At 41.4% G+C, this 226,978-nt stretch overlaps 3 protein-coding genes across 3 annotated transcripts; all 3 read left to right on the top strand.

The window, feature by feature from the left end:
- The first annotated feature begins 2,424 nt into the window (after window positions 1-2,424).
- Window positions 2,425-169,706, top strand: LOC140727581 (uncharacterized). The gene is made up of 10 exons (XM_073045104.1): window positions 2,425-2,498; window positions 4,849-4,948; window positions 18,193-18,533; window positions 23,826-23,925; window positions 86,298-86,620; window positions 91,910-92,009; window positions 147,035-147,357; window positions 151,770-151,869; window positions 164,491-164,741; window positions 168,875-169,706. The coding sequence occupies exons 3-10, from the start codon at window positions 18,426-18,428 to the stop codon at window positions 168,878-168,880; spliced, it is 1,311 nt and encodes a 436-aa protein (XP_072901205.1). The 5' UTR covers window positions 2,425-2,498; window positions 4,849-4,948; window positions 18,193-18,425; the 3' UTR covers window positions 168,881-169,706.
- Window positions 38,053-46,375, top strand: LOC140727418 (uncharacterized). The gene is made up of 4 exons (XM_073044698.1): window positions 38,053-38,395; window positions 40,390-40,500; window positions 40,732-41,084; window positions 45,645-46,375. The coding sequence occupies exons 1-4, from the start codon at window positions 38,053-38,055 to the stop codon at window positions 45,648-45,650; spliced, it is 813 nt and encodes a 270-aa protein (XP_072900799.1). The 3' UTR covers window positions 45,651-46,375.
- A 12,596-nt stretch (window positions 169,707-182,302) lies between the features above and the next one.
- Window positions 182,303-224,206, top strand: LOC140727583 (uncharacterized). Its single transcript, XM_073045107.1, has 5 exons — window positions 182,303-182,640; window positions 196,520-196,842; window positions 201,255-201,354; window positions 214,007-214,359; window positions 224,021-224,206. The coding sequence occupies exons 1-5, from the start codon at window positions 182,523-182,525 to the stop codon at window positions 224,024-224,026; spliced, it is 900 nt and encodes a 299-aa protein (XP_072901208.1). The 5' UTR covers window positions 182,303-182,522; the 3' UTR covers window positions 224,027-224,206.
- Window positions 224,207-226,978: the final 2,772 nt, after the last annotated feature.

Here is a 226,978-nt window from a genome sequence, read left to right as displayed (position 1 = left end):
GACATCCCTGACCCTGGCACCTGGGAGACAACAAACCATCCAGGAGTCTCTGTCACCACCACAGAATTTCCTGTCTGTACCCCTGACTACGGAGTCCCCTATCACTACCGCTCTCCTCTTCTTCCTCCCTCCCTTCTGCACTGCAGAACCAGACTCAGTGCCAGAGATCCGGCTGCCACAGCTTGTCACAGGTAAGCCATCTCCCCCAACAGTATCCAAATCGCTATACCTGTTTTAGAGGGGAATGGCCACAGAGGAACCCTGCACTATCTGCGCTTTCCCCTTCCCTCACCTGACGGTAACCCAGTTACCTGTGCCCTGTACCTTAGGTGTAACTACCTCCTGGAAGCTACTATCTATAAACTGCTCAGTCTCCAGAATGATCCAGAGCTCATCCAGCTCCAGTTCCCTAACGCGGTTTATCAGGAGCTGCAGTTGGATGCACTTCTTGCAGGTGTCATTCTCAGAGACACCAGAGGTCTCCCTGACTTCCCACATCCTGCAAGAGGAACATTCCAACATCCTGCCTGGCACATTCCCTAGACTAAACCAAAAAAAAGAAAAACAGAAACTTACTGGAACCTACCTTCGCCTCTGCCTGTTTCTCGCCGAAGCCTGATTGAGCCAAAGCCATCCCATTCCGACTCAGTCCACTCTGACAATGGCCGCTGTGTATGGCAGTCTCCCTTTTAAACCTTGGCGCGCTACGTTACGCGCCTGCGCAGTAGTGCCTCTCCCCCCCCGATCAGTTTTTTAAAAAAGCGCCCTTCCCTCAGCGATGCTTCAGTCTTTCACTCTCACCCTCTTGCTTCGATTGAAAAGACCATCGTAAGTTTTTCAAACAACACACAAAATGCTGGTAGAACACAGCAGGCCAGGCAGCATCTACAGGGAGAAGCGATGCGCGCCTGCGCAGTAGTGCCTCTTTACCCCGATCAGTTAAGAAAAGAAAAAGCGCCCTTCCCTCAGCGATGCTTCAGTCTTTCACTCTCATCCTCTTGCTTCGATTGAAAAGACCACAGTAAATTTTTCTCTCCCTTTTAAACCTTGGCGCTACGTTACGCGCATGCGCAGTAGTGCCTCTTTCAGGAAAAACCTCCTTCCCTCAGCGGTGCTTCAGTCTTTCACTCCCAGCCACTTGGTTTGATTTTCTCTACAATTTCTAAAGTTTTAAAAGTTAATTTACAACCTAATAAATTGACAGTTTTATTTGGTAAAATCCCTCAATATATTCATGGTGTTTCTCCATCAGACCAACATGTAATTGCATTTGTTACATTATTGGCTAGAAGGGCTATTTTGTTGAAATGAAAAGATGTTTCTGCTCCTACTTTGATACAATGGCTTTCTCAGGTGATGAGAAAATCAGCCTTAGTTTGGAGAAAATCAGAAGTCAAACTTTCGATCCTCGATTTGATTTTGAGAAAAGGTGGGGTTCATTCCCCCGCTACCATCATTTGATCTGAGTTAATTAATATGGTTCCCTTCCAATCTTTTTTAAAGTTGATTTGAGTTGGCTGATTTTTTTTTCTATGGAAGCTTGTATGATGTATAGCTCTGGGGTTGTGCTCCCAATGGGTGTTTTTTTTTGTTTTTTTCAGTTAGTAGGAGTTTCTTTTTAGTTAGTAGGGCTTTTTTTTCCTTTTTCTTTCAAAAAATATTCTTAACACTTTGTTTTCTTATTATTATTGATATATTGCTTAGCTTTGATAATCAATTATTTGCTAATTTAATTCTTTATTGTATATATTGACATATTGACTCAATGTATCTTTTTTGTTAATCTTCAATAATAATTAATAAAAAGATTTTAAAATGAAATGAAACTGAGATAAAAGGGGAGGAACTTTGTCTATTTTGTAATTACGTAAAAGAAAAAAATTCAATCCACCAACTTGGGAAAAGACAAAAGAAGGAATACAATTCCATGTAGAAGTAGGATTACGTAAAAATTGTTTAATCCAATTAATTTTACAAGTATTATTAAGACTGTCAAAATCAAGAAAATTTAGACCCCCCCGTCATAACTATTCATGACAGATTTTTTAATATAATGAACTTTGTTTTTCCATAAAAAGTTAAACAACATGGTATCTATCAATTTACAGATTTTTTTATCGATGTATAAGGGGAGAGCTATATATATATAATCCTAGAAAGACCTTCTGCTTTACAAAGCAAAACCCGACCTTTCAAAGATAAGTGTTATGCTCTGCTCCGGAGCCCACACTCTGGGTCTTGATTTGGTCTGCAGACTCCAGACTCCGGGTCTTGTAGCCGTCCCTCCTTTCACCCTTGAGCCCAATTAGTCACACCTGTGGATCATCGTGGCTTGTTTGGACTCAAGGAGGCACACCTGATGCTATCGGCTGGCGGTGTATATAAGGGGCTCTGGGACTGAGTCTAGTTGGGGGTTGTCCTGCTTGGAATACCCACTGTTAATCAACAAGTGTAGTCACCCTGGACCAAGCACCCTTCCTATTCCTTGCCTCTTTTGGGTAAGCCTGGCTGGACTGCTGTTGCCTGGTGGGGGACTCTGACCCTTTCCAACCCCTCTCTTCTGACAGGTTGTGCCCTGTGACCTGCCCAGACTCCTGTGGTCCTGCCTGGGAGGCTGGGCCCTGCCCAGAAGTTAGGTGGCCTACCCAGGGGGGCTATCCTCCCAGCATTCCTTGTCCCATAGACCCATCCTCTAGTGTAGCCAGGATCCTGCCCTACCAGACCTATCTCTGAACCCCAGGATTACCTTTGAATGCCATGTCCCTCATGCATGCCATGGTCTCTCCTTCTTGTTTGATCCTTTAGTTGTTCCTGTCCTACCCCTAGTACTTCAGTGCCTGTGTCCTGCACTTGGGTCCAATCTCATGCCCCCTTGTGACAGAACCACCCCCCAAGTCATGGACCCAGGAATGCAGGCACTAGAGTCTATTCCTGTCACCCTGGGGTCCCCTCTTGTCTGAACATTCCCCCCCACCCACCTGTATCTTCTCTAGCTCAGGAGACCCTCCTTGGTCACCTGGAGGCTCCCTTTGATGGGGGGGGGTACTGTTACGGTCCGGTCTGGAGCCCACACTCTGGGTCTTGATCTGGTCTGCGGACTCCGAACTCTGGGTCTTGTAGCCTTCCCTCCTTTCACCCTTGAGCCAATTAGTCACATCTGTGGATCATCGTGGCTTGCTGGGGCTCAAGGAGGCACACCTGATGCCTATTGGCTGGCAGGTGTATATAAGGGGCTCTGGGACTGAGTCTAGTTGAGGGGTCGTCCTGTTTTGCCTTATTTGCTGGTTTGTCTTGTCAGCGCCGTCTATCCCGTTTTGACTTGGTTGCCCCGTTTGCGTTGGTCGCCCTGTTTATCTTGTTCTGATCTGTGCGTCATGTTTGTCCTGTTTGTGCTGTTCATCTGGTTTCATTCTGTTCGTCCTGGCTTGGAGTACCCACCGTTAATCAACTAGTTCTGCAAGTCCGTTCTCGTAGTCACCTTGGACCGAGCACCCTTCCTATTCCTTGCCTCCATCGGGTAAGCCCTTCCGGACTGCCGTTGCCCGGTGGGGGACTTTCGCCCTTTCCAACCCCTCTCCTCTGACAGGTTGTGCCCCGCGACCAGCCCAGGCCCCTGTGTTCCTGCCTGGAGGGGGCTGAGCCCTGCCCTGGAATTATGTGGCCTGTCCAGGGGCTATCCTCCCAGCATTCCTTGTCCCATAGACCCATCCTCTAGCCTAGCCTAGCCAGGATCCTGCCCTGCCAGACCTGTCTCTGAACCCCAGGATCACCTTTAAACTCCACGTCCCTCACGCACGCCACGGTCTCCCCTTCTATCCTTTAGTTGTTCCTGCCCTGCCCCAGTATTTCAGTGCCTGTGTCCTGCACTTGGGTCCACGCTCATGTCCCCTTGTGACAATAAGTCCCTTTGCTTCAGTGGTTTAATTTTTTTGTGGTTTTGTCTGAGGTTGAAAATTATCCACACACCTTAAGCATTCGTTTTTAACAATAGTTATCCCCAAATATGTAACTTTGTCTTTTACTGGAATATTATTAATTTTAGATTGAATGCAACATTTAAGAGGAAACGATTCACATTTGTGAATATTTAGACAGAGGCCTGAGGCTTTGGAGAAAGAGAAATACATTTTAAAGCCAATGAGATTTCCGAAACATCATTTAAGAGTCGTATCATCTGCAACCTGACTAATCCGAAAATTGGAACTTCCACGGGATTATATTTTGTACTGATAATCTGTTATCGTGTATGTTCCAGTCGTAAAACCTAAGGCGGAATCACCATTTTGCTTGTAATTTTAATAGATGCATAGCAAATCAGTGTGAGTAGGAAAGGTGTGAGTTGACAAACTAATTTCTCTGTGTAAATTGCCTGTGTTTAGTGATTGCTGCAAACAGATGGAGATAAATGACAATACGGGGAGACTACAAAAGTGATACTTGTAGGATCCGTGTACATGGGTGGTTGAAGTTTGTTATGGATCCCGCGGGCTGAAGAGCTGTCTCCATGCTGTAACTATCAATGACTGATTCTAGAAGCCTCAATTCCTACAATAATCTTTTGCCTGTTTGAAGCCTGTCAGCGAGGAAGCAGTTATAACTTCTGTAGCTTTACATCCCAAGGCGTTTCCTGTTTATCAGCCGATTTATATCAGTTTCGATTTCCCTTATTCTTTTCTATTGTTTTACTTCGATGTAATTTCCCGAATACGTTGACTGTGTTGATGCTTTCATAGCCAATCTGAGGTCACTGCAAGATTACTACGTATCTTCTAACAGTTTACTCTAAATTCTTGCTGACCTTGGCGATTTCATTTGGGAGAGAGAAAGATCATGTCGTCTTTATCACAGGCCCAAAGAAGGGGATGTTCTGAAATCCTAAAATCATTAAGCTGCCGTAGTTTGAGTGGACTGAAGGACACAATAGTCGGAGAACGGTTGACTGCAGATGGTAAGTAAAACCAAGTCGATTTCTATCTAACAAATAGATTATAGTTGTTTATATCCGTGTAACACTCTCTCTTGCATTAGATTTGTCTTCAATTTAGACTGTTTTTGGCTTTGAGATCAACCTTGTGTGTAATATTGCACGTTTACACTCGATGAAGTTTTAAATTTATTTAAAGAAATCAGTTAGATTTTTTTATCGTAATGTTCAATATCTTCAGTGCTAAAGGTGTTTTGTTACTTGTGTGGTTTGACTGAGGTGCTTCGGCACGCAAGTGATCTGTGGCTGTGACCGCAACCACTGACAGACGGAGCGCTGAACTGACTCGAGTCGGTGGCTGTGGCCCCAGGACTGGCCTCACTCGTCTCGGCCGTTCGTGGTTGTGGACTTTTGTGCACTTTTGGAGACTCTGCAGCTTGATGTTAATGTTCTGTGTATTTTTCACTTTCTGGTGCCTTATTTATTTTTCCCGCACGTTTGATGGTCTGGTGTGGGGTTTTTCTTTAAACGGGTTATTTGGCGTTTCTTTTTGTGACTGCCTGTAAGAAGACACATGTCAAGGTTGTATACTGTATACACGCTCGATAAAAATGTACTTTGAACTATAAGTACTTGCTGGCTAGTTCTGTGTGCTAACAGTATACTGTAATCTTGAACACAAGACAGCGCAAATACAAACCCAAAATGGCAGAATTTCAACCTTGTCAATGTTCTCTGAAGATACAAAACTTTAACCTTAAGTTCCTTAAACATAAAATAAATCAAGCTTGATTTCGCTGCAGCTGTCAAAGTTCCTTTCCACATCCTGTCTGCAATGTCAGCAAATTGATTTTCATATTCCAGCAAGCGTCAACGAGTTAGACCAGCGCAAAGAGGTTAAAAGGAGACAGTTTTATAGAAGATCAGGAAAGGTCCAACGGGGCCAGGGTTGGCCATTGCGTGCTTGTGTTTCTGGTTCTGGTGCGGGTTGGCAGCGAGGCTGAGCAGGCTGCCTGGGGAGAAATGGATGGTTGTGAAGGGAGAGTTAAAGGGAATGAGGAGATAGTGAGGGGATAGATGAATGAAAATGAGACAGAGGGAGTAAAAGAATAATAAATGATAGTGGAGAGAGCTCTGAAAGTGAGGAAGATGAACAAGTTCAGAGAGAATGCGTTGTCATAATAAGGTTTAATGAGAAGGCTCAAGGAAACATGAAGAAAATTAAACACAAAGTACACTTGATTTGCTGTGGTCAAATCAAGACGTACAAAAAAAGCTGGATGAACTCAGCAGGTCGGGCAGCATCCGTTGAAAGAAGCAGTCAACGTTTCGGGTCGAAACCCTTTGTCAGGAAGTCTGTTTCTTTCAACGGATGCTGCCCGACCTGCTGAGTTCGTCCAGCTTTTTCGTAGGTCATGAAGAAAATTAAGCTGTTTGTGCTAACAACAAAACTGGCAAATAAGATGGGGGAAATGGTATCTGCAAAAGTTCTTAATGATGGCAACCTATTGGTAAGATGTGCGAATGAGGAACAGCTTGAGAAAGCACTCAAATTAAGAGTATGTAAGGTGGAATACACAGGGAGGGTGGGAGCACGAAATGGTGGTGGATGTAAAGGAGTGATCACGGGGGGTACCAATGAGTATAAATATGGAGGAGCTGAAGAGGAATGTCAAAGGAGGAAAAGTAATGAATGTTCAAAGACTGAAAACAAAGGATGGAGTGAAAAAGGAAAGTGAAGCAGTATTGATTGAATTTGAAGGAGTGTCAGAGAAGGTGTTCCTGGGTTTTGTGAGTTACCCAGTAAGAGTATGTGCCAAAGCCATTGAGGTGCTATAGTTGTCAAAGGTTTGGACACATAGCTTAAAAACTGTAATAGGCAGAAGAGATGTGCTAGATATGGGGGTGATCATGAATATGAAAATTGTGGAACAGGAGTGCAGCCAAAATGCTGTAATTGTGGAGGAGCTCATAATGTGGCATATAGGGGGTGTGAGATTGACACGGGAGAATAAAATTCAAGAAATAAGAGTGAAAAGAAAGATCACTTGTGCAGAAGCTGTAAGAATGTCAAGAGAACGGAATAATGCTCCTAATGTACAGGGAGCAAGAGGGATGTGAGAGATGCAACAAAGAACAAATGACAGGATTTATGTAGACAAAAAGGCTTAAGTAACATTCATTGCAGGAATGATTAGTAGTACGGCTGATGTAAAGTCAAAAAGTGAAAAAATTCAGCTGGTTGTCAAAGCAGAAATGAACCATTTAGGGTAAGTAGGATTGACATGGGAAGAAGTGAGGGAGAACCTCACTAATCAGTCAAATCAGGAAGTGTCATGGGTTGGTTAATACTAATTATAGTGATTCTTTTGCAATGGAATGCAAGGAGCTTACTGCCAGATAGCCAGGAGTTCAAGCAGTTTATTAAAGAAATGGTTAGACTTTGTGGTATATGGATATACAATGAAATCTAGGGGGAGGAGGGGGTTGTGCTATATTAATCAAACAAGGTTTACCATATAGGGTACTGGAAAAGGAAGATCAGGAATACATAGTGGTGTAAGTGGGAGAGGGGAGGTAGTGGTTATAATTAACTACTATAATCCATGTAAAAGGTTGGATTTGGATAGCTTACTAAGGACACTAGGACAAAACGGACATAAAGTAGTGTGGTGTGCAGATTTCAATGCTCACAGCACAATATGGGGGGATTAGTTTACAGATTCAAATGGAAAGGTAATTGAAGATTTGATGGAAGAAAAGGATTTGGTGTCTATGAATGATGGTAGATGAACAAGGATAAACATAACAGGAACAGAGTCAGTATTAGATATTACATTTGTGTCAAATACCTTGGCTGGAGTTAGTAACTGGGGAGTTTGGACTGCTTCAACAGTAGGCAGTGATCCCTACCCAGTTTCATGTTCAGTGGGTGAAAGAGTTGAAGTAAGATCAGTTGGTGGAATCCCAAAGTGGGTGTTTGGAAAAGCAGATTGGTGTAAGTTCCAGAAGTTGAGTGAAGTAGCATTGAAGAGGATTGACATTTCTGGAAATATAGATGAATTAAACAGTCAGTTGACTTCAGCAATTATTATGGCAGCAGAAGGATCTATACCCAGGAGTAAAAATAGGATGAATAGATTAAGAGGATGGGAGGAGATAGAAGGGAATGGGGGTATTCAGTAATGTTATCTGAGGAGGAAACAGCAGTGTCCAGCAGGGATAAGGCTGAGATCATGGCCAAGTTGTTTGTAAAGGTAGAATTCAGAAAATTTTTCTGAAGAGTGGAGAAGGAAAAGAACAATGAGTCAGCACCCAGGTGTGTTAAACAGGAGGGAAGAGACTGATGATATAATTGATGAACCATTTACGTTGGCAGAGATGGTGAGAGCAATAAAGAGATCAAGAACAACCTCCCCAGGGAAAGATCTGATGTGCTATGTTATGCTAAAAAAATCTAGGAGAAGGAGTGCTCTTGAAGTTGCTGCATCTTTACAACAGTGTGGGAGAAGGGAAGATTACCAAGTGCATGAAAAGGAGTAGTAATTCCAATAAGGAAACCTGGAAAGGATGTGTCAAAACCCACTAGCTACAGGCCAATATCATTAACATCAAATATATGCAAGATAATGGAAAGGATGATAACAGAATGTTTATCGTATGAACTTGAGAAGAGGAGAATGCTGGCAAGTTATCAGTGGTTTTAGGAAGGGAAGGAATTCTATGGACTCGGTGATAAGGTTAGAGACTGAAATAAGAAAAGCCCAGGCAAATAAAGAGTCAGTAGTTGCAGAGTTTTTTGATAGAGAATGCCTATGATATGATGTGGAAGGAAGGATTGTTAATTAAACTGCACAAGATGGGAGTTGGTGGGAGTTTTTAATTGGATAAAAGATTTTGATAGGAAAATTCAGGCTTAGATTCGGTCAGAATTATCAAAACAATACATAGTGGGAAATGGCACACCTCAAGGTAGTGTGATTAGCCCGTTACTTTTCATCATTATGATTAATGATGTCTTCACAAATACCAGTGGATATAGGTAGGTCACTGTTTGCGGATGATGGGGTCTTGTGGAAAAGAGTAAGGAACATGGAGCATATAATCAGGAAACTACAAGGAACAATTGATGAAGTGGTGGAGTGGGGTTATGATTGGGGATGTAGATTTTCAGTAGAAAAAACTCGAACTATATGTTTCACCAAGAAAATAATTGAGGTAGGGAAGAAGTTAAGGATGTATGGGATAGAATTAGAAAGGCTTGGATTGTTTAAATTTCTTGGAGTTGTATTTGATTCAGTTAACATGAGCAGGCCATGTCAGGAAAGTTGAGGAGAAATGTAAAAAAGTAATGTGATGAAATGTTTGACTGGTAGGGAATGGGGAGCAAGCTGTTCAGCATTGAAGAGAATGTATATGGCTTTAGTAAGATCTGTGTTGGACTATGAAAATGTGGCATATGGATCAGGAGTTGGGTCTCGTAAGGAAACTGGATATGATTCAGAATCAGGCTTTGAGAGTGTGCAGTGGGGCTTTTAAAACATCACCAGTATCAGCCCTACAGGTAGAATTGGGAGTAATGCCTTTGAAGCTAAGAAGGGAGCAATTGATGGCAAACTACTGGGGTAATTTGTATGGGCACAATGCTTCTCGCCCTGCAAAAGGAGTGCTGGGAGAAGGGAAGTTTCATAGAGTTAACTTCAGTCAGGTAAGGAATGAGATTGCTAAAGAATATGGAGCGTTTGATCCAAGGATAAGTCCTTCAGTTGTTTATCTGGTTGTAGCTCCATGGAAGATTGTATGACCAGACATAGACTGGCATTTGTTAATGTAAAAAGGAAAGGAAAATATAAAACTGAGTTAAATGCACTTACCAAATTTCATGTGATGGAAAATTATAGTGGTTATACTCAGATTTATACAGATGGTGCTAAGAAACCTGAAATAGGAGTGACAGGGTTTGGGGTGGCTATACTAGCAAAAGAAATTGGAATAAGCAGAAGAGCATCTAGGAGTGAATACAGTGGAGAAATTGGCAGTGTTGGTTGCGTTGCGATGGGTGGACAAAGCTCGACTAGTCAGTGTTGATATGCTCAGATTCATCCTCAGTTCTAGCAAGTTTAAGGTCTTTTCACTCAAACAGCCAGCAAGATGTACTGTACTTTTTGAAGTCCTTCAGTCAGTCACAAGAGTTGCTAATTAGGGAGGTCAGGTTAAATTTCTAAGGGTTCCACCTCTTGTAGGAGTGAAGGGGAATGAGGGTGGATGAGTTGGCAAAGAGGGTATTAAAGAAAATATAGAAATACACATTAGTATCAGCAAAGCAGAGGCCAAGTGTATAATCTGGGAAAGAATCATCCAAATGTGGCAAGATGTGACAGAAGAAAGGGAGGCATTTGTAACAAACACGAGTGTTACAGGTACTAGGGTAGGCAGAGGATACAGAAGAGAGGAAACTGTGTGGACTAGGTTAAGGCTGGAGCACTGTGCACTAAGCAAAACATTGAAAATGATAGGGAAACACCAGACAGGATTGTGTGAGGAATGTCAGTAGAACATCTAATTCTGAGTTGCAGGAAGTATGGGATACAGAGATGATGAGAATTAATCCAAGAGAGTTGGAGGTGCAGGAATTCACTTTAGAAGGGTTACTGGGTATGGGTGAGAGCACAGGTCAGGGTGCTTTTAGCTTTGTTAAGGGATACAGGGATTTTTAAAATAGGATATGATGGATAAGCAGGAATAGGGTACTTGGATGGCCAAAGAAGAAAGGATAACATGTAGATTGGGGGGGGGGGGGTGTATTTAGAATGTAGGTCTATCGTCTGATCCACTCTCCAGAGTAGAAGCTGGCGGCAATGCACCATTACGCTGGGTGCCAACCGCCGTCAAACAAAGGAAGGAGTGGACATCAGAGTAGGAGGGCTTTGGCTCAACAGGCTTCACGAAATCAAGTCAAAGTGAGGTAGACTACCTGTGTAGAATAGAAACGGGAAGTATGACTGAGGCTGGTGTTCTGTACTGGGTGTCAGATGTGGGAAGTCTTGGTGGCTCCCAGCCTCCTGGAAAGCCACATCTGTGTTAGGTGCGTCGAGCTGCAGCTCCTTAGGGATTGCATTAGGGAAATGGTGCTGCAGCTCGATGACCTTCATCTGGTCAGGGAAAGTGAGGTGATAGAGAGGAGCTATAGGCAAGTAGTCACACCTGGGCCTCGAGACAGATAAGTGGGTAACAGGAGAGGGAAGGGCAAGAGTCAGATACTAGAGAGTACACCTGTGGCTATCTCCCTTAATAAGTACTCCTCTTTGAGTACTGTTGGGGGGGGGGGGGAAGGAGTCAGCCAACCTGAGGGAAGCAACAGAAGGGTAGGGAAAGGAAGAAGGCTGCAGTAATAGGGGACTCTATAGTTAGGGGGTCAGCTAAGCAATTCTATGGACGCAGGAAAGGACAACGGATGGTTGTTCGCCTCCCAGGCACCAGGGTCTGGGATGTTTCTGATCGTGTCCATCATACCCTGAGATGGGAAGGTGAACAGCCAGAGGTTATGGTACATATTGGTGCCAGCAACATAGGTAGGAAAGGGGAGGAGGTCCTGAAACCAGACTACAGGGAGTTAGGAAGGAAGTTGAGAAGCAAGACCTCAAAGGTAGTAAATAGAGAAAGCTTAGAGACAGTGCGAGAGGGAGTATAGGCAGGTGATAGAGAAGGGATGTGCTCACACTGATGGTTTGAAATGTCTGTTTTAATGCAAGAAGTATTATGAACAAAGCAGATGAGCTTAGAGCGAGGATCAGTACTTGGAGCTATGATGTTGTGGCCATTACAGAGTTGGATGGCTCGGGAGCAGGAATGGTTACTTAGAGTGCCAGGCTATCGATGTTTCAGAAAGGATGGGGAGGGAGGCAAAAGAGGTGGGGCGTGGCACTGCTGATCAGAGATGGTGTCACGACTGCAGAAAAAAAGTCCTGGAGGGATTGTCTACTGAGTCTGGGTGGAAGTTAGGAACAGGAAAGGGTCAATAACTCTGCTGGATGTTTTTTATAGACCACCTAATTGTAACAGCGACATTGAGGAGCAGATGGGGAGAAAGATTCTGTAAAGGTGTAATAACAGGGCTGCCATGGTGGGAGATTTTAATTTCCCAAATATTGATTGGCATCTCCATAGAGTAAGGGGTTTAGATGGGTGGAGTTTGTTAGGTGTGTTTAGGAATGATGACACAATATGTAGAAAAGCCTACAAGAGGAGAGGCTATCCTTGACCTGGTATTGAGAAATGAACCAGGTCAGGTGTCAGATCTCAGTGGGAGAGCATTTTGGAGATAGTGATCACAATTCTATCTCCTTTACCATAGCATTGGAGATAGATAGGAGCAGCCAAGTTAGGGAAACATTCAATTGGAGTAGAGGAAATGTGAAGCTATCAGGCAGGAACTTGGAAGCAGAAATTGGGAGCAGATGTTCTCGGGGAAATGTACAGCAGAAATGTGGGAAATGTTCAGGTGGTATTTGTGTAGCATTCTGCATAGGTACATTCCAATGAGATGGAAAAGCTGGGAGGATACAGGAATCTTGGTGTATAAAGGCTGTTGAACATCTAGTCAAGAAGAAAAGAAAAGCTTATGAAAGGTCAAAAAACTAGGTGATCGAGATCTAGACGATTATAAGGCTAGCAGGAAGGAGCTTAATGAAATCAGGAGAGCCAGATGGGGTCATGAGAAGGCCTTGGCAGGCAGGATTAAGGAAAACCCCAAGGCATTCTACAAGTATGTGAAGAGCAAAAGGATAAGACGTGAGAGAATAGGACCAATCAAGTGTGACAGTGGAAAAGTGTGTATGGAACCGGAGGAGATAGCAGTTATACTTGATGATTACTTTGCTTCAGTATTCGCTACGTTAAAGGATCTTGGCAATTGTAGGGATTACTTACAGCGGATGGAAAAGCTTGAGCATATAGATATTAAGAAAGAGGATGTGCTGGAGCTTTTGGAAAACATCAAGTTGGATAAGTCATTGGAACTGGATGAAATGTACCCCAGGCTACTGTGGAAAGTGAGAGAGGAGATTGCTGAGCCTCTGGTGATGACCTTTATATCATCAGCAGGGACAGGAGAGGTTCCCGAGGATTGGAGGGTTGCAGGTGTTTCTTTATTCAAGAAAGGGAGTGGAGATAACGCAGGAAATTGTAGACAAGTGAGTCTTACTTTAGTGGTTGGTAAATTGATGGAAAAGATCCTGAGAGGCAAGATTTATGAACATTTGTAGAGGCGTAATGTGATTAGGAATAGTCAACATGGCTTTGTCAAAGGCAGGCTATGCCTTACGATCCTGATTGAATTTTTTGAGGATGTGACTAAACACATCGATGATGGAAGAGCAGTAGATGTAGTGTATATGGATTTCTGCAAGGCATTTGATAAGTTACCCCATGCAAGGCTTATTGAAAAAAGTAAGGAGGCATGGGAACCTTGCTTTGTGGATCCAGAATTGACTTGTCCACAGAAGGTGGAGAGTGGTTGTAGACAGGTCATATTCTGCATGGAGGCTGGTGACCAGTGGTGTGCCTCAGATCTGTTCTGGGACCCTTTCTCCATGATTTTCATAAATGACCTGCATGAGGAAGTGGAGGGTTGGGTTAGTAAATTTGCTGATGACACAAAGGTTGGGTGTGTTGTGGATAGTGTGAAGGGCTGTCGGGTTACAGCGGGACATCAATAGGATGAAAAACTGGGCTAAGCAGATGGAGTTTAACTCGGATAAGTCTGAGGTGGTTCATTTTGGTAGGTCAAATATGATGACAGAATATAGTATTAATGGTAAGGCTCTTGGCAGTGTGGAGGATCAGAGGGATCTTGGGGTCTGAGTCGATAGGACACTCAAAGCTACTGCACATTAGGGTTAAGAAGGCATATGGTGCATTGGCTTTCATGAACCGAGTATTAGGTTTAAGAGATGAGAGAGGGAGAGGTAATGCTGGACTCACTTGGAGTACTGTGCTCAGTTCTGGTCACCTCACTACAGGAAGGATGCTGAAACTATAGAAAGGGTGCAGAGGAGATTTATGAGGATGTTGCCTGGTTTGGGGAGTGTGCCTTTTGAGAATAGGTTGAGTGAACTTGGCCTTTTCTCCTTGATGCGGCATAGGATTAGAGGTGTACAAGATAATGAGAGGCATTGATCATGTGTATAGTCAGATGCTTTTTCCCCAGGACTGAAATGGCTGGCATGAGAGGGCACAGTTTTAAGGTACTAGGGAGTAGGGATAAGTTTTTTATGCCGAAAGTGGTGAGTTCATGAAATGAGCTGCCGGCAATGGTGGTGTAGGCAGATACAATAGGGTCTTTTAAGAGACTCCTGGACAGGTACATGGAGCTTAGAAAAATACGTAGAGGGCTATGGGTAATCTTTGGTAATTTCTAAAGTGCATACATGTTTGGCACAGCATTGTGGGCTGAAGGGCCTGTATTGTGCTGTAGGTTTTCTGTTTCTAATATGAAATTAGTTTCTATGTTACATGTATCGTGCCAAACAAACAGATGTTTCACCTTTACAAGCATATGCAGACAAGCCTTGGCATATGTCAGCCAAATTTAGCTTTGTCCATGTTGAAATAATGCATTTAAGATACTGTTCTGCACAGTTCCATGGCTGGTTTAATTGTAAACACTGTATGATTGTAATTAAGCTGCTGGATTAATAATTAGAATTCAAAATCTATTGTTAAAAATGAATCTGACTACACAGGTAACTGGGAAATTAAAATTGTGTTATTTAATAAATATGGACTTGATATACTTCATGGGTACAGAGACAAACACAAAAAATTTCTTCACTCGTCTCCTTCAGGAAAGGAAACCTATTGTTCCTACATGGTATCACTGAAAGTTCCGACCAGGTACACACTAAAGAGATTAATATTTAATTCCCCTCAGTTGTATCTGAGCAAAACATGTAAACAATTTAGCAGTGAGTAATAAATGTCCCTGTCCTGTGCATGAAAGAAATAATATGGCTTCACAAGATATGCTAACGCTAAATGCAATCAAGATTAAAGAGATGAACCTTAAAGAGATGGAGTTATGATGGTTCCCTCAACTGATGTGGCAAAATAATTTCCAACCGGTTTCAAGTAAAATGGAAATATTCACGTTACCATCTATTATGTAGTACCTTCCTTATCAAGAATGAGCTATGCTGACTGGGAGGGATGGGGTGCAGGACTGAAAGCTCCAGATCAAATTACCCGTGTTTTTCAAATGGTAACTTTCCACTACAACCTCTATACAGAGAGATCAGAGTTCAAAATTCAAAGTAAATTTATTATTAAAGTGTGTATATTTCACTATATACTATCCTATGATGTATTTCCTTGTAGGAATTCACAGTAGAACAAATAAATATAAAGAATCAATGAAAAACTACAGACTGACAAGTAACCAATGTACAGAATAATACATATTCATTGAAAAGTGAATTGACCACAATCTTCAATTGATTTTATCAATGACCTTCCTTCCAGAAATGCAGATATAAGATGGTGATTCTACCATGTTCAGTTTCATTCATAACTCCTCACCTGCGACAAAAGCTCAGCACCATTCATAAATTCTACTTGCATTAGAGAAGTGAATGTCACTGATCATTTCTAGTAAAACAGTCAGTCAACTCCCTTACTTTCATTAAATTCCTCACCGTCAACATCTTGCAAACTTAACTGAGCTAGCCAAATGATGCTATTTTTCTTTCTGTTTCTCTTAACCATTTCTTAACATGCCTTTCTTTTCTGCTTCTATTCCTGAAATTGCCTGCAAGTGAAGGAATGTCAAGAAGGTAACGAGACATGGGAGTAGAATTTGGCTTTTCAGCACATCAGGTTTGTTCTGTTATTCCATAACGGCTGATTTATTATCCCTCTCAGTGCCATTCTCCTACCTGCTCCACATAACCTTTGATACTTTTACTAATCAAGAAGCTATCATTTCTGCTTTAAACCCAATATATTGGATTTATCAGAAAGGATATATTTGCAGTGAATGCTCAGTTCATTTATGTATTCAGTGATGTAGAAGAGAAACTCTGAAAGCAGACTCTAACGTGCATATTTAAATTAGGAAACCACGTACAGCTATTCCACAAATCTGGCGAAGGTGAAGACTGGTTTTGCACTTCTGTCCGTGGCATATGCAGTCACCCCTTTCCCAACCTACTTTATTAAAGAGGACTCTCAGAACTCTCAACATGGATAAAATAGTCTCTCAAGACTTTTCAAAAAAAACCCAATGCTCTGGGCATTCAGATAGTAAAAAGATTCCCAGTCTGAAGGCATTCTCACTGTGGGATGCATGATGCCATGATAGATCATTATAACCACTGCAGTTTACCATAAGTTTTATTTTGTGTATGCCCTAGTCAGAATCAATTTTTTTTTTTTTAGCTATTTTATGGGAGATACAACCATGTTGTTGGATGTTTGAGGACATGTTTAGTAGAATAGATGAGCAGGAGCCAGCAAATATGGTGTATTTAGCTGCTTGGAAGATTTTGATATGGTCCCGTGCAGGAGGTTGTTAAAGCTGTAGATAATATGGAATTGGAGGGAACATGCTGAAATGTATTGATTATTAAACAGAAAGCAAATGATGGGAATAAACAGAACCACTTCAGATTAGCAGTCTGTGACAAGCAGAATAAGGCAGAGATGTGGAGTCCAGCCTTTCACAATCTACCTGAGTAATTTGGCTTGAATGTTATATCAAATTTCTAATTTTCCTATTAATACAAAATATAGTGGTATTGTGAGTACTGAGGTGGAGTAAAGTGAATTGAGGGAGATGTGGCCAAACTGAATGAATTGGATGAGGGTATGCAATATCATGTGGAAAATACATGAGGTCATTTACTTTAGTGCACAAACAGAAATACAGTATTGTGTAAATGGCAAGCAAGAGATTGGATGGTATTAATGTTCAAAGGAAGCTAGGTGTCCTTGTGTCCTTGTGCACATGTCATTGAAAGCCAGTGGATGTAATCGGAGAACAGGAAGGTAAATGGTATGTTAGTATTATGAGAGGGAGGACACCTCCCTCATTATCATTCAGGGCCCCAAACAGTCCTTCCAGGTGAGGCGACTCTTCACCAGTTGGTCTGTTGGGATCATATGCTGCGTCTGCTGCTCCTGGTGTGGCCTCCTGTATATTGGTGAGACCCGATGTAGATTGGGAGACGACTTCACCAAGCACCTTCGCTCTGTCTGTCACAAAAAGCTGGATCTCCTAGTGGCTACCCATTTCAATTCTACTTATTCCCATTCCAACATATCAGTCTGTGGCCTCCTCCACTGCAGCGATGAAGCCACACTCTGGTTGGAGGAGCAACTCCTTATATTCTGTCTGGATAGCCTCCAACATGATTTCTTGAACTTCTGCTAATTGCCTTACACCCCGCTTCACCATTCTCTATTCCTGTTTCGCTCCCTCAATTTATCTCTTTACCTGCAATCACCTCCCTCTGCCGCTCCTCCCCTTCCCTCTCTTGCATGATCTTCTGTCGTCTCCTATCAGATTCCCTTTACTCTGAATCTTAATCTATTTCACCAATCAACTTCCCAGCTCTTCACTCCCCCTCTCCTGGTTTCATCTATCACTTTCCTCTCCTCCCTCCATCTTCATAGTCTGTTTCACTCCTACTCCTTTGCAATTGTGATAAAGGGTCTCAGCCCTAAATGCTGACTGTTTACTCTTTTCCATAGCTACTGCCTGACCTGCTGAGTTCCTTGTGTGTGTTGCTTTAAAATGTCTGTCTGTGTCATTAAGCATAATGGATGCCATACAGAAAAGAAAAAAATTCTTCACCTCACATGTCTCAAGTACCATTTACACTCATTAATCCTATTTTAAACCACCCACATTCCCTTCAGCTCCTAAGTTCCTCCATTTACCTATGCATTACGGTGGCCCATCAGCCTTTAGTCTCGTGGAATTTGGAAGGAAATCCATCTCCAGGAAGAAACCCACTTGGTCACAGTGCAGACTGCATGGACAGCAGAGGAAGTCAGTATTGAATCTCAACCCCTGAGTAAGAGGCAGCAAACCGGGCAACTGTGGCCATTTTTCTCCCTCAGAATCACTATTTATTTTTAGTTGCAGTAGAGAAACAGCTTAATTTCTCATTTGTATTTACCTTAGTGTATTAATTATTTTACTCACAATTTCTTTTTTTACTTGGGCATTTACGTGCATATAAATTACGTATTCTTGAACTTTCTTGCAGACGACATCGGTATCATTCTGAACCACAGCCAAAGTGCAGAAGAGCTCCTAAAACGCAGGAAGGTTCTGCGTGAGGCTATATTGAACTACCTAAATAAACAAGGTTTCGAGCTTTCTCCATCTTTGGACAAACCGCAACTTATTAATAAAGCTTTGATCTATTGGAGTATAACAGAAACGAATGGAGAGCCATCAACAGCTGAAACCACTCTGCAATTCCTGCACCTAATATCAATGGAAGAACTGGAGGAGGCAAGGAGACAAGAGGAGCAACTGCGAAGGCGAGGACAAATACTGAATCCACCACAGGGTGCAACAGCCACGGAGTTGGTAATTTCACAGGTAATTTATGTGCATCAGAAGATATTTAGCTGCATGTGGAGATTTTAATGTTCTTGCCTCCGAACTATTAGAATTTCTTGATGATTTTTCAGTGTTCGTCGACTTGAAAGATATTTTTCCATTAGCTGAAAACCATAATACTCAAAATGCTATCCAGAAAAATAACTCAGACAAAATCGTTGCAATAGTTGTACTTCACAAGAAAGTGTTCTCTTAAGAACCCCTTAATATATGAAATGGAGGTTGTTATCAGATTAATTTTTGGGAATGTAAAGAAAGAGTTGTGAAATGGGATGAAAATCGAGTTGATGTAACAGAATGATGGATAAAATTAGTGTGGCAAAATGATTTTTACCATATTTAATGTCTTTATATTCTTTCCTCACTTGGCTCAGAACTGATTTGCACTTAGATTTGTAATGTTGACGGGTATCTGGAACTGTGATGTAAAGCATAATATAAATGCTGCTAACTCATCATTGGGGTATTGTTTCTATGTAAACTTAAAAGGAAAGAATTTTATACAGTGTGTTTAGCATCTCGAATACACTGTCAGGGGTAGTAGATAGAGGTTTAATTCAAGAGATCTATAAAGAGCCGGTTAAGTATCTAAAAGGAATGAATTTAATGGGCCATAGAGAAAAGACTGGATAGTATTACTTGGGACTAGGTGAATTGCTCTTAAGTGGAGCCTGAATGGCATTATTCTGTCATTCTGTAAAATCTTATTGCTATGTTGAATTCAATTAGAAGAAAACACCAAATGTAGTAATACAAATGCAGTGAAGTACAAAATCAAGCTTTGAAGTATCAATATACATTTATTACCACAGTACAGTATGTATGCTGTGTACAACTGAGGTTTGTTCTTCCACGGGCTGCCACAGAAAAAGCGATCATGCAACCTATTTAAAGAATTATCAAACACCCAACCTATGATTTTTTTAAAAAAAGAACAAGTCATTTCACAAAAGCAAGCTTTAAACATACAGAATATTAAACATCAAAGTGTGGAATGCACCTTAACTACATAATACATACAAATGCGAGGGGAACTCAGCAGGCCAGGAACTATACATGGAAAGAAATGAACAGTTGATGTTTTGGGCCTAGACCCTTCATAAGGACCATTGAGAGCAGTGTATGGATAATGAACAGATGAAGAGTGTGGAGGAGGGGCAAGGTATGGAGTTATGGAGGCCAATTAGGTCACTAGAAGAGAGAAAAGAAAAAAAAATTAAGGGGGAGAGAGATTGAGGGGAGTGATTAATGGAAGCTTGAGAATTTGCGATTCATGCTGCCAGATTGGAGGCTGTCCCAGCAGCATGCTAGGTACTGTTTCTCTAATTTGCTCTCACCTGACAGAGGAGGTTGTGCTCAGAAATGTCAGTGTGGAAATGGAACTAAAATGGCTGACCATCGTGAGATCCTGCCTGTTGGGCAGGTGGGGCAAAAGTGCTGGTGAAGCTGTCCCCCAATCTGCGTCCATCCTCATTGATGTAGAAGAAACGGCAATGGGAGCATCAGATGCAATATGTAACACCAAAGGATGTTTAATTTAAATTTATTATCAAAGTTCATATATGTCACCATATAATACCCTGAGATTCATTTTCTTGTATTTGTAATAAAAAAAAAAGAGGACAATAGAATTGGGGAAAAGCTGCATACATCCGACAAACAGCAAGTGTGCAAAAAACAGTTGCAGGTAAAAAATATATTAATAAATATTGAGAACCTGTGACAGACTGGGCTGTATCCATTACTTTTTGTATGCTTTCTGTTCAAGGGCATTGGTGTTGAAGGAAGTAGAGGCGCTGCCTTGTTCGTAATGGAAAGATCCTCTGAAATGATAATGCCGTGAACTTTAAAGTTGCTGACTGTCTTCACCTCTGATCCCATGATGAGGACTGGCTCATGGATCTCCGGATTCCTCATATTATAATAATCAGCATTTTCAATCTCCCTCCCATGTGCCGATCCACAGGATTCACCTGTGAAAGACAGTCTCACATGCATGGGCTGTTTAGAGCCCTGGATGATAGGGAGAAGGTATAGGGACAGATGTAATGCTTGTCCCCAGACCCCTTTCGTGTATTTGAGTGCAGGGAAATGGATGAAAATAGGGAAAACAAAGATGAGACCGTGCTGAGGACAGGATATTGTGCCTCACAGGGAGAAGCAGGTGGGACAGGGGACGGCAGGGGATGGGGATGATGGGGATACAACAGGGTCATGCATGGGGTCAGAAGAGGGCAGTGAATTGGAGGAATCGGGAGGTGAGGCGGTGGAAAGAGGGGGGACTTGGAGAAGTGAGGGGAGGACGAGTGTTAGCAGAAGCGTGTGAGGCAAGGAGCTGATGAGGAGAGGTGGTGGTACCTGAGCAGGAGTTCTCACCTGGGGTCTTAGCTGAGACGGGAGTGGGATCAGGAGATGTTAGGATCCTTGCCCAGGAGATTATATTAAACCTTCCTTTGCTTTGTTAGTTTTAATCTGTTCTGATATATTTGTGTTCCCTATTCACAACAATGGAACAACAATGGCAGGTATTTCTGGGAATAATACAGAAGGTGCAAGATCAGTTCATTACAAAGGGGAAGGAAGATTCTAAGGAGAGTAAGGGGTGACCGTGGCTGACGAGATGTCAAGGACAGTATAAAAATAAGATAACATAACAAAGATGAGCAGGAAGCTGGAGGATTGGGAAACTTTTAAAAAGTAACAGAAGATCACTAAAAAAAAGCAATACGGGGAGAAAAGGTGAGATTCAAAGGTATGCTAGCCAAGAATATAAAGGAGTATAGTAAAAGCTTCTTTAGGTATTGTGAAGAGGAAAAAATTAGTTAAGACCAAAGTTGGGCCCTTGAAGACAGAAATAGGTGAATTTATTATGGGGAACAAGGAAATGGCAGATGAGTTGAACAGGTACTTTGGATCTGTCTTCACTAAGGAAGACACAAACATTCGCATTAGGCAGAAAATGGTGTTGGGTAGACTGATAGGACTGAAGGCTGATAAATCCCCAGGGCCTGATGGTCTGCATCCCAGGGTACTTAAGGAGGTGGTTCTAGAAATCATGGACTCAATGGTAATCATTTCCCAGTGTTCTATAGATTCAGGATCAGTTCCTGTGGATTGGAGGGTAGCTAATATTATCCCACATTTTAAGAAGGGAGGGAGAGAGAAAACAGGGAATTATAGAGCAGTTAGCCTGACATTAGTGGTAGGGAAGATGCTGGAGTCAATTATAAAAGATGAAATAACAGCACATTTGGATAGCAGTAACAGGATGAGTCCAAGTCAGCATGGATTTACAAAGGGAAAATCATGCTTGACTAATCTTCTGTAATTTATTGAGTATGTAACTATGAAAATGGACAAGGAAAAACCACTGGATGTAGTGTACCTGGACTTTCAGAAAGCCTTAAGGTCCCACATAGGAGATTAGTGGGCAAAATTAGAGGATATGCATTGGGGGTAGGGTACTAACATGGATAGAAAATCGGTTGGCAGACAGAAAACAAAGGGTAGTGATTAACGGGTCCCTTTTAGAATGGCAGGCAGTGACTAGTGGGGTACTGCAAGACTTTGTACTGGGACTGCAGCTATTTACAATATACATTAATGACTTGGATGAAGGGATTAAAAGTAACATTAGCAAATTTGCAGATGAGACAAAGCTGGGTGGCAGTGTGAAATGTGAGGAGGATGTTTTGAGAATGCAGGGTGACTTGGACAGGTTGGGTGTGTGGGCAGATGCATAGCAGATGCAGTTTAAAGTGGATAAATGTGAGGTTATCCACTTTGGTGGCAAGAACAGGAAGCCAGATTGCTATCTGAATGGTGTCAAGTTAGGAAAAGGGGAAGTACAATGAGATCTAGGTGTCCTTGTTCAACAGTCACTGTGAAAGTAAGCATGCAGGTACAGCAGGCAGTGAAGAAAGCTAATGGCATGTTGGCCTTCATAACAAGGGGAATTGAGTACAGGAGCAAAGAGGTCCTTCTGCAGTTGTACAGGGTACTGATGAGACCACACCTGGAGTAATATGTGCAGTTTTGGTCTCCAAATTTGAGGAAGGACATTCTTGCTATTGAGGGGGTGCAGCGTAGGTTCACAAGGTTAATTCCCGGAATGACGGGACTGTCATATGTTGAAAGATTGGAGTAACTGGGATTGTATACACTGGAATTTAGAAGGATGAGAGGGGATCTGATTGAAACATATGATTATTAAGGGATTGGACACGCTAGAGGCAGGAAACATGTTCGTGATGTTGGGGAGTCCAAAACCAGAGGCCACGGTTTAAGAATAAGGGGTAGGCTATTTTGAATGGAGTTGAGGAAAAACATTTTCACCCAGAGAGTTGTGGATCTGTGGAATGTTCTGCCTCAGAAGGCAGTGGAGGCCAATTCTCTGGATGCTTTCAAGAAAGAGTTAGAGCTCTTAAAGATAGCGGAGTCGAGGGATATGAGGAGAAGGCAGGAACGGGGTACTGATTGTGATCATGGCTGATCATCCAGTGAATGGTGGTGCTGGCTCGAAGGGCCAAATGGCCTACTCCTGCACCTATTGTCTATTCTCTTTCAGATCCAAAAAGAGAGCACATATGACTGCAATTTTACTAGAATGGGGTGAGAAATTATAGTTTGCTTGTTTTGCACTGATGATCTGTTACTGTTTATGTTCCAGAGTCATAAATCCAAAAGCCAGAGTCACTATTTTGCCTGTAATTTTAATAGGTGCATAGCAAATCAGTGTGAGTAGGAAAGGTGTGTGCTGACAAATTAATTTCTCTCTGTAAATTGCCTGTGTTTAGTGATTGCTGCAAACAGATGGAGATAAATGACAATACGGGGAGAATACAAAAGTGATACTTGTAGGATCCGTGTACATGGGTGGTTGAAGTTTGTTACGGATCCCGCGGGCTGAAGAGCTGTCTCCGTGCTGTAACTATCAATGACTGATTCTAGAAGCCTCAATTCCTACAATAATCTTTAGCCTGTTTGAACCCTGTCAGCGAGGAAGGAGCTATGACTTCTGTAGCTTTACATCTCAAAGCGTTTCCTGTTTACATTAGCCGATTTATATCAGTTTTGATTTTCCCTTATTCCTTTTGATTGTTTCACTTCAATGTAATTTCCCGAATACGTTGACTGATGTGTTGATGCTTTCGAAGCCAATCTGAGGTCACCGCAAGATTACTGCGTATCTTCTAACCGAGTTGACTCTAAATTCTTGCTGACCTTCGATTTTATTTAGGAGAGAGAAAAATCATGTCGTCTTTTCTACAGACCCAAAGAAGAGGATGTTCGGAAATCCTAAAATCATTAAGCTGCGATAATTTGCTTGGACTGAAGAAAATCGTAATCCGTGGAGGGTTGACTGCAGAAGGTAAGTACAGTCTGATTTCTATCTTAAAAAAGATTATAATTGTTTTAGACTATTTTGGCAACTGAAATTTACCTTGTGTTTAAAGTTAACACAAGGAAATCTGCAGATGCTGGAAATTCAAGCAACACACACAAAATGCTGGTGGAACGCAGCAGGCCAGGCAGCATCTATAGGATGAATTACAGTCGACGTTTTGGGCCGAGACCATTCGTCAGGACTAACTGAAAGGAAAGATAGTAAGAGATTTGAAAGTAGGAGGGAGGGGGAAATGCAAAATGATAGGAGAAGACCGGAGGGGGTGGTGTGAAGCTGAGAGCTGAAAAGGTGAGTGGCAAAAGTGATACAGAGCTGGAGAAGGGAAAGAATCATGGGACTGGAGGTCTCGGGAGATAGAAAGGGGGAGGGGAGCACCAGAGGTAGATGGAGAACAGGCAGTGATGGGCAGAGAGAAAAAAGAGGGGGAAAATACTATATCAGGGATGGGGTGTGAAGGGGAGGAGGGGCGTTAATAGTCAAGGTGAAGCCACTCTCGGGTTGGAGGAACAACACCTGGTATACAGGCTGGGTAGTCTCCAACCTGATGGCATGAACATGGTGACTTCTCTAAGTTCTGTTAATGCCCCTCCTCCCCTTCTTACCCCATCCCTGATGTATTTAGTTTTGTCCCCTCTTTTTTTCACTCTGCCTGTTCTCCATCTCCCTCTGCTGCTCCCCTCTCCCTTTCTTTCTCCCTAGGCCTCCTGCCCCATGATCCTTTGCCTTCTCTAGTTCTGTATCCCTTTTCCCAATCACCTTTCCGGCTCTCATCTTCACCCCACCCCCTCCGGTCTTCTATCATTTTGTATTTTCCCCCTCCCCTCACTACTTTCAAATCTCTTACTATCTTTCCTTTCAGTTAGTCCTGACGAAGGGTTTCGGCCCGAAACGTCGACAGCACTTCTCCCTATAGATGCTGCCTGGCCTGCTGTGTTCCACCAGCATTTTGTGTGTGTTGCTTGTGTGTAAAGTTGCACGTTTACACTCGAAGTTTTAAACATATTTAAAGAAATATTTAGGTTTTTTTTTATCTTGCCACATTTGAACAGTTAAAAGAACATATTTATTAGTGGCTTTCTATTAAATATATAGTTTAAAAAATGGAAAATGTTCTTCTAAAATAGAAAATTTGGATGTTATTTTGCAAAATTTCTTCCAGATTTATTTAATTTTGAAGTAATCGACTTTGAAGGATCATAAACATGAGGGCTTCTTTCATATGCCATTGTTTCTAGTACATGGATCACAAATAGATTATAACAGTACAGAATCAAACAACAAGCTCTCTAAGCCTTTTGGTGTTGGACTGTTCTGCTTCAAATAACATTTCGAAAGGTAATTCAAGATACTGAGATCTTGGTACGAAAATGTTTGATTGGTGTACCAAGACCTGGCCGAAATTTAATTCCCCAGAAATGTCTGCTGTAAATGTCTATCATTTGACCATTATATTGAGGTTGCCTTGAATATTTTCTGTCCTCTGGACTTGTCTGCTAATCATTTTTTGGACCTTCAGCTGATGAAAAATAATTTTACTTTGTGTACTTTAAATGCTTTCATTTAAAATTATGCTGCTGTGTTATATGGTTTTCTCCATCTCAATAGCCTTTCTCAAACTCATGACATTCCTATACAAGGCAACCTGCCCTAACTTATCCAGTAGCATATTGTTACGTACCCCATAACTGGGTCACTTACCAGCAAAGATAGAGGTCCGTTGAAGTCTGATGGTACTATTTTTAAAAGTCTTTATTTATAAAGGGGCACAAAAATAAGATTAATACAAACATTCAGATAATATACATCATCAATACTCCATCTAAAAGCGCAGGTATAGTAATAATCATCAATAAGAAATAGCTCTATCGTTTGTCTAGGGGATAATATATTGTCCGATGGAAATATAAAAGTCACTCAGTTCCTGCAGGCTTCAGCCTTTGGGGACCGCTGGGTTTTCACTTGTTGGAGAGAGAGAGAGATTTGTGAGAAAAGAAACTTGCCCGGGTCTTTTGATGAGGCCCATCCGTTGAGTCGAGGGAGTTGGTTCCCTGTTGTTAGTTCAAGAAAATAGATTCTGTGGTACCCGCCACCGGCTCCCAGGCAAGGGAACCGAACGCACGTGGCTTCCTTCAAATGGCTTCCCACTATTACTGGATCGCTAGCGTTTCTTCTGGTGCATCTAAGGGGCCGTCTCTACAGCCCCTCTTTTATCTTGACTCGCAGGGTAGTAGATGTCAATCAGGTTGGGGGTGAGGCAATCTCTCTCTCTCAACCAGCCCACTTTGCCCGAGGGCTTGCACGTAGCCTAGTCCCCAATCCACAAATGTCTCCAAGAGACAATGGCCAATGTCGCGTGACTTTACTTTGCCGGGGAATGAGGCAATTTGCACGTCTCTCCCTCATTTCCTGGGTCCTTTGACCCAACCCACTAGTGCTCTTGCGATTCTCACAAAGGAGGGGGCTGCGGGCATAACACCTCCCCTCTTAAAAGCATTTTTTTACCAGCGGTTTAAAAACGAAGTAGTACAGAGTCTTACAGGATTTTAGAATCTAACACAATACAAGAGCTTTTCTTTTCACTACAGAGCAATACAGTTATACATTTAATTCAACATCTAAACAGTTTACGATTACAGTGTCACTTCCTTTAATAGCTTAACATCTTGTACCTTACTAAAGTCTTATAGCATCAGACTTCAACTTAATAACCACCTTTTTTTTCAGCAAACAAAACTAACGAGTTGTGATCTTAAGCTTACGTGTATACTACCACAGGTCATGCAAATACCAATTGTTATGTTGATTTCAACTTAACAGGCAGGCTTCCAAGGGGTTTGTCTTTATTATTCACATGCTTTGCTGAAATCCCGTACAACCGGCTGGGCTATTTAAAAATGGCGCCCTTCATTAACCATCATCTCTTTTCCGGTGAGTTCCTACGGGAGGAACTCAGGTAGTTTGGTGAGGTAAACTCCCGCCCGCCTCGTTCATAGGAGTTATTTTATCAACACCGTGTCCCAAACTTAGACCATTTCCACTCAATTCTTTAATTTTACACAGGTGGCTAGCCCTCTCGTCAGGACCCTTCAGTCTATTGGTTTTTAATTCGAACTCTTTGTTCAAGTAGCATTTCCAATTCTGCCTCTTCACACCCCATTCTGGAATAACAATAGGGTGGGGGGGCCCCGGCATCTCCCAGCTTAATCTGTAAGCGATCTGCAGGGTTTAAAATTTCTTCATTTGATTTTGGACCTGCAGATTTCCCGTTTCCTTCACTAATAGTATTTATCTCCCCATTTTTGAGCTCCGCATTAAGTTTCACCACCCCTTCAAGCACAAACACCGGGGAACTCTCACTTCCCACGATTACCAGGGTTAACCCCTTTTCCACTGAACCAAGTCTATCTGACCCAAAAGGATGGCCGTCTCGTTCAGCTGAATCAAATACCTCAGACTTTTTCTGAGCTCTATTACTAGGTTCAGGACCACGTGCATCCCCATCTTGGACACACTCAAACGGGACATTGACCTCATCCAGGCTTTCAATACCCGTACCTTTTTCAAATTCTAAATTCCCCTGATCCTCCCAGTTACACTCTGGGCAACTCCCTTCCAGAGTAAACTCAACCCCACGGGCTGAAACAACCTCATCTGCCAACCCAGCAGACTTCTTCAAGGCAAGGGCACCCTTTTAATCTAGGACTGCCCTCATTTCATTGTCGGGAACACCTTTAGAATTTTCAACTTCGTCAAACAGGTCTGCCACACCCAACAGATCATCCATGTCCAACTCTGGACCTCTTAACTGCTCTAACGGTTCCTCATCATTATTTTCTGCCTCTAGAACCTTGCTCCTCGTTAATGGCAGATCTACCTCCTCTCCCTTACCCTTTCACTTTACTACTCTTCGCTTTATCACCCTCTAAACCCTCGTGGCACAGGGTTGGTAAAAACGTCTCGGCCAAATCGAAACTGGCCCGATTTAAACTGCTCTCGTTCTCAGCTGCCACTCTCGACAGGCTGCGAGTGACTGCGCATGCGGGATATCTCTTGGAAGCTAGGGGCGGAGCCTCAACACGCACAGGCGGTTTTATCAGCGTCATGGCTGCCCAAACCTTACCCCCGGCTAAATCGTTACCAAGAAGGACGTCCACCTCAGTTCTCGGGAATTCTGATGGCACCCCTATTTCAACTGGTCCAGGCACCAGCTCACAATCCAGAATGACCCTATGCAAAGGCACCCTTCGGTCCATTTTCCTATGCCTCTCAGGGCTACCTCTCCCGTCTGAGGTCCGAACTCTAGCACTTTACTGCTAATCAATGACAGCTCAGCCCCCGTGTCTCTCCAGATTCGTACGGGAGTTGGTGGGTCCCCCTTCCTCAAAGACACGGTCCCATGTGACAGACAAGTTTCAGACCCTTCTCGTACTCTGTCTACCCGGGGCTCTCTTGTCGATTTACTGATTACCACAGCATATCTGATAGGGACTGCTGCTTTCCCCTTTCCCGTCTCCCTCCTCAGAGCAAAGCACCGTGACGCAACATGCCCGCTCTTCCCACAATTAAAACAGGTCAAGCCCGGAAATCTCTGGCCGTCTGGCCTTTCCCCCTCAACCTTACCACTAGCTCCCGGCGGGACCTCTGCCTCAGCCGGCGGACTTTCTCGATCGTCCCCACGGTCTCTCAGGGAACTTTTATTCGAGGAAAACTTTGCCTTGTGGGTTAGGGCATATTCATCTGCGAATTTAGCAAATTCTGATATGGACTTATTCGGCTTCTCATTCAAATACATCTGGATCTCCTCCGGAACACAACCTTTAAATTCCTCAATCAAGATTAACTCCCTGAGACGCCCATAATCCTCGCCCACTATTTCTGCAGTGCACCAACGGTCCAAGAGCACCCCCTTCTCATGGGCAAACTCGGTATACGTCTGATTCCACCCTTTCCGTAAATTTCTGAACTTTTGTCTATATGCTTCAGGTACTAGCTCGTAACTCCGGAGAATGGCCACCTTTACTTGGTCATAACTCTCTTCCCCTTCCTCCTCCATGGACAACGCCGCATATGCCCACTGTGCCTTCCCTCTTAACACACTTTGTAACAACGCCACCCACTGTGTTCTGGGCCACTTCTGATTCACTGCCACCTTTTCAAAAAGCAAGAAATAACTATCAACATCCGTCTCCTCGAACGGGGGTACCAACCTCAACGCCCGACTAACATCAAACCGCTCCTCTTGGTCCGACCCCTGACTTCGTTGCTCTTGCTTTAACTTCTCCATCTCCAAGTCATGTTTCCTCTGTCTCTCTGCCTCCCTCTCCTTCTCGGCCCTTTCCCTCTCCTTCTCGGCCCTTTCCCTCTCCTTCTCGGCCCTTTCCCTCTCCTTCTCGGCCCTTTCCCTCTCCTTCTCGGCCCTTTCCCTCTCCTTCTCGGCCCTTTCCCTCTCCTTCTCGGCCCTTTCCCTCTCCTTCTCGGCCCTTTCCCTCTCCTTCTCGGCCCTTTCCCTCTCCTTCTCGGCCCTTTCCCTCTCCTTCTCGGCCCTTTCCCTCTCCTTCTCAGCTGCTTCCAGCTCTTTTAGCTGAAGTTCATGCTCTCTTTCTTTCTCGGCCCTTTCTCTCTCTCTCTCTCTTTCTCGGCTGCTTCCAGCTGCTTTAACTTAATTTCATGTTCCCACCTTAATTTCTCCAACTCTAACTGAGCCGTCCCACTAGCTGGTACCTTTTCAGGGATATTTTCCAATACCTCAGCTGCAAACACATTCTTCTCAATGTAATACTGAGTTATGGCCCTTCGCACCTCCCGCTTTTTCATTGATGACCTCACCTCTGCGAGGTTTAACCCCTTCGCCAAATTTACCAAGTCTGATTTGGTGGCCGCCTCTAGCGCCCCCAGAGTCGGGTTTCCTATAAATTCATCCACGTCCATCTTTGCTGGTTTCCCGTCTGGCTACCCGCATACCAGATCCAAGTTTGGACTTACAAGCCCGATTCACTGGCCCTCCAATTTGGTATCAAATCCTGAGATGAGATCCCCAAGTTGTTACGTACCCTGTAACTGGGTCACTTACCAGCAAAGATAGAGAGGTCCGTTGAAGTCTGATGGTACTATTTTTAAAAGTCTTTATTTATAAAGGGGCACAAAAATAAGATTAATACAAACATTCAGATAATATATGTCGTCAATACTCAATCTAAAAGCACGGGTATAGTAATAATCATCAATAAGAAATAGCTCTATCGTTTGTCTAGGGGATAATATATTGTCCAATGGAAATAAAAGTCACTCAGTTCCTGCAGGCTTCAGCCTTTGGGGACCACTGGGTTTTCACTTGTTGGAGAGAGAGAGAGATTTGTGAGAAAAGAAACTTGCCCGGGTCTTTTGACAAGGCCCATCCGTTGAGTCGGGGGAGTTGGTTCCCCGTTGTTAGTTCAAGAAAATCATTTGTGGTACCCGCCACCTGCTCCCAGGCAAGGGAACCGAACGCACGTGGCTTCCTTCAAATGGCTTCCCACTATTACTGGATCGCTAGCGTTTCTTCTGGTGCGTCTGAGGGGCCGTCTCTACAGCCCCTCTTTTATCTTGACTCGCAAGGTAGTAGATGTCAATCAGGTTGGGGGTGAGGCAATCTCTCTCTCAACCAGCCCACTTTGCCCGAGGGCTTGCACGTAGCCTAGTCCCCAATCCACAAATGTGTCTCCAAGAGACAATGGCCAATGTCGCGTGACTTTACATCACCGGGGAACGAGGCAATTTGCACGTCTCTCCCTCATTTCCTGGGTCCTTTGACCCAACCCACTAGTGCTCTTGCGATTCTCACAAAGGAGGGGGCTGCGGGCATAACAATATGCAGTGAATAATTAATATATAATTGTATTCCGGCAAGATAGCACCAATGTTCAATGGCAACATCTTGCAGACAGTTTACAGAACTACTGGATACTCGTCTTCTGCTAAATATACTTCTGAACTGTGATTGTTTGCAGCCTGTAATTTCCCTTTTTAACAATATATTTTTGGGACAACTGAATGATCTGGTGCTTCTGTGATTTCGTGGGGGATTCGGCATGGAATACAGCTGTGGCTGTAGTTGGGGGTGGCTACGTTTATTCCTAATAGCACAACCTAGCACAAACTCGTGGTTGGCTCCATTGCTCCACTCTGAGTAAAGCGTTGAGCCAGATTAAATTTAATGAGAATGGAAAACGAATGGGTGTTCAGTGCCACCTGCCTGTGCTTGACTGGTATCCTACTCAGTGTTGCCAGCGGAAGGTGCTGCAGTCTTGGTTCCCAGGCTGGGATGTCCGATTGCCTCGGCAGCTCATGGCGATGGACTCACTTCTGGCTGCAATTTCATGTTTAGTGTCTTCACTGTTGAAAATACTTTATTTGTGTGGTTGAGACCTTTTGGCATGCAAGTGGATCTGTGGTTGTGACCTGCAGCCATTGACACACAGTAGTGAATTTACTGACGCGGTAGCTGTGGCTGCAGCCATTGGCACCTGGACAGGCTTCACTTAACCCAGAGGCTCATGGCTGTGAATGCATTTTTGGGGACTCTATAGCTTGATGTTTAATGTTCTGTTTATAGTTTTCTCTTTTTATTGCTGTGATTTGTTTTTTTTTTGCAGGTTTGATTGTTTTGTGTGGGTTTTTTTCTTTAAATGGGTTCTTTGGCATTTCTTTGTTTTATGACCGCCTGCCAGAAGACACATCTCAACTTTGATAATAAATATACATTGAACTATAAGGTTCAGTTTCAGAGTACATGTCCACTAGTTAATGTGTGCTAGCTATATACTTACTGTAATCTTGAATGTAAAATGAGCCTTGGTGTATATCAACCAAATTTAGCTTTGTCCATCATATTGAAATAATACATTTAAAATACTGTTCTGCACAGTTCCATGGCAGGCTTTAATTGTAAATACCCTATGATAATTAAGCAGCTGGACTAATAATTAGAATTCCAAATCAATTATTAAACAGATGAGTCTGACTACCACATAGGTAACTGGGAAATTAAAATTTAGTTATCTAATAAACATAGAATTAAAATACTTCCTTGAAACAGAGACAAACACAAAAAATTTCTTCACTAGGTTTTGTTCCCTGAAGGAGATTATTGTTCCTACATGGTCGCAACTTTCAATGATACCACATACATGAAAGTGATAAATATTTAATTGCCCTCAGAAGTAATTTCCAGCCAGATTCAAGTAAAACAGTTTTCACACCACCATCCAATATAGAGTACCTTCCTAATCTCAAGTGTTAGTTATGCTGAGTGGGAGGGATGGGGTGCAGGACTCAAAGCACTAGATCAAATTACCCATATTTTTCAAATGGTAACTTTCCACTACAACCATTATGTGGAGTTCAAAGTTCAAAATTCAATAAATTTATTATCCTATATGTCACCATATACTACACTAAGATTCATTTCCTTGCAGGAATTCATAGTAGCATAAAGAATCAATGAAAAACTACACACAAAGACCGACAAGTAACCAGCATACAGAATAATACATATTCATTGAAAAGTAAATTGAGCACAATCTTCAATTGATTGTATCAATGACCTTCCTTCCAGAAATGCAGATATATGGTGATAGTTCTGCCATGTTCAGTTTCATTCATAAATCCTCACCTGCGACAAATAAATATGGCCATTAGAGGTGGTCAGAAGGTTGATATTCTGTGGAGAATGACTCGCCTAATGCCTTCCCAAAGCCTTTCCAGCATTAACACAACACGGGTGAGGCATGTGATGCAAACTTGCCACTTCCCTGATGAAATTAATTAGTACCTTCACTAATCACTTCCTCCATCTCTGGACCACTGAATGTTAGTTAATGTGTATCATCTGAAAAATGAACTGCCCCAACTTACTAGGTCTCCTTTGATAGTATCTCATAAAGCCACCACTGTCACTTAGAAGGACAATGGCAGAAGGTACAAGACATCCACAACAGCTTCTGCTTCCTTTCTACATCTTTGCCTTGTCACATACTGTGCTGCTTTATAATTGTGTTTCTTCTCTGAAGCTTTGAGCAAATCCTGGAGGTTTCTGGGATATACTGCACCATAAGAACTGCAGTGGTTGAAAAATGTAGCTAACTTGGTTGAAAACAACAGCTAATGGTGAAAAAGGAAGTAAATTATTGACAAAGGTAGTAAATCCACGCTGCTTCAAATGTAATTAATAATGGACAGAAACTGTGAAGGACACAAGGAAAATGTTATTCCAAAACAACGTTCAAAGCAAATTTATTTTCAAAGTATGTCTACCATATCCAACTCTGAGATTCATCTTCTTGCAGACTCCCACAAAACAAAGAAACCTACTCGAATTCACAAGAAACACACAACAAAGACCAATAAGCATCCGTGTCTGAAAAAGAACAAATCATGCAAATAATTAGAAAATGTAAACAAATAATATATAGAACATGAACAAATAAATTACCCAAAATCTACTGATGCTCAGCTTTCTCTATTGCGTATTTCATCAAAAACGTTCAGTGAATGCTTCTCACTCTCAACAACCAGAGGTGCTTAAGTCCCATACCACCAGCTTCAGAAAGAGTTAGAACCCTGGAACCGCCAGAGACTGTTGTCGAACAGTTTCTAACTAGTATCAGTTGTGTGCAATTGTGTGGCCGTTAGACACCAGAGCAAACAATTTTAAAATAGTGCTAATTGGGTTTGCTTGCATTATGGGCTGACAGTCGGAGAATCATGAAGTAGCGGGTTTTGATATTTTGAAAAATATCGACTGTGCATGAAGGCAATGCAGTTTGCCCTGATTTTGTTTATTTACAGTCAATAAAAGGAACACAGCAGTGTACTTGCTGGATGAGCTCCTTTGTGACGACTGTTTGGAACTAATACAGTTTTATAGTACTGTAGTGGTATTTGTAGTGTTCTAATCTGTTCCATATTTCACTTCAATATGTGATTTGTTTCTCAGTTAAATGGTAGTTCATTTTATTATGCCTTTTTAACTATTTTCATGAAACTTCAACTAATTGGGGCAGCCACTTAATTGGATCAAAGTGATATGTCCCAGTTAACCAGAATCGTCTGTTTATATTCCATGAAATGAAAAAGTGCAGGTTCAGGTTTGGCCAGAAAATAGTAGGGTATGATTAGGTAGGTGCAAATGCATTAAATGTTAGTTAGTTCCTCTAACCCTTAATCTGCTTTTTTTCCCCTGGTTCTTTCCCTGAAAATACCTGCAAGTAAATGAATCTCAATAAGGTAGCATAAGGCATAGGAGCAGAATTTGGCTATTCAGCCCATCAAGTTTGTTCTGTTATTCCATAATGGCTGATTTATTATCCCTCTCAACTCCATCTCCTATCTCCTCCTCATAACCTTTGATACCATTACTAATCAAGAAACTACCAACCTCCGCATTATCACTCCAGTGTTTTGGGCTTAATGCACAGTAATAGATAAATAGATAGATAGATACTTTATTCATCCCCATGGGGAAATTCAACTTTTTTCCAATGTCCCATACACTTGTTGTAGCAAAACTAATTACATACAATACTTCACTCAGTAAAAAATATGATATGCATCTAAATCACTATCTCAAAAAGCATTAATAATAGCTTTTAAAAAGTTCTTAAGTCCTGGCGGTAGAATTGTAAAGCCTAATGGCATTGGGGAGTATTGACCTCTTCCTCCTGTCTGAGGAGCATTGCATCGATAGTAACCTGTCGCTGAAACTGCTTCTCTGTCTCTGGATGGTGCTATGTAGAGGATGTTCAGAGTTATCCATAATTGACCGTAGCCTACTCAGCGCCCTTCGCTCAGCTACCGATGTTAAACTCTCCAGTACTTTGCCCACGACAGAGCCCGCCTTCCTTACCAGCTTATTAAGATGTGAGGCGTCCCTCTTCTTAATGCTTCCTCCCCAACACGCCACCACAAAGAAGAGGGCGCTCTCCACAACTGACCTATAGAACATCTTATCAGAATGAATGCTCAGTTCATTATCTGTGTATTCAGTGATGCTGAAGAGGAAAAAATCTGAAAGCAGAGCTCTTAAGCACATTTTTAAATTAGAGTACTATTTACAGCTAATCCACCAATCTGATGAAGGTGAAAACTGGTTTTGCATTTTTGTCCATGACATATGCAGTCACCTCCTTCCCAACCTACTTTATTAAAGAGGACTCTCAGAACTCTCAACATGGATAAAATAGTCTCTCAAGACTCTTCAAAGGAAGCCTGATGCTCTGGGCATTCAGATAGTGAGAAGTTTCACAGTCAGAAGTCACCCTTTCTCACTGTGGGACACATGATACCACAATAGATCATTTTAACCACTGCAGTTTACCATAAGTTTTATTTTGTGTATGCCCTATTCAGAATCAATTTTTTAAGCTATTTTATGGGAGATACAACCATGTTGTTGGAATATACAGAAACAGTATATACACGAATCAATAAGGAATATTAATGGTTTAAATGTTTTCCAAATAAACTATAATGGAATTGGGCAGAATCGATGTGGATTTGGGAAAGAAAAATAATGAAGTACTTTTTGAGGACGTGCATAGTAAAATAGTTAAGCGGGAACCAGCTCACTATTCTACTGTGTATTTAGCTTCCTGGAAGAATTTGATGTGGTTCCATGCAGGAGGTTGGTAAAAGTGAAGACAATATGAAATTGGAAGAAACATGCCGAAATATATTGATTATTGAACAAAAAGGAAAGAATGGGAATAAACAGAACCCCTTCAGATTAGCAGTCTGTGACAAGCAATTTAAGGCAGAGCTGTGTGGTGTCCAGCTTTTCACAATCTATGTGGGTGATTTCTTATTTCCCTATTGATAGAAAATTTAGTGGTATTTTGAGTATGAGGTAGAGTAAAGTGAATTGAGGGAGATGTAGACAAACTGAGGGAATTGGATGAGGGTATGCAATATCATGTGGAAAATGAGGTAATTTACTTCAGTGCAGAAAACAGAAACACACAGTATTGTGGAATACTCTGTGAAAACACAGGGAACGACTATGACCAAGAGCTAGGATAAGAGGCTCTGAGTGTCCAATGTGTTGGTGTGGGAGAGCGTTCTCCAGCATTTAAAGGTTTACGAGTTCACCAAGCAACGTTGAAGTGCTATTCCATCCCAGTGGATGAAGATGAAATTACTTCAAGCACAGAAGATGTGGTCTTTTCGACCACTGATACACAAGCCACAGCAATTCGCTCTGGAGAGAGTCATCATACTCCAGGTCAGACGAGAGATAACCCAGGTCAGGTTGCAGACCACGGTACCCAGGTAGATTCTTCGCATGATGGCGGTGGTGAAGTGGTAGAGAAGAAGAGGAAGGTCAAATGGCCAGCAATGGCAGATGAGAAGGCTTGGCGTGTGTTTGATGAGGATATCAGTATGATGTTGGAGAACACTCTTGGGAACATCAAAGAGAAAGTTGGAAGTGATGGGTGATATGATTTATAATGTTGGAAAGTACAGGTTTGGTTTGGTTTAGTTGAGTTGAAGAAAGCAAAACCTACACAGCACCCAAGCAGGCGCCAGAAGGAGATTAGTAGGTTGAGGAGAGAGCTTAGATCGTTGAGACAGAGGTGGAAGGTAGCAAGTGAGGGTGACAAGCCAGGGCTTGCTGGTCTCCAAGAGCAGTTTCAAATAAAGTTAGCATCACTCCGTCGTGCATAGTCACAGCGTAAAAAGTGAAAGAAGAGAGAGAAGGCAAGAAAGGCATTCTTTGAGAACCCTCACCAGTTCATAAAGAGATTGTTTGAACAAAGTAAGAGCAGGCAGCTTAATATCTCTCAACAAGAACTGGAGGATCACCTGGAAAGCTCTTACTGTAACGAACAGTGGGAGACCCCTTTGCCTGACATTTCTGGGCTTGTGAAGCCTACCGAGCCAGGAGTGAAGGTCGATCTGTCAGAACCCAAAATGGCAGAAGTCGAGCAGTTCATCAAAAAGGCAAGGTCAGGTTCAGTGCTAGGACCTAATGGAGTGCCATATAAGGTGTTCAAGAAGTGTGAAGAGCTGAGGAAATACTTGTGGAGATTGTTAAAGGTGGTGTGGAGACAAGGTGTTGTTCCTTTGTCATGGAGTGAGGTTGAAGGAGTATACATCCTGAAGGAAGAGATTTCTATTACATTGAATCAGTTCTGACCAATTTCACTCCTGAATGTAGAGAGGAAGATTATGTTTGGCATTCTAGCAGAAAGAATATCTTCATTTGTGATAGAAAATGGGGTAGTAAATACATCTGTGCAGAAGGCAGGAATACCAGGCTTCCCGGGATGCCTTGAACATACTAGTATGATGTGGCATACCATCCAGGAGTCGAAAAGGTTGAGAAGAAATCTAGCTGTAGTTTGGCTTGATCTTGCAAATGCGTATGGTTCCGTTCCCCATGTCCTGATTGTGTTTGTAATGGAATTCCTATGGATTCCTGCTAAGGTGAGGAACTTCGTTATGCAGTACTACAACAATTTCCGGATGAGGTTTTCCACTCAGCAGTTACAACTAGGTGGCAGAGTTTGGACGTTGGTATCCCAACGGGATGTGCGATTTCACCCATCCTTTTTTGTGTTAGCCATGGAGGTCATTGTGAGGGCTGCAGAATCAGTGGGACCAGGTGTCGCACTTGATGGCAGAGGGAAGTTGCCACCAATACGTGCGTTCATGGACGATCTCAACCTTTTGGTCCTAGCATGGAGACAGTGGGAAGTGTACTATCTAGACTCGAGGAGCTAATCGATTGGGGAAGAATGAAGTTCAAGACCAAGAAGTCAAGGAGCATTGTTTTTAGGAGTGGAAAGCTGGTTGACTTTCATTTCACCCTTTGTGGAGAGGAGATTCCATCCATTCAGGACCAACCAGTTAAGAGCCTCAGGTGATGGTACACAGAGGAGCTGAGAGACACCAAGAGGGTTCAAGAGACAGGAGAACAGATCAGCAGAAGTCTGATGTCTGTCGACAAGTGTGGTTTGCCTGGCAAGTTGAAGTTGTGGTGCTTGCAGTACGGACTGATGCCATGGATAATGTGGTCACTAACTCTAAGAAGTGGCAATGTCCCATGTTGAGGCAATGGAACGGAAGATCAACAAGTATGTGAAGAAGTGGCTTGGAGTACCGAGCAGCTTCACTAATATTGCAATCCACAGTAGCCAGACAAAGCTTACCATCCCAGTGCAATTCCTTGTTGAGGTCAAGGTAGCCAAGGTCGGATCATTCTTGATACTTCAAGACTCAAAAGACCCTGTCATCAAGAACATCCAGCTGGATGTGAGATCAGGCAGGAAGTGGTCAGCCTGGGCAGCAGTTGATGAGGCAGAGTCAAGATTGAAGCACAAGGAGATGGTCAGGGCTACCCAGCTAGGCCACCAGGGACTTGGATGGACAACCCACAAGTGGTGGTCATCTTCTACAGGTAAGGAGCATTGTGAGCTTGTAACACATGAAATACGAGAGGTAGAAGAGGTTAGCTAAAGCAGCTGGCCTGACCAAACAAGGGGCTTGGACCTGGTGGAAAAGTGTTGAACAACGACATCTATCTTGGAATGTCCTATGGCAGATGGAACCACTCCGCAGTTCTTTTCTATATAGAGCAGTGTATGACCTGCTCCCAACACCTGTCAACCTCAGCACCTGGTATGAAGATAAGAGAGACAGGTGTGCTGCTTGTGGCGAGAAGGGAACACTTCAGCATATTTTGAGTGCATGCAGAGTCAATCTTTCCAGCGGCATGTACACTTGGAGACATAACAACGTTCTCAAAGTTGTAACAGAAGCGGTTGAGCAGAGTACTGTGGCACAACTTATCTCATGCCCCATGCTGCACAGAACATTGCATATCATTTGTGAAAGAATGCTCTAATTCAAGGGTGTACAGCACAGGCCCACGATCAAGCATACTTTCTTCAGCCAATGATTGGTGTGTCAAGGCCAACCTGGATGGGAAAGGCTGTTTCACAGAGCAAATAGTTTTTAACACATTGCGTCCAGATATAATCGTCTGGTCTGATACCAGTAGAGAAGTGGTTATTGGTGACCTCAGTCCCCTGGGAAGACAACATCGATGAAGCCCATGAGCACAAGTTAACCAAGTATGCAGAATTAAGATCAGAGTGCAGAGACAGAGGGTGGAAGGTCTCATGCTATCCATTCGAAGTAGGTTGCCGTGGCTTTATTGCGTTCACTTTCCAGAAGTGGCTGCGTGACCTTGGCTTTACTAGAAGAGAGATCAAGTCAACCAGCAGGTCTGTTGCTGAGCCAGGAACATCATGGGTGTGGACCAAGTACGTCCAGAGGGGCAGATAGTCAGACAGTGTATCCATCTTTTGTAAACTCTTCAGTAGCTGCATAGACACCTGAAGAATGGACTATCTGTTGGATGGAAGTGACCAACAACTCTGCCAGAGGCAGATGCCAAGTTGTTAAGCTCACCAGTGGGAGGTGGTGCTTTAGCACTGCTGGCCCACCACCTCGAGGGAGTCTTGATCATAAGCGGGCCGAAACTCCTGAAGACAGGTGGCAGATCAACTGATGATCCCACTGATGATAGCACAGGACAGTTAGCATCTTAGTCCACGTGTATTTTCAATTCTTTGTAAATGGCAAGCAAGAAATTGGACAGTATTAATGTTCAAGGAAGCTGGGTGTCCTTGTGCACACGTCACTGAAACCCAGTGGATGCAATAGGAGAACAGGAAGGTGAATGGTATGTTAGGATTTATTATGGGAGTGTTGGAATAAAGAGTAAGGGATTCTCACTTCATTTGCACAGGGCTGTGGGGCAGTGTGCAAGCACTGGTTTCATGGAGTTATGGAGAGAAAGAACATACCGATAGCACATCAATCACGCATTTAAACTCATCCAATGCTCTTTCCCTTTTGTTTTAATTCGCTCTACAAGCTCCTTTTTAAGGACAGGGAGCACAGCAAAGATTCACTACTTGTACATATATGTACTTTGATAATAAATTTGACTTTGACTTCATTTATTTACTCTTTCCTTGCACCTCCTCCCTCAGTGTCATTAAGGGCTCTAAACAGTCTTTCCAGGTGAGGCGACTCTTCACCTGTGAGGCTGTTGGGATCGTATCTACTGCTTCCGGTGTGGCCTCCTGTATATTGGTGAGACCTGACGTAGATTGGGAGACGACTTCACCGAGCACCTTTGCTCTGTCTGTCACAAAAAGCTGGATCTCCTAGTGGCTACCAATTTCAATTCTACTTATCATTCCCATTCCAACCTGTCAGTCAATGGCCCCCTCTACTGTATTGATGAGGCCACGCTCAGGTTGAAGAAGCAACACTTTATATTCTGGCAACACGAGTGAATCTGCAGATGCTGGAAATAAATAAAAACACAAAATGCTGGCAGAACTCAGCAGGCCAGACAGCATCTATGGGAGGAGGTAGTGACGACGTTTCGAATTTGGAAGGAAATCCATCTCCAGGAAGAAACCTACTTGGTCACAGTGCAGACTGCATGGACAGCAGAGGAAATCAGCATTGAACTTCAACCCCTGAGTAAGAGGCAGTAAACCGGGCAACTGTGGCCATTTTTCTCCCTCACTGAGTGCATAATCAGGGTATTTTTCTTTTAGTTGAATTACAGTAATATCTTAATTTCTCATTCTTATTTACCTTAGTGAGCTAATTATTGTACTTACAATTTCTTTTTCTATTTTACTTGCATTGAAATGTTGAGATTAGGCATTTGCGTGCATATAAATTACATATTCTTGAACTTTCTTGCAGACCTCATCAGTATCATTCTGAACCACAGCCAAAGTGCAGAAGAGCTCCTAAAACGCAGGAAGGTTCTGCATGAGGATATATTGAAGTACCTAAATAAACAAGGTTTCGAGCTTTCTCCATTGTTGGACAAACAGCAACTTATTGATTACGCTTTGGCCTATTGGAGTATAACAGAAACGAACGGAGAGCCATCAACAGCTGAAACCAATCTGCAATTCCCGCACCCAAAACCAATGGAAGAACTGGAGGAGGCAAGGAGACAAGAGGAGCAACGGCGAAGGCGAGAGCAAATAGTGAATCCACCACAGCGTGCAACAGCCATGAAGTTGGACATGCATGTGAATATTTCACAGGTGATTTATGTGCATCAAAAGATATTTGGCTGCATGTGGAGATTTTAATGTTCTTGTGTCTGAACTGTTAGAATTTCCTTATGATTTGTTTTCATTGTTCATAGACTTGAAAGATGTTCTTCCATTAGCCAAAAACCACAATACTCAAAATGCTATCCAGAAAAATAACTAAGACAAAATCGTTGCAATAGTTGTACTTCACAAGAAAGTGTTCTCTTAAGAACCCCATGATATACTTGAAATGGAGGTTGTTTCTTATTAGATTAATTTTTGGGAGTGTAAAAAAGAGCCGTGAAATGGGATGAAAATCAAGTTGCTGTAACTAACAGAATGGTGGATAAGATCAGTTTGGCAAAATGATTCATCAAAGCTGCTAACTCATCTCTTGGGGTATTGTTTCAAATTTAACATAGGAAAGAATTTTCTACACTGTGTTTACCATCTGGAATACACTGTCAGGGGGTAGTAGTTGACAGAGTTTTAATTCTATAGATCTAAAAAGAATTGGTTAAGTATCTAAAAGGAATGAATTTAATGGGCCGTAGAGAAATGACTGGAAAGTATTACTAACTGGGGTTGAGCTGAATTGTGAGCTTGGAATTCTGAATGGAATTATTCTGTCATTCTGTGAAATCATATTCCTTTGTTGAATTCAATTAGAAGAAAACACCAAATATAGTAATACAGATGTGGTGAAATACAAAATCAAGGTTCAAAGTAAATTTATTATTGAAGTATGTATACTGCATACAATTCTGAGGTTTGTTATCCCACATGCAGCCACAAAAAAGAAACATCATGGAACCTAATTGAAGAAAACATCAAACACCCAACGTGTGATAAAGAACAAATCATGCAAAAAGCAGCTTTGAACATACAGAATATTAAACATCAAACATATTAAATACATATAAAGTGCTGGAGGAACTCAGCAGACCAGGAACCATACATGGAAAGGAATGAACAATTGATGTTTCTGCTGAGAACCTTCATCAGGACTGGAAACGTAGGAGGAAGAAGCCAGGACAAGAAGGTGGAGGGATAGGAAGGTGATAGGTGCTGCTAGGTGTGTGAGGGGATGAAGTAAGAAGCCTGGAGATGATGGATGGAAAAGGCCTTAAGACATAAGAGAATTAGACCATTCAGCCCATCAAGTCTGCTCTGCCATTCGATCATGGCTAATTTATTATTCCTATCAAGCTGATTCTTCTACTTTCTCCCTGTAATTTTGGCATCCTGACTAATCAAGAACTTTCCAACCTCCATTTTAAATATACCCAATGATGGCCTCCACAGTCATCTGTAGCAATGGATTTCACACATTCACAATGCTCTGGTCTTTAAAAAAAAAATAATAAAATTTAAAAAAAAAAAAAAATCCTCCTAATCTAAATGGACATCCCTCTAATTTGTCACAGTGTCCTCTGGTCCTAGACTCCCATACTGTAGGAAACATCATCTTGACAGCCACTCTATCTAGGCCTTTCAATATTCAGTAGATTTCACTGAGATCCACCTCCTTTCTCCTATACATCACTGAGTACAGACCTAGAGCCATCAAACACTCCTCATACATTACCCTTTCCATTCCTGGAATCATGACCCTCCTCTGGTCCCTCTCCAATGCCTGCACATCTTGTCTTTGAGAAGTGGCCCAAAACTGCTCAGTTTGCCTTATAAAGCCTCAGCTTTACATCCTGGCTTGTATATTCTATTTCTCTTGAAGTGAATGCAAACATTGTATTTGCCTTCCTGAACCAGTGACTCAACCTGCAGGTTAACCTTTAAGGAATCCTGCATGAGGACTCCCAAGTCACTTTGCACTTCTGATTTTTGAATTTTCTGTGGTTTCACTCATTCTACCAACGTGCACGATTATACCCTTCCCTACACTACTCCATCAGCAGTGTTATGGGACCACGTTGAGGAAATGGGGCTGCACTAGTTGACCTTCAGCTCTTGAGAGGAGGAGGAAGTGATAGGTAGGAGGTAGTCACCCCTAAAATGCAAAGGGGATGATACCTGGTGACTGTCAGGAGAAGAGAAAAGAACCCTGTGTGTACCCCTGTGGCTGTTTCCCTCAATAATAATTACATCACTTTGGATACTTCTGGTGGGGGAAGGAAGTCATAGCAACCAGGTCTCTGGTATTAAGTCTGACCCTGTTGCTCGATTGGGAAGAGGAATGCAGTAGTGATAGTGGATTCCATAGAGGAGCAGACAGGAGATCCTGTGGATGTGAAGGAGACATAGAGATGGTATGTTGCCTCCCGGGTGCCAGAGTCAGGGATGTCTCAGTTCGAGCCCATAGCATTCTAAAGGGGGAGAGTGAGAAACCAGAAGTCATGGTGAATATCGGTACAACAACATAGATAGGAAAAGGGAGGAAGTCCTCAAGAGAGAATATAGGGAGCTAGAAAGCTGAGAAGCAGGACCTCCAGGGTAGTAATTTCAGGATTGTTGCCTGTGCCACACACCACTGAGGGGAAAAACAGGATGATTTGGCAGATGAATGCGTGGCTGAGGAATAGGTGCAGGGTTTCAGTTATTTGGATCATTTGGATCCCTTCTGGGGAGTAATGACCTGTTCAAAAAGGACCTGTTACACCTGAATCTGAGAGGGGACCAATATCCTTGTGGGCAGATTTGCTTGAGCTGTTGGGGAGGATTTAATCTAATTTGGCAGGGGGATGAGAACCAGAGTGACAGGCTGGGGATGCTGCAGTTGGTAAGCAATTAGATGCACTGTGTAGTGAGACTGTGAGGGAAAAGCAGGCAGATGATAGGGCAACATTAGTCAGTGGGATGAATTGAAGTATAACATTGGGACAAAATCAAAAATTGTGATGAATGTGTTTTATTAGAATGTACATAGTATACAGGATAAGGTAGATGATTTTAGATAGATAGATAGATAGATACTTTATTCATCCCCATGGGGAAATTCAACATTTTTTCCAATGTCCCATACACTTGTTGTAGCAAAAACTCATTACATACAATACTTAACTCAGTAATAATATGATATGCATCTAAATCACTAACTCAAAAAGCATTAATAATAGCTTTAAAAAAAAGTTCTTAAGTCCTGGCAGTTGAATTGTAAAGCCTAATGGCATTGGGGAGTATTGACCTCTTCATCCTGTCTGAGGAGCATTGCATCGACAGTAACCTGTCAGTTTTGTAGTGCAGTTAGAAATTGGCAGGTATGACGTTGTGAGCATCACTGAGTTGTGGGAGCTTAATGTCCAAGGATACATAATATAATAAATGAACAGAGTGCTACCAGGTTTGGATATGGCGTAAGTACAGAGTGAGAGACACTGAAGCAGGATGGTAGTCCATAGATTTTAACATGAACAGTGTTAAAGGGAAACTAAACAATAAACTCTGGGCCAAACAGGGCCGTTAACTAAAACCCTGAAAAGCAACACGAAGCCTACACTGCGGCTGTAAAGAACATCTAAACATTAAATGAATACCACTAGTCTTCAGAGTCAGTTGACCTTTGCCTTACTCATCAGTGTTGGCGCATGGCCAAGTGGTTAAGGCGTCGGTCTAGTGATCTGAAGGTCGCTAGTTTGAGCCTTGGCTGAGGCAGCGTGTTGTGTCCTTGAGTAAGGCACTTGACCACACATTGCTCTGCGACAACACCGGTGCCAAGCTGTATGGGTCCTAATGCTTTTCCCTTGGACAACATTGATGGTGTGGAGTGGGGCGACTTGCAGCTTGGGCAACTGCTGGTCTCCCATAATATATATTAAAAAAACCTTGCCCAGGCCTGCGCCCTGGAAACTTATCAAGGTGCAAATCCATGGTCTATCGAGACTAAGAGGCCTACACATACACACTACACACTCATAAAGCAATCCTGTTAAGGGGTCAATTGAAGTTGTAGATCCAGTGGGAGTGAAGGCTAGGTGATCTGCTTCCAGGTTAGGCTTGTGTGCAGCTTTCAGGGGAGCCTGCAAATGGTTCTGTTTCCATGGCCTGCTGCCCTTTTCCTTCTCGGTGTTATGGGCTTGGAGGCTTGTCATTGTCTAGGTTAATTAAGGGTAAATGTGTAAGTGATACACATTGCACCCACTGTGTACCAGCGCTGGAGAAAAAGAATCAGACTTGGTCTTTGATGGAGTCAACTTCATGGGTGGTGTCGGATAAATCCATGTTGAGTGTTCAAGATTCAAGATTGCTTAATATCATTTCCAGTACACAAGTGTGAAGGAGAATGAAATAATTGTTATTCCAGATCCGATACAGCTCAGAAATAATAATGTTTTCATATCACCAAACAAAAATAATAGCAACAGTAAGATCAAGAACACAATAATAAAAATACACAATAAATATAAATACATTAGGTACAGAGATGTTAGGGGGTAAGTTTTTTATGTAGAGAATGGCAAGTGCGTGGAATGGGCTTCTGGCAATGGTGGTGGAGGTGGATACAATAGGGTCTTTGAAGAGACTCCTGGTATTCAATGTATTTATCTTTGTTGTACTGTTCAATTTTTTTTTAAGAGAAAGCTGACTTTATTCTTTTTTCTTAACATATTCCAGTATTAGCAAGTGGTAGTTGGAGTCTCAGAAGGTGAACAAATGGGCAAGGCATCTGCGAATGGTTCTTCCAGCTTCTGAACTCTCAGAATTCTTCCTTTGGACAACAGGCCAAAGTGTGGGACTTTTGAGTCGATGCAATTCTTCACTTTACCTATTGTGTTTTTGAACAGCTCTTTGGGCTCATCCACACACCAATCTGAGTAAACAACTAGAAAATCAGGTATATTAATCTTCAGGAGAAAGCTTCTTTATGAACAGCTTGTAATTATGCAACCCAGTGTATCTGTTCAGATGACAGAACTACATTTGCTTGTTACTATCATTTCAGTTAATTGATAGATTTCCTCCACGATCTAAGTGTAAATTTTGTTTTGATATATTTTTACTTGTTGGCCTGTTTATTTTTTAGAAGCTTTCTTTTTGACGCATGGCTCAGTGGGTTTTTTTTAAGACACGCAGAGGGGTGTGTCCAGACAGGTATATGTAGTTCACCACACTCACTTTTCATGCTTAGTAGGGTTTTTTATTCACAATTTTCAATTTTTAAGATAATTTTTTTGAGGCATTGTAAGTATTGTTACTTTGATGTGCCTGTGTATTTTTGAATAATAAAAAGATTTGAGAAAAAAATGTATCTGTTCAGATGACAGAACTACAAACCTGTAACAATGAATTAAGTGCACTTCCGAAGTACCGTAGATTCCGGACTACAGAGCGCACCTGATTAAAAGCCGCTGGCTCTAATTTTAGAAATAAAATCAATTTTTTAATTGTAAAGGCCGCACCGGATTTTAGGCCGCACCGGATTTTCGGCCGCAGGTGTCCCACGTTGTAATATGAGATATTTACACAGAAAGATATTACACGTGAGGATTTTTTAACTTTTAATTAAATCCATATGGTAACAAAAACAAATACATATTGCAAATGCTTTTTTTCGAACCGTGCCCGTAACGCGGCTACTTTTAAATATACGTTGCGTATACTTCTTTACTGAACAACATTCCAATATCTCCTAACGACTGGTAAAAAATATATATACTGCAGCCTACCAGGAAAAGTTATTGATCGCCTTTATCTTAAAAGCAGCGTTTTGGCTCCGCCGCTCGCCCCCTCCTTCCCGTTTATCGCAAACTGGTATTTTTCCCACAAGACGCGGCGAAACCGGGTGTGACGTCATAGCATCCCGCGATGTAGTACAGAAAACAAATATAGTTAAAACTCTTCTAACTTTAACTAGAAAATGAATTACTAAGCGAAAATATTATAAACTAAATAACTGCCATAAGGCAGCACAATGCTTCGAGTGTTTTCCATGTTGATGAGGGTGAGTACAAATGACTGATTTACAATAATTTAATTGTGAAAGTGCGCTTGATTTATCGTACAATTTCATTGGACCTCTGTGAACTACTCATCAATTTTATTGGTCTACTGTTAGGAGGCAAAATGTTTGAGGCGGCATGAAAAAAATCATGTATTAGCCGCTCCGGATTAAAGGCCGCAAAGTTCAAAGCTGTTCAAAATGTGGGAAAAAAGTAGCGGCTTAAAATCCGGAATCTACGGTAAATCCATATGGTAACATAAACAAATACATATTGCAAATGCTTTTTTTCAAACCGTGCCTGTAACGCGGCTACTTTTAAATATACGTTGCGTATACTTCTTTACTGAACAACATTCCAATATCTCCTAACGACTGGTAAAAAATATATATACTGCAGCCTACCAGGAAAAGTTATTGATCGCCTTTAACTTAAAAGCAGCGTTTTGGCTCCGCCGCTCGCCCCCTCCTTCCCGTTTATCGCAAACTGGTATTTTTCCCACAAGACGCGGCGAAACCGGGTGTGACGTCATAGCATCCCGCGATGTAGTACAGAAAACAAATATAGTTAAAACTCTTCTAACTTTAACTAGAAAATGAATTACTAAGCGAAAATATTATAAACTAAATAACTGCCATAAAGGCAGCACAATGCTTTTCTTCGAGTGTTTTCCATGTTGATGAGGGTGAGTACAAATGACTGATTTACAATAATTTAATTGTGAAAGTGCGCTTGATTTATTGTACAATTTCATTGGACCTCTGTGAACTACTCATCAATTTTATTGGTCTACTGTTACGAGGCAAAATGTTTTCGGCGGCATGAAAAAAAATAATGCATTAGCCGCTCCGTATTAAAGGCCGCAGAGTTCAAAGCTGTTCAAAATGTGGGAAAAAAGTAGCGGCTTAAAATCCGGAATCTACGGTAATTTGTTTTGGAAACCATTTTCAGTTTTATAGCCTGAAAAGATTTGAAATTTGTGTGGATTTATATAATGGGTGGGCATTTTCCTGCATAAATGACACTGTGGATAATAAAATTTAAAAATGACCCTCCTTCTGGATTTGCAACTATTTTCACATATGGAAGTTTTAGCAACTATTGTAATCTTAGGAACCTATCTTCTACTTTAAAAAAAACTGTACTGTGCTAAAGTCTTAGACACATCATGAAGTTAGGACTGATCAGACACCTCCCTGATGGCATTGCATGATGGATCAGAATCTGTTTGTACTTCTCAGCATTGAGGATTCCATTAATTCTGACCAGATCACCAACTCCATTTGCAGAAATGCAGCCCCAAACCGGCAGGGAACCTCTGACATGTTTTCCTGTTTGCTGCAGACACGCATCTGTGTATCGCTCTCCAGCTTTTCCATAGACAAACTGCCTCCTGTCTGAGCCAAAAATTTCAAATTTTGACTTGTCATTCCTGAGTAGTTGCTGCCATCGTTCAGCACACCCGTCCTGGGTTTTTGTGCGTAGGCGAGTCTCTTGGCTTTGTTTCCACCTCGAAGGAATGACTTTTTGGCAGCAACTCTTCTATGAACATTTCTGACAAGACTTCTCCAGATTATAGAGGGGTGTACTTGGGTTTCAGTGGTTTCTGTGTGTTCAGAGCTGATAGCAGTACTGGACTTCCGAGTTAGAAGGGACATTAGTTTGGTGTATATCCGTCTCCTACACTCCTTTCATGTTCGATCACTGCACTTCTGATTGTCAACCTTGCGTGTTTTTATGTGCTGCTTCAGAATAGATTGGACAGCACATCTTGAAACCCCTGCCTGCCACATTTCTGCTTGGGAGAGACCTTGCTGACACAGGATGACCACCTTGTAACTAAGCTCATTCTTGTCATGGTGTAAGAATTGATGATTTGAAGATTAAGCTCCCACATCTGCCACAATCTCACCTTTTAATTTGGTTGTCCTTTGGCCAGTTTGATTTCTGTTTCAGTTAATCAGTTTAGTGCAGTCAACTCATTGTCATTTATCATTAGCATCCTGTTTGTTATCTTGGTTTTGTTACGAACCCCGTAACTGGGTCATTTACCAGCAAAGATAGAGAGGTCCGCTGAAGTCTGATGGTACTATTTTTAAACGTTTTTATTTATAAAGGGGCACAAATGTAAGGTTAATACCAACATTCAGATAATATACGTCATCAATACTCAATCTAAAGCGCGGGTATAGTAATAATCAACAATAAGAAGTAGCTCTATCGTTTGTCTAGGGGTAAAAATATTGTCCGATGGAAATATCAAAGTCTGTCGAGTTCATGCAGGCTTTAGCCTTTTGGGGACCGCTGGGTTTCACGTGTTGGAGAGAGAGGGATTTTTTTTGGTGAGAAAATAAACTTGCCAGCCTTTTGGACTCAAATCGTTGAATCGGTAACGTGGGTTTCCCCGTTGTCAGTTCGAAGTCCTTTTTGGTGTTACACTCGTTCCCCAGGCTAGGGAAAACGAACCACACGTGGCTTCCGAATAGCTTCCCGTTATCACGGGAGCGATGAGCGATGGTATCTCCTTCTGGTGCGTCGCTAGGGGACTGCCTCCTGTAGCCCCTTTTTATCTTGACTTGCAGAGTTGTAGATGTCAATCAAGGTGGGGTGATACAATCCTCACTCCACATTGCCCGAGGGTGTCCATGTAGCCCTGATAGCTGGCACGTAGCATAGAGTCGCAATCCACAAAGGTGTCTCCACGAAACAATGGTCAAAATTCGTTGCTTTGTCTTTCTGAGGATTCTCTCTCATTTCCTGGGTCCCAGACCCGAATTAGTAGCGATCTTGCGATTCTCAGGAAGGAGGGGGCTGGGATCATAACAGTTTGATCGTGCACTGGGCTAGATACATACTAAGTAATCAAGATTTTATTTGAAAAGTGGTCTATTACTTATATGTTACTCCAAAGAACTACAAATATTTCTTGGTAACATTTAATTTTTTTGGAAAATGAATGTTTAGAAATCTAAAATGTGCTCTTTTCTACTGACACACTAATGCAGGAGGAAAAAAAATATCTGAAACAAAATTTGTATATAAAATCTAGACTACCTAAGTCTCTTGCACAGAACTGTAGTTATCTTAAAAAGAAAACTGATCTTTCAAAAAAGATGATTTTGGTATGAAAATGCTTTGTATTATTTTTAATCAACTGCTCAATATATTTAGAGAATGACAATTTGCATCATTTTATTTAAACCATTAGTACATATATAAATTACTTTTGTCAAGGCAATATAGAAAGGAGCCTCATGCAAGCACCGATAAAATGGAAGCAACTGGAAAATCCCGCTGAAAGTTTTTAAACAATCAGTTGGCAATGATCCCGCCCCGTGTTCAGATGACAATACTACAGGTCTGTACCAAAGAATTAAGTGCACTTCTGAAGTCGGCAAATTCTGGATAGGAAAGGACAGTGTGCTGAGGTATATCAGCTGTGACTATGATGAACAGGCTCGAAGGGGAAAACAGCCTCTGGTGCTCTTATCTCTTACCTTTGTTATCGTTTGTATTAAATAGAAGCTTGTGTTTAAATGGGACATTATTAGAGTTTTTATGTTCTCAGTGATAGTGATGATGGGTCTCTTTCATCTAAATGTGCTTTTGCTTGTTTAGTAGATAAAGCTAACTTTGAAAGTCATAGAAAGGATGCAGACCCCACCCAGGGGGAAAAAATTATCAGAGGAATAGGGATATAAGGTGTGGATCTTTCTTAACTGTTTATAAATGTGCTGCTTCTGGAGACGAAACATAAGCAAGAACTCTTTACTTCATAGTAACGTTGATAAAGAAGGATGTTCTCAATTCATTATTTTCTATGTTATTGTCTGGACTTCTGGTTTTATGCTTCTCTGGTTATTTGATTGTTACACTGTAATTGTCATTGAAGTAAATTAGTTGGATAATAAAGTTTGTATTAATCATTAATTCCTGCAGCTCATTAAGTAATACAGTGATGGAAGGGGTTGCAGTATACATTTCAGGGTCTTGACCCGAAATGCCGACAATCCTCTGCCTCCATAGATTAGCTCCTGCAGCAGTTTGTTTTTTTACTCACAGCTGGTAGTATTGATGTTGGTGTTGGTTTATTGATACATGTATAAGGTACTGTTAGAAGCTTGTCTTGCATGCTGTTCATACAGATCAATCATTACACATGCATTAAGGTGGAACAATAGCAATGCAGAATAAAGTGTAAAAGCCACAGAGAAAGTGCAGTGCAAGTAAACAGAGTTCAAGATTATAACAAAGTACTTTGTAAATTATGCGGTTAAAAATTCCTCGCATTGTAAACCAAGTCCATTGAAAAGTCTGGTAGCAGCTAGATAGATAGATAGATAGATAGATAGATACTTTATTCATCCCCATGGGGAAATTCAACATTTTTTCCAATGTCCCATATACTTGTTGTAGCAAAAACTCCTTACATACAATACTTAACTCAGTAATAATATGATATGCATCTAAATCACTAACTCAAAAAGCATTAATAATAGCTTTAAAAAAAAGTTCTTAAGTCCTGGCAGTTGAATTGTAAAGCCTAATGGCATTGGGGAGTATTGACCTCTTCATCCTGTCTGAGGAGCATTGCATCGACAGTAACCTGTCGCTGAAACTGCTTCTCTGTCTCTGGATGGTGCTATGTAGAGGATGTTCAGGGTTTTCCATAATTGACCGTAGCCTACTCAGCGCCCTTCGCTCAGCTACCGATGTTAAACTCTCCAGTACTTTGCCCACGACAGAGCCCGCCTTCCTTATCAGCTTATTAAGACATGAGGCGTCCTTCTTCTTAATGCTTCCTCCCCAACACGCCACCACAAAGAAGAGGGCGCTCTCAACAACTGACCTATAGAACATCATCAGCATCTCACTGCAGACATTGAATGACGCCAACCTTCTAAGGAAGTACAGTCGACTCTGTGCCTTCCTGCACAAGGCATCTGTGTTGGCAGTCCAGTCTAGCTTCTCGTCCAACTGTACTCCCAGATACTTGTAGGTCTTAACCTGCTCCACACATTCTCCATTAATGATCACTGGCTCCATATGAGGCCTAGATCTCCTAAAGTCCACCACCATCTCCTTGGTCTTGGTGACATTGAGACGCAGGTAGTTTGAGTTGCACCATATCACAAAGTCCTGTATCAGTTTCCTATACTCCTCCTCCTGTCCATTCCTGACACACCCCACTATGGCCGTGTCATCAGCGAACTTCTGCACATGGCAGGACTCCGAGTTATATTGGAAGTCAGATGTGTACAGGGTGATCAGGACCGGAGAGAGTACGGTTCCCTGTGGCGCTCCTGTGCTGCTGACCACTGTGTCAGACCTACAGTCTCCCAACCGCACATACTGAGGTCTATCTGTCAAGTAGTCCACTATCCAATCCACCATGTGAGAGATAGAAGCTGTCTTTGAGGTTGGTGGTAGGTGCTTTCAGGTATCTTCTGCCCGATGGGAGAGAATGTGCTGAGCAGTGTCCACAACACTCTGCAGTCACTTACGGTGATGTACAGAGCAGCTGCTGTACCATGTTATGCATCCAGTTAAAATGCTTTATGAGGCATTGATAAAATGGAGCCTAGTCAGTGTTGATTTCTTGGGAAGTATGCCAGCCTGTACACCTGATAGTGGAAAAAGAAATGAACAGATGAAACTGTAATGCAGGAATAACGCATACAAGTTCGCCCTACTCTAGGTCACTCCCAACATTAGTTTGTTCACCTCGCTCCAAAGTCTTCAGCAGCTGTGTGCCTTTACTGAGGCAGTAAAGTTCGCTGATGACACGGCCATAGTGGGGTGTGTCAGAAATGGACAGGAGGAGGAGTATAGGAAACTGATTCAGGACTTTGTGATATGGTGCAACTCAAACTACCTGCGTCTCAATGTCACCAAGACCAAGGAGATGGTGGTGGACTTTAGGAGATCTAGGCCTCATATGGAGCCAGTGATCATTAATGGAGAATGTGTGGAGCAGGTTAAGACCTACAAGTATCTGGGAGTACAGTTGGACGAGAAGCTAGACTGGACTGCCAACACAGATGCCTTGTGCAGGAAGGCACAGAGTCGACTGTACTTCCTTAGAAGGTTGGCGTCATTCAATGTCTGCAGTGAGATGCTGAAGATGTTCTATAGGTCAGTTGTTGAGTGCGCCCTCTTCTTTGTGGTGGCGTGTTGGGGAGGAAGCATTAAGAAGAAGGACGCCTCACGTCTTAATAAGCTGATAAGGAAGGCGGGCTCTGTCGTGGGCAAAGTACTGGAGAGTTTAACATCGGTAGCTGAGCGAAGGGCGCTGAGTAGGCTACGGTCAATTATGGAAAACCCTGAACATCCTCTACATAGCACCATCCAGAGACAGAGAAGCAGTTTCAGCGACAGGTTACTGTCGATGCAATGCTCCTCAGACAGGATGAAGAGGTCAATACTCCCCAATGCCATTAGGCTTTACAATTCAACTGCCAGGACTTAAGAACTTTTTTTAAAGCTATTATTAATGCTTTTTGAGTTAGTGATTTAGATGCATATCATATTATTACTGAGTTAAGTATTGTATGTAATGAGTTTTTGCTACAACAAGTGTATGGGACATTGGAAAAAATGTTGAATTTCCCCATGGGGATGAATAAAGTATCTATCTATCTATCTATCTATCTATATTCTCACAGGATTTATTTTTGGGAGAACATGAGATGGAGCCAGCGGTCTGAAGCACATCTGCACCTCAAGGAAAGGTGCTTCTAGCCTCCCATTATTTAAATCAAGAGCCTACTAAACTCATGAGACTGAGACGCCCTTGATCCCACCCCAAACATCGGTTTGTGTGGATGCTGTGTCATTCGCTACCCTATTACAAATTAATGCCACGAAATAACAGACAGTACACTGCATACGAATAAAGGATTATACTTATGAATCTTAACTGAAGGGGTAATAAAGAAAAAGAAAAGGGAAGTTTCTAATTAAACAGTCAAATGTGCACAAGTTGGATATCATTTTGAGCTTCTCTGTCACTCAGGCGTTGGGCCCTCAGTCAACGTGAAAGCCCACACCACCTTCTCGAATAATTAGAACTCTAACCAGATTGTATGGGTTCTTCCCAGCATCTTGTCTCTTCATCTCCTCTTGAACAAAAGCCCAAGCCCAACCTTATTGTCCTTCACCAAGAAAACCTCCTGCTAATTGGATGGCACACATTCCACATCATCCCTCATCTTCAATAACCCGAACGGGCTGAAAGCAAAACAGACTGCTCTTACAGAGCTGCCAAATGAAATGCCTACGGCATAAAAGTAAAAATGATTCTACAGTATGTCTTAAGGTCCTATGTGAACTGGGGCATTACATAAGCATGTTGAAACAATCCTTTAGTTCAAGTTGAAGTTTAACTTCATTCAACAATCAGAATCAAAATCAGATTTAATATCACCGATATATGTTGTGAAATATGTTAACTTTGCTGCAGCACTAGAATGCAACATGTAATAACAGAGAAAAAAACTGAATTAAAGTATATATATTAAATAGTTAAAATAGTTATGTAGTGCAAAATTTATGAAATGAAATAAGTACTGAGGTATTGTTCTTGGTTTGAAAGTCCATTCAGAACTCAGATGGCAGAGGGGAAGAAGCTGTTCCTGAATCGCTGATTGTGTGCCTTAAGGCTTCTGTACCTCCTTCCAGATGGTATCAATGAGAAGAGGGCATATCCTGGGTAATGGAGTCCTTAATGTTGATACTGCCTTTTTGAGGCAACGCTCCTTGAAGATGTCCTGGATACTTTGGATGCCAGTGAACAGATGAATACCCATGACTACAACCACTCTGGGGCAAAACTGCAAACCACAGTACCAACAAGTCACAGACAGCAGAAAACACAGAACAGATAACAACCACATACAAGATATCTATGTGAAAGCAATATGCAGTGAAACTCTTTTCCATGCTGAAACTCAGTGCAATTAGAGATTCTTCCTGCGCTGAGTTATCACTTTGAATTAGCTAAATGAAGTTGGTCTAATTTGTTCAGACATACACTGCAGTGGCATAGTCATTACTAAAGTGCCCATTTGCATCATGAGTGACTTCAGTTCTACACCAGAATCCATGAAATTTAATTTATGGTGCAAGATACTCTTTAATGGTGCAATCAAAATTGTGAGAAAGTGAACAATTGAATGGTTTCTTTGTGATCCGGTTTCTGGACGAATGTGGTAGGGATATAGTCGCGATTGGGATACCAGGAGAACTACTTGTTCCTCCACCAAAAATATTTAGGATCACTTACAGTTACCTGGCTATAACATCCATCATGGAAAATGGCACCTCAAGCTTTGTAGCAGTGAGTTCGACGGTTAAAATAAGTATTGTAGTCCTTTGAATCTCACTTGAAGCTACATCTGTGACAAGAGTCAAGAATGGTTTGGACCCAAATGCTGGAGTGTTCAAGGCTAGGATCGAGACATGGTTTCAAACAGAATTGAGAACCTGAGCACAAAACAAACACCAAACAAATTCACAAGTAGGCTTACAATTGAGCACCGGACCTTAGTTCAGGTGCTCCTTAAATGCTCAATTCTTGACACCCAACACATTAGACACGAGAATACTACAGCACAGTACAGTCCCTTCGGTCCTCGATGTTGTGCCGACCCATATATTCCTTAAAAAAAGTACTAAACCCACACTACCCCGTAGCACTATTTTTATTTCATCCATGTGCCTGTCCAAGAGGCTCTTAAATACAGGTAATGTTTTAGCCTCCACCTCTATCCCTGGCAAGTCATTCCAGGCACCCACAATCCTCTGAAAAAACTTACCCCGGTGTCTCTCCTAATGTTCCCTCCCTTAACTTTGTACATATGCCCTCTGGTGTTTGCTATTCGTGCCCTGGGAAACAGGTACTGGCTATCCACCCTATCTACGCCTCTCATAATCTTGTAGACCTCTCTCAAGTCCCCTTTCATCCTTCTATGCTCCAAAGAGAAAAGTCCCAGCTCTGCTAACCTTGTCAGCAGCACAGGGGCACCGCAGGGAACCGTACTCTCTCCGGTCCTGTTCACCCTGTACACATCAGACTTCCAATATAACTCAGAGTCCTGCCATGTGCAGAAGTTCGCTGATGACACGGCCATAGTGGGGTGTGTCAGGAATGGACAGGAGGAGGAGTATAGGAAACTGATACAGGACTTTGTGATATGGTGCAACTCAAACTACCTGCGTCTCAATATCACCAAGACCAAGGAGATGGTGGTGGACTTTAGGAGATCTAGGCCCCATATGGAGCCAGTGATCATTAATGGAGAATGTGTGGAGCAGGTTAAGACCTACAAGTATCTGGGAGTACAGTTAGACGAGAAGCTTGACTGGACTGCCAACACAGATGCCTTGTGCAGGAAGGCACAGAGTCGAATGTACTTCCTAAGAAGGTTGGCGTCATTCAATGTCTGTAGTGAGATGCTGAAGATGTTCTATAGGTCAGTTGTGGAGCGCGCCCTCTTCTTTGTGGTGGCGTGTTGGGGAGGAAGCATTAAGAAGAGGGACGCCTCACGTCTTAATAAGCTGGTAAGGAAGGCGGGCTCTGTCGTGGGCAAAGTACTGGAGAGTTTAACATCGGTAGCTGAGCGAAGGGCGCTGAGTAGGCTACGGTCAATTATGGATAACTCTGAACATCCTCTACATAGCACCATCCAGAGACAGAGAAGCAGTTTCAGTGACAGGTTACTATCGATGCAATGCTCCTCAGACAGGATGAAGAGGTCAATACTCCCCAATGCCATTAGGCTTTACAATTCTACCTCCAGGACTTAAGAACTTTTTAAAAGCTATTAATGCTTTTTGAGACGGTGATTTAGATGCATATCATACTTTTTTACTGAGTTAAGTATTGTATGTAATTAGTTTTGCTACAACAAGTGTATGGGACATTGGAAAAAAAGTTGAATTTCCCCATGGGGATGAATAAAGTATCTATCTATCTATCTCTATCTATCATAAGACTGGTTTTCCAATCCAGGCAACATCCTGGTAAATTTCCTCTGCACCCTCTCCATAGCTTCCACATCCTTCCTATGAGGTGACCAGAAATGAACACAATAATCTTAAGTGGACTCACTAGAGATTTGTAGAGTTGCAAGATAATCTCCCTGCTCTTGAACTCAATCCCCCTATTAATGAAGCCTAGCATCCCACAGGCCTTCTGAACTACCCTATCAACCTGTGCAGCGAGCTTGAGGGATATATGGATTTGAACCCCAAGGTCCCTCTGTTCATCCACACTCTTAAGTAACTGACCATTAATCCTGTACTCAGTCTTCTGGTTTGTCCTTCCAAAATGCATCACCTCACACTTGTCAGCATTGAACTCCATCTGCCACTTTTCTACCCAACTCTGCATCCTGTCTATATCCTCCTGTAACCTTCAACAACTTACAGCTCCTCCAATCTTCATGTCATCCGCAAACTTACTCACCCATCCTTCCACCTCTTCATCCAGGTCATTTATATATACAAAAAAAAATCACAAAGAGAAGGGGTCCCAGGACAGATCCATGCAGCACTCCACTAGTCACCGACCTCCAGGCAGAATACTTTCCTTCCACTACTACCCTCTGCTTTCTTTCTTTAAGCTAATTTTTTTTTATCCAAACAGCTAAGGTTCCACTGATTCCATGCCTCATGACTTTCTGGATGAGTCTCTGTGGGGGCCCTTGTCAAATGCCTTGCTAAAATCCCTACCCACAATTTCTTCTGTTACCTCTTCAAAAAACTGAATTAGGCTCGTGAGGCACAACCTTCCCTTCACAAAGCCATGTTAACTATCCTTGAGTTGACTGTACTTCTCCAAATGCTCATAGATCCTATCCTTAAGAATCCTTTCCAATAGCTTGCAGACCACCGACGTAAGACTCACCGGTCTATAGTTCCCAGGATTCTCCCTATTACCTTTTTTAAACAAGGGAACTACATTTGCCATTCTCCAGTCCTCTGCCACCTCCTCTGCAGCCAAAGAGGATTCAAAGATCATAGCTGCTGCTCCAGCGATCTCTCCTCTCACTTCGACAGCAACCTGGGGTATATTTCATCCGGCCCTGGGGACTTATCAATCTTGATGTTTTTAAGAAGATCCAACACTTCTTCCTTAATCTCCACATTGTCCAGCACACAGGCCTGTTCTAATTCAGCCTCATCCTGATCATGGTCCTTTTCACTTACGAATACTGAAGCAAAGTATTCATTTAGGAATTCCCCAAACTTCTCCACCTCCAGGCACGTTGCATTCTTAATCCTTTAGCGGCCCCACCTTCATTCTTGTCATCCTTCTGTTCTTTACATATGCATAGAACGCCTTGGGGTTCTCCTTATTGCCAACATGACGGCCAAAGAGCTAGACTGTCCTGAATATTTAAAGGAGCCATGCCAGCTATCCATACCCTGGGGGGTTAAAGCATCTGGAGCTTAGAAGCTGGCGCAGATGGGCATGTGCCATAACAACATCCTTCTAACACAGGATCAAGAGTGCTAACACTCAGGAAAAGCTGATGATAGATAAAGTGAGGCAATGAATTTTCAATGTGCAGTATTTACTGTACATTGGAAATTGTTGGATTTATGGAGGAAAATCAAAGCTATTACCTGATATGGAAAGATAGAAATAGCCTAGAAAAAGTAATGGACTAGATGGTTGGGGGAGGGGGGCTGTGTTGATGTCTTTCTTTCAACTACTTCTATGGATTTCTGTATTTTATGGCGATCTGAAGACAAATCTCAGAGTTGTATTCTGCGTACCTACTTTGATAATAAAATGAACCTTTTGATACGCCCTATCCATGACAGGAAAAGCTTTCCCCACCATTATGCATTTAATCAAAATGCAGACAGTTCAAAAAGTTAAGAAGCTCACAGTAAATTTATTATCAAAGCATATGTACTGTATATCACCATATACTGCCCTGAGATTTACTTTCCTGCAGTCATTTACAGTAGATACAAAGAAACACAGCAGAATCAATGAAAAGCTACACACAAGTAAATATGGACACACAATCTACTAAAGACAAACTGTGCAGGTACAATAATAAATAAACAAACAATATTGAGAACATGAAATGCAGGGTTCTTGAAAGTGAGTCCATAGGTTGTGGAATCAGTTCACTATTGAGGTGAGTGAAGTTATCCATGTTGGTTCAGGAGCCTGATGGTTGAAGAATAACAACTGTTCCTGAACCTAGTGCCTCAAGGAGAAACAAATGAAATTAGACTGTAGATGCTAAACCTGGAGCAACCCACAAAGCATTGGAGGAACTCAGTAGGCTGGACAGCATCTATGGAGATAGTTAAAGTTTTGGGTTAAGACCCTTCAACTGGACTGAAACGAAAGAGGGAGATAGCCAGTCTCGAAAGGTGGAGGAAAAGAGTGGAACAAGATCTGGCTGGTGATAGATGGATCCAGGTGAAGCGCTGATAGGCAGATGAGGGACGGACAGTACAAATACCTAGAACTGCAAGAAAAAGTTTGTGAACTCTTTGCAATTACCTGGTTCTTCATCTAAGCCACAATAATAGACAAGCACTTAGGTCTTTATTGAACACATTGTTTAATTATTCATAGTCCAAGCTGGAAAAAATGTGCACCCTTGTATTTAAAACTGGTAGAACCTCCTTTAGCAGCAATAACCTCCACTAAATATTTCCTGTAGCTGCTGATTAGACTTGCACAACATTGAGGAATTTTAGACCGTTCCTCCATACAAAACTCTTTTGGTTCAATATTTCTAGGATACTGTGCATGAACAGCCCTCTTCAGGTCATGCCACAGCATCTCAAATGGACTCCTACTTGGCCATTCCAAAATACAAGTTTTCTTCTTTTTAAACCATTCTGTGTTGATTTATTCTTTGTCTTTTGGATCATTGTCTTGTGTCATCATCCAACTTCTATTAAACTTCAGGTGATGGACCACTAACCTGAAATTCACCTGTAAAATCTCTTGATACAGTTTTGAATTTATTGTTCCCAGAATGATTGCAAGCTGTCCAGACCCTGAGATAGCAAAGCAGCTTGAAACCATGATGTTCCTTCCACCATGCTTCACGGTTGGGATGAGGTTTTGGTGTTGTATGTGCAATGTCCTTTTTCCTCCAAACATAGCAGTCTGTATTTCTGACAAAAAGATCAGCTTTTGTCTTATTTGTCAACAAAACATTGTCCCACAGTGATGTTGAACAACTAGGTTGTCTTTTGCAAACTCAAGACATGCAGCAATCATTTTTGGAGAGCAATGGTTTTAAGCATGGTGTCCTTCCATGAACACCATTCTTGTTCAGTGTTCTTCTTACAGTGTACACATGAACAGAGACTTTAGCAATCTCTAAAGATTTCTGCAGGTCTTTTGCTGTTCCCCTTGGGTTCTTTTTCACCTCCTTCAGCATTGCATGTTGTGCTTTTGGTGTGATCTTTGCAGGATGCCCACTCCCAGGGAGAGTAACAACAGTACTGACTTACCTCCATTGGTAGACAATTTCGCTTACTGTGGGCTGATGAACTCTCAGGTCTTCAGAAGTGCTTTTGTAGCCTTTTCCAGCTTTAGGTCCCTCTACAATCCTTCTTCCAAGATTATCTGAAAGTTGTTTGATCAAGGTATGGTGCACATGAACATATCTTGCTTGAGAAGAGCAGGCTCTGTCAGTAACCTGACTTTGTGTGTCTTTTTTATAGGGCAGGCCATCTTTACAACCCAGAGATGATTGTAATCAATCATCTCATTGATTTCAACACCTGACTCCAAACAGCTTTGTCAAATACATTACCACAGAGGTTCACATACATTTTTGAACCTAAACTGTGATTATTTAAATAGTGTATTCAATATTGATGAGAAAACGTACAATTGTTTGTGTGTTGTTAGGTTAGGCAGATTGTGTTTGTCTATTATTGTGACTTAGATAAAGGTCAGACCACATTTTAGGAGTAATTAATGCAGAAAAAAAGGGTTCACAAACTTTTTCTTGTAACTGTATGTCAGGATGCTGAGAGTTTTACAACATCATTCCTACAGTTCTGGTCAAAAAGCTTCAGAACCTGTGCTTCTGTACCTCTCTCTGCAACTGGAACCTCAACTTCCTAGCTGGAAGACCACAACCTGTGCGAATTGGAAATAACATCTCCACCTTGCTGACGATCAACACTGGCACCCCTCAGGGATGTGTGCTTAGCCCTCTGCTCTACTCTCTCTACACCTATGACTGTGTGGCTAGGCACAGCTCAAATGCCATCTATAAATCTGCTGATGATACAACTATTGTTGGCAGAATCACAGATTGCATCATGAATGATGAATGTCACCTTTTTGTGGCACCGCTCATTGAAAATGTCCTGGATGCTACCAAAGCTAGTGGAACCTTGGTACACGAAGAAGATACATCAGGTAGCTGAGTGGTGTTGCAGCAACAACCTTGCACTCATCAGTAAGAACAAAAAATTGATTGTGGATTTAAGTGAACACAAACCAATCCTCACAGAGGGATCAGTAGTGGAAGGTGTGAGCAATTTCAAGTTCCTGGATGTCAATATCTTTGAGACCCAAACTGGATTCAATGTACCAATGCAGCTATAAAGATTGCAAAATGGAGGTTATACTTCAATAGGAGCTTGAGGAGATTTGGTATGTCACCCAAAACACTCGCAAATTTCTACAGATGTACCATGGAGAGTATGATAACTGGCTGCATCAGCACCTGGTAACGTGGGGCACAGGATTGAAGTAAGCTGCAGAGAGTTGTAGAATAAGTCAGATCCATCATGGGCACCAGCCTTCGTAGTATCCAGGACACCTTCAAGGAGCAAAAATGTGCTATCCATCATCAAGAAACTCCATCGCCCATGACATGCCCTCTTCTCATTGCTACCGTCAGCAAAGAGGTACAGCAGTCTGAAGGCACATAATCAATGATTCAAGAACAGCTTCTTCCCCTCTGATTTCTGACACCTCACTTTTTAATTCCTATTTTTTTGAACTAGTTATTTAACTTAACCATTTAATATATATATTCATCCTGCAATTTAATTTTTTTGTATTGTGTTGTATTGCTGCTGCGTAGTTAACAAATCACACGAGATATGCTGGTGATATTAAACCTCCTCATGTAGTCAATAATCAGCTTGTTGGTTTTGCTGACATTGAGTGAAAGGTTGTTTTTTTGAAACAAACTAATATCTTTATGGTTTTTTTAAAAAGATGAAAACAAATCTTTCCTACAGCTGTACTGGATGGATCCAAGTTGGGTAATTCAACTACCAAATATGATGTATTTCTAAACAACATAATTACACCAGAGGGAATTACATCCATATCAACAGGAAATTCAAAGGTAGATAAAAACTCAGTATAACTCAATAAGGTACTGCTTGAATTAGATAACTGTTTAACTAACAAAATATTATTATCAAACCAATCTTTATAAAACAAAGATTTATTCTTATAAGTTATATTGTGGTTATTCCAGATAAAGTAACTATGTGGAGAAAAATTGTATTTGTAAATCAAAGACCAAGATAAAAGCATCTGTTTATGAAACTATTTAACAAAGGAGAGACGAGCTAAAATGTTTTCTGATGTTGATAGTCAGTGTGACAGATGTAAAACCGAGACAGCTACATTGACACATATGTTTTGGTCATGTTCTGTACTGAAACATTTTTGGATGTCTGTTTTAGAACCATAGAACATTACAGCATAGAAACAGGCCTTTTAGCTTTTCTTGGCTGTGCCGAACCATTTTTCTGCCTAGTTCCGCTGACCTGCAGCTGGGCCATATCCCTCCAAACCCCTCTCATCCATATACCTGTCCAAGTTTTTCTTAAATGTCAAAAGTGAGCCCGCATTCACCACTTCATCTGGCAGCTCATTCCACACTCCCATCACTCTCTGCGTGAAGAAGCCCCCCCTAATGTTCCCTTTAAACTTTTCCCCCTTCACCCTTAACCCATGGCCTCTGGTTTTTTTCTCCCCTGGCCTCAGTGGAAAAAGCCTGCTTGCATTCACTCTATCTATACCAACTATAATTTTATACACCTCTATCAAATCACCCCTCATTCTCCTACACGCTAGGGAATAAAGCCCCAACCTATTCAACCTTTCTCTGTAACTCAGTTTCTCAAGTTCCGGCAACATTCTTGTAAACCTTCTCTGCACTCTTTCAACCTTATTAATATCCTTCCTGTAATTAGGTGACCAAAACTGCACACAATACTCCAAATTTGGTCTCACCAATGTCTTATACAACCTCACCATTACATTCCAACTCTTATACTCAATACTTTGATTTATAAAGGCCAATGTACCAAAAGCTCTCTTTACGACCCTATCTACTTGTGACGCCACTTTTAGGGAATTATGTATCTGTACTCCCAGATCCCTCTGTTCTACTGCACTCCTCAGTGTCCTACCATTTACCTTGTATGTTCTACCTTGGTTTGACCTTCTGAAGTGCAATACCTCACACTTGTCTATAATTTCCCAGTTTACTTTTTGAGCCTTTTTTAAACAATGGAACTACATGAGCTATCCTCCAATCCTCCGGCTCCTGACCCGCGGATATTGACATTTTAAATATTTCTGCCAGGGCTCCTGCAATTTCAACACTAGTCTCCTTCAAGGTCCAAAGGAATATCCTGGGGATTTATCAACTCTGATTTGCCTCAAGACAGCAAGCACCTCCTCCTCTTTAATCTGTATAAGTTCCATGACCTCCCTACTTGTTTGCCTTGTTTCCATAGACTCCATTCCAGTTTCCTTAGTAAATACAGATGCAAAAAACCTATTTAATATCTCTCCCATTTCTTTTGGTTCCATACATAGCCGACCACTATGATCGTCAAGAAGACCAATTTTATCCCTTACTATCCTTTTGCTCTTAACATACCTGTAGAAGCTCTTAGGATTATCCTTCACCCTGACTGCCAAAGCAACCTCATCTCTTCTTTCAGCCTTCCTCATATCTTTCTTAAGTATTTTCTTACTCTTTTTATACTCAAGCATCTTATTTCCTCCCTGTTGCCTATACATGTTATACATCTCTCCCTTCTTCATCAGAGTTCCAATATCCCTCGAGAACCAAGGTTCCTTATTCTTATTGTCTTTTACCCTGACAGGAACATACAAACTCTGCACTCTCGAAATTTCTCCTTTGAAGGCCTCCCACTTACCAATCACATCCTTGCCAGAGAAAACCTGTCCCAATCTATGCTTTTTAGATCCTTTCTCATTTCTTCAAATTTGGCCTTTTTCCAGTTTAGAACTTCAACCCGAGGACCAGATCTATCTTTATCCATGATCAAGTTGAAACTAATGACGTTATGATCACTGAAACCAAAGTGTTCCCCTACACATACTTCCGTCACCTGCCCTAACTCATTTCCTAATAGGAGATCTAATATTGTATCCTCCCTAGCTGGTAAATCTATATATTGATTTAGAAAACTTTCCTGAACACATTTCCCGAACTAATCTATCTAGACCTTTAACAGTATGGGAGTCCCAATCAATGTGTGGAAAATTAAAATTAAAATTAAAATCCCCTAAAATCACAACTTTCTGTCTCCTGCAGTTGTCTGTTATCTCTCTGCACATTATTATCTGAACAGTGGCCGATTAGGAAAAGGGGAGATGCAACGAGACCTGGGTGTCATTGTACACCAGTCATTGAAGGTGGGCATGCAGGTACAGCAGGCGGTGAAAAAGGCAAATGGTATGTTGGCATTCATAGCAAAAGGATTTGAGTACAGGAGCAGGGAGGTTCTACTGCAGTTGTACAAGGCCTTGGTGTGACCGCACCTAGAATATTGTGAGCAGTTTTGGTCCCCTAATCTGAGGAAAGACATTCTTGCCATAGAGGGAGTACAGAGAAGGTTCACCAGATTGATTCCTGGGATGGCAGAACTTTCATAGGAAGAAAGACTGGATCGACTAGGCTTATACTCACTGGAATTTAGAAGATTGAGGGGGGATCTTATTGAAACGTATAAAATTCTAAAGGGATTGGACAGGCTAGATGCAGGAAGATTGTTTCTGATGTTGGGGAAGTCCAGAACGAGGGGTCACAGTTTAAGGATAAAGGGGAAGCCTTTTAGGACCGAGATGAGGAAAAACTTCTTCACACAGAGAGTGGTGAATCTGTGGAATTCTCTGCCATAGGAAACAGTTGAGGCCGGTTCATTGGCTATATTTAAGAGGAAGTTAGATATGGCCCTTGTGGCTAAAGGGATCAGGGGGTATGGAGAGAAAGCAGGTACAGGGATCTGAGTTAGATGATCAGCCATGATCATACTGAAGGGCAGTGCAGGCTTGAAGGGCCGAATGGCCTACTCCTGCACCTATTTTCTATGTTTCCTCCTCCAATTCTCGCTGACCATTGGGTGGTCTATAATAAAACCCTATTAATGTGGTCATACCTTTCCTATTTCTCAGCTCCACCCATATGGCCTCCGTAGACAAGCCCTCTAATGTTTCCTGCCGAAGCACTGCTGTAATATTTTTCCCTGACTAGCAAAGCCACCCCCCACCCTTTATCCCTCTGCCTCTATCACGCCTGAAACATTGGAACCCTGGAGCATTGAGCTGCCAGTCCTGCCCCTCCTGTAGCCAAGTTTCAGTAATGGCTATGATGTCATAATTCCACATGTCAATACAGGCCCTCAGCTCATCAGCCTTTCTCACAATACTCCCTGCATTGAAAATATACACACCTTAGAAACTATTACCACCACACACAACCTTACTATTTATGACTTTGCATGAACTACTAACATCATTCACTTTTACCCCTGTTCCACTATCTACTCTGGCACTCTGGTTCCCATCCCCCTGCAAATCTAGTTTAAACCCTCCCCAATAACACTAGCAAACCTCCCTGCAAGTATATTGGTCCCCTTGTAGTTCAGGTGTAACCCGTCTCTCTTGTACAGGTCCCACCTGCCCCAGAAGAGGTCCCAATGATCTAGAAATCTGAAACCCTGCCCCCTACACCTGTTTCTCAGCCAAGTCGTCATCTGCCAGAGCATCCTACTCTTACCCTCACTGGCACGTGGCACAGGCAGCAATCCAGAGATTATTACCCTCGAGGTCCTGTTTTTCAACTTCCTACCAAGCTCTCTGTACTCACTCTTCAGGATCTCCTGACTTTTTCTACCTATGTCATTGGTACCGATGTGTACCACGACATCTGGCTGATCACCCTCCCACCAGAATGCTGTGCACGTGATCAGAGACATCCCTGACCCTGGCACCCAGGAGGCAACAAACCATCCAGGAGTCTCTGTCACGACCACAGAATCTCCTGTCTGTACCCCTGACTACGGAGTCCCCTATCACTACCGCTCTCCTCTTCTTCCTCCCTCCCTTCTGCACTGCAGAACCAGACTCAGTGCCAGAGATCCGGCTGCCACAGCTTGTCCCAGGTAAGCCATCTCCCCCAACAGTATCCAAATCGCTATACCTGTTTTGGAGGGGAATGGCCACAGAGGAACCCTGCACTATCTGCCCTTCCCCCTTCCCTCACCTGACGGTAACCCAGTTACCTGTGCTCTGTACCTTAGGTGTAACTACCTCCTGGAAGCTACTATCTATAAACTGTCCAGTCTCCAGAATGATCCAGAGGTCATCCAGCTCCAGTTCTCTAACGCGGTTTATCAGGAGCTGCAGTTGGATGCACTTCTTGCAGGTGTCATTCTCAGAGACACCAGAGGTCTCCCTGACTTCCCACATCCTGCAAGAGGAACATTCCAACATCCTGCCTGGCACATTCCCTAGACTAAACCAAAAAAAGAAAAACAGAAACTTACTGGAACCTACCTTCGCCTCTGCCTGATTGAGCCAAAGCCGTCCCACTCCGACTCCGTCCACTCTGACAATGGCCGCTGTGTATGGCAGTCTCCCTTTTAAACCTTGGCGCGCTACGTTACGCGCCTGCGCAGTAGTGCCTCTCCCCCCCGATCAGTTTTTTTAAAAAGCGCCCTTCCCTCAGCGATGCTTCAGTCTTTCACTCCCAGCCTCGTGCTTCGATTGAAAAGACCACAGTAAATTTTTCTCTCCCTTTTAAACCTTGGCGCTACGTTACGCGCATGCGCAGTAGTGCCTCTTTCAGGAAAAACCTCCTTCCCTCAGCGGTGCTTCAGTCTTTCACTCCCAGCCACTTGGTTTGATTTTCTCTACAATTTCTAAAGTTTTAAAAGTTAATTTACAACCTAATAAATTGACAGTTTTATTTGGTATAATCCCTCAATATATTCATGGTGTTTCTCCATCAGACCAACATGTAATTGCATTTGTTACATTATTGGCTAGAAGGGCTATTTTGTTGAAATGAAAAGATGTTTCTGCTCCTACTTTGATACAATGGTTTTCTCAGGTGATGAGAAAATCAGCCTTAGTTTGGAGAAAATCAGAAGTCAAACTTTCGATCCTCGATTTGATTTTGAGAAAAGTTGGGGTTCATTCCCCCGCTACCATCATTTGATCTGAGTTAATTAATATGGTTCCCTTCCAATCTTTTTTAAAGTTGATTTGAGTTGGCCGATTGTTTTTTTTTCTATGGAAGCTTGTATGATGTATAGCTCTGGGGTTGTGCTCCCAATGGGTGTTTTTTTATTTGTTTTTTTTTTCAGTTAGTAGAGTTTGTTTTTAGTTAGTAGGGGTTTTTTTTCCTTTTTCTTTCAAAAAATATTCGTAACACTTTGTTTTCTTCTTATTATTGATATATTGCTTAGCTTTGATAATCAGTTATTTGCTAATTTAATTCTTTATTGTATATATTGACATATTGACTCAATGTATCTTTTTTGTTAATCTTCAATAATAATTAATAAAAAGATTTTAAAATGAAATGAAATGGAGATAAACGGGGAGGAACTTTGTCTATTTTGTAATTACGTAAAAGAAAAAAATTCAATCCACCAACTTGGGAAAAGACAAAAGAAGGAATACAATTCCATGTAGAAGTAGGATTACGTAAAAATCGTTTAATCCAATTAATTTAAAAAGTATTATTAAGACTGTCAAAATCAAGAAAATTTAGACCCCCCCGTCATAACTATTCATGACAGATTTTTTAATATAATGAACTTTGTTTTTCCATAAAAAGTTAAACAACATGGTATCTATCAATTTACAGATTTTTTTATTGATGTATAAGTGGAGAGCTATATATATATAATCCTGGAAAGACCTTTTGCTTTACAAAGAAAAACCTGACCTTTCAAAGATAAGTGTTATGCTCTGCTCCGGAGCCCACACTCTGGGTCTTGATCTGGTCTGCAGACTCCAGACTCCGGGTCTTGTAGCCGTCCCTCCTTTCACCCTTGAGCCCAATTAGTCACACCTGTGGATCATCGTGGCTTGTTCGGACTCAAGGAGGCACACCTGATGCCTATCGGCTGGCGGTGTATATAAGGGGCTCTGGGACTGAGTCTAGTTGGGGGTTGTCCTGCTTGCCCCAGCTTGGAGTACCCACTGTTAATCAACAAGTGTAGTTACCCTGGACACCCTTCCTATTCCTTGCCTCTTTTGGGTAAGCCTGGCTGGACTGCTGTTGCCTGGTGGGGGACTCTGACCCTTTCCAACCCCTCTCTTCTGACAGGTTGTGCCCTGTGTCCTGCCCAGACCCCTGTGTTCCTGCCTGGGAGGCTGGGCCCTGCCCAGAAGTTATGAGGCCTGCCCAGGGGGGCTATCCTCCCAGCATTCCTTGTCCCATAGACCCATCCTCTAGCGTAGCCAGGATCCTGCCCTACCAGACCTATCTCTGAACCCCAGGATCACCTTTGAATGCCATGTCCCTCATGCATGCCATGGTCTCTCCTTGTTTGATCCTTTAGTTGTTCCTGTCCTACCCCTAGTACTTCAGTGCCTTTGTCCTGCACTTGGGTCCAATCTCATGCCCCCTTGTGACAGAACCACCCCCCAAGTCATGGACCCAGGAATGCAGGCACTGGAGTCTATTCCTGTCACCCTGGGGTCCCCTCTTGTATGAACATTCCCCCCCACCCACCTGTATCTTCTCTAGCTCAGGAGACCCTCCTCGGTCACCTGGAGGCTCCCTTTGATTGGGGGGGGGGTACTGTTACGGTCCGGTCTGGAGCCCACACTCTGGGTCTTGATCTGGTCTGTGGACTCTGGATTCTGGGTCTTGTAGCCATCCCTCCTTTCACCCTTGAGCCAATTAGTCACACCTGTGGATCATCATGGTTTGTTGGGACTCAAGGAGGCACACCTGATGCCTATTGGCTAGCGGTGTATATAAGGGTCTCTGGGACTGAGTCTAGTTGAGGGGTTGTCCTGTTTTGCCAGTTTGTCTTGTTTGTGCTGTCTATCCCGTTTTGACTTGGTTGTCCTGCTTGCGCTGTTTGTCTGGTTTCATTCTGTTCGTCCTGGCTTGGAGTACCCACCGTTAATCAACTAGTTCTGTAAGTCTGTTTTCGTAGTCACCTTGGACCGAGCACCCTTTCTATTCCTTGCTTCCGTCGGGTAAGCCCTTCTGGACTGCTGTTGCCCGGTGGGGGAGTCTCGCCTTTTCCAACTCCTCCTCTGACAGGTTGTGCCCCGCGACCAGCCCAGGCCCCTGTGTTCCTGCCTGGGGGGGGGGGGAACACAGGAACACGGGCCCAGGAATTATGTGGCCCGCCCAGGGGCTATCCTCCCAGCATTCCTTGTCCCACAGACACATCCTCTAGCGTAGCCTAGCCATGATCCTGCCCTGCCAGACCTGTCTCTGAACCCCAGGATCACCTTTAAGCTCCACGTCCCTCACGTACGCCATGGTCTCCCCTTCTATCCTTTAGTTGTTCCTGCCCTGCCCCAGTATTTCAGTGCCTGTGTCCTGCACTTGGGTCCACGCTCATGTCCCCTTGTGACAATAAGTCCCTTTGCTTCAGTGGTTTAATTTTTTTGTGGTTTTGTCTGAGGTTGAAAATTATCCACACACCTTAAGCATTTGTTTTTAACAATAGTTATCCCCAAATATGTAACTTAGTCTTTTACTGCAATATTATTAATTTTAGATGGAGTGCAACATTTAAGAGGAAACGATTCACATTTCTGAATATTTAGACAGAGGCCTGAGGCTTTGGAGAAAGAGAAATGCAGTTTAAAGCCAATGAGATTTCCGAAACATCATTTAAGAGTCGTATCATCTGCAACCTGACTAATCTGAAAATTGGAACTTCCACGGGGTTATATTTTGCATTGATAATCTGTTACCGTTTATGTTCCAGTCGTAAAACCAAAGGCAGAATCACCATTTTGCTTGTAATTTTAATAGATGCATAGCAAATCAGTGTGAGTAGGAAAGGTGTGAGTTGACAAATTAATTTCTCTCTGTAAATTGCCTGTGTTTAGTGATTGCTGCAAACAGATGGAGATAAATGACAATACGGGGAGAATACAAAAGTGATACTTGTAGGATCCGTGTACATGGGTGGTTGAAGTTTGTTACGGATCCCGCGGGCTGAAGAGCTGTCTCCATGCTGTAACTATCAATGACTGATTCTAGAAGCCTCAATTCCTACAATAATCTTTAGCCTGTTTGAAGCCTGTCAGCGAGGAAGGAGTTACAACTTGTGTAGCTTTACATCTCAAGGCGTTTCCTGTTTGTCAGCCGATTTATATCAGTTTCGATTTCCCATATTCTTTTCTATTGTTTTACTTCGATGTAATTTCCCGAATACGTTGACTGTGTTGATGCTTTCGTAGCCAATCTGAGGTCACTGCAAGATTACTGCGTATCTTCTAACAGTTTACTCTAAATTCTTGCTGACCTTGGCGATTTCATTTGGGAGAGAGAAAGATCATGTCGTCTTTATCACAGGCCCAAAGAAGGGGATGTTCTGAAATCCTAAAATCATTAAGCTGCCGTAGTTTGAGTGGACTGAAGGACACAATAGTCGGAGAACGGTTGACTACAGATGGTAAGTAAAACCAAGTCGATTTCTATCCAACAAATAGATTATAGTTGTTTATATCCGTGTAACTCTCTCTTGCAATAGATTTGTCTTCTCTTTAGACTGTTTTTGGCTTTGAGATCAACCTTGTGTGTAATATTGCACGTTTACACTCGATGAAGTTTTAAATTTATTTAAAGAAATCAGTTAGATTTTTTTATCGTAATGTTCAATATCTTCAGTGCTAAAGGTGTTTTGTTACTTGTGTGGTTTGACTGAGGTGCTTCGGCACGCAAGTGATCTGTGGCTGTGACCGCAACCACTGACAGACGGAGCGCTGAACTGACTCGAGTCGGTGGCTGTGGCTCCAGGACTGGCCTCACTCGTCTCGGCCGTTCGTGGTTGTGGACTTTTGTGCACTTTTGGAGACTCTGCAGCTTGATGTTAATGTTCTGTGTATTTTTCACTTTCTGGTGCCTTATTTATTTTTTTTCCCGCACATTTGATGGTCTGGTGTGGGGTTTTTCTTTAAACGGGTTATTTGGCGTTTCTTTTTGTGACTGCCTGTAAGAAGACACATGTCAAGGTTGTATACTGTATACACGCTCGATAAAAATGTACTTTGGACTATAAGTACTTGCTGGCTAGTTCTGTGTGCTAACAGTATACTGTAATCTTGAACACAAGACAGCGCAAATACAAATCCAAAATGGCAGAATTTCAACCTTGTCAATGTTCTCTGAAGATACAAAACTTTAACCTTAAGTTCCTTAAACATAAAATGAATCAAGCTTGATTTCGCTGCAGCTATCAAAGTTCCTTTCCACATCTTGTCTGCAATGTCAGCAAATTGATTTTCATATTCCAGCAAGCGTCAACGAGTTAGACCAGCGCAAAGAGGTTAAAAGGAGACAGTTTTATAGAAGATCAGGAAAGGTCCAACGGGGCCAGGGTTGGCCAGTGCGTGCTTGTGTTTCTGGTTCTGGTGCGGGTTGGCAGCGAGGCTGAGCAGGCTGCCTGGGGAGAAATGGATGGTTGTGAAGGGAGAGTTAAAGGGAATGAGGAGATAGTGAGGGGATAGATGAATGAAAATGAGACGGAGTAAAAGAATAATAAATGATAGTGGAGAGAGCTCTGAAAGTGAGGAAGATGAACAAGTTCAGAGAGAATGCGTTGTCATAATAAGGTTTAATGAGAAGGCTCAAGGAAACATGAAGAAAATTAAACACAAAGTACACTTGATTTGCTGTGGTCAATCAAGTAGGATTGACATGGGAAGAAGTGAGGGAGAACCTCACTAATCAGTCAAATCAGGAAGTGTCATGGGTTGGTTAATACTAATTATAGTGATTCTTTTGCAATGGAATGCAAGGAGCTTACTGGCCGATAGCCAGAAGTTCAAGCAGTTTATTAAAGAAATGGTTAGACTTTGGTATATGGATATACAATGAAATCTAGGGGGAAGAGGGGGTTGTGCTATATTAATCAAACAAGGTTTACCATATTGGGTACTGGAAAAGGGAGATGATCAGGAATACATAGTGGTGTAAGTGGGAGAGGGGAGGAAGTGGTTATAATTAACTGCTATAATCCATGTAAAAGGTTGGATTTGGATAGCTTACTAAGGACACTAGGACAAAACGGACATAAAGTAGTGTGGTGTGCAGATCTCAATGCTCACAGCACAATATGGGGAGATTAGTTTACAGATTCAAATGGAAAGGTAATTGAAGATTTGATGGAAGAAAAGGATTTGGTGTCTATGAATGATGGTAGATGAACAAGGATAAACATAACAGGAACAGAGTCAGTATTAGATATTACATTTGTGTCAAATACCTTGGCTGGAGTTAGTAACTGGGGAGTTTGGACTGCTTCAACAGTAGGCAGTGATCACTACCCAGTTTCATGTTCAGTGGGTGAAAGAGTTGAAGTAAGATCAGTTGGTGGAATCCCAAAGTGGGTGTTTGGAAAAGCAGATTGGTGTAAGTTCCAGAAGTTGAGTGAATTAGCATTGAAGAGGATTGACATTTCTGGAAATATAGATGAATTAAACAGTCAGTTGACTTCAGCAATTATTATGGCAGCAGAAGGATCTATACCCAGGAGTAAAAGTAGGATGAATAGATTAAGAGGATGGGAGGAGATAGAAGGGAATGGGGGTATTCAGTAATGTTATCTGAGGAGGAAACAGCAGTGTCCAGCAGGGATAAGGCTGAGATCATGGCCAAGTTGTTTGTAAAGGTAGAATTCAGAAAATTTTTCTGAAGAGTGGAGAAGGGAAAGAACAATGAGTCAACACCCAGGTGTGTTAAACAGGAGGGAAGAGACTGATGATATAATTGATGAATCATTTACGTTGGCAGAGATGGCGAGAGCAATAAAGAGATCAAGACCAACCTCCCCAGGGAAAGATCTGATGTGCTATGTTATGCTAAAAAAATCTAGGAGAAGGAGTGCTCTTGAAGTTGTTGCATCTTTACAACAGTGTGGGAGAAGGGAAGATTACCAAGTGCATGAAAAGGAGTAGTAATTCCAATAAGGAAACCTGGAAAGGATGTGTCAAAACCCACTAGCTACAGACCAATATCATTAACATCAAATATATGCAAGATAATGGAAAGGATGATAACAGAATGTTTATCGTATGAACTTGAGAAGAGGAGAATGCTGGCAAGTTATCAGTGGTTTTAGGAAGGGAAGGAATTCTATGGACTCGGTGATAAGGTTAGAGACTGAAATAAGAAAAGCCCAGGCAAATAAAGAGTCAGTAGTTGCAGTGTTTTTTGATAGAGAATGCCTATGATATGATGTGGAAGGAAGGATTGTTAATTAAACTGCACAAGATGGGAGTTGGTGGGAGTTTTTAATTGGATAAAAGATTTTGATAGGAAAATTCAAGCTTCGATTCGGTCAGAATTATCAAAACAATACATAGTGGGAAATGGCACACCTCAAGGTAGTGTGATTAGCCCGTTACTTTTCATCATTTTGATTAATGATGTCTTCACAAAGGTACCAGTGGATATAGGTAGGTCACTGTTTGCGGATGATGGGGTCTTGTGGAAAAGGGGCAGGAACATGGAGCATATAATCAGGAAACTACAAGGAACAATTGATGAAGTGGTGGAGTGGGGTTATGATTGGGGATGTAGATTTTCAGTAGAAAAAACTCGAACTATATGTTTCACCAAGAAAATAATTGAGGTAGGGAAGAAGTTAAGGATGTATGGGATAGAATTAGAAAGGCTTGGATTGTTTAAATTTCTTGGAGTTGTATTTGATTCAGTTAACATGAGCAGGCCATGTCAGGAAAGTTGAGGAGAAATGTAAAAAAGTAATGTGATGAAATGTTTGACTGGTAGGGAATGGGGAGCAAGCTGTTCAGCATTGAAGAGAATGTATATGGCTTTAGTAAGATCTGTGTTGGACTATGAAAATGTGGCATATGGATCAGCAGTTGGGTCTCTTGTAAGGAAACTGGACGTGATTCAGAATCAGGCTTTGAGAGTGTGCAGTGGGGCTTTTAAAACATCACCAGTATCAGCCCTACAGGTAGAATTGGGAGTAATGCCTTTGAAGCTAAGAAGGGAGCAATTGATGGCAAACTACTGGGCTAATTTGCATGGGCACAATGCTTCTCGCCCTACAAAAGGAGTGCTGGGAGAATGGGATGTTTCAGAGGGATAACTTCAGTCGGGTAGGGAATGATATTGCTAAAGAATATGGAGCGTTTGATCCAAGGATAAGTCCTTCAGTTGTTTATCTGGTTGTAGCTCCATGGAAGATTGTATGACCAGACATAGACTGGCATTTGTTAATGTAAAAAGGAAAGGAAAATATAAAACTGAGTTAAATGCTCTTACCAAATTTCATGTGATGGAAAATTATAGTGGTTATACTCAGATTTATACAGATGGTGCTAAGGAACCTGAAATAGGAGTGACAGGGTTTGGGGTGGCTATACTAGCAAAAGAATTTGGAATAAGCAGAAGAGCATCTAGGAGTGAATACAGTGGAGAAATTGGCAGTGTTGGTTGTGTTGCGATGGGTGGACAAAGCTAGACTAGTCAGTGTTGATATGCTCAGATTCATCCTCAGTTCTAGCAAGTTTAAGGTCTTTTCACTCAAACAGCCAGCAAGATGTACTGTACTTTTTGAAGTCCTTCAGTCAGTCACAAGAGTTGCAAATTAGGGAGGTCAGGTTAAATTTCTAAGGGTTCCACCTCGTGTAGGAGTGAAGGGGAATGAGGGTGGATGAGTTGGCAAAGAGGGTATTAAAGAAAGAAAATATAGAAATACACAGTATCAGCAAAGCAGAGGCCAAGTGTATAATCTGGGAAAGAATCATCCAAATGGGGCAAGATGTGACAGAGGAAAGGGAGGCATTTGTAACAAACACGAGTGTTACAGGTACTAGGGTAGGCAGAGGATACAGAAGAGAGGAAACTGTGTGGACTAGGTTAAGGCTGGAGCACTGTGCACTAAGCAAAACATTGAAAATGATAGGGAAACACCAGACAGGATTGTGTGAGGAATGTCAGTAGAACATCTAATTCTGAGTTGCAGGAAGTATGGGATACAGAGATGATGAGAATTAATCCAAGAGAGTTGGAGGTGCAGGAATTCACTTTAGAAGGGTTACTGGGTATGGGTGAGAGCACAGGTCAGGGTGCTTTTAGCTTTGTTAAGGGATACAGGGATTTTTAAAATAGGATATGATGGATAAGCAGGAATAGTGTACTTGGATGGCCAAAGAAGAAAGGATAACATGTAGATTAGAGTGGGTGTGTGTGTGTGTGGGAATGGGTGAAGGGATTTAGAATGTAGGTCTATCGTCTGATCCACTCTCCAGAGTAGAAGGTGGCAGCAATGCACCATTAAGCTGGGTGCCAACCGCCGTAAAACGAAGGAAGGAGTGGACATCAGAGTAGGAGGGCTTTGGCTCAACAGGCTTCGCGAAATCAAGTCAAAGTGAGGTAGACTACCTGTGTAGAATAGAAACAGGAAGTATGACTGAGGCTGGTGTTCTGTACTGGGTGTCAGATGTGGGAAGTCTTGGAGGCTCCCAGCCTCCTGGAAAGCCACATCTGTGTTAGGTGCGTCGAGCTGCAGCTCCTTGGGGATCGCATTAGGGAAATGGTGCTGCAGCTCAATGACCTTCATCTGGTCAGGGAAAGTGAGGTGATAGAGAGGAGCTATAGGCAAGTAGTCACACCTGGGCCTCGAGACAGATAAGTGGGTAACAGGAGAGGGAAGGGCAAGAGTCAGATACTAGAGAGTACACCTGTGGCTATCTCCCTTAATAAGATAGATAGATAGATACTTTATTCATCCCCATGGGGAAATTCAACTTTTTTCCAATGTCCCATACACTTGTTGTAGCAAAACTAATTACATACAATACTTAACTCAGTAAAAAATATGATATGCATCTAAATCACTATCTCAAAAAGCATTAATAATAGCTTTTAAAAAGTTCTTAAGTCCTGGCGGTTGAATTGTAAAGCCTAATGGCATTGGGGAGTATTGACCTCTTCATCCTGTCTGAGGAGCATTGCATCGATAGTAACCTGTCGCTGAAACTGCTTCTCTGTCTCTGGATGGTGCTATGTAGAGGATGTTCAGAGTTTTCCATAATTGACCGTAGCCTACTCAGTGCCCTTCGCTCAGCTACCGATGTTAAACTCTCCAGTACTTTGCCCACGACGGAGCCCGCCTTCCTTACCAGCTTATTAAGACGTGAGGCGTCCCTCTTCTTAATGCTTCCTCCCCAACACGCCACTACAAAGAAGAGGGTGCTCTCCACAACTGACCTATAGAACATCTTCAGCATCTCACTACAGACATTGAATGACGCCAACCTTCTAAGGAAGTACAGTCGCCTCTGTGCCTTCCTGCACAAGGCATCTGTGTTGGCAGTCCAGTCTAGCTTCTCATCTAACTGTACTCCCAGATACTTGTAGGTCTTAACCTGCTCCACACATTCTCCATTAATGATCACTGGCTCCATATGAGGCCTAGATCTCCTAAAGTCCACCACCATCTCCTTGGTCTTGGTGATATTGAGACGCAGGTAGTTTGAGTTGCACCATATCACAAAGTCCTGTATCAGTTTCCTATACTCCTCTTCCTGTCCATTCCTGACACACCCCACTATGGCCGTGTCATCAGCGAGCTTCTGCACATGGCAGGACTCCGAGTTATATTGGAAGTCTGATGTGTACAGGGTGAACAGGACGGGAGAGAGTACGGTTCCCTGCGGCGCTCCTGTGCTGCTGACCATCGTGTCAGACCTACAGTCTCCCAACCGCACATACTGAGGTCTATCTGTCAAGTAGTCCACTATCCAATCCACCATGTGAGAGTCTACTCCCATCTCCGTTAGTTTGTGCCTTAAGATCTTGGGCTGGATGGTGTTAAAGGCACTAGAGAAGTCAAGGAATGTAATCCTCACAGCACAACTGACCCCCTCTAGGTGAGAGAGTGATTTGTGCAGCAAATACGTGATAGCATCCTCCACTCCCACCTTCTCCTTATACGCAAACTGAAGAGGATCCTGGGCGTGCCTGGTTTGTGGCCTCAGATTCTGTATTATCAGCCGCTCCATGGTCTTCATCACGTGCGACGTCAAGGCAACAGGTCTGAAGTCATTCAACTCCTTTGGTTGTGGTTTCTTCGGTACCGGGACAATACAGGATGTTTTCCACTGTCTGGGTACTCTTCTCTGCTCCAGGCTCATGTTGAAGATGCGCTGTAGTGGTTCTCCCAGCTCAGTCGCACAGGCCCTCAGTAATCGTGGGGAAACTCCATCCGGTCCAGCCGCCTTGCTGGTACAGATCTTCCTCAGTTGACCTTCCACCTGTGCAGCTGTAATCCTGGGCGTGGGCAAGGTCTCCTGTGAGTGGCTATTTTCCTGTGAAGGAAGTAAGCCTGGTGTGGATTTCTGCGGTGAGGATGAGATTGAGCTGTCAAACCTGTTGAAGAAGTTGTTAAGTACTCCTCTTTGAGTACTGTTGGGGGGTGGGGGGGGGGGGGAGTCAGCCAACCTGAGGGAAGCAACAGAAGGGTAGGGAAAGGAAGAAGGCTGCAGTAATAGGGGACTCTATAGTTAGGGGGTCAGCTAAGCAATTCTATGGACGCAGGAAAGGACAACGGATGGTTGTTCGCCTCCCAGGCGCCAGGGTCTGGGATGTTTCTGATCGTGTCCATGATACCCTGAGATGGGAAGGTGAACAGCCAGAGGTTGTGGTACATATTGGTGCCAGCAACATAGGTAGGAAAGGGGAGGAGGTCCTGAAACCAGACTACAGGGAGTTAGGAAGGAAGTTGAGAAGCAAGACCTCAAAGGTAGTAAATAGAGAAAGCTTAGAGACAGTGCGAGAGGGAGGATAGGCAGGTGATAGAGAAGGGATGTGCTCACACTGATGGTTTGAAATGTCTGTTTTAATGCAAGAAGTATTATGAACAAAGCAGATGAGCTTAGAGCGAGGATCAGTACTTGGAGCTATGATGTTGTGGCCATTACAGAGTTGGATGGCTCGGGAGCAGGAATGGTTACTTAGAGTGCCTGGCTATCGATGTTTCAGAAAGGATGGGGAGGGAGGCAAAAGAGGTGGGGTGTGGCACTGCTGATCAGAGATGGTGTCACGACTGCAGGAAAAAAAAGTCCTGGAGGGATTGTCTACTGAGTCTGGGTGGAAGTTAGGAACAGGAAGGGGTCAGTAACTCTGCTGGATGTTTTTTATAGACCACCCAATCGTAACAGCGACATTGAGGAGCAGATAGGGAGACAGATTCTGTAAAGGTATTGAGAAATGAACCTGGTCAGGTGTCAGATCTCAGTGGGAGAGCATTTTGGAGATAGTGATCACAATTCTACCTCCTTTACCATAGCATTGGAGAAGGATAGGAGCAGCCATGTTAGTGAAACATTTAATTGGAGTAGAGGAAATGTGAAATTATCAGGCAGGAACTTGGAAGCATAAATTGGGAATAGATGTTCTTGGAAATGTGCAGCAGAAATGTGGGAAATGTTCAGGTGGTATTTGTGTAGCATTCTGCATAGGTACATTCCAATGAGATGGAAAAGCTGGGAGGATACAGGAATCTTGGTGTATAAAGGCTGTTGAACATCTAGTCAAGAAGAAAAGAAAAGCTTATGAAAGGTCAAAAAACTAGGTGATAGAGATCTAGACGATTATAAGGTTAGCAGGAAGGAGCTTAATGAAATCAGGAGAGCCAGATGGGGTCATGAGAAGGCCTTGGCAGGCAGGATTAAGGAAAACTCCAAGGCATTCTACAAGTATGTGAAGAGCAAGAGGATAAGACGTGAGAGAATAGGACCAATCAAGTGTGACAGTGGAAGTGTGTATGGAACCAGAGGAGATAGCAGTGATACTTAATTATTACTTTGCTTCAGTATTCTCTATGGAAAAGGATCTTGGCAGTTGTAGGGATTACTTACAGCGGATGGAAAAGCTTGAGCATATAGATATTAAGAAAGAGGATGTGCTGGAGCTTTTGGAAAACATCGTTGGATAAGTCATTGGAACTGGATGAGATGTACCCCAGGCTACTGTGGGAAGTGAGAGAGAAGATTGCTGAGCCTCTGGTGATGATGTTTGCATCATCAACGGGGACAGGAGAGGTTCCCGAGGATTGGAGGGTTGCAGGTGTTTCTTTATTCAAGAAAGGGAGTGGAGATAACACAGGAAATTGTAGACAAGTGAGTCTTTCTTTAGTGGTTGGTAAGTTGATGGAAAAGATCCTGAGAGGCAAGTTTTATGAACATTTGTAAAGGCATAATGTGATTAGGAATAGTCAACATGGCTTTGTCAAAGGCAGGCTATGCCTTACGATCCTGATTGAATTTTTTGAGGATGTGACTAAACACATCGATGATGGAAGAGCAGTAGATGTAGTGTATATGGATTTCAGCAAGGCATTCGATAAGTTACCCCATGCAAGGCTTATTGGAAAAAGTAAGGAGACATGGGAACCTTGCTTTGTGGATCCAGAATTGACTTGTCCACAGAAGGTGGAGAGTGTTTGTAGACAGGTCATATTCTGCATGGAGGCTGGTGACCAGTGTGCCTCAGATCTGTTCTGGGACCCTTTCTCCATGATTTTCATAAATGACCTGCATGAGGAAGTGGAGGGTTGGGTTAGTAAATTTGCTGATGCCACAAAGGTTGGGTGTGTTGTGGATAGTGTGAAGGGCTGTCGGATTACAGCGGGACATCAATAGGATGAAAAACTGGGCTAAGCAGATGGAGTTTAACTCAGATAAGTCTGAGGTGGTTCATTTTGGTAGGTCAAATATGATGACAGAATATAGTATTAATGGTAAGGCTCTTGGCAGTGTGGAGGATCAGAGGGATCTTGGGGCCTGAGTCGATAGGACACTCAAAGCTACTGCACATTAGGGTTACGAAGGCATATGGTGCATTGGCTTTCATGAACCAAGTATTAGGTTTAAGAGCAGAGAGAGAGGTAATGCTGGACTCACTTGGAGTACTGTGCTCAGTTCTGGTCACCTCACTACAGGAAGGATGCTGAAACTATAGAAAGGGTGCAGAGGAGATTTATGAGGATGTTGCCTGGTTTGGGGAGCGTGCCTTTTGAGAATAGGTTGAGTGAACTTGGCCTTTTCTCCTTGATGTGGCGTAGGATGAGAGGTGACCTGGTAGAGGTGTACAAGATGATGAGAGGCATTGATCATGTGGATAGTCAGATGCTTTTTCCCAGGGCTGAAATGGCTAGCACGAGAGGGCACAGTTTTAAGGTGCTGGGGAGTAGGGATAAGTTTTTTATGCCGAGAGTGGTGAGTTTGTGAAATGGGCTGCCGGCAATGGTGGTGGAGGCAGATACAATAGGGTCTTTTAAGAGACTCCTGGACAGGTACATGGAGCTTAGAAAAATACGTAGCGGGCTATGGGTAATCTTTGGTCATTTCTAAAGTGCATACATATTTGGCACAGCATTGTGGGCTGAAGGGCCTGTATTGTGCTATAGGTTTTCTGTTTCTAATATGAAATTAGTTTCTATGTTACATGTATCGTGCCAAACAAACAGATGTTTCACCATTACAAGCATATGCAGAGAAGCCTTGGCATATGTCAGCCAAATTTGGCTTTGTCCGTGTTGAAATAATGCATTTAAGATGCTGTTCTGCACAGTTCCATGGCAGGTTTAATTGTAAACAATGTATGATTGTAATTAAGCAGCTGGACTAATAATTAGAATTCAAAATCCATTGTTAAAAAGGTAAATCTGACTACAACATGGGTAACTTGGAAATTAAAATTGCATTATTTAATAAATATGGACTTGATATACTTCATGGGTACAGAGACAAACACGAAATTTCTTCACTCGTCTCCTTCAGGAAAGGAAACCTATTGTTCCTACATGGTCGGAACTTTCAGTGATACCAGGTACACACTAAAGAGATTAATATTTAATTCCCCTCAGTAGTATCTGAGCAAAACATGTAAACAATTTAGTAGTGAGCAATAAATGTCCCTGTCCTGTGCATGAAAGAAATAATATGGCTTCACAAGATATGCTAACGCTAAATGCAATCAAGATTAAAGAGATGAACCTTAAAGAGATGGAGTTATGATGGTTCCCTCAACTGATGTGGCAAAATAATTTCCAATCGGTTTCAAGTAAAATGGAAATATTCACGTTACCATCTATTATGTAGTACCTTCCTTGTATCAAGAATGAGCTATGCTGACTGGGAGGGATGGGGTGCAGGACTGAAAGCTCCAGATCAAATTACCCGTGTTTTTCAAATGGTAACTTTGCACAACAACCTCTATACACAGAGATCAGAATTCAAAATTCAAAGTAAATTTATTATTAACGTGTGTATATTTCACTATATACTATCCTATGATGTATTTCCTTGTAGGAATTCACAGAACAAATAAGTATAAAGAATCAATGAAAAACTACAGACTGACAAGTAACCAACGTACAGAATAATACATATTCATTGAAAAGTGAATTGACCACAATCTTCAATTGATTTTATCAATGACCTTCCTTCCAGAAATGCAGATATAAGTTGGTGATTCTACCATGTTCAGTTTCATTCATAACTCCTCACCTGCGACAAAACCTCAGCACCATTCATAAATTCTACTTGCATTAGAGAAGTGAATGTCACTGATCATTTCTAGTAAAAGTCAGTCAACTCCCTTACTTTCATTAAATTCCTCACCGTCAACATCTTGCAAACTTAACTGAGCTAGCCTAATGAATACGGCCACAAGAGGTGGTCAGAAGGTTGATATTCTGTGGAGAATGACTCGCCTAATGCCTTCCCAAAGCCTTTCCAGCATTAACAACACAGCTGAGGCATGTGATGCAAACTTGCCACTTCCCTGATGAAATTAATTACCGTAGTACCTTCTCTAATCACTTCCTCCATCTCTGGACCACTGAATGTTAGTTAATGTGTATCATCTGAAAAATGAACTGCCCCAACTTACCAGGTCTCCTTTGACAGTATCTCATAAAGCCACCACTGTCACTTAGAAGGACAATGGCAGAAGGTACAAGAGATCCACAACAGCTTCTGCTTCCTTTCTACATCTTTGCCTTGTCACATACTGTGCTGCTTTATAATTGTTTCTTCTCTGAAGCTTTGACCAAACCCTGGATGTTTTTTGGATACCAGTCACCACAAGAGCTGCAGTGGTTGAAAAAATGTAGCTAACATGGTTGGGAAAAGGAAGTGAATTGTTGACAAAGGAACACCTCTTCAAGTGTAATTAATAATAGGCAGAAATTGGACACAAGGAAAATGTTATTCCAAAACAATGTTCAAAGCAAATTTATTTTCAAAGTACCGGTATGTCTACCATATCCAACTGAGATTCATCTTCTTGCAGACTCCCACAAAACAAAGAAAAGTACTCGAATTCACAAGAAACACAGGAGAAAGACTAATAAGCATCTGTGTCTGAAAAAGAACAAATCATGCAAATAATTAGAAAATGTAAACAAATAATATGTAGAACATGAACAAATAATCAAAATCTACTGATGTTCAGCTTTCTCTATTGCGTATTTCATCAAAAACGTTCAGTGAATGCTTCTCACTCTCAACAACCAGAGGTGCTTAAGTCCCATACCACCAGCTTCAGAAAGAGTCCGTACCCTGGAACCGCCAGAGACTGTTGTTGAACAGTTTCTAACTAGTATCAGTCGTGTGCAATTGTGTGGCCGTTGGATACCAGAGCAAACAATTTTAAAATAGTGTTAGTTGCATTTGCTTGCATCATGGGCTGACAGTGAGTTTTGCTTTATTTTGACTATGCAGGGAGGCAGTGAATGCAATGCAGTCTGCACTGATTTTTTTATTTAGTCAATAAAATGAGCGTACTTGTCAGATGAATTCCTTTGTGATAACTATTAGCAACCGATAGTTTCATAGTACTGTAGTGTTATTTGTAGAGTTCTAATCTGTTCTGTATTTTATTTAAATACATCATTTTTAGTTAAATGGTAGCTTGGCTTTATTATACCTTAACTATTTTCATGGAACTTCAGCTAATTGGTGCAGACACTTAATTGGATGAAAGTGTATTGAGCCTGATGTGTCCCAATTAACCAGAATCCTGTGTTTATATTCCATGAAATAGGGTTGAAAATATAGGGTATGATTAGTTAGGTGTGAGTGCATTAAATGTTAGTGCTGAATACCTTTCCTAACCTAAAAAATTACTTTGGAAATGGTGCAATTGGAGCCCTTCAATTTTTTTCATCATTGTAGATGCTATTTTTCTTTGTTTCTCTTAACCATTTCTTAACATGCCTTTCTTTTCTGCTTCTATTCCTGAAATTGCCTGCAAGTGAACAAATCTCAAGAAGGTAACGAGACATAGGAGTAGAATTTGGCTTTTCAGCACATCAGGTTTGTTCTGTTATTCCATAACGGCTGATTTATTATCCCTCTCAGCTCCATTCTCCTACCTGCTCCACATAACCTTTGACACTTTTACTAATCAAGAAGCTATCATTTCTGCTTTAAACCCAATATATTGGATTTATCAGAAAGGATGTATTTGCAGTGAATGCTCAGTTCATTTATGTATTCAGTGGTGCAGAAGAGAAACTCTGAAAGCAGACTCTAACGTGCATATTTAAATTATGAAACCACTTGCAGCTATTCCACAAATCTGGTGAAGGTGAAGACTGGTTTTGCACTTCTGTCTGTGGCATATGCAGTCACTCCTTTCCCAACCTACTTTATTAAGGAGAACTCTCAACATGGATAAAATAGTCTCTCAAGACTTTTCAAAGGAAGCCTGATGCTCTGGGCATTCAGATAGTGAGAAGTTTCAGTCAGAAGTCACCCTTTCTCACTGTGGGACACATGATACCACGATAGATCATTTTAACCACTGCAGTTTACCATAAGTTTTATTTTGTGTATGCCCTATTCAGAATCAATTTTTTTTTAGGTATTTTATGGGAGATACAACCCATAATATACAGAAACAGTATATATATGAATCGATAAAGAATATTAATGGTTTAAATGTTTTCCAAATAAACTATAACGGAAATAGGCAGAATTAATGTGAATCTTGGAAAGAAAAATGCCGAAGTATTCTTTGAGGACATGTTTAGTAGAATAGATGAGCAGGAGCCAGCAAATATGGTGTATTTAGCTGCTTGGAAGATTTTGATATGGTCCCGTGCAGGAGGTTGTTAAAGCTGTAGATAATATGGAATTGGAGGGAACATGCTGAAATGTATTGATTATTAAACAGAAAGCAAAAGATGGGAATAAACAGAACCACTTCAGATTAGCAGTCTGTGACGAGCAGAATAAGGCAGAGATGTGGAATCTAGCCTTTCGCAATCTACCTGAGTAATTTGGCTTGAATGTTATGTCAAATTTCTAATTTTCCTATTAATACAAAATATAGTGGTATTGTGAGTACTGAGGTGGAGTAAAGTGAATTGAGGGAGATGTGGACAAGCTGAATGAATTGGATGAGGGTATGCAATATCATGTGGAAAATACATGAGGTCATTTACTTTAGTGCACAAACAGAAATACAGTATTGTGTAAATGGCAAGCAAGAGATTGGGTGGTATTAATGTTCAAAGGAAGCTAGATGTCCTTGTGTCCTTGTGCACACGTCACTGAAAGCCAGTGGATGTAATCGGAGAACAGGAAGGTAAATGGTATGTTAGTATTATGAGAGGGAGGACACCTCCTCATTATCATTCAGGACCCCAAACAGTCCTTCCAGGTGAGGCGACTCTTCACCAGTTGGTCTGTTGGGATCATATGCTGTGTCTGCTGCTCCTGGTGTGGCCTCCTGTATATTGGTGAGACCCAAGCACCTTTGCTCTGTCTGTCACAAAAAGCTGGATCTCCTAGTGGCTACCCATTTCAATTCTACTTTTTCCCATTCCAACATATCAGTCTATGGCCTCCTCCACTGCAGCGATGAAGCCACACTCTGGTTGGAGGAGCAACTCCTTATATTCTGTCTGGATAGCCTCCAACATGATTTCTTGAACTTCTGCTAATTGCCTTACACCCCGCTTCACCATTCTCTATTCCTGTTTTGCTCCCTCAATTTATCTCTTTACCTGCAATCACCTCCCTCTGCCGCTCCTCCCCTTCCCTCTCTTGCATGATCTTCTGTCGTCTCCTATCAGATTCCCTTTACTCTGAATCTTAATCTATTTCACCAATCAACTTCCCAGCTCTTCACTCCCCCTCTCCTGGTTTCATCTATCACTTTCCTCTCCTCCCTCCATCTTCATAGTCTGTTTCACTCCTACTCCTTTGCAATTGTGATAAAGGGTCTCAGCCCTAAATGCTGACTGTTTACTCTTTTCCATAGCTACTGCCTGACCTGCTGAGTTCCTTGTGTGTGTTGCTTTAAAATGTCTGTCTGTGTCATTAAGCATAATGGATGCCATACAGAAAAGAAAAATTCTTCACCTCACGTCTCAAGTACCCATTTACACTCATTAATCCTATTTTAAACCACCCACATTCCCTTCAGCTCCTAAGTTCCTCCATTTACCTATGCATTACGGTGGCCCATCAGCCTTTAGTCTCGTGGAATTTGGAAGGAAATCCATCTCCAGGAAGAAACCCACTTGGTCACAGTGCAGACTGCATGGACAGCAGAGGAAGTCAGTATTGAATCTCAACCCCTGAGTAAGAGGCAGCAAACCGGGCAACTGTGGCCATTTTTCTCCCTCAGAATCACTATTTATTTTTAGTTGCAGTAGAGAAATGGCTTAATTTCTCATTTGTATTTACCTTAGTGTATTAATTATTTTACTCACAATTTCTTATTTTACTTGGGCATTTACGTGCATATAAATTACATATTCTTGAACTTTCTTGCAGACCTCATCGGTATCATTCTGAACCACAGCCAAACTGCAGAAGAGCTCCTAAAACGCAGGAAGGTTCTGCGTGAGGATATATTGAAGTACCTAAATAAACAAGGTTTCGGGCTTTCTTCATTGTTGGACAAACAGCAACTTATTGATTACGCTTTGGCCTATTGGAGTATAACAGAAATGAATGGAGAGCCATCAACAGCTGAAACCAATCTGCAATTCCTGCACCTAATATCAATGGAAGGACAAGAGGAGCAACTGCGAAGGCGAGGACAAATACTGAATCCACCACGGGGTGCAACAGCCACGGAGTTGGTAATTTCACAGGTAATTTATGTGCATCAGAAGATATTTAGCTGCATGTGGAGATTTTAATGTTCTTGCCTCCAAACTATTAGAATTTCTTGATGATTTTTCAGTGTTCGTCGACTTGAAAGATATTTTTCCATTAGCTGAAAACCATAATACTCAAAATGCTATCCAGAAAAATAACTCAGACAAAATCGTTGCAATAGTTGTACTTCACAAGAAAGTGTTCTCTTAAGAACCCCTTAATATATGAAATGGAGGTTGTTATCAGATTAATTTTTGGGAATGTAAAGAAAGAGTTGTGAAATGGGATGAAAATCGAGTTGATGTAACAGAATGATGGATAAAATTAGTGTGGCAAAATGATTTTTACCATATTTAATGTCTTTATATTCTTTCCTCACTTGGCTCAGAACTGATTTGCACTTAGATTTGTAATGTTGATGGGTATCTGGAACTGTGATGTAAAGCATAATATAAATGCTGCTAACTCATCATTGGGGTATTGTTTCTATGTAAACTTAAAAGGAAAGAATTTTATACAGTGTGTTTAGCATCTGGAATACACTGTCAGGGGTAGTAGATAGAGGTTTAATTCCAGAGATCTATAAAGAGCCGGTTAAGTATCTAAAAGGAATGAATTTAATGGGCCATAGAGAAAAGACTGGATAGTATTACTTACTGGGGACTAGGTGAATTGCTCTTAAGTGGAGCCTGAATGGCATTATTCTGTCATTTGGTAAAATCTTATTGCTATGTTGAATTCAATTAGAAGAAAACACCAAATGTAGTAATACAAATGCAGTGAAGTACGAAATCAAGCTTTGAAGTATCAATATACATTTATTACCACAGTACAGTATGTATGCTGTGTACAACTGAGGTTTGTTCTTCCACGGGCTGCCACAGAAAAAGCGATCATGCAACCTATTTAAAGAATTATCAAACACCCAACCTATGATTTTTTTTTTAAAAAAACAAGTCATTTCACAAAAGCAAGCTTTAAACATACAGAATATTAAACATCAAAGTGTGGAATGCACCTTAACTACATAATACATACAAATGCGAGGGGAACTCAGCAGGCCAGGAACTATACATGGAAAGAAATGAACAGTTGATGTTTTGGGCCTAGACCCTTCATAAGGACCATTGAGAGCAGTGTATGGATAATGAACAGATGAAGAGTGTGGAGGAGGGGCGAGTTATGGAGGCCAATTAGGTCACTAGAAGAGAGAAAAGAAAAAAAGATTGAGGGGAGTGATTAATGGAAGCTTGAGAATTTGCGATTCATGCTGCCAGATTGGAGGCTGTCCCAGCAGCATGCAAGGTACTGTTTCTCTAATTTGCTCTCACCTGACAGAGGAGGTTGTGCTCAGAAATGTCAGTGTGGAAATGGAACTAAAATGGCTGACCATCGTGAGATCCTGCCTGTCAGGCAGGTGGGGCAAAAGTGCTGGTGAAGCTGTTCCCCCCCCCTCCCCCCCCCCCCCCCCCCCCCCCCCAACCTGCGTCCATCCTCATTGATGTAGAAGAAACGGCAATGGGAGCATCAGATGCAATATGTAACACCAAAGTTGATGTTTAATATAAATTTATTATCAAAGTTCATATATGTCACCATATACTACCCTGAGATACATTTTCTTGTATTTGTAATAAATTTAAAAAAAGAGGACAATAGAATTGGGGAAAAGCTACATACATCCGACAAACAGCAAGTGTGCAAAAAACAGTTGCAGGTAAAAAATATATTAATAAATATTGAGAACCTGTGACAGACTGGGCTGTATCCATTACTTTTTGTACGCTTTCTGTTCAAGGGCATTGGTGTTGAAGGAAGTAGAGGCGCTGCCTTGTTCGTAATGGAAAGATCCTCTGAAATGATAATGCTGTGTACTTTGAAGTTGCTGACTGTCTTCACCTCTGATCCCATGATGAGGACTGGCTCATGGATCTCCGGATTCCTCATATTATAATAATCAGCATTTTCAATCTCCCTCCCATATGCCGATCCACAGGATTCACCTGTGAAAGACAGCCTCACCTGCATGGGCTATTTAGAGTCCTGGATGATAGGGAGAAGGTATAGGGACAGATGTAATGCTTGTCCCCAGACCCCTTGCGTGTATTTGAGTGCTGGGAAATGGATGAAAATAGGGAAAACAAAGATGAGACCGTGCTGAGGACGGGATATTGTGCCTCACAGGGAGAAGCAGGTGGGACAGGGGACGGCAGGGGATGGGGATGATGGGGATACAACAGGGTCATGCATGGGGTCAGAAGAGGACAGTGAATTGGAGGAATCGGGAGGTGAGGCGGTGGAAAGAGGGGGGACTTGGAGAAGTGAGGGGAGGACGAGTGTTAGCAGAAGCGTGTGAGGCAAGGAGCTGATGAGGAGAGGTGGTGGTACCTGAGCAGGAGTTCTCACCTGGGGTCTTAGCTGAGACGGGAGTGGGATCAGGAGATGTTAGGATCCTTGCCCAGGAGATTATCTTAAACCTTGCTTTGCTAGTTTTAATCTGTTCTGATATATTTGTGTTCCCTATTCACAACAATGGAACAACAATGGCAGATATTTCTGGGAATAATACAGAAGGTGCAAGATCAGTTCATTACAAAGGGGAAGGAAGATTCTAAGGAGAGTAAGGGGTGACCGTGGCTGACGAGATGTCAAGGACAGTATAAAAATAAGATAACATAACAAAGATGAGCAGGAAGCCGGAGGATTGGGAAACTTTTAAAAAGTAACAGAAGATCACTAAAAAAACGCAATACGGGGAGAAAAGGTGAGGTTCAAAGGTATGCTAGCGAAGAATATATAGTAAAAGCTTCTTTAGGTATTGTGAAGAGGAAAAAATTAGTTCAGACCAAAGTTGGGCCCTTGAAGACAAACAGTTGAATTTATGGGGAACAAGGAAATGGCAGATGAGTTGAACAGGTACTTTGGATCTGTCTTCACTAAGGAAGACACAAACATTCGCATTAGGCAGAAAATGGTGTTGGGTAGACTGATAGGACTGAAGGCTGATAAATCTCCAGGGCCTGATGGTCTGCATCCCAGGGTACTTAAGGAGGTGGTTCTAGAAATCATGGACTCATTGGTAATCATTTCCCAGTGTTCTATAGATTCAGGATCAGTTCCTGTGGATTGGAGGGTAGCTAATATTATCCCACTTTTTAAGAAGGGAGGGAGAGAGAAAACAGGGAATTATAGAGCAGTTAGCCTGACATCAGTGGTAGGGAAGATGCTGGAGTCAATTATAAAAGATGAAATAACAGCACATTTGGATAGCAGCAACAGGATCAGTCCAAGTCAGCATGGATTTACGAAGGGGAAATCATGCTTGACTAATCTTCTGGAATTTATTGAGTATGTAACTATGAAAATGGACAAGGAAAATCCACTGGATGTAGTGTACCTGGACTTTCAGAAAGCCTTAAGGTCCCACATAGGAGATTAGTGGGCAAAATTAGAGCATATGCATTGGGGGTAGGGTACTAACATGGATAGAAAATCGGTTGGCAGACAGAAAACAAAGGGTAGTGATTAACGGGTCCCTTTTAGAATGGCAGGCAGTGACTAGTGGGGTACTGCAAGACTTGGTACTGGGACCGCAGCTATTTACAATATACATTAATGACTTGGATGAAGGGATTAAAAGTAACATTAGCATATTTTCAGATGAGACAAAGCTGGGTGGCAGTGTGAAATGTGAGGAGGATGTTTTGAGAATGCAGGGTGACTTGGACAGGTTGGGTGTGTGGGCAGATGCATAGCAGATGCAGTTTAATGTGGATAAATGTGAGGTTATCCACTTTGGTGGCAAGAACAGGAAGCCAGATTGCTATCTGAATGGTGTCCAGTTAGGAAAAGGGGAAGTACAATGAGATCTAGGTGTCCTTGTTCAACAGTCACTGAAAGTAAGCATGCAGGTACAGCAGGCAGTGAAGAAAGCTAATGGCATGTTGGCCTTCATAACAAGGGGAGTTGAGTACAGCAGCAAAGAGGTCCTTCTGCAGTTGTACAGGGTACTGATGAGACCACACCTGGAGTAATATGTGCAGTTTTGGTCTCCAAATTTGAGGAAGGACATTCTTGCTATTGAGGGAGTGCAGCGTAGGTTCACAAGGTTAATTCCCAGAATGACGGGACTGTCATATGTTGAAAGATTGGAGTAACTGGGATTGTATACACTGGAATTTAGAAGGATGAGAGGGGATCTGATTGAAACATATGATTATTAAGGGATTGGACACGCTAGAGGCAGGAAACATGTTCGTGATGTTGGGGGAGTCCAGAACCAGAGGCCACGGTTTAAGAATAAGGGGTAGGCTATTTTGAATGGAGTTGAGGAAAAACATTTTCACCCAGAGAGTTGTGGATCTGTGGAATGTTCTGCCTCAGAAGGCAGTGGAGGCCAATTCTCTGGATGCTTTCAAGAAAGAGTTAGAGCTCTTAAAGATAGCAGAGTCGAGGGATATGAGGAGAAGGCAGGAACGGGGTACTGATTGTGATCATGGCTGATCATCCAGTGAATGGTGGTGCTGGCTCAAAGGGCCAAATGGCCTACTCCTGCACCTATTGTCTATTCTCTTTCAGATCCAAAAAGAGAGCACATATGACTGCAATTTTACTAGAATGGGGTGAGAAATTATAGTTTGCTTGTTTTGCACTGATGATCTGTTACTGTTTATCTTCCAGAGTCATAAAACCAAAGGCCAGAATCACCATTTTGCCTGTAATTTTAATAGGTGCATAGCAAATCAGTGTGAGTAGGAAAGGTGTGTGCTGACAAATTAATTTCTCTCTGTAAATTGCCTGTGTTTAGTGATTGCTGCAAACAGATGGAGATAAATGACAATACGGGGAGAATACAAAAGTGATACTTGTAGGATCCGTGTACATGGGTGGTTGAAGTTTGTTATGGATCCTGTGGGCTGAAGAGCTGTCTCCATGCTGTAACTATCAATGACTGATTCTAGAAGCCTCAATTTCTACAATAATCTTCTGCCTGTTTGAAGCCTGTCAGCGAGGAAGGAGCTATGACTTCTGTAGCTTTACATCTCAAAGCGTTTCCTGGTTACATTAGCCGATTTATATCAGTTTTGATTTTCCCTTATTCCTTTTGATTGTTTCACTTCAATGTAATTTCCCGAATACATTGACTGATGTGTTGATGCTTTCGAAGCCAATCTGAGGTCACCGCAAGATTACTGCGTATCTTCTAACCGAGTTGACTCTAAATTCTTGCTGACCTTCGATTTTATTTAGGAGAGAGAAAAATCATGTCGTCTTTTCTACAGACCCAAAGAAGAGGATGTTCGGAAATCCTAAAATCATTAAGCTGCGGTAATTTGCTTGGACTGAAGGACATTGTAGTCCGTGGAGGGTTGACTACAGAAGGTAAGTACAATCAGTCTGATTTCTATCTTAAAAAATAGATTTACTGCTCCTTTAATTCCTAACTTTCCTGAAATGCCTGCGAAAAATGCTATGGACCTATTTCTTTCCATTAATCCACTAGGTAAAGGTTTAATTTCAATTATCCGAGATAAACTAGCAGCCTTACGACGGGCCTCTGTGGATAAAATTAAAATGGCCTGGGAGCAGGATTTAAATATCTCCTTATCCGAGGAGAGCTGGGACTCAGTTCTCAAATCGGTTAACTCAACCTCCCTTTGTGCTCGCCATTGCCTCTTACAGTTTAAGATTGTTCATAGAGCCCATATGTCTAAATCTAAACTATCTCAATTCTACCCTGGCATTAGTCTGCTCTGTGATAAATGCAAGAGGGGCGTGGCCTCTCTCATCCATATGTACTGGTTCTGTCCTAGCTTGGAGAAATTCTGGAAAGATGTCTTCACTACATTATCGGGTATTCTGAATCAGCACCTAGAACCTAACCCCTTAATTGCTCTGCTCAGTTTTTGGGGCGAGACAGATTTATGTCTGGGTCCGACCAAATGCCGAATACTATCCTTTGCCTCTCTCCTGGCTAGACGCTTGATCCTCCTTAGATGGAGAGATGTTGCCCCGCCCACTCATGCACAATGGCTTAACGACATTATGGCCTGCTTGGACCTCGAAAAAATTCATTATTCAGTTCTTAATTCGGATCTAAAGTTCCATAAGGTCTGGGGACCTTTTATCGAGTACTTTCATAGCCTTCCTCTTGACTAGGGTTTTTTCTTTTTTCTTCTTCTTTTCGGTCCCTTGCTTTCAGCTCCCTTTTTTTCTGGTAGCAGGCATTATTATCCTCTGTTGCTAAGTGTATTCACAGTCTGGGAGTTTGACTGTCCGGACTTGTACTCTTTATACTGTGTGGTGGTTGGTCTGGAGTTGTTGTTGTTTTTTTCTTGTGTTGTGGGGCTTGGGGAGGACACTAAGCTCACTTGTCTTTTAATTAGGTGCTTTTTTGTTAAATTCTCTTCCTTTGTAGCATATTGTTATTGTATGCTTAATCTTGCACTGTATTAATGCTCCTCATTGGGATTTGGGGTTTTTAATTTTGTAAAATGTTTTGAAAAACTAATAAATTAAAAAAAAAAAAATAGATTATAATTGTTTTAGACTATTTTGGCAACTGAAATCTACCTTGTGTTTAAAGTTAACACAAGGAAATCTGCAGATGCTGGAAATTCAAGCAACACGCACAAAATGCTGGTGGAACGCAGCAGGCCGGGCAGCATCTATAGGAAGAAGTACAGTCGACGTTTTGGGCTGAGACCATTCGTCAGGACTAACTGAAAGGAAAGATAGTAAGAGATTTGAAAGTAGGAGGGAGAGGGGGAAATGCGAAATGATAGGAGAAGACCGGAGGGGGTGGTGTGAAGCTGAGAGCTGAAAAGGTGATTGGCAAAAGTGATACAGAGCTGGAGAAGGGAAAGAATCATGGGACTGGAGGTCTCGGGAGATAGAAAGGGGGAGGGGAGCACCAGAGGTAGATGGAGAACAGGCAGTGATGGGCAGAGAGAAAAAAGAGGGGGGAAAAATACTATATCAGGGATGGGGTATGAAGGGGAGGAGGGGCGTTAATAGTCAAGGTGAAGCCACTCTCTGGTTGGAGGAACAACACCTTGTATACAGGCTGGGTAGTCTCCAACCTGATGGCATGAACATTGACTTCTCTAAGTTCTGTTAATGCCCCTCCTCCCCTTCTTACCCCATCCCTGATATATTTAGTTTTGTCCCCTCTTTTTTCACTCTGCCCATCACTCTGCCTGTTCTCCATCTCCCTCTGCTGCTCCCCTCCCCCTTTCTTTCTCCCTAGGCCTCCTGCCCTATGATCCTTTGCCTTCTCTAGTTCTGTATCCCTTTTCCCAATCACCTTTCCGGCTCTCATCTTCACCCCACCCCCTCCGGTCTTCTATCATTTTGCATTTTCCCCCTCTCCTCACTACTTTCAAATCTCTTACTATCTTTCCTTTCAGTTAGTCCTGACGAAGGGTTTCGGCCTGAAATGTCGACAGCACTTCTCCCTATAGATGCTGCCTGGCCTGCTGTGTTCCACCAGCATTTTGTGTGTGTTGCTTGTGTGTAAAGTTGCACGTTTACACTCGAAGTTTTAAACATATTTAAAGAAATAATTAGATTTTTTTTATCTTGCCACATTTGAACAGTTAAAAGAACAGATATTTCTTAGTTACATTTATTGGCTTTCTATTAAATATATAGTTTAAAAAATGGAAAATGTTCTTCTAAAATAGAAAATTTGGATGTTGCAAAATTTCTTCCAGATTTATTTAATTTTGAAGTAATCAACTTTGAGGGATCATAAACATGAGGGCTTCTTTCATATGCCATTGTTTCTAGTACACGGATCACAAATAGATTATAACAGTACAGAATCAAACAACAAGCTTTCTAAGCCTTTTGGTGTTGGACTGTTCTGCTTCAAATAACATTTCGAAAGGTAATTCAAGATACTGAGATCTTGGTACGAAAATGTTTGATTGGTGTACCAAGACCTGGCCGAAATTTAATTCCCCAGAAATGTCTGCTGTAAATGTCTATCATTTGACCATTATATTGAGGTTGCCTTGAATATTTTCTGTCCTCTGGACTTGTCTGCTAATCATTTTTTGGACCTTCAGCTGATGAAAAATAATTTTACTTTGTGTACTTTGAATGCTTTCATTTAAAATTATGCTGCTGTGTTGTATGGTTTTCTCCATCTCAATAGCCTTTCTCAAACTCATGACATTCCTATACAAGGCAACCTGCCCTAACTTATCCAGTAGCATATGCAGTGAATAATTAACATATAATTGTATTCCGGCAAGATAGCACCAATGTTCAACGGCAACATCTTGCAGACAGTTTACAAAACTCTGGATACTCGTCTTCTAAATATACTTCTGAACTGTGATTGTTAAAAAGGGAAGTTACAGGCTGCAAACAATGTATTTTTGGGACAACTGAATGATCTTGCACTTCTGTGATTTCCTGGGGGATTCGGCATGGAATACAGCTGTGGCTGTAGCTGGGGATGGCTGTGTTTATTCCTAATAGCACAACATAGCACAAACCCGTGGTTGGCTCCATTGCTCCACTCTGAGTAAAGCGTTGAGCCAGATTAAATTTAATGAGAATGGAAAACAAATGGGTGTTCAGTGCCACCTGCCTGTGCTTGACTGGTATCCTACTCAGTGTTGCTGGCGGAAGGTGCTGCAGTCTTGGTTCCCAGGCTGGAAGGTCCAATTGCCTTGGCAGCTCATGGCGATGGACCCACTTCTGGCTGCAATTTCATGTTTAGTGTCTTTACTGTTAAATGCTTTATTTGTGTGGTTGAGACCTGCAGCCATTGACACACAGTAGTGAATTTACTGACGCTGTGGCTGCAGCCATTGGCACCTGGACAGGCTTCACTTAACCCAGAGGCACATGGCTGTGAATGCATTTTTGGGGACTCTATAGCTTGATGTTTAATGTTCTGTTTATAGTTTTCTCTTTTTGTTGCTGTGATTTTTTTTTTTGCAGGTTTGATTGTTTTGTGTGGGTTTTTTTCTTTAACTGGGTTCTTTGGTATTTCTTTGTTTTATGACCGCCTGCCAGAAGACACATCTCAACTTTGATAATAAATATACTTTGAACTATAAGGTTCAGTTTCAGAGTACATGTCCACTAGTTAATGTGTGCTAGCTATATACTTTAATCTTGAACGTAAAATGAGCCTTGGTGTATATCAACCAAATTTAGCTTTGTCGATCATATTGAAATAATGCATTTAAAACACTGTTCTGCACAGTTCCATGACAGGCTTTAATTGTAAATACCCTATAATTATAATTATGCAGCTGGACTTATAATTATGCAGCTGGACTAATAATTAGAATTCCAAATCAATTATTAAAAAGATGAGTCTGACTACCACATAGGTAACTGGGAAATTAAAATTTAGTTATCTATTAAACATGGAATTAAAATACTTGAAACAGAGACAAACACAAAAAATTTCTTCACTAGGTTCTGTTCCCTGAAGGAGACTATTGTTCCTACATGGTCGCAACTTTCAATGATACCACATACATGAAAGTGATAAATATTTAATTGCCCTCAGAAGTAATTTCCAGCCAGATTCAAGTAAAACAGTTTTCACACCACCATCCAATATAGAGTACCTTCCTAATCTCAAGTGTTAGTTATGCTGAGTGGGAGGGATGGGATGCAGGACTCAAAGCACTAGATCAAATTACCCATATTTTTCAAATGGTAACTTTCCACTACAACCATTATTCAAAGTTGAGTTCAAAGTTCAAAATTCAATAAATTTATTCTCATATGTCACCATATACTACACTAAGATTCATTTCCTTGCAGGAATTCACAGTAGCATAAAGAATCAATGAAAAACTATACACAAAGACCGACAAGTAACCAACATACAGAATAATACATATTCATTGAAAAGTAAATTGACCACAATCTTCAATTGATTGTATCAATGACCTTCCTTCCAGAAATGCAGATATATGGTGATAGTTCTGCCATGTTCAGTTTCATTCATAACTCCTCACCTGCGACAAATGAATACGGCCACAATAGGTGGTCAGAAGGTTGATATTCTGTGGAGAATGACTCGCTTAATACCTTCCCAAAGCCTTTCCAGCATTAACACAACACAGGTGAGGCATGTGATGCAAACTTGCCACTTCCCTGATGAAATTAATTAGTACCTTCACCAATCACTTCCTCCATCTCTGGACCACTGAATGTTAGTTAATGTGTATCATCTGAAAAATGAACTGCCCCAACTTACCAGATCTCCTTTGATAGTATCTCATAAAGCCACCACTGTCACTTAGAAGGACAATGGCAGAAGGTACAAGACATCCACAACAGCTTCTGCTTCCTTTCTACATCTTTGCCTTGTCACATACTGTGCTGCTTTATAATTGTGTTTCTTCTCTGAAGCTTTGAGCAAATCCTGGAGGTTTTTGGGATATACTGCACCATAAGAACTGCAGTGGTTGAAAAATGTAGCTAACTTGGTTGAAAACAACAGCTAATGGTGAAAAAGGAAGTAAATTGTTGACAAAGGTAGTAAATCCATGCTGCTTCAAATGTAATTAATAATGGACAGAAACTGTGAAGGACACAAGAAAAATGTTATTCCAAAACAACGTTCAAAGCAAATTTATTTTCAAAGTATGTCTACCATATCCAACTCTGAGATTCATCTTCTTGCAGACTCCCACAAAACAAAGAAACATACTCGAATTCACAAGAAACACACAACAAAGACCAATAAGCATCTGTGTCTGAAAAAGAACAAATCATGCAAATAATTAGAAAATGTAAACAAATAATATATAGAACATGAACAAATAAATTACCCAAAATCTACTGATGCTCAGTTTTCTCTATTGCGTATTTCATCAAAAACGTTCAGTGAATGCTTCTCACTCTCAACAACCAGAGGTGCTTAAGTCCCATACCACCAGCTTCAGAAAGAGTTAGTACCCTGGAACCGACAGAGACTGTTGTCGAACAGTTTCTAACTAGTATCAGTCGTGTGCAATTGTGTGGCCGTTAGACACCAGAGCAAACAATTTTAAAATAGTGCTAATTGGGTTTGTTTGCATTATGGGCTGACAGTCGGTGAATCATGAAGTAGCGGGTTTTGATATTTTGAAAAATATCGACTGTGCATGAAGGCAATGCAGTTTGCCCTGATTTTGTTTATTTACAGTCAATAAAAGGAACACAGCAGTGTACTTGCTGGATGAGCTCCTTTGTGACGACTGTTTGGAACTAATACAGTTTTATAGTACTGTAGTGGTATTTGTAGTGTTCTAATCTGTTCCATATTTCACTTCAATATGTGATTTGTTTCTCAGTTAAATGGTAGTTCGATTTTATTATGCCTTTTTAACTATTTTCATGAAACTTCAACTAATTGGGGCAGCCACTTAATTGGATCAAAGTGATATGTCCCAGTTAACCAGAATCGTCTGTTTATATTCCATGAAATGAAAAAGTGCAGGTTCAGGTTTGGCCAGAAAATAGTAGGGTATGATTAGGTAGGTGCAAGTGCATTAAATGTTAGTTAGTTCCTCTAACCCTTAATCTGCTTTTTTTCCCCCTGGTTCTTTTCCTGAAAATACCTGCAAGTAAATGAATCTCAATAAGGTAGCATAAGGCATAGGAGCAGAATTTGGCTATTCAGCCCATCAAGTTTGTTCTGTTATTCCATAATGGCTGATTTATTATCCCTCTCAACTCCATCTCCTATCTCCTCCTCATAACCTTTGATACCATTACTAATCAAGAAACTACCAACCTCCGCATTATCACTCCAGTGTTTTGGGCTTAATGCACAGTAATAGATAAATAGATAGATAGATACTTTATTCAACCCCATGGGGAAATTCAACTTTTTTCCAATGTCCCATACACTTGTTGTAGCAAAACTAATTACATACAATACTTAACTCAGTAAAAAATATGATATCCATCTAAATCACTATCTCAAAAAGCATTAATAATAGCTTTTAAAAAGTTCTTAAGTCCTGGCGGTAGAATTGTAAAGCCTAATGGCATTGGGGAGTATTGACCTCTTCATCCTGTCTGAGGAGCATTGCATCAATAGTAACCTGTCGCTGAAACTGCTTCTCTGTCTCTGGATGGTGCTATGTAGAGGATGTTCAGAGTTATCCATAATTGACCGTTGCCTACTCAGCGCCCTTCGCTCAGCTACCGATGTTAAACTCTCCAGTACTTTGCCCACGACAGAGCCCGCCTTCCTTACCAGCTTATTAAGACGTGAGGCGTCCCTCTTCTTAATGCTTCCTCCCCAACACGCCACCACAAAGAAGAGGGCGCTCTCCACAACTGACCTATAGAACATCTTATCAGAATGAATGCTCAGTTCATTATCTGTGTATTCAGTGATGCTGAAGAGGAAAAAATCTGAAAGCAGAGCTCTTAAGCACATTTTTAAATTAGAGTACTATTTACAGCTAATCCACCAATCTGATGAAGGTGAAAACTGGTTTTGCATTTTTGTCCATGACATATGCAGTCACCTCCTTCCCAACCTACTTTATTAAAGAGGACTCTCAGAACTCTCAACATGGATAAAATAGTCTCTCAAGACTCTTCAAAGGAAGCCTGATGCTCTGGGCATTCAGATAGTGAGAAGTTTCACAGTCAGAAGTCACCCTTTCTCACTGTGGGACACATGATACCACAATAGATCATTTTAACCACTGCAGTTTACCATAAGTTTTATTTTGTGTATGCCCTATTCAGAATCAATTTTTTAAGCTATTTTATGGGAGATACAACCATGTTGTTGGAATATACAGAAACAGTATATACACAAATCAATAAGGAATATTAATGGTTTAAATGTTTTCCAAATAAACTATAATGGAATTGGGCAGAATTGATGTGGATTTGGGAAAGAAAAATAATGAAGTACTTTTTGAGGACGTGCATAGTAAAATAGTTAAGCGGGAACCAGCTCACTATTCTACTGTGTATTTAGCTTCCTGGAAGAATTTGATGTGGTTCCATGCAGGAGGTTGGTAAAAGTGAAGACAATATGAAATTGGAAACATGCCGAAATATATTGATTATTGAACAAAAAGGAAAGAATGGGAATAAACAGAACCCCTTCAGATTAGCAGTCTGTGACAAGCAATTTAAGGCAGAGCTGTGTGGTGTCCAGCTTTTCACAATCTATGTGGGTGATTTCTTATTTCCCTATTGATAGAAAATTTAGTGGTATTTTGAGTATGAGGTAGAGTAAAGTGAATTGAGGGAGATGTAGACAAGCTGAGGGAATTGGATGAGGGTATGCAATATCATGTGGAAAATGAGGTAATTTACTTCAGTGCAGAAAACAGAAACACACAGTATTGTGGAATACTCTGTGAAAACATAGGGAACGACTATGACCAAGAGCTAGGATAAGAGGCTCTGAGTGTCCAATGTGTTGGTGTGGGAGAGCGTTCTCCAGCATTTAAAGGTTTACGAGTTCACCAAGCAACGTTGAAGTGCTATTCCATCCCAGTGGATGAAGATGAAATTACTTCAAGCACAGAAGATGTGATCTTTTCGACCACTGATACACAAGCCACAGCAATTCGCTCTGGAGAGAGTCATCATACTCCAGGTCAGACGAGAGATAACCCAGGTCAGGTTGCAGACCACAGTACCCAGGTAGATTCTTCGCATGATGGCGGTGGTGAAGTGGTAGAGAAGAAGAGGAAGGTCAAATGGCCAGCAATGGCAGATGAGAAGGCTTGGCGTGTGTTTGATGAGGATATCAGTATGATGTTGGAGAACACTCTTGGGAACATCAAAGAGAAAGTTGGAAGTGATGGGTGATATGATTTATAATGTTGGAAAGTACAGGTTTGGTTTGGTTTAGTTGAGTTGAAGAAAGCAAAACCTACACAGCAACCAAGCAGGCGCCAGAAGGAGATTAGTAGGTTGAGGAGAGAGCTTAGATCGTTGAGACAGAGGTGGAAGGTAGCAAGTGAGGGTGACAAGCCAGGGCTTGCTGGTCTCCAAGAGCAGTTTCAAATAAAGTTAGCATCACTCCGTCGTGCAGAGTCACAGCGTAAAAAGTGAAAGAAGAGAGAGAAGGCAAGAAAGGCATTCTTTGAGAACCCTCACCAGTTCACAAAGAGATTGTTTGAACAAAGTAAGAGCAGGCAGCTTAATATCTCTCAACAAGAACTGGAGGATCACCTGGAAAGCTCTTACTGTAACGAACAACGGGAGACCCCTTTGCCTGACATTTCTGGGCTTGTGAAGCCTACCGAGCCAGGAGTGAAGGTCGATCTGTCAGAACCCAAAATGGCAGAAGTCGAGCAGTTCATCAAAAAGGCAAGGTCAGGTTCAGTGCTAGGACCTAATGGAGTGCCATATAAGGTGTTCAAGAAGTGTGAAGAGCTGAGGAAATACTTGTGGAGATTGTTAAAGGTGGTGTGGAGACAAGGTGTTGTTCCTTTGTCATGGAGTGAGGTTGAAGGAGTATACATCCTGAAGGAAGAGATTTCTATTACATTGAATCAGTTCTGACCAATTTCACTCCTGAATGTAGAGAGGAAGATTATGTTTGGCATTCTAGCAGAAAGAATATCTTCATTTGTGATAGAAAATGGAGTAGTAAATACATCTGTGCAGAAGGCAGGAATACCAGGCTTCCCGGGATGCCTTGAACATACTAGTATGATGTGGCATACCATCCAGGAGTCGAAAAGGTTGAGAAGAAATCTAGCTGTAGTTTGGCTTGATCTTGCAAATGCGTATGGTTCCGTTCCCCATGTCCTGATTGTGTTTGTAATGGAATTCCTATGGATTCCTGCTAAGGTGAGGAACTTCGTTATGCAGTACTACAACAATTTCCGGATGAGGTTTTCCACTCAGCAGTTTACAACTAGGTGGCAGAGTTTGGACGTTGGTATCCCAACGGGATGTGCGATTTCACCCATCCTTTTTTGTGTTAGCCATGGAGGTCATTGTGAGGGCTGCAGAATCAGTGGGACCAGGTGTCGCACTTGATGGCAGAGGGAAGTTGCCACCAATACGTGCGTTCATGGACGATCTCAACCTTTTGGTCCTAGCATGGAGACAGTGGGAAGTGTACTATCTAGACTCGAGGAGCTAATGGATTGGGGAAGAATGAAGTTCAAGACCAAGAAGTCAAGGAGCATTGTTTTTAGGAGTGGAAAGCTGGTTGACTTTCATTTCACCCTTTGTGGAGAGGAGATTCCATCCATTCAGGACCAACCAGTTAAGAGCCTCAGGTGATGGTACACAGAGGAGCTGAGAGACACCAAGAGGGTTCAAGAGACAGGAGAACAGATCAGCAGAAGTCTGATGTCTGTCGACAAGTGTGGTTTGCCTGGCAAGTTGAAGTTGTGGTGCTTGCAGTACGGACTGATGCCATGGATAATGTGGTCATTAACTCTAAGAAGTGGCAATGTCCCATGTTGAGGCAATGGAACGGAAGATCAACAAGTATGTGAAGAAGTGGCTTGGAGTACCGAGCAGCTTCACTAATATTGCAATCCACAGTAGCCAGACAAAGCTTACCATCCCAGTGCAATTCCTTGTTGAGGTCAAGGTAGCCAAGGTCGGATCATTCTTGATACTTCAAGACTCAAAAAACCCTGTCATCAAGAACATCCAGCTGGATGTGAGATCAGGCAGGAAGTGGTCAGCCTGGGCAGCAGTTGATGAGGCAGAGTCAAGATTGAAGCACAAGGAGATGGTCAGGGCTACCCAGCTAGGCCACCAGGGACTTGGATGGACAACCCACAAGTGGTGGTCATCTTCTACAGGTAAGGAGCATTGTGAGCTTGTAACACATGAAATACAAGAGGTAGAAGAGGTTAGCTAAAGCAGCTGGCCTGACCAAACAAGGGGCTTGGACCTGGTGGAAAAGTGTTGAACAACGACATCTATCTTGGAATGTCCTATGGCAGATGGAACCACTCCGCAGTTCTTTTCTATATAGAGCAGTGTATGACCTGCTCCCAACACCTGTCAACCTCAGCACCTGGTATGAAGATAAGAGAGACAGGTGTGCTGCTTGTGGCGAGAAGGGAACACTTCAGCATATTTTGAGTGCATGCAGAGTCAATCTTTCCAGCGGCATGTACACTTGGAGACATAACAACGTTCTCAAAGTTGTAACAGAAGCGGTTGAGCAGAGTACTGTGGCACAACTTATCTCATGCCCCATGCTGCACAGAACATTGCATATCATTTGTGAAAGAATGCTCTAATTCAAGGGTGTACAGCACAGGCCCACGATCAAGCATACTTTCTTCAGCCAATGATTGGTGTGTCAAGGCCAACCTGGATGGGAAAGGCTGTTTCACAGAGCAAATAGTTTTTACCACATTGCGTCCAGATATAATCGTCTGGTCTGATACCAGTAGAGAAGTGGTTATTGGTGACCTCAGTCCCCTGGGAAGACAACATCGATGAAGCCCATGAGCACAAGTTAACCAAGTCTGCAGAATTAAGATCAGAGTGCAGGGACAGAGGGTGGAAGGTCTCATGCTATCCATTCGAAGTAGGTTGCCGTGGCTTTATTGCGTTCACTTTCCAGAAGTGGCTGCGTGACCTTGGCTTTACTAGAAGAGAGATCAAGTCAACCAGCAGGTCTGTTGCTAGCCAGGAACATCATGGGTGTGGACCAAGTACGTCCAGAGGGGCAGATAGTCAGACAGTGTATCCATCTTTTGTAAACTCTTCAGTAGCTGCATAGACACCTGAAGAATGGACTATCTGTTGGATGGAAGTGACCAACAACTCTGCCAGAGGCAGATGCCAAGTTGTTAAGCTCACCAGTGGGAGGTGGCGCTTTAGCACTGCTGGCCCACCACCTCGAGGGAGTCTTGATCATAAGCGGGCCGAAACTCCTGAAGACAGGTGGCAGATCAACTGATGATCCCACTGATGATAGCACAGGACAGTTAGCATCTTAGTCCACGTGTATTTTCAATTCTTTGTAAATGGCAAGCAAGAAATTGGACAGTATTAATGTTCAAGGAAGCTGGGTGTCCTTGTGCACACGTCACTGAAACCCAGTGGATGCAATAGGAGAACAGGAAGGTGAATGGTATGTTAGGATTTATTATGGGAGTGTTGGAATAAAGAGTAAGGGATTCTCACTTCATTTGCACAGGGCTGTGGGGCAGTGTGCAAGCACTGGTTTCATGGAGTTATGGAGAGAAAGAACATACCGATAGCACATCAATCACGCATTTAAACTCATCCAATGCTCTTTCCCTTTTGTTTTAATTCGCTCTACAAGCTCCTTTTTAAGGACAGGGAGCACAGCAAAGATTCACTATTTGTACATATATGTACTTTGTTAATAAATTTGACTTTGACTTCATTTATTTACTCTTTCCTTGCACCTCCTCCCTCAGTGTCATTAAGGGCTCTAAACAGTCTTTTCAGGTGAGGCGACTCTTCACCTGTGAGGCTGTTGGGATCGTATCTACTGCTTCCGGTGTGGCCTCCTGTATATTGGTGAGACCCGACGTAGATTGGGAGACCACTTCATGGAGCATCTTCACCCTGTCTGTCACAAAAAGCTGGATCTCCTAGTGGCTACCCATTTCAATTCTACTTATCATTCCCATTCCAACCTGTCAGTCAATGGCCCCCTCTACTGTATTGATGAGGCCACGCTCAGGTTGAAGAAGCAACACTTTATATTCTGGCAACACGAGTGAATCTGCAGATGCTGGAAATAAATAAAAACACAAAACGCTGGCAGAACTCAGCAGGCCAGACAGCATCTATGGGAGGAGGTAGTGACGATGTTTCGAATTTGGAAGGAAATCCATCTCCAGGAAGAAACCTACTTGGTCACAGTGCAGACTGCATGGACAGCAGAGGAAATCAGCATTGAACCTCAACCCCTGAGTAAGAGGCAGTAAACCGGGCAACTGTGGCCATTTTTCTCCCTCACTGAGTGCATAATCAGGGTATTTTCCTTTTAGTTGAATTACAGTAATATCTTAATTTCTCATTCTTATTTACCTTAGTGAGCTAATTATTGTACTTACAATTTCTTTTTCTATTTTACTTGCATTGAAATGTTGAGATTAGGCATTTGCGTGCATATAAATTACATATTCTTGAACTTTCTTGCAGACCTCATTGGTATCATTCTGAACCACAGCCAAAGTGCAGAAGAGCTCCTAAAACGCAGGAAGGTTCTGCATGAGGATATATTGAACTACCTAAATAAACAAGGTTTCGAGCTTTCTCCATTGTTGGACAAACAGCAACTTATTGATTACGCTTTGGCCTATTGGAGTATAACAGAAACGAACGGAGAGCCATCAACAGCTGAAACCAATCTGCAATTCCCGCACCCAAAACCAATGGAAGAACTGGAGGAGGCAAGGAGACAAGAGGAGCAACGGCGAAGGCGAGAGCAAATAGTGAATCCACCACAGCGTGCAACAGCCATGAAGTTGGACATGCATGTGAATATTTCACAAGTGATTTATGTGCATCAAAAGATATTTGGCTGCATGTGGAGATTTTAATGTTCTTCTGTCTGAACTGTTAGAATTTCCTTATGATTTGTTTTCATTGTTCATAGACTTGAAAGATGTTCTTCCATTAGCCAAAAACCACAATACTCAAAATGCTATCCAGAAAAATAACTAAGATAAAATCGTTGCAATAGTTGTACTTCACAAGAAAGTGTTCTCTTAAGAACCCCATGATATACTTGAAATGGAGGTTGTTTCTTATTAGATTAATTTTTGGGAGTGTAAAAAAGAGCCGTGAAATGGGATGAAAATCAAGTTGCTGTAACTAACAGAATGGTGGATAAGATCAGTGTGGCAAAATGATTCATCAAAGCTGCTAACTCATCTCTTGGGGTATTGTTTCAAATTTAACATAGGAAAGAATTTTCTACACTGTGTTTACCATCTGGAATACACTGTCAGGGGTAGTAGTTGACAGAGTTTTAATTCTATAGATCTAAAAAGAACTGGTTAAGTATCTAAAAGGAATGAATTTAATGGGCCGTAGAGAAATGACTGGAAAGTACTACTAACTGGGGTTGAGCTGAATTGTGAGCTTGGAATTCTGAATGGAATTATTCTGTCATTCTGTGAAATCATATTCCTTTGTTGAATTCAATTAGAAGAAAACACCAAATATAGTAATACAAATGTGGTGAAATACAAAATCAAGGTTCAAAGTAAATTTATTATTGAAGTATGTATACTGCATACAATTCTGAGGTTTGTTATCCCACAGGCAGCCACAAAAAAAGAAACATCATGGAACCTAATTGAAGAAAACATCAAACACCCAACGTGTGATAAAGAACAAATCATGCAAAAAGCAGCTTTGAACATACAGAATATTAAACATCAAACATATTAAATACATATAAAGTGTTGGAGGAACTCAGCAGACCAGGAACCATACATGGAAAGGAATGAACAGTTGATGTTTCTGCTGAGAACCTTCATCAGGACTGGAAACGTAGGAGGAAGAAGCCAGGACAAGGTGGAGGGATAGGAAGGTGATAGGTGCTGCTAGGTGTGTGAGGGGATGAAGTAAGAAGCCTGGAGATGATGGATGGAAAAGGCCTTAAGACATAAGAGAATTAGACCATTCAGCCCATCAAGTCTGCTCTGCCATTCGATCATGGCTAATTTATTATTCCTATCAAGCTGATTCTTCTGCTTTCTCCCTGTAATTTTGGCATCCTGACTAATCAAGAACTTTCCAACCTCCATTTTAAATATACCCAATGATGGCCTCCACAGTCATCTGTAGCAATGGATTTCACACATTCACAATGCTCTGGTCTTTAAAAAAAAAATAATAAAATAATTTTTTTTTTAAAAAAAAATCCTCCTAATCTAAATGGACATCCCTCTAATTTGTCACAGTGTCCTCTGGTCCTAGACTCCCATACTGTAGGAAACATCATCTTGACAGCCACTCTATCTAGGCCTTTCAATATTCAGTAGATTTCACTGAGATCCACCTCCTTTCTCCTATACATCACTGAGTACAGACCTAGAGCCATCAAACACTCCTCATACATTACCCTTTCCATTCCTGGAATCATGACCCTCCTCTGGTCCCTCTCCAATGCCTGCACATCTTGTCTTTGAGAAGTGGCCCAAAACTGCTCAGTTTGCCTTATAAAGCCTCAGCTTTACATCCTGGCTTGTATATTCTATTTCTCTTGAAGTGAATGCAAACATTGTATTTGCCTTCCTGAACCAGTGACTCAACCTGCAGGTTAACCTTTAAGGAATCCTGCATGAGGACTCCCAAGTCACTTTGCACTTCTGATTTTTGAATTTTCTGTGGTTTCACTCATTCTACCAACGTGCACGATTATACCCTTCCCTACACTACTCCATCAGCAGTGTTACGGGACCACGTTGAGGAAATGGGGCTGCACTAGTTGACCTTCAGCTCTTGAGAGGAGGAGGAAGTGATAGGTAGGAGGTAGTCACCCCTAAAATGCAAAGGGGATGATACCTGGTGACTGTCAGGAGAAGAGAAAAGAACCCTGTGTGTACCCCTGTGGCTGTTTCCCTCAATAATAATTACATCACTTTGGATACTTCTGGTGGGGGAAGGAAGTCATAGCAACCAGGTCTCTGGTATTAAGTCTGACCCTGTTGCTCGATTGGGAAGAGGAATGCAGTAGTGATAGTGGATTCCATAGAGGAGCAGACAGGAGATCCTGTGGATGTGAAGGAGACATAGAGATGGTATGTTGCCTCCCGGGTGCCAGAGTCAGGGATGTCTCAGTTCGAGCCCATAGCATTCTAAAGGGGGAGAGTGAGAAGCCAGAAGTCATGGTGAATATCGGTACAACAACATAGATAGGAAAAGGGAGGAAGTCCTCAAGAGAGAATATAGGGAGCTAGAAAGCTGAGAAGCAGGACCTCCAGGGTAGTAATTTCAGGATTGTTGCCTGTGCCACACACCACTGAGGGGAAAAACAGGATGATTTGGCAGATGAATGCGTGGCTGAGGAATAGGTGCAGGGTTTCAGTTATTTGGATCATTTGGATCCCTTCTGGGGAGTAATGACCTGTTCAAAAAGGACCTGTTACACCTGAATCTGAGAGGGGACCAATATCCTTGTGGGCAGATTTGCTTGAGCTGTTGGGGAGGACTTAATCTAATTTGGCAGGGGGATGAGAACCAGAGTGACAGGCTGGGGGATGGTGCAGTTGGTAAGCAATTAGATGCACTGTGTAGTGAGACTGTGAGGGAAAAGCAGGCAGATGATAGGGCAACATTAGTCAGTGGGATGAATTGAAGTATAACATTGGGACAAAATCAAAAATTGTGATGAATGTGTTTTATTAGAATGTACATAGTATACAGGATAAGGTAGATGATTTTGTAGTGCAGTTAGAAATTGGCAGGTATGACGTTGTGAGCATCACTGAGTTGTGGGAGCTTAATGTCCAAGGATACATAATATAATAAATGAACAGAGTGCTACCAGGTTTGGATATGGCGCAAGTGCAGAGTGAGAGACACTGAAGCAGGATGGTAGTCCATAGATTTTAACATGAACAGTGTTAAAGGGAAACTAAACAATAAACTCTGGGCCAAACAGGGCCGTTAACTAAAACCCTGAAAAGCAACACGAAGCCTACACTGCGGCTGTAAAGAACATCTAAACATTAAATGAATACCACTAGTCTTCAGAGTCAGTTGACCTTTGCCTTACTCATCAGTGTTGGCGCATGGCCAAGTGGTTAAGGCGTCGGTCTAGTGATCTGAAGGTCACTAGTTTGAGCCTTGGCTGAGGCAGCGTGTTGTGTCCTTGAGTAAGGCACTTGACCACACATTGCTCTGCGACAACACCGGTGCCAAGCTGTATGGGTCCTAATGCTTTTCCCTTGGACAACATTGATGGTGTGGAGTGGGGCGACTTGCAGCTTGGGCAACTGCTGGTCTCCCATAATATATATTAAAAAAACCTTGCCCAGGCCTGCGCCCTGGAAACTTATCAAGGTGCAAATCCATGGTCTATCGAGACTAAGAGGCCTACACATACACACTACACACTCATAAAGCAATCCTGTTAAGGGGGCAATTGAAGTTGTAGATCCAGTGGGAGTGAAGGCTAGGTGATCTGCTTCCAGGTTAGGCTTGTGTGCAGCTTTCAGTGGAGCCTGCAAATGGTTCTGTTTCCATGGCCTGCTGCCCTTTTCCTTCTCGGTGTTATGGGCTTGGAGGGTTCTCATTGTCTAGGTTAATTAAGGGTAAATGTGTAAGTGATACACATTGCACCCACCGTGTACCAGCGCTGGAGAAAAAGAATCAGACTTGGTCTTTGATGGAGTCAACTTCATGGGTGGTGTCGGATAAATCCATGTTGAGTGTTTCAAGATTGCTTAATATCATTTCCAGTACACAAGTGTGAAGGAGAATGAAATAATTGTTACTCCAGATCCGATACAGCTCAGAAATAATAATGTTTTCATATCACCAAACAAAAATAATAGCAACAGTAAGATCAAGAACACAATAATAAAAATACACAATAAATATAAATACATTAGGTACAGAGATGTTAGGGGGTAAGTTTTTTATGTAGAGAATGGCAAGTGCGTGGAATGGGCTTCTGGCAATGGTGGTGGAGGTGGATACAATAGGGTCTTTGAAGAGACTCCTGGTATTCAATGTATTTATCTTTGTTGTACTGTTCAATTTTTTTTAACAGAAAGCTGACTTTATTCTTTTTTCTTTACACATTCCAGTATTAGCAAGTGGTAGTTGGAGTCTCAGAAGGTGAACAAATGGGCAAGGCATCTGCGAATGGTTCTTCCAGCTTCTGAACTCTCAGAATTCTTCCTTTGGACAACAGGCCAAAGTGTGGGACTTTTGGGTCGATGCAATTCTTCACTTTACCTATTGTGTTTTTGAACAGCTCTTTGGGCTCATCCACACACCAATCTGAGTAAACAACTAGAAAATCAGGTATATTAATCTTCAGGAGAAAGCTTCTTTATGAACAGCTTGTAATTATGCAACCCAGTGTATCTGTTCAGATGACAGAACTACATTTGCTTGTTACTATCATTTCAGTTAATTGATAGATTTCCTCCACGATCTAAGTGTAAATTTTGTTTTGATATATTTTTACTTGTTGGCCTGTTTATTTTTTAGAAGCTTTCTTTTTGACGCATGGCTCAGTGGGTTTTTTTTAAGACACGCAGAGGGGTGTGTCCAGACAGGTATATGTAGTTCACCACACTCACTTTTCTTGCTTAGTAGGGTTTTTTATACACAATTTTCAATTTTTAAGATAATTTTTTTGAGGGATTGTAAGTATTGTTACTTTGATGTGCCTGTGTATTTTTGAATAATAAAAAGATTTGAGAAAAAAATGTATCTGTTCAGATGACAGAACTACAAACCTGTAACAATGAATTAAGTGCACTTCCGAAGTACCGTAGATTCCGGACTACAGAGCGCACCTGATTAAAAGCCGCTGGCTCTAATTTTAGAAATAAAATCAATTTTTTACTTGTACAGGCCGCACCGGATTTTAGGCCACACCGGATTTTAGGCCGCACTGGATTTTCGGCCGCAGGTGTCCCACGTTGTAATATGAGATATTTACACAGAAAGATATTACACGTGAGGATTTTTTAACTTTTAATTACCGTAGATTCCGGACTACAGAGCGCACCTGATTAAAAGCCGCTGGCTCTAATTTTAGAAATAAAATCAATTTTTTACTTGTACAGGCCGCACCGGATTTTAGGCCACACCGGATTTTAGGCCGCACTGGAATTTCGGCCGCAGGTGTCCCACGTTGTAATATGAGATATTTACACAGAAAGATATTACACGTGAGGATTTTTTAACTTTTAATTACCATAAATCCATATGGTAACAAAAACAAATACATATTGCAAATGCTTTTTTTCGAACCGTGCCCGTAACGCGGCTACTTTTAAATATACGTTGCGTATACTTCTTTACTGAACAACATTCAGTATCTCCTAACGACTGGTAAAAAATATATATACTGCAGCCTACCAGGAAAAGTTATTGATCGCCTTTAACTTAAAAGCAGCGTTTCGCTCAGATCTAATGCCACTCCGCCGCTCGACCCCCACCTTTCCGTTTATCGCAAACGGCATTTTTCCCACAAGACACCGCGAAACCGGGTGTGACGTCATAGCATCCCGCGATGTAGTACAGAAAACAAATATAGTTAAAACTCTTCTAACTTTAACTAGAAAATGAATTACTAAGCGAAAATATTATAAACTAAATAACTGCCATAAGGCAGCACAATGCTTCGAGTGTTTTCCATGTTGATGAGGGTGAGTACAAATGACTGATTTACAATAATTTAATTGTGAAAGTGCGCTTGATTTATCGTACAATTTCATTGGACCTCTGTGAACTACTCATCAATTTTATTGGTCTACTGTTATGAGGCAAAATGTTTACGAGTCAGCATGAAAAAAATCATGTATTAGCCGCTCCGGATTAAAGGCCGCAAAGTTCAAAGCTGTTCAAAATGTGGGAAAAAAGTAGCGGCTTAAAATCCGGAATCTACGGTAAATCCATATGGTAACATAAACAAATACATATTGCAAATGCTTTTTCTGGAACCGTGCCTGTAACGCGGCTACTTTTAAATATACGTTGCATATACTTCTTTACTGAACAACATTCCAATATCTCCTAACGACTGGTAAAAAACATATATACTGCAGCCTACCAGGAAAAGTTATTGATCGCCTTTAACTTAAAAGCAGCGTTTTGGCTCCGCCGCTCACCCCCTCCTTCCCGTTTATCGCAAACTGGTATTTTTCCCACAAGACGCGGCGAAACCGGGTGTGACGTCATAGCATCCCGCGATGTAGTACAGAAAACAAATATAGTTAAAACTCTTCTAACTTTAACTAGAAAATGAATTACTAAGCGAAAATATTATAAACTAAATAACTGCCATAAAGGCAGCACAATGCTTTTCTTCGAGTGTTTTCCATGTTGATGAGGGTGAGTACAAATGACTGATTTACAATAATTTAATTGTGAAAGTGTGCTTGATTTATCGTACAATTTCATTGGACCTCTGTGAACTACTCATCAATTTTATTGGTCTACTGTTACGAGGCAAAATGTTTTCGGCGGCATGAAAAAAAATAATACATTAGCCGCTCCGTATTAAAGGCCGCAGAGTTCAAAGCTGTTCAAAATGTGGGAAAAAAGTAGCGGCTTAAAATCCGGAATCTACGGTAATTTGTTTTGGAAACCATTTTCAGTTTTATAGCCTGAAAAGATTTGAAATTTGTGTGGATTTATATAATGGGTGGGCATTTTCCTGCATAAATGACACTGTGGATAATAAAATTTAAAAATGACCCTCCTTCTGGATTTGCAACTATTTTCACATATGGAAGTTTTAGCAACTATTGTAATCTTAGGAACCTATCTTCTACTTTAAAAAAACTGTACTGTGCTAAAGTCTTAGACACATCATGAAGTTAGGACTGATCAGACACCTCCCTGATGGCATTGCATGATGGATCAGAATCTGTTTGTACTTCTCAGCATTGAGGATTCCATTAATTCTGACCAGATCACCAACTCCATTTGCAGAAATGCAGCCCCAAACCGGCAGGGAACCTCTGACATGTTTTCCTGTTTGCTGCAGACACGCATCTGTGTATCGCTCTCCAGCTTTTCCATAGACAAACTGCCTCCTGTCTGAGCCAAAAATTTCAAATTTTGACTCGTCATTCCTGAGTAGTTGCTGCCATCGTTCAGCACACCCGTCCTGGGTTTTTGTGCGTAGGCGAGTCTCTTGGCTTTGTTTCCACCTCGAAGGAATGACTTTTTGGCAGCAACTCTTCTATGAACATTTCTGACAAGACTTCTCCAGATTATAGAGGGGTGTACTTGGGTTTCAGTGGTTTCTGTGTGTTCAGAGCTGATAGCAGTACTGGACTTCCGAGTTAGAAGGGACATTAGTTTGGTGTATATCCGTCTCCTACACTCCTTTCATGTTCGATCACTGCACTTCTGATTGTCAACCTTGCCTGTTTTTATGTGCTGCTTCAGAATAGATTGGACAGCACATCTTGAAACCCCTGCCTGCCACATTTCTGCTTGGGAGAGACCTTGCTGACACAGGATGACCACCTTGTAGCCTTGTTACTAAGCTCATTCTTGTCATGCTGTAAGAATTGATGATTTGAAGATTAAGCTCCCACATCTGCCACAATCTCACCTTTTAATTTGGTTGTCCTTTGGCCAGTTTGATTTCTGTTTCAGTTAATCAGTTTAGTGCAGTCAACTCATTGTCATTTATCATTAGCATCCTGTTTGTTATCTTGGTTTTGTTACGAACCCCGTAACTGGGTCACTTACCAGCAAAGATAGAGAGGTCCGCTGAAGTCTGATGGTACTATTTTTAAACGTTTTTATTTATAAAGGGGCACAAATGTAAGGTTAATACCAACATTCAGATAATATACGTCATCAATACTCAATCTAAAGCGCGGGTATAGTAATAATCAACAATAAGAAGTAGCTCTATCGTTTGTCTAGGGGTAAAAATATTGTCCGATGGAAATATCAAAGTCTGTCGAGTTCATGCAGGCTTTAGCCTTTTGGGGACCGCTGGGTTTCACGTGTTGGAGAGAGAGGGATTTTTTTTGGTGAGAAAATAAACTTGCCAGCCTTTTGGACTCAAATCGTTGAATCGGTAACGTGGGTTTCCCCGTTGTCAGTTCGAAGTCCTTTTTGGTGTTATCAGCCACTCGTTCCCCAGGCTAGGGGAAACGAACCACACGTGGCTTCCGAATAGCTTCCCGTTATCACGGGAGCGATGAGCGATGGTGTCTCCTTCTGGTGCGTCGCTAGGGGACTGCCTCCTGTAGCCCCTTTTTATCTTGACTTGCAGAGTTGTAGATGTCAATCAAGGTGGGGTGATACAATCCTCACTCCACATTGCCCGAGGGTGTCCATGTAGCCCTGATAGCTGGCACGTAGCATAGAGTCGCAATCCACAAAGGTGTCTCCACGAAACAATGGTCAAAATTCGTTGCTTTGTCTTTCTGAGGATTCTCTCTCATTTCCTGGGTCCCAGACCCGAAGTAGTAGCGATCTTGCGATTCTCAGGAAGGAGGGGGCTGGGATCATAACAGTTTGATCGTGCACTGGGCTAGATACATACTAAGTAATCAAGATTTTATTTGAAAAGTGGTCTATTACTTATATGTTACTCCAAAGAACTACAAATATTTCTTGGTAACATTTAATTTTTTTGGAAAATGAATGTTTAGAAATCTAAAATGTGCTCTTTTCTACTGACACACTAATGCAGGAGGAAAAAAAATATCTGAAACAAAATTTGTATATAAAATCTAGACTACCTAAGTCTCTTGCACAGAACTGTAGTTATCTTAAAAAGAAAACTGATCTTTCAAAAAAGATGATTTTGGTATGAAAATGCTTTGTATTATTTTTAATCAACTGCTCAATATATTTAGAGAATGACAATTTGCATCATTTTATTTAAACCATTAGTACATATATAAATTACTTTTGTCAAGGCAATATAGAAAGGAGCCTCATGCAAGCACCGATAAAATGGAAGCAACTGGAAAATCCCGCTGAAAGTTTTTAAACAATCAGTTGGCAATGATCCCGCCCCGTGTTCAGATGACAATACTACAGGTCTGTACCAAAGAATTAAGTGCACTTCTGAAGTCGGCAAATTCTGGATAGGAAAGGACAGTGTGCTGAGGTATATCAGCTGTGACTATGATGAACAGGCTCGAAGGGGAAAACAGCCTCTGGTGCTCTTATCTCTTACCTTTATGTTATCATTTGTATTAAATAGAAGCTTGTGTTTAAATGGGACATTTATTAGATTTTTTATGTTCTCAGTGACAGTGACGATGGGTCTCTTTCACCTAAATGTGATTTTGCTTGTTTAGCAGATAAAGCTAACTTTGAAGGTCATAGAAAGGATGCAGACCCCACCCAGGGGAAAAAATTATCGGAGGAATAGGGATATAAGGTGGGGATCTTTCTTAACTGTTTATAAATGTGCTGCTTCTGGAGACGAAACATAAGCAAGAACTCTTTACTTAGTAACGTTGATAAAGAAGGATGTTCTCAATTCATTATTTTCTATGTTATTGTCTGGACTTCTGGTTTTATGCTTCTCTGGTTATTTGATTGTTACACTGTAATTGTCATTGAAGTAAATTAGTTGGATAATAAAGTTTGTATTAATCATTAATTCCTGCAGCTCATTAAGTAATACAGTGATGGAAGGGGTTGCAGTATACATTTCAGGGTCTTGACCTGAAATGCTGACAATCCTCTGCCTCCATAGATTAGCTCCTGCAGCAGTTTGTTTTTTTACTCACAGCTGGTAGTATTGATGTTGGTGTTGGTTTATTGATACATGTATAAGGTACTGTTAGAAGCTTGTCTTGCATGCTGTTCATACAGATCAATCATTACACATGCATTAAGGTGGAACAATAGCAATGCAGAATAAAGTGTAAAAGCCACAGAGAAAGTGCAGTGCAAGTAAACAGAGTTCAAGATTATAACAAAGTACTTTGTAAATTATGCAGTTAAAAATTCCTCGCATTGTAAACCAAGTCCATTGAAAAGTCTGGTAGCAGCTAGATAGAAGCTGTCTTTGAGGTTGGTGGTAGGTGCTTTCAGGTATCTTCTGCCCGATGGGAGAGAATGTGCTGAGCAGTGTCCACAACACTCTGCAGTCACTTACGGTGATGTACAGAGCAGCTGCTGTACCATGTTATGCATCCAGTTAAAATGCTTTATGAGGCATTGATAAAATGGAGCCTAGTCAGTGTTGATTTCTTGGGAAGTATGCCAGCCTGTACACCTGATAGTGGAAAAAGAAATGAACAGATGAAACTGTAATGCAGGAATAACGCATACAAGTTCGCCCTACTCTAGGTCACTCCCAACATTAGTTTGTTCACCTCGCTCCAAAGTCTTCAGCAGCTGTGTGCCTTTACTGAGGCAGTATATTCTCACAGGATTTATTTTTGGGAGAACATGAGATGGAGCCAGCGGTCTGAAGCACATCTGCACCTCAAGGAAAGGTGCTTCTAGCCTCCCATTATTTAAATCAAGAGCCTACTAAACTCATGAGACTGAGACGCCCTTGATCCCACCCCAAACATCGGTTTGTGTGGATGCTGTGTCATTCGCTACCCTATTACAAATTAATGCCACGAAATAACAGACAGTACACTGCATACGAATAAAGGATTATACTTATGAATCTTAACTGAAGGGGTAATAAAGAAAAAGAAAAGGGAAGTTTCTAATTAAACAGTCAAATGTGCACAAGTTGGATCTCATTTTGAGCTTCTCTGTCACTCAGGCGTTGGGCCCTCAGTCAACGTGAAAGCCCACACCACCTTCTCGAATAATTAGAACTCTAACCAGATTGTATGGGTTCTTCCCAGCATCTTGTCTCTTCATCTCCTCTTGAACAAAAGCCCAAGCCCAACCTTATTGTCCTTCACCAAGAAAACCTCCCGCTAATTGGATGGCACACATTCCACATCATCCCTCATCTTCAATAACCTGAACGGGCTGAAAGCAAAACAGACTGCTCTTACAGAGCTGCCAAATGAAATACCTACGGCATAAAAGTAAAAATGATTCTACAGTATGTCTTAAGGTCCTATGTGAACCGGCATTACATAAGCATGTTGAAACAATCCTTTAGTTCAAGTTGAAGTTTAACTTATTCAACAATCAGAATCAAAATCAGATTTAATATCACCGACATGTTGTGAAATACGTTAACTTTGCTGCAGCACTAGTACGCAACATTTAATAACAGAAAAAACTGAATTAAAGTATATATATATTAAATAGTTATGTAGTGCAAAATTTATGAAATGAAAGAAGTACTGAGGTATTGTTCTTGGTTTGAAAGTCTATTCAGAACTCAGATGGCAGAGGGGAAGAAGCTGTTCCTGAATCGCTGATTGTGTGCCTTCAGGCTCCTGTACCTCCTTCCAGATGGTATCAATGAGAAGAGGGCATATCCTGGGTAATGGAGTCCTTAATGTTGATACTGTCTTTTTGAGGCAATGCTCCTTGAAGATTTCCTGGATACTTTGGATGCCAGTGAACAGATGAATACCCATGACTACAACCACTCTGGGGCAAAACTGCAAACCACAGTACCAACAAGTCACAGACAGCAGAAAACACAGAACAGATAACAACCACATACAAGATATCTATGTGAAAGCAATATGCAGTGAAACTCTTTTCCATGCTGAAACTCAGTGCAATTAGAGATTCTTCCTGCGCTGAGTTATCACTTTGAATTAGCTAAATGAAGTTGGTCTAATTTGTTCAGACATACACTGCAGTGGCATAGTCATTACTAAAGTGCCCATTTGCATCATGAGTGACTTCAGTTCTACACCAGAATCCATGAAATTTAATTTATGGTGCAAGATACTCTTTAATGGTGCAATCAAAATTGTGAGAAAGTGAACAATTGAATGGTTTCTTTGTGATCCGGTTTCTGGACGAATGTGGTAGGGATATAGTCACGATTGGGATACCAGGAGAACTACTTGTTCCTCCACCAAAAATATTTAGGATCACTTACAGTTACCTGGCTATAACATCCATCATGGAAAATGGTACCTCAAGCTTTGTAGCAGTGAGTTCGACGGTTAAAATAAGTATTGTAGTCCTTTGAATCTCACTTGAAGCTACATCTGTGACAAGAGTCCTTGACAAGAATGGTTTGGACCCAAATGCTGGAGTGTTCAAGGCTAGGATCGAGACATGGTTTCAAACAGAATTGAGAACCTGAGCACAAAACAAACACCAAACAAATTCACAAGTAGGCTTACAATTGAGCACCGGACCTTAGTTCAGGTGCTCCTTAAATGCTCAATTCTTGACACCCAACACATTAGACACGAGAATACTACAGCACAGGACAGTCCCTTCGGTCCTCGATGTTGTGCCGACCCATATATTCCTTAAAAAAAGTACTAAACCCACACTACCCCGTAGCACTATTTTTATTTCATCCATGTGCCTGTCCAAGAGGCTCTTAAATACAGGTAATGTTTTAGCCTCCACCTCTATCCCTGGCAAGTCATTCCAGGCACCCACAATCCTCTGAAAAAACTTACCCCGGTGTCTCTCCTAATGTTCCCTCCCTTAACTTTGTACATATGCCCTCTGGTGTTTGCTATTCGTGCCCTGGGAAACAGGTACTGGCTATCCACCCTATCTACGCCTCTCATAATCTTGTAGACCTCTCTCAAGTCCCCTTTCATCCTTCTATGCTCCAAAGAGAAAAGTCCCAGCTCTGCTAACCTTGTCAGCAGCACAGGGGCGCCGCAGGGAACCGTACTCTCTCCGGTCCTGTTCACCCTGTACACATCAGACTTCCAATATAACTCAGAGTCCTGCCATGTGCAGAAGTTCGCTGATGACACGGCCATAGTGGGGTGTGTCAGGAATGGACAGGAGGAGGAGTATAGGAAACTGATACAGGACTTTGTGATATGGTGCAACTCAAACTACCTGCGTCTCAATATCACCAAGACCAAGGAGATGGTGGTGGACTTTAGGAGATCTAGGCCCCATATGGAGCCAGTGATCATTAATGGAGAATGTGTGGAGCAGGTTAAGACCTACAAGTATCTGGGAGTACAGTTAGACGAGAAGCTTGACTGGACTGCCAACACAGATGCCTTGTGCAGGAAGGCACAGAGTCGAATGTACTTCCTAAGAAGGTTGGCGTCATTCAATGTCTGTAGTGAGATGCTGAAGATGTTCTATAGGTCAGTTGTGGAGAGCGCCCTCTTCTTTGTGGTGGCGTGTTGGGGAGGAAGCATTAAGAAGAGGGACGCCTCACGTCTTAATAAGCTGGTAAGGAAGGCGGGCTCTGTCGTGGGCAAAGTACTGGAGAGTTTAACATCGGTAGCTGAGCGAAGGGCGCTGAGTAGGCTACGGTCAATTATGGATAACTCTGAACATCCTCTACATAGCACCATCCAGAGACAGAGAAGCAGTTTCAGTGACAGGTTACTATCGATGCAATGCTCCTCAGACAGGATGAAGAGGTCAATACTCCCCAATGCCATTAGGCTTTACAATTCTACCTCCAGGACTTAAGAACTTTTTAAAAGCTATTAATGCTTTTTGAGACGGTGATTTAGATGCATATCATATTTTTTTACTGAGTTAAGTATTGTATGTAATTAGTTTTGCTACAACAAGTGTATGGGACATTGGAAAAAAAGTTGAATTTCCCCATGGGGATGAATAAAGTATCTATCTATCTATCTATCTATCTATCTCTATCTATCATAAGACTGGTTTTCCAATCCAGGCAACATCCTGGTAAATTTCCTCTGCACCCTCTCCATAGCTTCCACATCCTTCCTATGAGGTGACCAGAAATGAACACAATAATCTTAAGTGGACTCACTAGAGATTTGTAGAGTTGCAAGATAATCTCCCTGCTCTTGAACTCAATCCCCCTATTAATGAAGCCTAGCATCCCACAGGCCTTCTGAACTACCCTATCAACCTGTGCAGCGAGCTTGAGGGATATATGGATTTGAACCCCAAGGTCCCTCTGTTCATCCACACTCTTAAGTAACTGACCATTAATCCTGTACTCAGTCTTCTGGTTTGTCCTTCCAAAATGCATCACCTCACACTTGTCAGCATTGAACTCCATCTGCCACTTTTCTACCCAACTCTGCATCCTGTCTATATCCTCTTGTAACCTTCAACAACTTACAGCTCCATCCACAACTCCTCCAATCTTCATGTCATCCGCAAACTTACTCACCCATCCTTCCACCTCTTCATCCAGGTCATTTATATATACAAAAAAAAAATCACAAAGAGAAGGGGTCCCAGGACAGATCCATGCAGCACTCCACTAGTCACCGACCTCCAGGCAGAATACTTTCCTTCCACTACTACCCTCTGCTTTCTTTCTTTAAGCTAATTTTTTTTTATCCAAACAGCTAAGGTTCCACTGATTCCATGCCTCATGACTTTCTGGATGAGTCTCTGTGGGGGCCCTTGTCAAATGCCTTGCTAAAATCCCTACCCACAATTTCTTCTGTTACCTCTTCAAAAAACTGAATTAGGCTCGTGAGGCACAACCTTCCCTTCACAAAGCCATGTTAACTATCCTTGAGTTGACTGTACTTCTCCAAATGCTCATAGATCCTATCCTTAAGAATCCTTTCCAATAGCTTGCAGACCACCGACGTAAGACTCACCGGTCTATAGTTCCCAGGATTCTCCCTATTACCTTTTTTAAACAAGGGAACTACATTTGCCATTCTCCAGTCCTCTGCCACCTCCTCTGCAGCCAAAGAGGATTCAAAGATCATAGCTGCTGCTCCAGCGATCTCTCCTCTCACTTCGACAGCAACCTGGGGTATATTTCATCCGGCCCTGGGGACTTATCAATCTTGATGTTTTTAAGAAGATCCAACACTTCTTCCTTAATCTCCACATTGTCCAGCACACAGGCCTGTTCTAATTCAGCCTCATCCTGATCATGGTCCTTTTCACTTACGAATACTGAAGCAAAGTATTCATTTAGGAATTCCCCAAACTTCTCCACCTCCAGGCACGTTGCATTCTTAATCCTTTAGCGGCCCCACCTTCATTCTTGTCATCCTTCTGTTCTTCACATATGCATAGAACGCCTTGGGGTTCTCCTTATTGCCAACATGACGGCCAAAGAGCTAGACTGTCCTGAATATTTAAAGGAGCCATGCCAGCTATCCATACCCTGGGGGGTTAAAGCATCTGGAGCTTAGAAGCTGGCGCAGATGGGCATGTGCCATAACAACATCCTTCTAACACAGGATCAAGAGTGCTAACACTCAGGAAAAGCTGATGATAGATAAAGTGAGGCAATGAATTTTCAATGTGCAGTATTTACTGTACATTGGAAATTGTTGGATTTATGGAGGAAAATCAAAGCTATTACCTGATATGGAAAGATAGAAATAGCCTAGAAAAAGTAATGGACTAGATGGTTGGGGGAGGGGGGCTGTGTTGATGTCTTTCTTTCAACTACTTCTATGGATTTCTGTATTTTATGGCGATCTGAAGACAAATCTCAGAGTTGTATTCTGCGTACCTACTTTGATAATAAAATGAACCTTTTGATACGCCCTATCCATGACAGGAAAAGCTTTCCCCACCATTATGCATTTAATCAAAATGCAGACAGTTCAAAAAGTTAAGAAGCTCACAGTAAATTTATTATCAAAGCATATGTACTGTATATCACCATATACTGCCCTGAGATTTACTTTCCTGCAGTCATTTACAGTAGATACAAAGAAACACAGCAGAATCAATGAAAAGCTACACACAAGTAAATATGGACACACAATCTACTAAAGACAAACTGTGCAGGTACAATAATAAATAAACAAACAATATTGAGAACATGAAATGCAGGGTTCTTGAAAGTGAGTCCATAGGTTGTGGAATCAGTTCACTATTGAGGTGAGTGAAGTTATCCATGTTGGTTCAGGAGCCTGATGGTTGAAGAATAACAACTGTTCCTGAACCTAGTGCCTCAAGGAGAAACAAATGAAATTAGACTGTAGATGCTAAACCTGGAGCAACCCACAAAGCATTGGAGGAACTCAGTAGGCTGGACAGCATCTATGGAGATAGTTAAAGTTTTGGGTTAAGACCCTTCAACTGGACTGAAACGAAAGAGGGAGATAGCCAGTCTCGAAAGGTGGAGGAAAAGAGTGGAACAAGATCTGGCTGGTGATAGATGGATCCAGGTGAAGCGCTGATAGGCAGATGAGGGACGGACAGTACAAATACCTAGAACTGCAAGAAAAAGTTTGTGAACTCTTTGCAATTACCTGGTTCTTCATCTAAGCCACAATAATAGACAAGCACTTAGGTCTTTATTGAACACATTGTTTAATTATTCATAGTCCAAGCTGGAAAAAATGTGCACCCTTGTATTTAAAACTGGTAGAACCTCCTTTAGCAGCAATAACCTCCACTAAATATTTCCTGTAGCTGCTGATTAGACTTGCACAACATTGAGGAATTTTAGACCGTTCCTCCATACAAAACTCTTTTGGTTCAATATTTCTAGGATACTGTGCATGAACAGCCCTCTTCAGGTCATGCCACAGCATCTCAAATGGACTCCTACTTGGCCATTCCAAAATACAAGTTTTCTTCTTTTTAAACCATTCTGTGTTGATTTATTCTTTGTCTTTTGGATCATTGTCTTGTGTCATCATCCAACTTCTATTAAACTTCAGGTGATGGACCACTAACCTGAAATTCACCTGTAAAATCTCTTGATACAGTTTTGAATTTATTGTTCCCAGAATGATTGCAAGCTGTCCAGACCCTGAGATAGCAAAGCAGCTTGAAACCATGATGTTCCTTCCACCATGCTTCACGGTTGGGATGAGGTTTTGGTGTTGTATGTGCAATGTCCTTTTTCCTCCAAACATAGCAGTCTGTATTTCTGACAAAAAGATCAGCTTTTGTCTTATTTGTCAACAAAACATTGTCCCACAGTGATGTTGAACAACTAGGTTGTCTTTTGCAAACTCAAGACATGCAGCAATCATTTTTGGAGAGCAATGGTTTTAAGCATGGTGTCCTTCCATGAACACCATTCTTGTTCAGTGTTCTTCTTACAGTGTACACATGAACAGAGACTTTAGCAATCTCTAAAGATTTCTGCAGGTCTTTTGCTGTTCCCCTTGGGTTCTTTTTCACCTCCTTCAGCATTGCATGTTGTGCTTTTGGTGTGATCTTTGCAGGATGCCCACTCCCAGGGAGAGTAACAACAGTACTGACTTACCTCCATTGGTAGACAATTTCGCTTACTGTGGGCTGATGAACTCACAGGTCTTCAGAAGTGCTTTTGTAGCCTTTTCCAGCTTTAGGTCCCTCTACAATCCTTCTTCCAAGATTATCTGAAAGTTGTTTGATCAAGGTATGGTGCACATGAACATATCTTGCTTGAGAAGAGCAGGCTCTGTCAGTAACCTGACTTTGTGTGTCTTTTTTATAGGGCAGGCCATCTTTACAACCCAGAGATGATTGTAATCAATCATCTCATTGATTTCAACACCTGACTCCAAACAGCTTTGTCAAATACATTACCACAGAGGTTCACATACATTTTTGAACCTAAACTGTGATTATTTAAATAGTGTATTCAATATTGATGAGAAAACGTACAATTGTTTGTGTGTTGTTAGGTTAGGCAGATTGTGTTTGTCTATTATTGTGACTTAGATAAAGGTCAGACCACATTTTAGGAGTAATTAATGCAGAAAAAAAAAGGGTTCACAAACTTTTTCTTGTAACTGTATGTCAGGATGCTGAGAGTTTTACAACATCATTCCTACAGTTCTGGTCAAAAAGCTTCAGAACCTGTGCTTCTGTACCTCTCTCTGCAACTGGAACCTCAACTTCCTAGCTGGAAGACCACAACCTGTGCGAATTGGAAATAACATCTCCACCTTGCTGACGATCAACACTGGCACCCCTCAGGGATGTGTGCTTAGCCCTCTGCTCTACTCTCTCTACACCTATGACTGTGTGGCTAGGCACAGCTCAAATGCCATCTATAAATCTGCTGATGATACAACTATTGTTGGCAGAATCACAGATTGCATCATGAATGATGAATGTCACCTTTTTGTGGCACCGCTCATTGAAAATGTCCTGGATGCTACCAAAGCTAGTGGAACCTTGGTACACGAAGAAGATACATCAGGTAGCTGAGTGGTGTTGCAGCAACAACCTTGCACTCATCAGTAAGAACAAAAAATTGATTGTGGATTTAAGTGAACACAAACCAATCCTCACAGAGGGATCAGTAGTGGAAGGTGTGAGCAATTTCAAGTTCCTGGATGTCAATATCTTTGAGACCCAAACTGGATTCAATGTACCAATGCAGCTATAAAGATTGCAAAATGGAGGTTATACTTCAATAGGAGCTTGAGGAGATTTGGTATGTCACCCAAAACACTCGCAAATTTCTACAGATGTACCATGGAGAGTATGATAACTGGCTGCATCAGCACCTGGTAACGTGGGGCACAGGATTGAAGTAAGCTGCAGAGAGTTGTAGAATAAGTCAGATCCATCATGGGCACCAGCCTTCGTAGTATCCAGGACACCTTCAAGGAGCAAAAATGTGCTATCCATCATCAAGAAACTCCATCGCCCATGACATGCCCTCTTCTCATTGCTACCGTCAGCAAAGAGGTACAGCAGTCTGAAGGCACATAATCAATGATTCAAGAACAGCTTCTTCCCCTCTGATTTCTGATACCTCACTTTTTAATTCCTATTTTTTTGAACTAGTTATTTAACTTAACCATTTAATATATATATTCATCCTGCAATTTAATTTTTTTGTATTGTGTTGTATTGCTGCTGCGTAGTTAACAAATCACACGAGATATGCTGGTGATATTAAACCTCCTCATGTAGTCAATAATCAGCTTGTTGGTTTTGCTGACATTGAGTGAAAGGTTGTTTTTTTGAAACAAACTAATATCTTTATGGTTTTTTTAAAAGATGAAAACAAATCTTTCCTACAGCTGTACTGGATGGATCCAAGTTGGGTAATTCAACTACCAAATATGATGTATTTCTAAACAACATAATTACACCAGAGGGAATTACATCCATATCAACAGGAAATTCAAAGGTAGATAAAAACTCAGTATAACTCAATAAGGTACTGCTTGAATTAGATAACTGTTTAACTAACAAAATATTATTATCAAACCAATCTTTATAAAACAAAGATTTATTCTTATAAGTTATATTGTGGTTATTCCAGATAAAGTAACTATGTGGAGAAAAATTGTATTTGTAAATCAAAGACCAAGATAAAAGCATCTGTTTATGAAACTATTTAACAAAGGAGAGACGAGCTCAAATGTTTTCTGATGTTGATAGTCAGTGTGACAGATGTAAAACCGAGACAGCTACATTGACACATATGTTTTGGTCATGTTCTGTACTGAAACATTTTTGGATGTCTGTTTTAGAACCATAGAACATTACAGCACAGAAACAGGCCTTTTGGCTTTTCTTGGCTGTGCCAAACCATTTTTCTGCCTTGTTCCGCTGACCTGCAGCTGGGCCATATCCCTCCAAACCCCTCTCATCCATATACCTGTCCAAGTTTTTCTTAAATGTCAAAAGTGAGCCCGCATTCACCACTTCATCTGGCAGCTCATTCCACACTCCCATCACTCTCTGCGTGAAGAAGCCCCCCCTAATGTTCCCTTTAAACTTTTCCCCCTTCACCCTTAACCCATGGCCTCTGGTTTTTTTCTCCCCTGGCCTCAGTGGAAAAAGCCTGCTTGCATTCACTCTATCTATACCAACTATAATTTTATACACCTCTATCAAATCACCCCTCATTCTCCTACACGCTAGGGAATAAAGCCCCAACCTATTCAACCTTTCTCTGTAACTCAGTTTCTCAAGTTCCGGCAACATTCTTGTAAACCTTCTCTGCACTCTTTCAACCTTATTAATATCCTTCCTGTAATTAGGTGACCAAAACTGCACACAATACTCCAAATTTGGTCTCACCAATGTCTTATACAACCTCACCATTACATTCCAACTCTTATACTCAATACTTTGATTTATAAAGGCCAATGTACCAAAAGCTCTCTTTACGACCCTATCTACTTGTGACGCCACTTTTAGGGAATTATGTATCTGTACTCCCAGATCCCTCTGTTCTACTGCACTCCTCAGTGTCCTACCATTTACCTTGTATGTTCTACCTTGGTTTGACCTTCTGAAGTGCAATACCTCACACTTGTCTATAATTTCCCAGTTTACTTTTTGAGCCTTTTTTAAACAATGGAACTACATGAGCTATCCTCCAATCCTCCGGCTCCTGACCCGCGGATATTGACATTTTAAATATTTCTGCCAGGGCTCCTGCAATTTCAACACTAGTCTCCTTCAAGGTCCAAAGGAATATCCTGGGGATTTATCAACTCTGATTTGCCTCAAGACAGCAAGCACCTCCTCCTCTTTAATCTGTATAAGTTCCATGACCTCCCTACTTGTTTGCCTTGTTTCCATAGACTCCATTCCAGTTTCCTTAGTAAATACAGATGCAAAAAACCTATTTAATATCTCTCCCATTTCTTTTGGTTCCATACATAGCCGACCACTATGATCGTCAAGAAGACCAATTTTATCCCTTACTATCCTTTTGCTCTTAACATACCTGTAGAAGCTCTTAGGATTATCCTTCACCCTGACTGCCAAAGCAACCTCATCTCTTCTTTCAGCCTTCCTCATATCTTTCTTAAGTATTTTCTTACTCTTTTTATACTCAAGCATCTTATTTCCTCCCTGTTGCCTATACATGTTATACATCTCTCCCTTCTTCATCAGAGTTCCAATATCCCTCGAGAACCAAGGTTCCTTATTCTTATTCGTTTTGTCTTTTACCCTGACAGGAACATACAAACTCTGCACTCTCGAAATTTCTCCTTTGAAGGCCTCCCACTTACCAATCACATCCTTGCCAGAGAAAACCTGTCCCAATCTATGCTTTTTAGATCCTTTCTCATTTCTTCAAATTTGGCCTTTTTCCAGTTTAGAACTTCAACCCGAGGGCCAGATCTATCTTTATCCATGATCAAGTTGAAACTAATGACGTTATGATCACTGAAACCAAAGTGTTCCCCTACACATACTTCCGTCACCTGCCCTAACTCATTTCCTAATAGGAGATCTAATATTGTATCCTCCCTAGCTGGTAAATCTATATATTGATTTAGAAAACTTTCCTGAACACATTTCCCGAACTAATCTATCTAGACCTTTAACAGTATGGGAGTCAATGTGTGGAAAATTAAAATTAAAATTAAAATCCCCTAAAATCACAACTTTCTGTCTCCTGCAGTTGTCTGTTATCTCTCTGCACATTATTAGGAAAAGGGGAGATGCAACGAGACCTGGGTGTCATTGTACACCAGTCATTGAAGGTGGGCATGCAGGTACAGCAGGCGGTGAAAAAGGCAAATGGTATGTTGGCATTCATAGCAAAAGGATTTGAGTACAGGAGCAGGGAGGTTCTACTGCAGTTGTACAAGGCCTTGGTGTGACCGCACCTAGAATATTGTGAGCAGTTTTGGTCCCCTAATCTGAGGAAAGACATTCTTGCCATAGAGGGAGTACAGAGAAGGTTCACCAGATTGATTCCTGGGATGGCAGAACTTTCATAGGAAGAAAGACTGGATCGACTAGGCTTATACTCACTGGAATTTAGAAGATTGAGGGGGGATCTTATTGAAACGTATAAAATTCTAAAGGGATTGGACAGGCTAGATGCAGGAAGATTGTTTCCGATGTTGGGGAAGTCCAGAACGAGGGGTCACAGTTTAAGGATAAAGGGGAAGCCTTTTAGGACCGAGATGAGGAAAAACTTCTTCACACAGAGAGTGGTGAATCTGTGGAATTCTCTGCCATAGGAAACAGTTGAGGCCGGTTCATTGGCTATATTTAAGAGGAAGTTAGATATGGCCCTTGTGGCTAAGGGGATCAGGGGGTATGGAGAGAAAGCAGGTACAGGGATCTGAGTTAGATGATCAGCCATGATCATACTGAAGGGCAGTGCAGGCTTGAAGGGCCGAATGGCCTACTCCTGCACCTATTTTCTATGTTTCCTCCTCCAATTCTCGCTGACCATTGGGTGGTCTATAATAAAACCCTATTAATGTGGTCATACCTTTCCTATTTCTCAGCTCCACCCATATGGCCTCCGTAGACAAGCCCTCTAATGTTTCCTGCCGAAGCACTGCTGTAATATTTTAATCCAGGGATTTAATATCCCTAACTAGCAAAGCCACCCCCCACCCTTTATCCCTCTGCCTCTATCACGCCTGAAACATCGGAACCCTGGAGCATTGAGCTGCCAGTCCTGCCCCTCCTGTAGCCAAGTTTCAGTAATGGCTATGATGTCATAATTCCACATGTCAATACAGGCCCTCAGCTAATCAGCCTTTCCCACAATACTCCCTGCATTGAAAATATACACACCTTAGAAACTATTACCACCACACACAACCTTACTATTTATGACTTTGCATGAACTACTAACATCATTCACTTTTACCCCTGTTCCACTATCTACTCTGGCACTCTGGTTCCCATCCCCCTGCAAATCTAGTTTAAACCCTCCCCAATAACACTAGCAAACCTCCCTGCAAGTATATTGGTCCCCTTGTAGTTCAGGTGTAACCCGTCTCTCTTGTACAGGTCCCACCTGCCCCAGAAGAGGTCCCAATGATCTAGAAATCTGAAACCCTGCCCCCTACACCTGTTTCTCAGCCAAGTCGTCATCTGCCAGAGCATCCTACTCTTACCCTCACTGGCACGTGGCACAGGCAGCAATCCAGAGATTATTACCCTCGAGGTCCTGTTTTTCAACTTCCTACCAAGCTCTCCGTACTCACTCTTCAGGATCTCCTGACTTTTTCTACCTATGTCATTGGTACCGATGTGTACCACGACATCTGGCTGATCACCCTCCCACCAGAATGCTGTGCACGTGATCAGAGACATCCCTGACCCTGGCACCCAGGAGGCAACAAACCATCCAGGAGTCTCTGTCACGACCACAGAATCTCCTGTCTGTACCCCTGACTACGGAGTCCCCTATCACTACCGCTCTCCTCTTCTTCCTCCCTCCCTTCTGCACTGCAGAACCAGACTCAGTGCCAGAGATCCGGCTGCCACAGCTTGTCCCAGGTAAGCCATCTCCCCCAACAGTATCCAAATCGCTATACCTGTTTTGGAGGGGAATGGCCACAGAGGAACCCTGCACTATCTGCCCTTCCCCCTTCCCTCACCTGACGGTAACCCAGTTACCTGTGCCCTGTACCTTAGGTGTAACTACCTCCTGGAAGCTACTATCTATAAACTGTCCAGTCTCCAGAATGATCCAGAGGTCATCCAGCTCCAGTTCTCTAACGCGGTTTATCAGGAGCTGCAGTTGGATGCACTTCTTGCAGGTGTCATTCTCAGAGACACCAGAGGTCTCCCTGACTTCCCACATCCTGCAAGAGGAACATTCCAACATCCTGCCTGGCACATTCCCTAGACTAAACCAAAAAAAAGAAAAACAGAAACTTACTGGAACCTACCTTCGCCTCTGCCTGATTGAGCCAAAGCCGTCCCACTCCGACTCCGTCCACTCTGACAATGGCCGCTGTGTATGGCAGTCTCCCTTTTAAACCTTGGCGCGCTACGTTACGCGCCTGCGCAGTAGTGCCTCTCCCCCCCCGATCAGTTTTTTAAAAAAGCGCCCTTCCCTCAGCGATGCTTCAGTCTTTCACTCCCAGCCTCTTGCTTCGATTGAAAAGGCCATCGTAAGTTTTTCAAACAACACACAAAATGCTGGTAGAACACAGCAGGCCAGGCAGCATCTACAGGGAGAAGCGATGTCGACGTTTCGGGCCGAGACCCTTAAACCTTGGCGTGCTACGTTATGCGCCTGCGCAGTAGTGCCTCTTTCCCCCGATTAGTTAAGAAAAGAAAAACCACCTTCCCTCAGCGATGCTTCAGTCTTTCACTCTCATCCTCTTGCTTCGATTGAAAAGACCACAGTAAATTTTTCTCTCCCTTTTAAACCTTGGCGCTACGTTACGCGCATGCGCAGTAGTGCCTCTTTCAGGAAAAACCTCCTTCCCTCAGCGGTGCTTCAGTCTTTCACTCCCAGCCACTTGGTTTGATTTTCTCTACAATTTCTAAAGTTTTAAAAGTTTATTTACAACCTAATAAATTGACAGTTTTATTTGGTAAAATCCCTCAATATATTCATGGTGTTTCTCCATCAGACCAACATGTAATTGCATTTGTTACATTATTGGCTAGAAGGGCTATTTTGCTGAAATGAAAAGATGTTTCTGCTCCTACTTTGATACAATGGCTTTCTCAGGTGATGAGAAAATCAGCCTTAGTTTGGAGAAAATCAGAAGTCAAACTTTCGATCCTCGATTTGATTTTGAGAAAAGGTGGGGTTCATTCCCCCGCTACCATCATTTGATCTGAGTTAATTAATATGGTTCCCTTCCAATCTTTTTTAAAGTTGATTTGAGTTGGCCGATTGTTTTTTTTTCTATGGAAGCTTGTATGATGTATAGCTCTGGGGTTGTGCTCCCAATGGGTGTTTTTTTATTTGTTTTTTTTTTCAGTTAGTAGAGTTTGTTTTTAGTTAGTAGGGGTTTTTTTCCTTTTTCTTTCAAAAAATATTCGTAACACTTTGTTTTCTTATTATTATTGATATATTGCTTAGCTTTGATAATCAGTTATTTGCTAATTTAATTCTTTATTGTATATATTGACATATTGACTCAATGTATCTTTTTTGTTAATCTTCAATAATAATTAATAAAAAGATTTTAAAATGAAATGAAATGGAGATAAACGGGGAGGAACTTTGTCTATTTTGTAATTACGTAAAAGAAAAAAATTCAATCCACCAACTTGGGAAAAGACAAAAGAAGGAATACAATTCCATGTAGAAGTAGGATTACGTAAAAATTGTTTAATCCAATTAATTTAAAAAGTATTATTAAGACTGTCAAAATCAAGAAAATTTAGACCCCCCCCGTCATAACTATTCATGACAGATTTTTTAATATAATGAACTTTGTTTTTCCATAAAAAGTTAAACAACATGGTATCTATCAATTTACAGATTTTTTTATTGATGTATAAGTGGAGAGCTATATATATATAATCCTGGAAAGACCTTTTGCTTTACAAAGAAAAACCTGACCTTTCAAAGATAAGTGTTATGCTCTGCTCCGGAGCCCACACTCTGGGTCTTGATCTGATCTGCAGACTCCAGACTCCGGGTCTTGTAGCCGTCCCTCCTTTCACCCTTGAGCCAATTAGTCACACCTGTGGATCATCATGGTTTGTTGGGACTCAAGAAGGCACACCTGATGCCTATCGGCTGGCGGTGTATATAAGGGGCTCTGGGACTGAGTCTAGTTGGGGGTTGTCCTGCTGGGAATACCCACTGTTAATCAACAAGTGTAGTCACCCTGGACCAAGCACCCTTCCTATTCCTTGCCTCTTTTGGGTAAGCCTGGCTGGACTGCTGTTGCCTGGTGGGGGACTCTGACCCTTTCCAACCCCTCTCTTCTGACAGGTTGTGCCCTGTGACCTGCCCAGATCCCTGTGTTCCTGCCTGGCAGGCTGGGCCCTGCCCAGAAGTTATGAGGCCTGCCCAGGGGGGCTATCCTCCCAGCATTCCTTGTCCCATAGACCCATCCTCTAGCGTAGCCAGGATCCTGCCCTACCAGACCTATCTCTGAACCCCAGGATCACCTTTGAATGCCATGTCCCTCACGCATGCCATGGTCTCTCCTTGTTTGATCCTTTAGTTGTTCCTGTCCTACCCCTAGTACTTCAGTGCCTGTGTCCTGCACTTAGGTCCAATCTCATGCCCCCTTGTGACAGAACCACCCCCCAAGTCATGGACCCAGGAATGCAGGCACTGGAGTCTATTCCTGTCACCCTGGGGTCCCCTCTTGTATGAACATTCCCCCCCACCCACCTGTATCTTCTCTAGCTCAGGAGACCCTCCTCGGTCACCTGGAGGCTCCCTTTGATGGGGGGGGGGGGGTGGTACTGTTACGGTCCGGTCTGGAGCCCACACTCTGGGTCTTGATCTGGTCTGCAGACTCCGGATTCTGGGTCTTGTAGCCGTTCCTCCTTTCACCCTTGAGCCAATTAGTCACACCTGTGGATCATCATGGTTTGTTGGGACTCAAGAAGGCACACCTGATGCCTATTGGCTGGCGGTGTATATAAGGGTCTCTGGGACTGAGTCTAGTTGAGGGGTTGTCCTGTTTTGCCAGTTTGTCTTGTTTGTGCTGTCTATCCCGTTTTGACTTGGTTGTCCTGCTTGCGCTGTTTGTCTGGTTTCATTCTGTTCGTCCTGGCTTGGAGTACCCACCGTTAATCAACTAGTTCTGTAAGTCTGTTTTCGTAGTCACCTTGGACCGAGCACCCTTTCTATTCCTTGCTTCCGTCGGGTAAGCCCTTCTGGACTGCTGTTGCCCGGTGGGGGAGTCTCGCCTTTTCCAACCCCTCCTCTGACAGGTTGTGCCCCGCGACCAGCCCAGGCCCCTGTGTTCCTGCCTGTGGGGGGGGGGGGGGAGCCCTGCCCAGGAATTATGTGGCCCGCCCAGGGGCTATCCTCCCAGCATTCCTTGTCCCACAGACACATCCTCTAGCGTAGCCTAGCCATGATCCTGCCCTGCCAGACCTGTCTCTGAACCCCAGGATCACCTTTAAGCTCCACGTCCCTCACGTACGCCACGGTCTCCCCTTCTATCCTTTAGTTGTTCCTGCCCTGCCCCAGTATTTCAGTGCCTGTGTCCTGCACTTGGGTCCACGCTCATGTCCCCTTGTGACAATAAGTCCCTTTGCTTCAGTGGTTTAATTTTTTTGTGGTTTTGTCTGAGGTTGAAAATTATCCACACACCTTAAGCATTTGTTTTTAACAATAGTTATCCCCAAATATGTAACTTAGTCTTTTACTGCAATATTATTAATTTTAGATGGAGTGCAACATTTAAGAGGAAACGATTCACATTTCTGAATATTTAGACAGAGGCCTGAGGCTTTGGAGAAAGAGAAATGCAGTTTAAAGCCAATGAGATTTCCGAAACATCATTTAAGAGTCGTATCATCTGCAACCTGACTAATCCGAAAATTGGAACTTCCACGGGATTATATTTTGCATTGATAATCTGTTACCGTTTATGTTCCAGTCGTAAAACCAAAGGCAGAATCACCATTTTGCTTGTAATTTTAATAGATGCATAGCAAATCAGTGTGAGTAGGAAAGGTGTGAGTTGACAAATTAATTTCTCTGTGTAAATTGCCTGTGTTTAGTGATTGCTGCAAACAGATGGAGATAAATGACAATACGGGGAGAATACAAAAGTGATACTTGTAGGATCCGTGTACATGGGTGGTTGAAGTTTGTTATGGTTCCTGTGGGCTGAAGAGCTGTCTCCATGCTGTAACTATCAATGACTGATTCTAGAAGCCTCAATTCCTACAATAATCTTTTGCCTGTTTGAAGCCTGTCAGCGAGGAAGGAGTTACAACTTGTGTAGCTTTACATCTCAAGGCGTTTCCTGTTTGTCAGCCGATTTATATCAGTTTCGATTTCCCATATTCTTTTCTATTGTTTTACTTCGATGTAATTTCCCGAATACGTTGACTGTGTTGATGCTTTCGTAGCCAATCTGAGGTCACTGCAAGATTACTGCGTATCTTCTAACAGTTTACTCTAAATTCTTGCTAACCTTGGCGATTTCATTTGGGAGAGAGAAAGATCATGTCGTCTTTATCACAGGCCCAAAGAAGGGGATGTTCTGAAATCCTAAAATCATTAAGATGCAGTAGTTTGAGTGGACTGAAGGACACAATAGTCGGAGAACGGTTGACTACAGATGGTAAGTAAAACCAAGTCGATTTCTATCCAACAAATAGATTATAGTTGTTTATATCCGTGTAACACTCTCTTGCAATAGATTTGTCTTCTCTTTAGACTGTTTTTGGCTTTGAGATCAACCTTGTGTGTAATATTGCACGTTTACACTCGATGAAGTTTTAAATTTATTTAAAGAAATCAGTTAGATTTTTTTTATCGTAATGTTCAATATCTTCAGTGCTAAAGGTGTTTTGTTACTTGTGTGGTTTGACTGAGGTGCTTCGGCACGCAAGTGATCTGTGGCTGTGACCGCAACCACTGACAGACGGAGCGCTGAACTGACTCGAGTCGGTGGCTGTGGCTCCAGGACTGGCCTCACTCGTCTCGGCCGTTCGTGGTTGTGGACTTTTGTGCACTTTTGGAGACTCTGCAGCTTGATGTTAATGTTCTGTGTATTTTTCACTTTCTGGTGCCTTATTTATTTTTTTTTCCCGCACGTTTGATGGTCTGGTGTGGGGTTTTTCTTTAAACGGGTTATTTGGCGTTTCTTTTTGTGACTGCCTGTAAGAAGACACATGTCAAGGTTGTATACTGTATACACGCTCGATAAAAATGTACTTTTGACTATAAGTACTTGCTGGCTAATTCTGTGTGCTAACAGTATACTGTAATCTTGAACACAAGACAGCGCAAATACAAACCCAAAATGGCAGAATTTCAACCTTGTCAATGTTCTCTGAAGATACAAAACTTTAACCTTAAGTTCCTTAAACATAAAATAAATCAAGCTTGATTTCGCTGCAGCTATCAAAGTTCCTTTCCACATCCTGTCTGCAATGTCAGCAAATTGATTTTCATATTCCAGCAAGCGTCAACGAGTTAGACCAGCGCAAAGAGGTTAAAAGGAGACAGTTTTATAGAAGATCAGGAAAGGTCCAACGGGGCCAGGGTTGGCCAGTGCGTGCTTGTGTTTCTGGTTCTGGTGCGGGTTGGCAGCGAGGCTGAGCAGGCTGCCTGGGGAGAAATGGATGGTTGTGAAGGGAGAGTTAAAGGGAATGAGGAGATAGTGAGGGGATAGATGAATGAAAATGAGACAGAGGGAGTAAAAGAATAATAAATGATAGTGGAGAGAGCTCTGAAAGTGAGGAAGATGAACAAGTTCAGAGAGAATGCGTTGTCATAATAAGGTTTAATGAGAAGGCTCAAGGAAACATGAAGAAAATTAAACACAAAGTACACTTGATTTGCTGTGGTCAATCAAGTAGGATTGACATGGGAAGAAGTGAGGGAGAACCTCACTAATCAGTCAAATCAGGAAGTGTCATGGGTTGGTTAATACTAATTATAGTGATTCTTTTGCAATGGAATGCAAGGAGCTTACTGGCCGATAGCCAGAAGTTCAAGCAGTTTATTAAAGAAATGGTTAGACTTTGGTATATGGATATACAATGAAATCTAGGGGGAAGAGGGGGTTGTGCTATATTAATCAAACAAGGTTTACCATATTGGGTACTGGAAAAGGGAGATGATCAGGAATACATAGTGGTGTAAGTGGGAGAGGGGAGGAAGTGGTTATAATTAACTGCTATAATCCATGTAAAAGGTTGGATTTGGATAGCTTACTAAGGACACTAGGACAAAACGGACATAAAGTAGTGTGGTGTGCAGATCTCAATGCTCACAGCACAATATGGGGAGATTAGTTTACAGATTCAAATGGAAAGGTAATTGAAGATTTGATGGAAGAAAAGGATTTGGTGTCTATGAATGATGGTAGATGAACAAGGATAAACATAACAGGAACAGAGTCAGTATTAGATATTACATTTGTGTCAAATACCTTGGCTGGAGTTAGTAACTGGGGAGTTTGGACTGCTTCAACAGTAGGCAGTGATCACTACCCAGTTTCATGTTCAGTGGGTGAAAGAGTTGAAGTAAGATCAGTTGGTGGAATCCCAAAGTGGGTGTTTGGAAAAGCAGATTGGTGTAAGTTCCAGAAGTTGAGTGAATTAGCATTGAAGAGGATTGACATTTCTGGAAATATAGATGAATTAAACAGTCAGTTGACTTCAGCAATTATTATGGCAGCAGAAGGATCTATACCCAGGAGTAAAAATAGGATGAATAGATTAAGAGGATGGGAGGAGATAGAAGGGAATGGGGGTATTCAGTAATGTTATCTGAGGAGGAAACAGCAGTGTCCAGCAGGGATAAGGCTGAGATCATGGCCAAGTTGTTTGTAAAGGTAGAATTCAGAAAATTTTTCTGAAGAGTGGAGAAGGGAAAGAACAATGAGTCAACACCCAGGTGTGTTAAACAGGAGGGAAGAGACTGATGATATAATTGATGAATCATTTACGTTGGCAGAGATGGCGAGAGCAATAAAGAGATCAAGACCAACCTCCCCAGGGAAAGATCTGATGTGCTATGTTATGCTAAAAAAATCTAGGAGAAGGAGTGCTCTTGAAGTTGTTGCATCTTTACAACAGTGTGGGAGAAGGGAAGATTACCAAGTGCATGAAAAGGAGTAGTAATTCCAATAAGGAAACCTGGAAAGGATGTGTCAAAACCCACTAGCTACAGACCAATATCATTAACATCAAATATATGCAAGATAATGGAAAGGATGATAACAGAATGTTTATCGTATGAACTTGAGAAGAGGAGAATGCTGGCAAGTTATCAGTGGTTTTAGGAAGGGAAGGAATTCTATGGACTCGGTGATAAGGTTAGAGACTGAAATAAGAAAAGCCCAGGCAAATAAAGAGTCAGTAGTTGCAGTGTTTTTTGATAGAGAATGCCTATGATATGATGTGGAAGGAAGGATTGTTAATTAAACTGCACAAGATGGGAGTTGGTGGGAGTTTTTAATTGGATAAAAGATTTTGATAGGAAAATTCAAGCTTCGATTCGGTCAGAATTATCAAAACAATACATAGTGGGAAATGGCACACCTCAAGGTAGTGTGATTAGCCCATTACTTTTCATCATTTTGATTAATGATGTCTTCACAAAGGTACCAGTGGATATAGGTAGGTCACTGTTTGCGGATGATGGGGTCTTGTGGAAAAGAGGCAGGAACATGGAGCATATAATCAGGAAACTACAAGGAACAATTGGTGGAGTGGGGTTATGATTGGGGATGTAGATTTTCAGTAGAAAAAAACTCGAACTATATGTTTCACCAAGAAAATAATTGAGGTAGGGAAGAAGTTAAGGATGTATGGGATAGAATTAGAAAGGCTTGGATTGTTTAAATTTCTTGGAGTTGTATTTGATTCAGTTAACATGAGCAGGCCATGTCAGGAAAGTTGAGGAGAAATGTAAAAAAGTAATGTGATGAAATGTTTGACTGGTAGGGAATGGGGAGCAAGCTGTTCAGCATTGAAGAGAATGTATATGGCTTTAGTAAGATCTGTGTTGGGCTATGAAAATGTGGCATATGGATCAGGAGTTGGGTCTCGTAAGGAAACTGGATGTGATTCAGAATCAGGCTTTGAGAGTGTTCAGTGGGGCTTTTAAAACATCACCAGTATCAGCCCTACAGGTAGAATTGGGAGTAATGCCTTTGAAGCTAAGAAGGGAGCAATTGATGGCAAACTACTGGGCTAATTTGCATGGGCACAATGCTTCTCGCCCTGCAAAAGGAGTGCTGGGAGAATGGGAAGTTTCAGAGGGATAACTTCAGTCGGGTAGGGAATGATATTGCTAAAGAATATGGAGCATTTAGTCCAAGGATAAGTCCTTCAGTTGTTTATCTGGTTGTAGCTCCATGGAAGATTGTATGACCAGACATAGACTGGCATTTGTTAATGTAAAAAGGAAAGGAAAATATAAAACTGAGTTAAATGCTCTTACCAAATTTCATGTGATGGAAAATTATAGTGGTTATAGTCAGATTTATACAGATGGTGTTAAGGAACCAGAAATAGGAGTGACAGGGTTTGGGGTGGCTATACCAGCAAAAGAAATTGGAGTAAGCAGAAGAGCATCTAGGAGTGAATACAGTGGAGAAATTGGCAGTGTTGGTTGCGTTGCGATGGGTGGACAAAGCTCGACTAGTCAGTGTTGATATGCTCAGATTCATCCTCAGTTCTAGCAAGTTTAAGGTCTTTTCACTCAAACAGCCAGCAAGATGTACTGTACTTTTTGAAGTCCTTCAGTCAGTCACAAGAGTTGCAAATTAGGGAGGTCAGGTTAAATTTCTAAGGGTTCCACCTCTTGTAGGAGTGAAGGGGAATGAGGGTGGATGAATTGGCAAAGAGGGTATTAAAGAAAATATAGAAATACACATTAGTATCAGCAAAGCAGAGGCCAAGTGTATAATCTGGGAAAGAATCATCCAAATGGGGCAAGATGTGACAGAGGAAAGGGAGGCATTTGTAACAAACACGAGTGTTACAGGTACTAGGGTAGGCAGAGGATACAGAAGAGAGGAAACTGTGTGGACTAGGTTAAGGCTGGAGCACTGTGCACTAAGCAAAACATTGAAAATGATAGGGAAACACCAGACAGGATTGTGTGAGGAATGTCAGTAGAACATCTAATTCTGAGTTGCAGGAAATATGGGATACAGATGATGAGAATTAATCCAAGAGAATTGGAGGTGCAGGAATTCACTTTAGAAGGGTTACTGGGTATGGGTGAGAGCACAGGTCAGGGTGCTTTTAGCTTTGTTAAGGGATACAGGGATTTTTTAAATAGGATATGATGGATAAGCAGGAATAGGGTACTTTGATGGCCAAAGAAGAGGTGGGGGGGGGGGGGGGGTGTGTGTGTGTGTGGCGGCAATGCACCATTACGCTGGGTGCCAACCGCCGTCAAACGAAGGAAGGAGTGGACATCAGAGTAGGAGGGCTTTGGCTCAACAGGCTTCGCGAAATCAAGTCAAAGTGAGGTAGACTACCTGTGTAGAATAGAAACGGGAAGTATAACTGAGGCTGGTGTTCTGTACTGGGTGTCAGATGTGGGAAGTCTTGGAGGCTCCCAGCCTCCTGGAAAGCCACATCTGTGTTAGGTGCGTCGAGCTGCAGCTCCTTGGGGATTGCATTAGGGAAATGGTGCTGCAGCTCAATGACCTTCATCTGGTCAGGGAAAGTGAGGTGATAGAGAGGAGCTATAGGCAAGTAGTCACACCTGGGCCTCGAGACAGATAAGTGGGTAACAGGAGAGGGAAGGGCAAGAGTCAGATACTAGAGAGTACACCTGTGGCTATCTCCCTTAATAAGTACTCCTCTTTGAGTACTGTTGGGGGGTGGGGGGGGGGGGGAGTCAGCCAACCTGAGGGAAGCAACAGAAGGGTAGGGAAAGGAAGAAGGCTGCAGTAATAGGGGACTCTATAGTTAGGGGGTCAGCTAAGCAATTCAATGGACGCAGGAAAGGACAACGGATGGTTGTTCGCCTCCCAGGCACCAGGGTCTGGGATGTTTCTGATCGTGTCCATCATACCCTGAGATGGGAAGGTGAACAGCCAGAGGTTATGGTACATATTGGTGCCAGCAACATAGGTAGGAAAGGGGAGGAGGTCCTGAAACCAGACTACAGGGAGTTAGGAAGGAAGTTGAGAAGCAAGACCTCAAAGGTAGTAAATAGAGAAAGCTTAGAGACAGTGCGAGAGGGAGGATAGGCAGGTGATAGAGAAGGGATGTGCTCACACTGATGGTTTGAAATGTCTGTTTTAATGCAAGAAGTATTATGAACAAAGCAGATGAGCTTAGAGCGTGGATCAGTACTTGGAGCTATGATGTTGTGGCCATTTACAGAGTTGGATGGCTCGGGAGCAGGAATGGTTACTTAGAGTGCCAGGCTATCGATGTTTCAGAAAGGATGGGGAGGGAGGCAAAAGAGGTGGGGTGTGGCACTGCTGATCAGAGATGGTGTCACGACTGCAGAAAAAAAAGTCCTGGAGGGATTGTCTACTGAGTCTGGGTGGAAGTTAGGAACAGGAAGGGGTCAGTAACTCTGCTGGATGTTTTTTATAGACCACCCAATCGTAACAGCGACATTGAGGCGCAGACAGGGAGACAGATTCTGTAAAGGTGTAATAACAGGGCTGTCATGGTGGGAGATTTTAATTTCCCAAATATGGATTGGCATCTCCATAGAGTAAGGGGTTTAGATGGGGTGGAGGTTGGTGTGTTCAAGGTTTCCTGACACAAAATATAGATGAGCCTACAAGAGGAGAGGCTGTACTTGACCTGGTATTGAGAAATGAACCTGGTCAGGTGTCAGATCTCAGTGGGAGAGCATTTTGGAGATAGTGATCACAATTCTACCTCCTTTACCATAGCATTGGAGAAGGATAGGAGCAGCCAAGTTAGTGAAACATTTAATTGGAGTAGAGGAAATGTGAAACTATCAGGCAGGAACTTGGAAGCATAAATTGGGAATAGATGTTCTTGGGGAAATGTGCAGCAGAAATGTGGCAAATGTTCAGGTGGTATTTGTTTAGCATTCTGCATAGGTACATTCCAATGAGACAGGGAAAAGATGGGAGGATAAAGGAATCTTGGTGTATAAAGGCTGTTGAACATCTAGTCAAGAAGAAAAGAAAAGCTTATGAAAGGTCAAAAAACTAGGTGATAGAGATCTAGACGATTATAAGGTTAGCAGGAAGGAGCTTAATGAAATCAGGAGAGCCAGATGGGGTCATGAGAAGGCCTTGGCGAGCAGGATTAAGGAAAACTCCAAGGAATTCTACAAGTATGTGAAGAGCAAGTGGATAAGACGTGAGAGAATAGGACCAATCAAGTGTGACAGTGGAAAAGTGTGTATGGAACCAGAGGAGATAGCAATGATACTTAATGATTACTTTGCTTCAGTATTCTCTATGGAAAAGGATCTTGGCAGTTGTAGGGATTACTTACAGCGGATAGAAAAGCTTGAGCATATAGATATTAAGAAAGAGGATGTGCTGGAGCTTTTGGAAAACATCAAGTTGGATAAGTCACTGGAACTGGATGAGATGTACCCCAGGCTACTGTGGGAAGTGAGAGAGGAGATTGCTGAGCCTCTGGTGATGACGTTTGCATCATCAACGGGGACAGGAGAGGTTCCCGAGGATTTGAGGGTTGCAGGTGTTTCTTTATTCAAGAAAGGGAGTGGAGATAACACAGGAAATTGTAGACAAGTGAGTCTTACTTTAGTGGTTGGTAAGTTGATGGAAAAGATCCTGAGAGGCAAGTTTTATGAACATTTGTAAAGGCATAATGTGATTAGGAATAGTCAACATGGCTTTGTCAAAGGCAGGCTATGCCTTACGATCCTGATTGAATTTTTTGAGGATGTGACTAAACACATCGATGATGGAAGAGCAGTAGATGTAGTGTATATGGATTTCTGCAAGGCATTTGATAAGTTACCCCATGCAAGGCTTATTGGAAAAAGCAAGGAGGCATGGGAACCTTGCTTTGTGGATCCAGAATTGACTTGTCCACAGAAGGTGGAGAGTGGTTGTAGACAGGTCATATTCTGCATGGTGGTTGGTGACCAGTGGTGAGCCTCAGATCTGTTCTGGGACCCTTTCTCCATGATTTTCATAAATGACCTGCATGAGGAAGTGGAGGGTTGGGTTAGTAAATTTGCTGATGACACAAAGGTTGGGTGTGTTGTGGATAGTGTGAAGGGCTGTCAGGTTATAGCGGGACATCAATAGGATGAAAAACTAGGCTAAGCAGATGGAGTTTAACTCAGATAAGTCTGAGGTGGTTCATTTTGGTATGTCAAATATGATGATAGAATATAGTATTAATGGTAAGGCTCTTGGCAGTGTGGAGGATCAGAGGGATCTTGGGGTCTGAGTCGATAGGACACTCAAAGCTACTGCACATTAGGGTTACGAAGGCATATGGTGCATTGGCTTTCATGAACCAAGTATTAGGTTTAAGAGCAGAGAGAGAGGTAATGCTGGACTCACTTGGAGTACTGTGCTCAGTTCTGGTCACCTCACTACAGGTGGGATGCTGAAACTATAGAAAGGGTGCAGAGGAGATTTATGAGGATGTTGCCTGGTTTGGGGAGCGTGCCTTTTGAGAATAGGTTGAGTGAACTTGGCCCTTTCTCCTTGATGTGGCGTAGGATGAGAGGTGACCTGGTAGAGGTGTACAAGATAATGAGAGGCATTGATCATGTGTATAGTCAGATGCTTTTTCCCCAGGACTGAAATGGCTGGCATGAGAGGGCACAGTTTTAAGGTGCTGGGGAGTAGGGATAAGTTTTTTATGCCGAAAGTGGTGAGTTTGTGAAATGAGCTGCCGGCAATGGTGGTGTAGGCAGATACAATAGGGTCTTTTAAGAGACTCCTGGACAGGTACATGGAGCTTAGAAAAATACGTAGAGGGCTATGGGTAATCTTTGGTAATTTCTAAAGTGCATACATGTTTGGCATAGCATTGTGGGCTGAAGGGCCTGTATTGTGCTATAGGTTTTCTGTTTCTAATATGAAATTAGTTTCTATGTTACATCATGTGTCGTGCCAAACAAACAGATGTTTCATCTTTACAAGCATATGCAGACAAGCCTTGGCATATGTCAGCCAAATTTAGCTTTGTCCATGTTGAAATAATGCATTTAAGATACTGTTCTGCACAGTTCCATGGCAGGTTTAATTGTAAACAATGTATGATTGTAATTAAGCTGCTGGACTAATAATTAGAACTCAAAATCCATTGTTAAAAAGGTAAATCTGACTACAACATGGGTAACTTGGAAATTAAAATTGCATTATTTAATAAATATGGACTTGATATACTTCATGGGTACAGAGACAAACACTAAATTTCTTCACTCGTCTCCTTCAGGAAAGGAAACCTATTGTTCCTACATGGTCGGAACTTTCAGTGATACCAGGTACACACTAAAGAGATTAATATTTAATTCCCCTCAGTAGTATCTGAGCAAAACATGTAAACAATTTAGTAGTGAGCAATAAATGTCCCTGTCCTGTGCATGAAAGAAATAATATGGCTTCACAAGATATGCTAATGCTAAATGCAATCAAGATTAAAGAGATGAACCTTAAAGAGATGGAGTTATGATGGTTCCCTCAACTGATGTGGCAAAATAATTTCCAACCGGTTTCAAGTAAAATGGAAATATTCATGTTACCATCTATTATGTAGTACCTTCCTTGTATCAAGAATGGACTATGCTGATTGGGAGGGATGGGGTGCAGGACTGAAAGCTCCAGATCAAATTACCCATGTTTTTCAAATGGTAACTTTCCACTACAACCTCTATACACAGAGATCAGAGTTCAAATTTCAAAGTAAATTTATTATTAACGTGTGTATATTTCACTATATACTATCCTATGATGTATTTCCTTGTAGGAATTCACAGTAGAACAAAGATATAAAGAATCAATGAAAAACTACAGACTGACAAGTAACCAATGTACAGAATAATACATATTCATTGAAAAGTGAATTGACCACAATCTTCAATTGATTTTATCAATGACCTTCCTTCCAGAAATGCAGATATAAGATGGTGATTCTACCATGTTCAGTTTCATTCATAACTCCTCACCTGCGACAAAACCTCAGCACCATTCATAAATTCTACTTGCATTAGAGAAGTGAATGCCACTGATCATTTCTAGTAAAACAGTCAGTCAACTCCCTTACTTTCATTAAATTCCTCACCGTCAACATCTTGCAAACTTAACTGAGCTGGCCTAATGAATACGGCCACAAGAGGTGGTCAGAAGGTTGATATTCTGTGGAGAATGACTCGCCTAATGCCTTCCCAAAGCCTTTCCAGCATTAACAACACAGCTGAGGCATGTGATGCAAACTTGCCACTTCCCTGATGAAATTAATTACCGTAGTACCTTCTCTAATCACTTCCTCCATCTCTGGACCACTGAATGTTAGTTAATGTGTATCATCTGAAAAATGAACTGCCCCAACTTACCAGGTCTCCTTTGATAGTATCTCAGAAAGCCACCACTGTCACTTAGAAGGACAATGGCAGAAGGTACAAGAGATCCACAACAGCTTCTGCTTCCTTTCTACATCTTTGCCTTGTCACATACTGTGCTGCTTTATAATTAATGTGTTTCTTCTCTGAAGCTTTGACCAAATCCTGGAGCTTTTTGGATACCAGTCGCCACAAGAGCTGCAGTGGTTGAAAAAATGTAGCTAACATGGTTGGGAAAAGGAAGTGAATTGTTGACAAAGGAACACCTCTTCAAGTGTAATTAATAATAGGCAGAAACTGGACACAAGGAAAATGTTATTCCAAAACAATGTTCAAAGCAAATTTATTTTCAAAGTATGTCTACCATATCCAACTGAGATTCATCTTCTTGCAGACTCCCACAAAACAAAGAAACATACTCGAATTCACAAGAAACACAGGAGAAAGACTAATAAGCATCTGTGTCTGAAAAAGAACAAATCATGCAAATAATTAGAAAATGTAAACAAATAATATGTAGAACATGAACAAATAATCAAAATCTACTGATGTTCAGCTTTCTCTATTGCGTATTTCATCAAAAACGTTCAGTGAATGCTTCTCACTCTCAACAACCAGAGGTGCTTAAGTCCCATACCACCAGCTTCAGAAAGAGTTAGTACCCTGGAACTGCCAGAGACTATTGTTGAACAGTTTCTAACTAGTATCAGTCGTGTGCAATTGTGTGGCCATTAGATACCAGAGCAAACTATTTTAAAATAGTGTTAGTTGCATTTGCTTGCATCATGGGCTGACAGTGAGTTTTGCTTTATTTTGACTATGCAGGGAGGCAGTGAATGCAATGCAGTCTGCACTGATTTTTTTTATTTAGTCAATAAAATGAGCGTACTTGTCAGATGAATTCCTTTGTGATAACTATTAGCAACCGATACAGTTTCATAATACTGTAGTGGTATTTGTAGAGTTCTAATCTGTTCTGTATTTTATTTAAATGCATCATTTTTAGTTGGTAGCTTGGCTTTATTATACCTTAACTATTTTCATGGAACTTCAGCTAATTGGTGCAGACACTTAATTGGATGAAAGTGTATTGAGCCTGATGTGTCCCAATTAACCAGAATCCTGTGTTTATATTCCATGAAATAGGGTTGAAAATATAGGGTATGATTAGTTAGGTGTGAGTGCATTAAATGTTAGTGCTGAATACCTTTCCTAACCTGAAAAATTACTTTGGAAATGGTGCAATTGGAGCCCTTCAATTTTTTTCATCATTGTAGATGCTATTTTTCTTTGTTTCTCTTAACCATTTCTTAACATGCCTTTCTTTTCTGCTTCTATTCCTGAAATTGCCTGCAAGTGAATGAATCTCAAGAAGGTAACGAGACATAGGAGTAGAATTTGGCTTTTCAGCACATCAGGTTTGTTCTGTTATTCCATAACGGCTGATTTATTATCCCTCTCAGCTCCATTCTCCTACCTGCTCCACATAACCGTTGACACTTTTACTAATCAAGAAGCTATCATTTCTGCTTCAAACCCAATATATTGGATTTATCAGAAAGGATGTATTTGCAGTGAATGCTCAGTTCATTTATGTATTCAGTGGTGCAGAAGAGAAACTCTGAAAGCAGACTCTAATGTGCATATTTAAATTATGAAACCACTTGCAGCTATTCCACAAATCTGGTGAAGGTGAAGACTGGTTTTGCACTTCTGTCTGTGGCATATGCAGTCACCCCTTTCCCAACCTACTTTATTAAAGAGGACTCTCAGAACTCTCAACATGGATAAAATAGTCTCTCAAGACTCTTCAAAGGAAGCCTGATGCTCTGGGCATTCAGATAGTGAGAAGTTTCACAGTCAGAAGTCACCCTTTCTCACTGTGGGACACATGATACCACGATAGATCATTTTAATCACTGCAGTTTACCATAAGTTTTATTTTGTGTATGCCCTATTCAGAATCAATTTTTTAAGCTATTTTATGGGAGATACAACCATGTTGTTGGAATATACAGAAACAGTATATACACGAATCAATAAGGAATATTAATGGTTTAAATGTTTTCCAAATAAACTATAATGGAAATAGGCAGAATTAATGTGAATCTTGGAAAGAAAAATGCTGAAGTATTCTTTGAGGACATGTTTAGTAGAATAGATGAGCAGGAGCCAGCAAACATGGTGTATTTAGCTGCTTGGAAGATTTTGATATGGTCCCGTGCAGGAGGTTGTTAAAGCTGTAGATAATATGGAATTGGAGGGATCATGCTGAAATATATTATTAAACAGAAAGCAAATGATGGGAATAAACAGAACCACTTCAGATTAACAGTCTGTGACGAGCAGAATAAGGCAGAGATGTGGAATCCAGCCTTTCGCAATCTACCTGAGTAATTTGGCTTGAGTGTTATGTCAAATTTCTAATTTTCCTATTAATACAAAATATAGTGGTATTGTGAGTACTGAGGTGGAGTAAAGTGAATTGAGGGAGATGTGGACAAGCTGAATGAATTGGATGAGGGTATGCAATATCATGTGGAAAATACATGAGGTCATTTACTTTAGTGCACAAAACAGAAATACAGTATTGTGTAAATGGCAAGCAAGAGATTGGATGGTATTAATGTTCAAAGGAAGCTCGGTGTCCTTGTGTCCTTGTGCACATGTCACTGAAAGCCAGTGGATGTAATCGGAGAACAGGAAGGTAAATGGTATGTTAGTATTATGAGAGGGAGGACACCACCTCCCTCATTATCATTCAGGGCCCCAAAGAGTCCTTCCAGGTGAGGCGACTCTTCACCAGTTGGTCTGTTGGGATCATATGCTGCGTCTGCTGCTCCTGGTGTGGCCTCCTGTAGATTGGTGAGACCCGATGTAGATTGGGAGACGACTTCACCGAGCACTTTTGCTCTGTCTGTCACAAAAAGCTGGATCTCCTAGTGGCTACCCATTTCAATTCTACTTTTTCCCATTCCAACATATCAGTCTATGGCCGCCTCCACTGCAGCGATGAAGCCACACTCTGGTTGGAGGAGCAACTCCTTATATTCTGTCTGGATAGCCTCCAACATGATTTCTTGAACTTCTGGTAATTGCCTTACACCCCGCTTCACCATTCTCTATTCCTGTTTCGCTCCCTCAATTTATCTCTTTACCTGCAATCACCTCCCTCTGCCGCTCCTCCCCTTCCCTCTCTTGCATGATCTTCTGTCGTCTCCTATCAGATTCCCTTTACTCTGAATCTTAATCTATTTCACCAATCAACTTCCCAGCTCTTCACTCCCCCTCTCCTGGTTTCATCTATCACTTTCCTCTCCTCCCTCCATCTTCATAGTCTGTTTCACTCCTACTCCTTTGCAATTGTGATAAAGGGTCTCAGCCCTAAATGCTGACTGTTTACTCTTTTCCATAGCTACTGCCTGACCTGCTGAGTTCCTTGTGTGTGTTGCTTTAAAATGTCTGTCTGTGTCATTAAGCATAATGGATGCCATACAGAAAAGAAAAAAATTCTTCACCTCACATGTCTCAAGTACCCATTTACACTCATTAATCCTATTTTAAACCACCCACATTCCCTTCAGCTCCTAAGTTCCTCCATTTACCTATGCATTACGGTGGCCCATCAGCCTTTAGTCTCGTGGAATTTGGAAGGAAATCCATCTCCAGGAAGAAACCCACTTGGTCACAGTGCAGACTGCATGGACAGCAGAGGAAGTCAGTATTGAATCTCAACCCCTGAGTAAGAGGCAGCAAACCGGGCAACTGTGGCCATTTTTCTCCCTCAGAATCACTATTTATTTTTAGTTGCAGTAGAGAAACGGCTTAATTTCTCATTTGTATTTACCTTAGTGTATTAATTATTTTACTCACAATTTCTTATTTTACTAGGGCATTTACGTGCATATAAATTACATATTCTTGAACTTTCTTGCAGACCTCATCGGTATCATTCTGAACCACAGCCAAAATGCAGAAGAGCTCCTAAAACGCAGGAAGGTTCTGCATGAGGATATATTGAAGTACCTAAATAAACAAGGTTTCGAGCTTTCTCCATTGTTGGACAAACAGCAACTTATTGATTACGCTTTGACCTATTGGAGTATAACAGAAACGAATGGAGAGCCATCAACAGCTGAAACCAATCTGCAATTCCTGCACCTGATATCAATGGAAGGACAAGAGGAGCAACTGCGAAGGCGAGGACAAATACTGAATCCACCACAAGGTGCAACAGCCACGGAGTTGGTAATTTCACAGGTAATTTATGTGCATCAGAAGATATTTATCTGCATGTGGAGATTTTAATGTTCTTGCCTCCAAACTATTAGAATTTCTTGATGATTTTTCAGTGTTCGTCGACTTGAAAGATATTTTTCCATTAGCTGAAAACCATAATACTCAAAATGCTATCCAGAAAAATAACTCAGACAAAATTGTTGCAATAGTTGTACTTCACAAGAAAGTGTTCTCTTAAGAACCCCTTAATATATGAAATGGAGGTTGTTATCAGATTAATTTTTGGGAATGTAAAGAAAGAGTTGTGAAATGGGATGAAAATCGAGTTGATGTAACAGAATGATGGATAAAATTAGTGTGGCAAAATGATTTTTACCATATTTAATGTCTTTATATTCTTTCCTCACTTGGCTCAGAACTGATTTGCACTTAGATTTGTAATGTTGATGGGTATCTGGAACTGTGATGTAAAGCATAATATAAATGCTGCTAACTCATCATTGGGGTATTGTTTCTAAGTAAACTTAAAAGGAAAGAATTTTATACAGTGTGTTTAGCATCTGGAATACACTGACAGGGATAGTAGATAGAGGTTTAATTCCAGAGATCTATAAAGAGCTGGTTAAGTATCTAAAAGGAATGAATTTAATGGGCCATAGAGAAAAGACTGGATAGTATTACTTACTGGGGACTAGGTGAATTGCTCTTAAGTGGAGCCTGAATGGCATTATTCTGTCATTTGGTAAAATCTTATTGCTATGTTGAATTCAATTAGAAGAAAACACCAAATGTAGTAATACAAATGCAGTGAAGTACGAAATCAAGCTTTGAAGTATCAATATACATTTATTACCACAGTACAGTATGTATGCTGTGTACAACTGAGGTTTGTTCTTCCACGGGCTGCCACAGAAAAAGCGATCATGCAACCTATTTAAAGAATTATCAAACACCCAACCTATGATTTTTTTTTAAAAAGAACAAGTCATTTCACAAAAGCAAGCTTTAAACATACAGAATATTAAACATCAAAGTGTGGAATGCACCTTAACTACATAATACATACAAATGCGAGGGGAACTCAGCAGGCCAGGAACTATACATGGAAAGAAATGAACAGTTGATGTTTTGGGCCTAGACCCTTCATAAGGACCATTGAGAGCAGTGTATGGATAATGAAGAGTGTGGAGGAGGGGCAAGGTATGGAGTTATGGAGGCCAATTAGGTCACTAGAAGAGAGAAAAGAAAAAAAAATTAAGGGGGAGAGAGATTGAGGGGAGTGATTAATGGAAGCTTGAGAATTTATGATTCATGCTGCCAGATTGGAGGCTGTCCCAGCAGCATGCAAGGTACTGTTTCTCTAATTTGCTCTCACCTGACAGAGGAGGTTGTGCTCAGAAATGTCAGTGTGGAAATGGAACTAAAATGGCTGACCATCGTGAGATCCTGCCTGTTGGGCAGGTGGGGCAAAAGTGCTGGTGAAGCTGTCCCCCAATCTGCGTCCATCCTCATTGATGTAGAAGAAACGGCAATGGGAGCATCAGATGCAATACGTAACACCGAAGTTGATGTTTAATATAAATTTATTATCAAAGTTCATATATGTCACCATATAATACCCTGAGATACATTTTCTTGTATTTGTAATAAATTTTAAAAAAAGAGGACAATAGAATTGGGGAAAAGCTGCATACATCTGACAAACAGCAAGTGTGCAAAAAACAGTTGCAGGTAAAAAATATATTATTAAATATTGAGAACCTGTGACAGACTGGGCTGTATCCATTACTTTTTGTACGCTTTCTGTTCAAGGGCATTGGTGTTGAAGGAAGTAGAGGCGCTGCCTTGTTCGTAATGGAAAGATCCTCTGAAATGATAATGCCGTGAACTTTAAAGTTGCTGACTGTCTTCACCTCTGATCCCATGATGAGGACTGGCTCATGGATCTCCGGATTCCTCATATTATAATAATCAGCATTTTCAATCTCCCTCCCATATGCCGATCCACAGGATTCACCTGTGAAAGACAGCCTCACCTGCATGGGCTGTTTAGAGCCCTGGATGATAGGGAGAAGGTATAGGGACAGATGTAATGCTTGTCCCCAGACCCCTTGCGTGTATTTGAGTGCTGGGAAATGGATGAAAATAGGGAAAACAAAGATGAGACCGTGCTGAGGACAGGATATTGTGCCTCACAGGGAGAAGCAGGTGGGACAGGGGACGGCAGGGGATGGGGATGATGGGGATACAACAGGGTCATGCATGGGGTCAGAAGAGGGCAGTGAATTGGAGGAATCGGGAGGTGAGGCGGTGGAAAGAGGGGGGACTTGGAGAAGTGAGGGGAGGACGAGTGTTAGCAGAAGCGTGTGAGGCAAGGAGCTGATGAGGAGAGGTGGTGGTACCTGAGCAGGAGTTCTCACCTGGGGTCTTAGCTGAGACGGGAGTGGGATCAGGAGATGTTAGGATCCTTGCCCAGGAGATTATCTTAAACCTTCCTTTGCTTTGCTAGTTTTAATCTGTTCTGATATATTTGTGTTCCCTATTCACAACAATGGAACAACAATGGCAGGTATTTCTGGGAATAATACAGAAGGTGCAAGACCAGCTCATTACAAAGGGGAAGGAAGATTCTAAGGAGAGTAAGGGGTGACCGTGGCTGACAAGATGTCAAGGACAGTATAAAAATAAGATAACATAACAAAGATGAGCAGGAAGCCGGAGGATTGGGAAACTTTTTAAAAAGTAACAGAAGATCACTAAAAAACGCAATACGGGGAGAAAAGGTGAGGTTCAAAGGTATGCTAGCGAAGAATATAAAGGAGTATAGTAAAAGCTTCTTTAGGTATTGTGAAGAAGAAAAAATTAGTTCAGACCAAAGTTGGGCCCTTGAAGACAAACAGTTGAATTTATTATGGGGAACAAGGAAATGGCAGATGAGTTGAACAGGTACTTTGGATCTGTCTTCACTAAGGAAGACACAAACATTCGCATTAGGCAGAAAATGGTGTTGGGTAGACTGATAGGACTGAAGGCTGATAAATCTCCAGGGCCTGATGGTCTGCATCCCAGGGTACTTAAGGAGGTGGTTCTAGAAATCATGGACTCATTGGTAATCATTTCCCAGTGTTCTATAGATTCAGGATCAGTTCCTGTGGATTGGAGGGTAGCTAATATTATCCCACTTTTTAAGAAGGGAGGGAGAGAGAAAACAGGGAATTATAGAGCAGTTAGCCTGACATCAGTGGTAGGGAAGATGCTGGAGTCAATTATAAAAGATGAAATAACAGCACATTTGGATAGCAGCAACAGGATCAGTCCAAGTCAGCATGGATTTACGAAGGGGAAATCATGCTCGACTAATCTTCTGGAATTTATTGAGTATGTAACTATGAAAATGGACAAGGAAAATCCACTGGATGTAGTGTACCTGGACTTGGATGAAGGGATTAAAAGTAACATTAGCAAATTTTCAGATGAGACAAAGCTGGGTGGCAGTGTGAAATGTGAGGAGGATGTTTTGAGAATGCAGGGTGACTTGGACAGGTTGGGTGTGTGGGCAGATGCATAGCAGATGCAGTTTAATGTGGATAAATGTGAGGTTATCCACTTTGGTGGCAAGAAGAGGAAGCCAGATTGCTATCTGAATGGTGTCCAGTTAGGAAAAGGGGAAGTACAATGAGATCTAGGTGTCCTTGTTCAACAGTCACTGTGAAAGTAAGCATGCAGGTACAGCAGGCAGTGAAGAAAGCTAATGGCATGTTGGCCTTCATAACAAGGGGAGTTGAGTACAGCAGCAAAGAGGTCCTTCTGCAGTTGTACAGGGTACTGATGAGACCACACCTGGAGTAATATGTGCAGTTTTGGTCTCCAAATTTGAGGAAGGACATTCTTGCTATTGAGGGAGTGCAGCGTAGGTTCACAAGGTTAATTCCCAGAATGACGGGACTGTCATATGTTGAAAGATTGGAGTAACTGGGATTGTATACACTGGAATTTAGAAGGATGAGAGTGGATCTGATTGAAACATATGATTATTAAGGGATTGGACACGCTAGAGGCAGGAAACATGTTCGTGATGTTGGGGGAGTCCAGAACCAGAGGCCACGGTTTAAGAATAAGGGGTAGGCTAATAATCTTTAGCCTGTTTGAACCCTGTCAGCGAGGAAGGAGCTATGACTTCTGTAGCTTTACATCTCAAAGCGTTTCCTGGTTACATTAGCCGATTTATATCAGTTTCGATTTTCCCTTATTCCTTTTGATTGTTTCACTTCAATGTAATTTCCCGAATACATTGACTGATGTGTTGATGCTTTCGAAGCCAATCTGAGGTCACCGCAAGATTACTGCGTATCTTCTAACCGAGTTGACTCTAAATTCTTGCTGACCTTCGATTTTATTTAGGAGAGAGAAAAATCATGTCGTCTTTTCTACAGACCCAAAGAAGAGGATGTTCGGAAATCCTAAAATCATTAAGCTGCGGTAATTTGCTTGGACTGAAGGACATTGTAGTCCGTGGAGGGTTGACTACAGAAGGTAAGTACAATCAGTCTGATTTCTATCTTAAAAAAATAGATTTACTGCTCCTTTAATTCCTAACTTTCCTGAAATGCCTGCGAAAAATGCTATGGACCTATTTCTTTCCATTAATCCACTAGGTAAAGGTTTAATTTCAATTATCCGAGATAAACTAGCAGCCTTACGACGGGCCTCTGTGGATAAAATTAAAATGGCCTGGGAGCAGGATTTAAATATCTCCTTATCCGAGGAGAGCTGGGACTCAGTTCTCAAATCGGTTAACTCAACCTCCCTTTGTGCTCGCCATTGCCTCTTACAGTTTAAGATTGTTCATAGAGCCCATATGTCTAAATCTAAACTATCTCAATTCTACCCTGGCATTAGTCTGCTCTGTGATAAATGCAAGAGGGGCGTGGCCTCTCTCATCCATATGTACTGGTTCTGTCCTAGCTTGGAGAAATTCTGGAAAGATGTCTTCACTACATTATCGGGTATTCTGAATCAGCACCTAGAACCTAACCCCTTAATTGCTCTGCTCAGTTTTTGGGGCGAGACAGATTTATGTCTGGGTCCGACCAAATGCCGAATACTATCCTTTGCCTCTCTCCTGGCTAGACGCTTGATCCTCCTTAGATGGAGAGATGTTGCCCCGCCCACTCATGCACAATGGCTTAACGACATTATGGCCTGCTTGGACCTCGAAAAAATTCATTATTCAGTTCTTAATTCGGATCTAAAGTTCCATAAGGTCTGGGGACCTTTTATCGAGTACTTTCATAGCCTTCCTCTTGACTAGGGTTTTTTCTTTTTTCTTCTTCTTTTCGGTCCCTTGCTTTCAGCTCCCTTTTTTTCTGGTAGCAGGCATTATTATCCTCTGTTGCTAAGTGTATTCACAGTCTGGGAGTTTGACTGTCCGGACTTGTACTCTTTATACTGTGTGGTGGTTGGTCTGGAGTTGTTGTTGTTGTTTTTTTCTTGTGTTGTGGGGCTTGGGGAGGACACTAAGCTCACTTGTCTTTTAATTAGGTGCTTTTTTGTTAAATTCTCTTCCTTTGTAGCAAATTGTTATTGTATGCTTAATCTTGCACTGTATTAATGCTCCTCATTGGGATTTGGGGTTTTTAATTTTGTAAAATGTTTTGAAAAACTAATAAAAAAAATTTAAAAAAAAAAAAGATTATAATTGTTTTAGACTATTTTGGCAACTGAAATCTACCTTGTGTTTAAAGTTAACACAAGGAAATCTGCAGATGCTGGAAATTCAAGCAACACGCACAAAATGCTGGTGGAACGCAGCAGGCCGGGCAGCATCTATAGGAAGAAGTACAGTCGACGTTTTGGGCTGAGACCATTCGTCAGGACTAACTGAAAGGAAAGATAGTAAGAGATTTGAAAGTAGGAGGGAGAGGGGGAAATGCGAAATGATAGGAGAAGACCGGAGGGGGTGGGGTGAAGCTGAGAGCTGAAAAGGTGATTGGCAAAAGTGATACAGAGCTGGAGAAGGGAAAGAATCATGGGACTGGAGGTCTCGGGAGATAGAAAGGGGGAGGGGAGCACCAGAGGTAGATGGAGAACAGGCAGTGATGGGCAGAGAGAAAAAAGAGGGGGAAAAATACTATATCAGGGATGGGGTATGAAGGGGAGGAGGGGTGTTAATAGTCAAGGTGAAGCCACTCTCTGGTTGGAGGAACAACACCTTGTATACAGGCTGGGTAGTCTCCAACCTGATGGCATGAACATTGACTTCTCTAAGTTCTGTTAATGCCCCTCCTCCCCTTCTTACCCCATCCCTATAGATGCTGTCTGGCCTGCTGTGTTCCACCAGCATTTTGTGTGTGTTGCTTGTGTGTAAAGTTGCACGTTTACACTCGAAGTTTTAAACATATTTAAAGAAATAATTAGATTTTTTTATCTTGCCACATTTGAACAGTTAAAAGAACAGATATTTCTTAGTTACATTTATTGGCTTTCTATTAAATATAGTTTAAAAAATGGAAAATGTTCTTCTAAAATAGAAAATTTGGATGTTGCAAAATTTCTTCCAGATTTATTTAATTTTGAAGTAATCGACTTTGAGGGATCATAAACATGAGGGTTTCTTTCATATGCCATTGTTTCTAGTACACGGATCACAAATAGATTATAACAGTACAGAATCAAACAACAAGCTTTCTAAGCCTTTTGGTGTTGGACTGTTCTGCTTCAAATAACATTTCGAAAGGTAATTCAAGATACTGAGATCTTGGTACGAAAATGTTTGATTGGTGTACCAAGACCTGGCCGAAATTTAATTCCCCAGAAATGTCTGCTGTAAATGTCTATCATTTGACCATTATATTGAGGTTGCCTTGAATATTTTCTGTCCTCTGGACTTGTCTGCTAATCATTTTTTGGACCTTCAGCTGATGAAAAATAATTTTACTTTGTGTACTTTGAATGCTTTCATTTAAAATTATGCTGCTGTGTTGTATGGTTTTCTCCATCTCAATAGCCTTTCTCAAACTCATGACATTCCTATACAAGGCAACCTGCCCTAACTTATCCAGTAGCATATGCAGTGAATAATTAACATATAATTGTATTCCGGCAAGATAGCACCAATGTTCAACGGCAACATCTTGCAGACAGTTTACAAAACTCTGGATACTCGTCTTCTAAATATACTTCTGAACTGTGATTGTTAAAAAGGGAAGTTACAGGCTGCAAACAATATATTTTTGGGACAACTGAATGATCTGGCGCTTCTGTGATTTCCTGGGGGATTCGGCATGGAATACAGCTGTGGCTGTAGCTGGGGGTGGCTGTGTTTATTCCTAATAGCACAACCTAGCACAAACCCGTGGTTGGCTCCATTGCTCCACTCTGAGTAAAGCGTTGAGCCAGATTAAGTTCAATGAGAATGGAAAACGAATGGGTGTTCAGTGCCACCTGCCTGTGCTTGACTGGTATCCTACTCAGTGTTGCCGGCGGAAGGTGCTGCAGTCTTGGTTCCCAGGCTGGAAGGTCCAATTGCCTTGGCAGCTCATGGTGATGGACCCACTTCTGGCTGCAATTTCATGTTTAGTGTCTTTACTGTTAAATGCTTTATTTGTGTGGTTGAGACCTGCAGCCATTGACACACAGTAGTGAATTTACTGACGCGGTAGCTGTGGCTGCAGCCATTGGCACCTGGACAGGCTTCACTTAACCCAGAGGCACATGGCTGTGAATGCATTTTTGGGGACTCTATAGCTTGATGTTTAATGTTCTGTTTATAGTTTTCTCTTTTTATTGCTGTGATTTGTTTTTTGTTTTTTTTTTTTGCAGGTTTGATTGTTTTGTGTGGGTTTTTTTCTTTAAATGGGTTCTTTGGTATTTCTTTGTTTTATGACCGCCTGCCAGAAGACACATCTCAACTTTGATAATAAATATACTTTGAACTATAAGGTTCAGTTTCAGAGTACATGTCCACTAGTTAATGTGTGCTAGCTATATACTTTAATCTTGAACGTAAAATGAGCCTTGGTGTATATCAACCAAATTTAGCTTTGTCGATCATATTGAAATAATGCATTTAAAACACTGTTCTGTACAGTTCCATGACAGGCTTTAATTGTAAATACCCTATAATTATAATTATGCAGCTGGACTTATAATTATGCAGCTGGACTAATAATTAGAATTCCAAATCAATTATTAAAAAGATGAGTCTGACTACCACATAGGTAACTGGGAAATTAAAATTTAGTTATCTATTAAACATGGAATTAAAATACTTGAAACAGAGACAAACACAAAAAATTTCTTCACTAGGTTCTGTTCCCTGAAGGAGACTATTGTTCCTACATGGTCGCAACTTTCAATGATACCACATACATGAAAGTGATAAATATTTAATTGCCCTCAGAAGTAATTTCCAGCCAGATTCAAGTAAAACAGTTTTCACACCACCATCCAATATAGAGTACCTTCCTAATCTCAAGTGTTAGTTATGCTGAGTGGGAGGGATGGGATGCAGGACTCAAAGCACTAGATCAAATTACCCATATTTTTCAAATGGTAACTTTCCACTACAACCATTATTCAAAGTTGAGTTCAAAGTTCAAAATTCAATAAATTTATTCTCATATGTCACCATATACTACACTAAGATTCATTTCCTTGCAGGAATTCACAGTAGCATAAAGAATCAATGAAAAACTACACACAAAGACCGACAAGTAACCAACATACAGAATAATACATATTCATTGAAAAGTAAATTGACCACAATCTTCAATTGATTGTATCAATGACCTTCCTTCCAGAAATGCAGATATATGGTGATAGTTCTGCCATGTTCAGTTTCATTCATAAATCCTCACCTGCGACAAATGAATACGGCCACAATAGGTGGTCAGAAGGTTGATATTCTGTGGAGAATGACTCGCTTAATACCTTCCCAAAGCCTTTCCAGCATTAACAATACAGCTGAGGCATGTGATGCAAACTTGCCACTTCCCTGATGAAATTAATTAGTACCTTCACCAATCACTTCCTCCATCTCTGGACCACTGAATGTTAGTTAATGTGTATCATCTGAAAAATGAACTGCCCCAACTTACCAGATCTCCTTTGATAGTATCTCATAAAGCCACCACTGTCACTTAGAAGGACAATGGCAGAAGGTACAAGAGATCCACAACAGCTTCTGCTTCCTTTCTACATCTTTGCCTTGTCACATACTGTGCTGCTTTATAATTGTGTTTCTTCTCTGAAGCTTTGAGCAAATCCTGGAGGTTTTTGGGATATACTGCACCATAAGAACTGCAGTGGTTGAAAAATGTAGCTAACTTGGTTGAAAACAACAGCTAATGGTGAAAAAGGAAGTAAATTGTTGACAAAGGTAGTAAATCCACGCTGCTTCAAATGTAATTAATAATGGACAGAAACTGGAAGGACACAAGAAAAATGTTATTCCAAAACAACGTTCAAAGCAAATTTATTTTCAAAGTATGTCTACCATATCCAACTCTGAGATTCATCTTCTTGCAGACTCCCACAAAACAAAGAAACATACTCGAATTCACAAGAAACACACAACAAAGACCAATAAGCATCTGTGTCTGAAAAAGAACAAATCATGCAAATAATTAGAAAATGTAAACAAATAATATATAGAACATGAACAAATAAATTACCCAAAATCTACTGATGCTCAGCTTTCTCTATTGCGTATTTCATCAAAAACGTTCAGTGAATGCTTCTCACTCTCAACAACCAGAGGTGCTTAAGTCCCATACCACCAGCTTCAGAAAGAGTTATTACCCTGGAACCGCCAGAGACTGTTGTCGAACAGTTTCTAACTAGTATCAGTCGTGTGCAATTGTGTGGCCGTTAGACACCAGAGCAAACAATTTTAAAATAGTGCTAATTGGGTTTGCTTGCATTATGGGCTGACAGTCGGAGAATCATGAAGTAGCGGGTTTTGATATTTTGAAAAATATCGACTGTGCATGAAGGCAATGCAGTTTGCCCTGATTTTGTTTATTTACAGTCAATAAAAGGAACACAGCAGTGTACATGCTGGATGAGCTCCTTTGTGACGACTGTTTGGAACTAATACAGTTTTATAGTACTGTAGTGGTATTTGTAGTGTTCTAATCTGTTCCATATTTCACTTCAATATGTGATTTGTTTCTCAGTTAAATGGTAGTTCAATTTTATTATACCTTTTTTAACTATTTTCATGAAACTTCAACTAATTGGGGCAGCCACTTAATTGGATCAAAGTGATATGTCCCAGTTAACCAGAATCCTCTGTTTATATTCCATGAAACAGGCCAGAAAATAGTAGGGTATGATTAGGTAGGTGCAAGTGCATTAAATGTTAGTTAGTTCCTCTAACCCTTTTCTTAATCTGCTTTTTTTCCCCTGGTTCTTTTCCTGAAAATACCTGCAAGTAAATGAATCTCAATAAGGTAGCATAAGGCATAGGAGCAGAATTTGGCTATTCAGCCCATCAAGTTTGTTCTGTTATTCCATAATGGCTGATTTATTATCCCCCTCAACTCCATCTCCTATCTCCTCCCCATAACCTTTGACACCATTACTAATCAAGAAACTACCAACCTTCGCATTATCACTCCAGTGTTTTGGGCTTAATGCACAGTAATTGTACCATTGCAGCCATACTTAATTTTATCAGAAATGATATGTTTGCAATGAATGCTCAGTTCATTATCTGTGTATTCAGTGATGCTGAAGAAAAAAAAATCTGAAAGCAGAGCTCTTAAGCACATTTTTAAATTGGAGTACTATTTACAGCTAATCCACCAATCTGATGAAGGTGAAAACTGGTTTTGCATTTTTGTCCATGACATATGCAGTCACCTCCTTCCCAACCTACTTTATTAAAGAGGGCTCTCAGAACTCTCAACATGGATAAAATAGTCTCTCAAGAGTTTTCAAAGGAAGCCCGATGCTCTGGGCATTCAGATAGTGAGAAGTTTCACAGTCAGAAGTCACCCTTTCTCACTGTGGGACACATGATACCACGATAGATCATTTTAATCACTGCAGTTTACCATAAGTTTTATTTTGTGTATGCCCTATTCAGAATCAATTTTTAAAGCTATTTTATGGGAGATACAACCATGTTGTTGGAATATACAGAAACAGTATATACACGAATCAATAAGGAATATTAATGGTTTAAATGTTTTCCAAATAAACTATAATGGAATTGGGCAGAATCGATGTGGATTTGGGAAAGAAAAATAATGAAGTACTTTTTGAGGACGTGCATAGTAGAATAGTTAAGCGGGAACCAGCTCACTATTCTACTGTGTATTTAGCTTCCTGGAAGAATTTGATGTGGTTCCATGCAGGAGGTTGGTAAAAGTGAAGACAATATGAAATTGGAAGAAACATGCCAAAATATATTGAATATTGATTATTGAACAAAAAGGAAAGAATGGGAATAAACAGGACCCCTTCAGATTAGCAGTCTGTGACAAGCAACTTAAGGCAGAGCTGTGTGGTGTCCAGCTTTTCACAATCTATGTGGGTGATTTCTTATTTCCCTATTGATAGAAAATTTAGTGGTATTTTGAGTACTGAGGTGGAGTAAAGTGAATTGAGGGAGATGTAGACAAGCTGAGGGAATTGGATGAAGGTATGCAATATCATGTGGAGAATGAGGTAATTTACTTCAGTGCAGAAAACAGAAACACACAGTATTGTGGAATACTCTGTGAAAACACAGGGAACAACTATGACCAAGAGCTAGGATAAGAGGCTCTGAGTGTCCAATGTGTTGGTGTGGGAGAGCGTTCTCCAGCATTTAAAGGTTTACGAGTTCACCAAGCAACGTTGAAGTGCTATTCCATCCCAGTGGATGAAGATGAAATTACTTCAAGCACAGAAGATGTGGTCTTTTCGACCACAGATACACAAGCCACAGCAATTCGCTCTGGAGAGAGTCATCATACTCCAGGTCAGACGAGAGATAACCCAGGTCAGGTTGCAGACCACGGTACCCAGGTAGATTCTTTGCATGATGGCGGTGGTGAAGTGGTAGAGAAGAAGAGGAAGGTCAAATGGCCAGCAATGGCAGATGAGAAGGCTTGGCGTGTGTTTGATGAGGATATCAGTATGATGTTGGAGAACACTCTCGGGAACATCAAAGAGAAAGTTGGAAGTGATGGGTGATATGATTTATAATGTTGGAAAGTACAGGTTTGGTTTGGTTTAGTTGAGTTGAAGAAAGCAAAACCTACACAGCAACCAAGCAGGCGCCAGAAGGAGATTAGTAGGTTGAGGAGAGAGCTTAGATCGTTGAGACAGAGGTGGAAGGTAGCAAGTGAGGGTGACAAGCCAGGGCTTGCTGGTCTCCAAGAGCAGTTTCAAATAAAGTTAGCATCACTCCGTCGTGCAGAGTCACAGCGTAAAAAGTGAAAGAAGAGAGAGAAGGCAAGAAAGGCATTCTTTGAGAACCCTCACCAGTTCACAAAGAGATTGTTTGAACAAAGTAAGATTAGGCAGCTTAATATCTCTCAACAAGAACTGGAGGATCACCTGGAAAGCTCTTACTGTAACGAACAACGGGAGGCTCCTTTGCCTGACATTTCTGGGCTTGTGAAGCCTACCGAGCCAGGAGTGAAGGTCGATCTGTCAGAACCCAAACTGGCAGAAGTCGAGCAGTTCATCAAAAAGGCAAGGTCAGGTTCAGTGCCAGGACCTAATGGAGTGCCATATAAGGTGTTCAAGAAGTGTGAAAAGCTGAGGAAATACTTGTGGAGATTGTTAAAGGTGGTGTGGAGACAAGGTGTTGTTCCTTTGTCATGGAGTGAGGTTGAAGGAGTATACATCCTGAAGGAAGAGATTTCTATTACATTGAATCAGTTCTGACCAATTTCACTCCTGAATGTAGAGAGGAAGATTATGTTTGGCATTCTAGCAGAAAGAATATCTTCATTTGTGATAGAAAATGGAGTGGTAAATACATCTGTGCAGAAGGCAGGAATACTAGGCTTCCCGGGATGCCTTGAACATACTAGTATGATGTGGCATACCATCCAGGAGTCGAAAAAGTTGAGAAGAAATCTAGCTGTAGTTTGGCTTGATCTTGCAAATGCGTATGGTTCCGTTCCCCATGTCCTGATTGAGTTTGTAATGGAATTCCAATGGATTCGTGCTAAGGTGAGGAACTTCGTTATGCAGTACTACAACGATTTCCGGATGAGGTTTTCGTCTCAGCAGTTTACAACTAGGTGGCAGAGTTTGGACGTTGGTATCCCAACGGGATGTGCGATTTCACCCATCCTTTTTTGTGTTAGCCATGGAGGTCATTGTGAGGGCTGCAGAATCAGTGGGACCAGGTGTCGCACTTGATGGCAGAGGGAAGTTGCCACCAATACGTGCGTTCATGGACGATCTCAACCTTTTGGGTCCTAGCACGGAGGCAGTGGGAAGCGTACTATCTAGACTCGAGGAGCTAATAGATTGGGGAAGAATGAAGTTCAAGACCAAGAAGTCAAGGAGCCTTGTTTTTAGGAATGGAAAGCTGGTTGACTTTCATTTCACCCTTTGTGGAGAGGAGATTCCATCCATTCAGGACCAACCAGTTAAGAGCCTCAGGTGATGGTACACAGAGGAGCTGAGAGACGCCAAGAGGGTTCAAGAGACAGGAGAACAGATCAGCAGAAGTCTGATGTCTGTCGACAAGTGTGGTTTGCCTGGCAAGTTGAAGTTGTGGTGCTTGCAGTACGGACTGATGCCATGGATAATGTGGTCACTATCTCTACGAAGTGGCAATGTCCCATGTTGAGGCAATGGAATAGAAGATCACCAAGTATATGAAGAAGTGGCTTGGAGTACCGAGCAGCCTCACTAATATTGCAATTCACAGTAGCCAGACAAAGCTTACCATCCCAGTGCAATTCCTTGTTGAGGTCAAGGTAGCCAAGGTCGGATCATTCTTGATACTTCAAGACTCAAAAGACCCTGTCATCAAGAACATCCAGCCGGATGTGAGATTAGGCAGGAAGTGGTCAGCCTGGGCAGCAGTTGATGAGGCAGAGTCAAGATTGAAGCACAAGGAGATGGTCAGGGCTACCCAGCTAGGCCACCAGGGACTTGGATGGACAACCCACAAGTGGTGGTCATCTTCTACAGGTAAGGAGCATTGTGAGCTTGTAACACATGAAATACGAGAGATAGAAGAGGTTGGCTAAAGCAGCTGGCCTGACCAAACAAGGGGCTTGGTCCTGTGTTGAAAGTGTTGAACAACGACATCTATCTTGGAATGTCCTATGGCAGATGGAACCACTCCGCATTTCTTTTCTATATAGAGCAGTGTATGACCTGCTCCCAACACCTGTCAACCTCAGCACCTGGTATGAAGATAAGAGAGACAGGTGTGCTGCTTGTGGCGAGAAGGGAACACTTCAGCATATTTTGAGTGCCTGCAGAGTCAATCTTTCCAGTGGCATGTACACTTGGAGACATAACAACGTTCTCAAAGTTGTAACAGAAGCGGTTGAGCAGAGAGTACTGCAGCACAACTTATTTCATGCCCCATGCTGCACAGAACATTGCATATCATTTGTGAAAGAAGGTTCTAATTCAAGGGTGTACAGCACAAGCCCACGATCAAGTATACTTTCTTCAGCCAATGATTGGTGTGTCAAGGCCAACCTGGATGGGAAAGGCTGTTTCCCAGAGCAAATAGTTTTTACTACATTGCGTCCAGATATAATCATCTGGTCTGATACCAGTAGAGAAGTGGTTATTGGTGAACTCAGTCCCCTGGGAAGACAACATCGATGAAGCCCATGAGCACAAGTTAACCAAGTATGCAGAATTAAGATCAGAGTGCAGGGACAGAGGGTGGAAGGTCTCATGCTATCCATTCGAAGTAGGTTGCCGTGGCTTTATTGTGTTCACTTTCCAGAAGTGGCTGCGTGACCTTGGCTTTACTAGAAGAGAGATCAAGTCAACCAGCAGGTCTGTTGCTGAGGCAGGATCATCATGGGTGTGGACCAAGTACGTCCAGAGGGGCAGATAGACAGTGTATCCATCTTTTGTAAACTCAATAGCTGCATAGACACCTGAAGAATGGACTATCTGTTGGATGGAAGTGACCAACAACTCTGCCAGAGGCCGATGCCAAGTTGTTAAGCTCACCAGTGGGAGGTGGTGCTTTAGCACTGCTGGCCCATCACCTCGAGGGAGTCTTGATCATAAGCGGGCCGAAACTCCTGAAGACAGGTGGCAGATCAACTGATGATCCCACTGATGATAGCACAGGACAGTTAACTTCTTAGTCCACGTGTATTTTCAATTCTTTGTAAATGGCAAGCAAGAAATTGGATGGTATTAATGTTCAAGGAAGCTGGGTGTCCTTGTGCACACGTCACTGAAACCCAGTGGATGCAATAGGAGAACAGGAAGGTGAATGGTATGTTAGGATTTATTATGGGAGTGTTGGAATAAAGAGTAAGGGATTCTCACTTCATTTGCACAGGGCTGTGGGGCAGTGTGCAAGCACTGGTTTCATGGAGTTATGGAGAGAAAGAACATACTGATAGTACATCAATCACGCATTTAAACTCGTCCAATGCTCTTTCCCTTTTGTTTTAATTCGCCCTACAAGCTCCTTTTTAAGGACAGGGAGCACAGCAAAGATTCACTATTTGTACATATATGTACTTTGATAATAAATTTGACTTTGACTTCATTTATTTACTCTTTCCTTGCACCTCCTCCCTCATTGCCATTAAGGGCTCCAAACAGTCCTTCCAGGTGAGGCGATTCTTCACCTGTGAGACTGTTGGGATCGTATCTACTGCTTCCGGTGTGGCCTCCTGTATATTGGTGAGACCCGACGTAGATTGGGAGACCACTTCATGGAGCATCTTCACCCTGTCTGTCACAAAAAGCTGGATCTCCTAGTGGCTACCCATTTCAATTTCCATTCCAACATGTCAGTCAATGGCCCCCTCTACTGTATTGATGAGGCCACACTCGGGTTGGAGAAGCAACACTTTATATTCTGGCAACACGAGTGAATCTGCAGATGCTGGAAATAAATAAAAACACAAAACGCTGGCAGAACTCAGCAGGCCAGACAGCATCTATGGGAGGAGGTAGTGACGACGTTTCGGCCTGAAACGTCGTCACTACCTCCTCCCATAAATGCTGTCTGGCTTGCTGAGTTTTGCCAGCATTTTGTGTTTTTACTTTATGGTTCTGTCTGGATAGCTTCCAACCCGATTTCTTGAACTTCTGGTAATGACCCCCCTCCCTCCCCCACTTCACCATTCCCCATTCCTGTTTTCCTCCCTCACTTAATCTCCTTACTTGCAATCACCTCCCTCTGGTGCTCCTCCCTCTTCCCTCTCATCAATGGTCTTCTGTCCTCTTCTCCAGCTCTTTATCTTTCATCAATCAACTCCACCCCCTCCTCCTCTCCCAGTTTCACTTATCCCCTATCACATTCCTCTCCTCCCCGCACCTTCTTATTCTGGCGTCTCACATTCCTTTCCAATCCCAATAAAGGGTCTCAGCCCAAAATGTTGACTGTTTACTCTTTTCCATAGCTATTGCCTGACCTGCTGATTTCCTCCAGCAATTTGTAAGTTGCTTTAGAATGTCTATCTGTGTCATTAAGCATAATAGAAGTCATACAGCAAAGAAAAGATCCTTCACCTCATGTCCGTGCTGAGAATCAAGCATGCATTTACACTCATTAATCCTATTTTAACCCACCCACATTCCCTTCAGCTCCTAAGTTCCTCCATTTACCCACGCACTACGGTGGCCCATCAGCCTTCCAGTCTGCATGTGGAATTTGGAAGGAAATCCATCTCCAGGAAGAAACCCACTTGGTCACAGTGCAGACTGCATGGACAGCAGAGGAAGTCAGGATTAAACCTCAACCCCTGAGTAAGAGGCAGCAAACCGGGCAACTGTGGCCATTTTTCTCCCTCACTGAGTGCATAATCAGGGTATTTTCCTTTTAGTTGAATTACAGTAATATCTTAATTTCTCATTCTTATTTACCTTAGTGAGCTAATTATTGTACTTACAATTTCTTTTTCTATTTTACTTGCATTGAAATGTTGAGATTAGGCATTTGCGTGCATATAAATTACATATTCTTGAACTTTCTTGCAGACCTCATCGGTATCATTCTGAACCACAGCCAAAGTGCAGAAGAGCTCCTAAAATGCAGGAAGGTTCTGCATGAGGATATATTGAAGTACCTAAATAAACAAGGTTTCGAGCTTTCTCCATTGTCGGACAAACAGCAACTTATTGATTACGCTTTGGCCTATTGGAGTATAACAGAAATGAACGGAGAGCCATCAACAGCTGAAACCAATCTGCAATTCCCACACCCAATACCAAAGGAAGAACTGGAGGAGGCAAGTAGACAAGAAAGTTGTACTTCACAAGAAAGTGTTCTCTTAAGAACCCCATGATATACTTGAAATGGAGGTTGTTTCTTATTAGATTAATTTTTGGGAGTGTAAAAAAGAGCCGTGAAATGGGATGAAAATCAAGTTGCTGTAACTAACAGAATGGTGGATAAGATCAGTTTGGCAAAATGATTCATCAAAGCTGCTAACTCATCTCTTGGGGTATTGTTTCAAATTTAACATAGGAAAGAATTTTCTACACTGTGTTTACCATCTGGAATACACTGTCAGGGGTAGTAGTTGACAGAGTTTTAATTCTATAGATCTAAAAAGAACTGGTTAAGTATCTAAAAGGAATGAATTTAATGGGCCGTAGAGAAATGACTGGAAAGTATTACTAACTGGGGTTGAGCTGAATTGTGAGCTTGGAATTCTGAATGGAATTATTCTGTCATTCTGTGAAATCATATTCCTTTGTTGAATTCAATTAGAAGAAAACACCAAATATAGTAATACAGATGTGGTGAAATACAAAATCAAGGTTCAAAGTAAATTTATTATTGAAGTATGTATACTGCATACAATTCTGAGGTTTGTTATCCCACATGCAGCCACAAAAAAGAAACATCATGGAACCTAATTGAAGAAAACATCAAACACCCAACGTGTGATAAAGAACAAATCATGCAAAAAGCAGCTTTGAACATACAGAATATTAAACATCAAACATATTAAATACATATAAAGTGCTGGAGGAACTCAGCAGACCAGGAACCATACATGGAAAGGAATGAACAGTTGATGTTTCTGCTGAGAACCTTCATCAGGACTGGAAACGTAGGAGGAAGAAGCCAGGACAAGAAGGTGGAGGGATAGGAAGGTGATAGGTGCTGCTAGGTGTGTGAGGGGATGAAATAAGAAGCCTGGAGATGATGGATGGAAAAGGCCTTAAGACATAAGAGAATTAGACCATTCAGCCCATCAAGTCTGCTCTGCCATTCGATCATGGCTAATTTATTATTCCTATCAAGCTGATTCTTCTACTTTCTCCCTGTAATTTTGGCATCCTGACTAATCAAGAACTTTCCAACCTCCATTTTAAATATACCCAATGATGGCCTCCACAGTCATCTGTAGCAATGGATTTCACACATTCACAATGCTCTGGTCTTTTAAATAAATAAATAAATAAATAAATAAATAATAAAAAAAATCCTCCTAATCTAAATGGACATCCCTCTAATTTGTCACAGTGTCCTCTGGTCCTAGACTCCCATACTGTAGGAAACATCATCTTGACAGCCACTCTATCTAGGCCTTTCAATATTCAGTAGATTTCACTGAGATCCACCTCTTTTCTCCTATACATCACTGAGTACAGACCTAGAGCCATCAAACGCTCCTCATACATTAACCTTTCCATTCCTGGAATCATGACCCTCCTCTGGTCCCTCTCCAATGCCTGCACATCTTGTCTTTGAGAAGTGGCCCAAAACTGCTCAGTTTGCCAACTGCAGTCTCACCCATGCCTTATAAAGCCTCAGCTTTACATCCTGGCTTGTATATTCTATTTCTCTTGAAGTGAATGCAAACATTGTATTTGCCTTCCTGAACCAGTGACTCAACCTGCAGGTTAACCTTTAAGGAATCCTGCATGAGGACTCCCAAGTCACTTTGCACTTCTGATTTTTGAATTTTCTGTGGTTTCACTCATTCTACCAACGTGCACGATTATACCCTTCCCTACACTACTCAATCAGCAGTGTTACGGGACCATGTTGAGGAAATGGGGCTGCACTAGTTGACCTTCAGCTCTTGAGAGAAGGAGGAAGTGATAGGTAGGAGGTAGTCACCCCTAAAATGCAAAGGGCTGATACCTGGTGACTGTCAGGAGAAGAGAAAAGAACCCTGTGTGTACCCCTGTGGCTGTTCCCCTCAATGATAATTACACCACTTTGGATACTTCTGGTGGGGGAAGGAAGTCATAGCAACCAGGTCTCTGGTATTAAGTCTGACCCTGTTGCTCGATTGGGAAGAGGAATGCAGTAGTGATAGTGGATTCCATAGAGGAGCAGACAGGAGATCCTGTGGATGTGAAGGAGACATAGAGATGGTATGTTGCCTCCCGGGTGCCAGAGTCAGGGATGTCTCAGTTCGAGCCCATAGCATTCTAAAGGGGGAGAGTGAGAAGCCAGAAGTCATGGTGAATATCGGTACAACAACATAGATAAGAAAAGGGAGGAAGTCCTCAAGAGAGAATATAGGGAGCTAGAAAGCTGAGAAGCAGGACCTCCAGGGTAGTAATTCCAGGATTGTTGCCTGTGCCATACACCACTGAGGGGAAAAACAGGATGATTTGGCAGATGAATGCGTGGCTGAGGAATAGGTGCAGGGTTTCAGTTATTTGGATCATTTGGATCCCTTCTGGGGAGTAATGACCTGTTCAAAAAGGACCCGTTACACCTGAATCTGAGAGGGGACCAATATCCTTGTGGGCAGATTTGCTTGAGCTGTTGGGGAGGACTTAATCTAATTTGGCAGGGGGATGAGAACCAGAGTGACAGGCTGGGGGATGCTGCAGTTGGTAAGCAATTAGATGCACTGTGTAGTGAGACTGTGAGGGAAAAGCAGGCAGATGATAGGGCAACATTAGTCAGTGGGATGAATTGAAGTATAACATTGGGACAAAATCAAAAATTGTGATGAATGTGTTTTATTAGAATGTACATAGTATACAGGATAAGGTAGATGATTTTGTAGTGCAGTTAGAAATTGGCGGGTATGACGTTGTGAGCATCACTGAGTTGTGGGAGCTTAACATCCAAGGATACATAATATAATAAATGAACAGAGTGCTACCAGGTTTGGATATGGCGCAAGTGCAGAGTGAGAGACACTGAAGCAGGATGGTAGTCCATAGATTTTAACATGAACAGTGTTAAAGGGAAACTAAACAATAAACTCTGGGCCAAACAGGGCCATTAACTAAAACCCTGAAAAGCAACACGAAGCCTACACTGCGGCTGTAAAGAACATCTAAACATTAAATGAATACCACTAGTCTTCAGAGTCAGTTGACCTTTGCCTTACTCATCAGTGTTGGCGCATGGCCAAGTGGTTAAGGCGTCGGTCTAGTGATCTGAAGGTCACTAGTTTGAGCCTTGGCTGAGGTAGCGTGTTGTGTCCTTGAGTAAGGCACTTGACCACACATTGCTCTGCGACAACACCGGTGCCAAGCTGTATGGGTCCTAATGCTCTTCCCTTGGACAACATTGATGGTGTGGAGAGGGGCGACTTGCAGCTTGGGCAACTGCTGGTCTCCCATAATATATATATATATAAAAAACCTTGCCCAGGCTTGCACCCTGGAAACTTATCAAGGTGCAAATCCATGGTCTATCGAGATTAAGAAGCCTACACATACACACTACACACTCATAAAGCAATCCTGTTAAGGGGGTAATTGAAGTTGTAGATCCAGTGGGAGTGAAGGATAGGTGATCTGCTTCCAGGTTAGGCTTGTGTGCAGCTTTCAGGGGAGCCTGCAAATGGTTCTGTTTCCATGGCCTGCTGCCCTTTTCCTTCTCGGTGTTATGGGCTTGGAGGCTTGTCATTGTCTAGGTTAATTAAGGGTAAATGTGTAAGTGATACACATTGCACCCACTGTGTACCAGCGCTGGAGAAAAAGAATCAGACTTGGTCTTTGATGGAGTCAACTTCATGGGTGGTGTCAGATAAATCCATGTTGAGTGTTTCAAGATTCAAGATTGCTTAATATCATTTCCAGTACACAAGTGTGAAGGAGAATGAAATAATTGTTACTCCAGATCTGATACAGCTCAGAAATAATAATGTTTTCATATCACCAAACAAAAATAATAGCAACAGTAAGATCAAGAACACAATAATAAAAATACACAATAAATATAAATACATTAGGTACAGAGATGTTAGGGGGTAAGTTTTTTTATGTAGAGAATGGCGAGTGCGTGGAATGGGCTTCTGGCAACGGTGGTGGAGGTGGATACAATAGGGTCTTTGAAGAGACTCCTGGTATTCAATGTATTTATCTTTGTTGTACTGTTCAATTTTTTTTTAACAGAAAGCTGACTTTATTCTTTTTTCTTAACACATTCCAGTATTAGCAAGTGGTAGTTGGAGTCTCAGAAGGTGAACAAATGGGCAAGGCATCTGCGAATGGTTCTTCCAGCTTCTGAACTCTCAGAATTCTTCCTTTGGACAACAGGCCAAAGTGTGGGACTTTTGGGTCGATGCAATTCTTCACTTTACCTATTGTGTTTTTGAACAGCTCTTTGGGCTCATCCACACACCAATCTGAGTAAACAACTAGAAAATCAGGTATATTAATCTTCAGGAGAAAGCTTCTTTATGAACAGCTTGTAATTATGCAACCCAGTGTATCTGTTCAGATGACAGAACTACATTTGCTTGTTACTATCATTTCAGTTAACTGATAGATTTCCTCCACGATCTAAGTGTAAATTTTGTTTTGATATATTTTTACTTGTTGGTGGTTTGATGTTTATTTTTTAGAAGCTTTCTTTTTGACGCATGGCTCAGTGGGTTTTCTTTTAGGACACGCAGAGGGGTGTGTCCAGACAGGTATATGTAGTTCACCACACTCACTTTTCTTGCTTAGTAGGGTTCTTTATTAACAATTTTCAATTTTTAAGATAATTTTTTTGAGGCATTGTAAGTATTGTTACTTTGATGTGCCTGTGTATTTTTGAATAATAATAATAAAAAGATTTGAGAAAAAAATGTATCTGTTCAGATGACAGAACTACAAACCTGTAACAATGAATTAAGTGCACTTCCGAAGTAATTTGTTTTGGAAACCATTTTCAGTTTTATAGCCTGAAAGGATTTGAAATTTGTGTGGATTTATGTAATGGGTGGGCATTTTCCTGCATAAATGACACTGGATAATAAAATTTAAAAATGACCCTCCTTCTGGATTTGCAACTATTTTCACATATGGAAGTTTTAGCAACTATTGTAATCTTAGGAACCTATCTTCTACTTTAAAAAAAACAGTACTGTGCCGAAGTCTTAGACACATAATGAAGTTAGGACTGATCAGACACCTCCCTGATGGTATTGCATGATGGATTTTACTGAGTTAAGTATTGTATGTAATTAGTTTTGCTAAAACAAGTGTACGGGACATTGGAAAAAATGTTGAATTTCCCCATGGGGATGAATAAAGTATCTATCTATCTATCTAATCTGTTTGTACTTCTCAGCATTGAGGATTCCATTAATTCTGACCAGATCACCAACTCCATTTGCAGAAATGCAGGCCCAAACCGGCAGGGAACCTCTGACATGTTTTCCTGTTTGCTGCAGACACGCATCTGTGTATCGCTCTCCAGCTTTTCCATAGACAAACTGCCTCCTGTCTGAGCCAAAAATTTCAAATTTTGACTTGTCATTCCTGAGTAGTTGCTGCCATCGTTCAGCACACCCGTCCTGGGTTTTTGTGCGTAGGCGAGTCTCTTGGCTTTGTTTCCACCTCGAAGGAATGATTTTTTGGCAGCAACTCTTCTATGAACATTTCTGACAAGACTTCTCCAGATTATAGAGGGGTGTACTTGGGTTTCAGTGGTTTCTGTGTGTTCAGAGCTGATAGCAGTACTGGACTTCCGAGTTAGAAGGGACATTAGTTTGGTGTATATCCGTCTCCTACACTCATTTCATGTTTGATCACTGCACTTCTGATTGTCAACCTTGCCTGTTTTTATGTGCTGCTTCAGAATAGATTGGACAGCACATCTTGAAACCCCTGCCTGCCACATTTCTGCTTGGGAGAGACCTTGCTGACACAGGATGAGCACCTTGTAGTCTTGTTACTAAGCTCATTCTTGTCATGGTGTAAGAATTGATGATTTGAAGATTAAGCTCCCACATCTGCCACAATCTCACCTTTTAATTTGGTTGTCCTTTGGCCAGTTTGATTTCTGTTTCAGTTAATCAGTTTAGTGCGGTCAACTCATTGTCATTTATCATTAGCATCCTGTTTGTTATCTTGGTTTGATCATGCACTAGGCTAGATACATACTAAGTAATCAAAATTTTATTTGAAAAGTTGTCTATTACTTGTATGTTACTCCAAAGAACTACAAATATTTCTTGGTAACATTTAATTTTTTCGGAAAAAATGTTTAGAAATCTAAAATGTGCTCTTTTCTACTGACACACTAATGCAGCAGGGAAAAAAAATCAAACAAAATTTGTATATAATATCTAGACTGCCTAAGTCTCTTGCACAGAACTGCAGTTATCTTAAAAAGAAAACTGATCTTTCAAAAAAGATGATTTTGGTATGAAAATGCTTTGTATTATTTTTAATCAACTGCTCAATATATTTAGAGAATGACAATTTGCATCATTTTATTTAAACCATTAGTACATATATAAATTACTTTTGTCAAGGCAATATAGAAAGGAGCCTCATGCAAGCACCGATAAAATGGAAGCAACTGGAAAATCCCGCTGAAAGTTTTTAAACAATCAGCTGGCAATGATCCAGCCCCGTGTATGTATCTGTTCAGATGACAATACTACAGGTCTGCACCAAAGAATTAAGTGCACTTCTGAAGTCGGCAAATTCTGGATAGGGAAGGACAGTGTGCTGAGGTATATCAGCTGTGACTATGATGAACAGGCTCGAAGGGGAAAACAGCCTCTGGTGCTCTTATCTCTTACCTTTATGTTATCATTTGTATTAAATAGAAGCTTGTGTTTAAATGGGACATTTATTAGAGTTTTTATGTTCTCAGTGACAGTGACGATGGGTCTCTTTCACCTAAATGTGATTTTGCTTGTTTAGCAGATAAAGCTAACTTTGAAAGTCATAGAAAGGATGCTGACCCCACCTAGGGGGGAAAAAAATTATCGGAGGAATAGGGATATAAGGTGGGGATCTTTCTTAACTGTTTATAAATGTGCTGCTTCTGGAGATGAAACATAAGCAAGAACTCTTTACTTAGTAACGTTGATAAAGAAGGATGTTCTCAAATCATTATTTTCTATGTTATTGTCTGGACTTTGGGTTTTATGCTTCTCTGGTTATTTGATTGTTACACTGTAATTGCCATTGAAGTAAATTAGTTGGATAATAAAGTTTGTATTAATCATTAATTCCTGCAGCTCATTAAGTAATACAGTGATGGAAGGGGTTGCAGTATACATTTCAGGGTCTTGACCCGAAATGCTGACAATCCTCTGCCTCCATAGATTAGCTCCTGCAGCAGTTTGTTTTTTGACTCACAGCTGGTAGTATTGATATTGGTGTTGGTTTATTGATACATGTATAAGGTACTGTTAGAAGCTTGTCTTGCATGCTGTTCATACAGATCAATCATTACACATGCATTAAGGTGGAACAATAGCAATGCAGAATAAAGTGTAAAAGCCACAGAGAAAGTGCAGTGCAAGTAAACAGAGTTCAAGATTATAACAAAGTACTTTGTAAATTATGCGGTTAAAAATTCCTCGCATTGTAAACCAAGTCCATTGAAAAGTCTGGTAGCAGCTAGATAGAAGCTGTCTTTGAGGTTGGTGGTAGGTGCTTTCAGGTATCTTCTGCCCGATGGGAGAGAATGTGCTGAGCAGTGTCCACAACTCTCTGCAGTCACTTACGGTGATGTACAGAGCAGTTGCTGTACCATGTTATGCATCCAGTTAAAATGCTTTATGAGGCATTGATAAAATGGAGCCTAGTCAGTGTTGATTTCTTGGGAAGTATGCCAGCCTGTACACCTGATAGTGGAAAAAGAAATGAACAGATGAAACTGTAATGCAGGAATAACACATACAAGTTCGCCCTACTCTAGGTCACACCCAACATTAGTTTGTTCACCTCGCTCCAAAGTCTTCAGCAGCTGTGTGCCTTTACTGAGGCAGTATATTCTCACAGGATTTATTTTTGGGAGAACATGAGATGGAGCCAGCAGTCTGAAGTACATCTGCACCTCAAGGAAAGGTGCTGCTAGCCTCCCATTATTTAAATCAAGAGCCTACTAAACTCATGAGACTGAGACGCCCTTGATCCCACCCCAAACATCGGTTTGTGTCGATGCTGTGTCATTCGCTACCCTATTACAAATTAATGCCACGAAATAACAGACAGTACACTGCATACGAATAAAGGATTATACTTATGAATCTTAACTGAAGGGGTAATAAAGAAAAAGAAAAGGGAAGTTTCTAATTAAACAGTCAAATGTGCACAAGTTGGATATCATTTTGAGCTTCTCTGTCACTAAGGCGTTGGGCCCTCAGTCAACGTGAAAGCCCACACCACCTTCTCGAATAATTAGAACTCTAACCAGATTGTATGGGTTCTTCCCAGCATCTTGTCTCTTCATCTCCTCTTGAACAAAAGCCCAAGCCCAACCTTAATTGTCCTTCACCAAGAAAACCTCCTGCTAATTGGATGGCACACATTCCACATCATCCCTCATCTTCAATAACCTGAACGGGCTGAAAGCAAAACAGACTGCTCTTACAGAGCTGCCAAATGAAATACCTACGGCATAAAAGTAAAAATGATTCTACAGTATGTCTTAAGGTCCTATGTGAACCGGGGCATTACATAAGCATGTTGAAACAATCCTTTAGTTCAAGTTGAAGTTTAACTTATTCAACAATCAGAATCAAAATCAGATTTAATATCACCGACATGTTGTGAAAAACGTTAACTTTGCTGCAGCACTAGTACGCAACATTTAATAACAGAAAAAAAACTGAATTAAAGTATATATATTAAATAGTTAAAATAGTTATGTAGTGCAAAATTTATGAAATGAAAGAAGTACTGAGGTATTGTTCTTGGTTTGAAAGTCTATTCAGAACTCAGATGGCAGAGGGGAAGAAGCTGTTCCTGAATCGCTGATTGTGTGTCTTCAGGCTCCTGTACCTCCTTCCAGATGGTATCAATGAGAAGAGGGCATATCCTGGGTAATGGAGTCCTTAATGTTGATACTGTCTTTTTGAGGCAATGTTCCTTGAAGATTTCCTGGATACTTTGGATGCCAGTGAACAGATGAATACCCATGACTACAACCACTCTGGGGCAAAACTGCAAACCACAGTACCAACAGTCACAGACAGCAGAAAACACAGAACAGATAACAACCACATACAAGATATCTATGTGAAAGCCATATGCAGTGAAACTCTTTTCCATGCTGAAACTCAGTGCAATTAGAGATTCTTCCTGCGCTGAGTTATCACTTTGAATTAGCTAAATGAAGTTGGTCTAATTTGTTCAGACATACACTGCAGTGGCATAGTCATTACTAAGTGCCCATTTGCATCATGAGTGACTTCAGTTCTACACCAGAATCCATGAAATTTAATTTATGGTGCAAGATACTCTTTAATGGTGCAATCAAAATTGTGAGAAAGTGAACAATTGAATAGTTTCTTTGTGATCCAGTTTCTGGACGAATGTGGTAGGGATATAGTCACGATTGGGATACCAGGAGAACTACTTGTTCCTCCACCAAAAATATTTATGATCACTTACAGTTACCTGGCTATAACATCCATCATGGAAAATGGCACCTCAAGCTTTGTAGCAGTGAGTTCGACGGTTAAAATAAGTATTGTAGTCCTTTGAATCTCACTTGAAGCTACATCTGTGACAAGAGTCCTTGACAAGAATGGTTTGGACCCAAATGCTGGAGTGTTCAAGGCTAGGATCGAGACATGGTTTCAAACAGAATTGAGAACCTGAGCACAAAACAAACACCAAACAAATTCACAAGTAGGCTTACAATTGAGCACCGGACCTCAGTTCAGGTGCTCCTTAAATGCTCAATTCTTGACACCCAACACATTAGACACTAGAATACTACAGCACAGTACAGGCCCTTCGGTCCTCGATGTTGTGCCGACCCATATATTCCTTAAAAAAAGTACTAAACCCACACTACCCCGTAGCACTATTTTTATTTCATCCATGTGCCTGTCCAAGAGGCTCTTAAATACAGGTAATGTTTTAGCCTCCACCTCTATCCCTGGCAAGTCATTCCAGGCACCCACAATCCTCTGAAAAAACTTACCCCGGTGTCTCTCCTAATGTTCCCTCCCTTAACTTTGTACATATGCCCTCTGGTGTTTGCTATTCGTGCCCTGGGAAACAGGTACTGGCTATCCACCCTATCTACGCCTCTCATAATCTTGTAGACCTCTCTCAAGTCCCCTCTCATCCTTCTATGCTCCAAAGAGAAAAGACCCAGCTCTGCTAACCTTGCCTCATAAGACTGGTTTTCCAATCCAGGCAACATCCTGGTAAATTTCCTCTGCACCCTCTCCATAGCTTCCACATCCTTCCTATGAGGTGACCAGAAATGAACACAATAATCTTAAGTGTGGACTCAGTAGAGATTTGTAGAGTTGCAAGATAATCTCTGCTCTTGAACTCAAACCCCCTATTAATGAAGCCTAGCATCCCATAGGCCTTCTGAACTACCCTATCAACCTGTCCAGTGACCTTGAGGGATGTATGGATTTGAACCCCAAGGTCCCTCTGTTCATCCACACTCTTAAGTAACTGACCATTAATCCTGTACTCAGTCTTCTGGTTTGTCCTTCCAAAATGCATCACCTCACACTTGTCAGCATTGAACTCCATCTGCCACTTTTCTGCCCAACTCTGCATCCTGTCTATATCCTCTTGTAACCTTCAACAACTTACAGCTCCATCCACAACTCCTCCAATCTTCATGTCATCCGCAAACTTACTCACCCATCCTTCCACCTCCATCCAGGTCATTTATATATATTTTTTTTAAAAAATCACAAAGAGCAGGGGTCCCAGGACAGATCCTTGCAGCACTCCACTAGTCACCGACCTCCAGGCAGAATACTTTCCTTCCACTACTACCCTCTGCTTTCTTTCTTTAAGCTAATTTTTTTTAATCCAAACAGCTAAGGTTCCACTGATTCCATGCCTCATGACTTTCTGGATGAGTCTCTGTGGGGGCCCTTGTCAAATGCCTTGCTAAAATCCCTACCCACAATTTCTTCTGTTACCTCTTCAAAAAACTGACCAGCTCCTGACCTGCGGATATTGACATTTTAAATATTTCTGCCAGGGCTCCTGCAATTTCAACACTAGTCTCCTTCAAGGTCCAAGGGAATATCCTGGGGATTTATCAACTCTGATTTGCCTCAAGACAGCAAGCACCTCCTCCTCTTTAATCTGTATAAGTTCCATGACCTCCCTACTTGTTTGCCTTGTTTCCATAGACTCCATTCCAGTTTCCTTAGTAAATACAGATGCAAAAAACCCATTTAATATCTCTCCCATTTCTTTTGGTTCCATACATAGCCGACCACTATGATCGTCAAGAGGACCAATTTTATCCCTTACTATCCTTTTGCTCTTAACATACCTGTAGAAGCTCTTAGGATTATCCTTCACCCTGACTGCCAAAGCAACCTCATGTCTTCTTTTAGCCCTCCTCATTTCTTTCTTAAGTATTTTCTTACTCTTTTTATACTCAAGCATCTTATTTCCTCCCTGTTGCCTATACATGTTATACATCTCTCTCTTCTTCATCAGAGTTCCAATATCCCTCGAGAACCAAGGTTCCTTATTCTTATTGTCTTTTACCCTGACAGGAACATACAAACTCTGCACTCTCGAAATTTCTCCTTTGAAGGCCTCCCACTTACCAATCACATCCTTGCCAGAGAAAACCTGTCCCAATCTATGCTTTTTAGATCCTTTCTCATTTCTTCAAATTTGGCCTTTTTCCAGTTTAGAACTTCAACCCGAGGACCAGATCTATCTTTATCCATGATCAAGTTGAAACTAATGACGTTATGATCACTGAAACCGAAGTGTTTCCCCTACACATACTTCCGTCACCTGCCCTAACTCATTTCCTAATAGGAGATCTAATATTGTATCCTCCCTAGCTGGTAAATCTATATATTGATTTAGAAAACTTCCCTGAACACATTTCCCGAACTAATCTATCTAGACCTTTAACAGTATGGGAGTCCCAATCAATGTGTGGAAAATTAAAATTAAAATTAAAATCCCCTAAAATCACAACTTTCTGTCTCCTGCAGTTGTCTGTTATCTCTCTGCACATTATTATATGAACAGTGGCCGATTAGGAAAAGGGGAGATGCAACGAGACCTGGGTGTCATTGTACACCAGTCATTGAAGGTGGGCATGCAGGTACAGCAGGCGGTGAAAAAGGCAAATGGTATGTTGGCATTCATAGCAAAAGGATTTGAGTACAGGAGCAGGGAGGTTCTACTGCAGTTGTACAAGGCCTTGGTGTGACCGCACCTAGAATATTGTGAGCAGTTTTGGTCCCCTAATCTGAGGAAAGACATTCTTGCCATAGAGGGAGTACAGAGAAGGTTCACCAGATTGATTCCTGGGATGGCAGAACTTTCATAGGAAGAAAGACTGGATCGACTAGGCTTATACTCACTGGAATTTAGAAGATTGAGGGGGGATCTTATTGAAACGTATAAAATTCTAAAGGGATTGGACAGGCTAGATGCAGGAAGATTGTTTCCGATGTTGGGGAAGTCCAGAACGAGGGGTCACAGTTTAAGGATAAAGGGAAAGCCTTTTAGGACCGAGATGAGGAAAAACTTCTTCACACAGAGAGTGGTGAATCTGTGGAATTCTCTGCCATAGGAAACAGTTGAGGCCGGTTCATTGGCTATATTTAAGAGGAAGTTAGATATGGCCCTTGTGGCTAAGGGGATTAGGGGGTATGGAGAGAAAGCAGGTACAGGGATCTGAGTTAGATGATCAGCCATGATCATACTGAAAGGCAGTGCAGGCTCGAAGGGCCGAATGGCCTACTCCTGCACCTATTTTCTATGTTTCCTCCTCCAATTCTCGCTGACCATTGGGTGGTCTATAATAAAACCCTATTAATGTGGTCATACCTTTCCTATTTCTCAGCTCCACCCATATGGCCTCCGTAGACAAGCCCTCTAATGTTTCCTGCCGAAGCACTGCTGTAATATTTTAATCCAGGGATTTAATATCCCTGACTAGCAAAGCCACCCCCCACCCTTTATCCCTCTGCTTCTATCACGCCTGAAACATTGGAACCCTGGAGCATTGAGCTGCCAGTCCTGCCCCTCCTGTAGCCAAGTTTCAGTAATGGCTATGATGTCATAATTCCACATGTCAATACAGGCCCTCAGCTCATCAGCCTTTCCCACAATACTCCCTGCATTGAAAATATACACACCTTAGAAACTATTACCACCACACACAACCTTACTATTTATGACTTTGCATGAACTACTAACATCATTCACTTTTACCCCTGTTCCACTATCTACTCTGGCACTCTGGTTCCCATCCCCCTGCAAATCTAGTTTAAACCCTCCCCAATAACACTAGCAAACCTCCCTGCAAGTATATTGGTCCCCTTGTAGTTCAGGTGTAACCCGTCTCTCTTGTACAGGTCCCACCTGCCCCAGAAGAGGTCCCAATGATCTAGAAATCTGAAACCCTGCCCCCTACACCTGTTTCTCAGACAAGTCGTCATCTGCCAGAGCATCCTACTCTTACCCTCACTGGCACGTGGCACAGGCAGCAATCCAGAGATTATTACCCTCGAGGTCCTGTTTTTCAACTTCCTACCAAGCTCTCCGTACTCACTCTTCAGGATCTCCTGACTTTTTCAACCTATGTCATTGGTACCGATGTGTACCACGATATCTGGCTGATCACCCTCCCACCAGAATGCTGTGCACGTGATCAGAGACATCCCTGACCCTGGCACCCAGGAGGCAACAAACCATCCAGGAGTCTCTGTCATGACCACAGAATCTCCTGTCTGTACCCCTGACTACGGAGTCCCCTATCACTACCGCTCTCCTCTTCTTCCTCCCTCCCCTCTGCACTGCAGAACCAGACTCAGTGCCAGAGATCCGGCTGCCACAGCTTGTCCCAGGTAAGCCATCTCCCCCAACAGTATCCAAATCGCTATACCTGTTTTGGAGGGGAATGGCCACAGAGGAACCCTGCACTATCTGCCCTTTCCCCTTCCCTCACCTGACGGTAACCCAGTTACCTGTGCCCTGTACCTTAGGTGTAACTACCTCCTGGAAGCTACTATCTATAAACTGTCCAGTCTCCAGAATGATCCGGAGGTCATCCAGCTCCAGTTCTCTAACGCGGTTTATCAGGAGCTGCAGTTGGATGCACTTCTTGCAGGTGTCATTCTCAGAGACACCAGAGGTCTCCCTGACTTCCCACATCCTGCAAGAGGAACATTCCAACATCCTGCCTGGCACATTCTCTAGACTAAACCAAAAAAAAGAAAAACAGAAACTTACTGGAACCTACCTTCGCCTCTGCCTGTTTCTCGCCGAAGCCTGATTGAGCCAAAGCCGTCCCACTCCGACTCAGTCCACTCTGACAATGGCCGCTGTGTATGGCAGTCTCCCTTTTAAACCTTGGCGCGCTACGTTACGCGCCTGCGCAGTAGTGCCTCCCCCCCCCGATCAGTTAAATAAAAGCGCCCTTCCCTCAGCGTGCTTCAGTCTTTCACTCCCAGCCTCTTGCTTCGATTGAAAAGACCATCGTAAGTTTTTTAAACAACACACAAAATGCTGGTAGAACACAGCAGGCCAGGCAGCATCTACAGGGAGAAGCGATGTCGACGTTTCGGGCCGAGACCCTTAAACCTTGGCGCGCTACGTTATGCGCCTGCGCAGTAGTGCCTCTTTCCCCCGATCAGTTAAGAAAAGAAAAACCACCTTCCCTCAGCGATGCTTCAGTCTTTCACTCTCATCCTCTTGTTTCGATTGAAAAGACCACAGTAAATTTTTCTCTCCCTTTTAAACCTTGGCGCTACGTTACGCGCATGCGCAGTAGTGCCTCTTTCAGGAAAAACCTCCTTCCCTCAGCGGTGCTTCAGTCTTTCACTCCCAGCCACTTGGTTTGATTTTCTCTACAATTTCTAGAGTTTTAAAAGTTAATTTACAACCTAATAAATTGACAGTTTTATTTGGTATAATCCCTCAATATATTCATGGTGTTTCTCCATCAGACCAACATGTAATTGCATTTGTTACATTATTGGCTAGAAGGGCTATTTTGTTGAAATGAAAAGATGTTTCTGCTCCTACTTTGATACAATGGTTTTCTCAGGTGATGAGAAAATCAGCCTTAGTTTGGAGAAAATCAGAAGTCAAATTTCGATCCTCGATTTGATTTTGAGAAAAGTTGGGGTTCATTCCCCCGCTACCATCATTTGATCTGAGTTAATTAATATGGTTCCCTTCCAATCTTTTTTAAAGTTGATTTGAGTTGGCCGATTGTTTTTTTTTCTATGGAAGCTTGTATGATGTATAGCTCTGGGGTTGTGCTCCCAATGGGTGTTTTTTTATTTGTTTTTTTTTCAGTTAGTAGAGTTTGTTTTTAGTTAGTAGGGGTTTTTTTCCTTTTTCTTTCAAAAAATATTCGTAACACTTTGTTTTCTTATTATTATTGATATATTGCTTAGCTTTGATAATCAGTTATTTGCTAATTTAATTCTTTATTGTATATATTGACATATTGACTCAATGTATCTTTTTTGTTAATCTTCAATAATAATTAATAAAAAGATTTTAAAATGAAATGAAATGGAGATAAACGGGGAGGAACTTTGTCTATTTTGTAATTACGTAAAAGAAAAAAATTCAATCCACCAACTTGGGAAAAGACAAAAGAAGGAATACAATTCCATGTAGAAGTAGGATTACGTAAAAATTGTTTAATCCAATTAATTTAAAAAGTATTATTAAGACTGTCAAAATCAAGAAAATTTAGACCCCCCCCGTCATAACTATTCATGACAGATTTTTTAATATAATGAACTTTGTTTTTCCATAAAAAGTTAAACAACATGGTATCTATCAATTTACAGATTTTTTTATTGATGTATAAGTGGAGAGCTATATATATATATAATCCTGGAAAGACCTTTTGCTTTACAAAGAAAAACCTGACCTTTCAAAGATAAGTGTTATGCTCTGCTCCGGAGCCCACACTCTGGGTCTTGATCTGATCTGCAGACTCCAGACTCCGGGTCTTGTAGCCGTCCCTCCTTTCACCCTTGAGCCAATTAGTCACACCTGTGGATCATCATGGTTTGTTGGGACTCAAGAAGGCACACCTGATGCCTATCGGCTGGCGGTGTATATAAGGGGCTCTGGGACTGAGTCTGGTTGAGGGGTTGTCCTGTTTTGCCAGTTTGTCTTGTTTGTGCTGTCTATCCCGTTTTGACTTGGTTGTCCTGCTTGCGCTGTTTGTCTGGTTTCATTCTGTTCGTCCTGGCTTGGAGTACCCACCGTTAATCAACTAGTTCTGTAAGTCTGCTTTCGTAGTCACCTTGGACCGAGCACCCTTTCTATTCCTTGCTTCCGTCGGGTAAGCCCATCTGGACTGCTGTTGCCCGGTGGGGGAGTCTCGCCTTTTCCAACCCCTCCTCTGACAGGTTGTGCCCCGCGACCAGCCAAGGCCCCTGTGTTCCTGCCTGTGGGGGGTGGGGGGTGGGGGGTGGGGGGGGGGGGGGAGAGCCCTGCCCAGGAATTATGTGGCCCGCCCAGGGGCTATCCTCCCAGCATTCCTTGTCCCACAGACACATCCTCTAGCCTAGCCTAGCCATGATCCTGCCCTGCCAGACCTGTCTCTGAACCCCAGGATCACCTTTAAGCTCCACGTCCCTCACGTACGCCACGGTCTCCCCTTCTATCCTTTAGTTGTTCCTGCCCTGTCCCAGTATTTCAGTGCCTGTGTCCTGCACTTGGGTCCATGCTCATGTCCCCTTGTGACAATAAGTCCCTTTGCTTCAGTGGTTTAATTTTTTTGTGGTTTTGTCTGAGGTTGAAAATTATCCACACACCTTAAGCATTTGTTTTTAACAATAGTTATCCCCAAATATGTAACTTAGTCTTTTACTGCAATATTATTAATTTTAGATGGAGTGCAACATTTAAGAGGAAACGATTATTCACATTTCTGAATATTTAGACAGAGGCCTGAGGCTTTGGAGAAAGAGAAATGCAGTTTAAAGCCAATGAGATTTCCGAAACATCATTTAAGAGTCGTATCATCTGCAACCTGACTAATCCGAAAATTGGAACTTCCACGGGATTATATTTTGCATTGATAATCTGTTACCGTGTTTGTTCCAGTCGTAAAACCAAAGGCAGAATCACCATTTTGCTTGTAATTTTAATAGATACATAGCAAATCAGTGTGAGTAGGAAAGGTGTGAGTTGACAAATTAATTTCTCTGTGTAAATTGCCTGTGTTTAGTGATTGCTGCAAACAGATGGAGATAAATGACAATACGGGGAGAATACAAAAGTGATGCTTGTAGGATCCGTGTACATGGGTGGTTGAAGTTTGTTATGGATCCCGCGGGCTGAAGAGCTGTCTCCGTGCTGTAACTATCAATGACTGATTCTAGAAGCCTCAATTCCTACAATAATCTTTAGCCTGTTTGAAGCCTGTCAGCGAGGAAGGAGTTACAACTTGTGTAGCTTTACATCTCAAGGCGTTTCCTGTTTGTCAGCCGATTTATATCAGTTTCGATTTCCCATATTCTTTTCTATTGTTTTACTTCGATGTAATTTCCCGAATACGTTGACTGTGTTGATGCTTTCGTAGCCAATCTGAGGTCACTGCAAGATTACTGCGTATCTTCTAACAGTTTACTCTAAATTCTTGCTAACCTTGGCGATTTCATTTGGGAGAGAGAAAGATCATGTCGTCTTTATCACAGGCCCAAAGAAGGGGATGTTCTGAAATCCTAAAATCATTAAACTCCCGTCGTTTGAGTGGACTGAAGGACACAATAGTCGGAGAACGGTTGACTGCAGATGGTAAGTAAAACCAAGTCGATTTCTATCTAACAAATAGATTATAGTTGTTTATATCCGTGTAACACTCTCTCTTGCATTAGATTTGTCTTCAATTTAGACTGTTTTTGGCTTTGAGATCAACCTTGTGTGTAATATTGCACGTTTACACTCGATGAAGTTTTAAATTTATTTAAAGAAATCAGTTAGATTTTTTTATCGTAATGTTCAATATCTTCAGTGCTAAAGGTGTTTTGTTACTTGTGTGGTTTGACTGAGGTGCTTCGGCACGCAAGTGATCTGTGGCTGTGACCGCAACCACTGACAGACGGAGCGCTGAACTGACTCGAGTCGGAGGCTGTGGCCCCAGGACTGGCCTCACTCGTCTCGGCCGTTCGTGGTTGTGGACTTTTGTGCACTTTTGGAGACTCTGCAGCTTGATGTTAATGTTCTGTGTATTTTTCACTTTCTGGTGCCTTATTTATTTTTCCCGCACGTTTGATGGTCTGGTGTGGGGTTTTTCTTTAAACGGGTTATTTGGCGTTTCTTTTTGTGACTGCCTGTAAGAAGACACATGTCAAGGTTGTATACTGTATACACGCTCGATAAAAATGTACTTTGAACTATAAGTACTTGCTGGCTAGTTCTGTGTGCTAACAGTATACTGTAATCTTGAACACAAGACAGCGCAAATACAAACCCAAAATGGCAGAATTTCAACCTTGTCAATGTTCTCTGAAGATACAAAACTTTAACCTTAAGTTCCTTAAACATAAAATAAATCAAGCTTGATTTCGCTGCAGCTGTCAAAGTTCCTTTCCACATCCTGTCTGCAATGTCAGCAAATTGATTTTCATATTCCAGCAAGCGTCAACGAGTTAGACCAGCGCAAAGAGGTTAAAAGGAGACAGTTTTATAGAAGATCAGGAAAGGTCCAACGGGGCCAGGGTTGGCCATTGCGTGCTTGTGTTTCTGGTTCTGGTGCGGGTTGGCAGCGAGGCTGAGCAGGCTGCCTGGGGAGAAATGGATGGTTGTGAAGGGAGAGTTAAAGGGAATGAGGAGATAGTGAGGGGATAGATGAATGAAAATGAGACAGAGGGAGTAAAAGAATAATAAATGATAGTGGAGAGAGCTCTGAAAGTGAGGAAGATGAACAAGTTCAGAGAGAATGCGTTGTCATAATAAGGTTTAATGAGAAGGCTCAAGGAAACATGAAGAAAATTAAACACAAAGTACACTTGATTTGCTGTGGTCAATCAAGTAGGATTGACATGGGAAGAAGTGAGGGAGAACCTCACTAATCAGTCAAATCAGGAAGTGTCATGGGTTGGTTAATACTAATTATAGTGATTCTTTTGCAATGGAATGCAAGGAGCTTACTGGCCGATAGCCAGAAGTTCAAGCAGTTTATTAAAGAAATGGTTAGACTTTGGTATATGGATATACAATGAAATCTAGGGGGAAGAGGGGGTTGTGCTATATTAATCAAACAAGGTTTACCATATTGGGTACTGGAAAAGGGAGATGATCAGGAATACATAGTGGTGTAAGTGGGAGAGGGGAGGAAGTGGTTATAATTAACTGCTATAATCCATGTAAAAGGTTGGATTTGGATAGCTTACTAAGGACACTAGGACAAAACGGACATAAAGTAGTGTGGTGTGCAGATCTCAATGCTCACAGCACAATATGGGGAGATTAGTTTACAGATTCAAATGGAAAGGTAATTGAAGATTTGATGGAAGAAAAGGATTTGGTGTCTATGAATGATGGTAGATGAACAAGGATAAACATAACAGGAACAGAGTCAGTATTAGATATTACATTTGTGTCAAATACCTTGGCTGGAGTTAGTAACTGGGGAGTTTGGACTGCTTCAACAGTAGGCAGTGATCACTACCCAGTTTCATGTTCAGTGGGTGAAAGAGTTGAAGTAAGATCAGTTGGTGGAATCCCAAAGTGGGTGTTTGGAAAAGCAGATTGGTGTAAGTTCCAGAAGTTGAGTGAATTAGCATTGAAGAGGATTGACATTTCTGGAAATATAGATGAATTAAACAGTCAGTTGACTTCAGCAATTATTATGGCAGCAGAAGGATCTATACCCAGGAGTAAAAATAGGATGAATAGATTAAGAGGATGGGAGGAGATAGAAGGGAATGGGGGTATTCAGTAATGTTATCTGAGGAGGAAACAGCAGTGTCCAGCAGGGATAAGGCTGAGATCATGGCCAAGTTGTTTGTAAAGGTAGAATTCAGAAAATTTTTCTGAAGAGTGGAGAAGGAAAAGAACAATGAGTCAGCACCCAGGTGTGTTAAACAGGAGGGAAGAGACTGATGATATAATTGATGAACCATTTACGTTGGCAGAGATGGTGAGAGCAATAAAGAGATCAAGAACAACCTCCCCAGGGAAAGATCTGATGTGCTATGTTATGCTAAAAAAATCTAGGAGAAGGAGTGCTCTTGAAGTTGCTGCATCTTTACAACAGTGTGGGAGAAGGGAAGATTTCCAAGTGCATGAAAAGGAGTAGTAATTCCAATAAGGAAACCTGGAAAGGATGTGTCAAAACCCACTAGCTACAGGCCAATATCATTAACATCAAATATATGCAAGATAATGGAAAGGATGATAACAGAATGTTTATCGTATGAACTTGAGAAGAGGAGAATGCTGGCAAGTTATCAGTGGTTTTAGGAAGGGAAGGAATTCTATGGACTCGGTGATAAGGTTAGAGACTGAAATAAGAAAAGCCCAGGCAAATAAAGAGTCAGTAGTTGCAGTGTTTTTTGATAGAGAATGCCTATGATATGATGTGGAAGGAAGGATTGTTAATTAAACTGCACAAGATGGGAGTTGGTGGGAGTTTTTAATTGGATAAAAGATTTTGATAGGAAAATTCAAGCTTCGATTCGGTCAGAATTATCAAAACAATACATAGTGGGGAAATGGCACACCTCAAGGTAGTGTGATTAGCCCGTTACTTTTCATCATTTTGATTAATGATGTCTTCACAAAGGTACCAGTGGATATAGGTAGGTCACTGTTTGCGGATGATGGGGTCTTGTGGAAAAGAGGCAGGAACATGGAGCATATAATCAGGAAACTACAAGGAACAATTGATGAAGTGGTGGAGTGGGGTTATGATTGGGGATGTAGATTTTCAGTAGAAAAAAACTCGAACTATATGTTTCACCAAGAAAAGAATTGAGGTAGGGAAGAAGTTAAGGATGTATGGGATAGAATTAGAAAAGCTTGGATTGTTTAAATTTCTTGGAGTTGTATTTGATTCAGTTAACATGAGCAGGCCATGTCAGGAAAGTTGAGGAGAAATGTATAAAAGTAATGTGATGAAATGTTTGACTGGTAGGGAATGGGGAGCAAGCTGTTCAGCATTGAAGAGAATGTATATGGCTTTAGTAAGATCTGTGTTGGGCTATGAAAATGTGGCATATGGATCAGGAGTTGGGTCTCGTAAGGAAACTGGATGTGATTCAGAATCAGGCTTTGAGAGTGTTCAGTGGGGCTTTTAAAACATCACCAGTATCAGCCCTACAGGTAGAATTGGGAGTAATGCCTTTGAAGCTAAGAAGGGAGCAATTGATGGCAAACTACTGGGCTAATTTGCATGGGCACAATGCTTCTCGCCCTGCAAAAGGAGTGCTGGGAGAATGGGAAGTTTCAGAGGGATAACTTCAGTCGGGTAGGGAATGATATTGCTAAAGAATATGGAGCATTTGTTCCAAGGATAAGTCCTTCAGTTGTTTATCTGGTTGTAGCTCCATGGAAGATTGTATGACCAGACATAGACTGGCATTTGTTAATGTAAAAAGGAAAGGAAAATATAAAACTGAGTTAAATGATCTTGCCAAATTTCATGTGATGGAAAATTATAGTGGTTATACTCAGATTTATACAGATGGTGTTAAGGAACCAGAAATAGGAGTGACAGGGTTTGGGGTGGCTATACCAGCAAAAGAAATTGGAATAAGCAGAAGAGCATCTAGGAGTGAATACAGTGGAGAAATTGGCAGTGTTGGTTGCGTTGCGATGGGTGGACAAAGCTCGACTAGTCAGTGTTGATATGCTCAGATTCATCCTCAGTTCTAGCAAGTTTAAGGTCTTTTCACTCAAACAGCCAGCAAGATGTACTGTACTTTTTGAAGTCCTTCAGTCAGTCACAAGAGTTGCAAATTAGGGAGGTCAGGTTAAATTTCTAAGGGTTCCACCTCTTGTAGGAGTGAAGGGGAATGAGGGTGGATGAGTTGGCAAAGAGGGTATTAAAGAAAATATAGAAATACACATTAGTATCAGCAAAGCAGAGGCCAAGTGTATAATCTGGGAAAGAATCATCCAAATGGGGCAAGATGTGACAGAGGAAAGGGAGGCATTTGTAACAAACACGAGTGTTACAGGTATTAGGGTAGGCAGAGGATACAGAAGAGAGGAAACTGTGTGGACTAGGTTAAGGCTGGAGCACTGTGCACTAAGCAAAACATTGAAAATGATAGGGAAACACCAGACAGGATTGTGTGAGGAATGAAGGAACATCTAATTCTGAGTTGCAGGAAGTATGGGATACAGAGATGATGAGAATTAATCCAAGAGAATTGGAGGTGCAGGAATTCACTTTAGAAGGGTTACTGGGTATGGATGAGAGCACAGGTCAGGGTGCTTTTAGCTTTGTTAAGGGATACAGGGATTTTTTAAATAGGATATGATGGATAAGCAGGAATAGGGTACTTGGATGGCCAAAGAAAAAAGGATAACATGTAGATTGGGCGGGGGGGGGGGGTTTGTGTGTGTATTTAGAATGTAGGTCTATCGTCTGATCCACTCTCCAGAGTAGAAGGTGGCAGCAATGCACCATTAAGCTGGGTGCCAACCGCCGTAAAACGAAGGAAGGAGTGGACATCAGAGTAGGAGGGCTTTGGCTCAACAGGCTTTGCGAAATCAAGTCACAGTGAGGTAGACTACCTGTGTAGAATAGAAACAGGAAGTATGACTGAGGCTGGTGTTCTGTACTGGGTGTCAGATGTGGGAAGTCTTGGAGGCTCCCAGCCTCCTGGAAAGCCACATCTGTGTTAGGTGCGTCGAGCTGCAGCTCCTTAGGGATTGCATTAGGGAAATGGTGCTGCAGCTCGATGACCTTCATCTGGTCAGGGAAAGTGAGGTGATAGAGAGGAGCTATAGGCAAGTAGTCACACCTGGGCCTCGAGACAGATAAGTGGGTAACAGGAGAGGGAAGGGCAAGAGTCAGATACTAGAGAGTACACCTGTGGCTGTCTCCCTTAATAAGTACTCCTCTTTGAGTACTGTTGGGGGGGGGGGGGAAGGAGTCAGCCAACCTGAGGGAAGCAACAGAAGGGTAGGGAAAGGAAGAAGGCTGCAGTAATAGGGGACTCTATAGTTAGGGGGTCAGCTAAGCAATTCTATGGACGCAGGAAAGTACAACGGATGGTTGTTCGCCTCCCAGGCGCCAGGGTCTGGGATGTTTCTGATCGTGTCCATCATACCCTGAGATGGGAAGGTGAACAGCCAGAGGTTGTGGTACATATTGGTGCCAGCAACATAGGTAGGAAAGGGGAGGAGGTCCTGAAACCAGACTACAGGGAGTTAGGAAGGAAGTTGAGAAGCAAGACCTCAAAGGTAGTAAATAGAGAAAGCTTAGAGACAGTGCGAGAGGGAGGATAGGCAGGTGATAGAGAAGGGATGTGCTCACACTGATGGTTTGAAATGTCTGTTTTAATGCAAGAAGTATTATGAACAAAGCAGATGAGCTTAGAGCGTGGATCAGTACTTGGAGCTATGATGTTGTGGCCATTACAGAGTTGGATGGCTTGGGAGCAGGAATGGTTACTTAGAGTGCCTGGCTATCGATGTTTCAGAAAGGATGGGGAGGGAGGCAAAAGAGGTGGGGTGTGGCACTGCTGATCAGAGATGGTGTCACGACTGCAGAAAAAAAAGTCCTGGAGGGATTGTCTGAGTCTGGGTGGAAGTTAGGAACAGGAAGGGGTCAGTAACTCTGTTGGATGTTTTTTATCGACCACCCAATCGTAACAGCGACATTGAGGAGCAGATAGGGAGACAGATTCTGTAAAGGTGTAATAACAGGGCTGTCATGGTGGGAGATTTTAATTTCCCAAATATTGATTGGCATCTCCATAGAGCAAGGGGTTTAGATGGGGTGGAGGTTGGTGTGTTCAAGGTTTCCTGACACAAAATATAGATGAGCCTACAAGAGGAGAGGCTGTACTTGACCTGGTATTGAGAAATGAACCTGGTCAGGTGTCAGATCTCAGTGGGAGAGCATTTTGGAGATAGTGATCACAATTTTACCTCCTTTACCATAGCATTGGAGAAGGATAGGAGCAGCCAAGTTAGTGAAACATTTAATTGGAGTAGAGGAAATGTGAAACTATCAGGCAGGAACTTGGAAGCATAAATTGGGAATAGATGTTCTTGGGGAAATGTGCAGCAGAAATGTGGCAAATGTTCAGGTGGTATTTGTTTAGCATTCTGCATAGGTACATTCCAATGAGACAGGGAAAAGATGGGAGGATACAGGAATCTTGGTGTATAAAGGCTGTTGAACATCTAGTCAAGAAGAAAAAAGCTTATGAAAGGTCAAAAAACTAGGTGATAGAGATCTAGACGATTATAAGGTTAGCAGGAAGGAGCTTAATGAAATCAGGAGAGCCAGATGGGGTCATGAGAAGGCCTTGGCGAGCAGGATTAAGGAAAACTCCAAGGCATTCTACAAGTATGTGAAGAGCAAGTGGATAAGACGTGAGAGAATAGGACCAATCAAGTGTGACAGTGGAAAAGTGTGTATGGAACCAGAGGAGATAGCAATGATACTTAATGATTACTTTGCTTCAGTATTCTCTATGGAAAAGGATCTTGGCAGTTGTAGGGATTACTTACAGCGGATGGAAAAGCTTGAGCATATAGATATTAAGAAAGAGGATGTGCTGGAGCTTTTGGAAAACATCAAGTTGGATAAGTCACTGGAACTGGATGAGATGTACCCCAGGCTACTGTGGGAAGTGAGAGAGGAGATTGCTGAGCCTCTGGTGATGACGTTTGCATCATCAACGGGGACAGGAGAGGTTCCCGAGGATGAGGGTTGCAGGTGTTTCTTTATTCAAGAAAGGGAGTGGAGATAACACAGGAAATTGTAGACAAGTGAGTCTTACTTTAGTGGTTGGTAAGTTGATGGAAAAGATCCTGAGAGGCAAGTTTTATGAACATTTGTAAAGGCATAATGTGATTAGGAATAGTCAACATGGCTTTGTCAAAGGCAGGCTATGCCTTACGATCCTGATTGAATTTTTTGAGGATGTGACTAAACACATCGATGATGGAAGAGCAGTAGATGTAGTGTATATGGATTTCTGCAAGGCATTTGATAAGTTACCCCATGCAAGGCTTATTGGAAAAAGCAAGGAGGCATGGGAACCTTGCTTTGTGGATCCAGAATTGACTTGTCCACAGAAGGTGGAGAGTGGTTGTAGACAGGTCATATTCTGCATGGTGGTTGGTGACCAGTGGTGAGCCTCAGATCTGTTCTGGGACCCTTTCTCCATGATTTTCATAAATGACCTGCATGAGGAAGTGGAGGGTTGGGTTAGTAAATTTGCTGATGACACAAAGGTTGGGTGTGTTGTAGATAGTGTGAAGGGCTGTCAGGTTATAGCGGGACATCAATAGGATGAAAAACTAGGCTAAGCAGATGGAGTTTAACTCAGATAAGTCTGAGGTGGTTCATTTTGGTATGTCAAATATGATGATAGAATATAGTATTAATGGTAAGGCTCTTGGCAGTGTGGCGGATCAGAGGGATCTTGGGGTCTGAGTCGATAGGACACTCAAAGCTGCTGCACATTAGGGTTACGAAGGCATATGGTGCATTGGCTTTCATGAACCAAGTATTAGGTTTAAGAGCAGAGAGAGGTAATGCTGGACTCACTTGGAGTACTGTGCTCAGTTCTGGTCACCTCACTACAGGAGGGATGCTGAAACTATAGAAAGGGTGCAGAGGAGATTTGAGGTTGTTGCCTGGTTTGGGGAGCGTGCCTTTTGAGAATAGGTTGAGTGAACTTGGCCCTTTCTCCTTGATGTGGCGTAGGATGAGAGGTGACCTGGTAGAGGTGTACAAGACAATGAGAGGCATTGATCATGTGTATAGTCAGATGCTTTTTCCCCAGGACTGAAATGGCTGGCATGAGAGGGCACAGTTTTAAGGTGCTGGGGAGTAGGGATAAGTTTTTTATGCCGAAAGTGGTGAGTTCGTGAAATGAGCTGCCGGCAATGGTGGTGGAGGCAGATACAATAGGGTCTTTTAAGAGACTCCTGGACAGGTACATGGAGCTTAGAAAAATACGTAGAGGGCTATGGGTAATCTTTGGTAATTTCTAAAGTGCATACATGTTTGGCATAGCATTGTGGGCTGAAGGGCCTGTATTGTGCTATAGGTTTTCTGTTTCTAATATGAAATTAGTTTCTATGTTACATCATGTATCGTGCCAAACAAACAGATGTTTCATCTTTACAAGCATATGCAGACAAGCCTTGGCATATGTCAGCCAAATTTAGCTTTGTCCATGTTGAAATAATGCATTTAAGATACTGTTCTGCACAGTTCCATGGCAGGTTTAATTGTAAACAATGTATGATTGTAATTAAGCTGCTGGACTAATAATTAGAATTCAAAATCCATTGTTAAAAAGGTAAATCTGACTACAACATAGGTAACTTGGAAATTAAAATTGCATTATTTAATAAATATGGACTTGATATACTTCATGGGTACAGAGACAAACACTAAATTTCTTCACTCGTCTCCTTCAGGAAAGGAAACCTATTGTTCCTACATGGTCGGAACTTTCAGTGATACCAGGTACACACTAAAGAGATTAATATTTAATTCCCCTCAGTAGTATCTGAGCAAAACATGTAAACAATTTAGTAGTGAGCAATAAATGTCCCTGTCCTGTGCATGAAAGAAATAATATGGCTTCACAAGATATGCTAACGCTAAATGCAATCAAGATTAAAGAGATGAACCTTAAAGAGATGGAGTTATGATGGTTCCCTCAACTGATGTGGCAAAATAATTTCCAACCGGTTTCAAGTAAAATGGAAATATTCATGTTACCATCTATTATGTAGTACCTTCTTTGCATCAAGAATGGACTATGCTGATTGGGAGGGATGGGGTGCAGGACTGAAAGCTCCAGATCAAATTACCCATGTTTTTCAAATGATAACTTTCCACTACAACCTCTATACACAGAGATCAGAGTTCAAAATTCAAAGTAAATTTATTATTAACGTGTGTATATTTCACTATATACTATCCTATGATGTATTTCCTTGTAGGAATTCACAGTAGAACAAATAGATATAAAGAATCAATGAAAAACTACAGACTGACAAGTAACCAATGTACAGAATAATACATATTCATTGAAAAGTGAATTGACCACAATCTTCAATTGATTTTATCAATGACCTTCCTTCCAGAAATGCAGATATAAGATGGTGATTCTACCATGTTCAGTTTCATTCATAACTCCTCACCTGCGACAAAACCTCAGCACCATTCATAAATTCTACTTGCATTAGAGAAGTGAATGTCACTGATCATTTCTAGTAAAAGTCAGTCAACTCCCTTACTTTCATTAAATTCCTCACCGTCAACATCTTGCAAACTTAACTGAGCTAGCCTAATGAATACGGCCACAAGAGGTGGTCAGAAGGTTGATATTCTGTGGAGAATGACTCGCCTAATGCCTTCCCAAAGCCTTTCCAGCATTAACAACACAGCTGAGGCATGTGATGCAAACTTGCCACTTCCCTGATGAAATTAATTAGTACCTTCACCAATCACTTCCTCCATCTCTGGACCACTGAATGTTAGTTAATGTGTATCATCTGAAAAATGAACTGCCCCAACTTATCAGGTCTCCTTTGATAGTATCTCAGAAAGCCACCACTGTCACTTAGAAGGACAATGGCAGAAGGTACAAGAGATCCACAACAGCTTCTGCTTCCTTTCTACATCTTTGCCTTGTCACATACTGTGCTGCTTTATAATTGTGTTTCTTCTCTGAAGCTTTGACCAAACCCTGGAGCTTTTTGGATACCAGTCGCCACAAGAGCTGCAGTGGTTGAAAAAATGTAGCTAACATGGTTGGGAAAAGGATGTGAATTGTTGACAAAGGAACACCTCTTCAAGTGTAATTAATAATAGGCAGAAACTGGACACAAGGAAAATGTTATTCCAAAACAATGTTCAAAGCAAATTTATTTTCAAAGTATGTCTACCATATCCAACTGAGATTCATCTTCTTGCAGACTCCCACAAAACAAAGAAACATACTCGAATTCACAAGAAACACAGGAGAAAGACTAATAAGCATCTGTGTCTGAAAAAGAACAAATCATGCAAATAATTAGAAAATGTAAACAAATAATATGTAGAACATGAACAAATAATCAAAATCTACTGATGTTCAGCTTTCTCTATTGCGTATTTCATCAAAAACGTTCAGTGACTGCTTCTCACTCTCAACAACCAGAGGTGCTTAAGTCCCATACCACCAGCTTCAGAAAGAGTTAGTACCCTGGAACTGCCAGAGACTATTGTTGAACAGTTTCTAACTAGTATCAGTCGTGTGCAATTGTGTGGCCGTTAGATACCAGAGCAAACTATTTTAAAATAGTGTTAGTTGCATTTGCTTGCATCATGGGCTGACAGTGAGTTTTGCTTTATTTTGACTATGCAGGGAGGCAGTGAATGCAATGCAGTCTGCACTGATTTTTTTTATTTAGTCAATAAAATGAGCGTACTTGTCAGATGAATTCCTTTGTGATAACTATTAGCAACTGATAGTTTCATAGTACTGTAGTGGTATTTGTAGAGTTCTAATCTGTTCTGTATTTTATTTAAATACATCATTTTTAGTTAAATGGTAGCTTGGCTTTATTATACCTTAACTATTTTCATGGAACTTCAGCTAATTGGTGCAGACACTTAATTGGATGAAAGTGTATTGAGCCTGATGTGTCCCAATTAACCAGAATCCTGTGTTTATATTCCATGAAATAGGGTTGAAAATATAGGGTATGATTAGTTAGGTGTGAGTGCAATAAATGTTAGTGCTGAATACCTTTCCTAACCTGAAAAATTACTTTGGAAATGGTGCAATTGGAGCCCTTCAATTTTTTTCATCATTGTAGATGCTATTTTTCTTTGTTTCTCTTAACCATTTCTTAACATGCCTTTCTTTTCTGCTTCTATTCCTGAAATTGCCTGCAAGTGAACGAATCTCAAGAAGGTAACGAGACATAGGAGTAGAATTTGGCTTTTCAGCACATCAGGTTTGTTCTGTTATTCCATAACGGCTGATTTATTATCCCTCTCAGCTCCATTCTCCTACCTGCTCCACATAACCTTTGACACTTTTACTAATCAAGAAGCTATCATTTCTGCTTCAAACCCAATATATTGGATTTATCAGAAAGGATGTATTTGCATTGAATGCTCAGTTCATTTATGTATTCAGTGGGCAGAAGAGAAACTCTGAAAGCAGACTCTAATGTGCATATTTAAATTATGAAACCACTTGCAGCTATTCCACAAATCTGGTGAAGGTGAAGACTGGTTTTGCACTTCTGTCTGTGGCATATGCAGTCACCCCTTTCCCAACCTACTTTATTAAAGAGGACTCTCAGAACTCTCAACATGGATAAAATAGTCTCTCAAGACTCTTCAAAGGAAGCCTGATGCTCTGGGCATTCAGATAGTGAGAAGTTTCACAGTCAGAAGTCACCCTTTCTCACTGTGGGACACATGATACCACGATAGATCATTTTAATCACTGCAGTTTACCATAAGTTTTATTTTGTGTATGCCCTATTCAGAATCAATTTTTTAAGCTATTTTATGGGAGATACAACCATGTTGTTGGAATATACAGAAACAGTATATACACGAATCAATAAGGAATATTAATGGTTTAAATGTTTTCCAAATAAACTATAATGGAAATAGGCAGAATTAATGTGAATCTTGGAAAGAAAAATGCCGAAGTATTCTTTGAGGACATGTTTAGTAGAATAGATGAGCAGGAGCCAGCAAACATGGTGTATTTAGCTGCTTGGAAGATTTTGATATGGTCCCGTGCAGGAGGTTGTTAAAGCTGTAGATAATATGGAATTGGAGGGATCATGCTGAAATATATTATTAAACAGAAAGCAAATGATGGGAATAAACAGAACCACTTCAGATTAACAGTCTGTGACGAGCAGAATAAGGCAGAGATGTGGAATCCAGCCTTTCGCAATCTACCTGAGTAATTTGGCTTGAGTGTTATGTCAAATTTCTAATTTTCCTATTAATACAAAATATAGTGGTATTGTGAGTACTGAGGTGGAGTAAAGTGAATTGAGGGAGATGTGGACAAGCTGAATGAATTGGATGAGGGTATGCAATATCATGTGGAAAATACATGAGGTCATTTACTTTAGTGCACAAAACAGAAATACAGTATTGTGTAAATGGCAAGCAAGAGATTGGATGGTATTAATGTTCAAAGGAAGCTCGGTGTCCTTGTGTCCTTGTGCACATGTCACTGAAAGCCAGTGGATGTAATCGGAGAACAGGAAGGTAAATGGTATGTTAGTATTATGAGAGGGAGGACACCACCTCCCTCATTATCATTCAGGGCCCCAAAGAGTCCTTCCAGGTGAGGCGACTCTTCACCAGTTGGTCTGTTGGGATCATATGCTGCGTCTGCTGCTCCTGGTGTGGCCTCCTGTAGATTGGTGAGACCCGATGTAGATTGGGAGACGACTTCACCGAGCACTTTTGCTCTGTCTGTCACAAAAAGCTGGATCTCCTAGTGGCTACCCATTTCAATTCTACTTTTTCCCATTCCAACATATCAGTCTATGGCCGCCTCCACTGCAGCGATGAAGCCACACTCTGGTTGGAGGAGCAACTCCTTATATTCTGTCTGGATAGCCTCCAACATGATTTCTTGAACTTCTGGTAATTGCCTTACACCCCGCTTCACCATTCTCTATTCCTGTTTCGCTCCCTCAATTTATCTCTTTACCTGCAATCACCTCCCTCTGCCGCTCCTCCCCTTCCCTCTCTTGCATGATCTTCTGTCGTCTCCTATCAGATTCCCTTTACTCTGAATCTTAATCTATTTCACCAATCAACTTCCCAGCTCTTCACTCCCCCTCTCCTGGTTTCATCTATCACTTTCCTCTCCTCCCTCCATCTTCATAGTCTGTTTCACTCCTACTCCTTTGCAATTGTGATAAAGGGTCTCAGCCCTAAATGCTGACTGTTTACTCTTTTCCATAGCTACTGCCTGACCTGCTGAGTTCCTTGTGTGTGTTGCTTTAAAATGTCTGTCTGTGTCATTAAGCATAATGGATGCCATACAGAAAAGAAAAAAATTCTTCACCTCACATGTCTCAAGTACCCATTTACACTCATTAATCCTATTTTAAACCACCCACATTCCCTTCAGCTCCTAAGTTCCTCCATTTACCTATGCATTACGGTGGCCCATCAGCCTTTAGTCTCGTGGAATTTGGAAGGAAATCCATCTCCAGGAAGAAACCCACTTGGTCACAGTGCAGACTGCATGGACAGCAGAGGAAGTCAGTATTGAATCTCAACCCCTGAGTAAGAGGCAGCAAACCGGGCAACTGTGGCCATTTTTCTCCCTCAGAATCACTATTTATTTTTAGTTGCAGTAGAGAAACGGCTTAATTTCTCATTTGTATTTACCTTAGTGTATTAATTATTTTACTCACAATTTCTTATTTTACTAGGGCATTTACGTGCATATAAATTACATATTCTTGAACTTTCTTGCAGACCTCATCGGTATCATTCTGAACCACAGCCAAAATGCAGAAGAGCTCCTAAAACGCAGGAAGGTTCTGCATGAGGATATATTGAAGTACCTAAATAAACAAGGTTTCGAGCTTTCTCCATTGTTGGACAAACAGCAACTTATTGATTACGCTTTGACCTATTGGAGTATAACAGAAACGAATGGAGAGCCATCAACAGCTGAAACCAATCTGCAATTCCTGCACCTGATATCAATGGAAGGACAAGAGGAGCAACTGCGAAGGCGAGGACAAATACTGAATCCACCACAAGGTGCAACAGCCACGGAGTTGGTAATTTCACAGGTAATTTATGTGCATCAGAAGATATTTATCTGCATGTGGAGATTTTAATGTTCTTGCCTCCAAACTATTAGAATTTCTTGATGATTTTTCAGTGTTCGTCGACTTGAAAGATATTTTTCCATTAGCTGAAAACCATAATACTCAAAATGCTATCCAGAAAAATAACTCAGACAAAATTGTTGCAATAGTTGTACTTCACAAGAAAGTGTTCTCTTAAGAACCCCTTAATATATGAAATGGAGGTTGTTATCAGATTAATTTTTGGGAATGTAAAGAAAGAGTTGTGAAATGGGATGAAAATCGAGTTGATGTAACAGAATGATGGATAAAATTAGTGTGGCAAAATGATTTTTACCATATTTAATGTCTTTATATTCTTTCCTCACTTGGCTCAGAACTGATTTGCACTTAGATTTGTAATGTTGATGGGTATCTGGAACTGTGATGTAAAGCATAATATAAATGCTGCTAACTCATCATTGGGGTATTGTTTCTAAGTAAACTTAAAAGGAAAGAATTTTATACAGTGTGTTTAGCATCTGGAATACACTGACAGGGATAGTAGATAGAGGTTTAATTCCAGAGATCTATAAAGAGCTGGTTAAGTATCTAAAAGGAATGAATTTAATGGGCCATAGAGAAAAGACTGGATAGTATTACTTACTGGGGACTAGGTGAATTGCTCTTAAGTGGAGCCTGAATGGCATTATTCTGTCATTTGGTAAAATCTTATTGCTATGTTGAATTCAATTAGAAGAAAACACCAAATGTAGTAATACAAATGCAGTGAAGTACGAAATCAAGCTTTGAAGTATCAATATACATTTATTACCACAGTACAGTATGTATGCTGTGTACAACTGAGGTTTGTTCTTCCACGGGCTGCCACAGAAAAAGCGATCATGCAACCTATTTAAAGAATTATCAAACACCCAACCTATGATTTTTTTTTAAAAAGAACAAGTCATTTCACAAAAGCAAGCTTTAAACATACAGAATATTAAACATCAAAGTGTGGAATGCACCTTAACTACATAATACATACAAATGCGAGGGGAACTCAGCAGGCCAGGAACTATACATGGAAAGAAATGAACAGTTGATGTTTTGGGCCTAGACCCTTCATAAGGACCATTGAGAGCAGTGTATGGATAATGAAGAGTGTGGAGGAGGGGCAAGGTATGGAGTTATGGAGGCCAATTAGGTCACTAGAAGAGAGAAAAGAAAAAAAAATTAAGGGGGAGAGAGATTGAGGGGAGTGATTAATGGAAGCTTGAGAATTTATGATTCATGCTGCCAGATTGGAGGCTGTCCCAGCAGCATGCAAGGTACTGTTTCTCTAATTTGCTCTCACCTGACAGAGGAGGTTGTGCTCAGAAATGTCAGTGTGGAAATGGAACTAAAATGGCTGACCATCGTGAGATCCTGCCTGTTGGGCAGGTGGGGCAAAAGTGCTGGTGAAGCTGTCCCCCAATCTGCGTCCATCCTCATTGATGTAGAAGAAACGGCAATGGGAGCATCAGATGCAATACGTAACACCGAAGTTGATGTTTAATATAAATTTATTATCAAAGTTCATATATGTCACCATATAATACCCTGAGATACATTTTCTTGTATTTGTAATAAATTTTAAAAAAAGAGGACAATAGAATTGGGGAAAAGCTGCATACATCTGACAAACAGCAAGTGTGCAAAAAACAGTTGCAGGTAAAAAATATATTATTAAATATTGAGAACCTGTGACAGACTGGGCTGTATCCATTACTTTTTGTACGCTTTCTGTTCAAGGGCATTGGTGTTGAAGGAAGTAGAGGCGCTGCCTTGTTCGTAATGGAAAGATCCTCTGAAATGATAATGCCGTGAACTTTAAAGTTGCTGACTGTCTTCACCTCTGATCCCATGATGAGGACTGGCTCATGGATCTCCGGATTCCTCATATTATAATAATCAGCATTTTCAATCTCCCTCCCATATGCCGATCCACAGGATTCACCTGTGAAAGACAGCCTCACCTGCATGGGCTGTTTAGAGCCCTGGATGATAGGGAGAAGGTATAGGGACAGATGTAATGCTTGTCCCCAGACCCCTTGCGTGTATTTGAGTGCTGGGAAATGGATGAAAATAGGGAAAACAAAGATGAGACCGTGCTGAGGACAGGATATTGTGCCTCACAGGGAGAAGCAGGTGGGACAGGGGACGGCAGGGGATGGGGATGATGGGGATACAACAGGGTCATGCATGGGGTCAGAAGAGGGCAGTGAATTGGAGGAATCGGGAGGTGAGGCGGTGGAAAGAGGGGGGACTTGGAGAAGTGAGGGGAGGACGAGTGTTAGCAGAAGCGTGTGAGGCAAGGAGCTGATGAGGAGAGGTGGTGGTACCTGAGCAGGAGTTCTCACCTGGGGTCTTAGCTGAGACGGGAGTGGGATCAGGAGATGTTAGGATCCTTGCCCAGGAGATTATCTTAAACCTTCCTTTGCTTTGCTAGTTTTAATCTGTTCTGATATATTTGTGTTCCCTATTCACAACAATGGAACAACAATGGCAGGTATTTCTGGGAATAATACAGAAGGTGCAAGACCAGCTCATTACAAAGGGGAAGGAAGATTCTAAGGAGAGTAAGGGGTGACCGTGGCTGACAAGATGTCAAGGACAGTATAAAAATAAGATAACATAACAAAGATGAGCAGGAAGCCGGAGGATTGGGAAACTTTTTAAAAAGTAACAGAAGATCACTAAAAAACGCAATACGGGGAGAAAAGGTGAGGTTCAAAGGTATGCTAGCGAAGAATATAAAGGAGTATAGTAAAAGCTTCTTTAGGTATTGTGAAGAAGAAAAAATTAGTTCAGACCAAAGTTGGGCCCTTGAAGACAAACAGTTGAATTTATTATGGGGAACAAGGAAATGGCAGATGAGTTGAACAGGTACTTTGGATCTGTCTTCACTAAGGAAGACACAAACATTCGCATTAGGCAGAAAATGGTGTTGGGTAGACTGATAGGACTGAAGGCTGATAAATCTCCAGGGCCTGATGGTCTGCATCCCAGGGTACTTAAGGAGGTGGTTCTAGAAATCATGGACTCATTGGTAATCATTTCCCAGTGTTCTATAGATTCAGGATCAGTTCCTGTGGATTGGAGGGTAGCTAATATTATCCCACTTTTTAAGAAGGGAGGGAGAGAGAAAACAGGGAATTATAGAGCAGTTAGCCTGACATCAGTGGTAGGGAAGATGCTGGAGTCAATTATAAAAGATGAAATAACAGCACATTTGGATAGCAGCAACAGGATCAGTCCAAGTCAGCATGGATTTACGAAGGGGAAATCATGCTCGACTAATCTTCTGGAATTTATTGAGTATGTAACTATGAAAATGGACAAGGAAAATCCACTGGATGTAGTGTACCTGGACTTGGATGAAGGGATTAAAAGTAACATTAGCAAATTTTCAGATGAGACAAAGCTGGGTGGCAGTGTGAAATGTGAGGAGGATGTTTTGAGAATGCAGGGTGACTTGGACAGGTTGGGTGTGTGGGCAGATGCATAGCAGATGCAGTTTAATGTGGATAAATGTGAGGTTATCCACTTTGGTGGCAAGAAGAGGAAGCCAGATTGCTATCTGAATGGTGTCCAGTTAGGAAAAGGGGAAGTACAATGAGATCTAGGTGTCCTTGTTCAACAGTCACTGTGAAAGTAAGCATGCAGGTACAGCAGGCAGTGAAGAAAGCTAATGGCATGTTGGCCTTCATAACAAGGGGAGTTGAGTACAGCAGCAAAGAGGTCCTTCTGCAGTTGTACAGGGTACTGATGAGACCACACCTGGAGTAATATGTGCAGTTTTGGTCTCCAAATTTGAGGAAGGACATTCTTGCTATTGAGGGAGTGCAGCGTAGGTTCACAAGGTTAATTCCCAGAATGACGGGACTGTCATATGTTGAAAGATTGGAGTAACTGGGATTGTATACACTGGAATTTAGAAGGATGAGAGTGGATCTGATTGAAACATATGATTATTAAGGGATTGGACACGCTAGAGGCAGGAAACATGTTCGTGATGTTGGGGGAGTCCAGAACCAGAGGCCACGGTTTAAGAATAAGGGGTAGGCTAATAATCTTTAGCCTGTTTGAACCCTGTCAGCGAGGAAGGAGCTATGACTTCTGTAGCTTTACATCTCAAAGCGTTTCCTGGTTACATTAGCCGATTTATATCAGTTTCGATTTTCCCTTATTCCTTTTGATTGTTTCACTTCAATGTAATTTCCCGAATACATTGACTGATGTGTTGATGCTTTCGAAGCCAATCTGAGGTCACCGCAAGATTACTGCGTATCTTCTAACCGAGTTGACTCTAAATTCTTGCTGACCTTCGATTTTATTTAGGAGAGAGAAAAATCATGTCGTCTTTTCTACAGACCCAAAGAAGAGGATGTTCGGAAATCCTAAAATCATTAAGCTGCGGTAATTTGCTTGGACTGAAGGACATTGTAGTCCGTGGAGGGTTGACTACAGAAGGTAAGTACAATCAGTCTGATTTCTATCTTAAAAAAATAGATTTACTGCTCCTTTAATTCCTAACTTTCCTGAAATGCCTGCGAAAAATGCTATGGACCTATTTCTTTCCATTAATCCACTAGGTAAAGGTTTAATTTCAATTATCCGAGATAAACTAGCAGCCTTACGACGGGCCTCTGTGGATAAAATTAAAATGGCCTGGGAGCAGGATTTAAATATCTCCTTATCCGAGGAGAGCTGGGACTCAGTTCTCAAATCGGTTAACTCAACCTCCCTTTGTGCTCGCCATTGCCTCTTACAGTTTAAGATTGTTCATAGAGCCCATATGTCTAAATCTAAACTATCTCAATTCTACCCTGGCATTAGTCTGCTCTGTGATAAATGCAAGAGGGGCGTGGCCTCTCTCATCCATATGTACTGGTTCTGTCCTAGCTTGGAGAAATTCTGGAAAGATGTCTTCACTACATTATCGGGTATTCTGAATCAGCACCTAGAACCTAACCCCTTAATTGCTCTGCTCAGTTTTTGGGGCGAGACAGATTTATGTCTGGGTCCGACCAAATGCCGAATACTATCCTTTGCCTCTCTCCTGGCTAGACGCTTGATCCTCCTTAGATGGAGAGATGTTGCCCCGCCCACTCATGCACAATGGCTTAACGACATTATGGCCTGCTTGGACCTCGAAAAAATTCATTATTCAGTTCTTAATTCGGATCTAAAGTTCCATAAGGTCTGGGGACCTTTTATCGAGTACTTTCATAGCCTTCCTCTTGACTAGGGTTTTTTCTTTTTTCTTCTTCTTTTCGGTCCCTTGCTTTCAGCTCCCTTTTTTTCTGGTAGCAGGCATTATTATCCTCTGTTGCTAAGTGTATTCACAGTCTGGGAGTTTGACTGTCCGGACTTGTACTCTTTATACTGTGTGGTGGTTGGTCTGGAGTTGTTGTTGTTGTTTTTTTCTTGTGTTGTGGGGCTTGGGGAGGACACTAAGCTCACTTGTCTTTTAATTAGGTGCTTTTTTGTTAAATTCTCTTCCTTTGTAGCAAATTGTTATTGTATGCTTAATCTTGCACTGTATTAATGCTCCTCATTGGGATTTGGGGTTTTTAATTTTGTAAAATGTTTTGAAAAACTAATAAAAAAAATTTAAAAAAAAAAAAGATTATAATTGTTTTAGACTATTTTGGCAACTGAAATCTACCTTGTGTTTAAAGTTAACACAAGGAAATCTGCAGATGCTGGAAATTCAAGCAACACGCACAAAATGCTGGTGGAACGCAGCAGGCCGGGCAGCATCTATAGGAAGAAGTACAGTCGACGTTTTGGGCTGAGACCATTCGTCAGGACTAACTGAAAGGAAAGATAGTAAGAGATTTGAAAGTAGGAGGGAGAGGGGGAAATGCGAAATGATAGGAGAAGACCGGAGGGGGTGGGGTGAAGCTGAGAGCTGAAAAGGTGATTGGCAAAAGTGATACAGAGCTGGAGAAGGGAAAGAATCATGGGACTGGAGGTCTCGGGAGATAGAAAGGGGGAGGGGAGCACCAGAGGTAGATGGAGAACAGGCAGTGATGGGCAGAGAGAAAAAAGAGGGGGAAAAATACTATATCAGGGATGGGGTATGAAGGGGAGGAGGGGTGTTAATAGTCAAGGTGAAGCCACTCTCTGGTTGGAGGAACAACACCTTGTATACAGGCTGGGTAGTCTCCAACCTGATGGCATGAACATTGACTTCTCTAAGTTCTGTTAATGCCCCTCCTCCCCTTCTTACCCCATCCCTATAGATGCTGTCTGGCCTGCTGTGTTCCACCAGCATTTTGTGTGTGTTGCTTGTGTGTAAAGTTGCACGTTTACACTCGAAGTTTTAAACATATTTAAAGAAATAATTAGATTTTTTTATCTTGCCACATTTGAACAGTTAAAAGAACAGATATTTCTTAGTTACATTTATTGGCTTTCTATTAAATATAGTTTAAAAAATGGAAAATGTTCTTCTAAAATAGAAAATTTGGATGTTGCAAAATTTCTTCGATTTATTTAATTTTGAAGTAATCGACTTTGAGGGATCATAAACATGAGGGCTTCTTTCATATGCCATTGTTTCTAGTACACGGATCACAAATAGATTATAACAGTACAGAATCAAACAACAAGCTTTCTAAGCCTTTTGGTGTTGGACTGTTCTGCTTCAAATAACATTTCGAAAGGTAATTCAAGATACTGAGATCTTGGTACGAAAATGTTTGATTGGTGTACCAAGACCTGGCCGAAATTTAATTCCCCAGAAATGTCTGCTGTAAATGTCTATCATTTGACCATTATATTGAGGTTGCCTTGAATATTTTCTGTCCTCTGGACTTGTCTGCTAATCATTTTTTGGACCTTCAGCTGATGAAAAATAATTTTACTTTGTGTACTTTGAATGCTTTCATTTAAAATTATGCTGCTGTGTTGTATGGTTTTCTCCATCTCAATAGCCTTTCTCAAACTCATGACATTCCTATACAAGGCAACCTGCCCTAACTTATCCAGTAGCATATGCAGTGAATAATTAACATATAATTGTATTCCGGCAAGATAGCACCAATGTTCAACGGCAACATCTTGCAGACAGTTTACAAAACTCTGGATACTCGTCTTCTAAATATACTTCTGAACTGTGATTGTTAAAAAGGGAAGTTACAGGCTGCAAACAATATATTTTTGGGACAACTGAATGATCTGGCGCTTCTGTGATTTCCTGGGGGATTCGGCATGGAATACAGCTGTGGCTGTAGCTGGGGGTGGCTGTGTTTATTCCTAATAGCACAACCTAGCACAAACCCGTGGTTGGCTCCATTGCTCCACTCTGAGTAAAGCGTTGAGCCAGATTAAGTTCAATGAGAATGGAAAACGAATGGGTGTTCAGTGCCACCTGCCTGTGCTTGACTGGTATCCTACTCAGTGTTGCCGGCGGAAGGTGCTGCAGTCTTGGTTCCCAGGCTGGAAGGTCCAATTGCCTTGGCAGCTCATGGTGATGGACCCACTTCTGGCTGCAATTTCATGTTTAGTGTCTTTACTGTTAAATGCTTTATTTGTGTGGTTGAGACCTGCAGCCATTGACACACAGTAGTGAATTTACTGACGCGGTAGCTGTGGCTGCAGCCATTGGCACCTGGACAGGCTTCACTTAACCCAGAGGCACATGGCTGTGAATGCATTTTTGGGGACTCTATAGCTTGATGTTTAATGTTCTGTTTATAGTTTTCTCTTTTTATTGCTGTGATTTGTTTTTTGTTTTTTTTTTTTGCAGGTTTGATTGTTTTGTGTGGGTTTTTTTCTTTAAATGGGTTCTTTGGTATTTCTTTGTTTTATGACCGCCTGCCAGAAGACACATCTCAACTTTGATAATAAATATACTTTGAACTATAAGGTTCAGTTTCAGAGTACATGTCCACTAGTTAATGTGTGCTAGCTATATACTTTAATCTTGAACGTAAAATGAGCCTTGGTGTATATCAACCAAATTTAGCTTTGTCGATCATATTGAAATAATGCATTTAAAACACTGTTCTGTACAGTTCCATGACAGGCTTTAATTGTAAATACCCTATAATTATAATTATGCAGCTGGACTTATAATTATGCAGCTGGACTAATAATTAGAATTCCAAATCAATTATTAAAAAGATGAGTCTGACTACCACATAGGTAACTGGGAAATTAAAATTTAGTTATCTATTAAACATGGAATTAAAATACTTGAAACAGAGACAAACACAAAAAATTTCTTCACTAGGTTCTGTTCCCTGAAGGAGACTATTGTTCCTACATGGTCGCAACTTTCAATGATACCACATACATGAAAGTGATAAATATTTAATTGCCCTCAGAAGTAATTTCCAGCCAGATTCAAGTAAAACAGTTTTCACACCACCATCCAATATAGAGTACCTTCCTAATCTCAAGTGTTAGTTATGCTGAGTGGGAGGGATGGGATGCAGGACTCAAAGCACTAGATCAAATTACCCATATTTTTCAAATGGTAACTTTCCACTACAACCATTATTCAAAGTTGAGTTCAAAGTTCAAAATTCAATAAATTTATTCTCATATGTCACCATATACTACACTAAGATTCATTTCCTTGCAGGAATTCACAGTAGCATAAAGAATCAATGAAAAACTACACACAAAGACCGACAAGTAACCAACATACAGAATAATACATATTCATTGAAAAGTAAATTGACCACAATCTTCAATTGATTGTATCAATGACCTTCCTTCCAGAAATGCAGATATATGGTGATAGTTCTGCCATGTTCAGTTTCATTCATAAATCCTCACCTGCGACAAATGAATACGGCCACAATAGGTGGTCAGAAGGTTGATATTCTGTGGAGAATGACTCGCTTAATACCTTCCCAAAGCCTTTCCAGCATTAACAATACAGCTGAGGCATGTGATGCAAACTTGCCACTTCCCTGATGAAATTAATTAGTACCTTCACCAATCACTTCCTCCATCTCTGGACCACTGAATGTTAGTTAATGTGTATCATCTGAAAAATGAACTGCCCCAACTTACCAGATCTCCTTTGATAGTATCTCATAAAGCCACCACTGTCACTTAGAAGGACAATGGCAGAAGGTACAAGAGATCCACAACAGCTTCTGCTTCCTTTCTACATCTTTGCCTTGTCACATACTGTGCTGCTTTATAATTGTGTTTCTTCTCTGAAGCTTTGAGCAAATCCTGGAGGTTTTTGGGATATACTGCACCATAAGAACTGCAGTGGTTGAAAAATGTAGCTAACTTGGTTGAAAACAACAGCTAATGGTGAAAAAGGAAGTAAATTGTTGACAAAGGTAGTAAATCCACGCTGCTTCAAATGTAATTAATAATGGACAGAAACTGGAAGGACACAAGAAAAATGTTATTCCAAAACAACGTTCAAAGCAAATTTATTTTCAAAGTATGTCTACCATATCCAACTCTGAGATTCATCTTCTTGCAGACTCCCACAAAACAAAGAAACATACTCGAATTCACAAGAAACACACAACAAAGACCAATAAGCATCTGTGTCTGAAAAAGAACAAATCATGCAAATAATTAGAAAATGTAAACAAATAATATATAGAACATGAACAAATAAATTACCCAAAATCTACTGATGCTCAGCTTTCTCTATTGCGTATTTCATCAAAAACGTTCAGTGAATGCTTCTCACTCTCAACAACCAGAGGTGCTTAAGTCCCATACCACCAGCTTCAGAAAGAGTTATTACCCTGGAACCGCCAGAGACTGTTGTCGAACAGTTTCTAACTAGTATCAGTCGTGTGCAATTGTGTGGCCGTTAGACACCAGAGCAAACAATTTTAAAATAGTGCTAATTGGGTTTGCTTGCATTATGGGCTGACAGTCGGAGAATCATGAAGTAGCGGGTTTTGATATTTTGAAAAATATCGACTGTGCATGAAGGCAATGCAGTTTGCCCTGATTTTGTTTATTTACAGTCAATAAAAGGAACACAGCAGTGTACATGCTGGATGAGCTCCTTTGTGACGACTGTTTGGAACTAATACAGTTTTATAGTACTGTAGTGGTATTTGTAGTGTTCTAATCTGTTCCATATTTCACTTCAATATGTGATTTGTTTCTCAGTTAAATGGTAGTTCAATTTTATTATACCTTTTTTAACTATTTTCATGAAACTTCAACTAATTGGGGCAGCCACTTAATTGGATCAAAGTGATATGTCCCAGTTAACCAGAATCCTCTGTTTATATTCCATGAAACAGGCCAGAAAATAGTAGGGTATGATTAGGTAGGTGCAAGTGCATTAAATGTTAGTTAGTTCCTCTAACCCTTTTCTTAATCTGCTTTTTTTCCCCTGGTTCTTTTCCTGAAAATACCTGCAAGTAAATGAATCTCAATAAGGTAGCATAAGGCATAGGAGCAGAATTTGGCTATTCAGCCCATCAAGTTTGTTCTGTTATTCCATAATGGCTGATTTATTATCCCCCTCAACTCCATCTCCTATCTCCTCCCCATAACCTTTGACACCATTACTAATCAAGAAACTACCAACCTTCGCATTATCACTCCAGTGTTTTGGGCTTAATGCACAGTAATTGTACCATTGCAGCCATACTTAATTTTATCAGAAATGATATGTTTGCAATGAATGCTCAGTTCATTATCTGTGTATTCAGTGATGCTGAAGAAAAAAAAATCTGAAAGCAGAGCTCTTAAGCACATTTTTAAATTGGAGTACTATTTACAGCTAATCCACCAATCTGATGAAGGTGAAAACTGGTTTTGCATTTTTGTCCATGACATATGCAGTCACCTCCTTCCCAACCTACTTTATTAAAGAGGGCTCTCAGAACTCTCAACATGGATAAAATAGTCTCTCAAGAGTTTTCAAAGGAAGCCCGATGCTCTGGGCATTCAGATAGTGAGAAGTTTCACAGTCAGAAGTCACCCTTTCTCACTGTGGGACACATGATACCACGATAGATCATTTTAATCACTGCAGTTTACCATAAGTTTTATTTTGTGTATGCCCTATTCAGAATCAATTTTTAAAGCTATTTTATGGGAGATACAACCATGTTGTTGGAATATACAGAAACAGTATATACACGAATCAATAAGGAATATTAATGGTTTAAATGTTTTCCAAATAATCTATAATGGAATTGGGCAGAATCGATGTGGATTTGGGAAAGAAAAATAATGAAGTACTTTTTGAGGACGTGCATAGTAGAATAGTTAAGCGGGAACCAGCTCACTATTCTACTGTGTATTTAGCTTCCTGGAAGAATTTGATGTGGTTCCATGCAGGAGGTTGGTAAAAGTGAAGACAATATGAAATTGGAAGAAACATGCCAAAATATATTGAATATTGATTATTGAACAAAAAGGAAAGAATGGGAATAAACAGGACCCCTTCAGATTAGCAGTCTGTGACAAGCAACTTAAGGCAGAGCTGTGTGGTGTCCAGCTTTTCACAATCTATGTGGGTGATTTCTTATTTCCCTATTGATAGAAAATTTAGTGGTATTTTGAGTACTGAGGTGGAGTAAAGTGAATTGAGGGAGATGTAGACAAGCTGAGGGAATTGGATGAAGGTATGCAATATCATGTGGAGAATGAGGTAATTTACTTCAGTGCAGAAAACAGAAACACACAGTATTGTGGAATACTCTGTGAAAACACAGGGAACAACTATGACCAAGAGCTAGGATAAGAGGCTCTGAGTGTCCAATGTGTTGGTGTGGGAGAGCGTTCTCCAGCATTTAAAGGTTTACGAGTTCACCAAGCAACGTTGAAGTGCTATTCCATCCCAGTGGATGAAGATGAAATTACTTCAAGCACAGAAGATGTGGTCTTTTCGACCACAGATACACAAGCCACAGCAATTCGCTCTGGAGAGAGTCATCATACTCCAGGTCAGACGAGAGATAACCCAGGTCAGGTTGCAGACCACGGTACCCAGGTAGATTCTTTGCATGATGGCGGTGGTGAAGTGGTAGAGAAGAAGAGGAAGGTCAAATGGCCAGCAATGGCAGATGAGAAGGCTTGGCGTGTGTTTGATGAGGATATCAGTATGATGTTGGAGAACACTCTCGGGAACATCAAAGAGAAAGTTGGAAGTGATGGGTGATATGATTTATAATGTTGGAAAGTACAGGTTTGGTTTGGTTTAGTTGAGTTGAAGAAAGCAAAACCTACACAGCAACCAAGCAGGCGCCAGAAGGAGATTAGTAGGTTGAGGAGAGAGCTTAGATCGTTGAGACAGAGGTGGAAGGTAGCAAGTGAGGGTGACAAGCCAGGGCTTGCTGGTCTCCAAGAGCAGTTTCAAATAAAGTTAGCATCACTCCGTCGTGCAGAGTCACAGCGTAAAAAGTGAAAGAAGAGAGAGAAGGCAAGAAAGGCATTCTTTGAGAACCCTCACCAGTTCACAAAGAGATTGTTTGAACAAAGTAAGATTAGGCAGCTTAATATCTCTCAACAAGAACTGTAGGATCACCTGGAAAGCTCTTACTGTAACGAACAACGGGAGGCTCCTTTGCCTGACATTTCTGGGCTTGTGAAGCCTACCGAGCCAGGAGTGAAGGTCGATCTGTCAGAACCCAAACTGGCAGAAGTCGAGCAGTTCATCAAAAAGGCAAGGTCAGGTTCAGTGCCAGGACCTAATGGAGTGCCATATAAGGAGTTCAAGAAGTGTGAAGAGCTGAGGAAATACTTGTGGAGATTGTTAAAGGTGGTGTGGAGACAAGGTGTTGTTCCTTTGTCATGGAGTGAGGTTGAAGGAGTATACATCCTGAAGGAAGAGATTTCTATTACATTGAATCAGTTCTGACCAATTTCACTCCTGAATGTAGAGAGGAAGATTATGTTTGGCATTCTAGCAGAAAGAATATCTTCATTTGTGATAGAAAATGGAGTGGTAAATACATCTGTGCAGAAGGCAGGAATACTAGGCTTCCCGGGATGCCTTGAACATACTAGTATGATGTGGCATACCATCCAGGAGTCGAAAAAGTTGAGAAGAAATCTAGCTGTAGTTTGGCTTGATCTTGCAAATGCGTATGGTTCCGTTCCCCATGTCCTGATTGAGTTTGTAATGGAATTCCAATGGATTCGTGCTAAGGTGAGGAACTTCGTTATGCAGTACTACAACGATTTCTGGATGAGGTTTTCGTCTCAGCAGTTTACAACTAGGTGGCAGAGTTTGGACGTTGGTATCCCAACGGGATGTGCGATTTCACCCATCCTTTTTTGTGTTAGCCATGGAGGTCATTGTGAGGGCTGCAGAATCAGTGGGACCAGGTGTCGAACTTGATTGCAGAGGGAAGTTGCCACCAATACGTGCGTTCATGGACGATCTCACCCTTTTGGGTCCTAGCACGGAGGCAGTGGGAAGTGTACTATCTAGACTCGAGGAGCTAATAGATTGGGGAAGAATGAAGTTCAAGACCAAGAAGTCAAGGAGCCTTGTTTTTAGGAATGGAAAGATGGTTGACTTTCATTTCACCCTTTGTGGAGAGGAGATTCCATCCATTCAGGACCAACCAGTTAAGAGCCTCAGGTGATGGTACACAGAGGAGCCGAGAGACACCAAGAGGGTTCAAGAGACAGGAGAACAGATCAGCAGAGGTCTGATGTCTGTCGACAAGTGTGGTTTGCCTGGCAAGTTGAAGTTGTGGTGCTTGCAGTACGGACTGATGCCATGGATAATGTGGTCACTAACTCTAAGAAGTGGCAATGTCCCATGTTGAGGCAATGGAACGGAAGATCAACAAGTATGTGAAGAAGTGGCTTGGAGTACCGAGCAGCCTCACTAATATTGCAATTCACAGTAGCCAGACAAAGCTTTACCATCCCAGTGCAATTCCTTGTTGAGGTCAAGGTAGCCAAGGTCGGATCATTCTTGATGCTTTGAGACACAAAATACCCTGTCATCAAGAACATCCAGCTGGATGTGAGATCAGGCAGGAAGTGGTCAGCCTGGGCAGCAGTCGATGAGGCAGAGTCTAGATTGAAGCACAAGGAGACGGTCAGGGCTACCCAGCTAGGCCACCAGGGACTTGGATGGACAACCCACAAGTGGTGGTCATCTACAGGTAAGGAGCATTGTGAGCTTGTAACACATGAAATACGAGAGGTAGAAGAGGTTAGCTAAAGCAGCTGGCCTGACCAAACAAGGGGCTTGGTCCTGGTGGGAAAGTGTTGAACAACGACATCTATCTTGGAATGTCCTATGGCAGATGGAACCGCTCCGCATTTCTTTTCTATATAGAGCAGTGTATGACCTGCTCCCAACACCTGTCAACCTCGGCACCTGGTATGAAGATAAGAGACAGGTGTGCTGCTTGTGGAGAGAAGGGAACACTTCAGCATATTTTGAGTGCCTGCAGAGTCAATCTTTCCAGCGGCATGTACACTTGGAGACATAACAACGTTCTCAAAGTTGTAACAGAAGCGGTTGAGCAGAGAGTACTGCAGCACAACTTATCTCATGCCCCATGCTGCACAGAACATTGCATATCATTTGTGAAAGAATGCTCTAATTCAAGGGTGTACAGCACAGGCCCACGATCAAGCATACTTTCTTCAGCCAATGATTGGTGTGTCAAGGCCAACCTGGATGGGAAAGGCTGTTTCCCAGAGCAAATAGTTTTTACCACATTGTGTCCAGATATAATCATCTGGTCTGATACCAGTAGAGAAGTGGTTATTGGTGACCTCAGTCCCCTGGGAAGACAACATCGATGAAGCCCATGAGCACAAGTTAACCAAGTCTGCAGAATTAAGATCAGAGTGCAGAGACAGAGGGTGGAAGGTCTCATGCTATCCATTCGAAGTAGGTTGCCGTGGCTTTATTGCGTTCACTTTCCAGAAGTGGCTGCGTGACCTTGGCTTTCCTAGAAGAGAGATCAAGTCAACCAGCAGGTCTGTTGCTGAGGCAGGATCATCATGGGTGTGGACCAAGTATGTCCAGAGGGGCAGATAGTCAGACAGTGTATCCATCTTTTGTAAACTCTTCAGTAGCTGCATAGACACCTGAAGAATGGACTATCTGTTGGATGGAAGTGACCAACAACTCTGCCAGAGGCAGATGCCAAGTTGTTAAGCTCACCAGTGGGAGGTGGTGCTTTAGCACTGCTGGCCCACCACCTCGAGGGAGTCTTGATCATAAGCGGGCCGAAACTCCTGAGGACAGGTGGCAGATCAACTGATGATCCCACTGATGATAGCGCAGGACAGTTAGCATCTTAGTCCACGTGTATTTTCAATTCTTTGTAAATGGCAAGCAAGAAATTGGATGGTATTAATGTTCAAGGAAGCTGGGTGTTCCTTGTGCACACGTCACTGAAACCCAGTGGATGCAATAGGAGAACAGGAAGGTGAATGGTATGTTAGGATTTATTATGGGAGTGTTGGAATAAAGAGTAAGGGATTCTCACTTCATTTGCACAGGGCTGTGGGGCAGTGTGCAAGCACTGGTTTCATGGAGTTATGGAGAGAAAGAACATACTGATAGTACATCAATCACGCATTTAAACTCGTCCAATGCTCTTTCCCTTTCGTTTTAATTCGCCCTACAAGCTCCTTTTTAAGGACAGGGAGCACAGCAAAGATTCACTATTTGTACATATATGTACTTTGATAATAAATTTGACTTTGACTTCATTTATTTACTCTTTCCTTGAACCTCCTCCCTCATTGCCATTAAGGGCTCCAAACAGTCCTTCCAGGTGAGGTGATTCTTCACCTGTGAGACTGTTGGGATCGTATCTACTGCTTCCAGTGTGGCCTCCTGTATATTGGTGAGACCCGACATAGATTGGGAGACCACTTCACCGAGCATCTTTGCTCTGTCTGTCACAAAAAGCTGGATCTCCTAGTGGCTACCCATTTCAATTCTACTTATCATTCCCATTCCAACATGTCAGTCAATGGCCCCCTCTACTGTATTGATGAGGCCACACTCAGGTTGGAGAAGCAACACTTTATATTCTGGCATCACGAGTGAATCTGCAGATGCTGGAAATAAATAAAAACACAAAACGCTGGCAGAACTCAGCAGGCCAGACAGCATCTATGGGAGGAGGTAGTGACGATGTTTCGGCCTGAAACGTCGTCACTACCTCCTCCCATAAATGCTGTCTGGCTTGCTGAGTTTTGCCAGCATTTTGTGTTTTTACTTTATGGTTCTGTCTGGATAGCTTCCAACCCGATTTCTTGAACTTCTGGTAATGACCCCCCTCCCTCCCCCACTTCACCATTCCCCATTCCTGTTTTCCTCCCTCACTTCATCTCCTTACTTGCAATCACCTCCCTCTGGTGCTCCTCCCTCTTCCCTCTCATCAATGGTCTTCTGTCCTCTCCTACCAGATTCCTCTTCTCCAGCTCTTTATCTTTCATCAATCAACTCCACCCCCTCCTCCTCTCCCAGTTTCACTTATCCCCTATCACATTCCTCTCCTCCCCGCACCTTCTTATTCTGGCGTCTCACATTCCTTTCCAATCCTAATAAAGGGTCTCAGCCCAAAATGTTGACTGTTTACTTTTTTCCATAGCTACTGCCTGACCTGCTGATTTCCTCCAGCAATTTGTAAGTTGCTTTAGAATGTCTATCTGTGTCATTAAGCATAATAGAAGTCATACAGCAAAGAAAAGATCCTTCACCTCATGTCCGTGCTGAGAATCAAGCATGCATTTACACTCATTAATCCTATTTTAACCCACCCACATTCCCTTCAGCTCCTAAGTTCCTCCATTTACCCACGCACTACGGTGGCCCATCAGCCTTTAGTCTGCATGTGGAATTTGGAAGGAAATCCATCTCCAGGAAGAAACCCACTTGGTCACAGTGCAGACTCTGCACGGACAGCAGAGGAAGTCAGGATTAAACCTCAAGCCCTGAGTAAGAGGCAGTAAACCGGGCAACTGTGGCCATTTTTCTCCCTCACTGAGTGCATAATCAGGGTATTTTCTTTTTAGTTGAATTACAGTGATATCTTAATTTCTCATTCTTATTTACCTTAGTGAGCTAATTATTGTACTTACAATTTCTTTTTCTGTTTTACTTGCATTGAAATGTTGAGATTAGGCATTTGCGTGCATATAAATTACGTATTCTTGAACTTTCTTGCAGACCTCATCGGTATCATTCTGAACCACAGCCAAAGTGCAGAAGAGCTCCTAAAACGCAGGAAGGTTCTGCGTGAGGATATATTGAAGTACCTAAATAAACAAGGTTTCGAGCTTTCTTCATTGTTGGACAAACAACAACTTATTGATTACGCTTTGACCTATTGGAGTATAACAGAAACGAACGGAGAGCCATCAACAGCTAAAACCAATCTGCAATTCCCACACCCAATACCAAAGGAAGAACTGGACGAAGCAAGGAGACAAGAGGAGCAACGGCGAAGGCGAGAGCAAATAGTGAATCCACCACAGCGTGCAACAGCCAAGAAGTTGGACATGCATATAAATATTACACAGGTGATTTATGTGCATCAAAAGATATTTGGCTGCATGTGGAGATTTTAATGTTCTTGTGTCTGAACTGTTAGAATTTCCTTATGATTTGTTTTCATTGTTCATGAACTTGAAAGATATTCTTCCATTAGCCAAAAACCACAATACTCAAAATGCTATCCAGAAAAATAACTAAGATAAAATCGTTGCAATAGTTGTACTTCACAAGAAAGTGCTCTCTTAAGAACCCCATGATATACTTGAAATGGAGGTTGTTTCTTATTAGATTAATTTTTGGGAGTGTAAAAAAGAGCCGTGAAATGGGATGAAAATCAAGTTGCTGTAACTAACAGAATGGTGGATAAGATCAGTGTGGCAAAATGATTCATCAAAGCTGCTAACTCATCTCTTGGGGTATTGTTTCAAATTTAACATGGGAAAGAATTTTCTACACACTGAGTGTTTACCATCTGGAATACACTGTCAGGGGTAATAGTTGACAGAGTTTTAATTCTATAGATCTAAAAAGAACTGGTTAAGTATCTAAAAGGAATGAATTTAATGGGCCATGGAGAAATGACTGGAAAGTATTACCATAGATTCCGGACTACAGAGCGCACCTGATTAAAAGCCGCTGGCTCTAATTTTAGAAAGAAAATCAATTTTTTACTTGTACAGGCCGCACCGGATTTTCGGCCGCACCGGATTTTCGGCCGCAGGTGTCCCACGTTGTAATATGAGATATTTACACAGAAAGATATTACACGTGAGGATTTTTTAACTTTTAATTAAATCCGTATGGTAACATAAACAAATACATATTGCAAATGCTTTTTTTCGAACCGTGCCTGTAACGCGGCTACTTTTAAATATACGTTGCGTATACTTTTTTACTGAACAACATTCCAATATCTCCTAACGACTGGTAAAAAATATATATACTGCAGCCTACCAGGAAAAGTTATTGATCGCCTTTAACTTAAAAGCAGCGTTCGCTCAGATCCAATGCCGCTCGCGTAATGCCACTCGCCCCCCTCCTTCCCGTTTATCTCAAACGGCATTTTTCCCACGACGCGGCGAAACCGGGTGTGACGTCATAGCATCCCGCGATGTAGTACAGAAAACAAATATAGTTAAAACACTTCTAACTTTAACTAGAAAATGAATTACTAAGCGAAAATATTATAAACTAAATAACTGCCATAAAGGCAGCACAATGCTTTTCTTCGAGTGTTTTTCATGTTGATGAGGGTGAGTACAAATGACTGATTTACAATAATTTAATTGTGAAAGTGCGCTTGATTTATCGTACAATTTCATTGGATCTCTGTGAACTACTCATCAATTTTATTGGTCTACTGTTACGAGGCAAAATGTTTTTGGCGGCATGAAAAAAATCATGCATTAGCCGCACCGTATTAAAGGCCGCAGAGTTCAAAGCTGTTCAAAATGTGGGAAAAAAGTAGCGGCTTATAATCCGACATCTACGTTACTAACTGGGGTTGAGCTGAATTGTGAGCTTGGAATTCTGAATGGAATTATTCTGTCATTCTGTGAAATCATATTCCTTTGAATTCAATTAGAAGAAAACACCAAATATAGTAATACAAATGTGGTGAAATACAAAATCAAGGTTTAAAGTAAATTTATTATTGAAGTATGTATACTGCCCAGTAAAAAGAAAAAGAATTTTAACATATATTAAAAAAATGAAAACAGATATAGCTTTTTTTTTTACCAGAAACTCATTTAACAGACATAGAACATCAGAAATTAAAAAGAGACTGGGTTGGAAATGTTATTGCAGCTTCATTTAATTCAAAGGCGAGATGAGTTGCAATTTTGGTTAACAAAAATCTACCAATTAAAATACAAAACGTATTAATTGATTCGGCGGGGAGATATCTAATTATACACTGTCAAATTTTTTCAGAACTATGGACCCTTATGAACATTTATGCACCAAATGAAAATGATGTAAAATTCATACAGGAGGTCTTTTTGAATTTGGCTAACGCACATGATAAAATATTAATAGGTGGAGATTTTAATTTTTGTCTAGATCCAGTTTTAGATAGATCAACAAAGGTTGTTACAAAATCAAAAGCAATAAAATTAACTCTATCATTGATGAAAGACTTAAATCTGATTGATATATGGAGAAGAATTAATCCAAAAGAAAGAGATTATTCATTTTATTCAAATAGACATAAAACATATTCAAGGATAGATTTTTTCCTATTATCAATGAATATTCAAGATAGAGTGAAAAATGTGGAATATAAAGCAAGAATATTGTCAGATCATTCTCCTTTAATGACAATGATAATGATAGGTAAAGAGGAATCAGTTTATAGGTGGAGATTTTATTCAATATTATTAAAACGTCAAGACTTTTGTGATTTTATGAAAAAACAGATTCAGTTCTTTTTAGATATAAATTCACATTCAGTTGATGATAAATTTATAGTGTGGGAAGCAATGAAGGCATACTTGAGAGGTCAGATAATAAGTTATACTTCTAAAATTAAGAAGGAATATATGATAGAAACAGATCAATTGGAAAAAGAGATTACAAAATTAGAAAAAGAATCCCAAAGAAATATGACAGAAGAAAAACGAAGACAACTTATTAACAAGAAGTTACAATATAATACGCTCCAAACATATCGAACAGAAAAAGCAATTATGAGAACTAAACAAAGATATTATGAACTAGGTGAAAGATCACATAAAGTTCTTGCATGGCAGCTAAAAACAGATCAGACTTCTAAAACAATAAATGCAATTCGAACAAGAGTAAATAAAATTACTTATAAACCTTTAGAATTTAATGAAGCTTTTAAGAATTTTTACTCTGAGTTGTACAAATCAGAATCACAAAATGACAATGTCAAGATAGAAAGGTTTCTATCACAAATAACTCTTCCAAAATTAAATACGGAAGAACAGAAGGGATTAGATATGCCTTTTACATTGAAAGAGGTCGAAGAAGCCCTAGGATCACTTCAAAGTAATAAATCTCCAAGAGAAGATGGTTTTCCGCCTGAATTCTATAAAAAGTTTAAAGATTTATTAATTCCTCCTCTTATGGAGTTAATACACCAAGCGGAAAGAATGCATAAACTTCCAGAATCTTTTTCGACAGCCATTTTAATAGTATTGCCAAAAAAAGATAGAGATCCTTTAAAGCCATCATCATATAGACCGATTTCTTTATTAAATGCTGATTATAAAATAATAGCAAAAATCTTATCTAATAGATTATCTAAATGCTTACCAAAATTAGTACATATGGATCAAACAGGATTTATTAAAAATAGACAATCAGCAGATAATGTAACTCGCTTATTTAGTATAATTCATTTAGCACAGAAGAGGGAGGAAATGAGCGTGGCAGTTGCTTTAGATGCAGAAAAAGCATTTGATAGATTGGAGTGGGATTTTTTATTTAAGGTATTGGAAAAATACGGATTAGGAGTATCTTTTATAAAATGGATTAAAACCTTAAATACTAATCCCAAAGCTAAAGTAGTGACAAATGGTCAAATTTCAACACCATTTCAGTTAACAAGGTCAACTAGGCAAGGTTGTCCATTATCACCTGCTTTATTTGTGTTGGCGATAGAGCCATTAGCTGAATTGATTAGAATGGACCCAGATATTAAGGGTTTTAGAGTTAACCAGGAAGAATACAAGATTAACGTATTTGCTGATGATGTTCTGCTTTATCTAACAAACCCATTGCAATTGTTGCGTAAATTATCCTATAGATTAGAAGAATATGGGAAAGTATCAGGTTACAAAATAAATTGGGATAAAAGTGAAATTTTACCTCTTACTAAAGGAGACTATAATCAATGTCGATCAATAACCCAATTTAGATGGCCGGCAAATGGTATAAAATATTTAGGTATAAGAGTTGATAATGATATAAAGAACATATACAAATTAAATTATTTACCACTATTGGGAAAAAAATTCAAGAAGATCTTGATAAATGGATGGTATTACCAATAACATTAGTAGGTAGAGTAAATACCATAAAAATGAATATATTCCCTAGATTACGATACTTATTTCAATCACTACCAATACAATTACCCAAGAAGGTTTTTCAAGAGCTGAATAAATATGTGAGGAAGTTTCTTTGGAAAGGTAAGATGTCAAGAATATCGTTGGAAAAATTGACATGGAAATTTGAGCTAGGAGGGTTACAACTTCCAAATTTTAAGAATTATTATAAAGCAAATCAACTTAGATTTATTGCATCTTTTTTTGAGAAAGATAAACCAGCATGGATCAGAATAGAACTAGATAAAATAGGAGAAAACATACCAGAAGACTTTATATATAAATGGGAATCTAAATGGATACGGGAAAAGAAAGAATCTCCTATATTAAAACATTTGATTGATTTATGGAATAAGATAAATGTTGACGATGAAACAAAGAAATCCTTATTAGCAAAGAGATCTTTAATTCAAAATAGACTTATTCCTTTTACAATGGATAATCAACTTTTATATAATTGGTTTCAAAAAGGGATTAGATATATAGGAGATTGTTTTGAAGGAGGTATATTAATGTCATTTGATCAATTAAAGAATAAATATAAAGTATCAAACAACACTCTTTTTTGTTACTTTCAACTAAGGGCTTATTTAAGAGAAAAGTTAGGTCAAACAATGTTACTACCAAAACCCAATGAAATAGAAACTTTAATTCAAAAAGGAAAGATTAAAAAATTTATTTCTTGTATGTATAATTTGATTCAAAAACAGGCAATTAAACAAGGAGTCCATAAGTCAAGACAAAAATGGGAAAGTGATTTGAATATCAAAATTGAAGAAAAAAACTGGTCAAGACTATGTCTTGAGAGTATGACAAATACAATAAACGTTCGATTAAGATTAGTGCAATACAATTTTTTACATCAACTATATATTACACCACAAAAAATAAATAAATTAAACCCAGATTTATCTGATCAGTGTTTCCGATGTAACCAAGAAATTGGTACTTTTTTACATTCTACTTGGTCTTGCTCTAAAATTCAACCTTTTTGGACAAATTTAAGAGTTTTATTGGAACAAATTATTAGAATACAACTTCCATACAACCCAATATTACTTTTACTAGGTAATATTGAAGGGATAAAACCGATATCCAAATTGAATAAATATCAGAAAGAATTTATAAAAATTGCATTGGCAGTAGCCAAAAAAGCTATTGCAGTGACTTGGAAATCGGATACATATCTAAGTATAGATCGTTGGAAGAATGAAATTTATGGCTGTATTCCACTTGAAAAAATTACTTATAATTTAAGAGATAAATATGAAACATTTTTGAAAATTTGGCGCCCTTATTTACAAAAGACAGGATTAAATATATAGGTGCTCCGAAGATGAAATAATTGGTTACTTGGGGAAAGAAATAAATATATATACTAAAGTTATTACGAAATCCATGGAGCATGTGGGGATCCTCCAATATCCAGGCATTCCTTTTTTTTTCTTTCTTATTTTTTTAATAGGGATGTTAGGGGGGAGGGGTTAAGGGGAGAGGGGCTGGGTAACACTTTTTTTTCATACACATTTATTCTGTAACTATTTGAAAACAAAAAATTTTATATAAAAAAAAGTATGTATACTGCATACAATTCTGAGGTTTGTTATCCAACAGGCAGCCACAAAAAAAGAAACATCATGGAACCTAATTGAAGAAAACATCAAACCCCCAACGTGTGATAAAGAACAAATCATGCAAAAAGCAGCTTTGAACATACAGAATATTAAACATCAAACATATTAAATACATATAAAGTGCTGGAGGAACTCAGCAGACCAGGAACCATACATGGAAAGGATTGAACAGTTGATGTTTCTGCTGAGAACCTTCATCAGGACTGGAAACGTAGGAGGAAGAAGCCAGGACAAGAAGGTGGAGGGATAGGAAGGTGATAGGTGCTGCTAGGTGTGTGAGGGGATGAAGTAAGAAGCCTGGAGATGATGGATGGAAAAGGCCTTAAGACATAAGAGAATTAGACCTTTCAGCCCATCAAGTCTGCTCTGCCATTCTATCATGGCTAATTTATTATTCCTATCAAGCTGATTCTTCTGCTTTCTCCCTGTAATTTTGGCATCCTGACTAATCAAGAACTTTCCAACCTCCATTTTAAATATACCCAGTGATGGCCTCCACAGTCATCTGTAGCAATGGATTTCACACATTCACAATGCTTTGGTCTAAAAAAATTTTTAAAAAAATCCTCCTAATCTTAAATGGACATCCCTCTAATTTGTCACAGTGTCCTCTGGTCCTAGACTCCCATACTGTAGGAAACATAATCTTGACAGCCACTCTATCTAGGCCTTTCAATATTCAGTAGATTTCACTGAGATCCACCTCCTTTCTCCTATACATCACTGAGTACAGACCTAGAGCCATCAAACACTCCTCATACATTAACCTTTCCATTCCTGGAATCATGACCCTCCTCTGGTCCCTCTCCAATGCCTGCACATCTTGTCTTTGAGAAGTGGCCCAAAACTGCTCTGTTTGCCAACTGCAGTCTCACCCATGCCTTATAAAGCCTCAGCTTTACATCCTGGCTTGTATATTCTATTTCTCTTGAAGTGGACAGAGTCGACTGTACTTCCTTAGAAGGTTGGCGTCATTCAATGTCTGTAGTGAGATGCTGAAGATGTTCTATAGGTCAGTTGTGGAGAGCGCCCTCTTCTATGTGGTGGCGTGTTTGGGAGGCCACGGAGTAGGCTACGGTCAATTATGGAAAACTCTGAACATCCTCTACATAGCACCATCCAGAGACAGAGAAGCAGTTTCAGCGACAGGTTACTATCGATGCAATGCTCCTCGGACAGGATGAAGAGGTCAATACTCCCCAATGCCATTAGGCTTTACAATTCAACCGCCAGGACTTAAGAACTTTTTAAAAGCTATTATTAATGCTTTTTGAGATAGTGATTTAGATGCATATCATATTTTTTACTGAGTTAAGTATTGTATGTAATTAGTTTTGATACAACAAGTGTATGGGACATTGGAAAAAAAAAGTTGAATTTCCCCATGGGGATGAATAAAGTATCTATCTATCTATCTATCATTGTATTTGCCTTCCTGAACCAGTGACTCAACCTGCAGGTTAACCTTTAAGGAATCCTGTATGAGGACTCCCAAGTCACTTTGCACTTCTGATTTTTGAATTTTCTGTGGTTTCACTCATTCTACCAACGTGCACGATTATACCCTTCCATCAGCACTACTGATGGAACACTACTCTATCAGCAGTGTTACGGGACCACGTTGAGGAAATGGGGCTGCACTAGTTGACCTTCAGCTCTTGAGAGAAGGAGGAAGTGATAGGTAGGAGGTAGTCACCCCTAAAATGCAAAGGGCTGATACCTGGTGACTGTCAGGAGAAGAGAAAAGAACCCTGTGTGTACCCCTGTGGCTGTTCCCCTCAATAATAGTTACACCACTTTGGATACTTCTGGTGGGGGAAGGAAGTCATAGCAACCAGGTCTCTGGTATTAAGTCTGACCCTGTTGCTCGATTGGGAAGAGGAATGAAGTAGTGATAGTGGATTCCATAGAGGAGCAGACAGGAGATCCTGTGGATGTGAAGGAGACATAGAGATGGTATGTTGCCTCCCGGGTGCCAGAGTCAGGGATGTCTCAGTTCGAGCCCATAGCATTCTAAAGGGGGAGAGTGAGAAACCAGAAGTCATGGTGAATATTGGTACAACAACATAGATAGGAAAAGGGAGGAAGTCCTCAAGAGAGAATATAGGGAGCTAGAAAGCTGAGAAGCAGGACCTCCAGGGTAGTAATTTCAGGATTGTTGCCTGTGCCACACACCACTGAGGGGAAAAACAGGATGATTTGGCAGATGAATGCGTGGCTGAGGAATAGGTGCAGGGTTTCAGTTATTTGGATCATTTGGATCCCTTCTGGGGAGTAATGACCTGTTCAAAAAGCACCTGTTACACCTGAATCTGAGAGGGGACCAATATCCTTGTGGGCAGATTTGCTTGAGCTGTTGGGGAGGATTTAATCTAATTTGGCAGGGGGATGAGAACCAGAGTGACAGGCTGGGGATGCTGCAGTTGGTAAGCAATTAGATGCACTGTGTAGTGAGACTGTGAGGGAAAAGCAGGGTGATGATAGGGCAACATTAGTCAGTGGGATGAATTGAAGTATAACATTGGGACAAAATCAAAAATTGTGATGAATGTGTTTTATTAGAATGTACATAGTATACAGGATAAGGTAGATGATTTGGTAGTGCAGTTAGAAATTGGCAGGTATGACGTTGTGAGCATCACTGAGTTGTGGGAGCTTAACGTCCAAGGATACATAATATAATAAATGAACAGAGTGCTACCAGGTTTGGATATGGCGCAAGTGCAGAGTGAGAGACACTGAAGCAGGATGGTAGTCCATAGATTTTAACATGAACAGTGTTAAAGGGAAACTAAACAATAAACTCTGGGCCAAACAGGGCCGTTAACTAAAACCCTGAAAAGCAACACGAAGCCTACACTGCGGCTGTAAAGAACATCTAAACATTAAATGAATACCACTAGTCTTCAGAGTCAGTTGACCTTTGCCTTACTCATCAGTGTTGGCGCATGGCCAAGTGGTTAAGGCGTCGGTCTAGTGATCTGAAGGTCGCTAGTTTGAGCCTTGGTTGAGGCAGCGTGTTGTGTCCTTGAGTAAGGCACTTGACCACACATTGCTCTGCGACAACACCGGTGCCAAGCTGTATGGGTCCTAATGCTTTTCCCTTGGACAACATTGATGGTGTGGAGAGGGGCGACTTGCAGCTTGGGCAACTGCTGGTCTCCCATAATATATATTAAAAAAACCTTGCCCAGGCCTGCGCCCTGGAAACTTATCAAGGTGCAAATCCATGGTCTATCGAGACTAAGAGGCCTACACATACACACTACACACTCATAAAGCAATCCTGTTAAGGGGGCAATTGAAGTTGTAGATCCAGTGGGAGTGAAGGCTAGGTGATCTGCTTCCAGGTTAGGCTTGTGTGCAGCTTTCAGGGGAGCCTGCAAATGGTTCTGTTTCCATGGCCTGCTGCCCTTTTCCTTCTCGGTGTTATGGGCTTGGAGGGTTCTCATTGTCTAGGTTAATTAAGGGTAAATGTGTAAGTGATACACATTGCACCCACCGTGTACCAGCGCTGGAGAAAAGGAATCAGACTTGGTCTTTGATGGAGTCAACTTCATGGGTGGTGTCGGATAAATCCATGTTGAGTGTTTCAAGATTCAAGATTGCTTAATATCATTTCCAGTACACAAGTGTGAAGGAGAATGAAATAATTGTTACTCCAGATCCGATACAGCTCAGAAATAATAATGTTTTCATATCACCAAACAAAAATAATAGCAACAGTAAGATCAAGAACACAATAATGAAAATACACAATAAATATAAATACATTAGGTACAGAGATGTTAGGGGGTAAGTTTTTTTATGTAGAGAATGGCGAGTGCGTGGAATGGGCTTTTGGCAATGGTGGTGGAGGTGGATACAATAGGGTCTTTGAATAGGCTCCTGGTATTCAATGTATTTATCTTTGTTGTACTGTTCAATTTTTTTTTAACAGAAAGCTGACTTTATTCTTTTTTCTTAACACATTCCAGTATTAGCAAGTGGTAGTTGGAGTCTCAGAAGGTGAACAAATGGGCAAGGCGTCTGCGAATGGTTCTTCCAGCTTCTGAACTCTCAGAATTCTTCCTTTGGACAACAGGCCGAAGTGTGGGACTTTTGGGTCGATGCAATTCTTCACTTTACCTATTGTGTTTTTGAACAGCTCTTTGGGCTCATCCACACACCAATCTGAGTAAACAACTAGAAAATCAGGTATATTAATCTTCAGGAGAAAGCTTCTTTATGAACAGCTTGTAATTATGCAACCCAGTGTATCTGTTCAGATGACAGAACTACATTTGCTTGTTACTATCATTTCAGTTAACTGATAGATTTCCTCCACGATCTAAGTGTAAATTTTGTTTTGATATATTTTTACTTGTTGGCGGTTTGATGTTTATTTTTTAGAAGCTTTCTTTTTGACGCATGGCTCAGTGGGTTTTTTTTGGACACGCAGAGGGGTGTGTCCAGACAGGTATATGTAGTTCACCACACTCACTTTTCTTGCTTAGTAGGGTTTTTTATTCACAATTTTCAATTTTTAAGATAATTTTTTGAGGCATTGTAAGTATTGTTACTTTGATGTACCTGTGTATTTTTGAATAATAAAAAGATTTGAGAAAAAAAATGTATCTGTTCAGATGACAGAACTACAAACCTGTAACAATGAATTAAGTGCACTTCCGAAGTAATTTGTTTTGGAAACCATTTTCAGTTTTATAGCCTGAAAGGATTTGAAATTTCTGTGGATTTATATAATGGGTGGGCATTTTCCTGCATAAATGACACTGTGGATAATAAAATTTAAAAATGACCCTCCTTCTGGATTTGCAACTATTTTCACATATGGAAGTTTTAGCAACTATTGTAATCTTAGGAACCTATCTTCTACTTTAAAAAAACTGTACTGTGCCGAAGTCTTAGACACATAATGAAGTTAGGACTGATCAGACACCTCCCTGATGGTATTGCATGATGGATCAGAATCTGTTTGTACTTCTCAGCATTGAGGATTCCATTAATTCTGACCAGATCATCAACTCCATTTGCAGAAATGCAGCCCCAAACCGGCAGGGAACCTCTGACATGTTTTCCTGTTTGCTGCAGACACGCATCTGTGTATCGCTCTCCAGCTTTTCCATAGACAAACTGCCTCCTGTCTGAGCCAAAAATTTCAAATTTTGACTCGTCATTCCTGAGTAGTTGCTGCCATCGTTCAGCACACCCGTCCTGGGTTTTTGTGCGTAGGCGAGTCTCTTGGCTTTGTTTCCACCTTGAAGGTATGGCTTTTTGGCAGCAACTCTTCTATGAACATTTCTGACAAGACTTCTCCAGATTATAGAGGGGTGTACTTGGGTTTCAGTGGTTTCTGTGTGTTCAGAGCTGATAGCAGTACTGGACTTCCGAGTTAGAAGGGACATTAGTTTGGTGTATATCCGTCTCCTACACTCCTTTCATGTTCGATCACTGCACTTCTGATTGTCAACCTTGCCTGTTTTTATGTGCTGCTTCAGAATAGATTGGACAGCACATCTTGAAACCCCTGCCTGCCACATTTCTGCTTGGGAGAGACCTTGCTGACACAGGATGACCACCTTGTAGCCTTGTTACTAAGCTCATTCTTGTCATGGTGTAAGAATTGATGATTTGAAGATTAAGCTCCCACATCTGCCACAATCTCACCTTTTAATTTGGTTGTCCTTTGGCCAGTTTGATTTCTGTTTCAGTTAATCAGTTTAGTGCAGTCAACTCATTGTCATTTATCATTAGCATCCTGTTTGTTATCTTGGTTTTGTTACGAACCCCGTAACTGGGTCACTTACCAGCAAAGATAAGAGAGGTCCGCTGAAGTCTGATGGTACTATTTTTAAACGTTTTTATTTATAAAGGGGCACAAATGTAAGGTTAATACCAACATTCAGATAATATACGTCGTCAATACTCAATCTAAAGCGCGGGTATAGTAATAATCAACAATAAGAAGTAGCTCTATCGTTTATCTAGGGGTAAAAATATTGTCCGATGGAAATATCAAAGTCTGTCGAGTTCATGCAGGCTTTAGCCTTTTGGGGACCGCTGGGTTTCACGTGTTGGAGAGAGAGGGATTTTTTTTGGTGAGAAAATAAACTTGCCAGCCTTTTGGACTCAAATCGTTGAATCGGTAACGTGGGTTTCCCCGTTGTCAGTTCGAAGTCCTTTTTGGTGTTATCAGCCACTCGTTCCCCAGGCTAGGGGAAACGAACCACACGTGGCTTCCGAATAGCTTCCCGTTATCACGGGAGCGATGAGCGATGGTGTCTCCTTCTGGTGCGTCGCTAGGGGACTGCCTCCTGTAGCCCCTTTTTATCTTGACTTGCAGAGTTGTAGATGTCAATCAAGGTGGGGTGATACAATCCTCACTCCACATTGCCCGAGGGTGTCCATGTAGCCCTGATAGCTGGCACGTAGCATAGAGTCGCAATCCACAAAGGTGTCTCCACGAAACAATGGTCAAAATTCGTTGCTTTGTCTTTCTGAGGATTCTCTCTCATTTCCTGGGTCCCAGACCCGAATTAGTAGCGATCTTGCGATTCTCAGGAAGGAGGGGGCTGGGATCATAACAGTTTGATCGTGCACTGGGCTAGATACATACTAAGTAATCAAGATTTTATTTGAAAAGTGGTCTATTACTTATATGTTACTCCAAAGAACTACAAATATTTCTTGGTAACATTTAATTTTTTTGGAAAATGAATGTTTAGAAATCTAAAATGTGCTCTTTTCTACTGACACACTAATGCAGGAGGAAAAAAAAAATCTGAAACAAAATTTGTATATAAAATCTAGACTACCTAAGTCTCTTGCACAGAACTGTAGTTATCCTAAAAAGAAAACTGATCTTTCAAAAAAGATGATTTTGGTATGAAAATGCTTTGTATTATTTTTAATCAACTGCTCAATATATTTAGAGA

Source organism: Hemitrygon akajei, chromosome 5, assembly GCF_048418815.1.
Source record: "Hemitrygon akajei chromosome 5, sHemAka1.3, whole genome shotgun sequence".
NCBI classification, from domain to species: Eukaryota; Metazoa; Chordata; class Chondrichthyes; order Myliobatiformes; family Dasyatidae; genus Hemitrygon; species Hemitrygon akajei.
Note: the sequence above shows the minus strand (reverse complement) of the source record. Positions and strands in the feature narration are given on the sequence as shown.

Bases quoted from the DNA above. Each gene is read 5' to 3' on its own strand.
- LOC140727581 (XM_073045104.1), top strand. From the start codon at position 18,426: ATGGAAGAACTGGAGGAGGCAAGGAGACAAGAGGAGCAACTGCGAAGG. The intron at 18,534-23,825 runs GTAATTTATGTG...TCTTTTCTACAG, and splicing joins CGGAGTTGGTAATTTCACAG to ACCCAAAGAAGAGGATGTTC. The intron at 92,010-147,034 runs GTAAGTACAATC...ACTTTCTTGCAG, and splicing joins TGGAGGGTTGACTACAGAAG to ACCTCATCGGTATCATTCTG.
- LOC140727583 (XM_073045107.1), top strand. From the start codon at position 182,523: ATGTCGTCTTTATCACAGGCCCAAAGAAGGGGATGTTCTGAAATCCTA. The intron at 196,843-201,254 runs GTAATTTATGTG...TCTTTTCTACAG, and splicing joins CGGAGTTGGTAATTTCACAG to ACCCAAAGAAGAGGATGTTC. The intron at 201,355-214,006 runs GTAAGTACAATC...ACTTTCTTGCAG, and splicing joins TGGAGGGTTGACTACAGAAG to ACCTCATCGGTATCATTCTG.
- LOC140727418 (XM_073044698.1), top strand. From the start codon at position 38,053: ATGGAACGGAAGATCAACAAGTATGTGAAGAAGTGGCTTGGAGTACCG. The intron at 38,396-40,389 runs GTAAGGAGCATT...GGGAGGAGGTAG, and splicing joins GTGGTGGTCATCTTCTACAG to TGACGACGTTTCGAATTTGG. The intron at 40,501-40,731 runs GTAAGAGGCAGT...ACTTTCTTGCAG, and splicing joins CATTGAACTTCAACCCCTGA to ACCTCATCAGTATCATTCTG.